This window comes from Pristis pectinata, chromosome 11, assembly GCF_009764475.1.
Source record: "Pristis pectinata isolate sPriPec2 chromosome 11, sPriPec2.1.pri, whole genome shotgun sequence".
Lineage (NCBI taxonomy): Eukaryota > Metazoa > Chordata > Chondrichthyes > Rhinopristiformes > Pristidae > Pristis > Pristis pectinata.
Window position 1 is genome coordinate 9,978,891 of NC_067415.1, and position 266,684 is coordinate 10,245,574.

A 266,684-nucleotide genomic window follows, 5' to 3' on the forward strand; every position below is an offset into this window, starting at 1 on the left:
TGGACGATTGCAAGAGTCAGACATATGGTCTTGGTGGGGTGGGGCAAGACAGACGATGAGGAATGGTGTGGTCTAAATAATGAAGAGGTGATGAGGACACTGCAGTGAGAGGTAGGGAGTCGGTGGACGGTTGGTTGTGACCAGCAAGAATGGAAAGTTAAATAATAAACCTAACTGATGGATCCCAGCAGCAAGCTTGGCAGAATCAGACCCCTTATCTAACATGGAAATAGGCCTCAACACTGATTAGCACCCACCAGTGCATTCATGGGCCTGAAGTCAACAGTAAATTTCTGTGGCAGTGACATCAAATACGTACTGTATGGTATTTGACACCATTGGCCCTGTGTGCCAATGACAATTTTGGCCTGTGTTCTCCAAGCCCAAGCAAAAAAACTGGTCATGCGATTTAGTGGATGTCTTCAGCTCATTTACCTTGGCTGATAATCCCTCCCAAGAAGCAGTCCATGAGAACCTCCAACACACCATTCAAGGCATCACTGTCTTCCCAAGGGAAGACACAAGAGACTGCAGATGCTGGAATCTGGAGCAACAAACAATCTGCTGGAGGAACTCAGCAGGTCAAGTAGCATCTGTGGGAGGAAAAGGAATTGTTGACGTTTTGGTTCAAGACAATTCCTCCCCCACCCCCCCAACCCCACAGATACTTCTCAACTCACTGAGTTCCTCCAGCAGATTGTTCATTGCTCCTTCACAAGTGCACTTTGGAATGAGTAATTAGGAAGTCACTCCGCTTACTCATGCTCAATGGTTACGGGATGTTATGTCATACCTAAATTTAGAGAAGATCTGCTGTTTAACTTCTGAATCTTAGATTTTCAAATGCTGTGGGGACCTTTTTTGAATTATTTTCAAAACCTTTGATTTGGTGGCTAAAATACAGATATTGGCTGATATCACCATGTGTCAAGGGTTTTTCCTTGTCCTTTTTCTTTATTAAACAGCTTCGGTCTCGGTAGTGGGCTTAGATTTTTTTAATAATAAAATTATTCCGATTTATTTTTTACTAATTAATTATCATGTGTGATTATTAATATGGAGTATTGTGATTTCAAATAGGATTTAACACAATATATTTAGTAGTACTTTTACCTTTTTGATTCATGTATTCTGTATTTTCTTTGCAGAATTAATAAAAATATTGTAAAAAGAAAAGGAAGGAGCAATCAACTGCCTTAACAGTGGTGTCCAAATCCCGCGACTGAATAAAACAAAGCTTTGATTAAAACTTTTACAGGCAAATTTCAATCACGAACTTGCGGGCATATGTTGATGTACTGAAAGACACCTCTGCAATCAAATCCTGCAGGGAGACAGGAGTCAATGTTTCCCTGCAGAAGTAGCTGGGAAGAATGTGCATAAAATACAATCATTTCTTTCTTCCGAGGAAAGATCATCTCTGGGGCAATTGTGTGAGTACGAGCTCACAGTAGGGAACCTGCTGCAAGTTACTGTCTGCAGATGTCCCTTACTCCCAGTGCATATTTGGAAAAATATCCACAATTAACTAAACCATCATCTCAGCAGGGCCCTGCAGAGTGGCAAATTAAATTTAACTCGAGTGTCATTTAAAACACATATCTGAAGATCACATTATAATTGGTTATACGATAAATATACTTCCAAGTCTTTTAAAAGAAAAATCAAATTAGAATATAATTGCATCACTGCTGGGTGTAAAATAAAAATAAATATTCATCAGTACAACTGAAGCTATTCTGTAAAACCAGGATCAGAATCCTTCTTTAGTGAGGAATAGTCTTGTTGCAAAATTACTTCATTTTTTTCATTACCTATTAATGCAGTTTGTTAGTACTTCAGATGAGACTATTGAGTACTGTGTACATTTTGGTGGTCCTGTTATAGGAAAGGCATCATTAAACTGAAAAGAGTGCAGAGAAGATTTACGAGGATACTGCCAGGACTCGAGGGTCTGAGGTATAGGGAAAGGTTGGACAAGCTAGGACTTTATTCCTTGGAACGTAGGAGATTGAGGGGTGACCATGAGGGGCATAGGTAGCGTGAATGCACACAGTCTTTTTCCCAAGGAAGGGAAACTAAAAACTTGAGGGCATAGGTTTAAGGTGAGAGATGAAAGATTCCAAGTATGCACCACCCTCTGCATGAAGAAATTGCCCCTCAGGTTCCTTTTAAACCTAAGGGGCAACTTCTTCATGCAGATGGTGGTGTGTACATGGAATGAGCTGCCAGAGAAAGTAGTTGACACAGGTACAATAACATTCAAAAGACATTTGGATAAGTATATGGAGAGGAGGGGTTTAGAGGGATGTGGGTAAATGGGACTAGCTCAGTGGGCACCATGGTCGGAATGGACAAGTTGGGCTGAAGGGCCTGTTTCTGTGCTGTATTGCTCTATGACTCTATTATCAACCTATTTCCTCGCACACTCTATATCTTTGAGCATCTCACCCCTGTAACCCCAGTATGGTCTCTGTCCTTGCCTCAAAGCCAAACTAGTCATCTTATTGGATGACAGAACAGTCAAATGACGACACTAGGAGTATTGATTCAGAGACATTAGTTCCAATCCAATGAAAACAGATGGAGGGTTTAAATTCAGGTAATTAAATAAATCTGGTACAAAAACTTAGTGTCAGTAATGGGAACCATGAAACTAACTAATTGTTGTTAAAAACCCATGTGGTTTGCTTATGTTCGTCAGGGAAGAAGATCGCCAGTCCTTACCCAAACTGTCCCATATGTGGCTCTGAACCCACAGCAATGTGGCTGATTCTTAGCTGCCCTCTGAAGTGGCCTGTTAGGGATGGGTAATAAATGTTTGTCTTCCCGGTGACGTCCACATCCCTTGTATGAATAAAAAAAAAGCTGCTACATGTGGTTTCATTAACAATCATCTCATCTAACCTGGCTATGTTGAATATTTCCAGCCCTTTGAGTGAAATCTGTCCATTTCCCCAGGAGTATTAGGACAACCTTGGGATCCTTAACCAGACATCTCTTTGAACCTCCCACCACCCTCCCCCCCACCCCCTGTTCTACCTACACTCACTTTGAAGGCCAAATGTGAAGATCCAACAGATTTCATGATCTTCAAGATCGAGACCAGCCAGTCAGCTGCTTCGACCATTTCCCCATCGTTGGCTGGAGGGGAGGGACAAAATCCAGAAGACCTTGCAATGAGAGAACCAACATGAGAGAAAAAAGTAGCTGAGAGCTACATTGAGAGAAGGAAATCCTTCACCCTAACCTGTGGGCACTTACCAGTAACTCCTGTACCAGGCATCTAAGAAGCACAAGATGGAAAATTAAATAGAAAATGTGTCATTAATGAGAAACATGGCTGAAATACAATGAGTCTACCAGGCCCTCTTTTATATTAGTACGCTACCCTATATATTATATTACTGCCACTAAGCAAGGATGAAATGTTAATGAGTTGATACCAGTGTAAGTAAAAGAATCAATAAGCAAATTAGGAAATACCTCAACGATTGAGTTACTTTTGCACGTTAAAACCACATTTGCTAACTTTGGTAAGTAATGTCATTATAATGAATCAATTACTTTCCATGTTGGGAACGCATGTTCCCAGAGGTAAACCTGAGTCCCTATTGATGTAACGTACAGAACACATCTGTGCTGCAGTCACTGAAGAATAAACTACTTGGAACTACTGAACCACTGTATGATAGCACCACCAAGTGGCTAAACAATGTCTTTGTATTCAATGTAACTCAACTATAATGTCATAAGAATGTGAGAAATAGGAGCAGGAGTAGACCATACAGCCCCATGAAAATTATCTCAGTTCTAAATGAGTATCTCCTTATCATAAAACTATGCCTTTAGTTCTAGAGTCCAACAACAGAGGAAATGTTCTCAGCATCTACAGTGGTATTGGTTTATTATTGTCACATGTACCTAGATACAGTGAAAAACTTTGTTTTGCAAGCCATTTGTACAGATCATTTCAAAGTGTAAGTATTTTGAGGAAAAAGCAATAACGGAATGCAGAATACAGTGTTACAGTTACAGAGAAAGTGCAGTGCAGGTAGACAATAAGGTGCAAAGGCCGTAACGAGGTAGATTGTGAGGTCAAGAATTCATCTTTATTGTATAAGAGGTATTGGAATTGGTTTATTATAGTCACTTGTACCAAGGTACAGTGAAAAACTTGTCTTGCATACCGTTCGTACAGATCAATTCATTACACAGTGCATTGAGGTAGTACAGGGTAAAACAATGCAGAATGCAGAGTGAAGTGTCACAGCTACAGAGAAAGTGCAGTGCAGGCAGACAATAAGGTGCAAGGCCATAACAAGGTAGATTGTGAGGTCAAGAGTCTATCTTATCACCAGATTTAAAAGAACATTATTGGCAATTCTTAGAGACACAGAATTTAACTTTAAAAGAGTAGAACAATTATAAGTAATGAGTAGATCTGCAGAGAGCAGCTTGCGATGAGTTGCCATGCTCCAGCGCCAGCTTCCATTCAAGAGTCTTATAACAGTGGGATAGAAGCTGTCTTTGAGTCTGGTGCTGCGTTTTCAAGTTTTTGTATCTTCTGCCCGATGGAAGGGGGGAGAAGAGAGAATGATGAGGGTGGGAAGGGTCTTTGATGATGTTGGCTGCTTTTCCGAGGCAGTGAGAAGTGTAGACAGAATCAATGGCGGGGAAGCTGGTTTCCGAGCTGTGTCCACAACTCTCTGCAATTTCTTGCGGCTTTGGGCAAAGCAGTTACTGTACCAAACTGTGATGCATCCAGATAGGATGCTTTCAATGGTGCATCTGTAAAAATTGGTGAGGGTCAACGGGGACATGCCGAATTTCCTTAGTCTTCTGAGGAAGTAGAGTTGCTGAGATGTCAATAAAATCACTCTTTTTCAGAGAGTATGGGCCCAATCCACTCAAGCATTCCTCAGAAGACAACCCCTTCCTTCCAGATCTGGATCAACAGAGACTATATTGGGCATCTTTGATAATCATTGAAATTAAGGGTGGCACAGTGGTGGAGCAGTTAATGCTGCTGCTCAACAGCTCCAGTGACCAGATTTGATCCTGACCTTGGGTGCTGACTGCATGGAGATTGCATATTGTCCCTAGAACCGCATGGCTCCAAAGTCAAAGTCGAGTTTATTGTCATGTGCACCATTAGATGTATGCACAGGTGCAAAGAAAATCTCACCACAGCTGCATCACAGGCACATAACATTAGAGACACAGCCTTCTTGAGGCAGCAACAGAAATGGCACTGGAGGAACTCAAGCAGGTCAGGCAGCATCTATGGAGGGAAATGGACAGTCGACGTTTCGGGTTGAGACCCTTCATCTGGACTGATGAAGGGCTGGTCCAGATCCTAAACTTAAATGGAAAGGCGATTACAATGGAATGAGGACCAGAGTTAACAGAAGCGGAATGGGAAAATAATGTGTAAATCAGTTTCCTCCTTCTTAGGCAGTTCGTCATGGTCAATGATGACTTGCAGCTGTATAAAACTTTGGTTGGGCCGCATTTGGAGGACTGTGTTCAGTTCTGGTTGCCCCATTACAGGAAGGATGTGGAGGCTTTGGAGAGGGTGCAGATGAGATTCATCAGGATGCTGCTGGATTAAGTACTATTAGCTATAAGGAGAGGTTGGGCAGTGTTGGATTGTTTTCTCTGGAGCATCAGAGGCTGAGGGGAGACCTGATAGAAGTTTATAAAATTATGAGGGGCATAGATGGGGGAGACGATCAGAATCCCTTTCCCAGTGTAGAAATGTCAAATACTAGAGGGCATAGCTTTAAGGTAAGAGAGGGGAGGTTTAAGGGAGATGTGCGGGGCAAGTTGATTTTTTACACAGAGAGTGGTAGGTGCCTGGAACACACTGCCAGGACTGCTGGTGGAGGTAGTTATGATAGTGGGCATTAAAAGGCATTTAGACAGACACATGAACATGAAGGGAATGGAAGGATATGGATCATGTGCAGGGAGATGGGATTAGTTTCATCTGGCCACATTGCCCACTCAGACATTGTGGGCTGAAGGGCCTGTTCCTGTGCTGTATTGATCCATGTTCTATGATAAGATTTCTTCATTAGTCACACATACATCAAAACACACAGTGAAATGCATCTTTTGCGTAGAGTGTTCTGGGGGCAGCCCACAAGTGTCGCCACGCTTCCGGCGCCAACATAGCATGCCCACAACTTCCTAACCCGTACGTCTTTGAAATGCGGGAGGAAACTGGAGCACCCGGAGGAAACCCACGCAGACACGGGGAGAATGTATGAACTCCTTACAGACAGCGGCCGGAATTGAACCTGGGTCGCTAGCACAATAGCGTTACGCTAACCGCTACACTACCAAACGGACAGAAGAGCATCCATAGGTATAAGAAAAGGAAGAGAGTAAACACTGGTTTCTTAGAGGATGAAATTAGGGAATTAATGAGGGGAAGTAGAGAATTGGCAGGGATTCTAAATAATGGAAGAAGACACCAAAACATCTCAAGATTAATAATTAGAGGGCTAATAGGAGGGAGGAAGCTTAAACAATTCCTAATACTAGAAGATAATTACTAAGCAACAAATGGAGCAAGTGGTACCGTCGAGAATCCCTGCCTCCTAGTCATGCCCTTTTCTCTGTCTTCTGGGAGAAGATACAGGAGCTTGAAAGCCTGGATAACCAGACTCAAGAACAGCTTCGTCCCCACTGCTATCGGACTTCTGAACCAAACACCTCCTTCACATCCCCTTCCTGGTGGTGCTGCCATGTTCTCAGACTAAGTTATTCCGTTATTATCACTTTAGCATTTCTTTTTACATGACTTCAGATTCCACTACAATCTTGGCATCATTCTGTTGTTTTGCAGTCAGTGTATTTTTAGCTGTATTTATTATTACCATACATACTGTTTACTCTGTGAGCTTCACACAAGCAAGGAACTTCATTGCACCCTGGGGTGTATATGACAATAGACTAATCTGAACCTGATCTGATCTGAAGTTAACAAGTCCCCTGGACCTGTTGGCCTACATTCTAGACTAAGTGGGTGCAGAGACAGTTGTTGTAATCTGTCAAAATTCCTTCTGGAAAGGTTCTAAAGCCTTGGAAAACTGCAAATGCAATAAGAGGAACTGGAGGAACATAAAACATGACACTATGAGCCAGTAAGCCTAACATCTGTCATCGGAAAAATGCTAGAATCCATAAATAAGAAGGCAATAGCAGGACAGTTAGAAAGTCTTAGGACAATCAAAAAGAGTCAATATGGTTTCACGGTAGGAAAATCGTGTTTGACAAATTATTGAGATTTCTTTGAGGATGCAGCATGCAACGTGAGTAAGGGGGAACCAGTAGATGTGGTATATCTGTATTTCCAGAAGGCATTTAATAAACTGTCACGTAAAAGGCTCTTGCTTCAGCACTCATAATGTAAATTTTAAAATATATTGTGCCAGGCTAACTGGCTACCCACAAACATTCCTGAACTTTAGGTTGACTTGCTTCAACCCCTCATCACCAGCATTATTGTCTTTGAGCCAAATCAAAATCAAAAACAATTCACTTGCCTATCCAAGTCTTATCCTGTCTGCAGAGGACTCAAGAATACATAAACAGTCTACACTGCGATAAAATTACAAGACCAGTTTCAATGCTATTAAATTATATCCAGATGAAAAAAAGAAAATTAAAGGAAACCAAAGAGAATCACAAAGTTTCAAGAACAAAACATGAAGGAGATTGTTTCATTTTTAGTTCATTTTAATTCATCTATTGGAATGTTTATATATGGAAAAATTAATCTCAGACCTATTTCAGAAGTCTTTATAATTAATGCAGAACAGTACAGCCAGGTTTATGTTTCTTTTTAACGTTAGGAAATCTGGGAGAAAGGATTAAAGCTGCGTTATGGGGAACATAAAGGTTGGTAACTAGAAGGGATAATGAGATGAATTAGAAAACAAGCAGGTGAGGCCGGGTTTCTGTTTTAAAAGGTCACATAAATGCAGAGGTCACAGGATGGAGAGACTCACCTCCTGACTTCTTAAAGTCTTTCCACCATCTCCAAGTAGATAGAAGTGTGATGGAATACTTTCCATTTGCCTGAATGAGTGCAGTTCAAACAACACTCAAAAAGCTCAACACCACCTCCAAGGCAAAAGTAAGGTGGAGATACGAGAGACTGCAGATGTTGGTATCTGGAGCCAAAAACAAACTGCTGGAGGAACTCAATGGGTCAGGCAGCAGCTGTGGAGGGAAATGGATAGTCGATGCTTCAGGATAAGACCCTTCATCTGGACTGAGAGATAGAAGGGAGATAAGACCATAAGACATAGGAACAGAAGTCCACCATTCGGCCCATCGAGTCTGCTCCGCCATTCTATCATGAGCTGATCCATTCTCTCATTTAGCCCCACTCCCCCACCTTCTCACCATAACCTTTGATGACCTGGCTACTCAGATACCTATGAATCTCTGCCTTCAATACACCCAATGACTTTGCCTCCACGGCCGCCCACAGCAACAAATTCCACAGATTCAACACTCTGGCTAAAGAAATTTCTCTGCATCTCTGTTCTGAATGGGCGCCCTTCAATCCTGAAGTCGTGCCCTCTTGAACTAGTATAACCAGATAACCAGTATAAAGAGGTGAGGGGAAGGGGTGCAGCAAGACCTGCCAAGCGATAGGTGGATCCAGGTGTGAAGGGGTCGTTGACCATGAAGGAATTAAAAATCTGCAAAACAGCTAACTGGAATGAGTCAAGGACATTGGAAGTAGACAAAACAAATGTCTTTGTTGTTGCCATGCGGCGGAAGAAAAGGAGGCCACTATTTTGTGAGACTGTCTCCTGAACTAATTCTGGCTGGGTTAAAGCAATTGAAAGTGAATATAACAAGTCCCTGACTGACAACCTGCTACAGACCTATGGAACTCTGTGTCTGAACTGTAGTAACCTGAGCCAAGTATCTGACTTAAACAGGCTGTAACTGGTTTAAAAATGCCTGATTCACAGAAAAGCAAGGGAATGAAATCCGAGGCAAGTCCATATTTGGGAGGAGAGCAATGAGGTAATGCTACCTACCGAATTGAACATTGAATTCTCCCACTTTAAGTAATCCCCACCCCACCCTTCCCCAAAACTCCCCCCCCCCCCACCATGCTTCTTCTCTTCCCTTTCCTGGCCTACCTCTTGTTTCTACCTTTTTTTTCCCTTTCTCTTCTTACCTTTGACCCATCCCCCCGTGGATCTGCTCTCCCCTCCTCCCCCGCACCTGCCCATCACTATCTCTTACCTGCATCCACCTATCACCACCTTGCGCCCAACCCGCCTCCCCTCTTTTATCCACCTATCACTGCTCTGCTTTTCCCTCCTAGATACTGGGCTTCCCCTTTATCTATCTTCAGTTCTGAAGAAGGGTCCTGACCCGAAACGTTGACCACCTGCTTTTCTCCACGGATGCTGCCTGGCCTGCTGAGTTCCTCCAGCGTCATCGTGTTTTTCATCTAGATTCCATCATCTGCAGTCCTTTGTTTCTCTAACGTTACCAATAGCCTTGGGCCAGACCCAATGAAAAGTGGACCCAGGCTAGCCAGATAAATCAGAACCAATGGAAACAAAGCAGAACTGATAAGGAAAGAGAATAACAATGAAGGATTTGGATGTGGAGCAGTGAGAATTCTAGAGATTAACTATTGCAAGGAAGATGCCCATCACTGGGGCAGGGAGAAGAAGGATCAATCGTTTGGCCAACAAGAGATCTCCTGTTTCAATGTTATAAGCTGGAGAAGGGCTCTGGGTGAGTAGTGGTACAAAAGGAACAATAGCATTCAGAAACCTAAGTCATTGGCCCAGGATCAACCTAATTTACATGGATATTTGTGTTGATACAATAAAGTGTGAGTTTTGAATTAATTAAGATTAGTGTGGTCATTTACCTAACCTAAGTTAGTTGATCAAGGTAGGTGACAGAATAAGATGTGAATTTTAAAAACCTTTGCAAAAACAGGTTCTTTAATAAACCTTTGCTTAGGGGAGGTAAAAATTAAGGTATCAATGAGAGAAAATTAGTCAGAGATATGGTGGAAACACAAGAGACTGCAGATGCTGGAATCTGGAGCACAAACAATGTGCTGGAGGGACACAGTGGTTCAAGCAGCATAAGACCATAAAGGAGCAAAATTAGGCCATTTGTTCCTTCAAGTCTGCTCCACCATTCAATCATGGCTGATTTCTTTTTCAACCCCCATTCTCCTGCCTTCTCCCTGTAACCCTTAACCCTCTTACTAATCAAGGACCTATCAAACCCAATGACTTGGTTTCTACAGCCGTCTGTGGCAATGAATTCCACAGATTCACCACCCTCTGGTTGAAGAAATTCCTCCTCATCTCAGTTCTAAAGGGACGTCCCTTTATTCTGAGGCTGTGCCCTCGGATGCTAGACTCTCCCACTAATGGAAAAATCCTCTCCACATCCACTCTATCCATGCCTTTCAGTATCCAGTAGGTTTCAATGAGATCCCTCCCTTCATCTGTCTGACCTCCATCGAATACAGGCCCAGAGCCATCAAATGCTCCTCATAGCGATTTTCAGGTCAAGACCCTGAATCGGTCCTGATACAGGATTTCGACCTGAAATGTCGACAGTTCCTTTCTCCACACAGATGCTGTTCGACCCGCTGAGTTCCTCCAGCAGATTGCTTGTCAGCCAAAGGTGTGATCGATCAAAGACATTGCTCACATAGAGATTCCATGATTCTCCTGTGAGTGAAGAAATGTTAAGGGGAAATTTAGAGTGGCAGAAGGGATTTGATAGAGAAAACAAACAGAGATAATTTCCATTGGTAAATTCACCATGGGTCCCAGGTTCAGGACAGGGTGCATTCTGTATAGCTCTAGCTCAGTTCCCAGAGTTCAGCAGTGCACCCAGAATTGGATCATAGTTTCAGGCTGCATTTACCATTATTGCCACTGTTACCATTGCCATGCCAGTCAGTGATGGTCACAGCTGCATCTTATTCTGGTGGTGCCATGATTGCTGTCTAGGATGGGTCTGCTCTGTACATGACTCCACACCAAACCAACATGGCCAACTCTTTACTGCACCTTCAGTCCCAATGTACTTTGGGTCACATAATCACAGTCATACAGCATGGAAACATGCCTTTCGATCATCATGTACCTTTCTACACTGATCCCACTTACCAGCACTCGTGCGTTGCCTCTTATGCCTTGGTAATTTATTTTAGATACCGTTGCCAGAGGAGATTATCACACCAACAAAGGGAAAAATTCAAAGTCTCAATGAAGAAATGCAACATCCCCATAGACTCCTGGGAATCTCTGGCTCATAATACTCAAAGATCATTTGGGGGATGGCTTTGAGAACCTCGAGTCTGTGCATTGGGAACACGCAGAGGCCCTGTATAAGCAGCAGAATGAGTGGGCCACTTCACAAACTACCCATCCACCACCTACCCCATCTGTGGAAGTCTGTGGTTCTCAAATTGACCTCATTAGCTACTTTAGAACCTACCAAACCCAACTGGGAGTCATCCTTGATCCCAAGAATCTGCCTGAGAGCATATGATTGAAGGTAACATCTATTTGGGCAGGTGATTCAATATCCATTGCCTATGGGAAAGGGGCAAAAATAAAACAAAATCACACTCAATTTGAGGAGCTATCATTGATCGAAGCAGGTCAAGGCCCACAGTATCGCAAAAAGGCATTTAAGGTGGGTGATGGAATCTTATAGAGCCATTTCACTTTAAACCAGAGAAACATAGCTGAAGGATGCAGGACATAACTTATTACATCTTAACATCTGCTCTCTTAAGCTTCATAAAAAAACATATAATGGAAGAAGCAGAAATTTGACTGTTTATTTCTGTGGCCTGGATGAAATTTTAAGTGGAAACCATACAAAAATATGTTTAAACTAGATTAACACAAAGCAAAATAGAATATCAGTAACAGTCACCTGATCATTATTGAATAAAGTAATAAGTAGGGGTTTGGTAACCATGTGGTTGAGTTACTGGTCTCACATCTGGATGTTTGAACTATGAACCAGAGGCATAAGTTCAAATTCCACCACAGCAACTGGGGAATTTAAATACAATGAAATCCGAAACACTAAGCTAGTATCAATAATGATGGCCACAAGACTATCACACTCAACGTTTCAGGAACAGCTTCTTTCCCCTCCATCATCAGATTTCTGAATGGTTCATGAACCCATGAACTCAACCTCGTTATTCCACTTTTGCACTAGATTATTTATTTTTTGGTAACTTTTAGTAATTTTTATGTTTTGCACTGTACTGCTGCCGCAAAACAACAAATTTCACAACATATGTCAGTGATAATAAACCTGATTCTGAAATTCTTACAAAGACACCTGGGTTCACTAATGTTCTCCTGGGAAGAAAAGTTTCCTTACCCAGTGTGTCCTTTATGTGACTGCAGACCCATCAATGAGGTTGCCTTCTTAGTTCAAGGATGGACATTAAATGGCAGCATTGCCACCGAGCTCCCAAATTCTGTGACTGAATAAGTGAAACAAATGCACTGCTAAATTATCACTTGACAAGACTATTGATCAGATTATGGTCATACCTAGTGTATTAAAGCAACAGGACACTTGATCAATAATAACAAAGAATTTCTTCTCTTCTTGCCCAAGCCACAAGGAAGGGAAAATGTTAGTGGGACGCTACATAACACATACTTTTTAAAGGATTAAAATCACAGAATTTGGCATTCAGGCCATTTAGCCCATTCAGTCTAGTACAGCAATCACGTTGGTCCCATTCTGCCACTCCCTCCACAGAGCCCTGCAAAATATTCTCTCTCGTGAAACTTGAGAAACAAAGGACTGTAGATGCTGGAATCCAGATGAAAAACACAATGATCCTCCACCATCATCGTGTTTTTCATATACTCTCGTGTCTGTCCATTTCCGTGCAGAAGGTTTAGAAGCCTTTATTCTGTTTCCGCCATCCCTGCAGACAGTGAATTCCAGGTCAAACTCGCTCTCTGTGTAAAAAAGACTTTCCTCACATCCCCATTCTATGTTTTGTCCAATCTTTAAAATCTGTGGCCTTTGGCTCTTAATTCATCCACTTCTCTCTATCAAGAGTATTGAAACCATTGATCTTGTTCATCTCTCTCAAATCTATCGAAGAGTTTCAAAGACAATAACACCAAAAGCTTTCATCTGCAGAGCACCTTTAATGTAGCAAAATGGTCCAAGGCACTACTAGAACAGGAAATTAGTCTGAGTCACGTGAAACGTTTTAGGGCAAACAAACAAGTTTGGACAAAGAGGTAGGTTAGATAGATGGAGAGGTGTGGGAGGGCATACTTCAGAGATTAAAGCCCCAGCAGCTGAAGGTACAACCACCAGTGGTGAAGCCTGGTAACAGAATACATTTCTCACTGCCTCGGAAAAGCAGCTGGTATAATCAAAGACTACTCCCACTCTGGGCAATCTCTCTGCTCCCCCCTTCCATCAAGCAGAAGATACGAAAGCTTGAAAACACGCACCACCAGGCTTAAGGACAGCTTCTATTGCGCTGTTATCAGACTCTTGAATGGACCTCTTGTACGTTAAAGATGAACTCTTGACCTCACGTTCTACCTCATCATGGCCCTTGCACCTTATTGTATATCTGCACTACACTTTCTCTGTAACTGTAACACTATATTCTGCATTCTGTTATTGATTTTCCCTTGTACTACCTCAATGTACTTGTATTGAAATGATCTGTATGGATGGCATGCTAAATTAAGTCTTTCATTGTATCCCAGTACATGTGACAATAATAAACCTGTTCCTGTTCCAATTCCAATTCCAACATCCCTAAGGATTTCACTTGTTTGTTCCCAGGCAGAAATCATGGAATGACAATAATTGTATAAGGTAAGCAGTCACCAGTATTATTTGCCAGGCCCTTGTGTTTTACTGGATTCACTGGAATCTTCACTGCATCCACAGAATGGAAATGTACCACAACAGGGCTGAAGCCAGGGTTTCCAGAGAATATTATTCCAAGAGAGCTGAAGAGGCACGGGAGTCAAGGTCTTCCTGTGTTGTTCTATACCCAATCGGATTTGGTCTTGGATTTCATGGAAAAGAGGCTCCGTTGCAGGCGACAATGGGTTTGCTTCTGAGGGGTCCTTTAAGAGATCAAAGAGTAAAGGTGGGTCGTGGTAGGAGACAGACTCATCGTGGCATCCCCCTGCATCAGTCCGGTAGCAATTGTCAGCCTCGGATCTGGGTGTAAACAAGTGAGCCTTCCACACGGAGTCACCTGAAGGATAGGGAAAATAAATTGTGAAGGGAGGAAATTAATTCTTGAAAATGGAGCAAGGCGAGGTTACGACACACAGCCAATAATAGAATTTTAACTGCCATAAATGGCTGCAGCTTTGGAAAGAAAGAGGCCGAAGGAAGCAAGCTGTAGTCAACAGTTGCAACAGGAACTGCCAATGTTCAATTGCTCCTAGGGAAGTAAGACCCAGACTCGCACAGAACCATGGTAAGTTCAGCACAAGCTGAACAACAGATACCTCATTTAATACAACACAGAAGGTGGCCATTCAACCCACTGGGTTTATACTGGCTCCCCACAAAGTAATCCCATTAGTCCTTTTCCCTATAGCCCTGTGACCTCTTCTCTCTCTTACAAGCCCACCAACTCCCCTTTGATTCATTGGAACTGGAATTGATTTATTATTGCCATGTGTACCCAGATACTGTGAAAAGCTTTTGTTTTGCATGCCATCCAGACAAGTGGGTAGGCATGGTAGTGTAGCAGTTAGCATAACACTATTACAGCGCCAGCGACCCGGGTTCAATTCCAGCCGCTGTCTGAAAGGAGTCTGTACGTTCTCTCCATGTCTGCGTGGGTTTCCTCCGGGTGCTCCAGTTTACTCCCACATTCCAAAGACGTACGGATTAGGAAGTTGTGGGCATGCTATGCTGGCGCCGGAAGCATGGCGACACTTGCGGGCTGCCCCCAGAACACTCTACGCAAAAGATGTATTTCACTGTGTGTTTCGATGTATATGTGACTAATAAGGATATCTTATCATTCAATGCGTAAGTATATTGAGGTAGTAAAAAGGAAAAACAGAATGCAGAATATAATCTTGCAGTGCAGGTGAAGGGCTACAACGAGGTAGATTGGGAGTTCAGCTTTTAGCGTATAAAAAGTACATTCAAGATCCTGATAACAGTGGGATAGAAGCTGTCCTTGAGCCTGGTGGTACATGCACTCAAGCTTCTGTATCTTCTGCCCAACGGGAGAGGGGAGAAGAGCGAATGACTGGGGTGGGAGGAGTCCATGATTATGTTGACTTCTTTCCTGAGGCAGCAGGAAGTGTAGACAAAATCAATGGTGGGGAGGCTGGTTTACATGCTGGAATTGCGTTCACAACTCTCTGAAATTTCTGGCGGTCTTAGGCAGAGCAATTGCCACACCAAGCCGTGATGCGTCCAGATAGAATACTTTCTACGGTGCAGCTGTAAAGATTTGTGACAGCCTATACTAAGGGCTGACTCAGTCTTGCTTCCTGTCAAAGAACGTCAGCGTGATCGAGGGACTCTTCAGGAAACAACCTTCCCCCTACACCTCACTGCACACCGCCTGGGTGTTGGGAAGGTTGGTTCAGTCAGCTGTCTTCGTCCAGCCCAGGTGACTGTTGCTGGGCGGGTTAACACAGGCAAGCCAAATGCCTCTGCCAATTAGGCCCAAAATTGGTCCTTGCAGTGAGAGGCAAAACATGGTATTGGTTTACTATTGTCACTTGTACCGAGGTACAGTGAAAAACTTGTCTTGCATACCGATCGTACAGGTCAATTCATTACACAGTGCAGTTACATTGAGTTAGCACAGAGTGCACTGATGTAGTACAGGTAAAAACATGGTGTGAGTCTCTTTAGATACTACCAGGTGCTGAACACTTACTGCCTTTTGGGTGCCACCGCACTGCATGCAAAGCACTTCCACAGTAATGAAACAGAAACTCATGTTCCGACCTCCGTACATCACCTTTCAGTAGTGCCATCAAGTTCCGTCCATCAATCACCCTAGGAAGATGCAAGTGCATTCTTTATATTCCAAGATCACTAAGAAGAGAACAATATCTCCTATGCATTTGAATATACAATCATTGTCTATGCAGGAACTATGAGCCTGGCTCCATTAACCTCACACAGTAATTTGACCCAGGCATCATTCTGCTAATGGGGTGGGGAGGGGAAGATATGCTTGGTGGTAGGGTCCCGTTGGAGATGACAGAAGTGGCGGACTGCAGTACAAATCACTGCACATAGTTGTTCAAGAGTATGGGTTAATGAGTGCCAATGTATCATCTTAACCTCTTGTCTCTCCACATGCTCAAAGTACTGGTACTTGACTTTATCACAGAAAACCTATTTTTACCAGTGAGCCAGGCACATCTTTTGCTCTAAAATCATCTCACCTGCTGTATGATCTCATGAGATTAGGAGAATCATTTAGCTATTTACTTCATTCTAAAATTTAAAGTAATCCATAAAGTCCTGCAGTAATTAACTTAGTAATTTCTAGGGTAGGGACATGTTCGGCACAGCTTTGTGAGCCGAAGGGCCTGAATTGTGCTGTAATTGTTCTATGTTCTATATCCACATGCAACTTCTCCAAAGCTAGTGTATCTTTCCTGAACAGTGGTCTCCAGAACTGCTCACAGTACTCCAGCTATGGCCCCACTGGAGTCATGTACATCTGTAGCTATGTCTAGGCTCATACCTATAGAGTATGAAGATATTATTTGTTGATGGATTCATCAAAAGCTTTCCTCAAGAAGCTTAACCTTGTCTCACAAATTACAGATTTCAATTTCCAACTTTTTAATCACATAAGAGACGGCACTTAAATATTCCCTACCTGAAGCCGTAATACCATTAATTGTGATCCCTTTTGTGATTACTGTGTTTGAAAGAGAAATTTATAATTTGTGAGACCATTTAAGGTCCCACAAGGGACTGTTTTGATGAAATCAAACCAGAAAATGCTGGAGACACAAGAGATGCTGGGACCTGGAACAACACATAAAGCTCTGGAGGAACTCAGCAGGTCAGGCAGCAACTGTGGGGGGAAATGGACAGTCGACTTTTCGGGTAGTGACGCTTCCGACCCAGATGGGTCTCGACCCAAAAAGTTGACTGTCCATTTCCCTCCATTTCCTCCAGTGCTTTGTGCTTTGCTCCAGAGAATGCTGGAAATGCTCAGCAGGTCAGGCAGCATCTGTGGAAAAGGAAAGGGTTAACTTTTCTTAGTTTCTGACAACAGGTCCTGAAACAATAACTGCACCTCTTTCCAAAGATGCTGCCTGACTTGCAGAGTACATCTTCTGTTTTTCTTTCAGATTTCCAGAATCTGCGTTTTTTTTATTTTAACTGAGCGTTTTGATGAATCCATCTATGAACACTATTTTAATACTTTATAGATACTGATACAGAACCCCAGTGGAATCACAACAGGAGCACAGTGAGTACTTCTGGGTACTGCAGGCACGGTAGTGTAGTGGTTAGCATAACGCTATTACAGTACCAGCGACCCGGGTTCGATTCCGGCCGCTGTCTGTATGGAGTTTGTACGTTCTCCCCATGCCTGCGTGGGTTTCCTCTGGTTCTCCGGTTTCCTCCCACATTGCAAAGGCGTACGGGTTAGGAAGTTGTGGGCATGTTATGTTGGCGCCAGAAGCGTGGCGATACTTGCGGGCTGCCCCCAGAACACTCTACGCAAAAAGATGTATTTCACTGTGTGTTTTTGATGTACATGTGACTAATAAAGATATCTTATCTTATCTTACTCTGGCTTATAAGTATATACATTCTTTGGAGGGGTTGCAGATGAATCTAGCAGAATGAATCCTGGGTTAAGTTATTATATACAATTAATGGAGCTAGGCTTGTATTTCCTGGAATTCAAAAGGATAAGCTATGGTTCCAGTTGAAGTTTCAGGTTGCCATGGGGAACTGATTGTTTAGAGAGAAACTATTTCTGCTCTTTGGGGAATCCAGGATTGAGGGGCATTGTCTAAAAGTTAGACTCCAGTCTTATAAAGGTTTATAAAATCATGAGGGGCATGGATAAAGCGAATAGCCAAAGTCTTTTCCCCATGGTAGGAGAGTCCAAAACTACAGGATGTAGATTTAAAGTGAGAGGGGAAAGGTTTAAAAGGGTCCCAAGGGGCAGCCTTCTCACACAGAGGGTGGTGAGTATACGGAACGAGCTGCCAGAGGAAGTGGTAGAGGCGGGTACAATTACTACATATAAAAGGCATTTGGATGGTTTATGAATAGGGAAGGTTCAAAGGGATATGGGCCAAATGCAGGTAAACGGGATCAGCTCAGTTAGGCAATTTGGTCAGCATGAATGGGTTGGCTGAAGGGCCTGTTTCCTTGCTGTATAGGTCAGTGACTCTGTGACTCTTGGTAAAGATAGGAAACTCTTCCATGAGAATTTGGAATTCTCTTCTGCAAACAGCATTAAATTCTGGGTCAACTACCAATTTTAAAGCTGATTGAGTTCAAACAAGCAGAGTTGCTAAAGACTAGGTTGAGGATCAATCATAAATTCATTGAACAGCAGAACAGGTTTGTGAGGCTGAGTGTACTGCTCCTCTTCCTATGTTCCAATGGATCTGGAACATAAACAGTACAGCACAGAACAGGCCCTTCGGCCCACAATGTTGTGCCGACATAGCTATTCCCTCCTCCCTACAGAATGCCCATATCCCTCCATCTCCTCTCATTCATGTACCCATCCAAGCCCCTCTTAAAAGCCCCCATGATTTTGCCTCCACCACCCTACCAGGCAATGCATTCTAGGCATCCACCACTCTCTGAGTAAAAAATGTACCCCTCATGTCTGTTCTGAACCTAGCCCCTCTCACCTTAAATGCGTGCCCTCTGGTATTGGATCGCTCAGTAATGGGAAAAAGATATTGCTTGTCCACCCTATCTATGCTCCTCATAATTTTATACACTAAATCTCTATCAGTCTCAAGCAAGAATACGATGACAATATTCTTACATACACAGCTTTCATTATGCATGTTCACACATGGGAATTTAGAATAGGAAAATTGACCTGTGATGAAAAGAGATGACAGTAGGAAGTGTGTTTGTCCAGCAAACAATCTGCTGGAGGAACTCAGTGGGTTGAGCAGCATCCGTGGGATGAAGGGAACTGTCGAAGTTTTGGGGTGAAACCGTGCATCAGGGCTGAGAGTGGGGAGGCGAGATGGACGGTATAAAGAGGGGAGGGGGAGTGGCGAGACAGGAGTCCAAGGTGACTGGTGGACTGAGGAGGGGTGTAAGATGACAGGCAGGTTGTACTAGGTAGGGGAGGGGGTGGAGTTGGGAGAGAGTGGCAGGTAAATGATAGATGGAGGGGGACAAAGAGAGAGAGAAAAGAAAAAATGAGAGGCAGATGGACCGAGGCTAGGGAGGGGTGTGAAGGTTGGAGGCAGCTGCTGGAGGGAGATAAGCAAGAAAACAAAGGGAACCATAGAACCATAGAACACTACAGCACAGAAAACAGGCCATTCGGCCCTTCTAGTCTGCGCCAAAACTTTATTCCGCTAGTCCCATTTACCTGCACCCAGTCCATAACCCTCCAGACCTCTCCCATCCATGTAGCTATCCAAATTATTCTTAAAACTTAAGAGTGAGCCCGCGTTTACCACGTATGATGGCAGCCTGTTCCATACTCCCACCACTCTCTGAGTGAAGAAGTTCCCCCTAATGTTCCCCCTAAACCTTTCCCCTTTCACTCTAAAGCCATGTTGGAAATTCTTACAGATAGGAACTACATGGCAATGTAAGGAAATTAATAGGTATATTTTGGATTCTTCACCTATCCTGTGGCAATGAGGCCCCAGCAAGGCTGACAATAGTTGGGTAAATGTCCATAAGGCTGGTCGGTTCATCAATTTTCCTACCAGAAGGCAACTGGCCCGGCCATCTGAATATTCCAGGGACACGAATCCCACCTTCCCATCCAGCAAGTCCCTTTTTACCTATAAAACAGAAAAGCGCAACAATAAAAAAATTCCCCTGCCATTATTCCATTTAGTATCAATATTTAGAAAAATTTAATTTCCTTTCATCTATGTTTTTACCATTCTTTCCCACTTTCCTTGTCATGGGACATTGGACCCATGCTGTTGGATTCGACTGTTTTAAGTAGTTTATTTAACATGTATAGTGTTTAATACACCTCAAGTGGCTGCACAAGGAATGACTGCTTCCTAGCTTATTGGTTCGTCCATCAGGTGAATATGTGTTTTCTCACTGGTTGGTTTGGCCACAGATATCTAATAGGTTTCCTGATTGGACTATTGTTAGCTAAGGAGTACCTCTTATCTCAGGTATAAAAGGTGTCGATTTTTGTTAATCTCTCTCCTGCTCTCTTCCCCAGCCCTAGCTCCCCAGCTCATCTTTAGTTCCTTTTGTCTCAGCTCATCTCCCAGTAGTAAAACTAGTAGCATGTGCTCTGTGACTGCTTCTTTGTTTTAAACATTTCCAATAAAACTTTGTGAAGCACCAAGTTGTTTTCAACGCATTCCTGGACTCCTGAAAGAACCTGCAGATTCGAAAATAACCCGATCCAACAATACCTACCATTTGCCCCCAATTCATAGAGTCATACAGCACAGAAAGAGGCCCTTCGGCCCAACTCATCCATGCCAACCAAGATCCCCATCTAAGCTAGTCCTATTTGCCCATGTTTGGCCCATATCCCTCTGAACCTTTCCTATCCATGTACCTGTCCGTGCCTTTTAAATGTTGTTAATGTACCTGCCTCAACCACTTCTTCTGGCAGCTCGTTCCACGTATGCATCACCCTGTGTGTGTGAAAAAGTTGCCCTTCAAGTCCCTTTTAAATCTTTCCCCTGTCACCTCAAACCTATGCCTCTGGGTTTTGATTGCCTTTTCCTGGGAAAAAGACTGTGCACATTCACCCTATCTATGCACCTCATGATTTTATACATCTCTATAAGGTCACCCCTAGTCCCTACACTCCAAGGAATAAAGTCCTAGCCTGCCCAACCTTTCCCTGTAACTCGGGCCCTTGAGTTCTTGTAAATCTTGTTTGCACTCTTTCCAGCTTAATGATATCTTTCCTATTGCAGGATAACCAGAACTGTATATATAGTACTTCAGGTGCGGCCTTACTAAGGTCTTGTATTTCACAGGGAACTGTGGATTACCTGCAGTGCCTAGATCAACTTGTTTCTGCCTTGCAATGCAACACAGAAGTTAAAATGAGCTGGAGGATGACTCCCGGCACATCTGACCTCCCACCACACTGCATTCATCATGCACTCCAAGGTCAGAGAACAAATACACTGTGAGGGAGCAAATGCACTTTCAATCAAATCTCTCTCTGTCACAGCAGGGATGGCTGGTGTATGCACAGGTTGATCGGGTGGCAAAGAAGGCATATGGCATGCTAGCCTTTATTAGTGGAGGCACTGAGTTCAAGAGTCTGGAAGTTATGTTGCAGCTTTATAAAACTCTGGTTGGGCCACATCTGGAGTATTCTATTCAATTATGGTTGCCCCACTATAGGAAGGATGTGGAGGCCTTGGAGAGAGTTCAGAAGTTAACCGGGATGTTGCCTGGATTAAAGGGCATGTGCTATAAGGAGAGGTTGGACAAACGGGTTGTTTTCCTGGGGGAGAAAAGTTTATAAGATTATGAGACACATAGAGTAGAAAGCCGGTATCTTGGGTTGAAGTGTCTAATACTGGAGGGCATGCGTCTAAGGCTTTGGAGAGGGTGCAGTTTACCAGGATGCTGCCTAGATTGGAAGATATGAGCCATAAGGAGAGATTGGACAAACTTGGGTTGTTTTCTCTGGAGCATCAGAGGCTGAGGGGAGAAGTTTATAAAATTTTGAGAGGCATGGATAGGGTAGACAGTATCTTTCTCCCAGGGTAGAAATGTCGAATAAGATACATTTATTAGTCACATGTACGCACAGTGAAATACATCTTTTTGCGTAGAGTGTCCTGGGGGCAGCCCGCAAGTGTCGCCAGGCTTCCGGTGCCAACACAGCATGCCCACAACTTCCTAACCCGTACGTCTTTGGAATGTGGGAGGAAACCAGAGCACCCGGAGGAAACCCACACAGACACGGGGAGAACCTACAAACTCCTTATAGACAGTGGCTGGAATTGAACCTGGGTCACTGGCACTGGAATAGCGTTATGCTAACTGCTACACTACTGTGTTTGGCGCAGATATCGTGGGCTGAAAGGCCTGTTCCTCTGTTGTACTCTTCTAAGACAACTCTCCCCTCTGCTCAACCACTTCCAATTCACCAGTCATACCATCACAATACTGAAGGAGGCCATTCAGCCTCTCAGGTCCACGTTGGCTCTCATTCTGCTAGCCCGGAAAATCTGCTAGTCCAGCACCACCAAAGTCCCAAAGATGCCGGATTACTGGAGTTTGAATGTAACAGCCATGGAAGAGGGCAGAGGGCACAGGTTTAAGGTGTGAGGAAGGAGTTTTAAAGGGGATCTGAGGGGAATGTTTTTTTTCCACACAAAGTGTGGTTGATATCTGGAACACGCTGCCAGAGGAGGTGGGGGAATCAGATGCAATCACTATGAGGCATTTAGACAGGCACTTAGGCAGAGAAGGCATAGAAATATATGGACCCAATGAGGGCAAGTGGTATGAGCTAGCATGGGCAAGAAGGTCGGCATGGACGTGGTGGGCTGAAGGGCCTGTTTCTGTGTTGGAGAAAAGGAGATGAGTCAGATGGTTGAGGACATGGTCCGCTGCCCTTACTCTATGGACGTGGTGGGATGAAGGACACATTTCTGTGCTGTATGACTCTATGACTCTATTGACTGTGCCTTTATGATTCTATGCCTCTATGCCTCTGCGACTCTGAGCCTCCATGCCTCCGTGACTCTATGCATCTATGAAGTCAATCAAATGGAATTTTGAAGCATGGCTACTGTATTGCATATTTTCCGCACATAAATGGGAATCAATTTTCACCACCATGCTACGTTCCAGAAGTTTTCTGAAACAAATGATCCTTTGTTGGGTCTAACTCCCGGAACTCCCCACCTAACAACATAGGGGGTACCTTCACAGGAAGGATAATGAGTTCAAGAACGTGGCTCACCACTACAGTGTCAAGGGCCATTAGCACTGGACTATACTGGCCAGCGATGGCCACACCCTGAAAACTGAAACAAAGAGAAAAGGCAGGGGGATCAAAAGAAAAGGAGCTAACAGGAGCCATTGCCCCATATAACCTGCCCTCTGAACCCAGTAAGAATGTAGAGTAGGCGGCCAAAGTCAGTAGTAGTTTGAGAACCAAAATTACTGACAGTCTACTTTTGGCACTGGGATTCTGTCATTTTATCTTCTGCTAAGCCCCTCAAACAATGGGACATTGCATTCCTCACTGTTTTTCTTCAGGAAGGCTAGTGGTATCGTCAAGGACCCCTGCCATTTTCTTACTTTACCTTCTGGGAGAAGAGACAGGAGCTTGAAAGCCTGGAAATCCAACCTTAAGAACAGCTTCTTCCCCACTGCTGTCAGACTTCTGAACCAATCACCTCTTTCACATCCCCTTCCCGGTGGAGCTGCCACATTCTCAGACTCTTAATTCTACCTCTCCTGTTATTGTCACTTTAGCATTTCTTTTTGCTCTACCTCAGTTTGCATGACTATCTTTGCACCACTCTGCTGCTTCTGTGCTCATCATTGTATTTATTATTACCATATATATTGTTTACTCTGTGAGCTTCATGCGAAGAAGGAATTTTACTGCATCCTGGTAGATGACAATAAACCAATCTAATCTAACTTTTCTTCCCTGCAAGGAAATTAGTTTGCTGGAATAGTTATGTACCGGGTCAAACTCAAGAACAATAATATTGTTAACATGGGCTTATGTATTCCAGAAAGCAGTTACCTCTGTATATTCCATTCCAACCTCCATCAAGCTCTCCATTAATTCCAACAGAGTCTCGGCTACCGCCATGATCCGAGGCAAAATAGATAATTGTTTTATTTGCAAGGCCAAAATTGTTGATGGAATTTACAATCTGACCTGGAAATAGCATAAAAAGGACATTAGGAGTGGAAGTATCTTGTTGAAGATTCTGCGCTTAGAAATTGGACATCCATGCCTTTGTGTGTTACAAAATGCAATCTCCATTGAAATGTGGGGACTGTGCAAGTTCCACGATCCGCAATTTTCACTCAGGATCCTTCATGTGAGGATTATCTGGCAGATAATGTTGCCTTTGTAGACTTCACCGGTTTTCACAGGTTGGTGCTGGGACCCCAGCTCAGATGGATCCCCTGAACTCACTCGGCTTTTACACCCTCTACTCTCCATGGTAACAATCCCCTACTCCTCCTTCAAGCTCATGACACCCACTTAACCCTTTTCTCACCCAACCCCTACAAATACTACCACCCCGAACTGTGACTTCCAAGTGCAATCCCCATCCTCCAAGTGATGCCACTCATCCCTCCTGCCGCAACCCCTCCCTCCACTCCCCACCACCACAACTCCAGCCTCAACTACCCCACCTCTAAATAATGAAGGATTTAGGGAATTTCAGCAAAAGCTTGGTCAATGTAGCTAAGGAGGGTCCTGGAGAAGGGGGTGTTGGAAGTCAAATGTATTCCTGGGAAATTAAATGGGACTAAATCTAATTAAAGGCTGTGTAACCAAGAAGAATCCTAAATAGTGATGAGAAAACGAAATTGTTTAGAGAAAGATTTAAGATCATGAGAGTAAGTGCACGACTGTGCCTACTATAAGCACCCATGCATCATTAGTATGGAGATCCTGAGGCTATCCTACCCCTGTGATCTGGCCATTACTTTACTGGCCATCTCCAATTACATTTGTAGTTGTTGGAGAACTTCAGTGGGCAACCCGGAGGATTGATGAATCAAATAGCCTTTTACAACCACCTTTCAATTGTATGGTCACAATTGCTGATGCCAGCTTTTTATTACAGCTTTCCTTGAATTTAAGGTTCCCAACTACCACGTTGGGATGTGGTCTCATGTTACCATATCAACAGTCAGAGGCCTCTAAATATTGGTACAGGAACTTGATAACCATGCTGCTGTAGTCTGATACGGCAATTTGAATGCACAGGAATGTAAGAAGCTGCAGAGACTAGTGGACTCAGCCTAATACATCACAGACACATCCCTCCCCCACATCAGGCTTGGTATGCCAACTGCTCTGCCCATGACCACAAGAAGCTGTGGACACAGCTCAGCACATCACAGAAACCAGCCTCCCCCTCCATGGACTCTGTCTATACTTCTCGCTGCCTCAGTAAAGCAGCCAGCATAATCAAAGACCCCACCCACCCCAGACATTCTCTCTTCTACCCCTCTCATCAGGCAGAAGATACAAAAGCCAAAAAGCACATACCAGCAGGCTCAAGGACAGCTTCCATCCGGCTGTTATAAGACTATTGAATGGTCCCCTAGTACGATAAGATGGACTCTTGACCTCACAATCTACCTCATTATGACCTTGCACTTTATTGACTACCTGCACTGCACTTTCTCTACAGCTGTTACACTTTATTCTGCATTCTGTCTCGTTTTACCTTGTACTGCCTCCATGCATTGTGTAATGAATTGCTCTGTATGAATGGTATGCAAGACAAATTTTTCATTGTACCTCGGTACAAGTGACAAATAATAAACCAATTCCAATTCCAAGTATTTACATGAGGCACTGCCACAAGGTAACATCTATCATCAAAGATCCCCACCATCTGGGCCATGCCATCTTCTCGCAGCTACCATCGGGCAGGAGGTACAGAAGCCTGAAGTCCCATACCACCAGGTTCAAGAACAGCTACTTCCCTTTAACCGTTCGGTTCTTGAACCAACCTGCACAACCATAATCATTACTTCAGTATAGCAACACTATGACCACTTTCACTACATTGGACTTTTTTGTTCTAATTGCATTCTTTCTTGTATAATTTGTACAATTTATGTTTAATTTATGTTTTGCTTGTGAATGTTCTGTCTCTGATGCTATGTGCCTGTGATGCTGCTGCAAGTAAGTTTTCCATTGCACCTGTGCACACATGTACTTGTGCATATGACAATAAACTTGACTTTTTCATTGATTGTATCCTTCTCATTATTTTTCAGATAACTTACCTACATGCCAGTCCATCTCCTCCACATTGTCTCCATAAGAACCATGATTACTCTTCCCAATAAATGGCTTGGTGGTAAAGAAGGGAGAATGGACATGTAGTAGTGACATGAAAAGGAGAAATGGCTTCTTCTGGTTTCTAAAATTTGAAACGTATGACTGTGTTAGAATAACTTGTGTCAGCCTAGATACAAATGGAACAGTTGGACTATCCTGTAGTTTTGACCAATTTTATGAGCCAACCCAAGGGTTATGGGGAAAAGGCAGGTAGATGGAGCTGAGTCCATGGCCAGATCAGCCATGATCTTATTGAATGGCGGAGCAGGCTCGATGGGCCAGATGGCCAACTCCTGCTCTTATTTCTTATGTTCTTACGTTCAATCAAGCAACTCACTTCAACCTCCTTTCTCAAATCCACAAGCATCCTTTCAGCTTGTTCACCACCCATGGAGCTGATTTTCTCCTCCATTTCCTTGCAATTCCAAGATTTTCCCTCCTGCATCCATGGCACTTACGACAACCACCATTAATACTTCAACGGTTTCCACTTTCCTGACCCTAACTACATCCTTTCCATCACGTGCATCCCTTTACAGCTCCATCCCCACCAGGATGGACTGAAGACCCTCTGCCTCATATCTCCAACCAGCCCCATGCACGCTGCACATCATCCTCCTCCTCCCCTGGGTGGACCTTATCCTGCACGATGCAGCTTCTGTTGCGATTGCACCCGTTTCCTCCAATTAAAAGTTGTTGCTCTGACTGCCCATTCACATCCCAATTTGTGGGAGGTTTGTTCCACTCTTCCCTCAATTCTAAGGGCCTTCCAGATGGCCCATCCCTCCTCTACTCACACAAGGAGCTGCTCGGTTCCCCTGATGACCACAGAGGGACCTAGAATAGAGGGACCTAGGAGTACAATTACATCATTCCCTGAAAATGGAATCACTGGTAGACAGGGTGGTGAACAAGGCATTTGGCACGCTTGCACTCATCGGTCAGGGCACTGAGTATAGGAGCTGGGACATTATGTAGCAGTTGTCAAGATGTTGGTGAGGCCGCACCTGGAGTATTGCATACAGTTTTGGCTACCCTATTATTGGAAGGACGTCATTAAACTGGGAAGAGTGCAAAAATTTAAGAGAATGTTGCCAGGACTCAAGGGCCTGAGTTATAAGGAGAGGTTATGCAGGCTTGGACTTCATTCACTGGGACTGAGGGGTGATCTTATAGAGGGGTATAAAATCATGAGGGGCATAGATAGGCTGAATGCACACAGTCTTTTTCCCAGGAAAAGGGAATCAAAAACCAGACGGCAAAGATTTAAGGTGAGAGGGGGAAGATTTAAAAGGGACTTGAAGGGCAACTTCTTCACACACAAGGTGATGCATACATGGAGCGAGCTGCCAGAAGGAGTGGCTGAGGCAGATACAATAATAACACTTAAAAGACACTTGGACAGGAAAGATTGAGGGGGATATGGGCCAAACGTGGGCAAATGGGACTAGCTTCGATGGGCACCTTGGCCGGTGGGGATGAATTGGGCCGAAGGGCCTGCTTCCCTGCTGTATTACTCTATGACTCTATGACCATGTTGGCACCAGCCCCAAGTCACAACATGGGCCTTGGGAGTCGTTCTGATTACTGACCTCACTACCAACATCCACCTTATGAAATTCTTTATCTTAAAATATCCCCTCAACCTGGTCCTCTTGTCGGAAAAGAGCCCCAACTTACTCAGATGGGTACAACCCCTCAGTTTCGGGATTAATCTGCACCTTCTCCATAGCCTCTTTACCTTTCCTATACCACAGAGACCAGAATAACACACTCCATGTGGCAAGTTCTTAGGGAAGTTGTAAAAATTAGTGTATAAAACAAACCTGTTGGGGACTGATTTTAGGAAATCACCTATCTTGAGCTTAATATATATTTAGGCTTTTCCCCTATATAGGTCTACAATGAAAAAAATAATATATATGACACTGCATTTTGTATTTTCACTGCTTCAAGTGTGGTAGCATATGAACTGACATGAAAATACACTTCCCAAGGAAGGTGGGTCTCTGCATGCTTCAAATCAAAACCAACTGGTTCATATTACCTGACTTCAGACCAATAACCTGTGATGGAGGCTGATTGACCCATCTACCACGCCTCTTCAACTTCTGTTGCATAATCTAATAGAATATCCTTTTGAATCAGAGAAACTTATGCCAAACAAGGAGGCCATTCAGCTTATAAATGGATCTCAGCTTAATCCCACTCCCCATTCTTGGCCCACTGCACCGTAGATTACGTTTCATCAGGTGCTTACATAGAACATAGAACAGTTCAGCACAGGAAAAGGCCTTGTGGCCCACGATGCCTGCTCCAAACACGATGCTCAATTAAACCAAAGCTCTTCTGCCTGCACATGATCCATATCCCTCCATTCCCCGCATATTCATGTGTCTGACAGCCTCTTAAATGCCACTATTGTATCTGCTTCCACCACTCCTCCCAGCAGCCCGTTCCAGGCTTCCACCACTCTCTGTGTAAAAAAAACTTGCCCTGCACATCTCCGTTTGCCCTCCCACTCTCTGTGTAAAAAAAAATTGCCCTGCACATCTCCCTGTTTGTCCTCCCACTGTGTAAAAAAAACTTGCCCTGCACATCTCCCTGTTTGCCCTCCCACTCTCTGTGTAAAAAAAAATTGCCTTGAACATCTCCATCAGTCCCATTCCCCTGTGGCACTGAAACTTATTGTCTCTGAAATGATTATCAACTTCCCTCAGGTTCTTTGCCACTTACCTGCATTGAGGGTCAATTTACAGGAGCCAATTAATCTACCAACGCATTTTTGGGATGTGGTAGGAAACTGGAGAACCTTGGGGAAAGCAGTGTGGTCACAGGGATAGCGTGCAAACTCTACACACAGCATCGGAGGTCAGTATCGAACCTGAAGCTGTGAGGCAGCTGCTCTACCTAATGTTTCATACATTTCCACTTTTTAAGACAATTCTACCTTTCAATGAATCCCAGAGCTTCCTCGGTCATTCTTGTTGAGAGAGTCTCTGGATTGGATGGCTGTTGAATGACTTGATGGTTCCTCATGACCAGACAGTTCCAGCGCCTCAGGAAGCCAAATACACTGTACCAAGATCCGAAGAGCAGGGTACAAATCACCGCAGGCCATACAATCCACTTCCAACCAATACTGATACAACCAGTCCACCTCAAAACCAGCAGCGTCAGAAGTCCCACAAAGACCACTTCAGTGGTCAGATAGACAGTGGCTTGAACATCCACAAAAATGGCACTTTCACTTCCCGGTTTGCAGTCGTACACATTGGTGAAAGGTGTGCCATAAAAGTAATCAAACCCGTGACTAAGTGGATGATGACAGTAATCATTCCTGGTTTCACAATTCACACCCAGGTGCCACTTCCCTGTTGAAAAAGAACAAATATATCCATGAATTAATCTTTCAAGGCAAACGTTTCCAATGATAATCCTGCACACTTCAAACTCCCAGCTCATGGAATAGAGATGCAGGGGCTACGAGATGTTAAAAGTGTTAATTAAAAAGCAGCTTGTTGCAAAGGCATGACTTTTGCCCAGTGAATAGAGCCATAACCAATGGGCCAAATTGGCTGGTTGTTCTGTGCCTCAGGACGTCTCAGAGACCTATGGTCCTGAGACTCAATGCAGAAGTCTGAGATGTCCTGGAGGTCAGTTGCAACCATGTCTGACCATCCGACCTGTGTCTGGTCTGGCCATTGAGTCCAGTAGTGGATTAGTGGCTGGTTGAGGAGAGGAGCTGCTTAACATCTGACCCTCAGCTTTATATCAGGGAGGTCAGTCATGTCATTTAAAATTGGTGTCAACCCCGACTACATTTTCCTGAACCAATCCATTCTGTCCCAATGGTTGTTTCTCTCTATGCCTGCTGCGCCCTCCCTCTATCTCCCACACATCCATCACCAACCACTCACTGCCTACCAGCCAGCATCCTTCTTTCTCTCTCATGGTCTGTGTCTCTTCTTCCCTGACTTCATTCACAACCTGTTTCAGCGTGAGCACGACTGCATTTTAAGCCCATACAGGTCCTCCCCAGGTCGTGAGCGCCTGACTTAACATGGTGGGCCGAAGGGCCTGTTTTGTGCTGTATGGTTCTATGGTTCTAAAACATAGGAAACATAGAACAGTACAGCACAGAACAGGCCCTTCTGCCCACAATGTTATGCCGACACAGCTAAACCCTCCTACCTACAGAATGCCCATATCCCTCTATTTTCCTTTCATTCATGTGCTCATCCAAGCCCTTCTTAAAAGCCCCCAATGAATTTGCCTCCACCACCCTATCAGGTGACGCACTCCAGGCATCCATCACTCTCTCAGTAAAAAATGTACCCCTCACGCCTGTTCTGAACCTACCCCCTCTCACCTTAAATGCATGCCCTCTGGTATTGGATCACTCAATAATGGGAAAAAAGATATTGCTTGTCCACCCTATCTATGCCTCTCATAATTTTATACACTTCCAACAGATCACCCCTCAGCCTCTGCCGCTCCAGAGAAAAGAGCCCAAGTTTGCCCAGCTTCTCCTGATAGTACATGCCCTCTAATCCAGGCAGCATCCTGGTAAACCTCCTCTGCACCCTCTCTAAAGCCTTGACACCCTTCCTACAGTGAGGTGACCAGAATTGCACGCAATACTCTGAATGCGGCCTAACCAGAGCTCTACAGAGATGCATCATAATGGACCGAACGAGCAAGCGTTTGGGAGACCGACGGGGATGGATTTGCCAGCTGCTGCGGGGGCTGTAGGCATCTTCTGCCCAGAAGGAACGGGACATTTCTGCCTGCCTTCCCTCCCCAACATCACCCTGAGCCGCAACAACTGGGGACTGGGTGGAGCCGAGCAGAGCCGGGAGCACTGAGCAGGCTCACTCGCTCACTCACTGAGTCAGCGAGGCCAGCTGGCGGCCACTCCCCCCCCCCCCCGGCCTGCTCACTCTCCCCTCACAGCAGTTTCGATGGTCTCCTTCCAAACACTGTTGGTATTGGTTTATTATTGTCACTTGTACCGAGGTACAGTGAAAAACTTGTCTTGCATACCAACTGTACAGGTCAATTCATTACACAGTGCAGTTACATTGAGTTAGTACAGAGTGCATTGATGTAGTACAGGTAAAAACAATAACAGTACAGAGTAAAGTGTCACAGCTACAGAGAAAGTGCAGTGCAATAAGGTGCAAGGTCACAACAAGGTAGATCGTGAGGTCAGAGTCTATCTCATCGTATAAGGGAACCCTTCAATAGTCTTATCACAGTGGGGTAGAAGCTGTCCTTAAGTCTGGTGGTACTTGTCCTCAGGCTCCTGTACCTTCTACCTGATGGAAGAGGAGAGAAGCATTTCCGACTTACGGACAGTTCTCAAGAATGGAACCCTGTCAATAACGTGGGATCTGCCTGTACTCCAATACAAACTGAACCCAGCACAGGCAGCTAGGTGGTGTTTGATTCAGGTTAGGTAACCAGGCTCTGATTTAATTTGGGTGTCCAATTAATGCAGGTCAGTCCTTTAATTATTTTCCTTTATTTTGATGCTTTTAATTATTTGTTGATGTTTTAATGTGTTTTGATTTTTTTTAATTAAGAATTTGTTTCAATCGACTTAAATCTACTTAAATACAATTACAATTTTTAAAAGACATTTAGACAAGTATGTGAATAGAAAAGGCCTGGAGGGATTTGGGCCAAATGCAGGCAAATGGGACTAGCTCAGATGGATGTCTTGGTCAGCATGGATGAGTTGGGCCAAAGGGCCTCTATGTGTGCTGTATAACTCAGTGACTCTAAATGGGTTTTAAAAAGCTGGCAATCTGACAAAGGCTGCTGAGGTATTCTGGGACAAGGACTCATGATAAGCTGCCTGCAGCCTAGTTGGCAATCAGAATGCACTCCAGCTCACCAGCACTTGGAGGATTAGCTCATTCAGTCCCTCGCCTTTGAGAAAAGTAAATGCAGGTTGGCAGGGAGTGTGGCTGTGAGTCTGGGCAGTGGGCCAGGTCCCAGATGACCTGACCCAATCTCCTTCTCACAGAGTATACAGCACAGAACTGGGCCTTTTGGCCCACCATGTCCATGCTGACCTTTTTGGCCATCTACTCTAATCCTATTTGCCTACATAAGTCTGTATACTTCTATACCTTGCCTGCTTAAGGGCCTGTCTAATTGCCTCTTAAACATAGTAATTATATCTGACTTAACCACCTTGTCTGACAGCACATCGGGCAGGCATGGTAGTGTAGCGGTTAGCATAGCGCTATTGCAGCGCCAGCGACCAGGGTTCAATTCCCGCCGCTGCCTGTAAGGAGTTTGTACGTTCTCCCCGTGTCTGCGTGGGTTTCCTCCGGGTGCTCCGGTTTCCTCCCACATTCCAAAGACGTACGGGTTAGGAAGTTGTGGGCATTCTATGTTGGCGCCGGAAGCGTGGAGACACTTGCGGGCTGCCCCCAGAACATTCTACACAAAAGATGTATTTCACTGTGTGTTTCAATGTAAGATTTAAGATATCTTTATTAGTCACATGTACATCGAAACACACAGTGGAATGCATCTTTTTGCGTAGAGTGTTCTGGGGGCAGCCCGCAAGTGTCGCCACGCTTCCGGCGCCAACATAGAATGCCCACACCTTCCTAACCCGTACGTCTTTGGAATGTGGGAGGAAACCGGAGCACCCGGAGGAAACTCACGCAGACACGGGGAGAACGTACAAACTCCTTACAGACAGCAGCCCAAATTGAACCCAGGTCGCTGGCGCTGTAAAGCGTTACGCTAACCGTTACACTACATGTGACTAATAATATCTTATCTTATATTCCAGATATTAATAACTCTCTGTGTTAAAATCTTACATCTCAGATCCACTTTTAAACTCCTTCCTCTCAGCATAAACCTATGCCATCTCATTTCTGATACCCTACCACTGGAAAAAGACTTTGACTCTCTACCCCATCTAAGCCTCTCATAATCTTATATCAGACCACCCTTCAGCCTCCTTTGCTCCAGAGAAAACAAGCCCAGCCGATCCAATCTCTTCCCATAACTAGAGTCCTCCAATCCAGGCAGCATCCTGTTGAATCTCCTCTGCACTCTCTTCAGCACAACCACATCCTTCCTATAGTGTGGTGATCAGAACTGCAGACAATACTTCAAGTGTGGCCTCACCAGTGTTCTGTAAAGTTGCAACAGAATGTCCCAACTCTTATATTCTATTCCCTGACCTATGAAGTCAAACGTGCTGTGTGCCTTCTTCATATCTGTGTTGCCACTTTCAGGAAACTATGGACTTGGGCTCTTCGATCTCTCTGTTCATCAATATTCATTAGTGCTCTACCAGTTACTGTATATGCCCTACCCCATTTCACTTCCCAAACTGCATCACATTGCACTTGTCAGGTTTGATTTCCATCTGCCATTCTCCTCTCAACTTCCCATCTCATCTATATCCCACTGTAGCTTTAGACAACCTTCCTCGCTGTCCACAATTTTTATGTCATCCGCAAACTTACTAATAAACTTACCAGTCATACCTCGATGCAAAACCCTAATCATTACAGTTGAGCAACACTATGACCACTTTGCACTGAAATAGACATTGTTTTTTTCCTGTTCTAATTGTGTTCTTGTAAAAATTGTGTCCAATTTATGTTTATGTTTTTCTTGTGAATGCTGCTTATCTGATGTTATGTGCCTGTGATGCTTCTGCAAGTAAGTTTTTCACTGCACCTGTGCATACACATGCTTGTGCATATGGCAATAATCTCGACTTTGACTTTGCATCTCTCCTGGTTTACCAGTTTATATTATTCACTCTCCCCCAAGCCTAGCATTTATTTAAGTACAAAATTGTTAAACCCATCTAGTAATGACAATTTTACCTTTTTCACGTAGCTGTACTTTCTCACAGCTTGCGGCATAGTAATGGCCAAAGAGAGCTCCCTTTCATTTCAAAGGTTACATTGTATTATTCCTTTAATTGGCCAGCTTCCAAGGTTTTATGTTACTGAATAAATTTAACAGCATTCAGAGCCTGGGCCCTTGACTAAAATCCCACTATTTCAGCTGGGGAATTTAAAGTCAAGCAGTTAAATTAATTCTGGAATTCGAAAGCTAGTACCTGTAACAGACTGCGATACACTAATGTCTTTCAGGGGAGGATAGCTGCTGATTAACCCAGTGCAGTCTATGGACATACAAATGAGCTAGAAGCAAGGGAGGACCTTACAGACCCTCACACCTGCTTCACCTTTCAGTAAGAAAGGCTCAACTCCACACTCCCACATACCCCTGTTAACCTTTCAGCCCCATGTCTCCAAACTCACTCATGTGGTTGACTCTTAACACCTCCTCATTCCTGGGGTATTTTGGGAAAAAGAGTATATGCTGTCATTGACCGCAGCATCTACATCCCATGAATAAGTAAATGAAAACAGATATGTTGATGTCTGTTGGGACGTACCTATAATGCCCGTGGAATATCCTTGTTTCTGCAATATTGCTGCAAAGGTTGTCTCATTCTTAGGAAGTCCACCTGAACTGCCAGTGAACATAAGGACGCGGACTCTGTAACCATTGTCCATACCTTGAATCAAAATGCAAACAGTTAGTGACTTTATTGTTTGTGATTAAAAGCTGGCATGGCTTTGGCACTTGTTGCCCTCCCTTCCTGAGCTCCAGATCCCTTGACTTCAATGGAACCCAATATTTAGAAGGCAGGAAGTGTGACTGACAGCCAAAACTCTATTGTTTACTTTACTTTTAAGTATTGTTGGACTCGACTGTTTTAAGTAGTTTTTTTAACATGTATAGTGTTTAATACACCCCAAGTGGCTGTGCAAGGAATGGCCGCTTCTTAGCTTATTGGTTCGTCCAGCAGGTGAATACATGTTTTCTCACTGGTTGGTTTTGCCACAGATATCTAATAGGTTTCCTGATCGGACTATTGTTAGCTAAGGAGTACCTCTTATCTCAGGTATAAAAGGTGTTGTTTTTTGTTAATCACTCTTGCTTATCTTGTTCTCTCTCTTGCCTCCATCTCTCTCTTGCTTATCTTGCTCTCTTCCCCACGGCCCTAGCTCATTTTTAGTTCCTTTTGTCTTGGCTCATCTCCTAGTAGTAGCTAGTGCTGTGTGCTCTGTGACTGTTCCTTTGTTTTAAACTTTTCCAATAAAACTTTGCGAAGCACCAAGTTGCTTTCAACTCATTCTTGGACTGCTGCAAGAACCTGTGGATTTGAAAATAACGGGATCCGACTGTATCTATGATAAATAATTCAAGTTGAACACAAAGCATCCGATGACTTTAATTGAAGATACAGTTGAATTTTCCTAGTGTGGTAGCCAATATTTATTCCTCAATCCAACTCTCTTCTTCCCTCCCCCTTAGGCCATCCTCCTGTATTAAGGATGACTTGTTTCCATTCCATTCGGTATTAGGATTGTTCGCGAGGGTCCCGACATTCCAGGCCCTGAACTTCATATTGTGGGGGGAAAATTGCCTGTGCATGGTTTCTTTCAGAGTGCAATAGCTGTTGTACACAAATTATGTTGGGGGCTTCACAGAGCAAGGTCTTGAACTCTTAATCTCTTGGTCTACCTCATCATGGCCCTTGCACCTTATCTGTCTACCTACTCTGCTCTTTCTCTGTAACTGTAATACTATATTCTGCATTCTGTTATTGTTTTTACTTTTGTACTACCTCAATGTATTTATGTATAGGATGATTTGTCTGGATGGCATGCAAAACAAAACTTTTCACTGTATCTCGGTACATGTGACAATAATAAACCAATTACCAATCCAGTGGCAAGTAGAACAAAAAGGTAACAGGAGATGTTGAGTACTAATTCTATGCATGTATCACCTATGCTACTCTATAAATCACAACCACGTTTTCTGTAGGATATCAAGGATTAGCTACTTAACATTTAACATCTGGAGATACAAGAAGTTCCGCAGATGCTGAAATCTGGAGCAATACTCAAAAAAAAAGCACTGGAGGAACTCAGCAGGTCAGGCAGCATCCATGGAGGGAAATAAACAGTCGACGTTTCCGGCCAAGACCCTTCATCAGGACTGGAAAGGAAGAGGGCAGAAGCCAGAATAAGAAGGTGGGGGGAGGGGGAGGAGCACACGCAGGCAGGGGATAGGTGAGGTCAGGTGATAGGTGAGTCCAGGTGAGAGGGGGAAGGTAGGTGGGTTGGGGGGTGGAGGGAAGAAGTAAGAAGCTGAGAGGTGATAGGTAGAAGAGGCAAAGGGCTGAAGAAGGAGGAATCCGGTGGGAGAGGGCAGTGGACCATGAAATAAAGGATGGAGGAAGGGAGAAGAGGAGATGGGCAGGTCATCAAGTTGGGGGATGGGAGCCATAGGAATAAGGGAAGACAGAGGAGTGCGGGGGAAGACAAAGAAGCGGTGGGGTTACCGGAAGTTAGAGAAATCAAGGTTAAGGCCATCACGTTGGAGACTCCCAAGGTGCAACATGAGGTGTTGTTCCTCCAACCTGCATCTGGCCTCAACATGGCAATAGAGGAGACCATGGATGGACATGTCAGTATGGGAGTGGGATGTAGAATTGAAGTGGGTTACCCTGATTTGATGTTTTTTATTTATATTAGAGGGAGTAGAATTCAACATATTCAACACAGGAAGCTACATTTGTCGGATAAGATTCAAAGCCTCACAAACAGTTGCAATTTAAGAGATCACGCTTAAACACATAATTAGAACAGACCAACTTCTTTTGTCTAGAAGAGACCGAGAACATCATCTAAAGTTATGAATAAGTTTAATAGCATAGAGTATTTAGATTTCCATGCTTGAGGAAGTCCAGAGGTTGGAGCAACAAATAAAGAATGGTCCCAAAAAAATCCAGTTTGGAATTGAGGAGAACCTTCTTTACCCCGACAGTGATTTAAATGTGAAACTTTCCACCACGTGTAGAGGTTGAGGTAAATAGCACAAATTCATTTAAAGGGAATCTTGTACTTAGGGGAGGAAGAAACTGTTTATGGGTGAGATGGTGGAAGCAAACTCCAGTGGAGCAGAAACATATGCAAATACACAAATAGTGGTAGGTGCCTGGAACGGTGTTTAAGAGGCTGTTAGATAGGCACCTGAATATGCAGGAAATGGAGGGATTTGGATCATGTGCAGGCAGAAGAGATTTCTGAATTGTGCATATTTTGGTCCAAAGTGCCAGTGACAGAGAGACTACTGTGCCTGAAATTAAGTGATACATTAGATGCTATTTTTAAACTGTATATACAAAATGAATTTTAATGATTTTATTAATAAAGATTATTCTTGAAAAAAAACAGGGTGACAATGGCTAACACGAGGGGGCATAATTTTAAGGTGATTGGAGGAAGGTATAAGGGGAATGTCAGGGGTAAGTTTTTATACACAGAGAGTGGTGGGTGCGTGGAACACACTGCCAGCAGAGGTTGTGGGGGCAGATACATTAGGGGCATTTAAGAGACTCTTAGATAGACGCATGAATGATAGAGAAATGGAGGGCTATGTGGGAGGGAAGGGTTAGATAGATCTTAGATCAGGACAAAATGTCAGCACAACATTGTGGGCCATATGACCTGTACAGTGCTGTAATGTTCTATGTTCTATTTCGTTTAACTCAACCTAGTGTTCGGTACAGATATTGTGGGGCCTGTTCCTGTGCTGTACTGTTCTATGTTCTATGTCTTAGTAACGCTTGGGCCAAATGGCCTAACTCTGTGCTGTAAAATTTGATGTACTTCCATGTATTACTTTGGTTAAAGGAAAGACCCACTCACACTGAAGCGGCCATTATCTGTTTTAATATCAATTAATCAGACAGATTTGGGTTCAAGAGATGCTCTTCAACTAATTAACAAGATTCACACGAACAACAGGGGCTAAAGCAGTAATATTCCTGTGCGCGTTCTCTTACCCATCCGGATAGGGTATCTGCCTGTCATAAAGGCAGCCCTGCTGGGTGTGCATAGGGGAGCTGCAGCTATATGATGGGTCAGCATCACCCCTTCCTCAGCCAGGCGATCAATATTGGGAGTTCTATTGGAATGAAAACAATAGTTATTGAGATGGAGGCACACAATCTCACTGTTGGCATGGCTCTCATCAATTGTGCAATGTCATGAACCTTAAGTTTTCCTCTAGGAGTTCCAGCTAATTCTACTCAATGCTTTCTCTCTATCCATAGAAAGATCCAGATGAAAGTTAAGAACACAATAACTGAACTTACTTTGGAACGTGGAACTTGCTGGTCGTCAATTGGGTTTCCAACTGCCTGAAGACAAACTCTCCCCAATTTCTACCGTTCACCCACAAACTAGCGGCAATTTACAGCGGCCAATTAACCTACCCACCAGCATGTCTTTGGGATGTGGGAGGAAACCAGAGCACCCAGGGGAAACCCATGCGGTCACAGGAAGAAATTCCAACCAGGTTGCACCAGGGGTCAGGATTGAACTTCAGTTGCTGGAGGTGTGAAGTGAAAGAGTTGATGACTCCCTCAGGTGAGTAACTAAAATGACTTATGTGGCCCCGGACTTGTGAATGACAAATGCCTCCCTTTGGTTACGGAAATGATCCCTGTACTGGTGTATTTGGAGGAAGAGTCTTCCTTGCTGCATGAGTCAGAAAGCAAAATATAAACTGCTGGTAGTCTGAAACAGAAACAAGAAAATTTCATTTTACAGTTTCATTGCACAGGAGCGAGAGTGGGAAGCAGTTTGGAGAGCAAGTCTCGGGTTAATTAGGCAGCAGCAGCCAATAAAAAGAAGGTAAGCTCAAGCGGGCGGCCATTGTGGAGCAGCCATTGTGTGTGTGGCTCAGTGTAAGAGTGATACAATAAGACATCTTTATTAGTCACATGTACATCGAAACACACAGTGAAATACATCTTTTGCATAGAGTGTTCTGGGGGCAGCCTGCAAGTGTCGCCACACTTCCGGCACCAACATAGCACGCCCATAACTTCCTAACCCGTACGTCTTTGGAATGTGGGAGGAAACTGGAGCACCCGGAGGAAACCCACGCAGACACGGGGAGAACGTACAAACTCCTTACAGACAGTGGCCGGAATTGAACCCAGGTTGCTGGCGCTGTAATAGCATCACACTAACCACTACACTACCGAGTAAGGCTTTGGCTCAAGAGGCTTCGGCGTGAAGAGGTAGAGTAAGTGAGCGGAAGCTAAGGTGAGGCTCAGGTAAGGTCTCTGTTTTTCTTATTGCACGGTTCAGAGCACTGGGAATGGCAGGCAGGGCAGTAGTTTGCTCCTCTTGCAGGTTGTTGGAAATCAGGGAGACCTCCAGTGTCCCTGATGACTACACCTGCAAGAAGTGCATCTGGCTGCAGCTTCTTACAGACCCTCCAGGAACTGGAGCAGGAGCTGGATGAACTCCGGATCATCCGGGAAACTGAGAAGATGATAGACAGGAGTTACTGGGAGGCAGTTACACCTAGGTTGCAGGATGCAAGGTAGCTGTGTGTCCGTCGGGGGTGGGGGGGAGGGAATAGGCAGTCAGTGGCCCGTGGCCGTGGCAAAACTACGCCGCCTTTGCATGTGGCCTCCCTGCCGCCAGGGTAGGTCGGTGTTAGGTTCAGCCGACAGTACCCCGTGGCTGTTCCCCTCAATAACAAGTATATCATTTTGGATACTGTTAGGGGGGATGACATACCGGGGAAAACCACAATGGCCAGGTCTCTGGCACTGACTCTGTGGCACAGAAGGGAAGGGGGGAGAAGAGGGCTGCGGTAGTGATAGGGGGCTCATTGGTTAGGGGAACAGACAGGAGATTCTGTGTACGAGAACAAGACTCCCGGATGGTATGTTGCCTCCCAGGTGTCAGGGTCAGAGACGTCTTGGATCGAGTCCACAGTATTCTTAAGGGGGAGGGAGAGCAGCCCGAAGTCGTGGTACACATTGGTACCAATGACATAGATAGGAAAAGGGATGAGGTCCTGAAGAGGAAATATAGGGAGTTAGGAAGGAAGCTGAATAGCAGGACCTTAAGGGTGGTAACCCCTGGATTGCTGCCTGTGCCATGCGCCAGTGAGGGTAAGAACAGGAAGATATGGCAGGTGAATGTGTGGCTGAAGAGTTGGTGCAGAGGGTCACTGGCATCTCTTCTGGGAAAGGTATAACCTGTACGAGAGGGACGGGTTACACCTGAACTCGAGAGGGACCAATGTCCTTGCGGGCAGGTTTGCTGGAGCTGACTGCCAACTTGTCCCTAAATTGTAGGTGAGTGGTAGAATCTGGGTGAAGCTGATGGGAAGGACGTTCTCAATATACTCCATTTCACGTAGATGTCCTTGGTGAGAATTAAGTCCCTTATTCAGAAGCAACAGCTCTGAAAGGCCTAACTGAATATAACTTCTGATCCAAAAAGGTGGAGAGAATGAAGTGACATTGGTGTAGGAATAGTGTAAATGGGTGCTTGACAGTCGGAACAGACTTGTGGTCTGAATGACCAGCTTCCGTGCTGAATGATTCTATGGACTGTTGCAGTGAATTGGCTTGAGTTAGGTGATTCTGAACAGAACTGATAGCATTGACGATAGGGTGCATCAGGACTTTGCAGGGCAGGCACAGTAGTGTAGCAGTTAGCATAACGCTTTACAGCGCCAGCAACCCGGGTTCAATTCTGGTCACTGCCTGTAAGGAGTTTGTACGTTCTCCCCGTGTGTCTGCGTGGGTTTCCTCCGGGTGCTCCGGTTTCCTCCCACATTCCAAAGACATACGGGTTAGGAAGTTGTGGGCGTGCTATGTTGGTGCCGGAAGCGTGGCGACACTTGCGGGCTGCTCCCAGAACACTCTACGCAAAAGATGCATTTCACTGTGTGCTTTGATGTACATGTGATTAATAAAGAAATCTTATCTTATCAAGACAATGGATAAGCAGGATGTCACCAGACTAGGCAAACACTGGATGACAAGAAAAGACATCATTATAGGAAAAAGGGCATTATACTTCTGCTGCTAAGGCTGTGATAACTGTGTTTCTAAGACATTAATTAGACAGTTATATCACAATTGTCACAACGATTAACCACACAAACTGAGGCTCTACTACTCCCTATGCTTCAGCCATCTCCAGCCCTACAATCTGCCAGACAGGCAAAGGGACAGAGATCCAAGATCATTACCTTATGGTATTATTTCCATAGCAGCCAACATCCCCAATGCCGAGGTCATCTGCCATTATGAGTATAATGTTAGGCTGATGGTCGATCCCTGAGCATGTTATACAGATCATTAGTGTAGAAATGCAGCACAGAATAATGGCCACAATGTTCCTGCACATAGAGGAGAGAGTGTTTCAAACAGTAATACATTTCACTGCAAATATATCTGTTTTAAAAGTATATCTAATGATCCATCTTAAAATACAATGGCTTTGTCACAAGAAGTTGAAATGATTACTGATAAATTACATCGGGATGAATTTTCAGACTGCATGCTCCTTGCAGGTAACCCGTCCTGTTGGCGATGCATGTGGGATTAAATGCATTTCTGTGCAGTGCTGTCAATACTCACAGTCCACTTAAAAGCCTCACAGCTTGAGGTCCTACAACATGTCCCATTTATGCTGGACATTTTAAACATGTTTATAAGCTACTTTTGGCAGTCACTGTTTTAATCAAGAGCACTAAATAAATTCCAGACTTAGAAATATTGCATACACAGCATTCTTCAAACCATCATTTACCATACAAAATCCAATCAAGCTTTGTCAAACTTACTTAAGTTTTATACATAACTCCATAGTTTTGTCCCTCCTGGAGGAAAGTTGTCTCGTTCAAGCTTTCTGAAGTAAAAAAGGACAATTTTAATTTTGATCATTCAATGTCCTTTGAAACAGGTGAAAATACAATCAGACAGATAAGAGCAGAGTCAGGAGTAACTAGGAACAACAAAAAGTTAATAACTGGAAATACTATTTCAGTTCATAACACAAGATACAGAGGATAGTCAACTTTGTGTAAGAGAGCTTGATTCATAGATATTTAAAGCACAGAAACAAAACATGCTTGTAATGGCCAAAAAATGGATGTTAGGTTAATCCCACTTCCTCTTAGGCCTGAAGGTAGTGGAGACACAAGAGCCTCTCATTTATTCTTCTCTCTCTTTGTCTACCTCTGTCTATCATTCACCTGCCAACACCGTCCCTGCTCCCCTCCCCTAACTGGTGCAACCTGCCCATCATCCTACACCCCTCCTCAGTCTACCAATCATCTCGGACTCCTCTCTCACCCCTCCCCCTTTCCACTTTACACTGGCCATCTCCCCTCTCCACTCTCACTCTTAATGCAGGGTTTCGACCCAAAACGTTGACAATGATCTGTACAAGAATGTAAAGGCTTGCACTGTTTTATAATAGCATATAGTTTGTCTTTTATTATGAATAAGGTTTATTTTTGCATAAAAAAATAAAAAATTCCTTTCCTCCCACAGATGCTGCTCAACCTACTGAGTTCGTCCAGCAGATTATTTGTTGCTGAAGATAACAGCCCTTTAGGCAGATACATTAGGGACATTTAAGAGACTCTTGGATAGTCACATGAATGATAGAGAAATGGAAGGGAAGGGTTAGATATCAGAGCAGGATAAAATATCAGCACAACATTGTGGGCCGAAGGGCCTGTACTGTGCTGTAGTTTTCTATGTTCTATGTTTAGTGTGTTCCAGACACCCACCACTCATTGAGCGAAATGTTTTTTTTCCTCATTACCCCTCCAATCCTTCCACCAATCAACTTAAAGTTATGCCTTTGAGATACCTTTATTAGTCACATGTACATTAAAACACACAGTGAAATACATCTTTTTAGCATAGAGTGTTCTGGGGGCAGCCCGCAAGTGTCGCCACGCTTCCGGCACCAACATAGCACGCCCACAACTTCCTAACCCGTACGTCTTTGGAATGTTGGAGGAAACCCGAGCACCCAAAGGAAACCCACGCAGACACAAGGAGAACGTACAAACAGGCAGTGGCCGGAATTGAACCCTGGTCGCTGCTGCTGCAATAGCACTACACTAACTGCTACACTACCGTGCCATGCATGGTAGTTAATTGCTAAGCAGCTATAAGAACACTCAACTGTAATTGAAATCAGGCCAGGGTATAGTATTTAATATACACACAGCATGAGTTCTGTGCATGCAATTTTGCTTTGTTTTCTGAAGTCTAACAGAGGCACCTGCTGGATCAATAATCCACAATCAATAACGAAGAAGCAGGAATGTTGTGATCACAGTGGGATCTCTCTCTGCACTGCTGTCCTGATAGATCAGTTGGCCTGGATCATTGAGGGATCCGAGCAGTAGCTTTAAGGCATAGAAAAGACAGGAAGTAGCAGACAGACACAAACTAATCCATGGACTGACGAGGCAGCAAACAAAACATTCCACCAACACTTTCACAAGGTTACCACTGAGAAAAGGCATTGTTCTACAAACAATGCTTTGTTCTTCATAGAAGCCTTGTGAAAGTTGAGCAAGACATTAAAGGACATGAAATCAGGCATTCGTACAATGGTTTATTCGTGCATTTTCAACAAGTTGTTCATTGCTTATCGGTCTGGCATTTTGCCAGCTCTCTTGAGAACACTACTCTTATTTAAAAAGTACTTGTTTGGGTGTTTGATGTGCTGGAGTCTACAGACCAATAACTGGGAGCTAAGATTATGTTGGATTGTAGCGACTCACCGCACCGGCATCGAACCGGCTCCCGACATCGCGACGTCGTCAGAGGCCCCGATCCAAGATGACGCGGGGCCCTCCTTCTTCCCCAGCATTGGGCTGGGAAAGCCCGCATGCAGGAAGGTCAGGTGACCCGCACGTGACATCAGCACGGGAACTGTAGCGTGGGAAGTTTTTGGATATTAAAGGCACACCGCGCCCCGGGTCGGCATTCGACCTCTGATTTCGAAACCAGCGACTCTTTGTCTTCATTTCGTGGTGTGTAGCTAGCCGCTACAGGATGACACTTTATCGGCTGGCTGAGTAGTCTCCTTCCATGCTGTAGATGTCTATGAAAGGGGATGTGCCAGGCAAGTTTTTTTTACACGGAAAGTGGTGGGACCCTGGAACACACTGCTAGGAAGCAGATACAATAGTGGCCTTCAAGATGCTTTTAAATAGACACACAATTGGAGGGATATGGATCGTGCAGACAGCAGGGATTAATTTAATTTGGCATCATGCTCAGCACAGACATCATGGGCCGAAGGGCCTGTACCTGTGCTGTCTTGTTCTATGCTCTATGATTCACTCTGCTCCTTGAATCAAAGAAAATGGGTGGCACAGTGGTGTAGCTAGTAGAGTGCTGCTTCCCAGCACCAGGAACCCAGTTTCAATCCTGCCATCAAGTGCTGCCTGTGGAGAATTTGCCTGTTCTCTTGTGATCGTGTAGGTTTCCTCCAGGAGTTCTGGTTTCCTCCCACATCCCAAAAACACACGGGTTGGTATGTTAATCGGCTACTGTAAACTGCTCCTAATCTCTGAGTGAGTGGGAATTTGATGGGAATGTGGGGAGAATAACGTGGAGTTAGTGTAAAATAGGTCCTTGGTGGTCGGTGTGGACTTGGTGAACCAAAGGCCTTGTTTCCGTAGTATCTGACCCTATAACTCTGTAAGTCCAAAGTAGAGACTTTGAATAAGGTTTGATTTGAGAAAGTCACTGATAAATTCGGTAAGGAATTCAGCAAAGAGTTAACTTACTGCCTCATTATAGGAAGGATGTGGAAGCTTTAGAAAGGGTGCAAAGGAGATTTACCAGGATGCTGCCTGGATTGGAGAGCATGTCTTATGAGGATAGGTTGAGTGAGTTAGGGCTTTTCGCTTTGGAGAGAAGGAGGATGAAAGGTGACCTGATAGAGGTGTACAAGATGATAAAAGAGGTATAGATCGAGTGGACAATCAGAGACTTTTTCTCCAGGGCGAAAATGGCTAACACAAGGGGCCATAATTTTAAGGTGATTGGAGGAGGATATAAGGGGGATGCCAGAGGTTTCTTTTTTTACACAGAGTGGTGGGTGCACGGGATGCATTGCTGGAAGAGGTCGTGGGGGCAGATACATGAGGGACATTTAAGGGACTCTTAGATCGCCACATGAATGATAGAAGAATTGAGGGCTATGTGGGAGGGAAGGGTTGGATAGATATTGGAGCAGGATAAAATGTCGGCGCAACATCATGGGCTGAAGGGCCTGTACTGTGCTGTAATGTTCTATGTTCTATAATTATGGAAATACTCAGCAGATCAGGCAGGATCCGTGGGGACAGAAGCAGAGTTAAAAATTTCAGGTTAATGATATTTCATTTGCAATTCAGCATCACCAGTGTCATACCTTGGAGTTATTGAGAAACTCAGGATTAAGCTACATTACTCAGACGAGTGAAAAAGTGAAATTCGTGACCATGTGCTACAGCTAGGCAGCACAGTGGCGTTTCAGGGGGAAGAGTGTGAAGGAGAAAATAAAAGGATTTGTGGATGAGATGAAACAAAATAGGAGGTGATCCATGTGGAGCGTGCATACTGCACAGATTATATGGGCTGAATGCCCTGTTTCTGTGCAGTAAATTTGATGTAATTTTAAGGAATGCCTTAAAGGAGGAGTGAAAAATAGAGAGGAATGGGAAAAGTGTTCAAGAGTTGAGGTCTATAGAGTTGTCCAGCACACAGACAGGCCCTTTGCCCACTGAGCCCATGCTGACCATCAACCAGCCTTTGACCCATCCCGTTCTATTCCCCCCACATTCCAAATCCTTTCTACCACTCCCCCATACATTCGGGACAATTTACGGTGGCCAGTTAACCCACAACCCGCACATCTTTGGGATGTGGGAGGAAACCCATTCTAGTCACGGGGAGAATGTGCAAACTCCACACAGACCACACCAGAGGTTAGGATTGAACCCGGGGGCTGATCTTGTGGCAGCAGCTCTGCTAGCTGAGCCACTGTGCCATCCCACTGTGGGAACACCTACTACGACAGCAAATGCTGTGAATTAGGAAGATCAGGACCTTGCCTCACTCTCAGCGCAACTAAGGATGGGCAATAATTGCAACATTGCCAAAACTGTGTCCAAATATGAAGAAAACTCAGATGCTCCACTTCGGAACCTTGGTCATAGGCTCATAGAGCCATACAGCAGAGAAACAGGCCCACCCCTCCATGCCGACCAGCAAGTGCCCACCCAAACCAATCCTATTTACCAGCACTTGGTCCATAGCCTTCTATGCCTGGGCAACTCAAGTGCTTGTTTAGATACTTGTTAAATGTTATGAGAGTTTCTGCCTCCACCACATGCTCAGGCAGTGCTTTCCAAATTCCAACAACCCTCTGGGTGAAAAATATTTTCGTTACAGCCCCTCTAAACCTCTTACTCTTTGCTCTCTGGTTATAGACACCTCTGCCTTATCAGACCTGACACTTCCATGCCTGAATGCGGTACTGTTGGAACAGATGGGCTTTAAATTCTGTCAGGTCCCACAATGTATTTATGTCTCATATGATGAGACATTTGGTAGCAGCTCTATTAGCTGAGCCATTATACCATCCCACTGTACCACTACAACAGTAAATGCAGTGAATTAGGAAGATTGGGACCCTGACTCACTCTTTTTGGATAAAATCTATCACTGAAAGTGATTAACAATTCTGTCCATGCATCACGCATTTAGCTCATTTAGAGCATGCTCTTCTGGTATGTGACGAGCTTATGCACAGAGGCTGCTGAGCCCACAGCAATAACATTGATTGGCATGCAACACATTTAAAATTGCTCCTGCAATGTTTTATAACAACTACCTACTTCAGAATGGCACAGGCCTCAAATGCAAGGCTCACTGTGCGCCAGAAGTCAATGGCATCTATCTAAGTCATGGTTAGACAGTCCATCAACAAACAAAGGACTTGGAATGTCCTCATGGATGGTCCCAATGTCTTCCCTCAATGGTAAATCCATCTTCCCTCTCAAGATAATATAAGATCTTTATTAGTCACATGTACATCGAAACACACAGTGAAATACATCTTTTGTGTAGTGATTTTGGGGGGCAGCCTGCAAGTGTCACCACGCTTCCAGCGCCAACGTAGCATGCCCATAACTTCCTAATCTGTACGTTTTTGAAATGTGGGAGGAAACCGGAGCACCCGGAGGAAACCCACGCAGACACACGGGGAGAACGTACAAACTCCTTACAGACAGTGGCTGGATTTGAACCCGGGTCACTGGCGCTGTAAAGCATTATGCTAACCACTATGCTACCGTGCCTGCCATTTGCTACCGTGCCTGCCATTACTACTGGTGGTATCACTGCCAACAATGATCACTGCCCAGATGTCCAACTCCAATGAAATGATGACCCATCTGCCAATGAACCCACCTGATGCCAACTCCTGTTAAAACCCCACCAGCTCACTCCTGTCACTCAAAGGTTTATTTTTCCCAAAGCAGCCCCACTTCTCAAAGTGTCAACTCCAGTCATGGTAGAAGTATGAGTAGCAAAGTTCACATTTCTTGCAAAACTGTGCAAAGTAATTGCTACATCACCTTAAACCTATGATCTCTAGTTTTGATTCCCCAACCATGGGAAAAAGACATCTTTATTAGTCACATGTACATCAAAACACACAGTGAAATGCATCTTTTGCGTAGAGTGTTCTGGGGGCAGCCCACAAGTGTCGCCACACTTCCGGCGCCAACATAGCATGCCCACAACTTCCTAACCTGTACGCCTTCAGAACGTGCGAGGAAACCAGAGCACCCGGAGGAAACCCACACAGACATGGGAGAACGTACAAACTCCTTACAGACAGTAGCCGGAATTGAACCCGGGTCGCTGGCGCTGTAATAGCGTTATGCTAACTGCTACACTACCATGCTTGCCCAACTGCCGTGGACTGTGCACATTCACCCTATCTATGCCCCTCATAATTTTATACACCTCTGTAAGATCACCCCTCATTCTCCAGAGGGGAGAGATTTAATAGGAACTCAAGGGGCAAATTTTTCACTCAGAGAGTGGTCAGTATATGGAATGAGCTGCCAGAGGAAGTGGTTGAGGCAGGTACATTAACTACATTAACAACATTTAAAAGGTACTTGGACAGGTAAATGGATAGGAAAGGCTTTGAGGGATATGTGTCAAACACGGGCAAATAGGACTAACTTGGATGGGAATCTAGGTCGGCATGAACTAGTTGGGCCAAAGGGCCTGTGTCCATGCTGTGTGACTCTATGGCTCTATAATCTAAGAATAAACAGAGAACTTCATCATTAGAGAAATATAATATATATACTATTTTGAACTTGTTCTTATTGAACTGGAGCACTATATACTGTCTAAAGAGGCAACTGCCTCATTCATCTTGCACAGGGTGCGAAACTGAAGAATAAACAAGCTGTTGAACTTTAGATCTTAATCTGGAAGTCTAACCAGTAAATATCATGTAAAACTAACAGGATTGTTATGGACTCAGTGAAAGTCCCTTTAAGATAGAGAGTGTGTGTGTATGTGTGTGTGGGGCGTGCTTACGTCAATAGAAGATAAAGGACGTAATGACGTTGTTGAAGAAGTAAGAAGAAGAAGGAGAGAGAGAGAGAGAAGGGAGAGAGACACCAGCCTGCTTGTTTTCTCTATCGATGGATGAGAAACAATAACTGTGTTTGCCACTGAAATCCATGTATGGAAGTTGGAAGTAATCCGGTGGAGTTCACTTTGTTGCTGACCTGTAGAAGGAAACAGGTATTTGTGTGTGGACGACCACGATTCGGATGCTTTTCGGGGTGAGGAAGTCACTACCGAGTAAACACTGAAGCGTCGTTTGGGGTTCCATCGTGGAACATTTGGATTTCGTATTTACTCTCCCTATGTTCTCTACATCTACGTCTTATCTTCTGACAACGGTGGTTGTTGAAGAAGCCCTTGCTCATGTTTCACCTTATGGCTTGCAGAACTGAACTTTAAGAACCATTCCAGAACTGGGAGTTTTGGACTTTGCCACACACACACACGAAGAGTTTAGTTTTGGGGTTAACGTTCAAGGTTTAACATTTTTGAATTCTAACATACTAACATTTTTACTTTTATTTTACGTATTATCATAAGTAGTAATTAATAAAATAGTTTTTAACACTGAATCATGCTCAGTGTGTTTCTTTTGTTGCTGGTTCGTGACAACTGGAAGAAGTGCACATAATTTCTTCCAGTGATTATCCAGGGAATAGCAACGATGCATCACCAAAACAATGCACCAACTCATCTCAAAGAGAAAGTGGCGAGAAAAAATAATTGGATTAATTAGCTTAAGTGTAAAAGTGATGGTTGCTGTGGACTCTATGACTATATAATTCTATGGATATTCCATGTTGCCAAAACAGTGAACTATATTGTCAGGTGAAAGGACACCTTTTTATATTTGTCCTGGGGCAGTATATCCTGTTGCAAGAGAACACGTCAGTCACCCAAGCACAGGGCTTGAGACTGGCACAATGAACAAGTTATTGAGTCACACATCATAGTTTGGAAGTCTAATTAACAAATAATGCTCTGGAAATGAATAAGATGTAATAGTAATTTAGAAAAGATAAAGATAATGGTGAAAAAGAGCCAGGATTTGCGATTCTTTTGACTAACATTCTTCCCAAGACATCTTCACCAAAAACTCCTTAACTGATTAACTATGTTACCTGCTGCTTATTAAACCTTGCTCTGCCTACAAGAGCATAGCAGCTTGTTATTCAGGATTAACTTATTAGTTGCAGTGTAATATCCTGGCCAAGTGAGGTAAGTACTAAAACCATGTTCTTTTTTTTGTTTTACCAACAAAGGAAAATGTATGGAGAAGTTCCTGCATTCCTTTAGAGCTTTCCAAATAAAATTCTTGGAATTGAACACCTCAGAATCACTGTATTCATGCTGACTTGTTTACCGCACTACACCAATTGACAACTGATCAAGTTACCTGTTGCAATGTTTTTTTTACCCATTCAGGGGTTTATTCATTTTTTTATATTGAATGTTTCCATTTTCTTGCCAGACACTTCACGTACAACATAACAGTGTAAGAGTAATGACCATAAGATTATAAGATTTGGGGCAGAATTAAGCCATTCGGCCCATTGAATCTGCTCTGCCATTCAATCACTCATTAATTTTTTCTCATCCCCATTCTCCTGCCTTCTCACCATAACCCTCAACCCTCTTACCAATCAAGAACCCATCACTCTCTGCTTTAAATACACCCAATGACTTGGCCTCCACAGCCATCTGTGGCACTGATTTCCACAGATTCATCACCCTTTGGCTGAAGAAATTCCTCCTCATCTCAGTTCTAAAGGGATGTCCCTTTATTCTGAATGAAGTCACATTGTAGCTATATAAAACTTGCACTTCGAGTATTGTCTGCAATTCTGGTCATCCCATTACAGGATGGATGTGGATGCTTTGGAAAGGATGCAGAAGAGGTTTACCAAGATGCTGCCTGGATTATAGGGTATGGGCTATAAGAAGAGGTTGGAGAAACTTGTGTTGTTTTCTCTGGAGTGTCAGAGGCTGAGGGGATAGACCTGATAAGTTTATGAAGTTATTAGAGACATAAGGTACATAAAACCTTTTTACCAGGGTAGCAATGTCAAATATTTGAGGACATGAATTTAAGGTAAGATTCTTTATTAGTCACATGTACATCGAAACACACAGTGAAATGCAGCTTTTGCGTAGAGTGTTCTGGGGGCAGCCCGCAAGTGTCGCCATGATTCCGGTGCCAACACAGCATGCCCACAACTTTCTAACCCATACGTCTTTGGAATGTGGGAGGAAACCAGAGCACCCGGAGGAAACCCATGCAGACACGGGGAGAACGTACAAACTCCTTACAGGCAGTGGCCGGAATTGAACCTGGGTCACTGGCGCTGTAATAGTGTTACGCTGACCGCTGCACTACCGTGACAGGGTGAAAATTTAAGGGGATGTGTGGGGCAAGTTTTTAAACACAAGGAGTGCTTGGAACAGGCTGCCAGGGGTGGTGGTGGAAGCAGATACAATAGTGGCATTTAAGAAGCTATCACACATGAATATGCAGTGAACAGAGGTATATGAACCATGTGCAGGCAGAAGAGATTTGGGTTAATTTGGCAGTGAGTTCGGTGCAGACATCATGGGCTGAAGGGCCTGTTCCTGAGCTGTACTGTTCTATGTTCTACAGCAGTATGCTACACGTTAAAAAGAAACTACTTCTCCCAATGACAAAAGCGGCAAGTATCAGAATCAAAGGACTCCTGGAAAGCAAAAGATAGGTGGATGGTACTGAAAAACTAACAGTTTTTCCATTGATTGTCATCCTGAAACAGTTCCAGTGTCACTGCTCTGAGGGAGAAGTCTTCCAGCAGGGTTCATCAGAATCCAGCACATGTTTTTCAACACTATCCAATATAGCTCACAGACTATTTCCACCAGTAACTGCCCTTTTGAAATGGAGACATAAGAAAATGCAGTTGTTGGAAAATCTCCAGATTCCAATATTTGCAGTCTTTTGTTGTCTCCATTTTACTGCTCCACTGTGAAGTCTCTTCAAGGTATGCCCACTTGGAAGAAGTTTCCTTCCTCTCTTTGATGGGAGTTCTGTGAGACCCTCTCTCACTGCTTCCCTGCTGTGATTTCTGATGCTCTCCCAGTCTTCAACCAGTCCAGATGAATGTTGATTGCCCACTTCCCCGCACAGAGGCTGCCTGGCCTGCTGAGTTCCTCCAGCGGTTTGTATTTTTGCTCTTTTAAAAGAATCATAGAGCAACAGGTCCTTCAGCCCAACTCGTCCATGCCAACCAAGCTAGTCCCATTTGCCTGCATTTGGCCCATATCCCTCTAACCCCCTCCTATCCAAATGTCCTTTACATGTTGTTACTGTACCTGTCTCAAACGCTTCCTCTGGCAGCTCATTCCACATATGCACCACCCTCTGCATGAAGAAGTTACCCCTCAGGTCCCTTTTGAACCTTTCCCCTCACAAACCTTTGCCCTCTAGTTTTCAGTTCCCCTTCTCTGAGAAAAAGACTATGTGCATTCACCCTGTCTATGCCCCTCGCGATTTTATATACCTCCATAAGGTCACCCCTCAATCTCACATTCCAAGGAAAGTGACATGCTTGTAAGGTCACAGTCTACTTCCAATACAGTTCCACTTGGAAGGCACAGCTAAGTTACTCCCGCACTACTCCCGTGGACTGGGTTCAATCCTGACCTCCGGTGCCGTCCGTATGTGGAGTTTACACATTCTCACTGAGACCCTGCGGGTTTCCTTTGGTGTTCCAACTTCCTTCCACATTCCAAAGTTGTGCTTGTTGGTAGGCTAATTGGCCACTGTAAATTGCCTCTAGGGTAATAAGCAAGAGGTAGAATCTGGGGTTCTTGAGAATTAAGTAGGATTATCACTGGATTGGTGAAGATGGGGGCTTTATAGTCAGCATGGACAGTATCATGTAGGACCTGTTTTGTGCTGTCTGGGTCCCTATGACAATTTATCATTCGCTGCACAGAATGTGAAGTTTGGTACAACAAACTGAATGCAGACTTCAGGGAATAAAACTGAGCAGCATCTGGTCACCACAGGGAGTCTGCATCTGGCTTCTTTGTAAAAAAAATGTATATATTTTTTATAGCACAAGACTGCAAGAGCAGGAGCAGGAAAAACCAACAGTGGCCCTGTGATATATAATGCAAAGTCTGTGCAATTTTTTTCCATTACACCCATCAAAATTTCCTTTCTTGGTCTAACGTCCATTTTTCAAGGCCTGAAGACAGGGAACAAATCACTTCTAGTTTAACAATCAAATTTCTAAACAAGTTCAGATTTTTATTCCAGGGCAAATTCACCTCACATTCCGCCTTGGGAGTCTCCAACCTGATGGCCTCAATGTCGATTCCTCTAACTTCTGGTAACCCCACCCCTTTTTCTTCACCCCACCCCCCCCCAACTCCTTTGTCTTCCCTTATTCCTGTGGCTCCCTTCCCCCGCCTTGATGACCTGCCCATCTCCTCTTCTCCCCTCCCCCATCCTTTATTCCATGGCCTACTGCCCTCTCCTACCGGATTCCTTCTTCATCAGCCCTTGGCCTCTTCTACCCATCGCCTCTCAGCTTACTACATTTTCTCCCCCTCTCACCTGGACTCGCCCATCACCTGGACTCACCTGTCCCCTGCCTGCGTGTGCTCTTCCCCCACCTTCTTATTCTGGCTTCTGCCCTCTTCTTTTCCAGTCCTGATGAAGGGTCTCGGCCTGAAATGTCAACTGTTTATTTCCCTCCATGGATGCTGCCTGACCTGCTGAGTTCCTCCAGCACGTTTTGTGTATTGCTCCAGATTTCCAGCATCTGCAGAATTTCTTGTGTTTCCGCTTTTGTTTACTTGTGTTGATTTATTTTTAATTCTAAGTCAGGATGCAGGCAATACTGGCAAGGTTGGTACATTACCAATGATGGAGCAGATGTATCACTTCCTACAGTGTGCTGGGGTATGTCTACACTGTTGTGTGGGTGATCCCTATGCACATCCCTTGAATGAATAAAAATAAATAAATAGCCTGTTTCTGTGCTCTCTATTCAATATAAGACTTTGGGAAGGTGGTAGTGGACAGGATTGAACCACTACTGTCTATTGTGGCTTGTTAGGATACTGTGCAGAGTATTGAAGGGCCAACCCTGTTAGTCTGAAGCTAGTGTCACAGCTGGGTTAACTGACGTAGTAACATAACTCAAATGGAATGCCAACATTCAGTGCATTCAGACACAGTACAACCTCCCCACATGTTCTTCCTATGACCCTGTGTGTGTTTCACACCATGGTTTCCTTCCATATTCTAAGGGCACAATGGTTGGTTGGTTGATTACCAACTGTAAATCATCCCTGGTATAGGTTGCTGGTAGGAGAATCAGGGTGAAGTTCATGGGCATGTGAAAGACAATAGGTTACAAGCAAATAAGTAGCAGACTGCAATTTGATGGAGTGAGCACACTCAAGGGGCCGAGTGCTCTCCTTCCATATCATAAGGAAATATTTTTAGCAGTTTGACAAAACCTATCATTTGCTTCAAAATGATACTCCACGTCTGGGGAGAACGGAACAAGGATGAGCATGTCCTTTGTACATTTCTCCATGTCCTCCCTTGCCTCAAAGCACATTTCCATCACTTTTACAGACCATTTTGCCTTCATAATAATAGCTGAAGTAATTCATCACCATAAAATACCATGGGATTCCAGAAGGATGTAAAAGAGCCAATTTAAATAATTCTGTTCATGATAATGAATAGTCAACACTAAATATAGATTCTCATGTTTCAGGTTCTTTACTTTGAAATCAGATCCAATAGTAATTTTCCCCTCTAATCAATAAACTCTTTTATTTGCAAGTATTTTCACTTGTTTTACCAGTCTACTATCTATGATTAATATACCTTACATATTTCCCCACTTGTTTGTAAATATACCATTCCAAGAACCCTTTTTGTTCTTTCATAGGATGTGGTCAACAAGGCTGGTATATACTCTTCCTCAATTGCCCTTAAACTGTGTGGCAATTTTAGAATGTACTTTCAACCACATTAGTCTGTTGTCATAGAACTTAAAGCAATAAAGCACAGGAACAGGCCCTTCAGCCCATGATGTCTGTGCAGACACCAAACTAATCCCATCTGCTCGCACATAGTCTATATCCTTCCATTTCCTGGCTGTTCATGTGCTTGTCTAAATGCCTCTTAAATGTTGCTATTGATCTGCTAGCGCCACTTCCCCCAGCAGCGCATTCCAGGCACCCACCACGCTCTGTGTAAAAAAACTTGCCTCGTAAATCTCCTTTAAACTTTTCCTCTCCCACCTTAAAGATATGTATTTGCCTCCAGTTTTTGCCTGTGTCAGATTGGCAAATTTTCTTCCCTAAAGGACACAGGTTTTTATGATAAACAATAGTTTCATTATCACCATTACTGACGTAAGCTTCGTAAGCTAAATAAGATTTATTTAATAACCTCAGTTAAATTCCCCCAGGAGGATAGGAACTGGATCACTTGTCCAGACTTCTGGATATCAGTAAGTTAGCAATTAAACATATCTGGATTGAAAATGAGAACAGTGGGGTTTGGGAAACCTCCTGTGAAGTATCTCCTTGTCCACTCCAGCATTCCCAAGTAGGACCTCCTGAAAGTTCATCCCTGGTCCCCTGAGCACCCTGTTTGACAGCATGACTGTATTGTATTTCACCTCCAAAATTCATTCAATTGCCTTCAAGAGAATAAACTTTAAAGGCAAAGTTTGACATGCTGAAACAACTGTAAAGTATGCTTAGCTCGACCGACCTGGGGTGGGTATCTAAGTGATCTCCCCAAATATCTCATCAGTGTTATTAAGAATCTTAAGTATATGAATTATCAGTGCATTTCCACATTAAAATGCATTAGTTAGCTCTTCTAAAACCCTGGTCAGACAAAAGAAAATGATGATTCCCAGTCTAATTAGGATAGGGAGGTAGGGAACTATCAGAACTGCACACAATACTCCGTGTGTTCTCAACATAACATCCCAACTCCTGTGCTCAATGCCCTGTTTGATGAAGGCAATCGTGACAAAGACCTCCTTCATCACCTTGTCTACTTCTGTTGACATTCAATTAAGTCAAGAGTGATCTGAACTCAGCTTCACTTCCACTTTCCTGCCTGTTCCCCAAAACCCTTAACTCCTCTATGGACCAAGTATCTGTCCACATCAGTCATGAAAAAATTCACAGTTCACACTTTGTGAAGAAATTTCTCCTCACCTCCATTTTAAATAGACCACATCTTATTCTGAAACAGTTTATTCTGAAACAATTCTGCTGAGTGCAATTAAGGCCTAAATTACCCAAATTACCTAATTTGGGTGATAGAGTTTTGTGACAGTGAGTTCTGCTACAAAACCACGTCTCACTGTTCCAGGAACTCCATTCCTTCCTAATCTGGGGTGCTGTCTGCATGGAGTTTGTATATTCTCCCTATGACTGCATGAGTTTCTGTTGGGTGCTCCACTTTCCCAAAGATATGCTGGTAGATTAAGTGGGTCCTGTAAATTTTCCCTTTGGGTAGATAAGTGGCAAAACATTTACAGGAGAGTTGATGACATGTGAGTGAAAATAACTTGCAGGGCTACAGAGAAAGAGTTGGGAAAGAAACTGATGGAATTGCTCTGTTGGGATATGGCATGGATGTGATAGGCTGAATAGAACACAGAACACTAAAGCACAGTACAGGCCCTTCAGCCCGCAATGTTGTGCCGACATTTTATCCTGCTCTAACGTTTATCTAACCCTTCCCTCCCACATAGCCCCCTATTTTTCTATCATACATGTGTCTATCTAAGAGTCTCTTAAATGTCCCTAATGTATCTGCCCCCACAACCTCTGCAGGCAGTGTGTTCCACGCACCCACCACTGTGTAAAAAACTTACCCCTGACATCCCCCTTATATCTTCCTCCAATGACCTTAAAATTATGTCCCCTCGTGTTCGCCATTGTCGCACTGGGAAAAAGTCTCTGACTGTCCATATAGGCTCCTTCTTTCTGTTTTCTTTCAGTTAGCTAATCCTCTATCCATCCAATCCTAAACCATGAGCTCATACCTTGAGTAGTACTCTTCCCTGTGGCATCTTATTGAAGGCCTTTTGGAAATTCAAATAGACTATTTCTACTGGTTTCCTTTATCCTCCAAGAACTCTGAGATGTCAAACACAATTTATTTTCTTAAAACCATATGAATTGCTCTTGATTGCATTAAAATTTTTGAATTATGCTGTCCCCTCATTAACAAGATTCCAGATTTGACTAATGATATTTGTTGAACAATCACATAAAAACCACATCACACTGAGATATCAATTAAAGGATCTCTGTTTTAACATCAATGCCTTGCACAAAGCCTTAGATCTCAATGTCAGGCACTTGAAACCTTATCACTGGTTGCTCCACCGCTGATTGCAGCCTTTCTATTTTATACATATCAAAGTTGTTTGCTGCAATTTTTCCTTCACTAATCATCCCACACCTCCCAATCGCAGCGAGTCACTCAGGGCAGAAACAATGGCATAGGGAAGTGTGGGAAGATATGCCCACTCACACAGAAGATCACCACATCCCCTTCCTCTACATTTTCCACCATTTTATGTAGGAGTTCAGTGGCTGCCATGGGTGAATCCCTTTAAGGTCTGACATCATTCCCAGTGATCAGCTTAGAGGAGGAGTCCGGGTAGCTAAAAACATTCCCAAGTGTATTGTCTGGGAGGGAGTTCAGTTCCTAAGCAAAGTACCAGGAAAGGAAACAAGAACAGTGAGAGGCTGTGGGAAAGGAACCCAGCCTAATGCTCCTTGAAGCAGCAAGGTGGCTTCTGCACCCTAACAGCACCCCACAAACTCTGGTATCCACCACCAAAAAGGACAAGGGTGCATGCACACGGGAAACACATTTCTTCCATATCACTGGATCCAAATCCCAGAACTCACCACCTAACCTGTTGAGGGAGTGTCTTCACCAGAAGGACGGCAGCAGTTTTTAATTGTCCATCCCTAACTACCCTTTGAGAAGCTCACCACCGCCTTCTCAAGAGCAGTTAGGGATGGACAATAAGTTATGGCTTTGCCAACAACATCCACAGTTAAAAGGTCAAGGGAAGTTGTGAAGGAAGTATGTTATCAAATACCAAATACACTGGAACAGCTGTATCAACCACAGAAACTGTATTTCAATGGAACACTGATGAAGAGTGTCCTATTTTTATGTAACTCATTACCCACCTAATGGAGATTTAGAAGTGCAGACAATGAATTCCCAAGGAGGAGCTGTATTGGAATTCCAGTGTTGGTCCTGTGCTCGTTCTGGCCAATGCTAACTGAGGTTTCAGATCTGACTTCATCACACACTGATGCTCACTCATGCACTCTCACAGACACATAGAGTCACACACAGAAACACACACAAACACACTCATACACATGCAAAGACATGCACACTAACAAAAATATAAACACATACAAACATACACACTCACACACACTTGTTCACCCATGTACACACAGAAACACACACACACACAGGTTCATATGCACACATACACACACACAGGTTCATATGTGCGCACACACACACACACACAGAGCCTCATACACACACACATGAAACACACGTCTAAACATTATGACACAATTAAGTGCTGTCACGTCCTACAAACACATGTCCGAGCCCACACCAGTGTCACACAGAGAACGACCTTCCCTCACTGTTACCAACTCCACTAGTTCACTGAAAACCATCCGATGACTCAGTAACGTCCCAGGGAAACACCTCACTTTTTCCGTCTTCTCGGCTCCCAGTGACGTTGTTATTTTGTGAATGTGCAGCAATTCCCATTGCACACAAACTCACCGCTGCAGGAAACGTCGCTGCCTCCTGTATCCGGAAATCGCTGCTGCCACTGAGCCGTGAGGCGAATATCAAATAATAAAGGAGACGGGACGTGCGAGGTTGGCGAGGACGAGACTGGCGCTGGCGAACGCAGAGGAGAGTCGCTGGTACAGCGAGGATACACCGCTTCCCCGCCCCCTGACGGTGCCGAGCCCCACCGAGCTGAGCCTGAGACAGGCAGGCACCTCCCATCGCGGGTGACTCAGACAGGCTGGTGCCTTCTGTCTGTAGTCCAACCGCGCAGTGACTGAGGCAGGCTGGTGTCGTCTGTCTGTAGCCCAGATGGGCAGTGATTGAGAGGTTGGTGTTGTCTGTCTGTAGTCCAACCGGGCAGTGACTGAGGCAGGCTGGTGTCGTCTGTCTGTAGCCCAGATGGGCAGTGATTGAGAGGTTGGTGTTGTCTGTCTGTAGTCCAACCGGGCAGTGACTGAGGCAGGCTGGTGTTGTCTGTCTGTAGCCCAGATGGGCAGTGATTGAGACAGGCTGGTGCCTTCTGTCTATAGTCCAGCTGGGCAGTGATTGAGAAAGGTTGGTGTCTTCCAGCTGTAGTCCAATTGGGCAGTGATTGAGACTTGGTGTCTTCTCTCTGTGTCCCTACTGGCAGTGACTGAGAGGCTGGTGCCTTCTAACAGGTGTTTAAGAGGCCTTTAGACAGACACATGAATATGCAGGAAATAGAGGGATATGACTCACATACAGGCAGAAGAGATTTAGTTTAATTTAGCATCACGTTTGGCACAGGCATCGTGGGCCGAAGGGCCTGTTCCTGTGCGGTACTGTTCTCTGTAACTACAGCCCAGCTAGGGGGTGACTGGAAGAGCCTGGTGCCTTTTTCCTGTAGCCTTACTGGCAGTGACTGAGAGACTGGGTGTCTTCCTACCTGTAGCCCAGCTGGGCAGTGACTGAGACAGGCTGGCACCTTCTGTCTGTAACCCAACTCCGCAGTGACTGAAAGGCTGGTGTCTTATAACTGGTGTTTAAGATGCTTTTAGATAGACACATGAATATGCAGGGAATGGAGGGATATAGAGCACATACAGGCAGAAGACAATTAGTTTAATTTGGCATTCGGGTGGGTCAGGCAGATGCTGAGTTCCTCCAGCAGTTTATTTTTTGCTCCAATGCGTATGATGGGAGCATTGTGGTTGATTTACAGGGCTGGTAAACCAGGGGACTGGAGTACTGAACCAGACACACAACATTTGAATTCAGCTAACAATCTGGATAATAAATATTTTTTAAAAATGAAAATGAAACTACCAGTTGCAGTTGAAAACCCAACTGCTTTACCAAAAAGAAAAATTCATGGAAAAAAACTTTATGCTACTTAACTTTTCTGTGACTCCTGACCCATAGTTAAGAGTTTGGGTTGAAAGCTGAACACACCAGTGACTCATACCTCCCACAATTGGATACTTTAAAAAAAATGTCCAGAGATTAATATATATTTATTTATAGATCACCTCTGTTGCAGAAGATTAAAAAAAGATGTTCAGGATATCTGGATTGCATTTAATTTGCAAATTACGAATATGAGAAAACAGGAATAGGAGAAGGCCAATCAAGCCTACTCCACCAATCATCTGTGATCTACCCCTGCTCTCATCTCCCCCTCTGTGCCAGTTCCCCATTGACCTCAATTCCTGATATTTCAAAAATGTATCTACTTCCTCTTTAAATACCCCCAATGATTTGCTCTCTGGGATAGAGAATGCCAGAGGTACACCAACCTCTGTGAGAAGTTCCCATGTACCTCAGTTTTAAATGACTATCCCCTAAACTTGTAACTACATCAACTCATTGGAGATTCTCCCATTAGTGCCCACATTTCAACATCTACCTCATCATGTCACCTCAGCATGTTATACATTTCAATGAGATCTCCCTTCATTCTTCTAAACTCCAAAGAATATGGATCAAGCTCCTTTAGTCGATTGTGACAGGACAATCCTCTCATCCCAGCAATTAGGGTCTTAGAGTCACACAGACCCTTCAGCCCAGCTGGTCCATGCCAACCAAGGTGCCCATCGAAGTTGTTCCTATTTGCCTGCATTTGGCCCTTATCCCTCTAAAACTTTCCTATCTATGTACCTGCCCAAGTGTCCTTTAAATTATTTCACCTGCCTCAACTACTTCCACTGGCAGTGTGTTCCATATAAACACCAATATCATCACCAGCAACCTGTCCTGGTCAAATCACATAGATGCCACGGCCAAGAAAGCTCACCAGCTCAGGAGGCTAAAGAAATTCAGTATGTCCCCTTTGACACTCACCAACTTTTATCGATGCACCATAGAAAGCATCCTATCTGGATGCATCACGGCTTGGTACGGCAACTGCTCTGCCCAGGACCACAAGAAACTGCAGAGAGTTGTAGACACAGCCCAGCGCGTCACGTAAACCAGCCTCCCCTCCGTGGACTCTGTCTTTACCTCTGGCTGCCTTGGTGAAGCAGCCAGCATAATCAAAGACCCCACCCACCCGGGTCACTCTCTCTTCTCTTCCCTCAGGTAGAAGATACGGGAGCCTGAGGGCACATAACACCAGGCTCAAAGACAGCTTCTATCCCACTGTCTATTGAATAGTTCCCTTATACAAGCTACCGTCGGGCAGGAGGTACAGAAGCCTGACGTCCCACACCACCAGGTTCAAGAACAGCTACTTCCCTTCAACCTCAGTATAGCAACACTATGATCACTTTGTACTAAAATGAACTTTGGTTTTATTTTGTTTTATATGTGTTCTTTCTTGTAAAAATAGTGTATAATTTATGTTTATGTTTTTCTTGCAAATGCTGCTTATCTGTTGCTATGTGCCTGTGATGCTGCTACAATTAAGCTTTTAATTGCAGCTGTGCATACATTCTTGTGCAGATGACAATAAGCTCGACTTTGACTATGTCCATTTGCATAGTCTAATATCTTCATTGCAACATGTGCTTCCACCTATTTTCATCTCATCAGCAAACTTGGATACCTTACACTCTGCTCCCACCTTCAGATCATTAATATAAATCGTAAATAATTGCGGGCCAAGAACTGATCCTGGCATCCTACCACTTACAATCTTCTAACCTGAAGAGCCATTTATTCTGACTCTGTCTTCTATGCAATAACCCATTTTCAATCCATGCTAGCACATTTCCTCTAATACCACGAGCTCTTATCCATCACCCTTTCATGGCACCTTGTCAAGTGCATTCTGAAAATCCAAGTATGGTACATCTGTAGGTTCCATTCTATCAACTCTGCTTTTAATATCCTCAAACAAACTTGTCAAACATTGGTATTGGTTTATTATTGTCACTTGTACCGAGGTACAGTGAAAAACTTGTCTTGCATACCGATCGTACAGGTCAATTCATTACACTGTGCAATTACATTGGGTTAGTACAGAGTGCATTGACGTAGTACAGGCAAAAATTACAGTGCAGAGTAAAGTGTCACAGCTACAGAGAAAGTGCAGTGCAATAAGATGCAAGGTCACAACAAGGTTGAATGTGAGGTCATAGTCCATCTCATCTTATAAGGGAACCATTCAATAGTCTTATCACAGTGGGGTAGAAGCTGTCCTTAAGTCTGGTGGTACGTGCCCTCAGGCTCCTGTATCTTCTACCCGATGGAAGAGGAGAGAAGAGAGAATGAGCCGGGTGGGTGGGGTCTTTGATTATGCTGGCTGCTTCACCAAGACAACGGGAGGTAAAGACAGAGTCCAAGGAGGGGAGGCTGGTGTCCGCGATGTGCTGGGCTGTGTCCACGACTCTCTGCAGTTTCTTGCAGTCCTGGGCAGAGCAGTTACCATACCAAGCCATGATACATCCAGATAGGATGCTTTCTATGGTGCATCGATAAAAGTTGGTGAGAGTCAAAGGGGACAAACCGAATTTCTTTGGCCTCCTGAGGAAGTAGAGGCACTGGTGAGTTTTCTTGGCCATGGCATCTACATGATTTGACCATGATTTACCTTCCAAATAAAAAAAATGCCAACTTGGTTTGATTCCATTGTCTGACTAGCTATTTATTCCTCGATTATAGATTTCTCAGCATGGTCCTTGCACCTTATTGTCTACCTGCACTGCACTTTCTCTGTAACACTTTATTCTGCATTCTGTTATTGCTTTCTCCTTTGTAATACCGCATTGTACTTATGTCTTGGAATGATCTGTATGGATGGTATACAAAACAGAGCTTTTTACTGTATCCTGGTACATGTGACAATAATAAACCAATACCAATTACCAACAGCAGCTGGTAAGCTAACAGGCCTATAGTTGCCCCCTATGTATCTTCCTCCCTTCTGGAACAATGAAGTCACAGTTACATTTTCCAATCCACTGGTACCTTTCCTGAAATCAGTTAGTTCTGAAAACTTTCAACCAATTGCTCCATTGTCTCTGCAACCACTTCCATTAAAACCCTCCAGTCTACACCATTGGGACCTGGGGAACTTGCCTGTCTTTAGTCCCATTAGATTTTCCAATAATGTCCTTTGTGATGGAGATAGTTACAAGTTCTTTCATGGTGTTTTAAACTTGCCCATCAGAAGTCTTTGCAATGCTTGCAGTGACCATCACCGTGAAGTTAGATTTAACTTATCTACCACTTCTTTGTCTCCTATTATTAATTCCCCATCCTTGCTCTCTGGGAATCCCACACACCTAGCTACTGTTCCTGTTTCTTTTTAAAAAAAAATATATACACATACAACCATGATTTGGCACCACTGTATTTATTACCCATCAAAAGCATGGAAGCTGCTGGTTTCCTCCCACATCCCAAAGCTGTGCAGGTTGGTGGGTTAATTGGCCACTGTAAGTTTCCCCTAGTGTGTAGGTAATTGGTAGGAAGGGTTTGGAATGTGGGGAGAAGAATGTGACTGTGTAAAAAAAAAGGTGCCTGATGTCAGTATGGGGCTCCCGCAAAGCGAGAAAAAATTGCAAGTAAGGAATTGGAAATTCTCTTGAGAAAGAATAATTTGCAGGGTTATGGGAAAGCTGATGGCACTACTCTAGTAGGAACCATTGTAGACCCGATGGGCTGAATGGCTTCCTTCTGTGCTTTAACAATTCATAAGAGATATTTTGACTGAGAGTACTTCCAAAAGAAAAGAGTGCAGGTCTGATCAGCAACAAACAAACTGCTGGAGGAATTCTGCAAGTTGAACAGCAGCCGTGGAGGGAAAGGAAATATCGATGTTTGGTGTCAAGACCCTGCATTATAAGGGACAATAGCATCTCCTCAAACCTGGAGTCAAAAGGTTGCGGGACTGATGGTCCCTATCAATGCAGGAACAAGCACCAACAAACTGCTGGAAATGTTTCCAGTGTCTGAGGAGTTTGGGTTTCTAATTGCTGAAAATATACTTTGCAAAGATAGCCATAATAATGAAACCACATTAATTAGATTAGCAGCAACTTGGAGTGAAGCACAAAATGGAAAGAGTTCTCGCCCCAACTAATACTTCCCAGTCATTGGATTTGCATACTTCCAGAGTTTGAAAGGGAAATTACATATGCAGGAATAATTTGGCAGTGCCACTGAAATGAAAGCAGCCTGAAGTGTGCAGTTTTTTTGATTTACATTTTCTCTTAAGCCAAGTGTCTCTAGTAATAGAACCGTTGGTTAGTTATTATTTCGGAACCCCTGTAGCCCCGCTGGAGAAACATCATGTCCTGGGAAGTTGCTTCTTGTACACCTAAATACAATCAATTGATCTGTAAAGGAGTTTTTAATACCACTAATGAATGTAAAAAAAACATGTTAATCCAGAACAATAATCTATTTACAGTGTAATATTAAATGGCAATATTAAATTTGCCACAAATAAGCTGCCATCCATATTAACATACAAGCAAAAACAAGCGTTTCACTGAACACTGACATCTGACACACTACTTCAGAAACTGGTCCAACTTTTTTTGAATATTCGCAAAAGCATCCTTTCCCATGTAATCCATGTTTCCTTCCTCCCATCTGCGCCGGTCCTCTGCTTCCTGTACTTGGTCAGGGTCCACGGGTGCCCCGTCAAGCGAGAGCTCCGAGAATGAGTCCGTTATATCCTTCTGCGGAGGGGGAAGAAGAATGCAAGAATGTTTTACCGGTGAGGAACAGAAAAGAGACAGAGAAAGACAAGAGACTGAGGAGTGCAGATGGGGAACAGAAACACATGTAAAAGAGAATTTAACAGACTGCAGCCATGTGCACTTGAACCAAAATTCAGCTTACTGAACATCACATTGCCAAAATAATTAAGGTTAAAATATTACTGAGAATGAGAAATTAAAAGTCCTACCTAATCAGAATTTGAATGAGAAAGATCAAATTTCAAATGCAATATTTGGCCAGTGTTCAGATCTTCAAATGTTACCTCAAAATGTTTCCCTAACATTTGTTGTTTTGATCAAGTGCCCTTGAAATGCAATCCTGGTTAAATTGTACACCAATTTTCACAGCATACGGTAATACCATGACCTTTGGTCTACTTCTGGTGTTTCATGAAAGGCAGGACAGGACAAAGCTCTATTGCTCTTCACAGAACTGGGCCACAAGATTTTTACATTCACCTATATATAAAAAAAAAGAGAGCATACTTCATCCAGAATACTGCATCATTGCCTCATTGCTGCACTGATATGTCACCTAGAGTGCCGTCAAGTTCAGGACTGAGATTTGAATTTATGACTTTGTGATAAGGGCGAGTGTGCAATCACAGGGCATGGAGAGAAGATTGGCTGGCTAACTGGAAATACTAGACATAAATGGGCCTCTCTCTGGTTGGTAAAAAAAATACCAATTACCGATGTAACACCATCAGTTGTAATCCAGTTGGTAAGATGAAAATTGCAAATGTCGCTCCACTCTAAGACTGGAGGAAGGCAAAAGACAGGAAATTATAGGCCAGTTAGCTTGACTTCAGTGGTTGGTAAGATGTTAGAGTCCATTAATAAGGATGAGGTTTTAGGGTACTTGGAAGCACATGATAAAATAGGCTGAAGTCAGCATGGTTTCCTTAAGGGAATATCTTGCCTGACAAATCTGTTGGGATTCTTTGAGGAAGTAACAGGCAAGATAGACAGTCAATGGATGTTGTTTACTTGGATTTTCAGACGCCTTTGACAAGGTGCCACACATGAGGCTGCTAAACGAGATAGGAGCCCATGGTATTACAGGAAAGGTACAAGCATGGACAGAAGATTGGCTGACTGGCAGAGTGGGAATAAAGGGGGCCTTTTCTGATTGGCTGCCAGTGATTAGTGGTGTTCCGTAGGGGTCTGTGTTGGGTCCATTACATTTCACATTTTATTTTAACGATCTGGATGATGGAATTGAGGGCTTTGTGGCCAAGTTTGCAGAAGATACAAAGATAGGTGGAGCGGCAGGTAGTGCTGAGGAAGCAGGGAGTCTGCAGAAGGACTTGGACAGGTTGGGAGAATAGGCAAAGAAGTGGCAGATGGAATACAGCGTAGGGAAGTGTACGGTCATGCACTTTGGTAGAAGGAATAAAGGCGTAGACTATTTTCTAAACAGGGACTGAATTCAGAAATCAGAGGTGAAAAGGGACTTAGGAGTCCTAGTGCAGGATTCCCTAAAGGTTAACTTGCAGGTTGAGTTGGTAGCAAGGAGGGCAAATGCAATGTTAGTATTCATTTCAAGAGGACTAGAATATAAAAAGCAAGGGTGTAATGCTGAAGCTTTACAAGGCATTGGTCAGACCACATTTGGAGTATTATGAGCAGTTTTGGGCCCCACATCTAAGGATGGATGTGCTGGCATTGGAGAGGGTCCAGAGGAGGTTCCAGGGAATGAATGGATTAATATATGAAGAACATTGATGGCTTGGGCCCTGTTCTTGCTGGAAGTTAGAAGGATGAGGGGGGATCTCACTGAAACCTACCGAATATTGAAAGGCCTGGATAGAGTGGACGTAGAGGGGATGTTTCCAGTAGTGGGAGAGTCTAGGACCAGAGGGCACAGCCTCAGAATAGAAGGACTCCCCTTTACAAATGTGATGAGGAGGAATTTCTTCAGCCAGAGGGTAGCGAATTTATGGAATTCATTGCCACAGATGGCTGTGGCGGCCAAGTCGTTGGGTATATTTAAAGCAGAGGTTGATAGGTTCTTGATCAGTAAGGGCATCAAAGGTTACGGGGAGAAGGCAGGAGAATGGAGTTGAGGGAAAAATAAGTCAGCCATGATTGAATGGCCTAATTCTGCTCCTATGTCTTATGGATCTTGAGTAATGATTGGTGTGTTACAGGTTGTCAGTGCTGGGTCCTCAACCTTTCGCAGTTTACATGATTGCTTTGGGTGAAGTGGCTATAGATATTGTCAAAACGTATGGCGGAAAGGAGGGTTTCAGCAACAGCTGAACTGAGGCACGAATGGGATCAAACACCAAGATCTTCTGAGATACTGCAAACATACTTAGAGCTGAAATCTACTTGCATTGTGTAATAATGGTAGCCCTGTCTTACAATAAGTGAGAAAAAGTTTCAGTGGAATACAAAACAGATAAACCAATGCCTCTAGCACTGCAACCTCTCATTTGTGATGATATAGCTCAGCAAAAATAAACTAGCAGGAAAGCCATGTCATTCTTATGCACCTGAAGCAGAAATAAATCCAATGGTGTTATTTATACCAGAGTTTCATTATACCATACAGGATGTCAGAAATACCTGTAGATACACTTTCAGTTTCAACTCCAATATGGGATATTCATGCTTAGGCATTCAAGTTAGAATTGTGCTCAAGATTCCTCAAAGTCGAACTGCTCTGCCCAGGGCTGCAAGAAACTGCAGAGTTGTGGGGACAGCCCAGCACATCACAGACACCAGCCTCCCCTCCTTAGACTCTGTCTTTACCTCTTGTTGTCTTGGCGAAGCAGACAGCATAATCAAAGACCCCACCCACCCGGGACATTCTCTCTTCTCTCCTCTTCCATCGGGTAGAAGATACAGGAGCCTGAGGGCACGTACCACCAGACTTAAGGACAGCTTCTACCCCACTGTAATAAGACTATTGAATGGTTCCCTTATACAATGAGATGGACTACGACTTCACGATCTACCTTGTTGTGACCTTGCACCTTATTGCACTGCACTTTCTCTGTAGCTGTGATACTTTATACTGTTATTGTTTTTACCTGTACTACCTCAATGCACTCTGTACTAACTCAATGTAACTGCACTGTGTAATGAATTGACCTGTACGATTGGTATGCAAGACAAGTTTTTCACTGTACCTCGGTACAAGTGACAATAATAAACCAATACCAATAAAGTCTGACTTGATTATCTTGCACTGAACTCTTCTGTGGACCTCCTCCATTTCCTTCTGCCCTACAACCCTCTGAAATCTGAGGGTTTCCTCATATTCTGGGGTCTTGCACCATCTCCCTCATTTTCACCACTGACGGCTGTGCCATTACCCACATCAGGCCTGCACTCTGGAATTCAGGGCAGGCACGGTAGTGTAGCAGTTAGTGTAACGCTTTACAGTGACAGCGACCTGGGTTCAATTCCCGCCACTGTCTGTAAGGAGTTTGTACGTTCTCCCCGTGTCTGCGTGGGTTTCCTCTGGGTGCTCCGGTTTCCTCCCACTTTCCGAAAAAGATGTACGGGTTAGGAAGTTGTGGGCAAGCTATGTTGGCGCCGGAAGCGTGGCGATACTTGCGGGCTGCTCCCAGAACACTCTACGCAAAAGATGCATTTCACTGTGTGTTTCGATGTACACGTGACTAATAAAGGTATCTTATGAAATATAGCTTCTCACTCGCTGGTGCTCCTTAATATCGACTGTTGTTCAAGCTTTCGGTCACACTAGAAATCACACAGCACGGAAACAGGTCCTTCAGCCCATCTGGTCCATTCCGACCAAGATGCCCATCCAAGCTGATCCCATTTGCTAGTGCTTGGCCCATAACCTTCTCAACCTTTCCTATCCATGTATCTGTCCAACTGCCTTTTAAAAGTTGTTATAGAACCTTTGGAGCACAGAATGAAGTCTTTCAACCTGCCAAGTCCAGGTTGGCTCCTTCCAGAATGATCCATGCAGTCCCATTACCCTGTTCTTTTCTCCAGTTCTGCAAATCATTTTCTCCTCAAGCACCTATGCACTTCCCCTGGAGGCCCAGCTGACTGCTTCCACCAGCCTTGCTAGCGATGTGTTCCAGGTCATCACCACTCTCTACATAAACAAGATTTTTTCCTTTGCATCCCTGTTGTATCTTTTGTCCAACACTTGGATAGGTTGGGGGTTCAAATTCTATTTGAAGACAACCTTGTGAAGGACCTTCACTATATCGCAGGTGCTGTATGGAGGGAACATGTTGCTAGGTGCTCATCTGGCAATGACAGGGTTGTGTTCAGCTATATTTACAACCACAATCGAAAGACCTATTAACTATACCTTAGGCTCCCACAAGAGGAATGGCAGTACGATACAGCCACACAAACATCCACCAGCATGCCTGGGAGAAAATAGTGGGAGGGGAAATTGCAACAGTATGGCACAAGTGCTCAGCCACGACTCTCCAATCCACATATCTCGGGGTACCTGGAACACCTAATCACAGAATCTCCTCAAAGTAGAATCAAAGACCCATACAGGAGTGACATAGATTGGCTGCTTGAGTGATGTTGCAACAACAACTGTGCACTCAACGTCAGCAAGACCAAGGAATTAATCATCGAATTCACAAAGCAGAAGTCCGGAGAACACACACCAGTCCTCATTAAGGGGTCAGCGGTGGAAAGGTTGAGCAGCTTCAAGTTCTTGGAGGATCTATCCTGGGCCCAAAACATTGATGCAATCATAAAGGGAGCACATCAGTGGCTTTGAGGAGATTCAGCATGTCAAAGACTCTTGCAAATTACTATAGATGTTTGGTGGAGAGCATTCTGACTGGTTACACCACAGCCTGGTACAGAGGCTTCAATGCACAGGATCGCAAGAGGCTGCAGAGGGTTGTAGACTCAGCCAGCTCCATCACAAGCACAACCCACCCCACCGAGGGCATTTTAAAGAGGCGGTGCCTCAAGAAGGTGGCATCCATCACCAAGGACCCTCAGCATCTGGGACATGCCCTCTTCTCATTACTACCATCAGGGAGGTGGTACAGGAGCCTGAAGACCCACACTCAATGATTCAGAAACAGCTTCTTCCCCTCTGCCATCAGATTTCTGAAAGGTCCATGAACACTACCTTGTTATTCCTTCTTTTTGCACTATTTATTTTGCAATTTATAATAATTGTGTCTTTGTACTGCCACAAAACAACAAATTTCAGGTCATCTAAGTCAGTGATAATACATCTGATTCTGATTCTAAAAAGTGAAAGCCTTTGTCTCAGTGTTGGCATCCTTTTTCAAGAGTCAGAAGGTATAACGTTCAAACTCAAGTGGAAAGGAGACCATCAACAATTCTGGCGTGACATCCCAATCGATATTCCCTTGAATGCAGGCAATTATTCCCACCCACCCCAATCCCATCTCACATATTGTGTAATTTCTAGGATTTTATGAAACCTTGCTGTCATTAAGGATGAGCTGGAATAGAAGACGGTCAAAGGCATAGATAGCACAATCACAGCAGATGGTTAATTTGCCCACATATCCATCCATTACAGCACACAGTTTCTGGGAGAGAATACACAGCGACAAGAACGACGCAAAATCTAAACTCCCTGTACTTCCTCGCTGCAAACGCACACTTACTTTTGTAGTCTGTTCAGATGTGGGAGAAGATATTTCCATTATCTGAAGGAAAGATTGTACAAATGTAAATATATTAACGAGCAAGCTTTTTAAATGATCGATTAACTCAAATTCCATCGTTTTCAATGGGTTTCATAATTGTTCATCGTTCCCTTTAAAACCAGATGTGGTCTCACCCTTGGCCTGTGAATGTTTTTGGCACAGAGTGTCCATTGTCAATCTGGCCCAAGCATGTACAGTGTTTAAAAATATTCCCAGACAAAGGGATTACTGTGAAGATGCACTATCCCATATAGTAGCAGACCCAAACTGGGGTCAGTCTTTACTCCATGCTAGTCATTGCTTGGAGAAAGCACCACAATCCATTCACTGCTTTTGCATTGGATAAAGAAAAAACAAACATTTACAACTAGAGTTTCTTTAAAAACTTTGACTGCAGTCACCCCAACTCCCTTCCAAGTGCAGGGGTAGGGAGCTCTGGTGATTGTTTACTGGACTGCCTCCCTGAAAAATAGGCCTATCAAAGTTCAACCAGGAGTGAACCTTTAACAGGTTTGTCAAGCGGAAGTCAGTGTGAGAACCCAATCTAAGGAGGCAGGAAATACAGGAGAAAAGACCAATTTAATTTTTTTATATATAAATCCTTGAGTCAATCACTTAGTCATTACATTAAATTAACAATTTTGGAAAAAGGACAATTAAAAAATGTATAAATTGGGCATAGAATTGTAAAACACTGATCTTGTACAGTCTTCAGCTTCTGTTTGAACTTTCTGCTCCACACTGATTAGTTCTGGCCATCATGGTTACGGCTGAAGAAGCCTCCCACAGCAACACACAGAGGCACATGGTGCAAATCGGAGCACGAGTGCTGGACAGATGGGATAAGTCACGTTGTGGTCCCTTCCATATTTAACTGACATAATGATGTGACAATTTCCCCAAAGCGATCACAAAACAGAATCTGTAAACATTGAGTGTGACAATAGGTAGCCAGGTAGTACTTCCTTCCCACATATTAAATCGCAAGTTGAATTTTATCTTAAATAGCGACCGGGTAGATGAGAGGTTTTATTTATGATGCTAGTTGCAGTTTGATATTCACATGTACCATCTCCATAGACGACGTACTGGGTTCTGCGATAAACTGGACACTCTGCTGTCCTACTTTATCTGCAAATACTGGCTGTTGGAAATAAGGAAAATAAATCACAAGAATGTTCATACCAGGTTAGGTGTCATACAGCTACTGCATTCTAAAGCCGAGGAATTCACTAAGGGTGAGGTTAAAATGTGCCATGCAGCAGCCCAAGCACTCAACGTAATGAATTTCAGAGATAAATACAACTCACTTAAGCTGCTCTATCGTACTTTTAGTCCAACCAACCAAATACTATGTTCTAGGTAGTAGATTCTTAATAAACTCTTAGATAGGCACATGAATGTACAGGAAATGGAGGGATATGGAATTGTATAGGCAGAAGGGATTCGTTTAGTTGGGCATTTGATTACTAATTTAATTGGTTCGGCACAACGTCATGGGCCAAATGGTCTGTTCCTGTGCTGTACTGTTTTATGTTCTTTTAACAGCTCTCTATAATCAAACAATGATCTTTGTGGAATTGCAATTAGTGCAGTGCACTTCCACAATTGGCAGGTTATGCACCAATATGAAAATATAATAAATTTACCGATTTTATTCACTAAGAGGACACTGACATCACAAGTTAGAGGAATTGATGGGAGTGGAGGTAGGTTGGTTTGGCACAGGTTACTTCTGTGATTTGGCCAGGATCTGGATGGTCCGTTTCCCTCTATGCAGCCCACTGAGTTCCTCCAGCAGTTTGTTTTGCACTGGATGTGTGCAGGGAAGGAGTCAGAAAGGTGCTCTCTCTGTGATCAGTTTTGTACAACTGCAACATTACATCCCAACTTCTACACTCAACGTCCTGACTGATGAAGGCCAACATGCCAAAAGCCTTCGTCACCACCGTCTACCTGCAACGTCACTTTCTAGGTACTTGTACTCTTAAGTTCCTGTTCTACAACACTCGCCAGGGTTCTACTGTTCACTGAGAAAGTCCTACCCTCATTTGTCTTCCCAAAATGCAACACCTCATATCTGAATTAAGCTTCATTTGCTGTTCCTCAGCCCACTTATCCAGCTGATCAAGATCCCTCTGCAGATCTTGATAACCACTGTCACTATCAATGACACCACCTACTAACCATGCCTTGTACATTCTCATCCACATCATTAATATATTCAAATAGTCATGGGCCTAGCATCGATCCTTGGGGAGCACAGGCCTCCAGTACGAAAAACAACCTTCCATCACCCTCTGCTTCCTACCATCAAGCAAATTATGTATCCATTTAGCCAGCTCGCCCCTGGATCCCATGTGATTAAACTTTCCATAGCAGCCTACCATGCGAACTTTATCAAAGGACTTACTGTAAGTCCATAGAGATTACATCTACTACCCTGCCCTCATTGACCTTCTTGGTTACTTGTTCAAGACACTCAAATTCGTGAGACATGTTCTCCCACGTACAAAGCCATGCTGACTATCCCTAATCAACTCTGGTCTTTCCAGATGCATGAAATCTTATCCCTCAGAATCCCCTCTGGTAACTTACTTACCACAGATATTAGACTGACTGGTCCATAGTTCCCAGGTTTTTCTTAAATAAAAACACAACATTATCCACCTTCCAGTCTTCTGGGACTTCATCCATCACTAACAATGGTACATAAATCTCAGCCAGGGCTCCCACAATTTCTTCTCTAGCTTCCCAGAGTGTTCTTAGATATATATCTGACTAGACCCTGGAGATTCATCTGCCTTCATATCTTTTAAGACACCCACTACATCCTCTGGTGTAATGCAGACTATCCTCAATACATCCCTATTAACTATCTCAAGTTCCAAAATCTTCATGTCCTTCTCCACAGTACGAAACAGGAGAAATATTCATTGAGGACCTCGCCCATCTCCTGTGGGTCCACACAAAGATGTCCACTTTGGTCTTTGAGCGGCCCTATTTTCTCTCTCTAGTTACTCTTTTATCCTTGATATACTTATAAAATCTTTTCTGGACGCTCCTTAATCTTCTCTGCCAAAGCCATCTCGTGCAACCTTTTTGCCCTCCTGATTTCCTTCTTAAGAATGCTGGCTGCTGCCTTGGCGAAGCAGCCAGCATAATCAAAGACCCCACCCACCTGGGTCGTTCTCTCTTCTATCAGGTAGAAGATCCAGGAGCCAGAAGGCATGTACCACCAGGCTTAAGGACAGATTCTACCCCACTGATAAAACTACTGAACTGTTCCATTATATGATGAGATGGATTCTGACCTCACAATCTACCTTGTTGTGACCTTGCAGCTTATTGCTCTGCACTTTCTCTGTAGCTGTGACACTTTACTCTACTGTTATTGTTTTTACCTGTACTACCTCAATGCATTCTGTACTAACTCAATGTAACTGCACTGTGTAATGAATTGACCTGTACGATCAGTATGCAAGACAATTTTTTCCACTATACCTGGGTACAAGTGACAATAATAAACCAATACCAAAGTATACTCCTGCATTCCCTATACTCCTCCAGGGATCGACTTGATTCCAGCTGCCTGTACCTGATCCATGCCTCCTTATTCCACACCAGAGCCTCAATAACCCTCGTAATCCAGGGTTCCCTACTCCTGTCAGCCTTTCCCCTCACTCTAATGGGGATATGCAGACCTTGAGCTCTCATTACCTCACTTTTAAAAAAAAGTCTCCTTCTTGCCAGATGTCCCTTGGCCTGCAAACAACCTACTCCAATCAACTTTTGCAAGTTCCCGTCAAAATTTGCCTTGCTCCAATTTAGAACTTTAACTTGTGGACCAGATCTGTGCCTTTTAAATGAATTAAAAACTGAGTTAAAGCTAATTAATAATGAATTTAAAACTAATAGAAATATGGTCACTGGTCCCAAAGTGTTCTCCCACTGATACCTCCGTCACTTACCCTGACCTATTTCCCCAAGAGTAGGTCAGGCTTTGCCCTCTCCCTGGTAGGGTCTTCTATATATTGCCTGAGGAAGCTTTCCTGAACACACTCAACAAATTCCACCCCATCCACGCCCTTAGCACTATGGCAGTGCCAGTCTACATGGAAACCAAGTGACAACCACCTTCCCCAAGACCCAGCTAATTATACTGGACCCAAAATACCATCACCACTTATATCAAGCTAAATTACCTTCGTTCCACACAGTACAATAAAATACTTACTTTCTCTTGCGATGTTGATGACTCAGAGGACATCTTTTTCTAATGTGGAAACAAAAAGTTCTATGAACAATCTGTTCTTACTTACAAGCACAAGAACTTACTGCACTGTGTAATGAATTGACCTGTACAATTGGTATGCTGTACAAGTTTTTCCACTGTACCTCATTGCAAGTGACAATAATAAACCAATAAAACAAGTTCCACATTGATTAATTTTATTCACCGATTCAGTCAGTTTTTTGCCAATATCTCTTTTACCTACAGTTCAACTGATTTGCTTCCAATCTGGTTTCGCTGCTGCCAAGGTGCTCAAAGTACAACCCAGGGCAGTAGTGGTGTAGAAGGTAGTGGTGCCACCTTACAGCTCAAGTGACCGAGCTCAATCCCGACCTCGGGCGCTGCGCACAGTTTGCACATTCTTCCCGTGACTGTGTGGGATTTCCCCCAGTTACTCTGGTTCTTCCCACACATCCAAAAACATGCTGGTTAGTTGTTTCATTGGCTCCTGTAATTTACTCCCAGCGTAGTTAAGTGGTAAAAGAATTGGAGGTTCAGAGATATGGAAGGATTGCTCTAGAGCTGGTATGGACGCAACAGGCCAAATAGGCTTCTTGTATGTTGCAAGGAAATATGAAGTCTATGAAGGTCAGAAGTCCTGGTGGACAAAGATATTGACATGCATAACATCGACTAACTCTGCTGACCATCCTGCACTGATTTGATCACAGAACTCACCAAGATCAAGTCTAATAGTTGCTTGGAGAGGGTATTGTGGTAGGGACAATCAAAACATATTATAATGACACTGAAAGACTTCAGTTCTATTTGTTGGGAGTGTAGGTTGAATGGTGGAAGGAGTGCACCATCTCCCAAACTATCAAGTCAACTGCCCCTCCCCACATACAGCAGAGACCGTAGGTCCCAACATTGGTCTCATCAGCCTAACTCAGAAGGCACAGAACTGGAGGGAAAGCACCTCATCCTCCATCTTCAGGGACTGTCTGAGATGACAATAAGGAGCCTAAAGCTTACATTGCCTAGCAGGAGTAGATTCCAAGCATGGACATACTCATCGTGGCAGAGAATCCTGATGCACGGTTTTGACCCAAAACATCGGCAATTCCTTCACCCCCAACAATGTTTCTCGACCCGCTGAGTCCCTCCAGCAGATTGCTTGTTGCTCCAGATTCCAGCATTTGCAATCTGTTGCGTCTCCATGGATAAGAACCTCACTTGTTTACCGTCGTGAGGATAATTATCCAATTACAACGTTTCTGAGTTTTGTTTTTATGTAAAGGTGGGTTACCACAGTGCTAGTGTTAATCACGTCTCTCTACACAAGGGGCATCTCCACAATTCTGCAGGAGAACATCAGCTCTCCAGAATGGTCCTGGAATCACCAGGAATTGAAGATTGATTGCTATGACAATTGCACCATCCAGAAGAAAAATCAATGGAAAATTAAACATAGTTGTAGATTTTTTAATCTTCTTTAACTTACAAACATATTGAGAGTTGTTGTGAATGAATTGTCTCATTGACAAAGCTAACTCAATTGGTTAACAAAAGCAACACACAAAAAGCTGGAGGAACTCAGCATGTCAGGCAGCATCTGTGGAGGGAAATGGACAGTCGATGTTTCGGGTCGAGACCCTTCATCAGAACTGGAAAGAAAGAGGGGAGGCAGCCGGTATAAAAAGGTTCGGGGGGGGGGGGGGGGGGGGGGGGCGGGGGGGGAGAAAGAGGTGGAACCAGAGCTGGCAGGTGATAGGTAGATGCAGGTGAGGGGGGTGATAGGTAGGTGAGGGGGGACAAGAGTGGGAAAGATGCAAGAAGCTGGGAGGTGATAGGTGGAAGTGACAAAGGCCTGAAGAAGATGGAATCTCATAGGAAGGAACAGTGGACTATGCAATAAGGGGAATCCTCCCACTGATCCTCCTCCTCACCTTCTTCCCGTTATTCCATCGTCCACTGTCCTTTCCTATCAGATTCCATCTTCTTCAGCCCTTTGTCACTTACATTTATCACCCACCAGCTCTTGCTCCACCCCTTCCCCACCTTTTTATACTGGCTCTCTCCCTTCTTTCCAGTCCTAATGAAGGGTCTCAATCTGAGACATCAACTGTCCATTTCCCTCCATAGTTGCTGCCTGACCCGCAGAGTTCCTCCAATTTTTTTTTTTTGCGTATTGCTCCAGATTTCCAGCATCTGCAGTCTCGTGTGCCTCTGGTTAACAAAAGGCTAGGTCTCTGTCAGATTGGTTGGGGAGCGAGTACAGCCAGCTGGATGGACCAATGGTGGGAGTGTGGTGGGGCAGGGCAGATTGGAGCAGAAGATCATGGGATGAAGCTTCCAGTAATATGCTCAACCAAAACTGGCAGCCCTGCCAACTAGCTCGTCAGTGGAGGAGGGTCAAGTATTGGTATTGTTGTCACTAGTACTGAGGTACAGTGAAAAACTTGTCTTGCATACTGATCGTACAGATTAATTCATTACACAGTGCATTGAGGTAGTACAGGGTAAAAAAATAATAACAGAATATAGACTAAAAAGTGTCACAGCTACAGAGAAAGTGCAGTGTAGGTAGACAATAACGTGCAAGGTCATAACAAGGTAGATTGAGGTCAAGAGTCCATCTTATCGTACAAGGGAGCCATTCAATAGTCTTATAACAGCAGGATAGAAGCTGTCCTTGAGCCTGGTGTTATGTGCCCTCAGGCTCCTGTATCTTCTGCCTGATAGGAGAAGGGAGAAGAGAGAATGACCTGGGTAGGTGGGGTCTTTGATTATGCTGGCTGCCTCATCGAGGCAGCAAGTATAGACAGAGTTCATGGAGGGGAGGCTGGTTTCTGTGATGTGCTGGGCTGTGTCCACAACCCTCTGCGGTTTCTTGTAGTCCCGGGCAGAGCAGTTGCCATACCAAGCTGTGATGCATCCAGATAGGATGCTTCCTATAGTGCATTGATAAAAGTTGGTGAGCGTCAAAGGGGACATGTCAAATTTCTTTAGCCTCCTGAGAAAGTAAAGGTGCCGGTGAACTTTCTTGGCCATGGCATCCGCGTAGTTGGACCACAACAGGCTATTGGTGACATTCACTCCTAGGAGCTTGAAGCTCTTAACCTCAGTACCATTGACGTAGACAGGTGTATGAGCACTGCCCCACTTCCTGAAGTCAATGACCAGCTCTCTTGTTTTGCTGACACCAAGTAACAACCAACTTCCAAGACCCAGCTAACAGTACTGGAGCCAAAATACCATCACCACTTATTATAATCAAACTAAATCACCTTAATTCCACACTGTACAAGTAGATACTTACTTCATCTTGTGATGTTGATGATTCAAAGGACATCTCTTTTTTCTAATGTGAAAACATAAAAATTTATATTAACATCTGTTCTTACTTACAGCACATGAATAAAACAAGTTTCACATTAATTAATTTCATTCACTGATTCAGTCAATTTTCTGCCAATCTCTTTTACCTGCAGTTCAACTGATTTGCTTCCAATCTGGCTTTGCTGTTGCCAAGGTGCCCAAAGTACAACCCAGGACAGTACAGTGGTACAGAAGGTATTGGTGCCACCTTATCGTTCAAGTGACCGAGTTCGATCCCGATCTCAGGTGCTGTGCACAGTTTTCACATTCTCCCCGTGACTGTGGGATTTCCCCCAGTTACTCTAGTTTCTTCCCACACACCCAAAAACGTGCTGGTTAGTCGTTTCATTGGCTCCTGTAATTTACTTCCAGTGTAGTTGGGTGCTAAAAGAATTGGAGGTTCAGAGATATGGAAGGATTGCTCCAAGACCTAGTAATGGACTCAACAGGCCAAATAGGCTTCTTGTATGTTGCAAGGAAATATGAAATCTATGAAGGTCAGAAGTCCGGGTGGACAAAGTCATTGACATGCATAACATCAACTAACTCTGCTGACCATCCTGCACTGATTTGATCACAGTACTCACCAAGATAGAGTCTCATAGTTGCTTGGAGAGGGTGTTGTGGGAGGAAGAATCATAATCAATACTGTTAATCAATACTGTTAATGAGGTTCCTGATTATAATCCAGTGAACAATGCTGGAAGATGTGAAGCATGCAAGGACAGGATTAACTGCTGTTCTCATCCTCAAACCAGGAGAGTCGATGCACATTTTCCAACAAGATTCAATGAAGGAATATATCCTTCAGTGCTGCTTTGAAAGCTGCTGCTACTCCTCAGCAGCTGGAGAGCCAGTATTTAAACTGGGGGCTGGAGAATGAAAGTGGTAATATTAGCAAGGAAGAAAGGTCTTTTTTTTAAAAGAAAAGTCATTCACTCCCATTATTATGCCAAATATAATCTTTTGTACAAGTAAATTTTAGAAACACGTATTGCTGTCTGGGCCTCAAGAATAGGTCAGAAGCCAGGCAGCAATTGGCACATTGATGAGAATCTGGGGAGAATAAAATGGACTAGGGGAGAATTAGTGTAAAAACAGGTGGTTGATGCCGACTCAGTTGGCTGAAGGACATGGTTCCATGCTGTATCTCTCTATGACTCTAAGTGACTTAGCTCCAGACACACCCAAGCCTTCCCACCATCAACAAAGCACAAGTCAGGAGTGCAATGGAACACTTGCCTGAATATGTGGAGTCCCAACAGTGTTTAAGAAGCTTGACACCATCAAAGACAAAGCAACCCATGTGATTGGTACATCAACCATTCAAAATGTTCAATGACTCAACCGCTGGTACCCAGTGGCTCCAGGACTGCCCGCCTTTGAACATTCCTGGGATAATCACATTCTAATTATTAATTTAAAATTAAATTCCTAAAAATACTCAGATCAGTCGACATCTGTGCCAAGTCCACATCAGGCAAGTCCCATTACAAAGCCCGCCTCCTTCCTTCCTCTACCCCCATTCAACGATCTGACACACCTTTAAACCATCGGCCCAGCCCTTACTTCGTCCACCCATCTAGCTGTTTCACAACCCTGACCTGTGTCTACTGGATCTAGGTCCCAATTTCCCCCATTGCCTGCAACAAAGTGCCGATATCGTACCAGCCACCATTACAACTGAGCTGGCCCAGACCCAATGAACTAAAATGGCCTCCTGATGCATCATATGAAAACATTGAAAAGTTAAGATTAGTCCAGTAAAATAAACTGATAATTTCCCTTCTCACCATCTGTGAGAAGCAGGTAGTTTCAGGGTGAAACTTTGTAGGAATCTACTCAATCAGATCCAGTAACAAAATCAACCGCAGTCATCCTTGAAGGCATGGCACATTGTTAACAGGACTGTCCAAGAGTCAACCCAGAAGAGCCAATAGCACAGATCATCTCAAAATAGAAAGCACCTCAGTTGCTCATCGAACAATTGGATAATTACTTCCTTAGTCAATGGAGGTACAAGGAGGATCATATCTCTTTGCTAAACAAACATTGTGCAATCATAAAAGCTCCATTAATTAAGTTTTCAAGGTGAGTTACATAAACAAATTGAGTAAGTGAACAAAGCTCCAAGTGGGTTAATTTTGAATGGTGATACCATGTATTGCCTGCTGCTAATCTCTCCAGATTTAATTTGATCTTTGCCCATGATAAAATAGACTGCTGTGCTGTGTCCAAAATCCAGCCCAGGACAGAAGTTAAAAAGGACTAACCTGTTGCATTAAGATACACAAACCAGACTGCACTGGCCTAAGCAGCAATGCCACCAAGATGAGGTGCTAAAGATCACTGGCATCGATAGGAAGATGCAAATCAAAATATAACATGCACCAGAGCTGCAGTTCAGTATCATCACAGACACACAAGAGATTCTGCTGAGGATCAGGATCATCACAGAGACATAGATGTTGGAATCTGGAGCAACGCACACAAAATGCTGGAGGAACTCAGCAGGTCAGGCAGCATCCACGGAGGGAAATAAACAGTTGATGTTTTGGGTTGAGACCCCGATGAAGGGTCAGTCCTGATGAAGGGTCTCAACCCGAAACGTCAACTGTTTACTTCCCTCCGTGGATGCTGCCTGAGCTGCTGAGTTCCTCCAGCATTTTGTGTGTGTTGCTCCAGGATCATAACAGTTTAGTTTATTGTCATATACACCAGGGTTCAATGAAATTCCTTTCTCGCATAAAGCTGACAGAGTAAACAGTGTATAAATACAGCAATGAGCACAAAACAGTAGAATGGTGAAAAGTATAGTAGTTTCATGATCAACTTACTGATACAAACCTTTTGTGGTAAACATTACTTGGATCAGGAAGTCATGGAAGAGAACCACAGACAACTTGTACATAGGCAGTCACTTAGCCCAGCATCATTTTGCCGGTTGAAAGACAGGCACCCAGGCAGATGCCATCTTCCAGCACTGGGTCCACAGCCCTGTAGGTTACAGCCCTTCAAATACACAACCAAATACAGTAAAACTCCAATGATCTGCAGGCTCAAGATTTTGGTGGTGCCAGACTGGCAGATTTACTGTTAAATCTATTAATACTCCAATACACTTAATTCATTTTTAAAGATGTTACACAGTATTACAATAAATGTTTACAGTGAGCCAGGTGAGTGGGAAGGGAGAGTGGCAAATATTGCCTGCTGAGCCAAAGGCTGAATCATTAGGAGTTCCAAATCATTGGATAATGGATTATTGGGAGCTTTGCTGTACTGCTTCAATGTGAGGTGGGTTTCTGTCTTCCTTTCAGATAGGGTGGCGCAGATCCCTACTGCCCTCACAGTGAAGAGATATTCCTCTCATTCCTCCCACTAATTATTTTTAATCCATGTCCCCTGGCTTTTGACCCCTCTGCTTGCTTTTGGCATGGTATGGAAACTCCAATGCACAGGAACACAAGAGGCTACAGAGAGTTGTGGACTCAGCCAGTTCCATCACAGGTACAGCTCTCCCCACCAGAGGACTTCTACAAGAGGCAATGTCTCAGGAAGGCAACATCCATCATTAAGGACCCCCACCACCCGAGCCATGCCCTCTTCTCGATGCTGCCATCGGGCAGGAGGTACAGGAGCCTGAAGACCCACACCTCAAGGTTCAACAACAGCTTCTTCCCCACTGCCATCAGGTCCTTGAACCAACCTGAAAAAACTCAAATACTACCTCAGACTATATTTCCCTAAACTTGCAGTAATGATGTCACATTTATTATTTTATCATGTACAATGTTAATTTATGTTAATATATGTTTGCAATGTACTTGTATCGATGCACAGCTTGGTATGGCAACTGCTCTGCCCAGGACCGCAAGAAACTGCAGAAAGTTGTGGACACAGCCCAGCACGTCACGGAAACCTGCCTCCCCTCCATGGACTCTGTCCATACCTCTCGCTGCCTTGGTGAAGCAGCCAGCATAATCAAAGACCCCATCCACCCAGGTCATTCTCTCCTCTCCCATCAGGCAGAAGATACAGGAGCCTGAGGGCACGTACCACCAGGCTTAAAGACAGCTTCTATCCCACTGTGATAAGACTGTTGAACGGTTCCCTTATGCGATGAGATGGACTCTTGACCTCACAATCTACCTCGTTGTGACCTTGCACCTTATTGTGTACCTGCACTGGACTTCCTCTGCAGCTGTGACACTTTACTCTGTATTCTGTTATTGTTTTTACCTGTACTACCTCAATGCACTCTATACTATCTCAATGTAAGTGCACTGTGTAAAGAGTTGACCTGTACGATCGGTGTGCAAGACAAGTTTTTGCGCAGTAGCTCAGTACGTGACAATAATAAACCAATACTGTACTGCAAAAAGCTAATTTTCATGGCATTTATACCCTGGGTAGCTACGCCCATGACAAGAGACTTGAACTAAGGGAAATAGGGTCTTCCTATTTACTTATCTAGGTCCCCCTATAATTTTATACATCACTCTCCCGTCAGCCTCCCAGCCTCTTCTATTCCAGAGAAAACAACCCCAGTCAAGGCAATCTTTCCCTGTAGCTACAATTTTTCAGTCCGATTAACATCCTTATGAACCACCTCTGCATCCTTTCCAGTGCAATCACATTGTTCCTGCAATGTGGTCACCAGAACTGAAGGTATGGTCTAGCTAGCAATTACGTATGATTTCTAGTATCATCCCTGGCACTTGTATTCTCTACTTCAATTAGTAGAGAAAAACCAATACATATTTAAACACATTCTTTGTTCAACCACACCATCCATTATCCTGCCATTTACTGTGTTAGTGGATGGGAGATTTGATTTCCAATGCCAAAAGCAGCTTCTTGTGCAAGTGTACCATCTTCACAGGCAACATTCTGGCTTCTGTAGCAAAGGGCACTTACTGACGTCTTATTTTAGTTGAAGGTTTATATGCAAACATTGCCTGCTGAAAATTAAGGAAACTGGTTTGCAACTCTCCACAATAGGTGTAGTCTCCAGTGTTATACATAGTCATTGTTACCGAAAATCAAGTAATATTTTCTTATCAAAGAAAGATTCACCCACATGATATTACTGCAACAGATCCTGTGCAATCCAGGCTCAAAAAACAACTGCCAGGTGTAAAACTGGGACTGCAGACCACCATCCACTATTTTCCCACCCCCAACCCACTTCCCTCCAGCTATGGAAAACAGCTCCATCTACAAGACGTGTCAAGAAAACGATGGCCCACTCACCTGGATGAGTGCAGTTCCAACAACATTCAAGCAGCTCAGCATCATTCAGGACCGATGGCCCCAATTTATCAGTACCCACTAGCCGGCATCCTGAACAATCACTCCCTTCACCAGCGCAGTGAGTGAGCACCATCTCCAAATTCATTGCGGCAACTCAAACTCATGACCTCTACCATCCAGGACAAGTACAGCAACTGCTGGGAACATCCATTCCAAGTCACACAACATCATGACTTGGAAATACATCACCATTCCTTCATTGTCAATGGGCCAAAATCTTGGAGTTCATCAGACAGCAGGGTACACCACATAACCAGAAAGAGTTCAACAAGGTAGATTACTGCCACCTTCAGAAGGTTAATAAGGCCTGAACTTTAAAGGCTGCCTGTGCAATGAGACAGGTAAAATTAACAATTTTGTAGTTAGGGATCCTCTTGGAAAGAGTGATCACAGTACGAGTGAATTTCTCATTCAAATGGAGGGTGCAATCATTCGATCTAACACCAGTGTATTATGCCTAAACAAGGGAGACTACAACGGGATGAGGGAGGAGTTGGCTAGTGTAGACTGGAAACACAGGCTATCTGGTGGGACAGATGAGGAACAGTGGAAGACTTTCAAGGAGATTTTTCACAATGCTCAACATAAGTATATTCCAGTTAAAAGCAAGGACAGTAAGGGTGGGGAGAGCCAGACTTGGATAACTAAGGAAATAAAAGAAAGCATCAAGCTAAAAGCTTGTACAAAGTCCCTAAGTAGGAAACTGGAAGATTGGGAAAACTTTAAAAAGCACCAAAGAACCACGAAGCAAGCAATAAGGAAAGGGAAGATACATTATGAAAGTAAACTAGCACAAGATATAAAAACAGATAGTAAAAGTTTATGATTATATAAAGCAGAAAAGAGTGGCTAAAGTGAACATAGGTCCTTTGGCAGATGAGAAGGGGGAATTGATATTGGGTAATGTGGAAATGGCCGAGGCCTTAACCGACTATTTTGTGTCGGTCTTCATGGTGGAAGCCATGTCTAACCTGCCAAATAGAGATGTTATGGATGCGATGGGAGGCGAGGACCTCGATACAATCGCTGTCACTAAAGAGGTAGTGATGAGCAAACTAGTGGGCCTAAAGGTAGCCAGTCCCCTGGTCCTGACGGGATGCATCCCAGGGTACTGAAAGAAACGGTAGAAGTTATAGTAGAGGCACTTGTGATAATTTACCAAAATTCCCTGGACTCTGGGCAGGTCCAAGTGGATTGGAAGACAGCGAATGTCACGCCACTGTTTAAAAAAAGGATGTAGGCAAAAGACAGGTAGATATAGGCCAGTTAGCTTTACGTCAATCATCAGGAAAATGCTTGAAGCTATCATTAAGGAAGAAATAGCGAGACATCTGGATAGAAGTGGTTCCATCAGGCAGACACAGCAGGGATTCAGGAAGGACAGGTCTTGTTTGACAAACTTACTGGAGCTCTTTGAGGATATAATGAGTGCAGTGGATAGAGGGGAACAGGTGGATGTTGTATACTTGGATTTCCAGAAAGTGCCACATAAAAGCATGCAATTGGGGGTAATGTATTAGCATGGATAGAGGATTGCTTAACCAATAGAAGGCAGAGAGTTGGGATAAATGGGTGTTCCTCTGGTTGGCAGTGGAGAGTTGGGTGCCAGAGGTTGGTGCTGGGCCTGCAACTGTTCAAGATATACGTTAACGATTTGGAAGAGGGGACCAAGTGTAGCATATCGGAGTTTGCTGATGACACTAAATTGAGTGGAAAAGCAAATTGTGCAGAGGATGCAGAGAGATAATAGGTAGGTTTTGTTGGTAAACGTGAGGTCATCCACTTTGTAAGGAAAAACAGAAGATCTGATTATTATTTAAATGGTGAAAGATTGCAGCATGCTGTTGTGCAGAGGGACTTGGGAGTGCTTGTGCATGAATCACAAAAGGATGGTTTGTAAGTGCAACAGGTTATCAAGAAGGTACATGGAACGTTGGCCTTCAGAGGGATTGAATTTAAGAGCAGGGAGGTTATGCTGCAACCGTATAGGGTACTGGTGAGGCCGCACCTGGAGTACTGCGTGCAGTTCTGGTCTCCTTACTTGAGGAAAGATGTGCTGGCTTTGGAGGCGGTGCAGAGGAGGTTCACCAGGTTGATTCTGGAGATGAGGAGGTTAGCCTCTGAGGAGAGATTGAGTCGCCTGGGACTATACTCGCTGGAATTAAGAATGAGAGGGCATCTTATAGAAACATAATTATGAAAAGGGAAAGATAAGATAGATGCAGGAAAGTTGTTTCCACTGGTAGGCAAGACTAGAACTAGAGGGCATAGCTTCAAGATTCGGGGAAATAGATTTAGGATAGAGACGAGGAGAAACTGCTTTTCCCAGAGAATAGTGAATCTGTGGAATTCTCTGCCCAGGGAAGCAGTAGAGGCTACCTCATTAAATATATTTAAGACACAGTTAGATAGACTTTTGTATAGTAGGGGAATTAAGGCTTCTGTGGAAAAGGCAGATAGATGGAGCTGAGTCCACAGCCAGATCAGCCATGATCTTGTTGAATGGTGGAGCAGGCTCGACAGGCCAGATGGCCTACTCCTATTTCTTATATTCTTTGCTAGCAAAGCCCATACCCAATCCAGACAGTTAACCAAATAATCTTGGGGTAGATTTTATAAATGTTACTTCCAACCCTCTCATGTAGCTGAACAGTCATTTAACCAGAGAGAATTAAAATTAATGCATTCATTATTAAAGCTGCTTAAGATAGTACCACAATAAGTTAGGAAAAGTACAATGCCATACACTAGTATACAAAGCTCCACATAGGTACATCCTATAATCAACCTTCACCCATCCTCCTCTGTGAATAATGACATCCTACACAGATGCATACCACTTACAAGAATCCCAACAACTTTTGACAGCTCTGTGCAGGTACATCCTGCTAATATTGACAATTCCCAAAGACTCAGAAACCTGGTTACAATTCCAAGGTGCCCCAGTACAAAGGACTGAAGATAGGAAAAGGGGAAGTCCAACGTATAGGAGGGAAAAGCAGAGCAGTGATAGGTGGACAAAAGAGGGGAATTGGGGTGGGCACAGGGAGGTGATAGGTAGATGCAGGTAAGAGATAGTGATAGGCAGGTGTGGGGGAGGAGGGGAGAGCAGATCCACTGGGGAATGGGTCAAAGGTAAGGAGAGAAAGGAAAAAAAGGGGTAGTAAGAAAGAGAGATAGGCTAGGAAAGGGAAGAAGAGAAGAAACATGGTGGGTGGGGTTGTGGGGATTACCCAAAGTGGGAGAATTCAAAGTTCATTCCGGTAGGCTGCAATTCTGCCATTGTTCGAGGGGTTCACCATAAGACAATTCTGAGGAAGTCTATAAATACTGACACTAAAAGGAACCTCCAACTAACACTACATATCCCCAAGAACTTTCTATAAATATCTATCAATAGAGTCCCAGGGAGGTTCTGCAAGTTCAAGTAAAACTACAAATCAGAAAGTATAGAATATATAGAAAGTAGAGGCTATACTTTTCTTATTCATAGTCTGCTCTGCGTTTAAAATGGCTTCTGATCTCCTTAAGATGGCCGCTGGGCCTCCTCCTTCTCCAGCCCGAGCGCGGGAAACTCTTAGTGCGGGAAACATATAGCTAATTAAAGAAATAGCCCATTCCTAGGGAGACACTTTTGATTTACTGTAGCTCATTAAACAGATGGTTATCCCATTCCTAAGAAGACACTTGATTTATTGTGTAGCTAATGGTTGTTAGGGCTAGTGCGACTAATGATTTTGTAGCAGTTCTGTAGCTGATAGTTTTCCTAACTGATAAGTCAGGTGCTAGCGAGTCTTAGAACTCATAAGTAATAGAGACACATTGTAATATTTTATAACTGCTGGCCATGTAGCGAATAAGCCTAGTATTGTTTTATAACTGATAGTTCTGTAGCCTAGTACCAGTACTCCCAATGCCCATAAATAATTGGGACACCCTGTGATTGAGTCAGGAAATGACTGTGGCGAAAGACAAATGGTTGTGAGCCAGGAGGCAACTGTGAAAGGAGGCAAATGGTGAAGGATGAAACTGTGAAGATGAGAGAGAACATGGATTGTAACAATGTAATTGAGCTAAGAAAAAAGGTATAAAAAAAGGCCCACGAGCTTTGCTCGGGGGCAGTCAGAGAGAGCAGTAGTCAGAGGGTGACTGGTAACTGACTGTCTGTGTCACAACTTTTCTTTGCAAATAAAAGTTTAACTTCTTGAGGAATCTTCTGCTTCTCCTGGTCATCTATTTATTGCAGGTAACCACGACAAAAGCCATCAGATTGTGGATTAAACTATTCAAGCTCACCGACGTCTTTTAGGAAGGAAATCTGTCACTCTTACTCAGTCTGGTGACACCAGACCCTTCAGTGTGGTTGTGGTTTACCACCTTGTGAAGTGCCCTACCTAGGCACTCAGGGGAGGTGGCAATTAGAGACGAGCAATGAATACTGACTTTGCCAGCATCATTCACATTATACAAGTAAAAATACTACCATACCGTTCAAGGGTTCCCTCCTTTACACATCATACCAATTTAGCATCCCTTGATTATCACTGGGTCAAAATCATGGGATTCCCTATTTAACCAACAGGGGGCACTTCATCACAAATGCCAAAAGAGTAGTTTCAGGTAGAGACATAACACTGTTATTATGTGTTGTTATGTAGTTATAATAAAGAACTACAGTTCCCAGTAGGCAATGCAAGGGGTCACATGGGGGGGAAAGCAGGCAGTGGCTTTGGAAAGAGCAGGAAAGCAAGTCAGCCTGTCTGTTGTTGTTGTAATAAATGTTCAGATGTTAAACCCACACCAAGTTTGTCTCTTGATGAAGAGCAAACATAACACACCTTCGAGAGCAAATTGGAGACGGAAACTAAAAGTTGGATTTGCCAAATACGCCGATATCTGCCTGTAAAGTCCACATTGAAAGTAAAAGCCAGCAAGCTCCTGGGTTAATCACATGGAAACACGATGCATGAACAGCTCCTGCAAGACTCCTTGAAAGTAACAACCACCCCAGGGACTCCCTCTCAGCATCGATGTACTTGCAGTGCCTGCTGCCGTTACCAAAGGGACTCTTGGGATCTACAACTGTAACCCTGGACGCAAACTGCAAATATGGAGAAAACTTGATCCAATCAGAAGGATGTATGAGATGAAGGAGGTTTGTGTGGAGTACATGGATTGGTGCAAGCTGCTGGGTCAAAATACCAAATAATTGTGTGGTGGATGCTATGCACCAGGGACCCTGTGTTCCAATATCTGCCACTTAGATGTGTGGAGAGTTTACTTTTGCACAGCTCGAGGATACAATCTGGATGTGGTCAAAGTTTCAAATCCCAGCTTTTATACATGCATTGCTTCACTGCGTGGAGAAACCTAAACACAAAGGAGGAAACGACAGCTTCCATGTTTGCAGCATCGACCTTACCCAAGCAATTCTGCCCAACAGAATTCTGGCCTGCATTCATTGTGGCCATTCTCCTCTTTTGAGCAAAGCTCACAGATTGTTTCCCCATACAAGCCACCTTGCCTGAGGGCCGTAGCTCCCTGGATCACAATAGCTGCCATAAAGCACCATCACTCCCAGTCACCAAGCAATAAAATGCACATCTGTTGCTCTCTGCCAAACAAGTGCTTACTTTTTGCTGAAACACTGATGAGCTGGGCACCGTCAAGTCTTTTCTCTAAAGGAAAAATTATGCAAAGTTAAACATGGATTAATACATTGCAGCTTTCTAAGTAACACATTGACTGTGGTAACAAAGCAAGAAAAATTCCACTGGTGTTGCACAGGGCACCGTCATGGTGATTGCCACACATCACTCCCTTCAAAATTGGAAGCCAAGTAGCCTTGCCCGCTGTTAATGAACGTTTCCAGAAACTCTTCACCTTTTGCCAGTCAACAATTAATCCACTGTATGGTTATGTCTACTGGCAGCCTCTGGTTCCATTTTAGTTTTCTTTCTTCCAGATTTTTTAATGTGTTTTGTTTTAAATACAACCCAAATTAAAATTCAAGGCATCAGGGTGGGATGTGAGAACTTTGCCAGGTTATTAGTCCAGGGCTCTGGATTGCAAGTATAGGAGTGCAACCATTACAATCAGCTTTGTAAGAACAAGCAAAACATGACAGGATCCTGTGCAGTCAGCAATAGATCAGGGTTCAAGTCTGATGATCTGCTCCAGGTACCCCAGGCACCACTATCTCATTTGTACTGAAATAGTGTCTCAATGCAGGCCCATCAAAGGCTAATGAGATATTGCTCAGTTATCTCCTCCCATCCCAAAAAACATGCAAAGTGTGAACAGAGCTAGAATTTATCTTGCATTCCAGTCCATGTGTATATCCACTATACAAACTGCAAAGCAGTTAACCACCAACAGGCAGACACAAATACTATTTGTACAAATAAGAAAAGCAAATTTCTCGAGGTACTTTAACCTGATCGTTATTAATCATAACTCCTATCCTGAAATCCCACTGAAAAGCAGCAGTGTCAGAAAGGGAACCTTTGTGTCGGAGTCGAGAGGGTTCCAGGAAAGGGAGGGGGTGCAGGGAATGGAAAGATTTAGTTCGAAAGGACAACACTTTACAGTGGGTGATGGAGTACCATTTAAAAGAGGGAGCTTCCCTCCAAGTGGGACAGGTTAAAGACAATTTGCAACCAGTTCCCACTGCCCCCACCCCCCCACCCAAATGTGCAGTGCTGCAGAAGTGGAAAAAAGAAGACAGAAGAAATACAGAAGCCTGAGGCCATTGCTGCCAAGGACCTTCCAGTTGGGGGAACTGCCTTCCTCAAGGCAAGCAGCAGGTGGCAATGGAGAGCACACAGAGCTGGAAGATGGGAAAAATGTCTCAAACTTCTCCGTTTAGTGGGAAGGTGGGAGAAGCTGGAGTTGCTCAGACGGATGATGTTGGATTTGCTCCTTGCAGATCAGGAGGTTATTTGAAATGGGTGCTTGAACCCTTTTCAAATAACCCTAAGTATCCAGGTAGGAAAAATAGCGTGGATATTCTTTCTCTGTACAACGATTGGTTAAGATTCAAAATACATTGTTAATTAGGTAATGTTAGCAGATTCAAAAAGGCAGTTGGATAAGTACTTGAAGAAAAACATCGCTGGGTTATGAGGAAGGACAGAGAATGGAACTAAATGGATTGCTCTTTGAAAGAGGCAGCACAAATTGAATAATCTCTCTATTACACTCAAACTATAGATTATCTATTCATTTCTTATTGATTTGCAGTTTCACTTGGGTTTAACCTACTGGAGCATTCTCTCCTGCAAGGCCAGGGAACCTAAGGAATCAGTGACAAGCTGAACATTTAATTAAAACATGGTAGGGCATCTAGAGGATGCTTAAAACCTTAAATCTAACAGCGTACAATTATTGGCAGCATGTAAATCTGAAGCTCAAACTCGCCTTCAGAGCCTGTGGCAATAATTCTCATGGTTCAACTCTGTTTCACCTCCAATCATCAATGTAAATTAAGCATTATTATCCAGACAATCAAGGACACCATCAAGAAGCCACATTTCAGTGGCCTACCAGGACAATTTGCTCCCCTCCCCGATTTAACTGCACACGATGACTGCAAAGTTGGCCAATCACCTCAGGATACGAGGCCTCTGAACCACAATCAGCAAGGCATCCCTCCAATGTGAATGCTGGCAGGGAACTGAACACCACAGTGAATGGATAGAGACCAAAGGACAAGGAACACTCAGGGTGACATGGGTCACACTCAGTGTACAGCTCAAAACAGGACTTTTGTCCCAACTTGTCCATGCTGACCGTGATACCCAAGAACTCTAATCCCATTTGCCTGTATCAGGCTTGTATCCTTCTCCACCCTTGCTATCCATTTACCTGTCCAAATGCCTTTTAAAAGTTGTAATTGTATCTTCCTCTTCCACCTCCTCTGGCAGCTCGTTCCAGATAACCATCACCCTCCAAGTGGAAAAACTTACCCCTCACATCTCCTTTAAACTTCTCTCACCTTAAACCTAAGCCCTTCAGTTTTAGAGTAAGAAAAAGACCATCCACCCTTTCTATGCCCCCCCCACACCGTAATCTCCATTAGGTTACCCCTCAGTCCCCTACAGTGAAAACCAATTTTTAGCCTATCCAATCTTTCCTTGTGATCAAACCCCTCAGTTCTAAGCATTATCCTAGTGAATCTCTTCTGCACTCTCTCCATTACTACCATATCCATCCTGAAGTGTGGCAACCAGAACTGTACACAATACTCTAAGTACTTGACTGAACTTGTCAAGGTATACAGCAATCTTCTCAGCAAGCTGGCATGCTCCTCATGGGAAGTGGATGCTATATCCCCTAGGAGTCTATTTGCATACCAAATGAAAGGGCACCGTGTGCCAGTATGAACTCTCACTGCACGTTCCAAACTCGTGGACAGCCAGTCCATTCCAATAATCATGACAGGAATATTGACCGACATGGCCTCTGGTCCCAAGCCAGGTCACTCCTTCTCACATTAGGGAGACTACAACCAGTGTGCTGCTCAAGGTGCAGACCAACCAAGGACTGCTTCGATTCAACCTTTGTAGCTGCCACTTCTTGCATCACATTCTGTGGCTGACACACCGAGAGCAGGACATTACTGAAGAGGGTGGAAGAGTGCCATCAACTGGTTCCCTGCCATGTCATCCATGGGCCCTTTCTTAACCTTTCCCAGATCAGGCAAAACCTCTGTGCTGCCAGCACCATTAGTGTCTGCAAGATAATGCAGCCCAGTATGACCCACACTAGCTGACCATATCTCCAGGAAGCTTGGTGCAACCATCGTTAGAAAATACTGATATTACAAAGGTTATGACCTATCTCTTTACAACAATGAAGGCTAAACCTATTTTCTTTTAAAATCCCTGCAAGAAATGAATGGGTGCCATGACTAAAAGGGTGGAGAAAAATTCAATAACATCAAAAGGCAAATAGATATCCATTAAAAAAAATCTGGAATGCCAGGAGAATGAGCAGGAAGTTTGACTAAATATGACTGTTCTTTCAAAGGGCTAGCATATGCACAAAGGGACAAAGGGCCTCTTTCAGCAGCCGTGTGGTTCCACAGTTGTGTGAAATTGGTGCTTTGTACATTGCCCAGTTATACAAATAAGAGACTTGCAGGATATAACTGGAATTGTTGACATTTTGGGTCGAAACCTTGCATCAGGACCGGATGAAGGAGGTGCTGGAGGTACAGTGAATGGAGCAGACTTGGAGAAGGAATTCTTCAGAACAGGAATTGTAGTGCATGGGGGTGGGTTTGTTGCACGGACATTGTGCTACGAGCTGACCACTGTTTTAATTTAGGCCCACCTTGGGAGTATTACCGAGAGGCACCACGCACATTCATGAAGAAATGATGCCGCCCAGGATCAAAGCAGGATTGGAGGAAAATTGGGCTTGGGTTGAGGGTGGGGGGGGCTGGTGGAGGGCAAGAATGGTGGAAAAAGACATCGTGGCAGTGATGGGTCTAATGGGGGATGGGGTTAGGTCTTCAGGAGTGGGCGTGTGGGATGTGATGGTGATCAGGTAGGCAGCCAAAGAGCAGAGATACACAGGGCAGCTGCAGGGAATCTTATAGGTCAGGGCCTGAGCTGATTAGTTGGGCGAGGTGGAGGGAGGGGAGGGGAGAGAAGGAGGGAGGGGCATCAGAGGAAGTACAGTTGGGAGAAAAGGAGAGGCCAGGCAGCATAATAAAGTTAATCGCAACCACTGTGTCCCAGTCTAGGGCTGTACTGCTAAGACATCTCGGGAGTCCCCATCCAGTCATTCCCAGGATAATATGATCCAATTTCTTTCACAATGCTCCTAAAAGCATCCCTGCACTAGGACTGCATCACTGAATGCATGTCTGAAATAGCTTTAGATGTACAAGCAAACATCATGCCAGAAAGTGCCCAGTCCAACAGCCAAAATGGTCATGATGTTGTTTCGCTCATTGACTTTCATTGGAGTATCTCTGAAACAAACTGTTCTACTTTCAAGGCAAGGGAAATCCAATAAAATTAGGAAGAGAAGACTTCCAGAGGTGCGGGGTAGGGAGGGGAGAGGAACAAGGATCAATAACAATTTAAATAGTGCTCTTATAACAGTTATCAAAGCGGTTTTGATATTGAGCCACACATGAAGATAAAAATGTGCTTGTTTAACACAAGCCCTGGTACTCTAAAAGTACAAAAGATATTGGGAGCCAGGGATGCAATTTCAGGACTAAACAGCCAGACAGCTGAAGGCATCACCACCCAAGTGGAGCAGTTAAAATGGAGGAAGATTTACGAGGATGCTGTCAGGATTCAAGGGATTGTGTTACAGGGAAGAGGTTGGGCAGGCTAGGACTTTATTCTGTGGAGCGTAGGAGATTGAGTGACCTTATAGAGGTGTATAAAATCATGAGGGGTATAAATAAGGTGAACGCAGTCTTTTTCCCCCAGGGAAAAGCTAAAGGGCATAGATTTAAGGTGAAAGATTTAATAGGGACCTGATGGGCAACTTCTTCATGCAGAGATGGTGCATATATGGAATGAGCTGCCAAAAGGAAGTGGTTGAAGCAGGTACAATAACAACATTTAAAGGACATTTGGATAAGTAAATGGGCAAGAGGGGCTTGGAGGGATATGGGCCAAACACAGGCAAGTGGGACTAGCTTGGTGGGCACCATGGTTAGCCTGGATGTATTGGGCCAAAGGGCCTGTTTCCATTCTGTATTACTCTAGGACTATGATCAAGTGTAGAGCGCAAAACTGGAGAATGAGAGAGATTTTCAGGACTGAAAATTATAAACAGGGAGAGATGAGCCAACAGAGAGAGATCGGATTGCCTGACTGTGGCAGACACACAGCAGGAAGCCTCCAAAGGATAGGCAAGGTATGAATCCCTCTCATTGTGATGCTCCTTGCTCTGTCAGCAGAATGATGTGGCACAAAGATGCAGAGAGTTCAAAGCAATCTTTGGTTAAAAAGAACATGCCCTCTAATCAATTATACCCCAAACAGTATAATTGACAACGTTAACATTCCTGAAGATTAGACTAAGCTTGATTTTCTTTTCATTTCATTGTAACAACATGGATGGGTAGTTGAGAGGTTTGATTTACGAGGCTAGCTGCGGTCTCTTATTCACATGTACCATCTTCAAGGCTGACTTTCTGGCTGCTTTGAGTATTGGCACGATCTGCTGCCTTAATTTAGCTTGTGGAATATAGATTCGCTGTTGAAGATAAGGAAAATAAATCTGTAAACATCAATTCTTCAAAGAGTCTCTCTCAATATTGCTTGTACATAATGAAATGCTACTTGTTCCTCCCAAAATATTAACAATACACCTAAGAGCAAAGTTCATTGCAACTTTGCTTCTAATTTTTCCCTGCGATCCAAATAAAATAATTGGAAGCAAAGAGAGTCTTGATTTAGGCATAGTTTGCTTTACTTGTTAGTTTGCGAGGCAGCCATGTACTGTAAACACAACAGACTACAGATGCTGGAGTCTGGAGCATAAAGCAAACTACTGAAGGAACTGAGTCGACAGTCCCAATGCAAGGGTTTGGCCCAAAAGGTCGACAATTCTTTCCCCTCACCCCACAGACACTGCTCAACTCGCTGAGTTCCTCCAGCAGATTGTTTAAGCCATTGATTGTCCACCTGAGTTATTTTAGAGAACAATTAAAGAACCAACCACATTGGTTCATTTAGTTATGGGGCAGGCACGGTACTGCAGCAGTTAGCGTAATGCTATTACAGCACCATCAACCTGGGTTCAATTCCGGTCACTGTCCGTAAGGAGATTGTACGTTCTCTCCATGTGTCTGCGTGGGTTTCCTCCGGGTGCTCTGGCTTCCTCCCACATTCCAAAGACATACGGGTTAGGATGTTGTGGGCATGCTATGTTGGCACTGGAAACGTGGTGACACTTGCGGGCTGCCCCCAGAACACTCTATGCAAAAGATGCATTTCACTGTGTGTTTCAATGTACATGTGATTAATAAATCTTATCTTATATGCAGGCAAGACCAGGCAACAATGGTTGATGGTGCTCCAGTTTCCTCCCACATCAAGGATTTATTTGCTGATGGGTTCAATACCCACTGCAAATCACCCTTGTGTGCGTGGGTGGGTGGGAGGAGTATAGGGGGAAGCTGACGGACATGCCAGAGAGAATAGGTTACGGGGAAATAAGTGGTGGGATAGACCGATGGTAAACCCTCAAAGCCAGGAAAGACTTGAAGTGGAGAATGGCCTCTTACATTGTGAAAAGTCTCCTAGCCACTAACTCAGGTGTCTAGATTTTTAGCTCAATTAAAACCAATACTTTATTATATCCAACGACTCAGTACATCAAGTCAAAACCATTTCCTCTTTATTTTGTTTTCCCAGCATCAAAATCAAGTGTACTGATGTTTCCCCAAGGTCAAAAAAAAAATTTAGGTTTTTGACATGGCTTAATACCATCAAGCCTGTGTTACAATCAGAGTGTTGACCTTGTGTCAGTTATCAAGGTGGATGGATCTTTCTGAAACAACAGGACATTTCGTTATGATGATGGCTTCCAAGTATGGCAAGCCATTGTTGACTTCATTGGGGTACAGTCTGGCTTGGAGATCTCCTGCCTGAGGAGCTTTGTTCCCTTCCCTGGTGTTTCTCTATTGGAAATGAGAGGAGCAGGTTGGATTCAGTGGCCAGTTTAAGGTTTAGAGTAGTCTTCCTGAGATGTAGAGATTTAGCTCTTGGATTAGAAGCACTAAATATGCAGTTACACAGTATATTCTGGTTCCAAATCTCAATTTCAATAACACAGATGCAATTTGGCACATATTTAGTGTTAGCAGAGGATAAATTTTTCCCTGAGCGAGTCCTAAAATTAGGGAAAATAGAGGGGCAGTGTAATTACTTAGAAAGGTCCACCTTAAAAGATGCCACACTGGGATGATGCATCATTCCAAGGCTGCTTGTTCAAACTATGGCTATTTGGAAACCTTACTGCTGTATTATCACTTCCTTGCATTTGCTCGGTCTGCTCCATGCTTTTCAACAGTAATGAGACCTGTAATATGGGCTTTGGGAATTTCTCCCTCAGGACTGAGCTTTCCTGTGCATTTCTGGAAATTTAAGCACGCACGGAAAAAGCATGTGTAATCTGACAACAGTATAAAAGGGAGCCACACTTGGAGAAGAGGAGATTTTCTTCTGGTGTACATATACCACATTACAGGTGAACCCTGCCTTACAAGGGAAGTTGCATTCCTAGAAAACGGGCCATATCACGATTTCTGTAAAGTGAAGCCGCGTCATCCACGCATGGGTCAAGAAATGAGAGTTGAAAAAAATAAATTGTGTTGATTTATCCCCCCCCCCATAGATTCCATAACAGTGAATTTTATTCCTTACTTCAAATCTTTGGGTAGTGATTTGTGAATCCTATATGGGGTGAATTTCTGTTACCCAAACAGTCATAACACGAGGCTTGACTGTACCAAATGTCCATTTTAAAAGTGATCAACGAGGACCAAGTTATTAGCCAGTGATGAAAGGTTTAGAAGCAACTTATACAAACAAAAACATACTAGTTTTAGCCACTTCAATTCTTAAGGCATCAAGGGGGGGAATAAAAACTTAGTCCAAAATTACATCAGGGCGCTTCAATGTTTCCCAATCTTTTTTTAAATGCATTCTTGGGTGCCAGTGACACAGCTAGAACTTACTGACCATCACTTGTAGCACAAAGAACCAGTAGTGGACCCTGCCCTTGATAATGATGGGATGTGACAAGTGGCTAGCTGGCCCACAGATGTCAGTCAAGAGTCAACCATGCTACTGCAGAAATCACACACAGGCCTGCGGATTTTCTTTGTGGTTCTATTGACTTTAGGTGTGTTTGCCACAGATGCATTTCTACCAAGTTGCCACAATCTGGCAGGTATTTTCATTGATACCATTTACATTTCTTTTTCCAAACTATTTCAACTACCATGGTGGGCTTCAAACTCACCTTAAGCGGTTAGCCCAAACTGCTGATTACTCAACCAGTAACATCAGCATCACATGACCATATCTGCACTTTAAAATTAGAACACTGATTTAAACCAAAGATGTCACATTGTCACGTTTTATCTATTCAACAGTCACAGAGTAAAGACGATATACCGGTTCTAAAAGGCGAACTGAATCTGGAGGCTGAACAAATATTTTTGGAATTTCTACTGTAACAGGTTGAGATGGCTGGACATAGAAAGATCGAACTTGGCCCTCAATTATTGGCTGTTGAAAATTAAAACAAAATATCAGGCCAACTTGCATCCTGGTTTGATTTCAAGCCCTCCCAAATTATTTTATTTATCAATACATTTGGAAAACACATCCAGCACCAACTATGCTTTGGTCCAGTTCACCCAAAATCGAAACACCCGCGAATATTTTGCAATACAGATGACAGCAGATAAGTAATAAAGAAACGCTTATCACTCAAAACAATAAATGACAGCAGGTGGAATAATTAATCCGGAAAATGGGAGAGGTAGGGTCTTGACCTGAAACATCGAGCATTCCTTTCCCTCCACAGATACTGCCTGACCTATCGAGTTCCTCCAGCAGCTTGTTTCTTGCTTAAAGACTCTGATCAGTTCGCTCCTGCTGATTAATAGTTCTCAGAGTTATACAGCACAGAAACAGGCCCTTCGGCCCAACTTGTCCATGCCGTCCAAGTTGTCTGCATTTGGCCCACATCCCTCTAAACCTTCTCTATCCACGAACCTATCCAAATGTCTTGTAAGTGTTGCAATTTTACCTGCCTGTACCACTTCCTTTGGCAGCTCATTCCATCTATCCAGCATCCTCTGAGGAAAAGTTGCCCCTCAAGTCTCCTTTAAGTCTTTCCCCTCTCACCTTCCTGGGTAGTATGACGGGATCGATGATGCCTTGCTTCCAAACCATTTTTTTTTAGGTTTGGAGGTGACCAATATGGAATCCACAGACTAAACAGGACGTGTAAAACAGGGCAGACAGTTTGGGAGCTGGTTCACTCCTTCCACTGATTACGTTTGACCGTATGCTCCCAATACCATTCCAAATGCTCCTTCGCCACTTTGCCTCGGGGGTACCCAGCACTCAGTGGGGACGTTTTATTTCTCTACCCCCTCTCCTCTAACCTTTCCCCTCTGTCCACCTGATAATCTCCCCCCATAACAGGGCTCAGATTGGAATATCTGTTCTGAGACACAAGAGACTGCCGACGCTGGAATCTGGAGCAACAAACAAAAAGCTGGAGGAACTCAGTGGGTCAGGCAGCATCAACGGAGGGAAATGGACAGTCAATCCCCCTCACCACTTCATACTGGCCATCTCCTCCCACAGGGTCCCCTCCTCCCCCCCCCCCACTGTTCCCATCCACCATCCCCACTTCCTTTATTTGGTTCCATGCTCCGCTTTCCTACCAGATTCCATCTGCAGCCCTTTGTTGCCTCCACCTATCACCTCCCGGTGTCTGTCGCTATTCCCGCTCTCTCCCCCTCCATCTGCCTATCACCCCTCCTCGCCTGGATCCACCTGCCAGCTCGTGCTCCACCCCTTCCCCTCACCTCTTCATACTGGCCATCTCCCCTCTATCGTTCAATGCAGGTGAAAAGGTCTCAACCCAAAACGTTGACTGTCCATTTCAGATGCTGCCTGACCCACCGAGTTCCTCCAGCACTTTGCTTGTTTATCCATTTTGAGAGCTTGGCATCCAGCATACAAGCAAAATTGGCCTACCCATTGGAGCTGACCAAGTACAACTAGGGCCTCTGTTGCGACAACAAAATCAAACTGGACAAACCAGAGCAAGGTCTGCAAAAATATCTCCCGTTTTTAATCCTCCAAGCCTGTATGGCCAGGCAAGGTCAAGGAATAAACTTGCTTCATAACAAATGTAAATGTGAATGCCACATCTGTTAATTAGACACTAACTTTTCAGATGCACCCCAACAGAACATTATAGACCCTTCGGCCCACAATGTTGTGCCGACATTTTATCCTGCTCTATCCCACCCTTCCCTCCCACATAGCCACATGAATGGTAGAGAAATGGAGGGCTATCTAAGTCTCTTAAGTGTCCCTAATGCATCTGCCTCCACCACCTCATCGGCAGTGCATGCCACACACCCACCACTCTGTGTAAAAAAAAACGTACCCCTGACATCCCCCTTATACCTTCCTCCAATCACCTTAAAATTATGCCCCCTCGAGTTAGCCATTTTCGCCCTGGGGAAAGTCTCTGACTGTCCACTTGATCAATGAATACAAATTTTATTGGTTTTTTTTTTGCAAGATTCAAACTTAACACTCAAAAAAGGCAAGGCATCCTTTATTAGGGCCTCTCCCCCTCCAGGCACCAGAAAGACTTTCCCAGCAACTGAGGGAGAAAACATGAGCCCTGCAACAGATGAGTGCAAAACTAAAAAGCAACAGACTCTTACCTCAGTCTTCTGAGGCTCCGGAGGTTTCGTTGACAGGGGCACCTTCTCAATCACACCAACTGTTTGCTGCCTCATGCCAAGCTGGCAATCTCTCGCTTGAGGCTGCCAAAAATATCAATGCAAAAAACATGTAAATGAATGAGGATATTGGTTGGGGGGGGGGGGGGGGGGGGGGGGGAAGCGGGGGGCGGGGCGCAAAAGCAGCAAGCAGAACCATTAGAGTGTTTGGTCAACTATTGCTCGCAGAAGCACTCAAGGGATCTTGAGGCTTGGCTTCAAGTCCCACTCCAGAGATGTGGCTCATCTTATAATGACACAGAAGGGGCCATTCAGCCCATCAGATTCATGCCATCTCCTAAGGGTACAATGCCAGTAGTTCCACTCCCGTACACCTTGCATCTCTGCTCTGGGGCATTTCTGACGGTCCACCTGGCACAAATGTTTTCCTGGTCAGAAGATCAGCGAAATAGCTTAGATGCCTACTTAAGCCCATCTGGTTCACACCAGGACTCCTCAAAACATCTGTGCCCGGTGGAGTCTACTGCCTTCAAGACAGCCTTCCCCACACCCATCAGCCCAGACAGAGCCAACCCAAGTCGATCCATCTGGACTGCAGGAAAGCAGGGTCAATTTACTCACAGGGTCAATTTCACCCCAAAATTCCCCAGCTTTGCAGTCCTAACACAGTCATCCTACATTGGGCCAACTGCACCCCGAAATCCCTCCATACTACCAGGCTTAAGGACAGCTTTTACCCCACTGCAATAAGACTATTGAACTGTTCCCTTATACGATGAGATGGACTCTGACCTCTGACCTCACAATCTACCTTGTTGTGACCTTGCAACTTATTGTCTACGTGCACTACACTCTCTTTGTAGCTGTGGGCAGGCACGGTGACGTAGCAGTTAGCTTAACGCTTTACAGCACCAGCGACCCGGGTTCAATTCCAGCCACTGTCTGTAAGGAGTTTGTATGTTCTCCCCATGTGTCTGTGTGGGTTTCCTCTGGGTGCTCCGGTTTCCTCCCACTTTCCAAAAAAAGACGTACGGGTTCGGAAGTTGTGGGTATGCTAATGTTGGCGCCAGAAACGTGGCGACACTTGTGTGCTGCCCCCAGAACACCATGCAAAAAAAAGATGCATTTCCACTGTGTTTTGATGTACATGTGACTAATAAATATATCTTATCTTACTGTTATTATTTTTACCTGTACTACCTCAACGCACTCTGTACTAACTCAAGGTACATGCACTGTGTAATGAATTGATCTGTATGATTGGTATGCAAGACAAGTTTTTCACTGTACCTCGGTACAAGTGACAATAAACCAATACCTTATAAATTTCCTCACAATGGGAACTTGGGATAGGAGTGCTGGGATTAACAAAGCACACCTGTGTGCATTTGCTTTTTGACTGTTAAATCTAAGATCTAACAAGGCGAAGTGCTGGAAAATTAAGGTGTAGGCGAGAGTCTGTGCTGCTAAAATAGGTTAGGACCCAGTGACAGGAAAAGGACAGGAACCATTGCACAGTGGGAAATGGAACTGGGCAAGGCCACAGACGTGTCAAGCTTTGGGAAAGCCTACCTCCAACAAAAGGTTTGCAAGCTGAAACGTTAACACTGCATCACTCCCCACAATGCTGACTGACAGTTTAGGCAGCAGGAATATCAAAAACAAAAGGGCTTAGGTTTAAGGTGAGAGGAACAAGTTTTATAAGGGGGAGCCAAGGGGCAAGATCCCCCACCCCCTGACCCCTCACACACAGTGGGTGATACCTGGAATGTGTTGCCAGAGGTGGCGGTGGAATCATACACAATCCCTACATTTAAGAGGTATTTAGACAGACACTTAAACAGGGAGGAAGGATACGGTCCTAATGCAGGCAATTGGGATTATTGCAGATGGGTAAGAAGGTCAGCATGGATGTGGTGGGCCGAAGGGTCTTTCTGTGCTGCAACACTCTACAACTCGAGATTTTTAAGATCTTTATTAGTCACATGTATGTCAAAACACACAGTGAAATACATCTTTTGCTTAGTGGTTTGGGGGGGGGGGGGGGGGGGGGCGCCTGCAAGTGTCGCCACGCTTCCGGCGCCAACATAGCATGCCCATAACTTCCTAACCTGTACATCTTTGGAATGTGGGAGGAAACCGGAGCACCCGGAGGAAACCCACACAGACACGGGGAGAATGTACAAACTCCTTATGGACAGCGGCTGGAATTGAACCCGGGTCTCTGGCTCTGTAAAGCATTATGCTAACCACTATGCTATCATGCCTACCAAGCCACAACCATTTGCTCTTAATGCATGGTTTGTAGGCAATTTGCCCCTCTCCCCACCTCACTGTGGGAGAGGGGGCTGGACCCCACAAGAAGTGTCCCCACCCAACCTCTCACCTACAGAACCAGGAGGATCCCACAACACCACCGAACATACAGCCCCCCCACTGAGTCATGGAGTCTACAACATGGAAACAGACCCTTCAGCCCAACTGGTCCATGCTGACTAGGATTCTAAGCTGCTCCCATTTGGCCCATAATCACTCTAAACTAGTCCTATCCACATACCTGTCCCAGTGTTTTTTTTAAATGATGCTAATGTTCCTGCCTCAGCTACTCCCTCTGGCTGCTCGTTCCAGATACTGACCACCCTCTGCGTGAAAAAGTTGCCGCCTCAGCTTTACTGCAAGATGGCACCGGACCGTGGCGACTCGTTGCAAGCTGCTCTCTACAGCTCTACTCATTACCCTTACTATATTCGTTCTACACTTTTAAATTTACCTCAATGCACTCTGTACTAACTCAATGTAACTGCACTGTGTAATGAATTGACCTGTATGATCAGTATGCAAGACAAGTTTTTCACTGTACCTTGGTACAAGTGACAATAATAAACCAATACATCTCTCCCCCTTACCTTAAACCTATGCCCTCTAGTTCTCGATTCCCCAGCCCTGGGAAACAGACCATGCACGTTCACCCTATTTATGCTCCTCAGATTTAGTTAGTTATTTTTGAAACTTACAGTAATTTTTATGTCTCACACTGTACTACTGCTGCAAACCAACAAATTTCACAACATACGTCAATGATAATAAATCTGATTCCTGGGGCAGGCACAGTAGCGTAGCTGTTAGTGTGATGCTATTAGAGCACCAACAACCCGGGTTCAATTCTGGCTGCCATCTGTAAGGAGTTTGTACGTTCTCCCCGTGACTGCGTGGGTTTCCTCCGGGTGCTCTGGTTTCCTCCCATATTCCAAAGACATATGGGTTAGGAAGTTGTGGGTATGCTATGTTGGTGCCGGAAGCGTGGTGACACTTGTGGGCTGCCCCCAGAACACTCTACGCAAAGATGCATTTCACTGTGTGTTTTGATGTACATGTGACTAATAAAAATATCTTATCTTATGATGACTTTGTACACAGAGCTGGCCGGACTCGGTAATACCCGCACCCCACCCTCATTGCACTGAAAGCCTATTGCATCTCGCGAGCCCCCCAACCTTCCCCACTGGACGGAAAGCAAGAGGACCCCCTCCCCTCCATGCCCCAAGTGCGGAGATAACCCCCACTCCTCTGACCTTCCGCCATACCTGCCGCTCTCAGCTCTCGCTCCACCCTCCTCGTAAATATATACTTTGACCCATTTATTTGCAGCACCACCTACCGCCCCTATTCACCCACGAGGAGCTCGGGGAAGGGGAGGGGGTGGGGAAGGGAGAACAGCATCTGGGAACCGAACCCAGAACCACCCCCCCCCCACCCCCGGGAGGCTTCACACCGCACATTGACCCCAGGCCAGGTTAGGGCTGCCCTCTCTTGCTGGGCCGGCTGCTCTTTGGCACAGGAGGTCTACAGCTGTTCCTCCCAGCTCACCTAGACACCCCCTCCCATCACCCCCCCCCCCACTAAAACCCAGCAGGTTTAGTTCCCCTTCTTACCGCCTCAAGCACAACACCATGAATATTAACACCCCACCCCCTCACAAAAGAGTAAGACACAGTGAAATTCCAACATTCCAGAATGCCAGTGCAGGACCAGCAGATTTCTCGGACCCTCAGGAGTTATTTTTATTCCAACACACTTTCAAATTTACTTTTTTTTAAAGAAAAAAAGAAAATTAAATTCGAGATGTTATGCAGCAGAAACAAACTTTCCAGTGAATGGGGTACATTTAATAGGAGCGCGGGGAGCAGGGCCCCAGGGATCGCTTATTGTATGGACCCCTAGTACGATAAGATGGACTCTTGATCTCACAGTCTACCGCATTATAGCCTTGCACCTTATTGTCTGCTGGCACTGCACTCTCTCTGTAACTGTTACACTTTATTCTGCATTCTGTTATTGTTTTACCTTGTACTACCTCAACGCACTGTGGCAGGCACAGTAGTGTAGCGGTTAGTGTAATGCTATTACCTGGGTTCAATTCCGGCCACTGTCTGTAAGGAGTTTGTACATTCTCCTTGTGTCTGTATGGGTTTCCTCCCACATTCCAAAGACGTATGGGTTAGGAAGTTATGGGCATGCTATGTTGGCGCCGGAAGCGTGGCGACATTTGTGGGCTGCCCCCAGAACAGTCTGTGCAAAAGATGCATTTCACTGTGTGTTTCGACGTACATGTGACTAATAAAGAAATCTCTTATCTTAATGAATTGATCTGTATGGACAGTATGCAAGACAAGTTTTTCACTACACCTCGGTACATGTGACAATAATAAACCAATTCCAAAGGGTGCAGAGGGGGAGGGCCAGCTCCTGGACAAGCAGGCAGGGAGCACGAGGAGCAGGGCGTGGGGCTTGACAGGTCGCATCTCAGCCTGGTATGGAACTGCTCTGCACCAGACTGACAGAACCTGCAGAGGGCGGTAAACACAGCCCAGTCCATCACAGGCTCGTCACGTCCTTCCATCCAGTCCCCCTTCATGGTGCGTTGCTTCAGGAAGGCTAACGGTATTTTCAAGGATACCTGCCACCCTGGCCATTCCTTTTCTCTCTTCTACCTTCCAGAAGATAGAGCTTCAAAGCCCAGACAACCAGACTCAAGAACAGCTGTTTCCCCCACTGCTGTCAAACTCCTGATCCAATCACCTCTTTCACATCCTCTTCCCGGTGGTGCTGCCACATCCTCGAACCCTTAGTTCTACCTTTTCGGTTACTGTCACTTTAACATTCCTTTTTGAACTACTTCAGATTGCATTACAATCTTTGCACCATTCTGCTGTTGTGCACTCAGCTGTATTTATTATTACCACGTATACAGTTTACTCTGAGCCTCATACAAGCAAGGAATTTCAATGCACCCTGGTTTCTATGACAATAAACTAATCTGATGATCTAAATGCCAAATCATTGGGATTTCCCATTACAGATAGTTCTGCTATAACGTGCGTTTCCATAACGTGAATTGGTTATAAAGCAATTGATGGATTAGGGAACACCATTTGCATTACACAGGCTGCAAGCTCGTTTGCAATTGGGAAAACCTGTTTAAATCTGTGCTTTAAAGGCAACTACAGCCTGTTCTGCTATAACGCAACTTTATGTAGCATGAGGTTTCTTACGAACACAACTATTGTGATATAGCAGAACGACCAGTGGTTGGAAAACTGATTTATCCGAGTTCCACTGTATCATGGCAGCTAAAGGAGCTCGATTGGAAGCTGTGTACTAAAAGGGAGAAAGAGATGGCAAGGTTCAGGGAAGTACAAGAGAGCAGAGCTTAATCCCCGAGTTTGCTGCCATTCGTGGCCCGATCAAATTTTGGGAGGTTCAAAGAAACTAGAATTAAGGGTGTGCCGAGATCTTTGGACATGGGGCTGGGAGAGACCAGAGGGATAGTGGGAGTGATACCACAGGGTGCAGTGGGGAAGTGATATGAAATCAAGGTGGCGTATTTTAATAATTCAGGTAGTGGTTTAAGTGAGAGCAGATGCTAGCACAGGGGGGAAAAGTGGGCTTCACTATTATCCTGGGGGGTTACCAATGACCAGAAACTAAAACGAAGTAGCCATAGGATAGGTTGAGTGAGCGAGGGCTTTTCTCTATGGAGAGGAGGAGGATGAGAAGTGACTTGATAGAGGTGTACAAGATGATAAGAGGCACAGATCGAGTGGACAGTCAGAGACTTTTCCCAGTGCAACAATGGCTAACACGAGGGGGCATAATTTTGAAGTGATTGGAGGAAGGTATAAGGGGGATGTCAGGAGTAAGTTTTTAGACACAGAGAGTGGCGGGTGCGTGGAATGCACTGCTGGCAGAGGTTGTGGGGGCAGATACATTAGGGACATTTGAGAGACACTTAGATAGGCACATGAATGACAGAGAAATGGAGGGCTATGTGGGAGGGAAGGGTTAGATAGATCTTAGAGCAGGATAAAATGTCGGCACAACATTGTGGGCCGAAGGGCCTGTACTGTGCTGTACGTAGCATTCTACGTTCTCTATAGTGCAGGCAAATGGGACTAGCTCAGACAGATATCTAGGTCGACATGGATGAATTGGGACGAAGGGGTTGTTTCCATATTGTATGACTGTATACACAACGTGGCTACAAGAGCAGGTCAAGAGGCTGGGAATCCAGTGGTACATAACTCACCTCTGAACTTGCCAAAGCCTGGCCACCATCTACAAAGCTCAAATCACGAGTCTAATGGAACACTCTCCACTTGCCTGGATGAGTGCAGCTTCAATAACACTCTAGAAGCTCAGCACCATGCAGGACATAGCAGATCGCTTGATTGACACCCCATCCACAACTGTCCATCAAGCCCACCATACAGTGGCAGCAGTTTGTACCATCTATAGGATGCACCGTGGCAACTCACCAAGACTCCTCAGACATCACCTTCCAAACCCACCACCTCTACCAACTAGAAGGACAAGGGCAGCAATAGCATAGGAGCACCACCACCTAGAAGTTGCGCTCCAAGCCACACACCATCCTGACTTGGAAATGTATTGCCATTCCTTCACTGTCCTAGAACTCCCTCCCTAACAGCATTGCAAGGATACCCACACCTCAAAGACTGCAGCGATTCAAGAAAGCACCTCTGACATCCACCATCATGAAGTGCTTTGAGAGGTTGGTCATGGCACGTATCAACACTAGCCTACCTGGACGCATTGCAATTCGCCTATAGCCAAAACAGGTCTACAGCAGATGCCATCTCCCTGCTCTACACTCCACTCTGGAGCATCTGGACAGTAAAGGCACCTACGTTAGACTATTGTTTATTGATTACAGCTCTGCCTTCAATACAATAATCCCAAGTAAGCTTGTCATCAAACTCCGAGACCTAGGACTCAACACCTCCCTCTGTAACTGGATCCTTGACTTTCTAACAAACAGACCGCAATCAGTGAGGATAGGCAGCAATACCTCCGGCACAATTATTGTCAACACTGGTGCCCCACAAGGCTGCGTCCTCAGCCCTCTACTCTACTCCCTATACCCTCATGACCGTGTGGCCAGATTCTGTTCTAACTCCATCTACAAGTTTGCAGATGATACCACCATTGTAGGCCGTATCTCAAACAACGATGAGGCAGAGTACAGGAAGGATATAGAGAGCTTAGTGGAATGGTGTCATGACAACAACCTTTCCCTCAATGTCAACAAAACAAAAGAGCTGGTCATTGGCTTCAGGAAAGGGGGCAGTGTACATGCACCTGTCTACATCAATGGTGCTGAGGTCGAGAGGGTTGAGAGCTTCAAGTTCCTGGGAGTGAACATCACCAACAACCTGCCCTGGTCAAATCACATAGAAGCCACGGCCAAGAAAGCTCACCAGCACCTCTACTTCCTTAGGAGGCCAAAGAAATTTGGTTTGCCCCCTTTGACTCTCACCAACTTTTACCGATGCACCATAGAAAGCATCCTATCTGGATGTATCACAGCTTGGTACGGCAACTGCTCCGCCAGGACCGCAAGTAACTGCAGAGAGTTGTGGACACAGCCCAGCACATCATGGACACCAGCCTCCCCTCCTTGGACTATCTTTACCTCTCGTCGGCTTGGTGAAGCAGCCAGCATAATCAAAGACCCCACCCACCCGGGACATTCTCTCTTCTTCCATCAGGTAGAAGATACAGGAGCCTGAGGGCATGTACCACCAGACTTAAGGACAGCTTCTACCCCACTGTGATAAGACTATTGAATGGTTCCCTTATACAATGAGATGGACTATGACCTCACAATCTACCTTGTTGTGACCTTGCACCTTATTGCACTGCACTTTCTCTGTAGCTGTGACACTTTACTCTGTACTGTTATTGTCTTGACCTGTACTGCCTCAGTGCACTCTGTACTAACTCAATGTAACTGCACTGTGTAATGAATTGACCTGTACGATCGGTTTGTAAGACAAGTTTTTCCACTGTACCTCGGTACAAGTTACAATATATAAACCAATACCAATACCACGACCTTCAGGGGCAATTAGGAATGGGCAATTAAATGTTGGCTCAGCCTGTGAAGCCCACATCCCTTGAAATGAATAATGATAAAAAAGGGAAGGTAAGCTGTTAATTCACAGACCATAAAAATAAAAAGACATGGTATTTTTCGTGTCATTAATCAACTCATGTTCATTATGCACAATGCTAAATTAATGCACTAGTTGCACGCAAAAATGGACAAAAATTTCACCGGGTTTTAAAGAAAGTCTTGTCCAATGTCACATCATGCTTGCCACCCTGAGGCGGACCCTCCTCAGCGCACATTAATCACAAGGCACAGGATCTAGATGTGCAGATGTACACAGCCTGACGTGCAGTGGAATCTATTGCAGGTAACAGCTGCCAACACCTGGTGCATGTGCCTGTGCACTCAGACTGATGGGTTAAGACTGGGAGCCAAAGACACAAGACTAAATGAGAGTTACTCAGAGCAGAGGGAGGGAGAAACTTGTAGGCTAGGGAACTTTTCCCCCCCCAATTGTTATGGCAGGATTCAGAGTCCATAAGTAATAACAGTAGACCATTCAGCCCCTCAAGCCCACTCTACATTCAATACTTGCCTTCTTAATTGCCTGCTGCATGACAGATTTTAAATGACTTGTGTATAATGATACCCATCTCCTTTTGAATATCAATCTCTCACCATTTCAAAGTACTCAGCACTTTTTTTTCCTGCCATATTTGGTAACCTCATCTTACCACATTGTACTCCAAGCATTTAGATGTCCACAGCTAAATGAAGCCCCTTTGCATCATCAAACCTGCTCACATTCCCATTTAGTTCTGTGCCATTGGCAAACAGGTCACGTCAGCCAAATCATCGATATAAATTATGAATACCGGCCGTCCCTGGATAACGAACAGGTTCAGTTTTCACAGACGTCCACAAGTCGATTTGTTCAACAAGTTGGAAAATACACAAACCGTGCCTCCACAGTATTATATTGAATGGAATCAAAAGCACAAAAGACAGACCAATTGGAGGAGCAGAGACAGAGAGACACAGGGACAGAGGTGAAACTAGTTCTGCCGTGCAGTGGATGAACGCACATTGGACATTTGAATTTAATGTTATGGGAGCTTGTTCATATCCATGGATGTTCTCAAGTCGGGTGTTAATAACCTGGGGCTGACCTGCAGTTGTAGCTTAAGCAAGGATACTGGCTATAAACCACTAGTTACAGCCTGCTAACCTTGGAAGTACCCAGTTATTCCTTTTCTTTAATTTCTACCCATTGACTGACTCATTCAATGCAAGTACATTACCCTAATTCTACGTTTAATACTGTATAGCACTTCATCGAAAGCTTCCCAAAGCTCCAAATACACCACATCCAATGGCTCTGCTTCATCAATTCTACTAATCACATCCTCAAAAGAGCTTCAATTGATTAGTCAAACATCACCTAAGCATGCATTTATGCTGATTCTGCTCAATCAACATATTATTAACTGTTTTAATAACACGTCCTTTATTATAGAATCCAACATTTTACTAATTACAAATGTTAACCTAACAGAATATGAAACGTTGCCAGAACTCGAGGGCCTGAGTTGCAGGGAAAGGTTGGGCAGGCTAGGACTTGATTCATTGGAGAGTAGGAGATGGAGGGGTGACCTTATAGGAGGTGTATAAAATCACGAGGGGCAGAGTGAACGCATAGTCTTTTTCCCAGGGAAAGGGAATCAAAAAGTAGAGGGCACAGGTTTATGGTGAGAGGAGAAAAGATTTAAAAAGGACCCAAGGGTCAACTTCTTCATGCAGAGGGTGGTCAGTATATGGAATGAGCTGCCAGAGGAAGTGGATGAGGCGGGTACAATAACAACATTTGAAAGAGACTTGGACAGGTGCATGGATAGGAAAGGTTTAGGAGGGATATGGGCTAAACACAGGCAAATGGGACTAGCTTAGATGGGTATCTTGGTCGGCATGGACGAGTTGGGCCGAAGGGCCTGTTTCCATGCTGTATTGCTCTATGACTCTAATACAGGAAACAGGAGCAAGAATAAACTAATCCACCCCTCAAGCCTCCTCTGCCAGTCACTAAGATCACGGTTGATCCAATCCAAAGGGCAGTATGATGGTGCAGCAGTTACAGCTGCTGCCTTACAGGTCCAATGACTCAGGTTCAATCCCGATCTCAGGTTGTGTGTGTGTGTGTGCGTGCGCGTGTATGTGTGCGTGCGTGCGCACATTCCCCCTGTGACTACATTAGTTTCTTCCAGGTGCTCTGGTTTCCTCCCACATCCCAAAACCTTGCTGGTGGATCAATTGGCATCTGTAAATCACCACTTGGAGCAGGTGAATGGCAAAAAAGAATCAAGAGGGGAGATGTTGGGCAGCAGTGAGAAAATAGGGGCTACAGAAAAATAGAGGGCAAATGGAACCTAAAATATTGCTTCCCTGGGATCCAGCATGGATGGATAAGTTGAATAGCCCCTTCTGCGTCATTATCAGACATAGCCCCAACATCTTCCATTCTGTCCCACCACCCAACTCCCCCGTTCATCCTGTGAACAAAAACACCCAACTGGTCACACTAAACACACTATATAATCACGCCATTGCTTAGTAGTCAACCTCCTAAGCAACTTCAATGGAATAAATTCCCAATCACAACCCACTGGCACTACGATTTGGTACCACCAATCAGGAATACATTTCTGGGCAAGTGCATTTACACCAGCCTTAAAAGGCACTGAGATTGAAGAACTGCACACGTCAAGAACATACATTCTATTCAAAACACAGACCCAGGAAAAGCCTGGTGTCTAAATTTATATTATGGGGTGTACGAGGCACTCCAAGGCCATCTTTTATTGCCTTCTGATGAAAAAAAAAATCCCATAACAGAGGAGCTGACATTAGTCTGTGCGAGAAAATCTCTTAAAGGCAAAACCCTTAATTGGTTTTTGGAACTTATCAAGGCAGCAAAGCGTCTTTCCAGCTTACCAGTTGATGAGTTTCCCGTTTCTCTCCATTCTCCTGTGCTAACAGTGGCAAAATGAAAGTGGTATAAATGTCCCACCATGTGTTCAAGAAGCTTATAAACACGGAGTCCAAGGGTGACATATTCTCCTGTACAACACTCTTCGTCTCCACACTGTACTTATGATGCCATGGTTTCATCGGCCCCAAAAAGTGAACCACTTTAACAGATGCACCAAACCTAAGAGAGGTTGCATTGGAAAAAGAAAACAAAGTTTTGAAATGTTTTACCTTTGGGTAAAGCACCACAGGATGTTATGGTGGACTGCAAAAGATAAGACGCACCTTGTCAAAAATAAAACTGGTTGGAAATACTCAGCCGGTCAGACATCAAAAGTGGGTAGAGAAACAAAAAGGTAACATTTCAGGTAGACATTTTCAGTTGATTTCCAAATGGAACAGCATTTTTGTGGGGGGAAGAGTTTCTGATTTCTACTAACATGTCAAGGAGGTCTTCCCGACATCGCCCCCGAATGTTCTGGCTCCTACGTTAAGGCTATTTACCCTTGTCCTTGTCGGATCCGGTTATTTTCAAATCCACAGCTTCTTTCAGGAGTCCAGGAATGAGTTGACAACAACTTGGTGCTTCACAAAGTTTTATTGGAAAAGTTTAAAACAAAGGAATCATCACAGAGCACACGGCACTAGCTTTACTACTAGGAGATGAGCCGAGACAAAAGGAACTAAAATGAGCTAGGCTTGGGTGGGGGGTGGGGAGCAAGACAGATTAACAAAAAAAAAACACCACCTTTTATACCTGAGATAAGAGGTACTGCTTAGTTAAAAATAGTCCAATCAAGAAACCTATTAGATACCTATGGCAAAATCAACCAATGAGAAACCACATTCACCTGATGGATGAACCAATAAGCTAAGAAGCAACCATTCCTTGTGCAGCCACTTGAGGTGTATTAAACACTATACATGTTAAACAAACTACTTAAAACAGTCCAATCCAACATCCTGGTCCACCAACCAGAGCTGTGAGACAGCAGCTGTGCTGTACTGTTCTTTGATTCTGTAAAGTGACCATGCATGCACAAGCTTAACTGTTTTGCATGTATTCTATCTCAAAGGGCCTGGCTAGGACTTTATCCATTAGAACGTAGGAGACTGAGGGGTGATCTTATAGAGGTGTATAAAATCATGAGTGGTGTACACAGTCTTTTTCCCAGGGAAGGGGAACTAAAAACTAGAGGCCATAGGTTTAAGGTGAGAAGGGAAAGATTTAAATGAAACCAGAGGGGAAACTTCTTCATGCAGAGGGTGGCATATATATGCAATGAGACACTAGAGAAAGTTAAGACAGGTACAATAACAACATTCAAAACACCTTTGGATAAATAAATGGATAAGGAGGGGTTTCGAGGGATATGGTCCAAACACAGGCAAATGGGACTAGCTTGGTGGACACCATGGTTGGCATGGATGAGTTGGGCTGAAGGGCCTGTTTCTGTGCTCTACGGCTCTATCACAGAAAACAAAACGAGTTAACTTATACTGGGAGTTAACAAAATGCTAATATTAAACACAGTGGCACAGCTTGTAGAGTTTGTGCCTCTCAGCGCCAGAGACCCAGGTTCAATCCCGACCTCATGCACAAGTTTGCATGTTCTCCCTGCGACTGCGTACACTTCCTCAGGGTGCTCCAGTTTCCTCCCACATTCCAATGATGTGCAGGTTGGCAGGTTAATTGACCACTGTACATTGCACCTAGCATTTAGGTGAGTGGTAGAATCTGGGGGTGGTTGATGAAAATGGGAAAGTAAAACAAAGAGGAATAGCATAGTATTAGCGTAAATGTGTGGTTGACAGTCAGCACAGACTCCGTGGGCCGAAGGGCCTTTTTCCATGCTGTCTCTCTCTATTGCTCTGAACATCGTTCAGAAGTTAACACTTCGTACTGAATATAAAGCCAGGAGGTAACAGGAGGGACTTTTCTTCTACATTCGTATTTGTTCATGGGATGTGGATATCACCGTCAATGCTGCATCCCCTGAAGATGAACAGACAGTTAAGAGTCAACCACTTCGGTAGGTCTGGAGTCAGATATAGACCAGACCAAGCAAGGATGGTAGATTCCCCTTCCTGAAGAGTAACGAATCAGTGGGTTTTTAAAAACAATATGGTAATTTCACGGCTATTAGTGAGGCCAGCTTTTTTTCCTTTTATTTCCAGACTTATTCAATTAATTAAATTTAAATTCTCCAACTACCGTGGTGGGATATAAATCGCATCAGTGGCCCAGAACTCTGGCTCAGAGTCTATATTGATTGAACCACCCTGAACGTTTTACTACTTGCAGTGCATTCAATTAATGCCTAACATCCAAGAATTAATGGCTGCAACAACAGCTTATATGCATACAGTGTCTAACGTTGTAGAACCACAGAAGGAAAAGAATAGAAGGGTCACTCAAGATGGTTGGTCAGGGTGTTTATGTCTAGCGGAGGGCGTCAAGTCAAACAAAGAATGGCTTTGTTAATATTTTATTCTAATGGAGTAAACCTACCATGAGGGATAGCACGTTGTAGCATTCTTCTTCATAGTTCTGAATCCAGTAGGATTTGGGTACTTATAAAACTGCTTTGAAGGCATCAAAGTGGTAAAACAAAAACAGCTCACATCTGACCTCATCTTACAAACTCCTTATTGTAAAAAGAATAAGTGGGTAATACTGTTAAAGCTCCAGGTCAAGTGAATGCCAAGACCAAGGAAATGGCACTGGAAGTGCAACATTTCATCAGGTCATCTTCAGTTGGTTACGAATACAACAAGTCAATAATTCCCATCAGCAACACCACACAATCTTCTCCAACGTAGATAGGGAACATCGATTCTCCAGTATGGATGGGATGGTTAGTAAGCTTGCGGACGACACAAAAATTGGTGGAGATGAGGGCAGTGGAGGTTGTCAAAGGATACAGCAGGATATAGATCAGTTACAGATATGGACGGAGAAATGGTGGATGGTGTTTAATCTGGGCAGTGAAGTGTTGCACTTTGGGAGGTCAAATGCAAGGGGAAGTATACAATTAGTAGTATGCCCCTTAACAGCATTGATGTAGAGGGGGATTTTGGGGTCCAAGTCCATAGCTCCATGGAAGTGGCAACACAAGTAGATAGAGTGGTAAAGGCCACATATGGCATGCTTGCCTTCATCATTAGGGGCACAGAGTTAAGAGTCAGGAAATCATGATGCAGCTGTTTAAAAACTTTGGTTAGGCTGCACTTGTAGCACTGTGTGCAGTTCTGATTGCCCCATTACAGGAAGGATGTGGAGACTTTGGACAGAGTGCAGAAGAAGTTAACCAGGATGCTACCTGGATTGAAGGGTAGTAGCTATGAAGAGAGGTTGGACAAAGTTGGATTGATTTTCCTCTGAAGCACTGGAAGCTGAGGGGAGACCTGACAGAAATTTATAAAATTATGAGAGGCATAGATAAGGTAGACAGTGAGAATCTTTTTCCCCAGCGTAGGAATGTCCAATACCAGAGGGAATAGCTTTGAGGTGAGAGGGATAAAGTTTAAAGGAGAAGCGTGGGGCAAGTTCCTTTTTTAAAAACAGACTGGTGGGTGCCTGGAACGTTCTGCCAGGGGCAGTGGTGGAGGCAGATCTGATAGTGGTGTTTGAGAGGCTTTTAGACAGGCACATGGATACGCAGGGAATGGAGGGATACGGATCATGTGCAGGCAGAAGGGATTAGTTTAATTTGGCATCAAATTCAGCACAGACATCATGGGCTGAAGGGCCTATGCTGTACTGTTCTATGTTCTATAACCAAGTCAGCATACTTCACACTAGAACACAAAATGACCTACACAGACAGGCAAACCAGATTCTTTGCAATTTCTAACATACAATGTGAAGCTGCACAAGACCACAGGTTGCAAACAAGGAATTTCGGCAAAAATATCATCTCATTTAAAGGAACAATGGATAGAGAAAAAAAAAGACACTTACTGTTTAAATGCAGGGAGGTAGCTATACAAGGCAATGCCAGCCAGATTGTAAATGAACGGCAGGTGTTTATGAATATCCATTGTAGACCAGTTGCTAAAAAAACTATTCAACAGGCCTTGGTCTCCCCCTAACGTCCAAAGCAAACAGAACAAAAACATGAAAACTGCTCCATTCGGAAATGAGAGCACGCAAAAAAATAAGAGCCTGCAATGACAAGCAAATGAGACTGAACTGCACCTACCATCAAAACTACCATTCTCAACTGCAAACTGTAGTAACCGATTGTAGGTTTCAATGGAAGGCTTGTAGACAAATAGCCCAGAGTTGAAGCAGTCTGGCCAGCCAGGGTCTGGGGCAGCAGAGAGCTCTTCCCTTTCAAAAAGGTCGTCTACGTTATGACACACCTGAAAAACGCCATTTAAATAGAAGTCTCTGAGATGGATGCTCCAATTTCGATGGATAAAATAGTCCAACTGTGCATTATAAATACCCTATGCATCAAGTACATTATTGTCAAATACAAGCAGTTAATCGAAGTCGTTTATCCCTTCTGCTGAGACACCGACAGAGGTCACCTCTAATGTGGTTCCCAGGATCTCACTAGCTGCACTCCCTACCACCTATGGACTCCGCAGATTAGCTTGGCTGTATTGTGTCAGAAGGAAGTCAATGATTGCAAGTCCAAGTGAATAAGATGGTACCCTGGAAGAACTGTTTGGATCTCTGCTCAGAGAGAAGGGAAAAGGGCAGCTCAAACCACATCTCTTCCCTCGCACTCCTCCAACTGCATTCAATGGCTATTTACATCTCCTTGAGACAGATCAACAAACTTCCACCCACGATGATTCAGGGAGGCCTGTTTCAGCCCAAGCACCAATAGCATTTCTGCACTTCAATCCATCCTGATGGTCACCTTTCACTGACGTCACCCTCCCCCAACTTAAAACATGCTCGACTTCTAGCTTCTTTTATTTCTGATAGGTCATCAGCTGACAACATTACGTCTGCTTCTCTCTCCACAGATGCTGCCTGACCAGCATTTTCTGTTTTTATTGCAATGTTGGAACTAATTGACGAATTATCACTTGTGGAAGCAGGTTGTTCAGTATGCATGTGTTCTTTAACTTCACTCTGGTTCTACCTTTTAAAGACTACAACTAGGTATTTTCAGTTTCCCTGTCAGTCATATCAGGACTTGGGCTTGTAGTAGGTACCAGCCATCATAACCATCGTGACAAGGTGGGAGGGGCGTTCCTAGCACCTATCCCCACTATCGATTTCCTTCAACGATAGCCATTTGGCACTCCAACAGAACCTGCAAGCCGAGCCCCATCCCATTATGATTGAGGGGCCAAAGACATTGGCAAGATCTTCAAATCAAACTGCAACCTCTCAACAACATCTACAAAGTAATCAAATAGCCGAAGTGTCAATCCCCCCAACCCCCACAATAGCCAACTGGGTCCAATCTCAGACGAAGACAAGTATTCTCGATTTCTGTATACAGAGACCACATCCGCATCGCCTCAGAGCCACTGGAAGTGAGTGACCACAGGGGAAATAGGAACAAGAAATTCTCATCCAAACTCCTTTAGAACCCAGATTTCATATCACTTACTGCATCTTTATTCATTGGGATCACTTTCCTTTTCTGGTCAACACCTGATATCCTGCATTGTAGCCTATAATCTTTCACCATGACTTCTCAGTTTCAGATCCAACAGGGAACAAATGTCTTTCCCCTCTCCCAAGGGTAAGAATTCTTCCTTGCCTCACAATCAATGAGGACGAACTTCATGCTAAGAGAGACTCACCAGAGTGTCAGCATCCATAAAGACACACTTTGAGTACTGCACGAGGCACCAGCAGTGTATTTTGGTAAACGTGGTGCCAAGTTCGGGCCTTGATAACAGGGCCAGGTGAGCAGAGTCCCCACTGTCCAGTACGTTGACTTCTATGGCCTCATCAAACAGACACTCGAGGGTACGCCTAGGTTTTGTACAAGGATAAAGCAGGTGGAGTCAATAAGCAGTGTGGCAATCAACAGAAACAAATAGTAACTTGGAAATGGTAAGAGCAAGGGCTCAAAGAGAAACCTAGAAAAGCTTCAGTGCATAACTGGGGTTAGTCAGTCATTTTAACAAAAGACACCTTCTCTTTCAACTGAGAGCTCAGCCCCTTACAGTAGGGAGGTCACTGCTTTCAACTAATCTCTTACTTGGAAGTGAAGAAAATTTGACCATTACCCTAGATTTAAAAAAAAACGGTAAATTTAATTGCCAAGTTGAACATAGAACATTACAGCACAGTACAGGTCCTTCGGCCCATGATGTTGTGCCGACATTTTATTCTGCTTTAAGGTCTATCTAACCCTTCCCTCCCATATAGCCCTCCATTTCTCTATCATTCATGTGTCTAAGAGTCTCTTAAAATGTCCCTAATGTATCTGGCCCCACAACCTCTGCCGGCAGTGCGTTCCATGCACCCACCACTCTGTGTAAAACAAAAACTTACCCCTGACATCCCCCTTATACCTTCCTCCAATCACCTTAAAATTATGCCCCCTCGAGTTAGCCACGAGGTTTATTATTGTCACATGTACCTAGCTACAGTGAAAAGAAACTTAGTTTTGCATGCCATCCATACAGATCATTTCATTATGACAGTGCACTGAGTACAAGGGAAAAGCAATAACGTAGTGCAGAATAAAGTTAGAGAAAGTGCAGTGCAGGCAGACAATAAGGTGCAAGGTCATAACAAGGTAGATTGTGAGGGCAAGAGTTCAGGTTTCCTGACACTGGGGCTATTGCATAGAGATATTTTAATAATCTGGTTTGTATGTGCAACTAGAAGTGGCTGTTTATATCACTTCAAACCAGGGTAGAATTGAACTAGGAGCCATCCACACTGAAGAGAAAGGGTCGATTACAAAGCATTTCCACTACTGCTTGGCACCTCTACACCTGGGCTATCCAATAGAAGAAATATACTAACAGAGAAATTCATGCTATGTGTTCAGAAACATTACGACTTGCCAAGACTTCTTTGATAGCACCTCCCAATCTACCTCATTATGACCTTGCATCTTATTGTCTACTTGCACTTTCTCTGTAGCTGTGACACTTTACTGTATAGTTTTACCTTGTACTACTTCGATGCACTGTGTAATGAATTGATCTGTGTGAATGGTATGCAAGACAAGTTTTTCTACTGTACCTTGGTACATGTGACAATAATATACCAATTTCAATTCCAAATTCCAATTCCAAACCAAAAAACTCCATCTAGAAGAACAAGGGGAATACCTGCATGTCACATTTCTATCCAAACCTGGAAATGTTCTGTTCTAACTCCATCTACAAGTTTGCAGATGACACCAACGTTGCAGACCGTATCTCAAACAGCAATGAGTCGGAGTACAGGAAGGAGATAGAGAGCTTAGTGGCATGGTGTCATGACAACAACCTTTCCCTCAATATCAACAAAACAAAAGAGCTGGTCATTGACTTCAGGAAAGGGGGCAGTGTACATGCACCTCTCTAAATCAATGGTGCTGAGGACGAGAGGGTTGAGAGCTTCAAGTTCCTGGGAGTGAACATCACCAATAGACTGTCCTGGTCAAATCATGTAGATGCCACGGCCAAGAAAGCTCACCAGCACCTCGACTTCCTCAGGAGGCTAAAGAAATATGGCATATCCCCTTTGACACTCACCAACTTTTATCGATGCACCACAGAAAGCATCCTATCTGGATGCATCACGGCATGGTACGGCAACTGCTCTGGCCAAGACCACAAGGAACTGCAAAGAGTTGTGGACACAGCCCAGCACGTCACGGAAACCAGCCTCCCTTCCTTGGACTCTGTCTTTACCTCTCGTTGTCTTGGTGAAGCAGCCAGCATAACCAAAGACCCCACCCACCCGGGTCATTCTCTCCCCTCTTCCATTAGGTAGAAGATACAGGAGCCTGAGGGCACATACCACCAGGCTTAAAGACAGCTTCTACCCCACTATGATAAGACTATTGAACAGTTCCCTTATACAATGAGATGGACTCTGACCTCATGATCTACCTTGTTGTGAACCTTGCACCTTATTGCACTGCACTCTCTGTAACTGTGACACTTTACTCTGTACTATTACTGTTTTTACCTGTACTACCTCAATGCAGTCTGTACTAACTCAATGTAACTGCACTGTGTAATGAATTGATCTGTATGAACGGTATGCAAGACAAGTTTTTCCACTGTACCTTGGTACAAGTGACAATAATAAACCAATGTCTTTCTGTAATTCTCAAATTGCTTAAGCTTACTACCCAATGGTAACTTAGCACAAGGTGACAGCTCACCACCACTTTCTCAAGGGCAATGAAGGCTGATCGGAGCAGCAATGCCCCCTTTCCTTCATGAATAAAAGTGCAATTAAAATGGCTAATTCTAATTGGATTGGATACCAAGGACATTTAGAGATTATAGGGAAGGGAGGAGGGAAATTGGTAAAGTGGACAAGGGTATAGGATTGGTCACAAATGTAATGAATGGCAGAGCAACATTAAGGTGTTAACACATTATAGTACAAAGTACATGGCTTGAGACTCAACCACGTGGAAGTAGAATTAACATGGATTTGGGAAATGGCAACACTTACAAGACCTTACAAAGAGGCTGGAGATAGGCTTGCAGTTTGCAAGGACTGAGATGGATATGATGGTAGATTTGTATGGGGGGGGGGGGCAGGGGGGAGGTATATACACAAAAAGTGCTGGAGGAACTCAGCAGGTCAGGCACCATCCATGGAGGGAAATAAACAGTCGACATTGAGTCAAGACCCTTCATCAGGTCTGGAAAGGAAGAGGGCAGAAGAGGAGAGGTTCTTCTGCCCTCTTCCTTTCCAGTCCCGATGAAGGGTCTCAGCCCAAAACGTCAACTGTTTATTTCCCTCCACGGATACTGCCTGACCTGCCGAGTTCCTCCAGCACCTTGTGTAATGCTCCAGATTCCAGCATCTGCAGTCTCTTACGTCTCCATTTTAGAGTTAATGGGAATGGTATATTAAAGGGATAGCAGATTGGTAGAGTATTTGTATATACAATAAGCATTCAGCAGTACCACTTTGTGAGACTTGACCAGTTTTACCCTACCAAGATGGATTCAGGAAATAAAGTATCAGAGGAAAGGTGACCGTCAACTATCTACAAGCTTTTTGTTGTCTCCACTTATCACCTCCCAGCCTCTGTCATGACCTCCACCCTTCCCTTGCCCACCTGACTCCAACTGCCAATCATCCCTCATCACCTGGATCCACCCATCACTTGCCAGCTCTTACCCCATCCTTCCCCCTCACCTCTTTATACCGGCTACCTCTCCTCTGTCCTTTCAGACCAGATGAAAGATCTCATCCCTCCACAGATGAGTCCCGACCTACCAAGTTCCTCCAGCAGCTTATTTTTTGCTCCAGATTCCAGCATTTACAGTCTCTCTCGTTTCCACCTACCTAAATTCAAACCACAATTGCAATGAAGAGGAGAGCCTGAATTACAATGATGTCCCTTCTAAAATAAGGGCACCACATCTCCCAAAAGCCAAAATGATCCAGAGGTGAAGATTGGTCTCACTTTTCTGTAGTATTTAAAACAAATAAAATGGAGCCTTACCTCATCTTGCTGGAGACTTGTGGTGTAAATAGAACCACTACCCGCCTGGTGGTCTTGTGGCATTTCAGAGATTGACAGAGCACGAGAGCACCCTTACAGTAAGCATCATTGGTAGCCAGAGTCACAAATGCTTGGTCTGTTACTACTAGAATAAAGAAACAAAGAAAGACCAGAGACAAACTAAGTACTCTTCCTTCACAGATGGCATGCAATAGGTTTTCGTAAGACAATAAGGGGAGGGGTTGTGGTGAAGTGGAACTGTCTGTACTTGCTACCTGCTCTTCAGCAGCCTTCTCCTGACATCGATATAACATATTGGTATCGGTATTATTGTCACTTGTACCGAGGTACAGTGAAAAACTTGTCTTGCATACCGATCATACAGGTCAATTCATTACACAGTGCAGTTACACTGAGTCAGTACAAAGTGCATTGATGTAGTACAGGTAAAAACAATAACAGTACAGAGTAAAGTGTCACAGCTACAGAGAAAGTGCAGTGCAATAAGGTGCAAGGTCACAACAAGGTAGATCGTGAGGTCATGTCCATCTTATCGTATAAGGGAACCGTTCAATAGTCTTATCACAGTGGGGTAGAAGCTGTCCTTGAGCCTGGCGGTACGTTGGACTCCTCATGCAAGTGTCCCCTGACTTACGCCAGGGCATTTACCCTAAATACTGCACCATGTTAGACCCAAAAGATGAAACAGTTATCAATGAATAGATCACGAAAACATATTATTCCCTTCCTTTTCCATATGGAAAAAGCTGAGTCAACTCTGGATGGTTGAAAGAAAAAATTAGATTGAATAGGACTTGACAAGTTAAACTTATTCAATCCAAAACATTTACAAAATTGAAACCATATTCGTATTGTATGTTTAACTATTGGGTTAATCATACGTTTACTTAATTTGGTAAGTGCAAAAGGGAGTGAGGCTCCTAAAATAGAAACTAATGAAAATCCGTGTACTGATTGATGCTCAAGGTGTACCCATCTGGGACACTGAATTACATCTGAATCTTGTATCCAAAAAATTAAATATCTGATAGTAATTGCCCAATAGTATAATCTAAAGTTAGGGAGGGCCATACCCCCATCCATTTTTTAGTTTTTGTAAATATTTCTTACTTAACCTTGGGTTTTTATTCTGCCAAATATATGAAAGAATTTTAGAATCAATAACGTCAAAAAAAAGATTTCGGGACAAAAGTTGGAATCGCTTGAAATAGATAAAAATTTTGGTAAAACATTCATCTTAACCGTATTAATTCGGCCTACCAATGATAAAGACAGTGGGGACCATTTAGTAAATAATTGTTTAACATGGTCAATTAAAGGCAGTAACTTAGCTTTAAATAAGACCTTTAAGTTTCTTAGTAATTTTAACACTTAAGTACATAAAATAGTCAGTTACTAATCTAAAAGGTAATTGCCTATAAATTGGGGTTTGCATATTTAATGGAAAAAGTTCACTCTTAAGATTTAATCTATAGCCAGAAAAAACACTAAACTGATCTAATAGTGATAGTACTGCGGGGATAGATTCCTCTGGATTAGAAATATAAAGTAACAGGTCATCTGCATAAAGAGATATCTTATGAATCTTCTGTCCGTGAGTAATACCACATATGTTTGAAGGATCCCGGAGTGCAATAGCCAAGTGTTCCAAAGCAATATCAAATAATAAAGGACTTAAAGGGCAACCTTGTCTAGTACCTCGAGAAAGCCTAAACAATGGGGATCTTTGATTATTTGTAAGTATTGAAGCCATAGGCGTATAATAAATCAATTTAGGGCTAAAATTAAATTTTTGACGTGTAATGAATAGATATTCCTATTCGACTCTGTTGAACACCTTTTTAAGCATCTAGTGAGACAACACATTCTGGAACTTGGGATGAAGGGGTATCTATAATATTCATTAATCTCCTAATATTATAATGTAAATAACGATTCTGAATGAATCCTGTCTGGTCTTCGGAGATAATTTGTGGAGGAACCTTTTCCAATCTAAAGGCCAATATTTTAGAAAATATTTTGGAATCTACATTTAATAAAGAAATAGGTCTATAAGATGCACATTCAGTGGGATCTTTATCCTTTTTAAGAATTAAAGAAATAGTTGCTTCGTAGAAGGACTGTGGTAGTTTACCCACTGATAGGGCATCTTTAAAAATTTTTGCTAACCAGGGAACAAGAATATGTTAGACCCAGCACATGAACAACATATCAGGTCAATGCATAAGAACAACTGCGAAGGTGCTGGATAATTTTTTTGCAAATTGAGTTCAGTTTTAAAATTATTTTAATTATCTTTGTTTTAATATTTGATATGTTAAGGACCTTGCACTTTTGTTACTCAAGGACATTTTTTTCTTCTGCAGAAAGGGATCTGTTCTGGTCACCCCCACAAGACTGCATTTAGTCACTGGGCTCCACCCACCACACAAGACCTTGCCATCAAGGATCGAGCTGGAACTCAGGAAATGGATACCATCAGTAATAGATGTTTTCAGACTAACTATGTAGGCCAGCGGCAAGCTGGCAGGAAATTCTGGGAGATCTTCAGAAAGGGAACTTGTCTCAATTCCTTTCATATATGTGCCAGTGCCAAGAAAAAAAACCTACATTTATATGTTTCCAGTTATACCTCTTGCAGTGTCTTACACCCAATCTTTTCCATCCATACAGGGTTCAAAACTCACTGCTGAAAGGGTAGTGGAGACAGAAACTTTCATTACTTTGACAAGCATTACAAGAATAGCCTGTGTAACCACAGACCAACAGAATTGGTGGTGGAACAGCATTTTCCTCAGTAGGCATGGCCTTCCTCTGGTTCATAAATTTCTAACTACTCCAAGGACCTTGGGTCCGATCCCGCCAAATTCTTCCCTTGGTTTTCCCTTTTCCTCCGTGCCTGTAAACTACTCCTAGCCTTCTTTTGAAATGGAATACAACCACATTGAGCCAACTTTAATCTTAATTTTTTTTTAAATTGCTGGGAATACGTGTCAGCTCAGGCAGTATCTATGAGGAGAGAAATACTTCAAGTCCATGACCTTTCACTACAACAGGTTTGAAAATAGTGGATAAAGCAGGAATTGAGAAAAGAACAAAGGGGAAAGTTGGTTATGGAGTGGAAGATGGGGAACATTAAATGACAAGGCAACAGAAGACTAGAGAAGATACAAGTGCAGAATAATTATCTGACTTTAACTCGGGGATTGTGAAAGGGATGCCAAAATAAAAATGATGGAAATGCCCATTATCCAAAATTGTTGAACTCAATTTGGAGTTGGGAAGGCTCAAATATCTTGCTGTTATATGCAGCTGTTCAATGAGCTGCTAGAACAGTAGGAAGTCAATGACAGGGAGACCAGATTGGGAGTGAGACAGAGAGTTAAAGTGGAGGGTGAATGGAAGCTTGTTAGGGTGGCGTCACACTTAAGGACAGAATCATGGCCTGTTGAAAATATCCTGACTGGTTGCATCATGATCTGGTACGGCAATTCAAATGTGCAAGAAGCTGCAGAGGGTAGTGAACTCAGCTCAATACATCATGGGTACATCCCTCCTCACCATCAGTAGTATCTACAGGAGGCACTACCTGAAGGCGGCAACATCAAAAGATCCCCACCATCCAGGCCATACCATCTTCTTGCAGCTTCAATCGGGCACGAGGTACAGAAGCCGGAAGTCCCACAACACCAGGTTCACAAACAACTACTTCCCTTCAACCATTCGGTCCTTGAACCAATTTGCACAACTCTAATCACTACCTCAGTAATAGCAACAGCATGACCACTTTGCACCACAATGGACTTTGTTTTTATTGTCCTAATTGTGTTCTTTCTTGTGAAAATTGTGTACGTCTAATTTATGTTTTTCTTGTGAATGCTTCTTATCTGATGCTATGTGCCTGTGATGCTGCTTTTCATTGCACCTGTGCATACATACAATAAACTTGACTTTAACTTCTAACTTCTCTTGAATTAAGCTTTACCCACATGCCACAACCAATTACTTGCCTTTCTCTTGGTCCCCTTACCCCAGCTGTATACATCTTAAAAACACCTTGAAACATGAAGCATGAAATGGCAGGAGTTCACCCAATCACTTGTGTGAGGTTTTGAAAGAACAAACCAATTCAATATCTCTTCCCTGTACGATTCTCCCCTTCAAGTCTTAACTGAAATTTATTTTCGCAAGTTATTATCAAATCTGTACTTGCCATCTTTCAATACAGAAAGTGCCTGAGGAACTCGGTGGGTCGGGCAGAATCTATGGAGGGGAGTGGACAGTGAACATTTCAGGTTGAGATCCTTCACCTGGCGTGAAAGTGGGAGGCAGCCAGTATAGAGAGGTGGAGGGAAGGGGTGGAGCAAGAGCTGGCAGGTGATGGGTGGATCCAGGTGAGGGCGGGAATGTTGTCAGAAGCTGTGAGGTGATAGGTGGAAGTGACAACGGGCTGTAGATGATAGAATCTGACAGGAGAGGATGGTGGAGCTTGGAATAAAAGGAGGGCAATGGGGAGGGAACTGGTAGGAGGAGTGTGTGTGTTTTTTCACATTCAGGCACCAACATGTCAGTCCACTGCCAGATCACGGCCACATGAAAATCTTAAGAGGAACAACACCTCGCATTCCTCCTGGGCAGTCTCCAATCTGGCAAAACGAATGTCAAATTCTCAAACTTCCAGTGACCATTCCCTTTTCCTCCTATTTGTCCTCTCCTGATCCAGTTTTGCTCTTTGCCATGTTTTCAGGTAATGCATTCCACATCACATCTCACTATGGGAAGTGATCCCACTATGTCCAGCTCTTTTGCCAAATATCTCAAACCCATGCCCTCTAGTTACTGAGGCTACCACTGTAAATAGTTTCTCTTTATTTATTCTTCAGCAAAAATCTTTATCCTTGAATCAGCTCTTTACTAGGCGAACAATCCCTGCATCTTAAATCTCTTGAACAGGAATAAATCAGGTCTTTTTCTTGCAGGCAGTGTTTAGTGCCAGCTCTTGCTCTACCAGTTCCCTTCACTTCTTTATACTGGCCATCTCCCCTCTATCTTTAAGTCCAGATGAAGGGTCTCATCCTGAAACGTTGACCATCCATTTCCTTCCACAGACGCTGCCCGACCCACCGAATTCTTGTTTATTGCTGTAGTGTAATAGAACAATACAGCACAATACAGGCCCTTTGGCCCACAATGTTGTGCCAACCTTTAAACCTCACCTAAGACTATCTAACCCCTTCCTCCCACATATCCCTCTATTTTAAAATCCTCCATATGCTTATCTAATAATCTCTTGAATTTGACCAATGTACCTGCCTCCACCACCACCCCAGGCAGCGCATTCCATGCCCCAACCACTCTCTGGGTAAAAAACCTTCTTCTGATATCTCCCTTGAACTTCCCACCCATTACTTTAAAGCCATGCCCTCTGTATTGAGCATTGGTGCCCTGGGAAAGAGGTGCTGGCTGTCCACGATCTATTCCTCTCAATATTTTGTACACCTGTCTCCTCTTATCCTCCTTCTCTCCAGAGTAAAGCCCTAGCTCCCTTAGACTCTCCTCATAATGCATATTCTCTAAACCACGCAGCATCCTGGTAAATCTCGTCTTTCCAACGCTTCCACATCCTTCCTATAATGAGGCGACCAGAACTGGACACAGTACTCCAAGTGTGCTCTAACCAGAGTTTTATAGAGCTGCATCATTACCTCACGGCTCTTAAACTTGATTCCTTGACTCATAGAACCTAACATCCCATAAGCTTTCTTAACTACCCTACCCACCTGTGAGGCAACTTTCAGGAATCTGTGGATATGGACCCCTAGATCCCTCTGCTCCTCCACACTACCCAGAATCCTGTCATTAACCTTGTACTCTGCCTTGGAGTTTGTCCTTCCAAAGTGTGCCACCTCACACTTCTCTGGATTGAACTCCATCTACCATTTCTCAGCCCAGCTCTGCATCCTATCAATGTCCATCTGCAATCTTCGACTATCCACAACACCGCCAACCATTGTGTCGTCTGCAAACTTGCCAACCCACCCTTCTATCCCCTCATCCAAGTCACTAATGATACAAGGATCAGTGCTTGGGTCCCTTTTTTCTATGTTTTCCCAATGCAAATGAAGTCTTTTAACCGCAGGAACAGGCTAATAAATTTCCAAGCAACAGTTTGGTAACATTAATTTGAAGTCATAGGCTGCTGTGTGTAATCCACACAACAGGAATACAGATTCCAGCCATGATCAGCGAAAGTCAATATATCTTGAACGCACAGAAAATAAGCAGAGCTGCTGTGACCCAAAGACCAAGCCACAGAAACCAACCAGTCCAACATACATCGCTAGCAGGCACAACTTGTCCTTGCCAATGTGTTGGGTGGAGAGAATGATGCACTTAGAGACCAGGAGCTTGGGGAGTGACCCTAGCTACTATAACTCTGGAGACTTGCACACACACTGAAAGCTGCCTTGCCTCATTGCACCCAATGTTTCCAAACAGTGTAAGGAACCATAGAAACAGCCAGAGCACACTTCAGTCTAGTTTGGCACTGGACCAGTTGCCACTTGAAGCAGAAGGGAAGAATTGCTGACATTTTTAAAATGACTTCTATTGAACATATTTAATATCAATCTTGCTTAACAAAATAATCAAACTGACAACACAGGAACAATAAATAGACCAGAAGTTAGTTAAATTTTAAAAATTACTTTCATCAGGACTAAATTGCAAATACTCAATGGGATATTATTAGGCACTCACAATGTTCAGGCAATAACAACTCTTGACGGTTCTAAAACAGCTAATCAGCTGTTAAAGTGGATGAAATGCAAGATAGTTAATGCACCTGTAGAATGCTCAGTGAGGAACGTAATGGCTTAATGTCAACAGAGCAATTCACCTTTCGGTTATAATGCACTGATCACTTTTGTCATCCGTGCAAAGGTGTATCACAAAAATATCTATCATCAGAAAGGGTCCACAACTATTCCAATGACAACAATGGTGTGAGATTAGAGTACATTATGGACAGACTGCCTCTTATCAAAAGCTGATCATCTTGATTTCTTGAAGAGCTTAAGGACAAATCACAAATCCTACTGTAAAAGGTCAGAGAGGTCACAAAAATAGATTAATAGAACAGTGCAGCACAGAACAGGCCCTTCAGCCCACAATGTTATGCCAACGTAACTAATCCCTCCTACCTACGGAATCACAAGATCACAAGACAAGGGAGGAGAAGCAGGCCATTCAGCCCATCGAGTCTGCTCCAAGGAAAAGGGAGAAAAAGAAATGAGAAATGGGGAATTGGGGGGGGGGGGGTGAAGAGAGAAAAAAAAATCTATTCTAATCCCAATTTCCAGCCTTATCCCCATATCCCTTGATACCCTGACTATTTAGATATCTATCTATCTCCTCCTTGAACGCCCCCACTGATCTGGCCTCCACTGCCGTACGTGGCAAGGAGTAAGTAGTTTCACAAATTCACCACCCTCTGGCTAAAGAAATTTCTCCTCATCTGTTTTGAAACTGTACCCTCTAATTCTAAGATTGGGCCATCTGGTCCTGGACTCACCCACCAAGGGAAACAGCCTAGCCACATCTACTCTGTCCTTTCCTATCAACATTTTAAATGTCGCTATGAGGTCCCCTCTCATTCTTCGTACTCCAGTGAGTACAGTCCAAGAGCCGACAAACGCTCATCAGACGTAAGCCCTTTCATTCCTGGAATCATCCTCGTAAATCTCCTCTGAACCCTCTCCAACGTCAGCACATCCTTCCTAAGATGTGGGGCCCAAAACTGCGCACAATATTCCAAATGAGGCCTCACTAGTGCCCCGTAGAGCCTCATCAACACTTCCTTACTTTTATACACTATACCTCTCGAAATGAATGCCAACATAGCATTCGCTTTCTTTACCACCGATCCGACCTGGTGGTTAACCTTTAAGGTATCCTGCACGAGTACCCCCAAGTCCCTTTGTACTTCCATACTTTGAATTTTCTCTCCTTCTAGATAATAATCTGCCCACTTATTTCTGCTTCCAAAGTGTACAACTGCACATTTCTCAACATTGAATCTCATCTGCCATTTCCTTGCCCATTCTCCTAAACTGTCTAGGTCTCTCTGCAACCTTCCTGTCTCCTCAATACTCCCTACTCCTCCACCTATCTTGGTGTCATCCACAAACTTAGCCACGAAACCATTTATTCCATCATCCAAATCGTTAATGTACAATGCCCATATCCCTCCATTTTCCTCTCATTCATGTGCCTATCCAAGCCCCTCTTAAAAGCACCCAATGAATTTGCATCCACCACCCTATCGGGCAATGCATTCCCGGCATCCACTACTCTCTCAGTAAAAAAAAAGTACCCCTCATGTCCGTTCTGAACCTACCCCCTCTCACCTTAAATGCATGCCCTCTGGTATTGGAAGTCATAACAAAAAATAAGCAACATACTAAAACAAGACAAGGGCGAATTGATACAGAAAAAATGTTATTACATCAAACAAGTTAAAAATAAGGTAGTCAAGTCACCGAATACACTGTGGCTAGACATGTCCACAGGCTGGCCACCACGAAATAATCTCTGCAGCTCAGGTTTAAATAGAATGCTTGCACTTCCGATAGTGAAATTAAACAAATAAAGACACCGACCCCCACATAAAGCAGCTCTTTCTCAAGCTCTTTAGAAGAAACCCCACTTTTGCCACACAAATGGAGGGTAGTGCAAAAGCATTCTCTAAATACATTTTCCAGATAGCCATGATGATGATTGTCCCCAAAAAGCCATGAAGCAATTATAGCAATGTGTGTCTACTAATTTGTAAAACACAGTTTAATCTTTTCAGAGGGAGAGCCTTTTCCTTTCCATGCGTCTGTTATGCAATTATTTTCTCTTTAAATGGTTTCCAGTAATTTGACTTTCACTCCATGATCCAGAAATTCGCTTTTCTTTTTCTAAAATAACATAATCTAGCCTCAAAATTAACAATCATACTTTCAGTAATCAGGTTAATGGATTCAATGTAATGCCATATCACACTGTATGTTCTCCTTGGAAATAGTTGTATATTAAACATGTACAAATTTTTAAACTCCAAAAAAAAGCTAAAACACTTAACTTCAGAAGATCCATTAACCCCCATTCAACCTCCTCTTTACAGAACAGCAACTCATCTTCCCATTAAGTTATTTGGCCATCACTTTAATAGGCTGTATCCTGGCCTCGTTCATCCTTCCGAGAAATCCATTCTGATCAATGATGGCTAGACTAACTACTTCCACTTATTCAGCAATTTTAACAGCAAAATGTCACACGTTCACAAGAGCAGTGCAAAACAAAAATTGACGCCAGGTTTATATGGAGCAATAAAATAATGCCAAATATAATTCACAAAGATAAACCACAAGTACAAAGCCCATAATGAGATACACAAGTAAAATACTGCAGAAGCTGGAAATGCTCAGTAGGTCTGACAACATTTGTAGAGAAAGAAATAAGGTTTGTGTTTTCAAGTCATCTTTCACCTGAACATCATAACCAGAGTTAATTTATTTTTTGATAAATGTCTTTAGAGTGGCAGATATCGCACATCATGAAAGGGTAAGCCATGGATTGCATGCTGTAAGTATTCATTAGAATGTTTCCAGAACTGGGGAAAAGCTGGAACAATTGGAATCAAGAGGAAGTGTGAAAATGTTCAAAATTATGAAGGGTTTCTGTCAGAGTAGACAGAAAGAAATCCCTCCCATTGGTGGGAGAGTTGAGGACCAACCAACATAGATATACGAGAGAAACAAAGGACTGCAGATGCTGGAATCTAGATAAAAAATGATGCTGGAGGAACTCAGCAGGCCAGGCAGCATCCGTGGAGAAAAGCAGGCGATCAACATGTCGGGTCAGGACCCTTCTTCAGCACCGAAGACAGGAAAAGGAGAAGCTCATTATTTAGGAGGGAAAAGCAGAGCAGTGATAGGTGAACAAAAGAGGGGCGGCAGGTTGGGCACAAGGTGGTGATAGGTAGATACAGGTAAGAGATGGTGATAGGCAGGTGTGAGGGAGGTGGGGAGAGCAGGTCCACCGGGGGAAGGGTCAAAGGTAAGGAGGAAAAAAAGGAGGGGTTAGAGAAAAAGAGAGATAGGCTAGGAAAGAGAAGGAGAGGCATGGTGGGTGTGGGGGTTATTTAAAGTGGGAGAATTCAATGTTCATGCTATTAGGCTGCAAAGTACCAAGATGGAAAATGAGGTGCTGTTCCTCCAGTTTGCACTTGGAATTCTCCTGGCAGTGGAGGAGGCAGAGGACTGACATACCTGTGAAAGTGTGGGAGGGGGAGTTGAATGACTGGCGACAGGGAGATGCAGATTGCGGTTACGGACAGGGCGCAGGTGTTTTGCAAAACGGTCACCTAGTCTGTGTTTGGTCTCACCAATGTAGAGGAGGCCACACTTGGAGCACCGAATGCAGTAGATGATACTAAGGGAGGTGCAGGTGAATCTGTGTCTCACCTGAAAGGTCTGTTTGGGTCCCTGGACGGAGGTGGTGAAGGGGCAGGTGTTGCACCTATAGTGGGAACAGTGGAAAGTTCCTGGGCTGGGAGCAGGATGGGTGTGTGTGTGTGGGGGGGGGGGGGGGGGGGGGGTGTGGGAAGGAGAAGGAGTGAACTGGGGAGTAGTGGAGACAGTGGTCCCTGTGAAAGGTAGAAAGTGGTGGGGAGTGGAAGATGTGCTTGGTGGTGGGCTCCCATTGGAGGTGGCGGAAGTGGCGGAGAATGATGTGTTGGATACGTAGACTGGTGGAATGAAATATGAGATACGAGGACAAGGGGGACCCTATCCCTGTTGGGTCTGGGAGGGGTGGGGGTGAGGGTGAGAGCAGAGGCGCAGGAAATGGCAGAGATGCGTGTGCGAGCTCTCTCAACCACAGTAGAGGGAAAGCCACGGTTAGTAAAGAAGTTGGACAACTCAGATGTCCTGGAGTGGAAAGCCTCATCCTAGGAGCAGATGCAGCAGAGGCAGAGAAATTGAGAAAAAGGGATCATGTCCTTGCAAGAGACAGGGTGGGAGGAGCTGTAATCGAGGTAGCTGTGGACATCAGCGAGTTTGTAGAAGATGCTGGTGGATAAAGAATCTCCTAAGATGGAGATAGAAAGATCGAGGAAGGAGAGACAGAGATAATTCAAGTGAATTGGAGGTCAGGGTGAAAATTTTTGGTGAAATTTATGAAACCGTTGAGTTCTGCACAGGTGCAAGAGGTGGCACCAATGCAGTCGTCGATATAGCATAGAAACAGTTGAGGAACGGGGCCAGAGTAGGCTCAGAGCAGAGACTGTTCAACGTAGCCAATGAATAGACAGGCATAGCTGGGGCCCACAGAAGTGCCCATAGCTACACCCTTGGTCTGCAGAAAGTGAAAGAAATCGAAAGTGAAGTTGTTTAAAGTGAGGACAAGTTTGGCCAGGCTGAGGAGAGTGTTAGTGGAAGGGCACTGGTTCTGTCTCTGGTCAAGAAAGAAGTAGAGGACAGTGAGGCTGTCATGATGGGGAATGGAGGTATATAGGGACCGGATGTCCATGGTGAAGATGAGGTTGTGCGTGCCAGAGAACTTAAAGCTATGGAAGAGTTGGAGCGCATGTGATTTGTCATGGATGTAGGTGGGAAAGGATTGGACCGGGGGACAGGATAGTGTCCAGGTACAAGAATACGAGCTCTGTGGAGGAAGAGCATGCGGAGACAACAGGTCTGCCAGGACAGTCCTCCTTGTGAATTTTGGGGAAAAGATAGAAGTGGGCAGTCCTAGGTTGCGGGTGGGGGGGGGGTGAAGAAGAAAGATCTCCCGAGGTGATGTGGATGGTGCGGAGATAATGTCCTGGTGGTCCTTGGTGGGGTCATGGTCCAGGGATACGTAGGAGGAAGTGTCTGAGAGTTGGCGTCTGGCCTCTGCAAGGTAGAGGTCAGTACACCGGACTACTACGGCACCACCTTTGTTGGCTGGTTTGATGACAATGTCAGGGTTGGTGCAGAGGTAGTGGAGAGCAGAGCATTCAGAAGGGGTGAGGTTGGAGTGGGTGAGGGGAGCAGGAAAGTCAAGATGGCTGACGTCACTATGAATAGGTCCAGGGAAGGGAACAGGCCCGGTGGGGGAGTCCAGGTGGAAGGCAAGCGCTGGAGACGGGAGAATGGGTCATCGGGGGGGGGGGGGGGGGGGGGGGGGTGGTGAAGAGGACGCCTTACTGAAGAAGGCATGGAGGCGCCGAAAAACGAGCTCTGCATCATGCCGGGCACAGAATTCGTTGAGGTAGGGGCATCGAGGTACGAAGGTGAGGCCTTTGCTGAGAACAGACCGCTCAGCCTCAGATGGTGAAGACCCAGGAGGGGTTAGAGGAGGAAGGGTGGGGGGGGGGGGGGGATGAAGGGCCGGGGTGGTGAGAGGAAAAGGGCGAGAGGGGTTGGGTGTGGTACAGGGTGAAGAGTGTGATGAAGGATAGGAGGTGGATGCAGGGGAAGGAATAAGGGGGGAATGGGAGGAGAGGTCAGAGTAGGGGGGAGGGGATAAAATAAGATATTTATTCATTTATTAGTCACATTTACATCGAAACACAGAGTGAAATGCATCTTTTTGCATTACTGTGAATGTGCTGGGAGCAGCCCAACAGTGTCGCCACGCTTCTGGCGCCAACATAGCATGCCCACAACTTCCTAACCCGCACGTCTTTGGAATGTGGGAGGAAACCGGAGCACCCGGAGGAAACCCACGCAGACACGGGGAGAACGTACAGACTCCTTACAGACAGTGGCAGGAATTGAACCCGGGTTGCTGACGCTGTAATAGCGTTACGCTAACCGCTACGCTACCGTGCCGTGGGCTGGTGGAGGTGCAAGGTGGGATGCAGAACTAGAAGTAGATGGGGGAAGAAACGGAGCAGAAGCAACAGAAGGCAAAGCATGGAGAGAGGGAGGCCCCCGGGGAGGAAGGGGGTGGGAGGATCAGACAGCGGTGTAGGACAGGGGTGTCCGGGTGAGGGGTTACCAGAGGACTGTGTGGCGGCAGGAACCTCTGACTCCAGGCGGATTCATACTTGGTCATAAATTTTAAGCAAAAGCCCAAAAATCTCACAAATAAAATCAAAAAATAATTCTCTTGCAAGTGATAAAAGAAAAGCAAGACGCAAAAACGCCATCTGCAGGCATTATGAGATTTACCATCATTGAGAAGGTACCAAAGCAATGGCCAAGTCAACAACAGGTGTGTGGGACCCACATAATATAAAGAGACAGCTGATGCAAGTTATCACTCCATTACTGATGCAGCAGTTTGCACCATCTACAGGATATGCTGACGCAACTCACCAAGGCTCCTTAGACAGCACCTTTCAAACCCACCACCTCTAACAGCTAGAGGGATAAGGGCAGTAAAGCATGGGGACCCCCACCACCAGAAAGTTGCCCTTTAAGCCACAGATCATCCTGACTTGGAAATGTATGGTTGTTCCTTCACTGTCATTGGCTCAAAATCGTGGCACTCCATCCCTAACTGTACTGTGGGTGTACCCACACCTCAAGCACTGCAATGATTCAAGAAGGCAGCTCATCACCACCTTCTCAAGGGCAACTAGGGATGGGCAATTAAATGCTGGCTCAGCCTGTGAAGCCCATATCCCTTGAATGGATAAAAATAAAGTGGCCATAGCTTTAAAAAGTGACAAACTAGACACAGAGGCAACTGCAGTCATCAATTCCAGTTGAATTAATGGAGCAGGAATGGGCATCGATCTGTGAAATGATGATCTAACAAGCAACACTCAACAGGCAGTATCTGTGCAGAATGGGGCAGAGTTAACATTTCAGTGCACATTCAAAGAAAAGGTTTTGTGCTTTTACTTTAGACGTATAGCATCAACAATCCTCACAGGCTATGCTATTAAGACTTCTTTCAGCAAGTGTTATTCCAATAACCTCTCTTTCCCCATTTCAGATTATCAGCATTTATATTATTCTGCCTTCTTCTGCCCCCTTCAACTAATGTAGCAGGGTTAGTAACCTACAACAACCAGAGGAAGAAAATAAAAGGACTGCAAGTGTTAGGAAGATGAAAATGGGCACAAAGGAAATCCTCACCGATAACTATGATGCCAATCTCTGATTTATTCTAATCAAGAGAAACATCAAGTGTCAACTTAAAGTGTTTATTTGAAATCTTACAACACAAACACAAGCACCAATACGCTTACTAGTTTACAACAAAAGGTGTGGCTTCAAATTTCAAGCTGAAGGTATGATGATAACACAAGTGCTTCAGTCAGCAAGTTGGGAATATATGGATAGTCAAGGGAGGCACTGGAGTGGATTCTTTCAGCAGAGTCAAACGTGCGGGATGGTTTGTAGTGAAATGCTTGTTGGCATGAGATCAGAACTGTCAATGGGAATCAATACCTGCTAGACACTGGGACTGGCCTAATGGTCTTTGCAAGCTTACACACTTTTACATTACTCCGGTTTAGAATTGAAGATGTAATAGTTTCTGCTTGACGTGCCTGCAGAAGTAATACCAAAAATTAATCTTTCACCATTTCCTGATTTGAACTAAACCGAAGTGTTCCAGGCAGCGAGGTGTAGACAGAGTCCATGGAGTGGAGGCTGGTTTCTATGACATGCTGAGCTGTGTCCACAACTCTCTGCAGTTTCTTGCAGTCTCGGGCAGAGCAGTTGCTGTACCAAGCCGTGATGCATCTGGATAGGATGCTTTCTATGGTAAATGTCTACCCCTTGAGTTTCTCATGTCTTTAGTTCAACCACTGAGGCTAAAGCCTGTCTACATTTAGAAGAATAACTCTGATGGGACTACTATGAGAAGGTCAATTAGATTAACAAAATGATGTACACTCTGAGCTCAGGCTGTGCCATTCAAAAAGTGAAAGTATTTATTTTCATTGAACCATTGAGAAGTTCAGCCCAGGAGGCAGTTGTTTAGATTGGGTTGCCACTGCCAGCTGCAGATGGAGCTACAGTGAAAAAACAAACTGCTGGAGGAACTCAGTGGGTCAAGCAGCATCTGTGGGGGGCTGAAGAGCAATTGTCAACGTTTCAGGTCAAGACCCTGCATTGGGACCAAGAGTGGTGAGAAGATGCAAGTTGTAGTAAATGCTCTATTAACCAATAGATGCCATAAATACAGGTTAATTAAAAGGATCAGTTAATCAAGATGGCCCCTCCCTGCCTTTGAAATGCCAATTACTAGGGTGTACCTGATTATAAATGCCAAATATCTAAGCTTTTACTTATGTACATTATTCCCATTCTGCAGCTCACACTCTTGGGAGGTGCCATGGTGACCCGGGTTCAATCCTGACCTCCGGTGCCGTCTGCGTGGAGCATGCACCGACCACGTGGGTTTCCTCCAGGTGCTCCCGTTTCTTCCCACACCCCAGAGATGTGCGGGTTGGGCCACTGTAAATTGCCCTTAGTGTGCAGGTGAGTGATAGGATCTGTGGGCAGTTGATGGGAATGTGGGGAGAATAGAAAGTGGGATTGGTGTAAATGGGTGCTTGTTGGTCAGCATGGATTTGGTGACCCAAGGACCCGTTTCCGTGCTGTCTGATTCTGTGACGGTTATTGGCCACAGCTCAAGTACCTTTAAATACCAGAGTTTCCATTTCCACCGCTCATTCAGGCAGCAAGTTCCAGACCCCACCCTACCCTCCTCCTGTTCTTCCACCAATTAACCCAAGTCTATGTCCCCTAATTAATCCCTCTGCCAAGGGAAGTGGGTTCTGCCTGCTCACCCCGTCTAGGCTTCAATTAAATCTCTCCTTCCTTTCAAAAAAAAACCTCCAGTTAGTCATCCTCCTTTCCATAACTATAATTCACCAGACTTGACAAACATCCTTGTTAACCTCATCTAAATGCTCTTTAGTCCTGATGATGTACAAAGGAGCAAGTAATGCACTCTTTCTCATAAATTAGTTTTTGCCCAGCATTAATTATTTCTCTTTCCTGAAACTGAACTCTAAAGATTAAAAATAAACTTGCTTACTGCTCAGTTTTCGCAGACTGAAGAGAAGACGAGCTGGAGTGTTTAATTCCATTCACAATTCCTCAGATGGTAAGACAGTGCTCACACACAGCAACACCTGAATATCATTCAGGCTTGGGCTGATAGTGGCAAGTGTGACACAAATGGAAGGCACTGGCCACCTCCACCAAGCAAAGGTTCAATTATGTTTTTACCTGTACTCCGTACTAACTCAATGTAACTGCACTGTGTAATGAATTGACCTGTACAATTGGTATGCAAGACAAGTTTTTCACTGTACCTCAGTACAAGTGACAATAATAAACCAATACCTAGTTGTTCACTAGTATTACAAATATCAAGTCCCCTACGGTCGTGGCTATAAAGTTGGTCATCTCCGCAAATTCCTTTCCACCAACTACAAGGCACATCAAGAGTGCAAGGGAATACTCTGCACTTGCTTGGATGAGTGCACTCCAAAATCCCAAAAGCTTGACATTATCCCGGTCAAAGCAACAGCCTTGACTGGCACCATCCACCACCCTAAACATTGCTATGACCCACCACCAGCATAAAGGAGTTGCAGTGCGTACGTACTATCTGGGGCAGCACAGTGGCATAACTAATAGCACTGCTGTCTCATGACACCAGAGTCACTGGTTCAATCCTGGGCCCAGCTGCCATCTCTGTGGAGGTTGCACATTCTCCCTGCGACTGTGTGGATTTCCTCTTATGTCCCAAAGACGTGTGGGCTGGGAGGGTAATTGGCTGCTATAAATTGCCCCCAGTGCATTGGTGACAGGTAGAATCCAGGGGGAATTGATGAGAATAAAATAAAATGGGATTAATATAGAATGAGCGTAAATGGGTTGTTGATGGCCAACACAGAGTTAGTGGGCCAAAGGACCTGTTTCCATGTTGTAAATCTAAATGTACTCAACCAGGCTAATCCCACAGCACCTCCCTCTCCCACCAGGGCAGCAGACATGTAGGAACATCACAACCTGCAGATTCCTTTCTGACACAAGCATCCCATGTGAAAACACATCACTATTCCTTACTTCACTAGTTTTAAACTTGCAAATTCCTACCCAATAGGACTGAGGTAACGCCTTCACCAGAAGGACTGCAGTGGCCCTGGGTGGTAGCACCCCGCATCTTCAAAGGCAGAGAGGAGACAAGACTGCAGATGCTGCTCGACCAGCTGAGTTCCTCCAGCAGTTTATTGCTTTATCTGCCCTACAGCAAATAGGGGTAGGAAATAAAGGCTGGCGAGACCAGCAACACCCATTTCTGTTGAAGGTTTTTTCCAAAATAAAGCCCTTTTGTACAACAAGAGACACCGAACAAAATCGTAACACTGCAGATGTTGGACTTCTGTAATAAAAACAGAAAATGCTGGAAATACTCAGCAGGTCAGGCAGCATCTGTGGAAAGAGAAACAGAGTTAGCGTTTCAAGTTGAAAACCCTCCATCAGAACCAGGAAAGAGAAACAAAAAAAGTCTGTGCTGTAGAGAAGATGGGGGAGGGATGGAGAAGATAAAGGGAGTATATGATTGGGTGACACTAGGGTTGCCATGGGGATAAAATCATATTTGATGGGTTAATGGCAGCAGTTGAAGAGAGAAAAGAAACAAAAGCCCTGAAATGTGGGCAGGTGCAGAGTGATGATACAAATAAAGGATAGTAAAAAGCTGGAAAATGCATTGCTGTAGAGTATGCCTAGATCAGTCTGTGCTAATGGAGAGAGAAAAGCTGAGCCAAAAAGCATTGATCGATGCAGAAATGGCCAATTCTGATACAGATGGAAATATACCAGTCAGTTAACTGAAGTTGTAGAATTTGATATACAGTCCAGAACGCTGCAATGTGCTCAGACAGAAGATGGACTCTGACCTCATAATCTACCTTGTTGTGACCTTGCACCTTGTTGTCTACCTGCACTGCACTTCCACTGTAGCTGTGACACCTTATTCTGTACTGTTATTGTTTTTACTTGTACTACCTCAATGTACTCTGAAATAACTCAATGTAACTGCACTGTAATACATTGACCTGTACAATCAGTACGCAAGACATGTTTTTCACTGTACCTTGGTAAAAGTGACAATAATAAACCAATACCAAGATGAGATGGTGTTCCTCAAGCTATGTTGAGCCTCATTATAACAGTACACGAGACCACAGACAGACAGGTCAGAGTCGGAGAAGGATGAAGAGTTAAAGTGTCAGACAACAGGGAGCTCCAAGGCAACCCTTAGAACTGAGTGCAGATGCTTTACAAAGCGTTCACCCACTCTGCATTTGGTTTCTCCAACAGAGGAGACCACATCATGGACACAGAACGTAATGCGCTGAACTGGCGGAAGTGCAAGTGAATTGCTGCTTCACCTGCAAGGACTGTTTGGGTCACTGATGGTGGGAAAGGAAGAGATAAAAGGATAAGCATTGCATCTCCAGTGGTTGCATTAGTAACTTAGCATAGATGCTGCCACTGTCCTCGAGAGGTGCCCATTTTCACTGGTCATTCAGAACTATAAAACCCATCACAAACATGTGAATCATATGAAGCCTTAGAACACAGAACAGTACAGCACAGGAACAGGCCCTTCATCCCACAATGTCTGCACCGAACACTATACCGAATTAAACTAATTCCCTTCTGCCTGTGCACAATCCATATCCCTCCATTCCCTGTATATTGCATCTAACAGCTTTTAAACGCCACTATCGTATCTGCTTCCACCAGTCCCCTCGGCAGCCCGTTCCAGGCACCTACCACTGTGTAAAATAAAACTCGCCCTGCACATCATCTTTGAACTTTCCCCCTCTCACTTTAAATCCATGAACTCTAGTACTTGACATTTCTACCCTGGGAAAAAGATTCTGAATTTCTACTCTATCCATGGCTCTCATAATATTATAAAATTCTATCAGGTCTCCCCTCATCATCCAATGCTCCAGAGAAAACAACCCAAGTTTGTCCTTGTAGCTCAAACCTTCTAATTCAGGCAGCATCCTAGTGAACCTCTTTTCTGCATCCTCTCTAAAGCCTCCACATCCATCCTGTAATAGGGCAACCAGAATTGCACACAATACTCCAAGTGTGGCTTAACCAAAGTTTTACATAGCTGCAACATGATTTCCTGATTCTTATACTCAATGCTCCAACCAATGAATGCAAGTATGCCATATGCCTTCTTTACCAACTCATCTACTTGCGTGGCCCCTTTCAGTGAGCTGTGGACTTGGACCCCAAGATCCCTTTGTCCTTGAGTGGTCCTACTTTCTCCCTAGTTGCCCTCTTGTTTTTAAAATGCAAGTATAAAATGCCTTGGGATTCACTTTCATCCTACTTACCAATGAGATTTCATGATCCTTTTGGCCTACCTAATCCCCTGCTCGAGCTCTTTCCTGCTATTTCTATATTCTTCAAGGGTCCGGTCTGATTTTTGCATACACTTCCTCCCCCTTTTTGACTAAGTTCATAACCTCTCTTGTCACCCAAGATTCCACTACTCTGCCATCCTTGGCCTTCCTCCTTCCTGGAACCTCTGATCAGCTGGTCTTTAAAAATAAAACTCCCACATCAAATGTGGATAGGGCAGGCACGGTAGTATAGCAGTTAGTGTAATGCTATTACAGCGCCAGCAACCCGGGTTCAATTCCCGCCGCTGTCTGCAAGGAGTTTGTACGTTCTCCCCGTGTCTGCGTGGGTTTCCTCCGGGTGCTCCAGTTTCCTCCCACATTCCAAAGACGTACAGGTTAGGAAGTTGTGGGCATGCTATGTTGGCACCAGAAGTGTGGCGACACTTGCGGGCTGCCCCCAGAACATTCTACACAAAAACATGCAGAAAGATATCTAATAAAGATATCTTATCTAGTTCTTTCTTCTTTATTATTCACACGTACATCGAAACACACAGTGAAATGCATCTTTTGCTTAGAGTGTTCTGGGGACAGCCCACAAGTGTCGCCACGCTTCTGGCGCCAACATAGCATGCCCACAACTTCCAAACCCGTACGTCTTTGGAATGTGGGAGGAAACCGGAGCACCCAGAGGAAACCCACACAGTCACAGGGAGAACATACAAACTCCTTACAGAAAGCAGCCGAAATTGAACCTGGGTCGCTGGCGCTGTAGAGTGTTATGCTAACCGCTACACTAACAGCTGCTCCCAATTAACTCTCCCTAGCTCCTATCTAATGATGTCATAAAGGCCATTAATCTCATTAATCTAAATATCCATAGCACAATACAACTAATGGGGAAGGTAAGAGAAATCTTTGAATCCAGAATCTGGAACTCACCACCGTAAGTTCTTGAGGTGATTTATAGGTGAGTATTTATGAGAAACTACAAAGGGGAGAAAGAAGCAGAATGTTCTGCTGATAGGCCGGGATGGGGAGGGGACAAAGAAAGTTTGTATGATGTGTAATCATCCACAAAGTCCAGTTGTGCATTTTAGATGCTGCATATCTTCTAATTCTATGAATAAATAGAGATTTACTTATTTGTTGCAGTTTCAGTTTACACTCTTGTTTAAGTTGGTGACTGGAATCCAAGGCTCATTTGTAATAATGTTTATCTAATAATGCAATATTATCACTGGTCCAGCATCAACTCCCTGTGGGGAAGTATATTCCAAGGTCAACATGACACTAAGTCCTGTTCTTTTAGTTTGGAAATCATTTAACAATACCCCTCAGCAAGTTGAGAGGTCAAAGAAAAAGTTTTTCCCTTGGCAAATACACTTTACATAAAAAACGTATTCTTGAGGAGATTTCCCATCATTTTAGAAAGTGCGACATATGTACTGAGACTAACACCTGATGTACTCACACATTATTAAAACGCTTACACAAGGCCAGCACACGCTGTGGTCAAACATACACCTGCCACCAACATTTTCCATTCTACTGCACCATGCCAATTTCCATCACCAAGAAACAACATTTTTAAAAACGCAGATGAAAGAAACCCAAAATAAAAACTGGAAGGGTGAGAAACACAGAGTCAGGCAGATTTTGTTTCTCTCGCCACAGAGGCTGCCTGACCTGCTGAGTGTTCCCAGCGTTTTCCTGCGTTTGTTTCAACTGTTTCAGGATTCTACAATTTCTTTTTCCTCTCAGCTCCAACTGCAGAATAAAATTAGCATTTGACTATTGTCTGAACGTCAGGTGTGCACACTTTTGTTGATAGATGAACTGTAGAAGAGAGTTATCTGCTTAATTAGCATGTATTTATTCATTTTTGATGAAGATCTGGGTGTCACTGGCAAGGCCAGTGTTGCCCATCCCTAACTGCTCTTGAACTGACCAGTCAACCACACTGATAGACTTGGAGACACAAGACATTCTGCAGATGCTGGACTCTGTGTGTGCGCATGTGTGTACACACACAGTGCTAGAGGAACTCAGCAAGTCAGGCAACATCTACGGAGAGAAATAAAGTCAACATTTTGGGTCAAAACCCTTCATCAGGACTGCAAAGGAAGAGGGCAAAAGCCAGAATAAGGTGGTCAGGGGAGAGGGAGGAGCACATGCAGGCAGGGGATAGGCAAGTCCAGGTGGGGGGGCGGTGGTAGAAGTAAGAAGCTGAGAGGTGATAGGGCTGAAGAAGGAGGAATCCAGTAGGAGAGGGACCAGGGAATAAAGGGAAGGAGGTGGGGGATAGATAGGCAGGTCATGAGGGCAGGGAAAGGGGAGGGGGACAACAGGAATGAGGGAAGACAAAGGAGGAAACAAAAAGGGGAAAGGGTTACCGGAAGTCAGAGAAGTTGACGTTGAGGCCGTCAGGTTGGAGACGACCAAGGTGGAATACGAGGTGTTGTTCCTCCAACCTGCGTCCGATCTCAGTGCTGGCAGTAGAGGAGGCCGTGGATAGACCTGTCAGTATGGGATGTGGAATTGAAGTGGTCGGCAACCGGGAGATCCTGGCTTTTGTGGCGGATGGAGCGAAGATGCTCAACGAAGCGGTTACCCAATCTGCGTCGACTGAACAGAACTTAAATTCCATAGCACGTCTCTGGACTTGTGCCTATTTATAACTCCTCTTGCACAACACCCCAGAATATAAAACTGGAAGAATTCAACTCTCTTCATTCCTCTTTCTCTCACCAGGCATAACAGTTGTATGAAGGGTCTCCATCCAAAACATAGACTGTTCATTTCCCTCCACAGATGCTGCCCGACCTGCTGAGTTCCACCAGCATCTTGTTCGTTGCTACAGATTCCAGCATCTGCAGTCTCTTGTGTCTCCATAATAATTGTAGAGAATATTGAGTCTTTTATCAACATCGCTACTATCAATTTTGTTTCCCTTTGAATGGCAAAGATGACAAAAGGCTAATATCTATCTGGTTTATCTCCTGCAAGTGGAGGAGCAGCATTCGAGATGATATTGAGAACCTCAAGGCCATGCACTGGGAGCACACAGGAAGCTCTGCAAAGTGGTGGAAGGAGCAGACCACCTCACAAACTACCCACCTGGGTCTAGCACCGGCCCCCACCTGTGGGAAAGTCTCCGGTTCCCACATCAGAACCCACAAAACTAGGCTGGAAGTATCCAGTGTCCTGACAAAGTGTCCAAGGTGATGATCCTGGTAGCTGGAAGATAATGGATCAGAATGCATCTCTTATCTCTGCAAGAATACCACACATCAGGCACGAGGTACAGAAGCCTGAAGTCCCACACCACCAGGTTCAAGAACAGCTACTTCCTTTCAACCATTTGGTTTGGCACAACCTGAATCATTACAGTACAGCAACAGTATGATCACTGGATAAAATGGACTTTTGTTTTTTTTGTTCTAATTGTGTTTTTTCTTGTAAAAATTATAAATAATTTTTTTTTGTAAATGTTTATATGATGCTGACCTTGCACCTTATTGTCTATCTGCACTGTACTTTCTCTGTAGCTGTGACACTCTGCACTCTGTATTGTTTTACCTTGGACTACCTCAATGCACCATGTAATGAATTGATCTGTATGAATGGCATGCAAGACAAGTTTTCCCACTGTAGCTCAGTACAAGTGACAATAATAAACCAATTCCAATGTGCTGTGATGCTGCTGCGAGCGAGTTTTTCATTGTACCTGTGCAGATGACAATAAACTCGACTTCGATGAAATAGTTCAAATTACCAAAATCACAAATGGCCAAATCAGTTTTAAATGCACCCATCACCTCCTCTTGCCAGTGTCCAAATTCATTCTGATTTCTCTCCTGTCAGCCACTGAGATTTTCTCTCACTCTGCTTCCAGACTAGGTGACATAACTTGTCATGGTCTACACTCTCTTGTTGAGATAGCTGTAACAGAGGGTCACGATGAGTGGTTGCTTCTCGGATTTGGGGTGGTGGGGGGGGTGGTGTGTGGAGGGAGGCAAATTGTGGTGACCTCCAGTGATCAATGTTAAGGCCATTGCATTTTCTTTATTATGTGTTAATGACCTAGATTTAGGGGTACAAGCCACAATCTCTAAACTTGTGGATGACAAAGCTTGGTATTTTTGTGAACTACAAAAAGAACAGTGAGAAATTGAAGCAGGATATAAACAGGCTGGTAGAAAGGGCAAATGAAGCTTAATGTGGAGAAATACAAGGTGTTGCATTTTGGTAGAAAGAAAGAAAGAGAGGTGATACAGAATAAAGATGCTGTTCTTAGAGAGGTTCAGGAGCAGGAGGACCTGGGGATAAGGGTGGACAAGTCATTGAAAGTGGCAGGACAGGTTGAGAAAGCAGTTAGTAAAGGCATACACAATTCTGGGCTTTATCAATAGAGGCATAGAATATAACAACAGGGAAGTTAAGCTGAACCTTTACAATACACTGGTTCAACCTCAACTGGAGCCTTGTGTTCAATTCTGGTCGCCACATTATAAAAAGGACGTGCAGGCATTTTTAAGCAAAAGCCAACTCAACGGAAGCCAACATATTTTAAACACACCAGCAAATGTAGGCAATCACAATGCCTATTTTAAATGGAGGCAGAGGAAAGAGCATTGTTTGACATGTACATCAGTTGATTAGTTGTGGCTTGTCTGTGACCTGATGCAGAATTAAAAGCCAATTGTACAAGGAGGGATCAGAAGATGATAGTCAGGAGACAGGCAAATTCCCATCAGGAAAGTCAGGCAAATGAACTGGCTAAAAAATGAGGGAATGTGTTCCATTTTTTTTTTGTAAAGCTTCCTCAATTGTCTCAGTAGTACCCACCACTACTCAGTCCTGTACCCATCTCTACCATCACCTGGCCCTGCAACTCTGAACCTTGCATCTCCAATGCCAGGTTTTCACAAACCCCCATTCAGCTTTGCGCCATCATCACTGGAAAATCTATCTTCAGCTACCTGAATGCAAAGCTCTTGCACTTCTTCCCCAAACATCTCAGCCATTCCACTTCCTATAAGATGCTCCCATCGCTCACTACATGCCTCCATGTAGTCCCTGAAAAGTGCACTGGAGTATTCTGCTAGGTTAAAGCCAGAACAGTCAACGACTGTCCTTCCTTAGGTAGTGGTTCCAAATGTTCACTGCAGCTGCACACAGAAGATGGTGAAACTATGAAGCAGAATTGGTAACAAGAATGACGGATGCTGCCTGACGTGCCGAGTTCCTCCAGCACCTCATTTTTTTTTGAGCAAGGATCACCTTGAGGGGTTACAAGAGGAACTTGGATCACAGAGATCAACAGAGGCATGTGCCTTTTGTATTTAAACATGACAGCCAGCTATTTAAGCGATATACAGATATATGTGGATGTAGATATATGGAGTTTAATCCAGGCAAGTGTGAGGTGCTGCAGTTTGGGGAGATCCAACATAAAGGGAGAGCACACAGTTAATGGCAGGATCCTTAACAGCATTGGTGAATAGAGGGATCTTGGGGTCTGGGTACATGGCTCCCTAAAAGTGGCCTCACAGGTCGATAGGGAGGTAAAGAAGGAGCATGGTATGTCTGCCTTCATTAGTCACGACATTGAGTTCAAGAGCCAGGAGCTTATATTACAGCTTTATAAAACTCTGGTTAGGCCACATTTAGGGTATCGCGTTCAGTTCTGGTCGCATCATTATAGGAAGGAATGTGGAAGCTTTGGAGAGGGTGCAGAGGAGGTTTACCAGGACGCTGCCTGGTTTGGAGGACACGTTTGGACAAGCTGGGGGTGTTTTCTTTAGAGCAGCAGAGGCTGAGGGAAGATTTGATATATTAATAAGTTTCTCAAATCATGCGAGGATAATCACAAGATAGAGTAGACAGCCAGTATCTTTATCCTCAGGACTGAAATGTCTAGTGCTAGAGGACATGTATTTAAGGCGAGAGGAGGAATGTACGAAGGAGATGTGCAAGGCAAGTGTTTTTTTAAAAAAACAGAGCGGTAGGGACCTGGAATGCACTGCCAGGGGTGGTCGTGGAGGCAAATAGCATAGGAGTGTTTAAGAGACTCTCACATGAATATTCAGAGAAGGGAGGGAGATGGTCAATGTGCAGGGAAGAACACTTTACTATGTATTCTGTTATTGTTTTTATCCTGTATTAGCTCAATGCACTGTGTAACAAATTGATCTGTACGAACGGTATGCAAGACAAGTTTTTCACTGTACTTCGGTACAAGTGACAATAATAAATCAATACTAATAATTAGAAGTCATTGGTTTAATTAGTTCAGCACAACATCGTGGGCCAAAGGTGCCTGATCTGTGCTGTACTGTTCTACATGGAACCAAAGAAACTCCTCTATGCACAAGTGAAAGAAAGATGGTGCAGACACTTCAAATCTGGAATTTAAAATATGCTGGAAACACTCAGGGGTGGGGTCAGGCTACACTGGTGACAAGAGCAAATGAGTTAATGTGTCACCTCAATGACCTTCCACCAGAACCAATGATAGTCTGATGAAAGGTCATTGACCCGAAAGATTCACTCAGTCTCGATCTGTCCACAGAGGAGGCCTGGCTTGGTGAGCACTTCCAGGATTCTATGCAATAGTCCATTCTCTAGTGAGGGGGATAGAGAGAGGTGGAAAAGGATGAAGAAATGCAAAATTTTGCACGTGTCATACAACTATTTATTGACACACTAAACCGGGAGAGCAAGACATTGAAATATGCAAGCACACTTTTGCACTATATTCTTGTAACTTACAGTTATTTTTATGTCTTGCACTGTACTGCAGTGCACAGAACAACAAATTTCACGACATAGGTCAGTGACAACAAACCTGGTTCTGATTCCAGCAGTTTAATGTTAGTTATCTGCACGTTCTCGCGTAGTAATCACCCTAATTCTTGAAGGGTCGGGGGGAGAGCAGAGGGTGGTTGGACCCTCTCTCGCCGTTGGGGCCGGTCGTTCCCCCGGTCTTGCACACCCAGGGGTCAGCCAGTGTTGGACTGGGGACTCGGTCCGCACCCAGACAAGGCTGAGAAGCAGAGGCTCGGTCTTCACTTGTTGCAACGAGCGGGAGTTATGCCCCGCTCAGTCAAGCTGCTCGGAACGCTCCAAAAACAAGTTGCAAAACCTGCGTAGGGTAACAGGGTTTTAAAAATGCACACTCACCAGGCATACTGGTAAATGCTCCCGCGGTGAGGGTTCCTTATGAGAAACTCCCTGGACTGCTGTCCCTTTGGACGGAGGGGCGATATCTGCTGTGGCTTTAAGCAATGTTGTAGCACCTGATCCAACCCTCCCTACCGCCCCGCTTCAGAGAAAGCGCTCACTTTAACACTGCGCCGTCCAATCAACGTTGGGACGGGATCGACGCCGTGACTCCTCTCAAAAATAAATAAATGGCAGAGTCCAATTTCCAACCGCAAACACAAAAAAAACCTCAGTCCCTCTCCGGAACAATGTGCTGCCGGCTGCCGCCCGCCGCCCGCCGCCCGCCGCCCACCGCCCACCTACCTTTGACTTTGCACAATGTCAGCCAGAACGTTTGGCTGGGCAAAGAGAGAGCTGGAGGTGAGGCGTATGTGCCAACAGACAGGGACACATGTTCAATGGGATGCTCCAATTTCAGAGCACATTTGCAAAGGGCAAGGCCGGTGTGCCAACTTAAGACCTTGGTGTTAGAAGGGCGCTTGTCTCTTCTGCAGTGGTTGCCCCAAAGTGTCACCTGTACTAACTTTGTTAAATCAAGTCTTATAGTTATAAGTCCAGTCTATTGTCATGTGCACAAGTACGGTGAGGTACAGGTACAATGAAAAACTTGCTTGCAGCATCACAGGGACACAGAGAACATAAGTTATACAAGACAGTGAAGTAAAAAAAAAGACTATGCAAAGCGAGACATCAGTTCAAAAAGAATACAAGTCCATGGAAATGCAAGAGGTGGTCTGTAGTGTTCTGTTGCTGAGGGAGGGTTAAGGTTGTGCAGATCAGTTTAAGAACCTGATGATTGTAGGAAAGTAGCTGTTCCTGAACCTGGTGGTGTGGGACTTCAGGCTTCTGTACCTCCAGCCCGATGGTAGCAGTGAGAAGAGGGCATAACCCAGATGGTGGGGATCCTTGATGATAGATACCACCTTTCCTGAGGCTGCACCTGCTGCAGATGCTGTCAATGGCGGGGAGGGCTGTGCCCATGATGGACTGGGCTGTGTCCACTACTCTCTGCAGCCTCTTGCGTTCCGGTGCATTGGAATTGCCGTACCAGGCCATGATGCAACCAGTCAGGATACTTTCAATGGTCTTGTCTTCTGTCAAGACTCTGTCCGGCAAAGTTGTTTTCAACAAGAGCTCAGAGTACTTACCTGGCAGGAGAGAGACTGTATTTTGCCAGGGGTCAGATAGTTCATTCAGGAGCAGTACTCACATGACAGAGGAGAGATTCTAATCTTAGCCTCTCATGGCAATGCGTGCTATTCAACCTGAGCTCAGTGAACAGAACACCATTGGTATTTGTACTGGTGTATGTTAAAGGCAGAATAGCAGTATGAGTTGTTGACTCTCTTCCTCAGGCATAGTTCCAAGCATTCACTACGACTGCCCACAGAAGGTAGTGTTCCATCACGGGTTCAGCTCTCCCCACCATCAAGGACATCTACAAGAGGCGATACCTCAGGAAGGCAACACCCACCCACCCTCCAGGCCATGCCCTCTTCTCGATGCTGCCATCAGGCAGGAGGTACAGAAGATCCACCCCTCAAGGTTCAACAACCACTGCCGTCAGGTTCCTGAATCGACCTGAAAAACCCTAACACTACCTCAAACTATTTTTCTCTCCCTCAACCTGCACTAGTGTTATGTTTATTTTATTGTGTAAATTATGTATAATTTATATTAATTTAGGTTCGTAATGTACTGTGCTGCTGATGCTAAAAGCTAATTTTCATGGCATTTATACCCTGGGTATTTATGCCTGTGACAAACTTGAACTTGAAAAGACAAAGCAACATGGGTAACCTTGAGGGTTTTCAACAGGATTTCAGCAAGGGAATCAGTTTTTCAGTTTTTACCTTGGATTTCTCCCAAGTGCAATTTTTGGTGATGGAAATTGGCATGGTGTCATTGAACGGAAGATGTTGATGGCAAAATGTTAGGGGCTTGTCCATAGGTTGTCCATGCCTTGTGCTGGGGGCTACAGCACCTTGGGAGCAAGGCACCTTCCTGAGGAAGGGGCTTCTTGAGGCATGCAGCTGATTATACCCACTGCAGTCATCGGCAGTGATCGCAATGGTGGCTCCACAGCCAATCGACCTGTTCAGGAGGCAATGCCAACTGTTCCTCTGGCCTGGGCTGTTGCAGTCAATGGAGGTGAAGGAGCTCGTAATCCAACGCCACTTTTTTGCCTCAGAGTGCTCCGAGGTTGTCTTTTGATCCAGAGTCCCTCCATGGAGCAGAATGAGATGGGCTCTTACTCTTCTTCCAAAAGATTTGCAGAGGGAGTTATGTGATAAGCAGCCATAATGAAGAGGATGGATTAGTAACATCCTCATAACCTGACAAATTAAGGATCTAAAAATCCTTCTGTGCCCTCCCATGCCTGAATTGAAGGCCACAAACAGCACAGCCTCACAGAACTTCCTGTCCTCTGTCTCAGAAGTGTTGGTTGATAGTAAGTGGTCACCCATTGTCTTGGCCACCCATTGACTCTGGAGAAGCTGACCAAGCTCTTTGAGACGAATAAACCAGCCAGAAGCGATGTCTTGCTGGCTGAGTTGTGGAACTGGAGGGGCACAGACCAATGGGAAGTGTACATAACATACCTTCAGCCCACGATATCCATGGCAACGGTTGCCTCAATCTGTACAAAGCCTCTTTTCCTGAAAAAGGTCCACAGCCTTCTATGCCATCAATAAGCCCCTACATTAGTTGCAGGATTAACTTAAAAAGCTCTGGCTGGGTTGCAGACAAGAAAACCGTGAAAAGTTAATATTACCTTTTATTAATGATCGCAATTTGTGAAAGTCAGTGGGCAGATTTGTTTTTTTTGGGGGGAGGGGTGGAAGGAACAGCTTAACTACATACCCAGGTTTTTAAAACATTTAAGTCCATGGAATTCTATCTTAATAACTTTAAGACCCCTCTCTTGATGCACGGCAAGTCATCGGTCCGTTCCAGCAAAGTGATTGGTTTGGTTTTGTGGTCTACTGTGGGATTGAATGATCTGGGATTGGATGAAAGCCTTAGGAGCAGCCAAGAGGAAGGTTATTGTCAGAGGCAGATGAGGTAGAAGTCTTTCCACCCCAGAGGGACAGCAGGAGCAGTCGAAGGAGACCAGAGACCCCAGGGGTGGGAGCTGTTTGATGGGCCAACCCATTGTTATAGAGAGTTACAGAATAGAAATAGTTTCTCCGACCGCGTCCACAGCCACCCATTTACACTAATCCTACACTCATCCCATTTTTTATTCTCTCCACATTCTCATCACCTCCCACAGATTCGACCACTGACTGGCACACTAGGTGCAAGTTACAGTGGCCAATTAACCTACCAACTCACACGCCTTTGGGACATGGGAGGAAACCGGAGCACCTGGAGGAAACCCATGCAGTCACAGGGAGAACATGCAAACTCCACACAGACAGTATCTGAGGTCAGAATTGATCCTGGGTCTCCGGTGCTGTGAGGCAGTGGCTCTACTACCTGTACCACTGTGACACCATTGTGGTAGAGATGTGATATCCACGATATCTCAATTGACATTAATATCACACCATATATGATACAAGACAGATTAATTCAATGACTAGGGTCAGAAGTTATACTGCAGTCCTTCGTACTCAATGTTAGACCACACCTGGAAATGTATGACTATTTTTGTGCACTTTATCTTAGAAAGGATATATTGAACATGGAAGAGTACAATGTAATTTTACCTGAATGGTGAATGGTGTTGAGATTAGGAGGCAAGGCTGCACAAACTAGGGTGTAATTCCTGATATTTTCAAGGTTAAGGGTGATTTGATTAAACTATTGAGAGCAATTAGGGGGGAAGTTAGAGAGAAACTATTTCCGTTAATCAGAGTGTCTAAAGGTAGGAGGTGGAGTTTAAACATTAAAACTTCAGAAATGAAGACAGGAAACATCAGAGGGTGGTAAAATTTGGAAGTCTCTTCTGCAAACTTTCGTTGATACTGGGTCAATACTGGGTCAAGTTCATTTTAAACTTGAGGTGGATGAATGTATGTATAAAAGTTTGGTTAGGCAACACTTGGAGTATTGTGTGCAATTCTGGTCGCCCCATTGCAGGAAGGATTGGAAAGAGTGCAGAAGAGGTTTACCAGAATGCTGCCTTGATTAGAGGATGTGTACTATAAGAATAGGTTGGACAAACTTGGGTTGTCTTCTCTGGAGCATCGGAGGCTGAGGGGAGACCTGAGGGAAGTTTACAAAATTATGAGAGGCACAGAGAGTGTAGACAGTCAGAATCCTTTTCCCAGGGTAGAAATGTCAAATACTTAGAGGACATGCATTTAAGGTGAGAGGGGGAAGTGTAAAGGAGATGTGCGGGGCAGGTTTTTCACACAGAGAGTGGTGGGTGCCTGGAATGGGCTGCCAGAGGTAGGTGTGGAAGCAGATACGATAGTGGTGTTTAAGAAGCTTTTAGATAAACACATGAATATGGAGGGATATGGATCATGTGCTGGCAGACAGGAGTTAGTTTAATTTGGCATCATGTTCGGCACAGACATCATGGGTCGAGGGGCCTGTTCCTGTGCTGTATTGTTCTATGTGCTAATATTTTCAGGAATATGGGAAAAGGTGGGTACCTGGTCATCAAGGCAGCCAGGATCGAATTGAATATCAGAAGAGGCTCAAGGGATTGAGTGACCAACTCATCACTGCTATACTGACCACAAAGAGGGAGGGCATGACTAACTCTAAAGAAGCAAAGCTTGTTGCCCTAACATGATGCCACAGTAATAATGACAACCACTTGTACTGATGTTGTAGAATCATGGAATAGAACTATAGAAACATACAACAGGGAAATAGGCCCTTTCAGCTCACCTCATCCATTAAGATTAAGATTAGGATTAAAATTAAGATCTTTATTAGTCACATGTACATCGAAACACACAGTGAAATGCATCTTTTGCATAGAGTGTTCTGGGGGCACAAGTGTCGCCACACTTCCGGTGCCAACATAGCATGCCCACAACTTCCTAACCTGTACGTCCTTGGAAAGTGGGAGCAAACCGGAGCACCCGAAGGAAACCCACACAGACATGGGGAGAACATACAAACTCCTTACAGACAGCGGCGGGAATTGATTTACAGCTGGCGCTGTAAAGCGTTACGCTAACTGCTACACTACCATGCCGACCGTGATGCTTACCTACATTAACCCCACTCTTCCACATTAGCCCCATATCCCTCTACATCTTCCCTATCCAAGTACCTGCCTTTCAAACATTTAAACGCTTTTGAAGCACCAGGTTCAAGAACAGCTACTTCCCTTCAACCATTTTGTTCTTGAACCAACCGGCACAACCCTAATCACTACAGTTTAGCAACAGTATGACCACTTTGCAATAAAATGGACTTCTTTTGTTCTAATTCTTTCTTGTAAAAATTGTGTTTAGTTTATGTTTTTCTTTTGAATCTGCTTATCTGATGCCATGTGCCTGTGATGCTGCTGCAAGTAAGTTTTTCATTGCACCTGTGCAAACATGTACTTGTGCATATGACAAGAACGGTAGTGTAGTGGTTAGTATGACACTATTACGGCACCAGCGACCCGGGTTCAATTCCGGCTGCTGTCTGTAAGGAGTTTGTATGTTCTCCCCGTATCTGCGTGGGTTTCCTCCGGGTGCTCCGCTTTCCTCCCATGTTCCAAGGATGTACGGGTTAGGAAGTTGTGGGCATGCTATGTTGGCGCCGGAAGAGTGGCAACACTTGCGGACTGCCCCCCGAACACTCTATACAAAAGATGCATTTCACTGTGTGTTTCGATGTACATGTGACTAATAAAGATATCTTATCTTTGACCTTGGCTTCCGCCGGCAGATCATTCCAAATATTCACCACACTTTGTGTGGAAAAACTTACTTCTCAGATCTCCTTTAAATTTCTGCCCTCTCACCCTAAACCTGTGCCCTCTAGTTCTAGACTCTGCTGCCCTGGGAGAAAGATTATGACTCTCTGTCCTATCTATCTCCCTCATCATTTTATAAACCTCAAGAAGGTCACCCCTCAGCCTCCTATTTTCCAGTGAGAATAAACCCAGCCCATCTAATCACTCCTTATAACTACAGCCCTCCATTCCAGGCAACATCCTGGTGAAGCTCTTCCGCACTCTCTCTGTTGCCACCACGTCCTGTGATAGAACTATGCTCGATACTCAGATACAATACAATATTGTGTCTCGCACAATACAGAACTGTGTGGCCTAACCAACGTCTTGTATAACTGCAACGTGACGTCCCAACTCTTATACTGTATTTAGAATTGTAAAACATCCCACAATATTTCACAGGGATGTTATGGAATAAAGCTGATACCAAGCCACATAAAGAGATGGTAAAATAGATGACCAGAAGCTTTGTGACTGTGGCGGGTTGTGGATAGCACAGTGGCATTGAAACCCCTTTCAATCCTGTCCTTGGGTGCTGTCTGTGTGGAGTTAGCATATTCTCCCTATGACCACGTGGGCTCCCCCGGGAGCTCCAGTTGCCTCCCACAGCCTAAAGAAATGCTGGATGTTAAGTTAATAGTTTACTGCAAATTGCCCCTAATGTAGGTGGCTGATGGGAGAATCAGAGGGGTATTAATGGGCATGTGTGAGAGAATGGGATTGGTAGGATTGCTGTGAGAGCCCACACAGACTTGACGTGCTAAGTGCCCTCATTCTATGTCATAAACAAAGATGGGAAATGAAGAAGAAAAGAGATAGAAAGGCAAAGAAACTTAGAAAGGGAATTCCAGATCTTGGGTCCTTTCCAACTGAAGAGACGGCCACCAATCGTTTAAATGGTTTAAAGTGAGAGGGGAAATATTTAAAAGAGACCAGAGGGGCAGCTTTTTCACACAGAGAGTGGTTTGTATATGGAACGAGCTGCCAGAGGAAGTGGTAGAGGTGGGTACCATTAAAGTGTTTAGAAGACATTTGGACAGATATGTAAATAGGACCGGTTTAGAAGGATATGGGCCAAATGCAGGCAAATAGGAACTAGCTCAGTTAGGCAACTTGGTCGGCATGGACGAGTTGGGCTGAAGGGCCTGTTTCCATGCTGTATAGCTCTATGACCCTCATAGCAGAGTCCATTAAGTTTGGAGAATGAAGACAACACAGTGGAGAAGCAGATATCGTAAGGACTGGAGAGGGATGGCATGGATGGAGCTGGAGCTTTTAAATGGAGGCTTTGCTTAACCTAAGGTAAAAAAATAGAATTATTGAAATAAACTAAAATGTTCAAACAAACAGCAAAGGTGAAGTTTTAAAATTAATGTGTAATTTAGGAGTAGTGATGGCCTTGGATTAAGGCAGCAAAAGAAAGACTTCTTTCCATACAAAGACTCAACGTAAAGTATAAATATTTACTCCAAAGTCATCTGTCAATACAGAACCAGTGTTTGCGACTAGTAACATAGTAATGAGGAAATGCTTGCCAAATCACCACTAGAATCAAAAGTCAAAGGGGTATCTGTCGCAAACAGGGATAAGCCTTTTGTTCTTACAAACTGGGAACAAGAGATTAAATATGAAGTGGCTTTCTAGGTATAAGTACATGTAAGCAAGTGGGTAGGTAATACCATGTTAATCAAAGGATGATTTCTATATAGTATTTACCAGTTGAAGATTGACAGTGTCAGGTTTATTTATTTTAATACAACTGAAATGAACTGAACCTACTCAGATCAGCTGAGTCAGGGGTGAGATGGCGGTGCAGGGTCATCGACTGCTTTGACTGCCACACCCTTCCATAATCACCAATTCATATTCGGGACACATAGGTCTGAATGTCTATAATATCCATCTGTTTAATGTCCCCCACCAAATGTGGTCAACCTTAAATTCCCGTGCACACCCCTACTCCACAATGGAAGTTTTGACGGGGTGAATGTGGAGAGAAACTTGTGGGAGAAACTAAAACTAGTGGTCACTGTTTAAATAAAAAGGGGTCATCTGTTTAACCCCGAGATAAGGTGAATCTTTTCTCTCAGTGAGCTGTGCGTCATGGAGCTTTCTTCCTGAAAAAGCAGTAGAAGCAGTTTGAATATTTTCGAGACAAAGGAAGATAGATTCTTGCTAAGCAAGGAGGTGAATGGGTACTGTGGGTAGACATGAAGGCAGGGTTAAGGTTACAGAGAGATTGATCATGATCCTATTGAATGGTAGAGTAGGCTCAAGCACCTACTCTTGCTGTTATGTTATACGTTTGTATTCTTTGGCTCACTTTGATGACCCCATCATTTTTTGTGTAGGGATGCGTCCCTTGCTTGATTGCCTTTGACCTCATCTGTAAGTGAAGTGACAGCTTGCACAGAATTGGTGTTACCATGGTCAGGAGTCAGAAACTAAGGTAACTACACCCTCTGCAAAAGAGATGGAAGGAAAACTCCAATAAGATAAAATACCTTTTGTACATCGAAACACACAGTAAAATGCATCTTTTTTGCGTAGAGTGTTCTGGGGGCAGCCTGCAAGTGTTGCCACGCTTCCGGCACCAACATAGCATGCCCACAACGTTCTAACCTGTACGTCTTTGGAATGTGGGAGGAAACCGAAGCACCCAGAGGAAACTCATGCAGACACGGGGAGAACTTACAAACTCCTTACAGACAGTGGCTGGGATTGAACCCGGGTCACTGGCTCTGTAAAGCGTTACGCTAACCACGACACTACCGATTCAGCATCTGATTGTTCGGAAATCCTGAGGGTCTGGCATCTGGTTCACTCATTAATCCAGAGTATGAGCGCAAGTAGGGTGTGCAGCCAGAGATGAAGGGTGTTGGATTATTGGAGTTTTTATGGTGGTTCTGGTCAGAGCTGGGTTGGGAGCTCGAACACCAGAGGTCAGGAGCAGAGTCAAGTTTATTGTCATGTTCACAAGTACATTGAGGTACAAGTACAATGAAAAACTTGCTTGCAGCAGCATCACAGGCACTAAGGTAACAGACAACACAGAGAGTATAAACCAGACCACTGGCTTGTAAGCCAGAGGCAGAAGCCAGTGCGCAGACGCTGGAAGCGGCAGCAGCGGGAAGAGAACGGAGAGTCACCTGACCCGGTGAGGTTTTTTTTCTGTCTCCTTGGTTGGGGTCTTTAACTATAAAAGAGCTAGGGTCCAGCGGAGCGGCCGTCATTGGAGCGGCTATCTTTGGAGTGGGCTGGAGTGGGAAATTAGAGGCTTTGACTCAAGAGGCTTTGACGAGAGGCAAAAGAGCAGGTAAGGATTGTAAATTTGTCCTTTCGTTATTGCTGCTTTGGTCTCAGATTCCCTTAATACAGTGCAGGCAGGATGGCAGATACAGCAATGGAATGCTCCTCCTGTGGGATGTGGGAATTCAGGGAACTTGATGGTCTCCCTGATGACCACACCTGCAGGAAGTGCGGCCAACTTTCAGCTCCTGAAAGACCGGATTAAGGAGCTGGAGCTGGATTTGAATGAACTGACGAACATCCAGGACGCTGAGTAAATCATAGACAGGACTTTTGAGCAGGTGGTTACACCCAGAGGGCAGGATTCAGGTAGTGGATGGGTGAGCACCGAGAGAGGTAGAGGGAAAAAGAAGTCAGTGCATGGTCCCCCTGTGGCCATTCCTCTCAGCAACAAGTATACCCCTTTGGATATTGCTGATTATACCTATCTGGATATTACCTATCTGGGCAAGGCAGCAGCAACCTGGCCAGTAGCACTGTGGTCGGCTCTGAGGCTCAGAAGGGAAGGGTGAAGTCAGGCGATAATCATAGGGGACTCGATAGTCAGGGGAACAGACAGGAGATTCTGCGGCCGCTGAAGAGACGCCAGGATGATGTGTTGCCTCCTGGGTGCTAGGGTCCTGGATGTCTCGGAGCGGGTGCAGAATATCCTTAAAGGGGAGGGTGAGCAGCCAGAGGTCGTGGTGCATATTGGTACCAATGACGTAGGCAAGAGAGAGGTAGAGGTCCTGCGGAATGAGTATAGGGAGTTAGGAAGGAGGCTGAAGACAGGACCTCCAAGATGGTAATCTCCGGATTACTTCCAGTGCCACGAGCTAGTGAAGGAAAGAACAGGATGATAGCACAGACAAACGAGTTGCTGGGGAGATGGTGCAGGAGGCAGGGTTTCAAGTTCTTAGATCATTGGAACCTTTTCTGGGGAAGGGGTGAACTGTACAAGAGGCACGGTTTGCACCTGAACTGGAGGGGAACCAATATCCTGGGAGGGCAGTTTGTTAATGCTACTGAGGAAGGTTTAAACTAGCTTCACAGGGGGATGGGAACCAGAACATCAAGTGAGGGACGGGCAGGAGGGCTGATGTCAGGGAATGCAGCTTTAGGCAGATTCCTAATAACAGGTGTTATGGGATGAATGGTTTGCAGTGTTAGTACTTTAATGCTCGGATTACTATGGGCAAGAGTGATGAACTTAGAGCATGGATCAGTACATGGAACTATGATGTTGTGGCCATTACAGAGACTTGGTTGAGGGAGGGACAGGAATGGGTGATCGATATACTAGGGTTTCGAAGTTTTAGGAAGAATAGAGAGGGGAGGGGGTAGAAGAGGGGGATGAGTTGCAATACTAATTGGAGATAATATATCAGCTGCACTCTGGGGAGACATAATGGAGGGCTCGGACACAGAGTCTATATGGGTAGAACTCAGGAATAGGAAGGGTGCAATCACTCTCTTGGGGGTGTACTATAGACCTCCCAATACCACCGGGACATTGAGGAACAGATTAGGGAAATGTGTAAAAATTACGAGGTTGTGGTCATGGGAGACTTCAACTTCCCTGATATAAATTGGGACGTTTTTAGTGCAAGGGGGTTAGATGGGGCAGAATTTGTTAGGTGTATCCAGGAGGGGTTCTTAAATCAATATGTTGACAGTCCAACAAGGGGAGAAGCTATTCTGGACCGGGTGTTGGGTAATGAGCCTAGCCAGGTGACTCACCTATCAGTGGGTGAGCAGTTAGGGAACAGTGACCACAGCTCATTAACTTTCAGGATAGCTATAGATAAGGATAGGTATGGGGCTGGCGGGAGGGTTTTAAATTGGAGCAGGGCTAATTATGAAGGCACAAGGCAGGAACTAAGTAGAGTAAACTGGGAACACCTTTTAGCTGGCAAGTCCCATGTTAGGGAAAGCCAGCATGGCTTTGTGCGGGGCAAGTCGTGTCTTACTAACCTGGTTGAGTTTTTTGACAAGGTGACGACAGAGACTGATGAAGGTAGAGCTGTGGATGTCATCTGTATGGACTTCAGTCAGGCATTTGACAAGGTCCCACATAATAGGTTAATCAAGGAAGTTCAGATGCATGGGGTCAGTGGAGAATTGGCTGTGTGGATCCGGAACTGGCTTGCCCACAGAAGACAAGAGGGTAGTGGTTGAAGGGACTTATTCAGGCTGAAGGCCTGTGAGTAGTGGTGTTCCGCAGGGATCTGTACTGGGACCTCTGCTGTTTGTGTTGATGGGTGGGTTAGTAAGTTTGCAGACGATACCAAGATTGGTGGAGTTGTGAATAGTGTAGAAGACTGGCGACGGATACAGTGTGATATAGATCAGTTGCAGATGTGGGCAGAGAAATGGCAGATGGAGTTTAACCCGGATAAATGTGAGGTGTTTCACCTTGGTAGGACTAACGTCAAGAGGCAGTACACTCTTAAAGGCAAGACCCTTAACAGCGTTGAAGAGCAAAGAGACCTTGGGGTGCAAGTCCATATCTCATTGAAAATGGCTACACAGGTAGATAGGGTGTTTAAGAAGGCTTATGGAATGCTTGCATTCATTAATTGGGGTATTAAGTACAGGAGTCAAGAAGTTATGATGCATCTCTATAGAACTCTGGTTAGGCCACATTTAGAGTACTGCGTGCAATTCTGGTCACCTCACTATAGGAAAGATGTCGAGGCTTTAGAGAGGGTGCAGAGGAGGTTTACTGGGATGTTGCCTGGATTAGAGGGCATGTGCTATCAGGAAAGGCTGGACAAACTTGGGCTCTTTTCTCTGGAGCGGCGGAGGCTGAGGGGTGATCTGTTGGAAGTGTATAAAGTTATGAGGGGCATAGGTAGGGTGGACAAGCAATATCTTTTTCTCATTGTTGAGAGATCCAGTACCAGAGGGCATGCATTTAAGATGAGAGGGGCTAGGTTCAGTACAGACGTGAGGGGTATGTTTTTTACTGAGAGAGTGTTGGATGCCTGGATTGCGTTGCCTGATAAGGTGGTAGAGGCAAATTCATTGGTGGTTTTTAAGAGGGGCTTGGATGGGCACATGAATGAGAGGAAAATAAACGGATATGGGCATCCTGTAGGTAGGAGAGATTAGCTACGTCGGTACAACATTGTGGGCCGCAGGGCCTGTTCTATGCTGTACTGTTCTATGTTCAATGTATAAATTATATATAAATCATATGAAACAGTGAAGAGAGAGAATAAAAAATGACTGTAAAAATAAGACCTCAGTGCAAAAAAAAGACACAATCAGAGACAAGTCCATCGTAGTGCAAGAAGTGGTCCGTGGTGTTCCGTTGCTGAGGTAGGGTTAGAGTTGTGCAAGAACTCTAACCCTAATTCTAACTCTAACTCTAACCCTCTAATTCAAGAACCTGATGGTTGCAGGAAAGTAGCTGCTCCTGGACCTGGTGGTGTGGGACTTCAGGCTTCTGTACCTCCTCTGCCTGATGGTAGTAGTGAGAAGAGGACATGACCTAGCTGGTGGGGATCCTTGATGATAGATGCCACCTTCCTGAGGCAGCGCCTCCTATAGATGCTGTCAATGGTGGGGAGGGCTGTGCCCATGATGGACCAGGCTGTGTCCACTACTTTCTGCAGCCTTTTGCATTGCTGTGCATTGGAATTGCTGTAACAGGCCATGATGCATCCAGTCAGGTTAGATTTGCAGCCAGAACTGGAGTTCTTGTACATTTCCAGCTCCCTTTAAACTCACCAGCTTCACTGGAGATGTTATTGTACTACTGTGCAACATGTAAAAGAAAAAGTGAAATAAGAGTGTGTTTGGGAATGACATCCACTAATCCAGAAAATTTGCTTCCAAAGTCATGAGGGTGTTGGATTATTGGAGTTTTAATAGTGAATTTTAATGGAGAGGCTCAGAGCTTTGCAGATTCTAATTCTGTACCATTAGTTGCTGAAACAACACACACAAAAAGTGCTGGAGGAACTCAGCAGGTCAGGCAGCGTCCATGGAGAGAAGTAAACAGTCGACGTTTCGGGCCGAGACCCTTCATCAGGACTGGAAAGGAAGAGGGCAGAAGCCAGAATAAGAAGGTGGGGGGAAGGGGAGGAGCACATGCAGGCAGGGGATAGGTGAGTTCAGGTGATAGGTGAGTCCAGGTGAGAGGTGGAGGAAGCGGGGCTGAATCCTGAATTAATTTCTGGCTTTTGGAATGACATAAAACAGGTGGATTTGCATTTGCATCTATAAGCCACCTTGTGATAGTCACTCCGGTTGAGTGGAGTGCAACTGAATATCACAAGGGACATATCACGGATAGTCAATACGATACCAATTACATTGTGTTCTCCCATGTGAATCTCTATCTAATTGCTTCCAATTTTCTTTTCTCTTGAAGGAACAAACTTATTTCCCTTGAAACAAGTTCTCCCAGTTCTCAGAGAGAAAAAAATCAATGGACATTTGGAGACGTTTGAGTGAATAAATAAACACAATCATCGATTTGTTGCAAACGAATCACGTTTGATAAAAGTGATTGAAGTTTCTGTTGAGATAACAGACAAGGTCAATGAAAGTCATGCAGTAAACCTAAACTATATGGATTTCTAAAGGTATTTGACAAAGTCCCACATAAAAGGCTGGTGAGTAGATCAAAAGATGTGGAACGAAGTGGTCATTAGCCACATAGATAAGGAATCAAGAGAGTTGATAAGAAGACAAAGCAGTGAATTATGATAAGCAGTTGTTTTTCAGATGGTTAGAAGGTAGATATTGGTGTTTCCCAATGGTTGGTGCTTTTTCTTTAATATACGGTTGTGGTTGAGGCAGGTACAATAACAACTTTTAATGGACAGTTGTACAGGTACATGGATTGGAAAGGTTTGGAAAGTTATGGGCCAAATGCTGGCAAATGGGACTAGTTTGAATGGGACAAGTTTGGATGGGACATCTTGGCCGACATGGACCAGTTGGGCTGAAGGGCCTGTTTCCCGGCTGAACTCTATTTATATGTTAATGACGGTGCGCAGGGTAAAATGTCAAAATCTGGAGATGATACCAAACGTGGAAGTGTGGTGAACAGTGAGGAGGGTGGTACACTTAGTTCTTTGTCAGAACATTACGGGTTACAGTCTCAATCGAGTGACATAAGCAGAACAACACTGGGGCTGTGCAACCCTGTTGATGGGAGATACCAAAGCCCCAGCAACTTTTCTGACTCAGCATAAAAGATATCATGCCAGCTTTTCCAAGAAGAATGTAACTTGGCTTCTCTCTTTCCTGCAATATTAGCTCGATTTTCTCTTTCCACAGGTGCTGCCTGACCTGTTGAGTTACCTGTTCTTATTTCAGATTTCCAGCATCTTTTTTTTTAAATTTCAGTCTGGGATATATCTCTGGTATCCTGATCAATATTCTTCCCTCAACCAAAAATAATTGCTATTTGTATCTACCAATTGACAGGTTAGGAAGTTGTGGGCATGCTATGTTGGTGCCGGAAGCGTGGTGGCACTTGTAGGCTGCCCCCAGAACACTCTATGCAAAAAGGTGTATTTCACTGTGTGTTTTAATGTACATGTGACCGATAAAGATATCTTACATTCCTTTGTTATTTTCTACTTGCCCTGTTCTTGGTCACAATTTGCAGACAATCAGAGCCTTTTTCTCAGCCAACTTACCCATCTAGCTTTGTACTGACAGCAAATTTGGATATATTACACACTGTGCATTCACCTAATTCATTAATGTGGCCTGTAAATTGTTGAGGCCAATGCACTGATCCTTGCAGCATCCATATGTCCTTATGATATAGAAAGAGATCATTCAGCCCATCGAGCCAATGCCAGCTCACAGAGCAATCCCATTCCCCATTAATTTTCCCTGTTACCTATTCTCCCCACATTCCCATCAACTCCATCCAGTTTCTATCACCCACCTACACAATTTACAGTGGATAATTAATTTACCAACCTGAACATCTTTAGATTTTGGGAGGAAACCAGAGCACCTGGAGGAACCCCATGCAGTCACAGGGAGACGGTGCAAACACCATACATACATCAACAGAGGACGGATTGAATCCAGGTCACTGGAGCTGTGAGGTAGCAACCCTACTCGCTGCACCACACACACACAGCCTGCTAATATAAATGACTCATTTATTTCCACTCTCTTTCTTGCATTAACCAATTATTTGTCTATGCTAACATCTTTTATGCTCTTTCCTGTGAATATTATTATAATCTACCTTTCTAGTAACACCCTCAAACATTCCAACAAACTTGCCAGATACCGTTTCCTATTCATATATTTGTGCTGATACTGCCTAATTAAATTCTGATTTTCAAGGTTCCTTGATGCTGGGTCCCTAGCACAACTTTACATTTAAGTAGTTCCATCTTCACCAATAACAGAGCCTGTTTTGATGCATAACTGTTAGAATGTTATGATCTGTTTTTCCGACATATATTCCTCCCATCTCCTTGCTCTGTGTTCCAGAATGTGATGACATGTGCCTTGACTGATTTCAGGAGCATTGTAGCACCTCATTTACATCCACTGAAAAACTGCAGACACCTATTAACCATGTCATTTTCATCAGTAGATCCTAATTCCATCCAGTGGGAAAAGCGAGCTGTGATGCATGTAATCCATACAACAGAAGATCATCTAACTTGAGGCATCTGCTTTCATGGCCCGAGGGTGGAGCTGGATTTTGCTCAGTTGATATGATATCAGGGGCATTAGGTTGGCTGGGATCAAATTCCTTGTTGCCCTGGCGGCGACCTCGCATTTTCCGACCTCACTTTACTTCAGCTAACCCAAATCTCCGATGTTTGTATTTTTATAACTTCCATCAAGCCCCAGTTAACCATCAACCCTCTGTCTGTGTTTGCTGTTGGTCCAGAGTGCCTTAAAGTTGACCTTTTGCCACTGTTTTCCAATGACTTCACCTCTCCGAACACTGTAACCTCTAGCCCTGCAACCATCCGGGACCACTGCACTTCTCCAATTACAACCTGCTGCATATCTCCTTCTCCTGCGCTCTACCCATGGCAGCTGTGCCTTCAGCTACCTAACCTCTAGACAGAACTTTCTGCATCTTCCTCCTGCTTTAAGACAATCATTGAAACCTACTTTGATGAAGCTTTTGGTCACTCATACTCATACCTCCGTCGTGGCTCCAATGAATACCTTGAGGCATGTACAATAGGAGCTATAAAAATGTGAGTGTTGCTGTGGATAAATAACTGTAGCAAAAACCTTTCACCTTCAGTGACATTTATAACGTTCTCACTTACCCACCCACGTTACCCCAACTCTGTGATGGTGAGGCCAACTGGTACTCCAAAGCGCTCTAACTGTAATCGACCATATTTAGCCAAGATTGATGATCAAATCTGGGACCAGCCTGAAGTCCCCACTGTGCGGCAGATGAATCAGCCTCCTGGCAACGCTCCAACTTTTTATTCACCAATATACTTCTGATGAAAGTTCACCAACATGAAAGCTTAACTCTTTCTCTCTCTCTCTCTTTCTCTCTCTGCACAGATGCTGCCGGTTCTTTGCCCAGTACACACAATATTTGGCTTTTGAAGTACTGTAATTCTCCTACTAACATCAACTATCCTGCCACTGACCAGAGGAAACTACTTACACATCACGCAATCCTTTCAATTCAAAATGAAGCGCTCTTCATCATGGCCTTGCATCCTTTCAGCACTTCTGGCTGACTGCATGACATCATCAACATTTGATCCTCCATCCTTTGTTAAAATGGAAACCTTCCATTCTCTATGGATCTCATTGAATGTGTTTATAGGGCTTTGAGGCCCCTTTTAAGATCCAAATACAATGCGAGGGGTTCCTTTTGTTAACAGACGTCTCCCTTTAAACCGAAACTCATTTGGGGCACTGGTACTGTGTTGGAATATTAAGTCAAATGTGTTTGAATGATGCTGGGAACATCAAAATGAGAGTGGGAGGATGCCAGGTGTAGTTATTGTTTAAATCTAAGCAGGTGATGTCAGAGCATTCCATCACTATGGTATTGAACTAAAAAGACATTCCAATAAAGTGTGAGGAGTTAGTGTGAAGCTGGTACCTTTGGCAGCTTCTTAGATTTGGAAAGAACATTTGAGATCTCCTCTGGTCAACCATCCCTCAATAAGAGTTATCCTTCTGCACATTTGTACCACCTTATGTATGACGGTGGATTATCTCCGATGTAAATGTGTCAGTTGGATGCAATTTAAAGCTAAACATGGTTAAAAAAAAGACGGGTCATGCATGTGGTGACTGTCAAGAGAGATGATTGTGATGTCAGCTAACACTTCAGAATTATGATGTCACAAATTCACAAGGAAATGGGAACATGGATATTGGGAGGCACGGTAGTGTAGTGGTCAGCGTAACGCTATTACAGCGCCAGCGACCCAGGTTCAATTCCGGCCGCTATCTGTAAGGAGTTTGTACATTCTCCCTGTGTCTGCATGGGTTTCCTCCGGGTGCTCGTTTCCTCCCACATTCCAAAGACGTACGGGTTAGGAAGTTGTGGGCATGCTATGTTGGCGCCAGAAGCGTGGCGACACTTGCGGGCTGCCGTCAGAACATTCAACGCAAAGGTGCATTTCATGTGTGTTTCGATGTACATGTGACTAATAAAGATATCTTAACTAAGTTAGACTGTGTTCACTGGAGGTTAGACTTGCAATACCTCATGGTTAAATTGGAATCACTGTAGAGGCTTCAGTTAGCAGAAGCGTCTGGAGATCTAGGTATTTAATAAAGAGTTGCTTCTATTCACGGTCTTTCATGGCATGTTCTAAAGCACAATGAACTGTGGTTGTAGTGTAGGAAACGCAGCAATTAATTTACATTCTTCAAAGGCACCACTAATAGCAATGACCAAATTTTGGCTTGATTTTGCCATGATAATGAAAGCAAAACCGCAAGTGGTTATCGTTACATTGAAACAGACAGCAATTCATGATGTCCATGCATGTGCAATTTAACAAGGAATCCTAACTGATCCTCCAGAAACTGGAATATTTTGCAGCCTTTTCCAGGGTAGTGAAGGGAAATCAACGAAATGACAAAAAATTTTAGATATTTACAAACTATAAGATGCCCTGGAAATGTTTGCTTATTGCATGAGGTGTGAGCATGTTTATAATGATGTATTAGGCCATTATTGCTGCTAATGCTACAGATTACTTGGTGAAAGGTTGAAAGGCATTACATGCAAGATGCTGGAGGAACTCAGTGGGTCAGGCAGCATCTATGGAGGAAAATGGACAGTTGACATTTTAGGTCGAGACCCTTCATCTGGACTGAAAGATAGAGGGGAGATGGCCGGTATAAAAAGGTGGAGGGAAAGGGGGAGTGGGAGCAAGAACTGGCAGGCAAAAGGTGGACTGTCTACTTCCCTCCGTAAGTTCTGCCTGACCCGCTGAGTTCCTCCAGCATCTTGTGCGTTATCTCAAAGTTTAATTGTATTCTCCTTTAGATAATATTAGGAATTAAGTGCTTGTACGAGAAAGGAAAGAGTATTTGGTCCAGATTTTTAGGGGATAATATTGTTTCATACATGGGTTGTACTGCTGGGGAAGAAATTATAGGCATGAAAATTAACTTGCGTTTAAAAAAGTGCTTGAAATTAAATTTGAAATATTGGGATGTAAAGAAAATCTATTGGAAATCTGAAGGCAGGGCTGGGATGATAGACACATTCTTCAACAGTCTGTAACATCCTGCAGAGTCAATAATCCACTGAGTTTCTTGAATGAAGGAAAAGGTTGATCATAATTTGATGTTAACATAAATAGAAAAAGCTCCATGCAGTCAATGCTTGCATGCTTGGCAGTGTAAAAGGGTTAAGCTTCTAATCACCACTGTAGCACAAATTAAAATAATTCAGTGTTGTCAAACAGAAGACATCCACAGAGGTTTTTTAAGTGGCAGCAGAGTCAATCAGGGCAACAAATAGGGGAAAGAGGGGAGGAAATGGGACTGAGTGAAGCACTGTACAAGCCAGTAAAGGCTTGATGGGGCAAATGGCCTCCTGTGGTTTTCCATTTTGTATTCACAATGTTGAAAATCCTAGACATTTTAGACATCCTAGAGGTTTTTTGTTCTGAATTGGTCTCTATTAGACCATGAGACATTGCAGCAGAATTAGGCCATTCAGACCATCGAGTCTGCTCCGCCATTCAATCATGGCTGATTTATTTTTCCCTCTCAACCCCATTCTCCTGCCTTCTCCCCGTAACCTTTGACGCCCTTACTAATCAAGAACCTATCAACCTCCATTTTAAATATACCCAATGACTTGGCCTCCACAGTTGTCTGTGGCAATGAATTCCATAGATTCACCACCCTCTGGCTAAAGAAATTCCTCCTCATCGTCGTTCTAAAGGGACATCCTTCTATTCTGAGGTTGTGCCCTCTAGTCCTAGACTCTCCCTTTAGATCCTTTAGTCAGAGACTATACAGTGAGATTCACACGCTATGGTAGCTTTAATTGGAGCAAAGCTACATGTTTGTAAGTTTTAACAGTTCCATACTTAGTATTTTCATATTATTTTATATCATAGTATTTTCATAGTAATTCCATAGTAGAGCAATTGGAAAATAACTCTTCCAGGTCTGATATAAAAACAAAAAGAAAAGCTGGAAATATCCAGCAGATCAGGCGGCAAATGTAGAGAGAAAAATATTTCTGCTAGATAACATTCACATTCATGAATTCCTTCCCTCTCCACAATTTTGCCTTTAAGACACACATTACCTACCTCCGAACAAGCTCTTGTTCACTTCACCTTTCCTTGTGGGCAAGCATCATTTGTTTGATAACACTTCTGTGAGGCAGCTTGAGATGTCAAATGTTAAAGCTGCCATAAAAGTCGTTGCTGCTTTAGTATTTTGTTGTTGTTGTTGGGTTGCTGTTATTTTATTGTCATTTCCTTGTGGTTGCATTCATTTACTTTTGTTTGCTGTTGCCATTTTGTGTTGTTCTTGTGGTTTTGTCACCATTATGTTTCAGTGTTGCTGGTTTTGCATGGCCATTATTTTATTGTATGTTGACAATCTTGGTTCTTTGTCCACAGATGCTGCCTGGCCAGCTGAGTGTGACATTTCCAACATTTTCTGTTCTTACTCCAGATTCTTAGCACACATGATTTCCACAACATTTTGTTTTCCTAAGCTGGGTTCCTTTCCTTAATATTTGCAAAAGATCCATTTCACTGTGTGTTTTGATGTACAAGTGACTAATAAAGATATCTTATATCTTAAATCAGGGAAGCCCACCAATAAAATCAAGATTATTCATTTTAATGATTATCCAGAATATTATGTAAAAGGGGTATCTTTATTAGTCACACGTACGTCGAAACACACAGTGAAATACATCTTTTGCGTGGAGTGTTCTGGGGGCAACCTGCAAGTGTCGCCACGCTTCCGGCGCCAACATAGCATGCCCACAACTTCCTAACCCGTACGTCTTTGGAATGTGAAAGGAAACCAGAACACCCAGAGGAAACCCACACAGACACAGGGAGAATGTACAAGCTCCTTATAGACAGCAGCGCGAATTGAACCCAGGTTGCTGGCACTGTAATAGCGTTACAATAAAGGCCAACTGTCTCTTCAGACGTTAAGACCATTCAACTTCTTACATTATTCACTAGACTTAACCAAGGGGGTCATGGGCCAACAAATTATTTAGCCATTTCATATGCTGCCACTACACTTTTAAAAAAATAGCCTTCATCTTCTGAGAAATCTCACGTGGACAGTTTCAGTTTGCCCGTCCAAAAGGAAGAATGTTGAGGGCAGCACAGTGGTGTAGCAGTTAGTGCTGCTGCCTCACAGCTCCAGCAACCCAGGTTCGATCCCAGCTTTGGATAACTGTCTGGGCAAAGTTTGCACATTCTCTCTGAGGCTGTGTGGGTTTCCTCCGCATGCTGCAGTTTCCTTTGTATGTCCCAAACATGTGCCAGTAGTGTTAGTCGGGCTACTATAAATGACCCATTAGTGTAGGTGAGTGTCAAAAGGGGGGAGCTGATGGGGATATATAAAAGCTCAGAGTTCAACAGCAGCTTCTTCCCCTCTGCTATCAGGTTCTTAAACCCACCTGAAAAATCTTAAGACGACCTCAGACTTTTTTTTCCTCTCAAACGTTTACTAGTGTTGTTGTTCATTTTACACACATCTAAGTTATGTTTATGTTAAGTTTATGTTAACATGTTTGTCCTCATCTTATAATGTACTGTGCTGCTGCTGCAAAAAGCTAATTTTGATGGCATTTATACCCTGCGTACGTATGCCTATGACAGCATTAAACTTGAACTTGCGGAGGAAGAAAAAAGGGGAATGTGAGTACTAACCCAATGTAACTGCACTGTGTAATGAATTGACCTGTACGATTGGTATGCAAGACAAGTTTTTCACTGTACCTCGGTACAAGTGACAATAATAAACCAATACTGGAATTGCTCCTTTGGGAGCCAGCATGTATCTGACGGGCCAAACGGCCTCTTCCTGTTGTTATATGAATAAATGACTAATTGTCACTCTACAAGCTTGGAAAACCCAGATGTGGAAGCACAAAGCTGAAGATGCCCAGTTTATTAGGGATGGAGACACAAGAGACTGCAGATGCTGGAATCTGGAGCAATAAAACAATCTGCTGGAGGGACTCAGTGGGTCGAGCAGCATCTGTGGTAGGAAAGGAACTGTCAACGTTTCAGGTCAAAACTCAAATGTAGGTCCCGACGCAGGATTTCAACCCGAAATGTCGACAATTGCTTTCCTCCTGCAGGCGCTGCTCCGTCCGCTGAGTTCCTCCAGCAGAAAGTTTATGGGGATGTTCTCGGAGCTTAACCTGGTGAAATCTATGCTTAGTCCGCTTCATCCACTCAACTGATGAACGACAGGGTTATCTAGTTTAAAGGGAAGGAAGACTGTCATCAGTCCTGGCATTGCCGCCCTCTATTTAATGATTTCTGACCCGTTTATCACAGCTGGAAGGTTGATTAACTCTTACGAATGGTAATGTGCATCTCCTCCATTCACATGGCCTGCCCATTGGCAACTGACCCTTGAACCAGGACAAGAGTCAGAGTCAGAAACAGGCCTTTCGGCCCAACTGGTCCATGCTGACCAAGGTTCCCATCTAAACTAGTTCCATTTACCCGCAGTTGGCCCCTCTCCCTCTAAACCTTTCCTATCCGTGTACCTGTCCAAGTGTCTTTTAAATATTGTTAATGTACCTGCCTCAACTACTTCCTCTGGCAGCTCATTCCATGTAATGATCACCCTCTGGATGAAAAAGTTGCCCCTCAGGTTCCTATTAAATCACTCCCCTCTCACCTTAAACCTATGCCCTCCAGTTCTTGATTCCCTAACCTGGGAAAAAGACTGTGCGCATTCACCCTACTTATACCCCCCGCCATGATTTTATACACCTGTATAAAGCCACCCCTCATTCCCCTACACTCCAATGAAAACAGTCCCAACCTCTCTCCATAACTCAGTCCTTCAAGTTCCAGCAACATTCATTGACAGATTCACAAAGTTACCCCAGACAACACAACAGCTAGGTCACAAGCCAACATTACTAATGCTGTTTCCTGTGCTGGGTTCAAGAATTATCAGTATTGGAAATGAAATTCTCACATTTATTCTTAGCATCTGAAATCCTTCATGATCTGAAAAACTTATTTCTCCCCTTCCTTCCACTTCACCCAAAGTAGTTGTAGGTAAATAAAAAAAAATTCTGTCCTCCAATCTCAGTGATAGACCACAAATTGGAGTGTTCCTGAATTCACTGGCACTTGTGCAAAATTTATTTTGCTGAGATGTTACATGCAAACAAAGGCAAACATAAATCATGTGACTGCCTTCTCAATTATTATGGCTGGAAATTGAATTTTTAAGGTGGGGGGGGGAAGAAATAGGTCATGGGGCAGAAAAATATAGTGCACTTAAAATAATGTAAGAGGCCTGAAGTACACCATTCCACCCAACGTAGAATTAACCTAGAACCCTCATGAATGTCCCCTTCACATCACTCCCCCCTTCCCCTCCCCTCCCCCCAGCACCAAATCACAACGGAACTCCACAGAAAGATCAAAATTATTCAATTTATGAAGAATCCAACAAATTTACACTCAGATACCAAAAAGGCAAATGCAAAGCACTCCAGGTCTTTGAGTAACAATACAGAGTAGAAATTAGTTCTGTTGTATCTGTTAAACATGAAACATAGAACACATGCACACCGAACAGAGCTCCTGAAATTCAGTTCCACTGAAGACAATTAAACAGTTCAGAGTTCCATGAGTTTGTAGAATGATACAGCACAGAAAAAAATCTCTCTGCCCAACTCATCCATGCTGACCAAGTTGTCTACCTGAGCTAGTCCCATTTGCCTGCATTTGGCCCATATCCATCTAAACCCTTCCAAATCCATGTACCCGTCCAAACGCGTTTTAAATGTTGTAATTGTACCCGCCTCTACCAATTCCTCTAGCAGCTCGTTCCATATACGCACCAAGCTCTGTATGAAAAACTTGCCCCTCAGGTCCTCTTTAATCTTTTCCCTCTCACCTTAAACAAATGCCCTCTAGTTTTATACTCCCCTACGCTGGGGTGGGGGGGGGGGGGAAGACTGTGAACATCCACCCTATCTATGCCCCTGTTGGATTCAACTGTTTTAAGTAGTTTTTTTTAAACATGTATAGTGTTTAATACACCTCAAGTGGCTGCACAAGGAACGGCCACTTCCTAGCTTATTGGTTCGTCCATCAGGTGAAATAGGTGATTTCTCATTGGTTGGTTTGGCCACAGATATCTAATAGGTTTCCTGATTGGACTATTGTTAGCTAAGGAGTACCTCTTATCTTTGGTATAAAAGGTATTGTTTTTTGTTAATCTCTCTCTTGCTCTCTTCCCCCAGCCCTAGCTTATTTTAGTTCCTTTGTCTCGGCTCATCTCCCAGTAGCAAAGCTAGTGCCGTGTGCTCTGTGACTGTTTTAAACTTTTCCAATAAAAGTCTGTGAAGCACCAAGTTGTTTTCAACTCATTCTTGGACTCCTGAAAGAACCTGCAGATTCAAAAATAACCGGATCTAACACCCCTCATGATATTATAAATCTTGAAGGTCATCCCTCAGCCTTCGTAACTCCAGGGAAAACAGTCCCAGCCTAACCAGTTTCTCATTATACCTCAAGCCCTCCAGTCCCAGCAACATCCTTGTGAATTTTTTCAGCACCCTTTCCAGCTCAAATCATATCCTTCCTATCATATGGTGACAAGAACTGCACATCACATATTGATTGTAAACAAGAGAGAGATTTCTCCCATTTTTAACAAACATTTTGGCACGACATGTCTTAGGATGATCACTCAAATGTATTTAAGAAAAAAAACATTCTGTAAACTACATGTTACTACAATTCCAGCATCATGAACTCTAAACCCTTCCACTGTGCACTTTCAACTTGCTCCATAATACTCCTCAAATCTAAAAAAAATCTAAAAGTTCAAAATTTAACAGAAACAGCTCAAGTACATCAATTAATTTACAGAAAAAAAGACGTGCATCATACAATTGTCTTACTGTATAAAAGGCAGCTGTTTGGGGACACAAAAACTTTTACAAACATCTTTAAAAGCAAATGTGAAAATAAAACCCACATTTCTAAAATCAGGGCCATTTCTAAAACAAGATTAAAATCATTAACAAATCTGAAGCAGAAAGACAAGGGAGTGTACAAGAGATAAATCTGAAGGAGAATGTCACGTGTCTCGTTGGACAGCAGCCATTTGCTTCCAGATATTTTTCCCCCCAGCAGCCATCTTCTAGTTATTGGTAACAGGCTGAGATTGCAGAAGAGTACTATAAGCTGAAGAACATAAAAAGAAACTGGTTAATGGATTTGCACCAAATACCGATGGCGAAAATCATTTAAGGCTTCCTGCTCCTTGGAACTTCATCTAGACAGTCAGAAAATCATATACACAAGTGGAGAATAGGAGGTTCTTCCTGCCTCTCACCCCTTACCAACTAACTGTGCATAGTTTATTCCATCAGTAATATCAAGGGAAAAAATATTTGACTAATCTGCTGAGGATGTGACTAGCACAACAGACAAGGGAAAACCAGTGGATGTGGTCTAATTGGATTTCTGGAATGGCTTTCAATAATGCCCAGCACAGGAAGCTGGTTAACAAGGTTAGAGCAGGCACGGTAGCGTAGCAGTTAGCGTAACGCTATTACAGCGCCAGCAACCCCGGTTCAATTCCCGCCGCTGTAAGGAGTTTGTACGTTCTCCCCGTGTCTGCATGGGTTTCTTCCGGGTGCTCCAGTCTCCTCCCACATTCCAAAGATGTACGGGTTAGGAGCTGTGGGCATGCTATGTTGGCGCCAGAAGAGTGGCGACACTTGCGGGCTGCCCCCAGCACATTCTCAGTAACGCAAAAAGACGCATTTCACTGGGTGTTTCGATGTACATGTGACTAATAAATATCTTAAAAATATCTAGAGTATTAAAATTGGGGGTAATTACTGACCTGGATTGAGAACAGGTTATTGGATAAAGCAAAGAGTGGGAATAGATAGGTTGGTGGGCTACTGGGTATCACAATGCTTGGGTTCCAGCAATACAAAATTTATATCAATGATTTGGCCTTGGGGATGAAATGTCACATTTCCAAGTTTGCTGGCGATGCTAAACCAGGTGGGATTGAGAACAGAGGAGGATGTAGAGAGACTTTAAGGAGTTATGGACTTGGTGAGCAACCGGGTAAAAGGTAGAGCTGATGGAATGGACAAAATGGGAGGTCAGTCACTTTGTCGAATACAAACAGAAAAGCTGTTCTTTATTTAACATTTTGTTCATTGTTAAGAACAGCACCTCATATTCCACCTGGGCCGTCTACCACCCAAAGGCATGAACACTGAATTCTCTTGTATCAGGTAACCTGCTCCCCTCTGTCCTTTTCTTTCTCTTTCTGATCTACACAGATCCCCCCCCCCACCTCTTCCTTTCCAAACCCACACTCTAGCCCCCCATCACCCTGTTCTTTCCCCTCCCCCCACCTTCTCCATCTGCCAATCGCCCACACACTCCTCCCACTGGGTCCACTCCCCACCACTGTTCCCGTCTGTCCACCATCCCTCCCTTATTTGGTTCCATGCTCCGCGTTTCTGTGGATCAGAGCCACAGGAACAAGGGAAAGAACCAGGAGACATTGATCAGTTGGGATTGAGCACAAATGTAAGGAGGTTATGCCTCAGTCACCTCAGAACCTGGTGATGCCCAGTACTGGAATACATTATTGGTTTTCTTATTTAAGAAACATTAATATGTTGAAAGCAGTTCAGAGAAGGATCACCATCCTGTCTGGAATGGGTGAGTTGTCTTACAAGGTTGGACAAGCTCAGCTTTTATCTGCTGGGAGCTTAGAAGAACAAGAGGAGTCTTGACGAGGTGGATGTCGAGACAATGATTCCCCACGAGAGAATCAAGAACTAGGGATTTAAAACATAACTCGATTAAGACAGAGGAGGCAAAATTTTTGAAGGTAATGAGTCTTTGGGACTTCTTTCCTCAAGAGGGAAGCAGAGCCTGAATATGTTTTTCAGACAGATACGATAGTGGCATTAAAGAGGCTTCTTGACATGCAGAGAATGGAGGGATATGGACCATGTGCAGGCAGAAGGGATTAACTTGGCATCATGCTCAGCACAGACACTGCAGGCCAAAGGGCCTGTTCCTGTGCTGCACTGTTTCATGTTCAGAGGGTGGTATGTATATGGAACAAGCTACCAGAGGAAGTGGCTGAGGCAGTAACAACATTTGGATAGGTACACGGATAGGAAAACTTTAGAGAGATATGGGTCAAACTGGACTAGCTTAGATGGGCATCTTGGTCGGCATGGATGAGTTGGGTCTGTTTCCATGTTGTACGACTATGACAGAGGTAGTTAGGTACTGGTAAACAAGTGGATGAAACGTTATCACAGGCAGACAGGAATGCAGTGTAGAGATTACAATCAGACCAGTCATGGTCTTAATAAATGGAGAAGGTTTGGGGGCTGAATGGTGAATTAGTAGGCCATGTATGTGATCTTGAATGGGGTGGGGTGGTGTGGAAGCCCGTTATACTCACTGTACAACTGAATACATACATTGAGGGTCCTCTCGTTGGCCCTGAACATTATCCGGCTTCATGTTCTGCTCGCCAGAGTTCCCTGGTGAAATAAGACAGGATAAAATTGGAGGTGAAGCAGATGACTTGTACTTCCTCAGGCTTTTGTTCTGGGGACAGCAATTGTCACGAAATTACTTGCATTGATCGGGCAGGCATGGTAGTGTAGCGGTTAGCGTGACGCTATTACAGCGCCAGCAAACCTGGGTTCAATTCTGGCCGCTGCCTGTAAGGAGTTTGTACGTTCTCCCTGTGTCCGTGTGGGTTTCCTCCGGGTGCTCCGGTTTCCTCCCACATTCCAAAGACATATGGGTTAGGAAGTTGTGGGCATGCTACGTTGGTGCCGGAAGCGTAGCGACACTCGCGGGCTGCCCCCAGAACACTCTATGCAAAAGATGCATTTCACTGTGTGTTTCGATGTACATCTGACTAATGAAGATATCTTAACTTCCCTGCTCCTGTGATCCTACCTGTCAAGCTAAAACACAACTTCTTCTTTTGGTAGAGAACGTAGCTAGTTACACCTCCTGCCAAGGACAGCAGAACACCACTGATAATACCAGCTAAGGTACCATTTCCGCCATCTATATAAAAATAAGTTTTGAGGCAAATGAATTAGTTCTTAAAAAAGATACGATTTGCATTATTTCTCAGCTGAAGGAAGATTTCCAGTAGAGCAGTGCACAAGTCCAACACAAGGTGGCAGCAAATGCAAGTTTACAAGCACAACTGCATCTTTTAACATTAAATGAAACGAAAAACTGCTTGAAATCTGAAACAAAACAGGAAATGCTGGAAAAACTCAGGCCAGACAGCATCGGTGCAAAGAGAAACACAGTCAATGTTTTGGTTGGGAGAAACATTTCTGACAAAGGGATGCAGACCCCAAAACATTAACTGTTTCTCTTTCCACAGATGCTACCTGACCCGTTGAGTTTTTCCCCCAGCATTTTGTGTTTCTGTTTCATCTATAACATCAATTCTCTCATTAATCCATTAAAACTCTTAATGCTAAGGTTAACTTCCTAAGTTGGTGCAGATGATAGGTCTGCAATTCAGTCACATTGGAACTTACACTTAGAAAAAGAGTCAGAGACACTGGACACACAGAGACACAAGAAATTCTGCAGATGCTGGAATCTGGAGCAATTTGGAGGAATTCAGCAGATCAGGCAGCAAACATGGAAGGAAATAAACAGTTGATGTTTCATCAGGACGGGAAAGGAAGAGGGCAGAAGCCGGAATAAGAAGGTGGGGGGGGGGGGGGGGGGGGGGGGGGGGGGGGGGAGGGGGAGGAGCACACACAGGCAGGGGATAGGTGAGCGAATCTGGGTGTGCACATGGTCGAAGAGCTGGAGAGCAGCAGACATCACAGAAGGGGAGCAGCGAGAGAGGGGACAGAACTCCCGAAGAGAGGGAGGAAAACTTCTTGACATTGGACAAGTGAGTTGAAGAAGACGGTGATAGATAGTGTGTGATAATGGACCTCCCTGGAGGTGAGGCACAAGCTGTGGGTGCAGCAAGACAACTCGGTCGTACTTGGCTCACTGGATGGAAAGGATCCATCCCAAAGCAGAAGAAACCAAGGAGAGGTCTCCAGGAACAACTCCAATCCCCTCTCCTCACACAACCCACTCACCAGCTTCCCCTTGATCCACCGCCCATTTTTAACATTGGCCTTAACACCGAGGGACTTCACCAACGTGGGAGTGTCATCGATCGTCTTGTTTTACCCCTGGTCTGTGAAAGGCAGTATACTCTCTACACCAAGGAGGACCCCAGTAATATTTTGAAGGCCTTGCTGGTTGAAATACACCATCAAAGCAACCCTCAGGATTCAGTAAATTCTCTGACCCAGCTGCACAAGTCAACATTAATGCTACACTGGGGCAGGCAACACAGATATTCTTTGGTCAGGCATCCCTCTTAAAAACCTGGTTAATGTGGCAATAAATTGAACAGACACCCACTCCAGCAGTATGTAGATCCTGAAGACAGCAGGTGCCCTTGTATTCACATCACACAGCCAATGTTTAAACATTTTTATACAAAGTTATGCTTACAACTGTACCTTGATTGCTTCCTTGGTTTGTACCTGGAAACAAAACAAAAAGGAAATAAAATTAGATCTTCCCAGGAAGGAAAATAAAGGTGGCCAACTATATTGGTAATTGGTTTAATATTGTCACATGTACCGAGATACAGTGAAAAGCTTTTGATTGCATGCCATCCAGACAGATCACTCATACACAAGTACAAGGTAGTACAAAAGGAAAACAAACCAGAATGCAGAATATAGTGTCGCGGTTACAGAGAAAGTGCAGGGCAGGTAGACAAATAAAGTGCAAAGGCCATGACGAGGTAGATTGAGAGATTAAGAGTTCTCCTTTATCATACAAGAGGTTTGTTCAAGAGTATTATAACAGCAGGATAGGAGCTGTCCTTGAGCCTGGTGGTGCGTGTTCTCAAGCTTTTGTACCTTCTGCCTGATTTTGGGGGGAAGGGGGAGAGGGGAGAATGACCGGGGTGGGAGGGGTCTTTGATTATGTTGGCTGCTTTCCTGAGGCAGCAGGAAGTGTAGACGGACCCAATGGAGGGGAGGCTGGTTTGCATTATGGACTGGGCTGTGTTCAAAACTCTGCAATTTCTTGCGGTTTTGGGCAGAGAGGTTGCCATAGCAAGCTGTGATGCATCTGCATAGCACTGGAACATCACAGAAATCACAGGCTACAGCACAGAATGAGGCTATTTGGCCCAGAGTCCATCCTGGCTCTGTGTCAGGGAAATCCAGCTCGTTCCACTCCACCATCATCCCCAGTGCCCTCCTTTCAGTGATTGATCCAGCTCACCTTTGAATGCATTAGTGGCACCTATATCCCCTACTTCCTCCTCCCCCTCCACCAAGACATTCCAGACCCCAAACACGTCAATGTTGATCTAATAGGGTGGGCAGCAAGTTCATCACAGGTCATTTTTAGTTCATTGGACCAATCACCTTTATTCCAGGCGTTCTTGCTTTCTGACCTACTGTTGAATGGGAACAGCTTTTATCCACTTTCTCTTGACCCCTCGCGGTTTCAACCACCTCCAAGCTGAACCACCTCAACTTCTCCAGTCCATCCACAAACCTATAAAGGTCCTCATCCCTGCAGATCTCCTCAGGAAAGCAGCCAGCATAATCAAGGACCCCTCCCAACCCAGTCATTCTCTCTTCTCCCCCCTTCCATTGGGCAGAAGGTACAATAGCTTTAGAACATTCCACTTGACACATCCCTGTAGATCTCACCTGTACCGTCCAAAGCCAATGCGGAGATGAGGAGAAACTACTTTTCCCAGAGGGCAGTGAATCTGTGGAATTCTCTGCCCAGGGAAGCAGTAGAGGCTACCTCATTAAATATATTTAAAACACGGTTAGATAGACTTTTGCATAGTAGGGAAATTAAGGGTTATGGGGAAAAGGCAGGCAGGTGGAGCTGAGTCCACGGCCAGATCAGCCATGATCTTATTGAATGGCAGAGCAGGATCGACGGGCCAGATGGCCGACTCCTGCTCCTAATGTAATAGATCTTCGCCAAAGTTCAGTGCCCATAACCAGACAATCCTCCAGCTGCGGTGATGCAATGTCTTATTAATGTTCATCATGTGATTGATGCAAGTAGTGAAATAGTTCACCTACTCACTGTAGAACAATGCTCAAATGAAAAATGGAAAGAGGTGGGAAGGAAATGTTTGCCATTCCAGTCACAGAAAACAGGCAGAACAAAGCTTCCACAGACAACTGTAAGCAGTTAACCAAAACAGCAACGTACCTCCTGAACGACCCCCTGAACGGCCTACACAAAAAGAAAGAAAATCCAGTCTAACAAAAGACATGAATAGTAGGTTTGACCCAATGTTACTTACTGAACATTTGTTAACTGACAATATCTACCACCATCTCCCTGACTGAGCAGACTCAATGCCCCAAGAGGATGCATCATGAAATGCCAAGTGTAGGTCCGCACATGCAATGCAGCGAGATCTGTTGACAGTTCTCACAGCAGAGGCAACAAAGGCAATAATAAATCGACAATGTCCTTAAATGGACTGACTGACAAACATTGGAAGATTTAGGCGAGGTTAGAGGGGAGGTGGTTTGAATAAAACACAGACACCACTGTAGATTGATCGGAGGAACACACACAAGAGCTGGAGGAACTCAGCGGGTCAGGCAGCATCTATGGAGGGAAGTGAACCGTCGATGTTTCGGGTTGAGACAAGTCATTCCGTCTCAATTAACCTCTGTAGGGCAAGGGAGCGGGACTAGAGACACAAGACTGCAGATGCCGGAATCTGCAGCTACACAAGTATTGCTGGAGGAACTCAGCAGGTCGAGTAGCATCTGTGTGGGGGGGGGGGGGGAGGAATTGTCGATGTTTCAGGTCTAAGAGTGGGGATGGCTGTCATAAAAGTGAGGTGCAGTTGCAAGACAAGAGCAGGTGGATGGAGCCTGTCAAAAAAAAAAGATAGAACAAGGTGGAAGGAGGGGAGGGTGAAGGTTGGAGATGGCTGCTGGAGGGAGAGGAGCAGGAACACAAAGGGCTAACGTTGCTGGACTCTGATAAGTAAAGGAGGTGAGCATGGGAACCATGAGGAGAGATGAAGGGCAGGTGGACCAGATGTAGGGAGGGGAGTGGTGGGCAAAAGATGTGGGTGGATGGATGGAACCAGGGAGGAGGGGGATGAAAATGGGTGATGGTCTGCTGAAGGTGGGTATGGGAAAAGGGGTAAAAGAAAAAAAACGTAAAAGATTTATTGAAAGAAAACACACCAGAGGTGAGGCTTACCTGAAATTGGAAAATTCAAATGTTCATACCATTGTGTTGTAGGGTGGGACTAAATCAGTCTTACATAGAACTAGTAGGGACTCAACAGGCCGAACAGCCTCTTTCCATTGCATAACCATTCTGAGCCTTTGTTGTAGTGCCATTTTCTAAAGAATGCATTTGCTTAGTTGTACAAGAGGGGAAACAGTGTGGACTTCCAATCTAGTGAATGTACCAGTGTGAGAGGATGGTGGTAGAAACAATACCCAAATCTTAAAAAAAAAGTACAATGGGGACAAATTGCAGTGCATAGCATTCAATCAAACATTAAAGTTCAAGAGAAATGCAGTTACAAATGTTTTTTCTTTCACAAAAATCATTCACAGGATTGTGCCCTTCCGTTTCCTTTTTCCATCAAGTCATGGAGTTCGTGAAGCCTAGAAATATTCCCTTCAACCCTTCGCCCATTTTGGCCATCAAGCATCCATTTACCCTGATCTCATTTTATTCTTCCCACAATTCCTCCCCCCCCTCCAGATTCTTTCACTTGCCTAAATAAAGGACAACTTACAGCAGCCAATTAACCTCCCACGCTGTACATCTTTGGGAGTTGGAAGAAAGCCATGAAGTCACAGGGAGAACGTACAAACTCCACACAGACAGCACCAGAGATCAGGATTGAACCAACTCATTGAAACAGTGAGGCAGCAGCTCTGGTGGCTGCACCACTCTGCCACCACAAGATTCCTTGGAGCCAACCTTAAAAATTCTTTCCCATTTTAATTAGATCAATCTTTCAAAAGTAATATTCTTGGTAAATCAGCACCACTTCCAAAGCCCAATTCCTCCATTCTAAATTGCAAGACCAGAATGGAATCCAGCTCAGGTCAGTCATGACAAAGGTGATACATAAAAGCAGGTAGTAACTTTCTTCTTTGACTTCAAGTTTTCTGGGGGTTAAAGCCAGGATTCTGTTAGCTTGCCGCACATGGCGAAAAAGGGTGGTGAACCTGTGGAGTTTTTAAACCACAGAAGTTGGAGGAGAGTGTAGAGATTTGTTGACACAAAAACAAATGGGAAGAGCGAAAGAATAGTGTAACTAGTTTATTATTGTCACATATACCAGATACAGTGAAAAGCTTTGTTTTGCATACCATCCATACAGATCAGTACAAAACACAAGTACATCGAGGTAGTACAAAGGGAAAAGTAACAACAGGATGCAGAATGTAGTGAAAAGAACATTCTTAAAGTCTTAGAATTTAGATTTAAAAGAGTAGAACGATTATAATAGATGGAATGAATAGATCTGCTGAGAGCAGTTTGCCTGAGGTACATGATAAGGGAGCTAGGGTTTTACTCATTGGAGAGAAGGAGGATGAGAGGAGACATGATAGAGGTGTACAAAATATTAAGAGGAATAGATAGAGTGGACAGCCAGCGCCTCTTTCCCAAGGCACCAATGCTCAATACAAGAGGGCATGGCTTTAAAGTAATGGTTGGGAAGTTCAAGGGAGATATCAGAGGAAGGTTTTCTACCCAGAGAGTGGTTGGGGCATGGAATGTGCTGCCTGGGGCGGTGGTGGAGGCAGGCACATTGGTCAAATTCGAGAGATTACTAGATAAGCATATGGAGGAATTTAATTTAAAATACAGGGATATGTGGGAGGAAGGAGGTTAGATAGTCTTAGGCGAGGTTTAAAGGTCAGCACAACATTATGGGCTGAAAGGCCTGTATTGTGCTGTACTGTTCTATGTTCCATGATCATGGCCAATTCTCTTGAATGGTTGAGCAAGCCTGAAGGGCCTACTCCTATTCCCATTTTGTTTTTACGTCCATTAGCTAGCAGTCAGTGTGGAAACCAAAATATCTGCTCCACCACGACCTCTAGTTCTCTGGCATTAAAAGGAAGACGGACTTGTCTTTCTTGAATGCACATTGAACTCCTTTTGCAACGACTTTTCTCACTTCCATCGGCACCTTCCTATTGGTGAACCCCCAACCTGTAAACTTCATCTACCCAAAAATTAGTGTTCAAAATAGGCAGGGACAGATGTTCAACTTCCCCAATGCACCTTGTATCAAAATCTCCTGAAAATCCACCTCCCAAATGACAAGTGCTCCCAATGCGCAACTGAGCAACAAGCTGCAAGTCTAGCTTGTACCTCCTGATTAAGATGAGTAACACGGGCAATAAAATCAATTAAAAGGCCCCGACAATAGAACAGTGCAAGCAAAGGTGAAAGAAAATTGGCATTGTTAGAGATGCAAACTCCAGATGTAGCAATGAAGAGGTCAGTTAATGAGGGAGTTGCATTGAGTATAATTTTTTAATTTTATGTTGGAATTGGGCTTGAGTGACTAACACTCATGGTCTGGATGACGTTAAAAATTAAAACACACAGCCCCAAAACACACTCCAGGTTAAATTTTCCATGAAAGTAGTTTCCCCGTCTGAAATCCAGCATTAAATGGATTCTCAGTATCCAATAAAAGGATTTGGAGAAATATTTGTAAAAAGCTCATTTGGTGGCAAGAATGCAATAAGTGTTATATTTTGGCAAGTGGCACCAATGCATTTAAGGGGGAGTTAAATAAGTCAAATGATGGAGAAAGGAATGGGTTAGGTCAACAGGGTAAAATGGCGGGAGGCAGTGTGCGTGGAGCCTTTTGTCTTGTGCCAAAGTCCAGCTGGGATAGCATTCTGTCAACCAACCAGGCAGCCCAGATCAAGCAACAAACAGGAATGAGAATCCTGGTGAGTTTTCCTCCGTCCTGCCCTAGCGGTGATCTGAGTGGTGCTTTCACAACACCAGAAGGAAATTCCAGAGGAGCTGGAGAGAACTAGTTGTCAGTCATAATAGAATACAGGTCTTCCTCAACTCAAATTTTAATTGTTAACGCTACCGACTCTGATGTACACGTCTTCAATTTATAAAGCTATTTTTCGCAATGATGAAAAGTGTGCCAGCAAAATACCCACTACTTCACCCAGCCTTTGATTTATAAAATTTCCCTTTGAAACATTTTAACTCATCCCTTCCACAAATCGAGGAATGGCAGTACACATTTTAACCACAGTACTCCAAACACTCCCAAGTTAATTAGAATAACTTCCACTTGTACATCAGCTAATGTGTTACCATTTAGAAATATACCGAGTTAACAGAGGTCATTCAGACACAACTAAGACTGAAACTGTTACCTGCAGAATCGGTCTTGTCAGGTTTGTAACCTTCATCTGCTGCAGCAGCAAGATCATCGTCCCCAAACTGACGACCTGAAAGATTAAAGGCAGAAGATGAACACACAAGAATCAACAAGAAATGTTTCTTCTGCAGAATAATGCAACTACCACTGGGAGATTAGGATAGGGTAGATGTGGAGAAGATATTTCCTCTTGTGGGAGGATCTATAAAATAGAGGGTTGTCCATTTTAGGAGGAGTAGGGCAAATTTTGTTTTGCTCTTGGAGGGTCATGAGTTTTTGGAATGTTCTTCATCAAAGGCTGGTGGAAGCAGAGTCTTTAATGTAGAGTCAGACAAATTTTTGATTGAGTCCTAAATTAAAAGAGGGGCGGAAAGGAGGGTTGACAGGAATGCAGAGGTACAAATCAGTCACAAATTTGATTGAATGGCAGAGCAGGGGAGCAGAAATATTTATAAGAAGCCTTCTCTTGCTCTTAACTCATATCTATGTTCATACAGCAAGGTTTGTCACAAACCAAGACAGCTGTCATACTAGTTAATTACAACCATTTAAAGTTGACACAAATTCATTGAGGTAGAGGCCAGATATCTTAAAAGAAAAAACAATGAAATGCTTTGCACAGCCCAGTAGAGCTAAGGCCTTTCCCACAGGAGACTTTCCTGGGCAGGTATCATGTACCCCAGATGCCCACTTAACTCAGAAGGGGTAGCTTGAATCCTTTTCCCTTATAGGCTGCTAATGTTTCGTGGATAACCTGCAAATACCAGATAAGCACTCCTCAGCAGCAGAAGGCATTTATCCAGGTTAATGGACAGGGAATGGACACTGATAAAATTGGCACGTCCCAAAAGATCAACACTACTACTAGTCCCAGGTTAAAACAAAAGTATAAAAATGTGCTTGCTATAAAAGGGAGTCATATGCACTGAATGCTCAACGTACACATGGTGGTCAATTATGAAATTAATGCTTCGAAAACAACTGCTTCAGAGGGTTAGTGTCAACCACAATGGTGGGTTTGGAGAAAAACCAGGTGAACTTTTACAACTAGCTTCCCCAGTTGACGTTTCCCCAGTTGCCAGGGTGGGATTCAAACTCATGGCTCTCAATGGTTGAGGCATTCCAGATGCTACTCCCAACTCCAGAAGCAACTGCTTTTCTTCAGGCTCAGGAATGGAGCAAGAAAAAGAGGGGAATGGGCCATATAAGGGCAGACATGGTAGCGTAGCGGTTAGCATAACGCTATTACAGTGACAAAGAGACCTGGGTCAATTCTGGCCTCTGTCTGTAAGGAGTTTGTACGTTCTCGCCACGTCTGCGTGGGTTTCCTCCGGGTGCTCCGGTTTTCTCCCACATTCCAAAGATGTACGGGTTAGGAAGTTGTGGGCATGCTACGTTGGCGCCGGAAGCGTGGCGACACTTGCAGGCTGCCCCCCAGAACACTCTAAGCAAAAGATGCATTTCACTGTGTGTTTCAATGTACATGTGACTAATAAAGATATCTTATTAACTCTCCAATCTGCTCTGCAACTCAGCAAGGTCATGACTGACCCAATCTTGGCCTCAACTCAGTCCATCCCACTCAGATGAGTGTCCAAGCTGTAGCCAGAAACTACCAATCCTGGACCATCCTCAACAGCCACCACTGGGTCCAGAAACCAATTCTTTGGGAAAAAGACTCCTTGACTGGGACGGATTGCCACTATTAAACAGTGTAGTTCGTCAGATTTTCATTCTCTCAATTTCTGCAGTTCTTTGCAAAACAGTCCAAAATGTAGAGACAAGGCAGGAGAATTAGAGATGGCAGATAGATTACAGATCAGTTTTTTCTCATACACACCAGGGTGCAATGAAGTTCCTTGCTTGCGTGAAGAGCTCAGGGAGTAAACAGTGCACGTGGTAATAATAAATACAGCAATGAGCGCAAAACGGCAGAATGTTGCACAGATTGTAGTGCAAAGAGAAATGCTGAAGTGACAATGATGGAATAACCGAGAGAGGCAGAGTTAAGAGTCTGGGAATGTGGTAGCGTCACCGGAAAGTGGGTGTGAAAAGAAGCGATTGATTCAGAAGTCTGACAGCAGTGGGGAAGAAGCTGTTCTTGTGTCTGGTCGTCCGGGCTTTCAAGAAGGTAGAAGACAGAAATGGGAACGGCCAGGGGTGGCGGGTATCCTTGACGATACCGTTAGCCTTCCTGAAGCAACGCACCGTGAAGGTGGACTGGATGGAAGGACGTGACGAGCCTGCGATGGACTGGGCTGTGTTTACCGCCCACTGCAGGTTCTGTCATGCATGCGAGAGAATGGGTTACAGGGAAGTTAGTGGGAGAAGGAGACTGATGAATTGCTCTGAAAACCAGCACATGCCATTCAGCCCAAATGAAAATAAAAATGTACAAGCGATACTACTATTGGACAAATTCTGACATACAAGTCAAAAACATTATAACCCTAACATGCTCACAAGTCAGCAGATACTCAGCTCAGTAATACACTAACAATCAGAAGGCCTTACCTGACCCACCACCGCCGCCGCCTGGCTTATGAGGAGCCTTTGTTGGAGTGTACTTGTCTGTCAGAGAAACAAGACTACAGTTTAACGATTTGAAATCCAGTCTCAAGTGCAGATTAGATAGTGCTATTGTATCATCTCCCACAACAAATATTGGTGAATTTGAGTTAAATTGTGCCCATCACTTTAGTGAATGTGTGTTGTAGCAGTTACACACTGTACTCATTTAAACAATAATGTAAAGTGTTACAACATTTGGACAGGTACGTGGATAGGTTTAGAGGGATACGGGCCAAAAGCAGGCAAATGGGACTGGCTCAGGAAGATACCCTGATCTGCATGAACAAGTTGGGCCTGTTTCCAACTCCATAGCTCCGCACCATTTCCAAAATGTTATTCCACTTACTCCGACAGCATTAAATTTCTAAAGCCACACTTAGTGGCCAACGTTAATTTTTTACCCTCTAATGTTTGATTCAATCTGAAGCCAAATCAACACCCCGGTTTACAAGAATAATGAAACACAATGACCTCCCTAAACTTGGGTAAACTAAAAGTAGGGAAGTCAGCACCTGGATTCTTGACTGACTGTATGTCATCGGGCAACACACAAGCTGGGGTTTACCCGGATAGTAGCAGACTGTAGCAAAACTCCAATACTCCACTATCCAACCATTCACAAATCCCAGTGGTTCAGTAACTGGCTAACATGTGAAGTCCACAATGTCCACTCACCATGGCCCCAGTTCCTGCTCTCCCCTTGAACTCGCCTGGTTCTGTTGCCCACCCTCCATTGCAACTTACTTGGTTCCATTTCCCACACTCTCTCTAAGCTTATTGGGTTCACTGAAATGTTCCTCTAACACCTTTTCAAAAGGCGAATTGAAAGGTGTGTTGGAGTATTAAAATGACATCTGATTATCCGTAAAATGTACTAATCTAGCACTAAAGTCCTGAGCATGCTGGATTTACAGTTTTACAGTACAAAGCAGAAGCTCCACTTTGTTTTGAGCTCAAGAACAGAGAAGTGTCCAGCTCTCTACAAACTACCCTTAACGATGTCCTTGTGCAGAAAAAGCCCCAGAGGTAGTTACAATCCTTCCAAAGTACCACGCAGCTCATACAAGATTGGCAATCAAGGCCGAATACCAGACATCTCCCAATACCTGAGAAGACAAGGAAAACTGTTCTTCAGGATTTATTGGAGTAAGGGATTGGATTACAAAATGGGAGTGGTACCCTATCTGTCCCACTATGTGCCCCAAAGAAACTGAGGGATTGGGATACTTGTACCACAATTACATGACATACGTGGCCTATTTTAGCATGCCATGAAGCTTTACACAGCAAAATCTCCCCACCCCAGCTACATGTTGTCCACTTAAAGGGTTTCCCCTTGAGATTAAATGATTTACTGTAAAGGTTAAATAACAATTCGCATGAGTCAATTTGAAATAGTTGTACCTACCTTCACCATTAACGGCATCATCCAAATTAAACCCATCATCTGAAAAGAGAGTGAAGATGAAGTGAAGTTAACAGTGTTTTGGAACGTCACGGAAGCGATTAGACAAGCTGGTGTCACACTCTCCACAAACTACCCTGAATGGTGTCCTTGTGCAGAAAAAACCCCCCCCCCAGAGGTGACTGCAGTCCATGCACTCACACTCAAGATTTGCAAACACAAGTATCCAAATGAGGGACAGGATGTGGAAGAGCCAACTGTGGGTGGGGCTTATAATGGGCTGAGCCTTTCTCCTGGGTCTTCACTTCCCCCTGCTCCTTTGATAATGACACAAGAGACTGCAGATGCTGGCATCTCCAGTTTAAAAAGAAAAGGATGCTCAAAGAATTTTTCCCATTATTGAGTGATCCAATACCAGTGGGCATGCTTTTAAGGTGAGAGGGGTTAGGGTTCAGAAACAGATGTGAGGGGTAGGTTTTTTACTGAGAGAGTGGTGGATGCCTGATAGGGTGCCAGAAGCAAATTCATTGGGGGCTTTCAAGAAGGGCTTGGATGGGCACGAATGAGAGGAAAATAGAGGGATATGGGCATTCTGTAGGCAGGAGGGAATAGCTATGATGGCACAACATTGTGGGCTGAAGGGCCTGTTCTGTGCTGTACTGTTCCATGTTCGAAGAACTCTGCAGGTCAGGCAGCATCTTCGGAGACAAACATCTGTCCATGTTTCGTGTTGAGACCCTGCATTAGGACTGGAGTTGTAGGGCATCAACCTGAAAGGTCAACCATCCCTCTGTCTCCACAGATACTGCTCAACCTGCCAAGTTCTTGTTTTCAGCTCCTTGGATGCTTGTCCATGGTCAACCACTAATCTACTGACATGCCCCAAACCACTTGCCTGGGCATCTCCCCGAGCTCCTCCCTTGGGTTCAGAATGCCAGCATAGTCTCCCAGCCCTGCGCCAGCGGACGGCCCCCTGCCGACAGTGATCCGGCCAACGGAGAGGATGAGTTTCCTCACCTCGTGCACTGAATGGTGGAAGTGCAGCTTAAAACTACAAGTTGCACTCTTCCCCGCACCCCTTGATATCCAACCCCTCAGCGTCCCAGAGACTCGACTGCCAGGCACGTGACACCACAAGGCCCTGGTGACCCTCTTCCCATCCTGAAGGAGACTGGGAGTAAAGCCAGCTACATCTGATCTGCCTCTCTAACCTACAACCAGTGCCTTGTTCCACAGGTAATCCCAGTCATCACAATGTAGAGGGTTAGCGTAACGCTATTACAGCGCCAGCGACCCGGGTTCAATTCCCTCCGTTTGTACGTTCTCCTCGTGTCTGCGTGGGTTTCCTCCGGGTGCTCCGGTTTCCTCCCACATTCAAAAAGACGTACGGGTTAGGAAGTTGTGGGCACGCTACGTTGGTGCCGGAAGCGTGGCGACACTTGCGGGCTGCCCCCAGAACACTCTACACAAAAGATGCATTTCACTCTGTGTTTCGATGTACATGTGACTAATATCTAAACTCACTGTAAACTTGACAAATGCTGAATGCTCCTTTTATAATAGAACATAGAACAATACAGCACAGAACAGGCCCTTCAGCCCACAATGTTGTGCTGACATAGCTAATCCCTCCTACCTACAGAATGCCCATATCCCTCTATTTTCCCCTCATTCATGTGCCCATCCAAGCCCCTCTTCAAAGCCCCCAATGAATTTGGATAATGTTTGGATTGGCCTGAAGAATCCAGCATCAGCCTCTACTGGGACTACTAGGATTGCACTCTCTGGAGTCCATGGACAGGTGCATTTGCATATCCTGTCCAGACCCTCCAGGTACATTGCACACATGTGCAGACAGATATGTGCAATGGTGTCAATGTACATTGAGTCCCTCGAAATTAACTTGCTAAATACATGGCACCTTAACACAAGGTTCCCACAACAACAAGACCACCTTCTACAGGAGGTCCATAGGAGGGGGTCTGGCTCCATTGGCAGCCAAATCTCCTCCCACAGATGTTTCTTCCCAATTCCACACCCCCTACCCACCTCTCATCGTTGGTCTCCTTCCAGTTTATCCCTTGACCCCCCCCCCCCCATTTCCTTTCTCGCTCCCACCCAACCCAATCAACACCCCAATCTACACCTACTCTCCTTGGCCCACTCCCACCTCCATACCCAAGCCCCTCTGCTACATCTCCAGGACCAGAGTCCCTCCAAACGTTCTGGACCAAACATGCTGTTTATTGCACTGCGATTTCTAAGCAAACGTGCTCAAGTTGAGGACTCAAGCATCTAATCAACTCCTTTCCTACCAACTGAGCTTCTTGACCAATGATCAGTCATAGCTTAGGGCTGGTACTTCTGGGTCGAATCCCAGTGCCGGGCCAATGTACAACTCCATAATGGGAGGTGTAGTCTTTCAGCCAAGTCATTAAACAAGGAGGTCCCATCAGTCATCTGAGAGGGAAGATTTCACAACGCTGTCTGAAGACCAGGAGAGCCCAGTATTTGGTGTCCTGAACAATAATTACTCTTGAGCCAACACTACCAACTCAATCACGTTTATTCCTCGTTGTGATTTGTAGGAGCTTGCTGCATTTCCTAGAGTGATACAGTAGGTAGTGCTACCATTTCACAGCTCCAGCAACCAGGTTCGATCCCGACCTTGGGTGCTATCACTGTGGAGTTTGCATTCCCCCCCCCCCCCCCCCAAATGGGTTTCCCCAGTTGCTCCTGTTTCCTCCCACATCCCAAAGGTCAGTTGATTGGCTACTGCAAATTATCCCCACGGGGTGACAGGAGAATCTGGGTGGAGTCCATAGGTGTGAGAGCGAGAGAGCGAGAGAGCGAGAGCGAGAGAGCGAGAGAGCGAGAAGGTTACCAGGGAAATGGGTGGGGGAAAATGGGATTGCTTGGAGAGCCATCATAAATTCAATGGGCCAAATGGCCTACTCCATTGTGTAAGTTATAAGAATTATCAAACGCACAACTTTGACCTCAGGAGAGATCATGAAAAGGATCTTTAACACAAGTATAGATGGAACATGCAAATATTGCCAAAATACCACAGAGAGATACAACTTACAATCGTCTTCCTTCTTCTTTGGATCAGTAGGTACCTTGGGATCATCAAAATCTAATGCTATACACAAAATAGAAGAGAGAATGAGAACATCTGAATAAAAGTACCATGCATGCTGAAAAGGCATCAAATCAAGGTTGTCAAAAATGCAGGAGCCCAGTGACATTGGATGGCAGTTCAATAACTCAATTCCAGAGTCAATACCAGCCTCCAAAGATGAGTTTGAATGCCACCATAGCAAATGGATAATTCAATTACTCAAAATTTTCCAGAGCAGTATCAGTGACGATGTATATGAATCCAGTGCATTGTCACACAAACCCATTGGGCAAAGATGACAGATTTCCTTGAGAGACACCAGACAGCAGATGCTGGAATCTGGAGCAACAAAAATCTACTGGAGGAACTCAACAGGTCAAGCAGCATCTGTGGAGTGGGGGTGGTGGTGGGGTAGACAGGAATTGTCAACGTTTTAGGTTGAAACCCTGCACCAGGCCAGATTTCCTTCCTCGAACGATCTTGGCGAACCAGTCTGCCTTGCGTGACTCCTGACACAGAAGTGGGCAACTCTTGATAAAGGAGCAAATAAATATTACCCAATAACATCTACATTACATAAAAGTGAATAATGAAAACAAAATTTACCTCCAGTGGAAGCCAGTCAACTGCAAGATTCAAAACCCTCAAGACTTTGTGGTTGCCCCCAAACAAAAGCCCATCAAGTTGGAGTTGTACAAAAGGGTTATATAGTGCAAGGGCAGGGAAAAGTTAGCAGAGAATGTGGATGTCTGCAAGTGCAAAGTCGGTTGGGGTGCAATGGAGGAGAGTTCAGAGGGAGAAAAATGCATTTGTGGGCAGGTCCACTAGGATCAGAAATCCTTTCCAAGGTCCACGAGGAAACTTGTGGCTTCTATTGTCCCAAACTCTGCTCGCATTCCTCAACCCAAACCTAGTCAGCAGCTGTCCAAAGCTCCAGGAACCAATGGCTGCTTCTTGCCCAGATTGGCACAAGTCAATAAACCAGCAAAAGTGTCAAATCTTCGACAATTAATAGAGTTTCACACTCTGCTCTACCTTTGTAGCCTTCCATTAGCGTGAAGAGAATCCATATAACAGGGAGTGGGTGTAACGTTTATGAGGTACAGAGATTTGAAAAGTTATGGTAATATTGTTCAGAGATTTCATAATGGAGACAGATTTAACCAGCAAACTTATGCATTACAGGGACACAAGAGATTGCAGATGCTGGAATCTGAAGCAAAAACACAAGATGCTGGAGGAACTCGGCGGGTCAGGCAGCACCTATGGAGGGAAATGGACAGCTGATGTTTCGGGTCAAGGATTTTCATCTCGACCCCTCATCGAGACTTCATCCAGTCCAGATGAAGGGTCTAGACCAGAAACATCAGCTGTCCATTTCCCTCCACAGATGCTGCCTGACCCACTGAGTTCCTCCAGCAGCTTATCTGTTGCTCCAAACTCATGCATGAGCTTGTTAAAAAGATAATGAAAGGGGTTCGGTTTCTGAATTTATACACAGATTTATTTGGATTCCCTCAAAATTTGGAATCTTGCCAATATAAAAGAACACCGTTCTAAACTAATACCAAAAAGAAAGGCTTTTTTTTAAAATTAGCTCAGCATATAAAAGGGTAACATTTTTGAACCTTTAGTGTGCAAAAGAAAAAGATACTTACGAACATCAGGCAAGTTAGGTTTTGTAGCTGTAAGGGAAAGAAATAAGTTTTATATTTTTTATTTTGACTGCATATCATATGCCCTTACAAGTTATAAATGACAATGCTCACATATCAAAAAGGCACACAGGTTTGAACGAGTTCTCCCCTCATGTATTACTCCAGCAATCAAATGAGATGACCAATTGGAATTTCACCTTACAATTAAGATACAATTCCCTAAAAAAAACTGCAAATATTCTAAGCTTTTGAATTATTCTGATTGAAGTATAAACTTTCATTTAAAACCATATAGATAAACACTGAAATATAAAGGATCTCCAACATTTCAGTGAGTAAACCAATTGCCCAAGAGAGCTGCAGTTGTACATTGAAGTAAACACAGGGAGCAGAAGAGACCTCACTGTGCTCGGTGTTAGGGATGGACTCAGCTGTGATCTGAAGCACTAATTGCTAGTGGTCCTCCAGCAGGACAATAAGCAAGCAAGACCTTGCCAACTGAATTGGCAGAGGAAGGGTAAAATATGGTTCTAACTGGCAGGTGCAATAACCAATTAGTTAAAACAGTTGAATGCAACGTACTAGATAATGCTGATTTAATAGAGTCATACAGCACTGAAACAGGTCCTTCGGCCCAACTTGTCCATGCTAACCAGAATGCCCCACAACTTTCTAAACCCTTCCAATCCATGTACCTGTCCAACTGTCTTTTAAAAGTTGTTATTCTACCTGCTTCAACTACTTCCTCTGGCAGCTGATTCCACATAGATATCAACCTTTGTGTAACATTTGCCCCTTAAGTTCCTATTATATCTTTCCCTGATCACCTTAAATCTATGCCCTCTAGTTCTTGATTCCCCAACTCTGGGGTAAAAGGCTGTGCATTTACCCTATCTATGCCCCTCGTGATTTTATACACCTCTTTAAGATCACCTCTCAGTCTCCTATGCACTCCAAGGAATAAAGTCCTAGCCTGTCCAACCTCTCCCCTATAACTCAGTACCTCAAGTCCTGGCAACATCCTTGTAAATCTTTTCTGCACTTTTTCCAGTTTAATAACATCCTTCCAAAAGCAGGGCGACCAAAACTGAACACAGTACTCCAAGTGCGGCCTCACCAGCGTCCTGTACAACCGCATCATGACCTTCCAACTTTTATACTCAATGCCCTGACTGAAGACCAGTGTGCCAAGAGCCTTCTTTACCACCCTGTCTACTTGTGACTCCACTTTAAGTAAATTTGTACTCCAAGGTCCCGGTCCCTCTGTTCAACAACACTCCCCAGGGCCCTGCCATTCACTGAGAAAATCCCACCTGGATTTGACTTTCCAAAATGCAACACCTCCTACTCATCCAAATTAGACTCCATCTGCCATTCCTCGGCCCACTTACTCAGCTGATCAAGATCCCCCTGTAATTTTTGATAACCTTCTTCATTGTCCACTATACCACCTATTTGAGTGTCTTCTGCAAACTTACTAACCATGCCTTTCACATTCGTATCCAAATCATTGATATAGATGACAAACAACAATGGAACCAGCACCAACCCCTAAGGCACACCACTAGTCACGGGCCTCCAGTCCGAGAAACAAACTTCTACCATCTAGCCAATTGCGTATCCAATTAGCCAGCTCTCCCTGGATTCCATGTGATCTAACCTTCCAGAGCAGCCTACCATGTGGAACCTTAAGGGCCTTACTGAAGTTCATACAAACCGAGTCTACCACCCTGTCCTCATCAACTTTCTTGGTCACCTCATCAAAAAACTCAATAGTTCATAAGACACGTTCTACCATGCATAAAGCTGTGCTGACCACCTCTAATCAACCCTTCTTTCCAGATGTACATCTTATCCCTCAGAATCCTCTCCAGTAACTTATGTTGGACAGATTAGACTTACTGGCCTACAGTTCCCAGGTTTTACTTTGCCACCATTCTTAAATAAAAGGTACAACATTTGCTACCTTCCAGTTCACCAGCACCTCACCTGTGGCTTACCATGATGCAAATATCTCAGCCAGGGTTCCCGCAACTTCTTCTCTAGCCTCCCACAGTGTTCTTGGATAAACCTGGTCAGGCCCTGGAGATTTATCTACCTTCATACCTTTTAAGATATCCAGCACCTCCTCTGCTGTAAAGCAGACTATCCCCAAGATCTCCCCATTTACTTCTCCCAGTTCAAGTCTTCATGTCTTTCGCCACAGTAAAAACAGAGGAGAAATATTCATTAAGGACCTTGCCCATCTCCTGCGGCTCCACACGAAGGTGTCCCTTCGGTCTTTGAGGGACACCATTCTCTCTCTAGTTTTCCCTTAATATACATAAAATCTCTTCGTATTTTCCATAATCTTCCCTGCCAAAGTTACTTCATGCCCCCTTTTTGCCCTCCTGATTTCCTTCTTGAGTACACTCCTGCATCCCCTATCCTCCTCCAGGGATTCACTTGATCCCAGTTGCCTGTAACTCCTCCTATTTCCTGGCCAGGGCCTCAATATCCCTCGTCATCCAGGATTCCCTACTCCAACCAGCCCTGTCCTTCACTCTAACAGGAACATGCAGACCTTGAGCTCTCACTATCTCATCTTTAAAAGCCTCCCACTTGCTCGTGGCCCCTTAGCCCACGAATAACCTACTCCAACTAACCTTTGCAAACTCCAGTCTCATACCGTCAAATTTCACCTTGCCCCAATTTAGAACTTGGACCTGTGGATCAGTTCTGTCCCATGCCGTAACTATGGTTACCGGCCCCAAAGTGCTTCCCCACTGTCACTTGCCCACCTATTACCCAAGGGTAGATTGAGCTTTGCCCTCTCCCAAGTAGGGGCCTCTATATATTGCCCAAGAAAGTTTCCTGAACGTACATAACAAATTCCACCCCATCTGGTCGCCTCATAATCGGAAGGATGTGGAAGCTTTAGAGAGGGTGCAGAGGAGATTTACCAGGATTGGAGAGCATGTCTTATGAGGATAGGTTGAGTGAACTAGGGCTTTTCTCTTTGGAGAGAAGGAGGATGAGAGATAACTTGATAAAGGTGTACAAGATGATAAGAGGCATAGATCGAGTGGACAGTCAGAGACTTTTTCCCAGTGCGACAATGGCTAACAGGAAAGGACATAATTTTAAGGTGACTGGAGGAAGGTACAAGGGGGATGTCAGGAGTAAGTCTTTTACACAGAGAGTGGTGGGTGCATGGAATGCACTGCCGGCAGAGGTTGTGGGGGCAGATACATTAGGGACATTTAAGAGACTCTAAGATAGGCACATGAATGATAGAAAAATAGGGGGCTATGTGGAGGGAAGTGTTGGATAGATCTAGTAGGATAAAATGTCAGCACAACATTGAGGGCTGAAGGGCCTGTACTGTGCTGTAATGTTCTATGTTCTACCTAAGCACTTAACAGTATGGCAGTCCCACTCTATGTTAGGAAAGTTAAAATCCTCTTAAAAGGGACCTCTTGTTTACAAGTGCAAAGATCTCCGAAGGCAGCAGCACAGGTAGATAAAGGTGGTTAAAAAAAAGGCACATGGACACTTGCCTTCATTAGCTGGAGCAGAACAGGGAGGTTGGGTTACAACTTTATAAAACTATTGGTTAGGTCACAGTTGCAGGACTGTGTGCAGTTCTGGTCGCCAGACGACAAGTGGGAATGCGATTACACAGGAGAAAGTGCAGAACTGCAGAGGAGGTTCACCAGGACATTGCCTGGGATGGAGAACTTCAGATAGGAGGAGAAAATTGGTAGGCTTGGGTTTGTTTTCCTTGAAGTGGAGTTGGCTTGGACGGCAGGACAGATAGAGGACCTGAGGTGTACAAAATTATGAGGGGATAGATAATCTTTTCCCCATGGCAGATATGCATAAAATGTGGAAGGCACAGGTTTAAGATGAGGGATATTGGGTCTAGAGGGGATCTAAGGTAGTATTCTTTCACCCGGAGGGTGGTTGGAAGTTGGAATGCACCGTCCGAGGGGTTGAAGGAATAGGAGGAATGTATTCTCACAACTATATGAGTATTTGAATTGAGACTCAAGAGATTCTGCAGATGCTGGAATCTGGAGCAACACACACAAAAACTGCTGGAGGAACTCAGCAGGTCAGGCCTCATCTATGGAGAGTAATAAAACAGTCAACGTTTCAGGTCGAGACCCTTCATCAGGACTGGAAAGGAAGAGGGAGAAATTGAATTGGCAAGGTATTGAAGACTACAGACCAAGTGCTGGTAAATAAGATTAGTATATATGGGTACATGGTGGTCACCATGGACATGGGCTCAAGGGCCAGTTTCTGTACTGTATAACTCAATATTAATAAAATTATTACTACATACCTGGAGGTTGAGTTGGCAAGTCTTTAAATACATCTTCTAGGTTGAAACCATCATCCTGCCCTGGATGATAAAAGACAGGGATTGAAATCAAGTTCCCCAAAACAAAAAATCACGTATGTTTAATACCAATTGTATCAACAAAAGAAAATTACGTCAACAGGATTAGCACTCATTTTACCTCTTGGGCCCAACACCGGATTCAACTACTGATCGCACTACAATAAACTCTTGCTTATCAAGTATTTATGCATCCCGAATTCTCATGCAATTGTTAAAGATTTCTAAAAATATTAAGCCTCCAACTTAAAGTTCTGCTAATCCCAATGAAGTGCCATCCACAGCGAATAAACTGATTTTTTTTGACATTTAGAATTAAGTGATTTTTAGTTTAAGTGGTAGCCTAACCCAGGTCTATGCATAAATGAAGAACACGATGATGCTGGAGGAACACAGCAGGCCAGGCAGCATCCGTGGAGAAAAGCAGGCAGTCGACGTTTCCGGTTAGGACCCTTTAGGACTTCTTGAGTCCTAAAGAACGGTCCTGCCCCGAAATGTTGACCGCCTGCTTTTCTCCACGGATGCTGCCTGGCCTGCTGAGTTCCTCCAGCATCATCGTGTTTTTCACCTGGATTCCAGCGTCTGCAGTCCTTTGTTTCTCCAGGTCTATGCATAGCCTAATAAGGTGAAGTGTATTAACAAAAAAAATGCAGTGAATTTCAAGTGTTATGCAAAATAAGTGTGAAAACATTTTTAATTTATGTTGACAGAAGATACTGCAGATGCTGGAATCTGGAGCCAAGAACAAACTGCTGGAGGAACTCAGTGGGTTGAGCAGCAGCTGTGTAGACAAAGATGGTCGCCATCAGATTTCTAAATGGTCCATGAACACTAACTTGTTATTCTTCTTTTGAACTATGTAATTATTTTTGTAACTGACAGTAGTTTTTATGTCTTGCACTGTACTGCTGCCATAAAACAACAAATTTCACCACACGTCAGTGACAATAAATCTGATTCGACCTTTCAGGTCGAGACGCTGCATCAGGACTGAGATTGTAGATGGAAGACAGCCATTATAAAGAGGCGAGAGTGAGGGGTGAGTCAAGTGCTGGTGGGTGAAAGGTTGAACCAGATAAGGGTTGATCGGCAGATGGTGGGGCAGGGGAGAATCAGAAAGGTGAGGAAAGGGGGAAGAAACCCAGGTCGTTAAGCATAGGCGTGTAGGGTTGATGGAACCAGGTGGGGAAGGGATGGAAATGTGAACAAAATGGAGAGAGAGAGAGAACCAGTGTGGACAAGTGGGAGAAGAACACAAGGGGTGCGAGTTACCCAAAGCCTTCAACGCTCATACCAAGGGTTGTAGGCTACCTAAGAAGAATTTATGTTTATCCTAAAGGACAGTGCAATAGCAGGCTAATTAGCAGCAGCAACCTCTGAAGATTTAGCACTTCATGCGATGGTGAGTATACTCAGTCATTTGATTTTTGCTGTATTTTACATTAACTGTTTAACCTTAAAATATAGAGTTTAAGTGTAATACTCATTTAAAAAGATAAAGAGGAGATAATAAGATATCTTTATTGGTCACATGTACATCGAAACACACAGTGAAATGCATCTTTTGTGTAGAGTGTTCTGGGGGCAGCCCACAAGTGTCGCCATGCTTCCGGTGCCAACATAGCACGCCCACAACTTCCTAACCCGTACGTCTTTGGAATGTGGGAGGAAACCAGAGCACCTGGAGGAAACCCACGCAGACACGGGGAGAACGTACAAACTCCTTACTGACAGTGGCCGGAATTGAACCCAGGTCGCTGGCGCTGTTATAGTGTTACGCTAACCACTATGCTACTGTGCCTGCCCCATACATACAGTTTAGCAATTCAAAGGTTTATGCCTAAAACATTAGTGTGATGTACAGTAATTTTTAAGCAATTTTCATGCAACCACAGCACTCCCGCTCCCCATGGATGTCAGGTGGCTGAGGGTACTGTGATTAGTCAGAGGCACACACAATAGAAACAGGCCCTTCAGACCAAAGTCTGCACCAACCATCCATTTTACACTATTCATTCACTTCCACCTTCTCATATTTTACCACCCACCTACACTTGGGGCAATTTATAGAAGCCAACTAACTCACACACCTTTAGGAACCTGAGAGGAAACCTACGGTTATAACGAGGATGGATAAACTCCACACCGACAGCACCCAAGGTTGGGATTGAACCCAGGTCATTGGAGCTGTGAGGCAGTAGCTTGACTAGCTGTGGCACTGAGCGACCGTAGTAGTTGATCACTCTGCATTGTGTATCTAATCAAATCAATTCAAACATTTTAGATATTTTCTGATGAGGAATAAATTCTTCAATATATACATCAACTCGATACAGAATTGAATCAGCATAGCCAATAGAAAAATCCTGGGAGGTATATAAAGGATGCTTAAACTTCATCAATTCTCCTCAACAGATATAGTGTCATAACTAGAAGTGGTTATGAAGGAAGGCTCAAAGGAGTCAAACTATTTTCCCTTGCATTCATTCACTTTCTATCAGGCAGGGAAAGTTAAACATCAAGGCCATCTCTGCAGATTCTGCAGATGAAGCTATTTACAACGTGTTTTCACGGTGCATACTCGTGATTAGTCACTGTGCTCATCACTTATGCCTCGGATCCTTTTGAAAGAAAGGACATTCATTTAGCATTCCTGATATATGAGCAATCTCTGAATGGCATTTGTCAACCAATTTAGATAAGCAATACAAAGCATACAAAAAGCTACAGAGGTTGCTTGGTTGGTAACTGCCACAAGCAAATGAAGCAACGTGCAAGGTATGCGAAGTGTAGTTTTAATATCAGTCTCTTAGTAAATGTAGTTTAAATGCTAATGTAGCTATCTCTGCCAAAATGGGATTACTCCTTGGCTCCATCTGGAAGATGAATAAACACATTGCTTTTTTTTCCTCATTACAATACAAAACAGAGGCCATGTAACCCATTGAGTCTATGCCAACTTCCAGCAGAGGAATCCCATCAATCCTATTTCTGCCATCCCCCATCCACCCTATTTCTCTGCATTCTTGCAACTTATTCCCTCTTTCACTCTTGTCTACACTAAGGGATAGTTTACAGCGGCTAATTAACCTACCAGCACATCTCCAGGATGTGGGAAGAAACTAAAGCACTCCAGGGGAAACTCCACACAGTCACAGGAAGCACATGCAAACCCCACTCAGACAGCATCAGAGGTCAGGACCCTGGGACCCTTGGAACTGTAAAGTAGTGGCACCTAATCCTCTGCCACTATCTGGCCATTTCCAGCCACTATTTATATTAAAAAAGGTTTAACGTCAAAAGACACATTTAACACACCTTTTTCATGCTTCCCAACCCAGTCCCTTTTTTTGAAATTGCAAAAAGGGACAGCACGGTAGTGTAGCAGTTAGCGCAATGTTATTACAGTGCCAGTGATCGGGGTTCAATTCCCACCGTTGTCTGTAAGGAGTTTATATGTTCTCCCCGTGACTGCGTGGGTTTCCTCCGAGTGCTCCAACTTCCTCCCACATTCCAAAGACGTACAGGTTAGTAGGCTAACATAGAACTCTAGTTAGGCTGCATTTAGAGTATTGCGTGCAATTCTGGTCACCTGACTACAGGAAGGATGTCAAGGCTTTAGAGAGGGTGCAGAGGTTTACTAGGATGCTGCCCGGATTAGAGGGCATGTGCTATCAGGAGAGGCTGGACAAACTTGGGCTCTTTTCTCTGGAGCGGCAGAAGCTGAGGGATGATCTGTTGGAAGTGTATAAAATTATGAGGGGCATAGATAGGGTGGACAAGCAATATCTTTCTCCCCATTATTGAGCGATCCAATACCAGAGGGCATGCATTTAAGGCGAGAGGGGATAGGATCAGAACAGACGTGAGGGGTATGTTTTTTTACTGAGATGGCAGTACTGAGATTTTACTGAGATGGTGGATGCCTGGAATGCGTTGCCTGATAGGGTGGTGGAGGCAAAGTCATTGGGGGCTTTTAAGAGGCACATGACTGAGAGGAAAATAGAGGGATATGGGCATTCTGTAGGTAGGAGGGAATAGCTATGTTGGCACAACATTGTGGGCCAAAGGGCCTGTTCTATGCTGTACTGTTCTATGTTCTAACATGGTGTAATTGGGCAGTGCGGGCTCGTTGGGCCGGAAGGGCCTGTTACCGTGCTGTATAAAGTTTTTTTCAAAAAGTTTTAAAAATGAGAGACTTAAAGAATCATCTCAACTTCAAGAGATTATCCCAGAGTGGTAATCAAGAACAGCTTCTTCCCCACCACCATCAAACTTCTGAACCAATCACCTCTTCCACATTCCCTTCCCAGTGGTGCTACGATGGTCTTGAACCCTTAACTCTACCTCTTCCATTATTGTCACTTTAGCATTTCTTTTTGCACTGCCATAATTTTGTTGTTTTGCACTCATTGTTCTATTTATTGTTACCACGTTCACTGTTTACTCTGAGAGCTTGACACGAGCAAGGAATTTCATTGCACCCTGGTGCATACATAGAACACTACAGCGCAGTACAGGCCCTTCAGCCCTCAATGTTGTGCTGACATTTTATCCTACTAGATCTATCTAACACTTCCCTCCACATAGCCCCCTATTTTTCTATCATTCATGTGTCTATCTTAAAGTCTCTTAAATGTCCCTAATCTATCTGCCCCCACAACCTCTGCCGGCAGTGCGTTCCACACACCCACCACTCTCTGTGTAAAAAAACTTACCCCTGACATCCCCCTTATACCTTGCACCAATCACCTTAAAATTATGTCTCCTCGTGTTAGTCATTGTCGCCCTGGGGAAAAAGTCTCTGACTGTCCACTTGATCTATGCCTCTTATCATCTTGTACACCTCTATCAAGTCACCTCTCATCCTCCTTCTCTCCAAAAAGAAAAGCCCTAGCTCACTCAACCTATCCTCATAAGACATGATCTCCAATCCAGGCAACATCCTGGTAAATCTCTGCACCCTCACTAAAACTTACAAATCCTTCCTCTAATGAGGCGACCAGAACTGAACACGATACTCCAAGTGTGGTCTGACCAGAGTTCTATAGAGCTGCAATATGACCTCATGGCTCTTGAACTCAGTACCCCGACTAATGAAGGCCAACACACCATACACCTTCTTAACAACCCTATCGACCTGCGCGGCAACCCTGAGGGATCTATGGATGTGGACCCCAAGATCCCCCTGTTCCTCCACACTGCTAAGAGTACAACAATGATTTGGATCTGGATCTGTTCAACCAGCTGGGATGGTTCTCTATATATACCCTTCAACCAACTCCCAAAGTGAAGAGATTCTTATTACTGAGAAAGCCTGGAGCACACAAATTGAATCCTGCTGCATTTCAAAAGACAGCTTCATCTATTCCAAGGCTCTCATTACCACCCCAACGCTGTACTACATAAATGCACTACACACATAGCTACTCAGCTCCACCCACCCAAGCTCCTATATTTTCTAAATCATTTTGTCCATTTTCTCTCTTAATTTGCTGCCACTGGTTCAGTAGCCACGTTACAGCAATCTCTCAATTTACAAAGGGTTCCGTTTACAATGGAGACACAAGAGACTGCAGATGCTGGAATCTGGAACAACAAACAATCTACTGGAGGAACTCAGCAGGTCGAGCAGCATCTGTGGGGGGGGGGGGGGGGGGGGGGGAGGAATTATTGATGTTTCTGGTTGACGTCCTGAAACTTCAAGAATTCCTCCCCACAGATGCTGCTCAACCCACAGAGCTCCTCCTGCAGATTGTTTGTTGTTCAATTGACAAATTAAGGTCATTGACTCAGTGTACATGCCTTTGATGTAATACCTCCACTCTTGTAAATAAATCATCTTGCAATAATACCCAACATACCATCTGCCAACCCCCACTGCCAGCCTGTTGAACTCTATTAACATCTTTGATGTATATACAAAAGGTCCCTTGGAACATCAATCACAATTTAATAATCCACCATTATTTTTTTTCTGCCAAAGTGGGGAACCTCACATTTTCTCCCCACATTATATACCATCTACCACGTGCCCTTGTTCGTCTATACATTTCCCCAACGCCTCTTCTCATCTTCCTCAAATGGGGTGCCATTCCACACTTGTGGGAATGCGTTCCAGTAACCACTGATAATCCTCCAGACTAGAAAATTTTCTTGGCTAGTGCAGGTTCCTCCTTTTAATAACTCACTTTTCTTTACATGCTGCACAGACGTATAACTAAACTTACTAGCTTCACTGGAAAATTTAACAGGAGCGCAAGAAAGTGTCCCAGTAAGCCAGATCCAAACCATTGGGATTTCTGAACAATCGGATAGCATTACAATCGGATAGTTTTACTGCACATCAAGATGCACTTCACGCAGTATCTGCAAATGTACAAAATTTTGGCTAATCAGACATTGCCCAGAAATGTACCCTATTTGTAAAAAAATTACCCAAGAAATAGCTGCACCAAAATGCTCAAAAAACATTTTCACCCATTTTCCACTTGAGAACAGCATTCAAATTGCACTCGTAGCAAATCCAGCCCCTCAGCATTTGAATCACATGCAAATTAAATCCGGAATATGTAATCAAACACGCCAAAGTGTAACAAATTATTTACAAGGTGGGGGAAATGTCTCAATTAGCTCAAATTAAATTTGAAAACTTCGGTCCTTTCTCACCTGATTATGAGAGAAAAGGCAGCCCAGGGGACACCTGCTGATTTTTGGAAAGTCAAACTGAAAATCCTTGGAAAAAAAATCTAGGTTACATGTGGGTACAGGTGCCAAAGAGTCAGCAATGAGAAATTAATGTGCACATCTGCACACTTGGCACATTCATTTCAGAATGCACTTGGCTGTTTATACCGTCACCTAATGATAAACAGTGACAGGACTTCAAAAGTACATCACTAGTCATGTCATTCTTCAGAAGGTACAGCACTGCACAAATTCCACTGCATTATTCAGATTGAACTTGAAGTTTGTTGTGTGTAGCACACTGGGACAGCCCAGAAGTTGCATTACAAATTAATGCATTTAACAAAAGGGAATGCAATCTATATCCCTCACAGCGATACAGCATTACTTACCTGCTGGAAGTATTAAAAAAGGTTTAGCTATAATAATGATCCAACAACCCTAGATGCCCTGCAGAACACTCAAAGTTTAAGCTGTCACATGCGTTTTGTATGTAGTTGGAATCTGTACAAGTGGCTGCTTTGTAACCAACCCCGATGAGAACAGATGATTAAACAAACACAACAGAAGCAAATCATTCTGCCTCTTGTTCCCACTCTTGCCCAAGATCAAGGCTTTTTTTAATATATAAACCGTCAATACCACCTTTCCTGCACTAACTTCACATCTGTTCCCTTGATGTCAATATCCCATTGATCAGGCTCAAATATATTCAGTCCCTCCTGGGTAGAGTATTCCAAAGGTTCACCAGTGTCTGGGTGAAGAAATTTCTTCTCAACTGCCCTAAAACTTGACCCCTTTATTTTGAGGATGAGACCAACTGATGTGACCATCTGCATTAGAGGGCAAGAGAGGTCAGACAAACTAGGGTTGTTTTCTCTAGGGCAGCAGAGGCTGAGGGGAGAACTGATAGAAGTTTATAAGATTACGAGAGGCATCGAGCAGACAGCCGGTATCTTTTTCCCCAGGGTCAAGATGTCTGATACTGGAGGGCACACATTTAAGGTGAGAGGGGGTAAGTTCAAAGGAGATGTGCAGGGCAAGTTTTGTTTTTACAGAGTGGTGGGTGCCCGGAACGGAGCTGCCAGGAGTGGTGGCGGAGGCAGATATGATAGAGGTGTTTAAGAGCTCTTGGATAGGCAGATTAATGTGCAGAGAATGGGAGGGATATGGACCATGTGCAGGCAGAATGGATTAGGTGTCATTATCTTAATTAGTTCGGCACAACATCGTGGGGCAAAGGGCCTGTTCCTATGCTGTACTGCTCTATGTTCCATGTTCAATGTTCTTCACTCAATTTAAAAATTCCACTATTCAGGCAAATCAAATTTACATCTCCCAACTGCCATGGCAGAAATGAGAACTCATGTCTCTGAACTATCTCTGGGATGGTGTTGTTGAAGAGGCCAGCATGGTGGTGGACAGTCGACTTGAATCATTGCAGTCCTGGTGAAAGTGCTGTTGGATAGGGAGCATCCAGTCTTGGCTCCACTGCTGAAGTAGTGATCGTGTGGAGGAACAGAGGGATCTTGGGGTCCACGTCCATAGATCCCTTAAGGTTGCCGCGCAGGTCGATAGGGTTGTTAAGAAGGCGTATGGTGTGTTGGCCTTCATTAGTCGGGGTATTGAGTTCAAGAACCGCGAGGTAATGTTCCAGCTCTATAGAACTCTGGTCAGACCACACTTGGAGTATTGTGTTCAGTTCTGGTCACCTCATTATAGAAAGGATGTGGAAGCTTTAGAGAGGGTGCAGAGGAGATTTACCAGAATGCTGCCTGGATTGGAGAGCATGTCTTATGAGGATAGGTTGAGTGAGCAAGGGCTTTTGTCTTTGGAGAGAAGGAGGATGCGAGGTGACTTGATAGAGGTGCACAAGATGATAAGAGGCATAGATGGAGCGGACAGTCAGAGACTTTTTCCCCAGTGTGACAATGGCCAACATGAGGGGGCATAATTTTAAGGTGATTGGAAAAAGGTGTAAGGGGGATGTCAGGGGTAAGTTTTTATTTTACACAGAGAGTGGTAGGTGCAAGGAACGCACTGCCGGCAGAGGTTGTGGGGGCAGATACATCAGGGACATTTAAGAGACTCTTAGATAGACACATGAATGATAGAAAAATAGGGGGCCATGTGGGAGGGGAGGGTTAGATAGATGTTAGAGCAGGATAAAATGTTGGCACAACATTGTGGGCTGAAGGGCCTGTACTGTGCTGTAGTGTTCTATGTTCTATTCAGTATAGGGCCCCATCTTTCGTATCCAGTAACATTAGTATGTAGCTATTATATCTGTAAAGTCCATACAGGTAAAGCTGGTGGTCATTTGGTAAACCAATAAGATTAAGCTGGTCAACCCTCAAGTTTACTCAAGACACAGGCTGCTGTTAACAGGACTTCAAAGAGCCCTGTGCAGTGTACAATTCTTGCATTGAGGAAAGGGCATTCAGAATGGGAAGAGTCCACGAGCCAACTTAGACTCAATGGGCCAAAATCTGTTGTCAGGCAATATAATGTGAAAATATTATTTCAACTACTAGCTTCTCTGGAAAGCACAACACGTGCACTTATAAAAACCAAGTAGTATACAATCAGGGAGATGGGGCAAGCCCAGTACAAGATAGAAGGCCAATGCAATACAAGATCAACATAACTGATAGAAACACCAGAAATTTCAAATAAGAGTAAATGCCAACAAGATCTGGCAGCATCACCAGATCATGGCAAGAAATCCCAAAAGTATGCAAGTGCAGGTTTTGGGAAGAACTCCAACAGTCAATAAAGAATGAATGCAACTCTTGCCGGGATGTAATCTGAATCCACTCAACAGGAAACCAATAGCTTCAACATTGTGTAGGTTTCACACACTGCCAGGTAAAATTGGGGATAATGTCAATAAGAAACTGCATTCTACTTCCATAGGTTTCCTGTCTACCAAGCTAGACTAATGTAAAAACAATTTTTTCTCTGGCACACAGTCAAGAAAAAGCAAGTGGAAATAATTAAGACAGTCCAAAAATGTAATGTCCCTTGGTTCGACCTAGATTCAATACCCACCCACCTGGGTCATTCTCTCTTCTCCCCTCTCCCATCAGGCAGAAGATACAGGAGCCCGAGGGCATATACCACCAGGCTCAAGGACAGATTCTATCCAACTGTGATAAGACTATTGAACGGTTCCCTTACGATGAGGTGGACTCTTGACCTCACAATCTACCTTGTTATGACCTTGCACCTTATTGTCTACCTGCAATGCACTTCCCTATAGCCGTGACACTTTACTCTGTATTCTATTATTGTTCTTACCCTGTACTACTGCAATGCACGCTGTACTACCTCAATGCACTGTGTAATGAATTGATCTGTATGAACGGTATGCAAGACAAGTTTTTCCACCGTACCTCGGTACAAGTGACAATAATAAACCAATACCAAATGTCGGCACAACGTTGTGGGCCGAAGGGCCTGTACTATGCTGTAATGTTCTACGTTCCAGATTAGCATACTCAAGTGTACCATAGAACAATACAGCACAATACAGGCCCTTCGGCCCACCATGTTGTGCCGACCTTCAAACCACTCCTAAAACTATCTAACCCCTTCCTCCCACATAGCCCTCTATCTTAACTTCCTCCATATGCTTATCTAGCAATCTCTTGAACTTGCCCAACGTATCAGCCTCCACCCCAGGCAGCACATTCCATGCGCCAACCACTCCCTGGGTGAAAAACCTCCCTCTGATGTCTCCCTTGAACTTCCCACCCATTACCTTAAAGCCGTGCCCTCTTGTATTGAGCATTGGTGCCCTGGGAAAGAGATGCTGGCTGTCCACTCTATCTATTCCTCTTAATATTTTGTACACCTCTATCATGTCTCCCCTCATCCTCCTTCTCTCCAATGAGAGAAGCCCTAGCTCCCTTAGTCTCTCCTCATAATCCATACTCTTATACTGATATCCTCTGGTATTGGCCATTGCCGCCCTGGGGAAAAGGTGCTGGTTGTTCACTCTATGTATGCCCCTCATAATCTTATACACCTCTATCAAGTCGCCTCTCATCCTACGTTGCTCCAAAGAGAAAAAAACCTAGCTCGCTCAGCCTATCCTCATAAGACATGTTCCATAATCCAGGCAGCGTCCTGGTAAATCTCCTCTACATCCTTTCCAATGCCTCCACATCCTTCCTATAATGAGGCGACCAGAACTGGACACAGTACTCTAAGTGTGGTCTAACTAGAGCTTTGTAAAGCTGCATCATTACCTCACAGCTCTTAAACTCGATCCCACGACTCATGAAAGCTAACATCCCATAAACTTTCTTAACTACCCTATCCACCTGTGTGGCAACTTTCAGTGATCTGTGGATATGAACCACCAGATCCCTCTGCTCCTCTACACTGCCCAGAATCCTGCCATTTACCTTGTATTACGCCTTGGAGTTTGTCCTTCCAAAGTGTACCACTTCACACTTCTCCGGATTGAACTCCATCTGCCACTTGTCAGCCCAGCTCTGCATCCTATCAATATCCCTCTGTAAGCTTCGACAGCCCTCCACACTATCCAAAGCACCACCAATCTTTGTGTCATCTACAAACTTGCTAACCCACCCTTCCACCCCTTCATCCAAGTCATTAATAAATATCACAAAAAGTAGAGGTCCCAGAACCGAACCCAGTGGGACACCACTAGTCACAGCCCTCCAGTCTGAATGCACTCCCTCCACCACAACCCTCTGTTTTCTACAGGAAAGCCAATTCTGAATCCACACGGCCAAGTCTCCCTGAACCCCCTGGCCTCTGACCTTCTGAAGAAGCCTACCATGAGGAACCTTATCAAACGCCTTACTAAAATCCATGTAGACCACATCTACTACACTACCCTCATCAATCTTCCTGGTCACCTCCTCAAAGAATCCTACCAGGCTAGTGAGGCAAGATCTTCCCTTCACAAATCCATGCTGGCTGTCCCTAATCAGTCCATGATTCTCTAAATGCTCATAGATCCTATCTCTAAGAATCCTTTCCAACAGCTTGCCCACCACAGATGTAAGGCTCACTGTTCTGTAATTCCCTGGACTATCCCTACTACCTTTTTTGAACAAGGAGACAACATTCGCCGCCCTCCAATCCTCTGGCACCATCCCCGTGGACAATGAGGACTCAAAAATCCTAGCCAACGGTTCAGCAATCTCCTCCCTCGACTCACGAAGCAGCCTGGGGAATATTCCGTCAGGCCCCGGGGACTTATTTGTCCTAATATTTTCTAACAGCTCCAACACATCCTCTCTCTTGATATCTACATATTCTAGAACATTACCCTTACCAACACTGTCCTCAGTGTCATCAAGACCCCTCTCCTTGGTGAATACTGAAGAGAAGTATTCATTGAGAACCTCACCCACTTCCACAGCTTCCAGGCACATCTTCCCAAGTTTGTCTTTAATCGGACCTACCTTTACTCTAGCCATCCTTCTGCCCTTCACATACGAGTAGAAAGCCTTGGGGTTCTTAACCTTACTTGCCAAAGCCTTTTCATATCCCCTTCTCGCTCTCCTCAGCCCCTTCTTAAATTCCCTCCTTGCTACTCTATATTCCTCACGAGCCCTGTCTGATCCTTGCTGCTTACACCTTATGTATGCAGCCTTCTTCTTCCTAACTAGTTGTTCCACCTCCCTTGTCACTCATGGTTCCTTCACCCTGCCATTCCTATCTCTGCCTCACCGAGACAAATTTATCCCTAACATCCTGCAAGAGATCCCTGAACATTGACCACATCTCTATAGTACATTTCCCCTCAAAAATCTCACCCCAATTTACACTCCCTAGTTCTCGCAAACCAAGATTTGTAAAAGATTTTTTTACAGGTTGGCAAGGCTAACATTTCTTGCTCAACCCCAATTGCCAGAGTTGCCTTCTTGAAGAACTGCAGTCTTTCTGATGAAGATTCTTCCGGTGCTGTTTGAGTGGAAAGTTCCAAGGTTTGGACCTAGCAATGAAGAAACAGTGATACATTTCTAATCAGGTGAACATGCAACCGGGAGAGAACATCCTGCTGGTGCCGTCAAAGTAATCCTGGTTTACAACTGATTGCAGTTTAAGGATGTTCCCCAAATGGAATGCAATACAGCCTTGGACTTGCACTCACCTGGTCTGGCTATACTGGTGACAGTGGGAGGCATCAGAGGGGATCATTGATTAGATTTGGGTTAGTCAGAGCATTTTTGAACCGTGAAGACATTCAGACAACAAGGATCTTTTCATCCACCCAGTTCTTATCCAGGAGTGTAGTTTGTGGCTTCAAAAGGACTTAATGGTCACTAATCTTTAATAAGGCAAGCCCAGAGACAGATGTCCCACATGTTGTTCTAAAGATTTAGCAGTGTTCACTGTGGTTTCTTTGTCTTCCTCTTTATTTCAATGCCTTAAAAAGGAGAATCCCTCATGCATTATCGCCAGAGTAGTTTCTTCATTGGTTCAACCTTCCATCTTTGTCAATCCTAAATTTCCTTAAAAGATGCTTTGTGTTTTTGATTTGTTCTGACCTCAAGTTCTTGGGCTGAGATTTGACTGGGAACAGGGAATTTGCTTGAGGCAGTGCTAATACAACACGTTCATACGATAACTGGTCCTGGGCTTCAAGCAGGTCATTTGTGCAGTGGGCTTCTCAATGGAATTAGTGAAGCATTGGTAGTACCTGTTCCAAGGTAATTTGATGCTTTGATTAAAAAAAAATACAGGCTTCACAACCACAAAGGAAAGTTGCCATCTCCACAGCATTAGACAGAGTTTGATTGAAGTCCAGAGGTCACAATTATTGAAACCCTGGTGGATTAGCTTCTTGTGGGTGGAACTTGCAGACCTGACTACCATTGTCCAAAATTTCCCTTGGGAAAGAAAACTCGCTGTACAAAATACTCCACGTTTTCTTTATATTTATGCAGTAATCTCAAAATATGGTGGTGGGTGCAGACTGTCCAGTGTAACACCTGTGCTCAATATTAAAGGTGAGGCCTGGGTGTTGGCATGCATATGGGAAGGAAGATCTACAAGTCTCCCTTTGTGCGTTACAACAGCAGTCATCACCATACTCTGGTCTGATGATTGATGTTCTCTCGGTTTTGGACTTAGCATACAAGTAGGCAAGTATGAAAAAGTACCCATAACTGGCAGGTGACCATCACCACTAAGGAACAGGATAGCTACAAGAAAAAAATGAAACAAAAAGGTGGAGGCTTGCTGGACTCCGCCAAGTACTCGATCTCCTAATCATTGCCCTAGCAGTCATATACTTACGCAGGAGGCTCATAATACTTACGCACACCTATGGGCAGCCTACCTCAAGCAGCAGATGTCAATGGACTTCGCAGTCACATAGAACATTACAGCAGAGTACAGGCCACGATTTTATCCTGCTCCAAGATCTATCTAACCCTTCCCTCCCACGTAGCCCTCCATTTCTCTATCATTTATGTGTCTAAGAGTCTCTTATATGTCTCTAATGTATCTGCCCCCACCACCTCTGCCAGCAGTACGCTCCATACACCCATCAATCTGTGTCAAAAACTTACCTCAGACATCCCCCCACAGTAGTGTAGTGGTTAGCATAACGCTTTACAGCGCCAGCGACCCAGGTTCAAATCCGGCCACTATCTGTAAGAAGTTTGTACATTATCCCCGTGTCTGCGTGGGTTTCCTCTGGATGCTCCGGTTTCCTCCCACATTCCAAAGACGTACAGGTTAGGAAGTTGTAGGCATGCTATGTTGGCGCCGGAAGCGTGGCGACACTTGCGGGCTGCCCCCAGAACACTCTACGTAAACGATGCATTTCACTGTGGGTTTCAATGTACACGTGACTAATAAAGATATCTTATCTGATACCTTCCCCTAATCACCTTAAAATTATGTCCCCTCATGTTAGCCATTTGTGCCCTGGGGAAAAGTCTCTGACTGTCCACTCTATCTATGCCTCATCATCACCTTGTACACTTCTATCGTCACCTCTCATCCTCCTCCTCTCTAAAGAGAAAAGCCCTAGCTCATGTAAGTCAAAGGACTTAAAAAAAATCCATGAAGGACACAAAACTCTTCCCACTGCTCTAAACATTTGGGATTTGTGTAGCCAGAAAGGATGCTCCTCCTCCCGATCTAAATTCACATTGCACCTCCAGTAGAATTGCTTCAGGAAGGGCAATTGGTTTATTATTGTCACATGGAGGTGATTGAGAGGAGTTATAGGCAGGTGGTCACACCAGGAACATCAGAATCAGGCAATTGAGTTACAGTCAGGAGGGGGAAGGGAAAGGAGAAGGTGAAGAGTGAGGTACTAGAGAGTGCCCCTGTGGCTGTACCCCTTGACAATAAGTACTCCTGTTTGAGTACTGTTGGGGGAGACAGCCTACCTGGGGGAAGCCACAGTGGCAGTGTCTCTGGCACAGAGCCCAGCCCTATGGCTCAGATGGGTAGGGAAGGATTGAGGAGGGCACTAGCGATAGGGGACTCTATAGTTAAGTGGGCAGACAAGCGATTCTGTGGACACAGGAAAGAAACTCAGAAGGTAATCTGCCTTCCAGGTGCCAGGGTCCGGGATGTTTCGGATCGCGTCCAAGATATCCTGAAGGGGGAGGGAGAACAGCCAGAGGTCATGGTACATATTGGTACCAACGACATAGGTAGGGAAAGGAATGAGGTCCTGAAAAGAGACTATAGAGAATTAGGAAGGAAGTTGAGAAGCAGGACCTCAAAGGTAGTAATTTCCGGATTACTGCCTGTGCTAAGCGACAGTGGGTATACGAAGAGAATGAGGAGGAGGTTAAATGCGTGGTTGAGGGATTGGAGTAAGGAGCAGGGATTCAGTTTTCTGGATCATTGGGGCCTCTTTTGGGGCAGGTATGACCTGTTCAAAGAGGACAGGTTGCACTTGAATCCGAGGGGGACCAACATACTGGTGGGGAGGTTTGCTAAGGCTACTAAGGAGAGTTTAAACTAGAATTGTTGGGGGGTGGGACCCATACTGGAGAGACTGGGGAAGAGGTGTTTGGCTCTCAAATAGAGGAGGCTAGGAGTAAGCACCATAAGCAGGTGACAGAGAAGGGACATGTTCAGACAGGCTTGAGGTGTGTCTATTTTAACACAAGGAGTGTTGTGAACAAGGCGGATGAGCTTAGAGCTTGGATCGATACTTAGAGCTGTGATGCGGTGACCATTACGGAGACTTGGATGGCTCCAGAGCTGGAATGGTTGATTCAAGTGCTGGGTTTTAGACGTTTCAGGAAGGACATGGAGGGAGGCAAGAGAGGTGGGGGAGTGGCACCGTTGATCAGAGGTAGTGTCACGGCTGCGGAAAAGGTGGACATTGTGGAGGGATTGTCTACAGAGTCGCTGTAGGTGGAGGTTAGGAACAGGAAGGGGTTGATAACTGTGCTGGGTGTTTTTTTTATATATAGGCCACCCAATAGTGACAGGGTTATTGAGGAGCAGATAGGGAAGCAGATCCTAGAAAGTTGTGAGAATAAGAGTTGTTGTGATGGGGGATTTTAACTTCCCAAACATCGATTGGCATCTCTAGACAGTGAGGGGTTTAGATGGAGTGGGGTTTGTTAGGTGTGTTCAGGAAGGGTTCTTGACACAGTATGTAGATAGACCTACAAGAAGAGAGGCTGTGCTTGATTTGATATTTGTGTGGAGTTCTGCATAGACATGTTCCAATGAGACAGGGGAGTCATGATAGGATACAGGAACCATGGTGTACGAAGGCTATAATAAATCTAGTCAAAAGGAAAAGAAAAGCATACAAAAGGTACAGAGAGCTAGGTAATGCTAGAGATCTGGAGGAGTACAAGGTTAAAAGGAAGGAACTTAAGAAAGAGATTAGGAGAGCCAGAAGGGGACATGAGAAGGCCTTGGCGGGCAGGATTAAGGAAAACTCCAAGGCGTTCTACAAGTATGTGAAGAGTAAGAGGATGAGATGCGAAAGGATAGGGCCTATCAAGTGCAGCAGTGGGAAAGTGTATGGATCCAGAAGAAATAGCGGAGGTACTTAATGAATATTTTACGTCAGTATTCACCACAGAAAAAGATGTGGGGGATTGTAGTGGGGACTTGCAGCAGCCCGAAAAGCTTGAGCATGTAGATATTAGAAAAGAGGTGGTGCTGAAACTTTTGGAAAGCATCAAATTAGATAAGTTGCCGGGACCGGATGTGATGTACCCCAGGTTGCTGTGGGAGGCGAGGGAGGAGATTGCAGAGCCTCTGACGACAATCTTTGTGTCATCCATGGAGACGAGAGAGGTTCCGGAAGATTGGAGGGTTGCGGATGTTGTTCCCTTATTCCAGAAGGGGAGTAGGGATAGCCCAGGAAATTATAGACCGGTGAGTCTTACCTCAGTGGTTGGTAAGCTGAAGGAGAAGATCCTGAGAGGCAGGATTTATGAACATTTGGAGATGTATAATATGATTAGGAATAGTAAGCATGGCTTTGTGAAGGGCAGGTCCTGTCTTACGAGCCTGATTGAATTTTTTGAGGATGTGACGAAGCACATCAATGAAGGGAGAGCAGCAGATGTAGTGTATATGGATTTCAGCAAGGCGTTTGATAAGGTACCCCATGCGAGGCTTATGGAGAAGGTGAGGAGACATGGGATCCAAGGGGACATTGCAGTGTGGATCCAGAACTGGCTGGCCCACAGAAGGCAAAGAGTGGTTGTTGAAGGGTCGTATTCTGAGTGGAGGTCAGTGACCAGTGGTGTACCTCAGGGATCTGTACTGGGACCCTTACTCTGTGATTTTTATAAACGACCTGGATGAGGAAGTGGAGGGGTGGATTAGTAAGTTTGCGGATGACACGAAAGTTGGGGGTGTTGTGGATAGTTTGGAGGGCTGTCAGAGGTTACAGAGGGACATAGATAGGATGCAGAGTTGGGCTGAGAAGTGGCAGATACAGGTCAACGCAGATAAGTTTAAGTTTTTAAGTTTTATTTTATTTACAGCGTGGTAACAGGCCCTTCTGGCCCAACGAGTCCACGCCGCCCATTTTAAACCCAAATTAACCTACCCATACATCTTTGCAATGTGGGAGGAAACCGGAGCACCCGGAGGAAACCCACGCAGACACGGGAGAATGTACAAACTCCTTACAGACAGCGACGGGAATCTAACCCTGATCGCTGGCGCTGTAATAGCGTCACGCTAACCGCTACGCTACCGTGCCACTAGTGTGAAGTGATTCATTTTGGTAGGTCAAATATGTTGGCGGAATATAGTATTAATGGTAGGACTCTTGGCAGTGTGCAGGATCAGAGGGATCTTGGCGTCCGGGTCCATAGGACACTCAAAGTGGCAGCACAGGTTGACTCCGTGGTTAAGAAGGCATATGGTGTATTGTCCTTCATCAATTGGGGAATTGAACTTAGGAGCCATGAGGTATTGTTGCAGCGATATAGGTCCCTGGTCAGGCCCCACTTGGAGTATTGTGCTCAGTTCTGGTCGCCTCACTACAGGAAAGATGTGGAAGCCATAGAGGGTGCAGAGGAGATTTACAAGGATGCTGCCTGGAATGCGGAGCATGCCTTATGAAAGCAGGTTGAGGGAACTCGGCTTTTTCTCCTTGGAGAGACGGAGGATGAGGAGGGACCTGATAGAGGTGTATAAGATGAAGAGAGGCATTGATAGGGCAGATAGTCAGAGGCTTTTCCCCAGGGCTGAATTGGGTGGCCACAAGAGGACATAGGTTGAAGGTGCTGGGGAGTAGATGTAGAGGAGATGTCAGGGGTAAGTTTTTTACTCAGAGTGGTGAGTGCGTGGAATGGGCTGCCGGAAACGGTGGTGGAGGCTGATATGATAGGGTCTTTCAAGAGACTGTTAGATAGATACATGGAGCTGAGTAAAATAGAGGGCTATGGGTAAGCCTAGTAATTTCTAGGGTAGGGACATGTTCAGCACAGCTTTGTGGGCCGAAAGGCCTGAATTGTGCTGTAGTTTTTCTATGTTCTATGTACCGAGATACAGTGAAAAGCTTCGTTTTGCACGCCATCCATACAGATCATTTCATCACATCAGTGCATTATGGTACTATAAGGGAAAAGCAAACAATGCAGAATGTAGTATTACCGTTACAGAGAAAGTGCAATGCAGGCAGACAATAAAGTGCAAGGGCCATGACGAGGTAGAATGTGAGGTCAAGCGTTCATCTTTAAAGAGTTTGTCCACAAGAATTCAAGCAAGGTGTTTCCCTGCAGTAATGTCAATACAATATTCCCTCAGCAATGCACTGGAGTGTCAACATAGATAATTGTCTACCAGTCTCGAGCAGGATTTGAACCTACAACCTTCTGACCCAAGGTCAAAGCCACAACAGACAATTTAAATAGTCCACAGTAAGTGGTCCATTATTACAAGCACACAACAAAATTGTACCCATTGCCTAATCAGATCTGGCATAACACATGAAAAGTTTACAAGCCCATCGTTACATACAATTTTCTTTATGCGCACAGTTGCAGGAAGGAGGTTGATGGAAGAGACGAAGGAAACCAGCTGCAGCTTTCGGGATACGTTTCCATTAACTCTAATGTCCTCTTATACGTTTTTACAGAAACTGCCGACGAAATCATACCCATGGGACTTGCGTAGCCGCAAATGTTGCCCCCCTTCCTGATCCAAAGACGCGGAAGGGAGTGCAGGTAAGGGTAATGTTCTCGAGATTGTAGATATCAAGAGAGAGGCTGTGTTGAAGTTGTTAAATAATATCAAGACAGATAAATCTCCGGGGCCTGATAGGATTTTCCCCAGGCTGCTTCGAGAGGCGAGGGAGGAGATTGCTGAACCGTTGGTAGGGATCTTTGAGTCCTTGTTGTCCACGGGGATGGTGCCGGAGGATTGGAGGGTGGCGAATGTTGTCCCCTTGTTCAAAAAAGGTAGTAGGGATAGTCCAGGGAATTACAGACCGGTGAGCCTTACGTCTGTTGTGGGTAAGCTGTTAGAAAGGATTCTAAAGGATAGGATCTATGAACACCTGGAGAATCATGGACTGATTAGGGACAGCCAGCATGGCTTTGTGAAGGGAAGATCTTGCCTCACAAGCTTTATCAAAGAACTCTATCGTGACGGGGAAGATTGATGAGGGTAGTGCGGTGGATGTGGTCTATATGGACTTCAGTAAGGCGTTTGATAAGGTACCTTATGGTAGACTTCTTCAGAAGGTCAGAGGCCAAGGGATCCAGGGAAGCCTGGCTGTGTGGATTAGGAATTGGCTTGCCTGTAGAAAGCAGAGGGTTGTGGTGGAAGGAGTGCCCTCGGATTGGAGGGCAATGACTAGTGGTGTCCCGCAGGGATCGGTTCTAGGACCTCTACTTTTTGTGATATTTATGGATGACTTAGATGAGGGGGTAGAAGGCTGAGTTAGTAAGTTTGCGGACGACACTAAGATCGGCGGTGTTGTGGATAGTGTGGGGGGCTGTCGGAACTTACAGAGGGATATTGATAGGATGCAGAGCTGGGCTGACAAGTGGCAGATGGAGTTCAATCCGGAGAAGTGTGAGGTGGTACACTTTGGAAGGACAAACTCCAGGGCAGAGTACAGGGTAAATGGCAAGGTACTTGGCAGTGTAGAGGAGCAGAGGGATCTGGGGGTTCATATTCACAGTTCACTGAAAGTTGCCTCACAGGTGGATAGAGCAGTTAAGAAGGCCTATGGGATGTTAGCTTTCATAAGTCGCGGGATTGAGTTTAAGAGCCGCGAAGTGATGATGCAGCTTTACAAAACTCTAGTTAGACCACACTTAGAGTATTGTGTTCAGTTTTGGTTGCCGCATTATAGGAAGGATGTGGAGGCATTGGAGAGGGTGCAGAGGAGATTTACCAGGATGCTGCCTGGATTAGAATGTATGGAATATGAGGAGAGGCTTAAGGTGCTAGGGCTTTATTCACTGGAAAGGAGGAGGATGAGGGGAGATATGATAGAGGTATATAAAATACTGAGAGGAATAGATAGAGTAGACAGCCAGCGCCTCCTTCCCAGGGTACCAATGCTCAAGACGAGAGGGCATGGCTTTAAGGTTATGGGTGGGAGGTTCAGGGGAGATGTCAGGGGGAGGTTTTTCACCCAGAGAGTGGTTGGTGCATGGAATGCACTACCTGGGGTGGTGGTGGAGGCAGATACATTGGACAGGTTCAAGAGTTTGTTGGATAGGCACATGGAGGAATGTGAGATAGAGGGATATGCGGGAGGAAAGGTTTAGATACTGTGAGGGTGGTTTGATGGATGGCACAACATGGTGGGCCGAAGGGCCTGTTATGTGCTGTATTGTTCTATGGTCCTATGGACTCCAGTAGCATTGCTTCAGGAAGGGGAACTTGAAGGATCGAAGAATTGAGGGTTACAGGGATCTGGCACGGAAGAGGGAATGTGAAGTTTACAGGTCAATACCCATTGTCATATCCAACTTCCATTATGTGCACAGTAACAGGAAGGAGATTGACTGAAAAGACGAAGGAAACATTTTGAGCAACATTTTCTGTGTCCTCTTATATGCTTGTGCAGATATCTGCCTGTGAAATCATATCCACAGGAACCCACTATTGTTAACGTAGCATTGAAACTACTGCAGGATTTGCAGGTGTTGCTAACCACTTGCATTGCAGTTGTGGTCCTGATCAAATGATAAATATTCTCTTCCCTTTTCCCCTTTCACAAGGCACATGTCCAAGGCAGCCTGCTTCTGGGTAAGGGTCTTGCACTGTGAAGAACATAGACGTACCCAAAATGACCCAAAGTTCCAATTCCTGGTGGGAGGGGAACAAATTAATGGTGTTTGGCTCTTTGGAGCATCATTGGCTCTCTCTGACCTACGTCGAGGTCTCCAGGTCAAGTCATACTACAAGCATTTTTGGGGTCTTTCTGACTTGTGGCCTGATGGAGATGCATTGAAAGAGGACTGGAAGCAATATTCAGCCTTCAGCCTACCAAGAAAATGCCGACATTCAGTCAGATCATGGCTAATCCGTATGCAATTACTGTTATCATGCAACGGCCTTACCACCATCCCCCAAGATACCAATTTCAGGCTCAACGTTTGACTGCCCTTGATTTTTGGGGGCAATAGTTCCCATCTACATACATAAGAATGTCCTTCTGACTTCACTGAGATCTGGGCTCAAAATTAATGATAACAGAAAACAGGTCTTCTATCAACCGAGTCCCCTTTTCAGTTTATAGCCCCAAATGAGTTGCCCCACATTGCATCTCTGCATGCAAGTCATACATACATGTCAATGTCTGGTATCATCCTTTTTGGTAACCTTGCGTTCCATTCCTTCCAAAGGTAGAGAATTGCCCAGATTTATCACCCTCTGCGAGGAGAAAATTTCCATGCACCTCAGATTTAAGTGAGATTATCCCCTCATCCAAGTTTCTCCCACTAGTGAAAACGTCTCGCTATCTACCCCATCATGCTTATTTAGGACTATTGGCTTCAATAAGATCACCCCTCCTTCTTCTGAACGCTAAAGCTTACAGATCCAACATCTTTAGTCTCCCTTGATAGGACAATCCTCTTGTCCCATGAATTTAGCCTGGTTAACCTCCTCTGTACTGCCTCTAATGCTATGACATATTTTCGTAGTTAAGAGCACCAAATCTGTGTGCAGTGCTCCAAGTGTGGCCTCCCCAACACTCTGTACAATTGTTACAAAACCTCCCTATTTGTGAACTCCAACCCCTTGACAATAAAGGCCAATATAAAAGCCAACACAGCTCAGTCCAGCATGAAAACCAGCCTCTCCTTCACTGACTCTGTCTGCACTTCCTGCTGCCTCGGGAAAGTAGCCAGCATAACTAAAGACCCCTCCCACTATGGTCATTCTCTCTTCTCCCCATCAGGCAGAAGACACAAAAGCTTGAAAACATGCACCATCAGGCTCAAGGACAGCTTCTATCTCACTATCATAAGCATTTTGAACGGACCTCTTGTACAATAAAGATGAACTCTTGACGTCTCAATCTACCTCTTCATGGCCCTTGCACCTTATTGTCTACCTGCACTATACTTTCTCTGTAACTGTAGCACTATATTCTGCATTCTGTTATTGCTTTTCCCCTGTATTACTTCAATGTACTGATGTTTTGAAATGATCTGTATGGATGGCATGCAAAACAAAAGCTTTTGCACTGAATATGTGACAACAATGAACCAATTACCAATATGCAATTTGCCTTCCTAGCTATACGCTGCACCCAACTCCTAATTTTTAGATTTATACACAAGAACACCTCGTTCTCTCTGGACCTCACTCATTTGCAGTCTTTTTCCCTTTTTAATAATAATCTGCCTTTTGATCCTCAAACTTTCCCCCACATTAAACTCCATTTGCCAAGCTTTCACCCAAGCATTCAAATCTATATTCCGTTGCAGAGTCAAAATATGCTCATCACAACTTGCCCTTCCACCTATTTTCTGGGAGGTTCAGTGCAACTAATCCAATACCGGAGATATACCAGCATTCCATTCATGTTTTTGATCAACTATTGTGCTTGTTCCCCAGTGATGGTGTACCTCATGTACACAGCAGTGCCTGGGTCTCCTTCTCCCAGTGCTCCAGGGTACAGGGAACAAAACTCACATCCTCAATTTTGACAGAAATCATATTTGTGTTTCTCCAAATTTTCAAATCACTTCCTTTAACATCTTATGAAATAAACTCTGATTAAATATTTTGAATGTCAAAAATTATATGGAAATCCAATTGCTACAAAGTTTACATACAGTAACAATACCTTAGTAATTGCATTTAACCCAGAAGACAGAGCAGAATTAGGCAATTTAGCCCGTCGAGTCTGCTCCGCCATTCGATCATGAGCAATTTATTCCTTTATTATTAATTCCTTTGAAAATAAGTGTTTTGGTTGGATACAGGAAAGAAATTATCATTTAATCCCAAAATGCGAATGGTGGCACGACCCATCAATGGGTTACAGGTTGTTAAATACCAAAAAAAGGTCAATTTAAATAAATGCTATACACAGACCAAAGAGATTATTACCGGAGCGAGTAGGTGAACCAATTTGTTTCAAGTCAATCACCAAAAAAGAAAATGTTTGAAAGTCACCGATTTAATCTGCTTTGTTTGAAAACAGCAAATGATTTTTGAATATAAAAGATCTCAGCAGAAAAAGTTGGGATTGAGGACCTGAAGCAGAGCTTTTTGTTTGCAAAATTTGGACATTTGGTCATAAGCCAACATTCCAGCATAGTGTTTCATCGAGAAAGCCCTAAATGGGAAGCCATTAAAAAGCAAATCCTAATGCGTCATAAAACCCTTCAGCAAATTGAATACAGCTTTTTTTTAGAAAAAGAACAGCAGCTAATATTACATCCCCTGCAGGATTACAAAAACAAAAAAATACTGCACCCACTCAGGAGATCAGGCAGCATCTGAGGAAAGAGAAACTAAGTTAAAGATTTTTGTTGCATCTGCCCCTCTCCTACCTTCTCTACGACTTAAATTTGCTCTTTTCCAGGTTCTGGCAAGAAGTCTTTGACGCATTCCTCCCCACCAATGCTGCCTGACCTGCAAAGTATTTCCAGCATTTTGTTTTTTTAAATTTTTAGATTTTCTGCATCTGCAGTTCTTTTGATTTTCATTTTTCCTTTTTTTTTGCTAAAAATGACACTGGATGACAATTAGTTGCCAACAGCATCTCATTTCACATCCTGAATACAGTACCAGTTAGAGAGAAGCTGTGTTCATGTTTAAAATCAAGAATGCATCAAGATTATATACAGTGCTCATCCACAAACATGCCCACACAGATACACATGCAAATCGCTTCACCGTGTATCAGTTCCTATACTCACCGATAGCAGTAGTGGTGGAAAGGACAGATAACACAGGAAACTCCCTTTACTAGAATGTGCAGTTCACAGGAAAACTTAAGGCCAATATTTCCAATCAAAATCAATATTGGTTGGTAAGCAATACAGCACAACAATGGTAAAGCAAAAACAGCCAGGGCAAAGAGCAACTTTGCCTTGCTCTGCTATAGGATGGATGGCATTAAGCTGGAAAGGGTGCAGAAAAGATTCACGAGGATGTTACTGGGACTGGAGGGCTTGAGCTAGAAGGAGAGACTGGATAGGCGGGGTTTTTTTTTACCCCTAGAGTGCAAGAGTTTGAGGGGTGACCTTATAGATGTTTATAAAATCATCAGAGGCAATAGACAAGGTGAAAGGTCACAGTCTTTTCCCCAGGGTTGGGGAGTCTAAAACTAGAGGGCATAGGTTTAAGGTGAGAGGACCCGAGGGGCAAAGATTTCATGCAGAACGTGGTACATATATGGAATGAGCTGCCAGAGGAAGTGGTAGAGGCGGGCACAATTACAACATTTGGACAGGTACACAGACAGGAGTGGTTGAGGGGGATATGGGCTAAACACAGGGAAATGGGCCTAGCTCAAGTGGACAACTTGGTCAGCATGAATGAGTTGGGCTGAAGGGCCCATTTCCGGGCCGTATGATACTAATTATGTCACAGGGACACAAGATGGAAAGAAACCAAAATGGTATTTACATTCAGACGTAAATGAAGTATTTAATTCTGCTGTCACTAGTCTAATCTAGGGATTTCAAGTTGTTTTATAAAAAGAAAGTTGCAGTGAGAGAGATGTATGACCACGAGGTTCTACTCCCCTGTTGGCGGGGGATAAAATGTCAGTCAAGGTACAGTAAAACTCCAATACTTATTGGAGGTCAGTGGTCCAGCTACCGTAACACTTTAAACATCTGTGGGCTCGCCAGTGTACCGAGAGCACTTAAGTTGTTTGGTTCAGGAAGGAGCAAGTTAATGAGTTCAGAATCAGAGTTATTATCTCTGACTTGTATGACGTGAAGTTTGTTGTTTTGCAGCAGCAGTACAGTGCAAAGACACAAAATTACTATAAATTACATAAATTGTATAAACAAATAAATAATGCAGAAAAAAAGGAATAACGAGGTAATGTTCATGGGTTTCATGGACCCATTTAATGTGGTTACTTCTATAGGAGCAGGCAGCCCTCTGACAGTTTGTCTAAGCTGATACTAATTGCAAGCCATGTTCATATTTCTCCCATTGAGTCTACGCTGACTCTCAGAGCTTTCTCAATCCCATTCCCTGACATTTCCCCGTAACCCATTCTCTCTCATGCCCATCAACTACCCCCATTTCCAATGCAGGTAGCCAATTAATCTCGCAACCAGCAGAGGAAACTCGAGCATCTGGGGGAAACCCAGCTAGTCACAAGGAGATCATGCAAACTCCACATGGACAGCACCAGAGGTTAGGATTGAACCCAGGTCACTGAGCTGTGTGTCAGGGAGAGGGTTTAAAAGAAGTGCTAGGTTTTCCTGCCTGTTATTGTTTTTACCCTGTACTACCTCAATGCGCTGTGTAATGAATTGATCTGTAATGAACAGTATGCAAGACAAGTTTTTCACTGTACCTCGGTACAAGTGACAATAATAAACCAATACACCAAAGAAATTCTGGTCTCCTGACACCCATACAAATCCTAGTGATGTTTCAGTATTTTGATTATAACTAAATAATAAAAAAAGCCCCCAACAGCCTAAGTGCCCCCCACCGATCCCCACACCAAAAGTAGACCTCCAAGCTAGCAATAAAAAAAGTCATCCATGCAAGAATCTACAGTTTTCATTCATTTTGCTTCAAGGCTTCATGAGACTTTCACAGATGCTCATAGACCATTGCTGTGAGATGCATTAAATCGTTGATAAAAGAGTGATTTTACTTGATAATATCAGTGATTTTATTGATGCACCTTTACTATCCAGATGCAACACAGCTTGGGATGGTAACTGCTCTGCACAAGATTGCAGAGTTGTGGACACAGCACAGTCCATCACGGAAACCAGACTCTGTCTACACTTCCCGCTGCCTCGGGAAAGCAGCCAACATAATCAAAGACCCCTCCCGCCCCGAACGTTCTTTCATCTCCCCCCTTCTATCGAGCAGAAGATACAAAAATTTGAAAACATGTCCCACCAGGCTCTAGGACAGCTTGTATCCTACAAGACTCTTGAATGGACCTCTTGTGGAGTACAGTGAACCCTTAACCTCACAATCTACCTCGTCATGGCCCTTGCACCTTATTGTCCACTTGCACCGCACTTCCTCTTAAAAGTCATGCAAGGTGCTCTCAGTACACTGCGGAGCCCACACAAACCAACCCACAGATGTCCGATGTGCAATAACAATACCATATTCTGCATTCTGTTATTGCTTTTTTTTGTACCACCTCAACGTACTGATGTTTTGAAATGATCTGTTTGGATGGCATGCAACACTAAGTTTGTCCACTGCATCTCAGTACATGGGACAATAATAATCCAATTCCAATAAAGGCTAGAAGAACAAAATCGCAGGCAGCCATGGAGCAAACCAAAATAAAAAGCTTGTGGTGACGTGGAAGAGAATGGTTTTTCCAGTAGTGATAATTAAGATACAATGCACGAACTGTTATAATTACCAATTTAGTTGTGCTACACAGAGAGACCAAAGGTTGATGCATCTCTTGAATGATGGGATTGTTAAATAAATGAAATACACAATTTTGCCAGAACACTTAAACTGTAAAACCCCAACTAAACTGAACCAAAATTAAAACACCAGAAGTCCTCTTCTCTTGCTCTGCTCATCGAAAAAAAGACAGGAAGGATGATTCTGGGGAAGTCCCAATATCAACCGCACAATCCCCATTATCACGCAGCAAGCTCATCAACTCACTCCTTGAACCATGCAACTTTAAAGTCACGTAAGGTGCTCTCAGTACACTGGGAGCCCACTCAAACCAACCCACAGATGTCCGATGTGCAACAGTAGCTGTATCATTAGGTAGCTGGACCATTAAATTCCAACAATTATTTACTGTACCATGACTGACATTTATCCCCCACCAAATTAGAGAACCTCCTCAGTCATTTATCACATTCACTATTTGTAGAACCTGGTTGTTCAAAACAAAACCTGATGAGATTTCTTTATTAGTCACATGTACATTGAAACACACAGTGAAATGCATCTTTTGCATTGAGTGGTTCTGGGGGCAGCCCACAAGTGTCGCCACACTTCCGGCGCCAACATGACATGCCCACAACTTCCTAACCCATATGTCTTTGGAATGTGGGAGGAAACCGGAGCACCCGGAGGAAACCCACACAGACACGGGGAGAACGTACAAACTCCTTACTGTCCGGAATTGAACCCGGGTTGCTGGCACTGTAATAGCATTACGCTAACTGCTACACTACCGTGCCTGCATCTCACCAGATTATAATATTGACAGCAGATTAAATACTTCATTCACATAATGTAATATGCAAACCATAGTTTTCTTCTATATATACTTAAGTTTGCAAAGGACAAAATAAACAGTGCTTCGTGATCACAGAATGACTCAATCCTTCACAGTTTGTGCACGATGTTTATAGAAGACCCGAATGTAGTCAACAGCAACTCTGTTTAGATACAAACTCAAGGTCAATATGAGTAACACGTACAATAAATGAGTGCAATAAAATACTGATCTCCTTCCTGGCAACAAAGAACTGCACGTCACAAGGATAGATGACATGGGTCAAACAGAAAATGCTAAAACTCAAACTTTGTGGACAGATAGCACAAGGTAGAATAGGATCAGATTCGAATGCAGATAGTACACCAGAAGTATTCATCAAAAACACAATACAATCAAGCAGAAGCCCCTCAGACAGCTCGGATGTGGCTGCAGAACAGAAAAATACACTATTTTTCCTACTTTAGTTTTGACACCAGACTTTGATTGCTAATATCTTTTATCATACTGCAATGTACACAGAAACAGAATAGATGCAATATTCACACCACATGACCACTCCTGCCACAGAGAACACGGCCTTTTGACCCATGGAGTCCATGCTATCTCTTTGTAGAGCAATCCCTTTAGTAGTTGTCTACAGTCCCGCATTCAATTATTTATCTAGTTTTCTTTGGCAAGCCACAATTAAACCTGGATTCACATTTTATGGCAAGGCATTTCAGATTGTACCTACTCATTGCACTAAAAGAGTTCTAATGATACCCCTAGATATTTTGCCCACTTGAGATGCATATCCCTGGTCCTTCTGCTAATGGGAAGAGATTCTCTATTTACTCTGTGGTGCTTTACTGAACTAATAGGCAGAGGCCTCAACCATCGATCTGCAGAGGAGTTCAAATCTTATGACAGCTGGGATATTTAAACCTAAGCCATCAAATCAATCTGGAATAAAAATCTCCCATCAGCAATCATAATCATCATAATGCTGAGACACTGGTGAAAAAACACTGATCTGGTTTCCTAGTCCTTCAGAGAAGGTAATTTGCTGTCTATTATACATAGGATTCAAGACCAATAGCAATGTGGCTGTCTTGTCACTGCCCTCTGAATGGTCTAGGAAGCCAACTTAAAATCAGGGGAAAAATGTGTCACAGGCAAAGCCGCCACTTATCTCAACCACAGAGTCAGAACAGAAACAGTCCCTTCTGGATCACTATCCAATCTGTGCCTGGTATATCATACTCTCCATTCTGATTAAATAAGAACCCCATTGTTTATTCATGATAGGCATGATGAACTGCTTTCCGGTACTTGTTATCCAGGCTTGTATTAGCAAGCAGGGATCGCTGACAAGGAGACTGAATTTTCAGAATAGGAAGCACAAAAATAAAAAAAAAATCACAAGATCATCAAAACACTGCTTCATCGGTTGAAAAGTGTGCAAAAGCAATACTGCTTCTTTTTACAAAGAATAAAGTCCCTCAGATTTTGGATTGAAGCTGCAATAAAGTATCTTCTATCAACACTTCAGTCTCAGAAGCAAAAGACTTGCTAGGAGTCAGCAACCACCAGAGAATGACATCAAGTTACTCCAGGTCAAAATACAAGCGGAAGCAAACAGAATGTAAACAATACGAACAAAAGACTTAAGGTAATGCAGCGAGTTATTTCCACATTAATGGGTCTTTATACATTCTCAAATACCCTTGCACTTAAAACTTGACAAGAGGGCAGAAATTGGTCCTAAGTCACAATGAACTAGTGTATCTTGTGCTCGTTTCCAAAATTCAGTTCAAATGACTTGAAGGAGACCAAATTTCCAAAGAGCATCATGCACAGATCCTGTCATGCAACAGAGAGCCAAAAATCATACCCCAAGATTTATTTTTCCCCAGTAAGCTCCATCAGCAGATTAACATTTACAGAAGCCCATCACTGCCTAATGATGGGTCACCTGGGAACGTCTCAGTCTCTGGAATTCACAACCCACATCACCTCCATCTCAAATAACAAGAATCCAGTGCAGTTTCTATTGATCAATGATTACATCCACCAAACAAGTAGGGTGGCATAATGGATTAATAATCAAAGACTCCAGGATGACTAGCACGGAGACAGGAGCTCAAATCCTGCCAAAGCAGCTCAAGAACTGGAACCTTGAATTAAATCATCTGGTTCTTGGATTATTGTAAACAGGAAGAAAACCAACAGTGCTTAAGCTTGTCTGTTTCCGACACCCATCGCAGACCAGGCCAAGATAAGAGACTGCAAATGCTGGAGGAAAATAAACTGCTGGATGAACTCAGCAGGTCAAGCAGCAAAAGGATGGTTGGCAATTCAGGTCGAGACCCTGTATCAGGACTGAGAGTGTAGAAGGAAGATAGCCAGTATATAGAAGGAGGGGAGAGACAGAGGCTGGCTGGTGATAGGTGGAACCTGACGTGCGGATAGTGGGTTAATGGAGCCACGTGGAGGGGCGAAGAAAAAGAGGAGAGGGGAGGGTAAAGAGAGGTAGAACCAGATAAAGGGAGGGGACAGGAAAGGTGAACCAAGGGAGAAGAAAGAAGCAGCCCAGGTTGATATTTATTCATCTATCTATCTAGTGCAGCGGTTAGCGTAACGCTTTACAGCGCCAGCGACCCAGGTTCAAATACGGCCACTGTCTGTAAGGAGTTTGTATGTTCTCCCCATGTCTGCGTGGGTTTCCTCCTGGTGCTCTGGTTTCCTCCCACATTCCAAAGACGTACGGGTTAGGAAGTTGTGGGCATGCTATGTTGGCGCCGGAAGTGTGGCGACACTTGCGGGCTGCCCCCAGAACACTCTAAACAAAGATGTATTTCAGTGTGTGCTTCGATGTACATGTGACTAATAAAGATATCTTATCTATCACACGTACATCAAAACGCGTCTTTTTTTGCGTTACTGAGAACGTCCTGGGGGAGGGGGAAAGGGAAGCAACCAGGTGCTCAAACTGGCCGTTGGAGACAAACCAGGAAGTTGGAATATCATTGGCCTTTGACACAGCCCAAAATGTCAGTCAATCTATTACGAATGAATGCTGTTGTGCCAGGAGTGCCCCTGGAGATATGTCCCATTGTTTAATATTAAGAGAATATTACTTCACAGAATAATGTGCAAGCCTCCCTAAAGAGTCATGGTCCTTTCAAATTATTGCAAACATGTTGCCTCTAGAGTAGGTAAAAATGGTCTGTATTTACAACCAGCTCATTGCAGTCAAGAAAAGCTCAATTACTCATGCTGTGATAGGGTATCCACAATCCCCACACGACATGAACACATAATCCAAGTCTTCAGGTTCCTATGAAGACAAAATTCACCCTATATCACAAGAGATTAGGAAGCTTGAATATTAATGGTTATTGTACACAGAATTTGCTTCATTGTAGAGCCACAGACAAGGAAATCAAAGACCTTAAGCATCTCAAGATGTTATCCTGGCATTGGAAATGTGTTACTGCCCCAAGCCTATGTAGCCAAATATCAACATTCCATTGTTAAAATGTATTTTCAGGCATAATCATTTCCAGATTCAATTATAGGCAGGCAGTACAAGTAATCAAGCAACCATCAGAGAAACATATTAATGCTAGGGCATCGTGTACTTGTCCAGTAACCTTCCCCCAGAAAGCTGTATTGCATCCAAATATTACTTCACCTAACTTTAATCTTTCTCCAGCAATGTCACACTTAAAATTACATACTAGAAAAAAATATCAAATGAACATTTAGTTCATTGGCAATTTCTGAATGACTGAAATATTCCTAAAAATCCATCCCCTAATGGACTGCTGATGTTCAGGTACGTCAATCAGGGCATCCGGTTCACACACCTATGCTACGGCAAGTCAACTTGTGGCATTGCCCAAGAGAAGTTCAGATGAATGTTTTCATTGGTTAGGAGGCTGGGAAATACTAACAATAGAATTTGGATAGGAGCGGTTATTCATGGGGGTGATTACTGGAAGGATACACAATGCTGCCACATTAATATTATTCTGTGTTGACCATTTGACATTTTATAAACTCTTAGTCATGCAGCAGTGCTCCATCAATAAACCAAATCGGGGAATGATTGTGCTTGTATACATTTTGTTTAAACAACAGATTATTTACGATAAGGTGCATTGACCAAGGTTGTAAACAGATTGACAATGCCAGAACATGCATTCAAAGTGCTGAAATTAGTCTCCACTTTCTTGGCTGTGACCCTGAAATGGAGAAAGGAAGCAGAATTCTGTGTATTATGACCACGACCTTAACGTTCAAACTCCTAAATTTTCTGGCTTGTGATACTGGGAGAAGTTGCCGTAACAAGAATAGGGTCACATGGATTACGCAATTGTGTAGGTGGGGATTCAGGATGTATGATCATAGCATGAATAAACTGACAGTTCTTCAGATTCAACTTTGATTATAGCTTGTAAAAATAAAATAAACTCCAATTTGTACAAGAGAGAATTGCATTTATATTGGAGATACAAAGACTACAAAGCTCAGATATAGGGATCCAGGTCTCTTTGGACATGATTAGCTGAAGACCAGTATGCAGCTACTACAATAATTAAGAATATTATATTTAATCCTATTAGCAGTAAACAATAAAAGTAGGAGGCTATGGATCAGTTATATAGGACGTTAGCAAGACAATATCCAAAGTATTGTGCAATACAGACAGTCCCTGGGTTACGAACACCCAACTTATGAACATTCCTACAAATGAACAAGTTCCCATAATATTAAATTCCAAAGTCAAAGTCCAGTTTATTGTCATATGCACAAGTACATGCATGCACAGGTGCAATGAAAATCTTACTTGCAGCAGCATCACAGGCACATAGCACCATATGTTTTTCTTGTGAATGCTGCTTATAAGTTATACACAACTTTTACAAGAAAGAACACAATTAGAACAAAAAAAAGTCCATTTTAGTGCAAAGCGGTCATCGTGTTATTAAACTGTAGTGATTAGTGTTTTGCCAGTTGGTTCAAGAACCAAATGGTTGAAGGGAAGTAGCTGTTCTTGAACCTGGTGTTGTGGGACTTCAGGCTTCTGTACCTCCTGCCCAATGGTAGCTGCGAAACAATGGCATGGCCTGGATGGTGGGGATCTTTGATGTGAATACATACATTCGCTCCTACGTGCAACAGAACTCGTTTCCTCTCCACTTTTAATAAGTGTTCTTTCTTATCAGTCTTATGTGCTTTTGACACCATTCATTGCAATACTATGGAGGGACATGTACCATATTGAGGGATTTTTGTGTATTTTTTGCCTTACAGACAAAAGGCAGGCATGGTAGTGTAGCAGTTAGTGTAATGCTTTACAGTGCCAGCGACCCAGGTTCAAATCTGGCCACTCTCTGTAAGGAGTTTGTACGTTCTCCCCGTGTCTGCGTGGGTTTCCTCCGGGTTTCCTCCCACATTCCAAAGGTGTACCGGTTAGGAAGTTGTGGGCATGCTATGTGGGCGCCGGAAGCGTGGCGACACTTGCGGGCTGCCCCCAGAACACTCTATACAAAAAGATGTATTTCACTGTGTGTTTTGATGTACATGTGACTAATAAAGATACTTATCTTCTTGTCTTATGGACATCTGTAAAACTGGAACCCATTTGTTAACTGGGGACAGTCTATAGAATTGTTCTCCTTATTTCAGGAAGGTCATTAATGCATTGTGAACAGTTAAGAGATGATTTACTCCACTAATATGTGGAACAAGCAAGGCTAGACATGACAGGCTTGTACCTACTGGAATTCAGAAGAGTGGAGGGGATAAAATGAAGCGTACAAGATCCTGAGGGGTCTTCACAAGGTTGATGAGGAGAAAATGCTTTTTTTCTTGTGGGAGAACTTAGAATCAAGATCACTGTTAAAAAATAAGGAGTCACCCATTTAAGACAGAGGAAGCATCTTTTTATATCTCATGAGTCATTGGAACTCTTCCCAAAAGTGTGGCACAAGCAAGGTCTTGGAATATTTTTTATGACAGATGTTGACAGATACCAGCTGAGTAAGGCATGAAAGGAGCACAAAGTTGAAGAAGTTTTCTTTTCCCCTCATGAGATATTAAACAAGACCTCAGTCTGCTCTCTCACGTGGAAGTAAAATGATCTCAAAGGACCACATTGAAGCGAAGGCAGTTATCCTGCATCATGGGATCATGCAGCAAAGTGGAAACAAACCAAGGTCAGAAAAGCACAGTGGTGGGACAGACACAATATGACCCACTCCTGCTCATATTGTGTGTCATAACCCAATTAATATTTATCCACAAAATCAACATTACTTGGTTGTCATCAGACTGAGGTTGATTGGAGCTTGCTACACAGAAACTGGCTGCTACATTATCTTTGAGAGTGACTACAGATTGACTTCACTGGCTGCAAGTGCTTTGGGACATCCTTAAAGAAACATGCAAACCATCATATGAAAGCATTTTTCCTTTAATGTGCATTTTAAATTGCAGATCTACATAACTAACTGCAAATGTAAAAAACCACTTACCTCCCTTTCAAAAAGATATTTTCCTACTTTGTTAGTGGTCAAAAGGTAATGCATGAACAGCAAAAAAGTCAACAGCAATTGTACACATCCACATCCCTGAAGTTGCAGTCATCAGCAAGGATATTGTACTGCTTATTCAGATTACTTTATAGTCATATACATCAGGGTGCAATGAAATTCCTTGCTTGCATGAAGCTCAAAGTAAACAGTACACATGGTAATAATAAATACAACAGGTATAAGACAATGGAATGGTGCAAAATACTAACTCTAGTATCAGAATTGAATATTTTAATCGTATCATAACTTTAGCATTTCTTTTTGCACTACTTCAGTACAAAACTGAAGTAGTGCAAAAAGAAATGCTAAGGTTATGATACTAGTAAAATATTCAATTCTAATACTAGAGGGCATGCATTGAAGATGACGGAAGGAAAAGTTTAAAGGAGATATGCAGGGCAGTTCTTTTTTCTAAAAAGAAAGACAGCATGGTGGGTGCCTGGAAATGTGCTGCCAGGGGTGGTGCCGGAGGCAGATATGGTCGAGGTGTTTAAGAGACTCTTAGATGGCACATGATTGTGCCGAGAATGGAGGGATATGAACCAAATGCAGGCAGAAGGGATTAGATGTCATTAGCTAAATTAGTTCAGCACAACATTGTGGGCTGAAGGGCCTGTTCCTGTGCTGTACTGTTTTATGTCCTATGACAATAATGTAAGGGGTATAGAACTAAGGGTTTGATATCGTGGCAGCACCACTGGGAAGGGGATGTGAAAGGTGACTGGCTCAGAAGTCTGATAGCAATGGGAAAGAAGCTGTTCCTGAAGCAAAGCACGACAATCTATTAATACCATGACCAGGAAGACTTTAATATTAGATAGATGGATGGCTGGATATTAGTCACATGTACATCGAAACACACAGTGAAATGCGTCTTTGTGCGTTACTGAGAATGTTCTGGGGGCAGCCCGCAAGTGTCACCACTCTTCCAGCGCCAACATAGCATGCCCACAACTTTCTAACCCATACGTCTTTGGAATGTGGGAGGAAACCAGAACACCCGGAGGAAACCCATGCAGACATGGGGAGAATGTACAAACTCCTCACAGACAGCGGCAGGAATTGAACCTGGGTCGCTGGCGCTGTAATAGTGTTACACTAACTGCTACACTACCTGGAAGTCTGATATTAAATAATGAAGGAGATGTTTTGAGGATCACCAGGGGCATGAATCATCTTCTGATTCACCCATCCCCACATCGGTTCACAGTACACAAAATAAAATGCAATAGGACAAACTGGGAGGTGCACCCTGCATCCAGAAAACAAATGGGTTCATTAAGGTTCTCCTCAGTCATAGCTTCCTCTGTGATTACATACAAAACCAGAACAGATGGAAACCATTGGGCCCTACTTGTCTAATAATTATGCAACAGAAGCTCAAAGTGGGAAAAACTACATGATTTAGTATTAGGGAGACACAAGAAATTCTGCAGATGCTGGAAATCTGGAGCAACACACACACACACAGAATGCTGGAGGAACTCAGCAGGTCAGGCAGCATCTATGGAGGGAAATAAACAGTTGATGTTTCGGGTCGAGACCCTTCATCAGGTCTGGATGAAGTGTCTCAACCTGAAACGTCGACTATTTATTTCCCGCCATAGATGCTGCCTGACCTGCTGAGTTCCTCCAGCATTCTGTGTGTGTGTGTGTTGCTCCATGATTCAGTATTAATTCCATTGTAAAAGTACAAAGCAAGACTTGTTGCTGATAACTATGCAGACAACATTCTCAAGCACCCTGGAATGCACAAGTCACCATGGTTCTTCCAACACTGAACAATGTGTATTCTATTTACCCCCCAAGCCACTTACCCCACCTAAAGGGTGTATTCAATGGAAGTCAGAGCTATTTTGCAAGATTGTTGACATTGTCGTTGCAATTTCTCCAGAGAGGGAGGATAAAAAAAAGACAACAGTTGTGGAATGGTACACACATTTCAACATAAGCCATACACCGAATCAGCCTGAATGCACTGAAACTGCAGCTGAAATAACACATGCAGAGCTCGTCTCCTAACCCAAGGATATATGAGTGTTGAGGGAATACAGCAAAAGGTTTGCCAGAATAGCAGGTGTATCTTGTAAGGAGATTAAGCAGCCTGGACCTGTACTCTCTTGAAATCAGAAGAATTGAGGGGTGATCTCATTAAAATGTACAGAAACCTCAAGGGGTTTGATGTGGTTATTACCGAGTTGAACTTGTCTCCAACTGGAGTAGCTGGAATCAAGTCACAATCTCAAGCCAAGGGGATTCATCGATTCAGCTCTAAAATGAACAGAAATTTCCTCAGTGGCAATGAATTTTTTGAATTCCCTACCAAAGAGGGCTGTGGAGGTTCACTTGTTAAGTACCGTATATACAAGATAGGTTGATAGAGTTTTAACAGAATCAATGGCTATTACGACAAATTTCTACAGATGTACTGTTGAAAGTATCTTTACTGGTTGCATTATGGTCTGGTTTAGCAATTCGAATGCCAGGAATGCAAGAAGCTGCATGAGTGGTGGACTCTGCCCAGTACATCACAGACACATCCTTCCCCACCATCAGTGGTATCTGCAAGAAGCGCTGTCTCAAGAAGGCAGCAGCTATCATCAAAGAACCCCACCATCCGGGCTATGCCATCTTTACACAGCTACCATCTGGCAGGAGGTATAGAAGCCTGAAGTCCCACAACAACAGGTTCAAGAACAGCTGCTTCCCTTCAACCATTCAGTTCTTGAACCAACTGGCAAAACCCCAATCACTACAGTTTAGCAACATTGTACTAAACTAGACTTTATTTTTTTGTTCTAATAGTGTTCTTTCTTGTAAAAATTGTGTATAATTTTATGTTTAATTTGTTTTTCTTGAGAACACTGCTTATATGATGCTATGTGCCTCTGATGCTGCTGCAAGTAAGTTTTTCATTGCACCTCTGCACACATGTACTTGTGCATGTGACAATAAACTCAACTTTGACTTAGTTTGGTGTGGGAAAGAAGAACTAAGGTAAAAGATCAGCCATGATTTTGTTGACTTGTAGATCTGATACAAAGGACTAAATGGCCCTTTCCAGCTTCACTGTTTTATATCTCCATGTCACAGAGTGAGGATAGGCACATGGATGCATATCAGCAGCTTTTATGGAGTATAGAAAGAGCAGTTCAAATGCTTAGTTGTAGGTTTTCATTTGAGATATAATGGGGAGGAACGGTAAATAAAGAAGGGGCAAGGCTCACAATATTAAAGAAGCAGTAATGGCTGGGAGAAGGGATAATGCAAAGTACAGGCAACCCCCAATTGAAAAAAAAATAAATTTTATTTACTTCCCACCCCACATAATTTCTGCAGGAGAGAATTTACTTTATTCCACACCTTAAATTTTTGGAGATCTCTGCAAGGGCAAATTTCTATCACCCAGCTATAGTTTGTGGGTGTGGGTGTGGGTGTGGGTGTGGGTGAAGGGGTTGACTGTATCCGTGGCTTCCAGTTGGAAGACAACCACATTGGGCAAGGCCACACTAACACACACCTCTCGTCCTCCCCTCAGTGATCCCAACTCTGCAGAGATGTACCAGTGCACTGGAATCCCCCAGTGGCGAGAGCCTACCAAGAGACCCCGGGAAGGAACAGGCTCTCTCATTCAGCTGTTGGCAATGAGTAAGAATATAGTGCTGAGCTGTGGTTTCCTGTATGGGGTAGGGAGAAGTATTGATGCATTTATAAAGATGATGATGAAGCAGACCACACAGATAATTATTATTGAATACACATTTTCTCCCCGCTGTCTGACATGGAGAACCCTAGTAATATTTCTCAGCTATCTCCACATTTAGAACACAGAACAGTACAACACAGGAACTGGCCCTTTGGCTCACAATGTCTGTACTGACTATGATGCCAATCTAAACTGACCACATCTGCCTGCACTTGGTCCATATCCCTCCATTTCCTGCATGTTCTTGTGCCTGTCTAAATGCCTCTTGAACATCACTATTGTATCTACTTCAACCACTTCCCCTAGCAGCACATTCCAGGGAACTACCACTCTGTGTAAAAACATCCTGCCATGTAAATCTCTTGTAAACCTTCCCCCACTCAACTATGCCCTCCAGTATTTAACATTTCCATTTAACACTACCTACCCCATCTATGCCTCTCATAATTTTATACACTTCTATCAGGTTGCCCAAGATGTACAGGTTAGGAAGTTGTGGGCAAGGTATGTTAGCGCCGGAAGCGTGGCGACACTTGCGGGCTGCCCCCCAAATCACTACGCAAAAAGATGTACTTCACTGTGTGTTTCGATGTACATGTGACTAATAAAGATATCTTATCTTCTGACACTCCAGAGAAAACAACCCAAGTTTGTCCAACCTCTCCTCGTAGCAAATACTTTTTCTCCGTGTCCGCGTGGGTTTCCTCTGGGTGCTCCAGTTTCCTCCCACATTCCAAAGACGTACGGGTTAGGAAGTTGTGGGCATGCTATGTTGGCGCTGGAAGCATGGCGACACTTGCGGGCTGCCCCCCAGAACACTCTACGCAAAAGGCGCATTTCACTGTGTGTTTTGATGTACATGTGACTAATAATGGTATCTTATAATCCAGGCAACATCCTTGTGAACCTCTTCTGCACCCTCCCCAAAGCCCCCACATCCTCTAGATTGGATACAAATATGGGAGCCAATCACACAAGGACTTCCCCATATTAAGATCGACAAGGCGCATGGAGTTTGCCATAGGCACAGCCTGCCAAACTCATCCGAAATTCAGCAAATCATGGGCAGGCACCTAAACGTACAGCAATTTGGTGGCTTTTCCATTGTACTCACATTGAAATAGCTGAGGTGGCATCAGCGTTTAAAAGACAGATAGCTCAGAATTCTTCAGTGTATTCATGAGAATTTCTTTTCTTTAAAAAGAAAGATTCATCTGTACCTATTTTTAGGGGTCATATATGGGGAATTGGAAACACTGAGATTGTAATTCAGGTAATTTAGCAGATATTTCGAAGGAGCAAAGATAGACCAGGAGTAAACTGCCCAACAGCACAAAGCCAAGTTTACTGAGCCGAGTTGTGATTTGTCAACAGCAGACTGACTGGGAGAAACTCTCATCAAACTTACAACATTTCTGAAAGGGTTCGACAGGCTAGATTCAAGGCAGATGTCCAAGACCAAGGAGTCTGACAATGAGAGAGGCAGTTTAAGAATGAAGAGGAACATTGTTCTTCACTCAGAGGGTGGTAAACATTTTGGAATTCACTTCTATGGAGGCTTGGTCACTGGGTTCATTCAAATCAGAAATTGATACACCTATGGATATAAAAAAATCATGGGATATGGGAACAGTGCTGGGAAAAGATGCGAAAGGAGAAGATCTTCATGAATAGCTCAGGTGGCGTACTCTGGCACAGTTTGTGTTCTTAAGATTGGAAGGAGTTGCTTGAAAAGGTACCAAGCAGTGAAAGCTTTTCAAAGAGCATACGGGAAATTTCATAGCAAGGACATTCTCACAAAGGGAAGGGATCAGGCTCCAAGCAGCATACAGGGTCACAAGGGAAGCAAGTGTCAGATGATTCTATTACTCTATGTCAAGAGTGCAACACCGCACCAAGTCCAGGAATGAAATGAGCAAATTTAAAAAAAAATTCACAAAGCAGCAGAAAAAGGCATAAGAATTATTTTCCAATCTTTTTATTAGTTTTCAAATTAATACAGATTGATATATAGCATCAATATTTATATATGTAATACAGAGAGATCAGGATAACAATCATAGCATAGATAATCACAAAGAACAATAAAATATAAAAAAATCTGTAGATCCAACGATCTCTTAGTAAATGAATATAATATAAAAGGAAAGAAAAATATTTATTATATAAATTTTAAAAAACCCAAATCAATAAAAAAATTATAAACAATATAAACTAAACAAAAAAAACTTTTCAAAAAAAAACAAACAACAAAAAAAGAAAAAAACTAGGCTAAAATTTCTCAGTAGAAACAGAGCAATATTATGTCGTCAAGTCCGTTCCTCCAAGTTGGAAAGTTATTGAAAGGGGATCTACATCATGTGAAAATATTGAATAAATGGACTCCAAATATCTTCAAATTTAAGCGAAGGATCAACAGTACCACTCCTAATTTTTTCCAAGTTTAAACATGATATAGTTTGAGAAAACCATTGAAAAGTAGTAGGGGGTATTGGATCCTTCCACTTAAGCAAAGTGGATCGTTTGGCCATTAATGTAACAAAAGCAATCATACGGTTAGCGGAAGGAGATAAATGGCCAGACTCTATCCTTGGTAATCCAAAAATTACAGTGATAGGGTGAGGTTGTAAATCAATCTTCAATACGTTTGAAATAATGTTAAAAATCTTCTCAATATTTTTCCAGAAGAGGACAGGACCAAAACATATGTGTCAAAGAAGCCACATTCGATTTACATCTGTCACATAGGATTTATATGGTTATAAAAACGAGCTAACCTATCTTTGGACATATGGGTCCTGTGGACTACCTTAAACTGTATTAACGTGTGTCCGGCACTCATTGAAGATGTATTGACTAAATGAAGAATTTTCTTCCAAGTCTCTGTAGGTAAAGATGTCTGGAGTTCACTTTCCCATTCATTCTTAATTTTGTCTAATGATTCTAGACGTATTTTCATAATTAAATCATAAATTATTACTATCAAGCCCTTTTGATAAGGATTAAGACCTAAAATTTTTTCTGTAGTTTCAATTTTGTAAGGTGTCGGAAAAGAGGGTATAGTAATTTTTTAAAAATTTCTAATCTGCAAATATCGAAAAAAGTGTGATCTTGGCAAATTATATTTATTAGACAATTGTTCAAAAGATGAAAAACAGTTATCAATGAATAGATCCCGAAAACATACTATTCCCTTCCTTTCCATATGGAAAAAGCTGAGTCAACTCTGGATGGATGGAAGAAAAAAGTAGATTGAATGGGACTTGACAAATTAAATTTATTCAATCCAAAAAATTTACGACATTGAAACCATATTCGTATTGTATGTTTAACAATTGGGTTAGTCATATGTTTACTTAACTTGGTAAGTGCAAAAGGGAGCAAAGCACCTAAAATAGAAACTAATGAAAAGTCAAGAACTGATTGGTGCTCAAGGCATACCCATTTGGGGCATTGAATTACATCAGAATCTTGTATCCAAAAAATTAAATATCTGATATTAATTGCCCAATAATATAATCTAAAGTTAGGCAAGGCCAAACCACCATCCTTTTTTAATGTTTGTAAATATTTCTTACATAACCTTGGGTTTTTATTCTGCCAAATATATGAAAGAATTTTAGAATCAATTTAAACAATGGAAGTTTCGAATAGTTGAAGATTACACCCCAGAAGTTATCAAAGAAAGGCTGACCTACAAACCAATTATGGCTCGTCTTTATCAAAGCAATTATCATGCTGCATTATTATTCCCAACAAGGCTGCGAATTACGCTGCCTGATAAATCTCGTAAGTGGTTTGAATCTATTCAAGGGGCCGGGAATTTTCTTTTGAATTAGCTTTTAATTTTAGAAGCTAAGAAATTGCAGAAGAGACACAGTGTTTTTCCTTTGATTTACTACCTACTTGTTTTATTATCTAATTAATTTTTAGATTTAAACCTTTCTTTTTTCTTCTTTTAATATTTTTAATGTCTTGTTTTAATAACAATTAAGAATTTAACAAAATAACTGATCGTTTGCTTTCTTTTCGAAATAATTATTAAACCGTATTTTTTAATTGTCGGCTGTTAATGCCCTTTGGCTCTGTTTCAATCTCACAACTATGTTGTGAGTTTGTTATCGCTGTTTGTATTATGTTGTTCATTTTAAGACAAAACATGGGTAGTTTATATATTTTTTCAATTTGGACTACTGCCACCAATAGAACAGGGGTTAGTTCAATTAGGGGGTAGTTTACTGGCTGCCTATTGGCCAGTTTTCAGGTCATTGGGGGAGGGGGGTGGGATTGTTTTTACGTTTTTTTTCTTCTGGGCTAAACTACAAATGTTTCTAAATTGTCGTCACATCTGTTTCCTCTTTGAATTTTTTTTTACTTCTTCCTGTTGGTAAGACTTGGAAATATTAAGATTAACCCTTTACATACCATATTTTGTTTAATCTGTTAAAATGGATAAGACTATTAATTTTATTTCATGGAACGTTAATGGCTTAAATAATCCACTTAAACGCAAGAAGATTTTTAAAGTTTTTAATAGATTAAATGCTCAGATTATTTTCATTCAGGAGACTCACATCAGGAAGAAAGATAATCAACGCTTTTTTTAAAAAGGCCTAAGAATTACCAAGATAAATCATGGAACATAAAAAATGTTTTACCAATACATAGAGCCCAGAGGAATGACTGAAGAACTATCCGATACCCAAACAATCGTCACAGATGTGGAGATAAAAGACATTCTTCAATTTTAATAAAATGCTTTGCCTCCATGATCACAATGATTGGGACAGTAAATTGCAGTTAAGGAGAAAAGGTGTAAAATTGTGAACGAGATAAAGAGAAACAGTAGTTGTGCATCTTTGAAAAATAGATGTACTTGTATGGCTCAGATGCAATGTTCCATTTGCGGTTAAGAAACAGAAGAACAATATTATATATTTTATATAATATAGTACCTTCTGTGGTACTATATTATATAAAATTTAATATAGTACCACAGAAGGACAAGACCAAAAGCTAAGTCAGTGCCGTTCTGGACAACAGAAGAGGCATAGGGAGAGGATGGTGTTTTCAATGTGTCATAGGCAGATCACAAAGGAGGAGGAGAGAAGATTTTTGACACAATCATGTGGCACCTCTAAGTGATCCTGATGAGAATTGTTTTGGTACAGAGTTTGCAGCAGGAACCAGACCAGAGAAACGCAAACGCATTGGCCCAGGAAAGACAGACAGGCATTTCAGAGGGTGTAACACATTTAAGGCAGTTGGAAAGAAGCAGGCATTCACAAACATGAAGGGAATTAGGGCTTGGTTTTCTAGGAGGAGACCAGTGAAGTAGCTTTCTTTCCCCATGTAAAAAAAATACATAAATAGTTGCAAGATAAAAAAAAGTAATGTTCACTTTAATAAGCATTTTTATTTCCAGTTTAAAAAAAATGAATTTAACAGTTGCAGTAGGATTTGAAGCAAATAATCTCCAGATTACTAGCGCAGTAACATAACCACAACGTAAACGGCTGTTACAGACCCAGCTAACTGCAGATTCAACAAACCCACCAACTCTAAATGAGCCCTGCTACGATTCAGCCACAAAACTCCATTTAAATAAGCAAGTTATACAAAACCAAGGTTGTGGTCTACAAGGGAAGGGAAACTAGTCATCTGCTGATCTGGTTAGGCCCACACTAAGTTAGGAGGAATGAGAAGCATTCAAAACAGTATCAAATTCTAGATCATGGCAGGATAAATGTAGGACAAATCCCCCAAGGGGGAAAATCCAAAACTAGGGGGCACAATTTCAGTACAAGGTGGGGAACATGAGGATTACTCCTCAGAAGACCACGAATCTTTGGAATTCACTATCACATAGAAGTAGGGAGGCTGAATTATTGAGTATACTCAAATCAGAACATGGGTTAGGGTAGGTAGGATTACCGCAAAAATAGATGCTTGATGGTTGACACAGACTCAGTAGGCCTAAGGCCCATTTCCGTCCTGTATTTCTCTACGACTCAGTGACACATTTTTTGTCTATAGGGGAAATCAATGCTTAGGGAAAACAGTCAGGTGCAATCTAATTGAATGTCATTTTAGGCATAAGGGGGTCACATGGTTAACTATTGGCCTGATTTCTTATAGATCTTCCAGACCGCACCAGAGCAGTAACCTCCACTCTACAGGTTGCTATGAGGCACACTGGGGTTGCTATGAAGCACACTGCCACCAACTTCTGAAAGACAAGTAGAAATGGAAACTATTGCAAGGTGACCTACACCCAGGCATGAATTCCAGAGATGGCAGTAAACTAATTGTTGCTACAAAATTAAATGGTAGCATTCCTGTGAAAAAGCAAAAAAATGAGAGATATGATTGAAATTTACAAGGTCATACAGCACGGAAACAGGCCCTTCAGCCCAACTTTTCCATGCCAACTGTGTTGCCCAGCGAGCTAGTCCCATCTGCCCACGTTCGGCCCATAGCCCTCCAAACCTTTCCTAGCCATGTGCTTATCTAGATGGCTTTTAAATGTTGCTAATTTGTCCACCTCAACCACTTTTTCTGGCAGTTTATTCCTTTGCGTGAAGAAGCTGCCCCTGATGCCCCTTTTAAATCTCTGGCCCTGATCTTAAACCTATGCCCTCTTGTTTTTAGCATCCACTCCCTGAGAAAAAGACTACGTGCTTTCACCCTGTCTATGACCCTCATGATCTTATATACCTCTATCAGGTCACCCCTCAATCTCCTAAATTCCAGGGAATAAAGTCCTGGTCTACGCAATCTCTACTTGTAACTCAGGCCCCCAAGTCCAGGCAACATCCTGGCAAACCTTTTCTACACTCTTTCTAGTTCAATAACATCTTTTCTATAACAGGGTGACCAAAACTCTACACAGTACTCCAAGGCAAGTTTAATGGTGAGTTTAAATAGGACCACTGTTCCAATCAGTAGTCCAAAGACAGGGAGAGAAAACATAGAATACAGCACAGTACAGGCCCTTCAGCCCACAATGTTGTGCCAACATTTTATCCTGCTCTAAGATCTATCCAACCCTTCCCTTCCACATAGCCCCATATTTTTCTATCATTCATGTGGCTATTTCAGAGTCTCTTTAATGTCCCTAATGTATCTGCCCCCACAACCTCTGCCGGCAGTGCGTTCCACGCACCCACCACTCTCTGTGTAAAATACGTACCCCCTGACATCCCCCTTATACCTTCCTCCAATCACCTTAAAATTATGCCCCCCCGTGTTAGCCATTTTCACCCTGGGAAAAAGTCACTGACTGTCCACTCGACCTATGCCTCTTATCATCTTGTACACCTCTATCAAGTCACCTCTCATCCTCCCTCTCTCCAAAGAGAGACATCTTAGCTCGCTCAACAGATTTGGGGCAAAACACACGAAAGTTGGGGGGGGGGGGGAAAGAGGGGGGTGAATGTTTTAAGAAAGGCGAGCAGAATATGGACCTAAACTGACTACCAGCAAGGGTGGGGAGAGAGAATGGGGCGACGATCAGGGCTGTAAGTGACTCTCGAGGGGAAAAAAAACTTCCACCAAGGGTAGTGGAATATGACCGAGGGTTTTAACTCTACAAGAGTTAGCATGGGCTAGATTGACTGAATTGCCTCATTTTGTACCACAACAATTCTACGCTTTCTGTGGAGTCTTTCAAGTCCTTTTTTATTTGCAGTCAATCAAATACTATCGAAGTAGTCACTGTTGTGACGCGACTATTAAATGAGGCATCTCTGCAGTGTAATAGACAAGCAAGGGCGAGGTAAATGAAACTCCCAGGTTAGATGCGCTCCTTCATACCACAGGCGACAAGCCTTCAAAAGCTAAACTAAGATTTTATTAAAGCAAATTCACAAATGCACGTTCCCTAAAAAGCTCTGCAGAGATATCCAGAAGCCACCACAAAGAAAGAGACACTGAAGTCAACTTTTGGAGACAGGAGTTTGTTTTATAAATAGTTCGCCACCACCCACAATTTTAATCCACGTTAAGTAATTTAAAATCTCCGCGGATCTCGCGGGAGATTAAGATCGGAACATTTTACATGTCTTTAGAAATCAGTTCCACCATGGGATAGGCATTCACGAGGAGGAATTGGGAACCCTGTAACAATGAAATCTACAGGTGATAGGACGGAGATCTTTGCAAGGAGGGATCCACGCCCAAGGAAAACGCTTCCTCGATATACAAGATACACAACTTACAAGGAAAATCTTACCTTTGATCCTCACAAAGACAAACGCCAGCCCGATGAACAAGATACTTCTTACAAGCGACATAGTTTCCAAAAGTTTGCTCCAACACAAAAACTTTTTGCTCTTTCAGATCAGCGACTTTTAAACTGTTCTCCTCAATCGAAGGCGTCAAATTGAGACACTTCTGCCACGGACCAGCTGGGCAAAAAAAAATCGCTCCCTCTTTCTGAAAAAACAACTATTAATAGAGCAATTTATTGCGTGCCTGCTGTCGTTTGCATACACCGAAGCACACTCCTTACTATTCTGCAGCTAAATAGAAACTCCGCCCGAGTGAGTCACCAGCACCTGTCAATCAATCTGGCTGACAGCGCAGTAGTCCAGTAACAGTCTCCAGCTTGACCAATCGCCTTGCATGCTATGGGGTGCTGTTTGGCATGAGGCAGGGTCTCTGCTGGCGGCTCTTGCGCCCAGTAGCAATCAAGTCCCACCCTGTTTGCTGTCAATATGTATCCTTCGCCTAAGTGATCTAAGTCCCCACGCAATACAACCAAAATACAATATAGGAACAGGAGACCACTCAGCCCCACCAGCCTGTTCCGCCATTCAATTTGAGCATGGCTATTCACTCCATCTACCCATCCTTGGCTCTGTAACCCCCAATAACCCCACCCCTTGGCCCAGCCAGTACCCATTACCCTGCCAAATACACTTGACCTCTCACCTTATTCCATATCCCCCCTTTGCACCATAACACTTGTAATTGACTAAAATCCATCAACAAATTTAAAATTAGGAATTGACCATTGGGAGGGCCAAAGGGGACATTGCCACACTCCCTAATTATTAAGCACATTACTGACAGTTTCACACAGAGGTTGGTGGGTCTATAGAGTGAGCGACCCATGTCTGCATATATCGTGAACAATGTCAAAGGACTGTTCCAATCAATGGTCCAAAGACGGAGAGAAAACATACGACACTACAGTACAGTACAGGCCCTTCGGCCCACGAGGTTGTGCCAACATTTTATCCTGCTCTAAGATCTATCTAACCCTTCCCTCCCACATAGCCCTCCATTTCTCTATCATTCATGTGTCTATCTAAGAGTCTCTTAAATGTCCCTAATGTATCTGCCCCCACAACCTCTGCCAGCAGTGCGTTCCACGCACCCACCACTCTCTGTGTAAAAAACTTACCCCTGACATCCCCCTATACCTTCCTCTAATCACCTTAAAATTATGCCCCTTCGTGTTAGCCACTGGGAAAAAGTCTCCGACCGTCCACTCGATCTATGCCTCTTATCATCTTGTGCACCTCTATCAAGTCACCTCTCATCCTCCTTCCCTCCGAAGAGAAAAGCCTTAGCTCACTCAACAGATATGAAGTGATGCGCAAAACACACGAGGGCTGGGAGGGGAAGGGGGTGAATGTTTTAAGAAAGGCGAGCAGATTATGGCCCTAAACTGACTGCCAGCAAGGGTGGGGAGAGAGAATGGGGAGACAACCAGGGCTGCAGTGACTCTCGAGGGGAAGAAAAAACTTCCACCAAGGGTAGTGGAATATGACCGAGGGTTTTAACTCTACAAAAGAGTTAGCATGGGCTAGATTGGCTGAATGGCCTCATTTTGTACCACAACAATTCTACGCTTTCTGTGGAGTCTTTTAAGTCCTTTTTTATTTGCAAAACTTTCATTTCAACATAGGCAAGCATAAGGTCACCCACTTCAGGCCTAAAAATGATCCAACAAAGCAGGTGTTGATGGCACAATGATGGGCAGTATTGTGAGCACTTTCTCTCAATCCCTTAATCTTCAAATTTAGCCAAATGGAGACATAAGAAAGACGCAGATGCTGGGAATCTAGAGAAACGCACACGAAATGCTGGAGGAACTCAGCAGGTCAGGCAGCGTCTATGGAGGGAAATAAACAGTCGACATTTCGGGCCAAGACCCTTCATCAGGACTGGAAAGAACAGGGCAGAATCCAGAATAAAAGGTGTGGGGGGGGAAGGTTTATATTCACCCATTTTATTCCGGCTTCTGCCCTCTTGCTTTCCAGTCCTGATGAAGGGTCTCGGCCCGAAACGTCGACTGTTCATTTACCTCTATAGATGCTGCCTGACCTGCTGAGTTCTTCCAGAATTTTGTGTGCATTGCTTCAAATTTGGCCATCTGTGTTTGGTTCTTTGTCAATGATGCGAGAGCATTGGGGCCTGACAATGTACCTGGCAGGGTACTGAAAACCTGTGCCAGCCAACTGGCTGGAATATTCAAGGACATCTTCAACCTCTCACTGCTACAGTCTGAGGTTTCCACCTGCTTCAAAAGGGCAGAAATCATACCAGTGCCCAAGAAGAGCAAGGCAAGCTGCCTCAACAACTATCACCTGGTAACACTCACTTCTACTATGATGAAGTGCTTCAAGAGGTTGGTCATGGCTAGTACTAACTCCTGCCTGAGCAAGGACCTGGATCTGCTGCAATTTGCCTACAGGTCACAACAGGACTACAGTGGATGCAATCTCACTGGCTCTCCACTCTGCTTTGGAGCACCTAGGCAATTGCAAGACATACGTCAGGATACTGTTTATCGATTACAGTTCAGTGTTCAACACCATCATTCCCTCAATATGAATAGCCAGGCTTCAAAACCTGGGCCTCTGTACCTCTGTCTGCAACTGGATCCTCGTCTTCCTAATCGGGAGACCAAAGTCAGTGCGGATCAGCACTAACTTCTCCTCCTCGCTGACTATCAACACAGGCGCACCTCAAGGATGCGTGTCCAGCCCACTGCTCTATTCTCTCTACACTCAAATGCCATCTATAGATTCGCTGATGACACCAGTGTTGTTGGTAGAATCTCAGATGGCAATGAGGAGGCTTAAAGGAGTGAGATAGGTCGGCTGGTTGAGTTGTGTCGCAACAACAACCTCGCACTCAATGTCAGCAAGATCAAGAAACTGATTGTGGACTTCAGGAAGGGGAAGTTGGAAGAACACACACCAGTCCTCATTGAGGGGTCAGCGCTGGAAAGGGTGAGCAGCTTCAAGTTCCTGGGCGTCAACATCTCAGAGGATCTATCCTGGGCCGAACACATTGATATAATCATGAAGAAGGCATGCCAGAGGCTCTACTTCATTAGCAGTTTGAGGAGATTTGGTATGTCACCAAAGGCTCTCACAAATTCCTGTAGATGTATGATGGAGAGCATTCTGACTGGTTGCATCACTGCCTGGTACGGAGGCTCCAATGCTCAGGATCGCAAAAGGCTGCAGAGGGTTGTAGGCTCAGCCAGCTCCATCAGGGGCACCACCCTCTCCACCATCGAGGACATCTTCAAGAGGCAGTCCCTCAAGAAGGCGGCATCCACCAATGAGGATCCTCACCATCCGGGACGTGCCCTCTTCTCGTTACTACCATCAGGGAGGAGGTACAGGAGCCTGAAGACCGAAACTCAGTGTTTCAGGAGCAGCTTCTTCCTCTCTGCCATCAGATTTCTGAATGATTCATGAACCCATAAACTCTACCTGATTATTCCTTTTTTTTGCACTATTTATTTATTTTTGTAATTTATAGATTTTATGTCTTTGCACTGTACTGCTGCTGAAAATCACCAAATTTCATGTCATATGTCAGTGATAATAATTGAATTTGAATGATTTTGAATGATTCTTTGGCAAACCTGTGACAATGATAGTTATCTCTTCAAATTAAGGCATGGTCTATTCTTTATTGAGATTCAGATTAGTTTATTGTTTTATACACCAGGATGCAGTGGAATTCCTTGTTCACATGAAGCTCACAGAGTAAACGGTATAAATGGTAATAATAAATACAACAGTAAGTACAGTGATGGTGCAAAACAGCAGAGTGATGCAAAGATTGTAGTGAAAACTGAAGTAGTGTAAAAAGAAATGCAGAAGTGACAGTAATGGAATAACTGTGAGAGGTAGAATTAAGAGTCTGAAAACGTGGCAGCACCACTGGAAAGGGGATGTGAAAGAGGTGATTGGTTCAGAAGTCTGACAGCAGTGGGGAAGAAGCTGTTCTTGAGTCTGGATGTCCAAGCTTTTAAGCTCCGTATCTTCCCCCTTATCTCCAAGTGCCTCTTCTCTTCCAACTTTTAAAACCAGTATATTGGGGGAGGTGGCACGGTAGTTCAGCAGTTAGCATAACGATATTACAGTGCCAGTGACCCAGGTTCAATTCTGGCCACTGCGTGTAAGGAGTTTGTATATTCTCCCCATGTCTGCATGGGTTTCCTCCCGCATTCCAAATACGTACAGGTTAGGGGTTGTGGGCATGCTATGTTGGCACCGGAGGAGTGACGACACTTGCGGGCTGCCCCCAGAACATTCTCAGTAATGCAAAAAGATGCATTTCACTGTGTGTTTCGATGTATATGTGTCTAATAAATAGATATCTTATCCTATCCTTTATTCTTTACTAATTCACTACATTCTTCCTATCAAAATGCATCACCTCACGCTTCTCCACATTAAATTTCATCTGCCCCATATCTGCCCATTTCACCACACTATTTATGTCCCTCTGCAATCTCTCACTACACCTTTTGCAGATCTCACCACTGCCAAATTTAGAAATTATGGCTTGCACACCGAAGTCTAGGTCATTAATATAGATAAAAAATAGTAATGGCCCAACACCGATCTCCTGTGAATGCGATTATCCATGTTCCTCCAGCCCAAAAAAAATTCATCATGATCCTCTGTGGTCTGTTATTTAGCAACTTCATATCCACGTGGATATGAAGTTGAGCAGAGGAACCCATTTATTTGGGCTTCTCCATGAATAATGGAGGAAAAGAGGGATCTTGGGTTCCAAGTCCATAGATCCCTCAAAGTTGCCCTGCAAGTTGATAGGGCGGTTAAGAAGACGTATTGTGTGCTGGCCTTCATTAATCAGGGAATTGAGTTCAAGAGCCGTGAGGTAATGTTGCAGCTCTATAGAACTCTGGTTAGCCCATACTTAAGAGTATTGTGTTCACTTCTGGTCGCCTCATTATAGGAAAGATGTGGAAGCTTTAGGGAGGGTGCAGAGGAGATTTACCAGGATGCTGTCTGGATTAGAGAACGTGTCTTATGAGGAAAGGTTGAGCGAGCAGTCAGAGACTTTTTCCCAGTGAGACAATGGCTAACGTGAGGGGACATAATTTTAAGGTGATTGAAGGATGGTATAAGGGGGATGTCAGGGGTAAGTTTTTTACACAGAGAGTGGTGGGTGTGTGGAATGCACTGCCTGCAGATGTTATGGGGGCAGTCACATTAGGGACATTTAAGAGACTCTTAGACAGGAACATGAATGATAGAAAAATAGGGGGCTATGTGGGAGGGGAGGGTTAGATAGATCTTAGAGCAGGATAAAATGTTGGCACAACATTGTGGGCTGAAGGGCCTGTACTGTGCTGTAGTGTTCTATGTTCTATGAGCTAGGGCTTTTCTCTTTGGACCAATGCAGGATAACAGGTGACTTGATAGAGGTGCATAAGATTATGAGGGGCATAGACAGAGCAGACAGCCAACACTTTTTTCCCAGGACGGCAATGGCCAATACCAGAGGACATCCATTTAAGGTTAGAAGAGGAAAGTTTAGGGGAGATGTCAGAAGTAGGTATTTTACGTAGAGAGTGGTGGGTGCCTGGAACGCACTGCTGGGGGTGGTGGTAGAGGCTGATACAACAGGGAAATTTAAAAGACTCTTAGATTGGCACATGGATATAAAAAAAATGGAGGGTTATGGGCTGTGTAGGAGGGAAGGGTTGGATTGATCATGGAGTAGGTTTATATAGGTCGGCACAACATCGTGGGCCGAAGGGCCCATACTGTGCTGTACTGTTCTATGTTCTATGTGCTTCAACTTTGCTGTTAAGCCTGTGTTATAGAATCATAGAGCAATACAGCACAGATACAGGCCCTTCGGCCCAACAAGTCCATGCTGACCATGGTTCCTACCCATCTTGTCCCAACTTTCTACATATAAACCCTTGTGTTGTCAAACTCTTTTCAAAAATCCTTCTGGAAGTCCATGTATACCATGTTGACAGCATTACACTCATCACTTTAATTACCAAAAAAATTCTGTCAAATTTGGTCAACAGGATTTGACCTTAACAAATCCATTCTGGCTTATTTTAATTCATTCATTTTCCTCCAGGTGACTATTAATTCTATGTAGGATTAATGTTTCTTCCCCTCCACTATCAGATTCCTGAACAGTCCATGAACCCATAAACACTACCTTGTTATTCCTTTTTTTTGCACTATTTATTTATTTTGTGATTTATAGTAACTTTATGTCTTTGCACTGGACTACTGCCACAAAACAACAAAGTTCTCATCATAAAACAGTGATAATAAATCTGATTCTGATTCTGAGCTTTCCCATCACGGAGATTAAACTAATGGGCTTGCAGTTTCCAGGCTTTTTTGAACAAAGAAATAACATTTCTTGCTCCCAGTTCTCAAGCATCATCCCAATATCCAAAGACCAATAGAGTCATAGAGTTATACAGCATGGAAACAGGCCCTTCAGCCCAACTCGTCCATGCCTACCTAAACTAGTCCCACTTGCCTGAGTTTGACCTATATCCCTCTGGGGCTTTTCTATCCATGTACCTGTCTAAATGTCTTTTAAATGTTGTAATTTTACCCACCTCTACCACTTCCTCTGGCAGCTTGTTCCAACCCATCACCCTCTGCATTGGAATTCTATGGTCAGCATCCATACAACTTCCTCTTGTACTTCTCTCAAAATCCAGAATCCAGTCCTGCTCACCTACTTTAAGTTCAGCCTATTTCTCTAATGCTTCCATGCTATCAATGTATAAAGTCAACTGTCTCTTCCTTTATTATTACTCAGGGAGCATTCTCTTCCCTGGTGAAAACAGATGCAAATAATGTCCTAGAAAGCCTATGGAAAATAAGCTGTCATGATGCAGAATTGTGTTCCGAAATGTTGGTTATCCCTTTGCCTTCACAGATGCTAGCTGACACTCTGAGTTCCTCCAGCAGTTTATTTTTTTGCTCCAGATTACAGCATCTGCAGTCTCTTGTGTCTCCAAGTTAAGCCGCAGATCAGCTCTGATGTGGTAAAATGGAAGAACGGATTCAAAGGGGTTAATGCTTGCCCCTTTTCCAATGTTCCTGCTTAATGTTCCAAATGTTGAGGTTACTCTGTGTTCATGTAAACATCTCATCTTGCAGGCTGGGATTGTCAAAATCAAAGTCGAGTTTATTGTCATATGCACAGGTACATGTGTGCACAGGTGCAATGAAAAACTTACTTGCAGCAGCATCACAGACACGTAGCATCAGATAAGCAGCATTCAAAAGAAAGACATAAATTAAATATAAATTATACACAATTTTTACAAGAAAGACCACAATTAGAACAAAAAACTGTCAAATTCAGTGCGAAGAGTTGCTTTACTGTAGTGATTAGGGTTGTGTAGGTTGGTTCAAGAACTGAATGGTTGAAGGGAAGTAGCTGTTCTTGAACCTGGTGGTGTGGGACTTCAGGCTTCTGTACCTCCTGCCCAATAGTAGTTGTGAGAATATGGCATGGTCCGGATGGTTGGGAGCATTGATGATGGATGTTGCCTTCTTGAGGCAATGTCTCATGTAGATATTACCAATGGTGGGGAGGGATATATCTGTGATGTATTGGCTGAGTCCATTATCCTTGGCAGCTTCTTACGTTCTTGAGCATTCGAATTGCTGTACCAGAACATGATACAACAAGTAAGGATACTTTCAACAGTACATCTGTGGAAGTTTGTTAGAGTGTTCAGTAAAATGCTGAAGCTCCTTAACCTTCTAAGAAAGTAAACATACTGGTGCGCCTTCCTTGTGATTGCATCTTTGTGCTGGGCCCAGGACAGGTCATCTGATATGTTAACCCCCAGGAATTTAAAGCTGCTGACTCTCTCCACTGCCGATCCTCCAATGTAGACTGGCACATGTTCGCCCTCCTTCCCCTTCCTGAAGTCAACAATCAGCTCTTTAGTTTTACTGACATTGAGCGAGAGGTTGTTGTTGCGGCACCCTCAACCAGGTAGTCTGATTTCGCTCCTGTATGCTGACTCATCACCACCTGTGATTCATCCAACAACAGTGGTATCATCGGCATATTTGTATATGGCATTGGAGCTGTGCTTAGCCACACAGTCATTTGTGCATACAGAGTAGAACAGGGGGCTAAACACGCAGCCTTGAGATGCACCTGTGTTGATGGTCGGTGAGCAGGAGATATTGCTACCAATCCTCACTGATTGAGGCCTGCTGATGAGGAAGTCATGTATCTAGTTGCAGAAGGTCTTGAAGCTTGATGATGCATTTGGATGGGATGATTGTGTTGAACGCTGAGCTGTAGTCGATGAACAGCAGCCTGACGTATGTGTTGCTGTTGTCCAGATGGTCCAGAGCAGAGTGAAGAGCCAGAGAAATCACATCTGCGGTTGACCTATTGTGGCAGTAGGTAAATCGAAACAGATCCAGGTCACCTCTGAGGCAGAACTTGATTGCACCATAATCAACCTCTCAAATCACTTCATTACGGTAGTGCCACGGCCAAGAAAGCTCACCAGCGCTTCTACTTCCTTAGGAGGCTAAAGAAATTCGGTATGTCCTCTTTGACACTCACCAACTTTTATTGATGCACCATAGAAAGCATCCTATCTGGATGCATCACGGCTTGGTACGACAACTGCTCTGCCCAGGACCGCAAGAAATTGCAGAGAGTTGTGGATACAGCCCAACGTGTCATGGAAACCAGTCTCCCCTCCTTGGACTCTCTCTTTACCTCTCAATGCCTTGGTGAAGCAGCCAGCATAATCAAAGACCCCACCCACCCGGGTCATTCTCCCTTCTCTCCTTTTCCATCAGGTAGAGGATACAGGAGCCTGAGGGCACGTACCACCAGGCTTAAGGACAGCTTCTACTCCACTCTGATAAGACTATTGACCAGTTCCCTTATACGATGAGATGGACTCTGACCTCACGATCTACCTTGTTGTGGCCTTGCACCTTATTGCACTGCACTCTCTCTGTAGCTGTGACACTTTACTCTGTACTGTTATTGTTTTTACCTGTACTACCTCAATGCACTCTGTACTAACTCAATGTAACTGCACTGTGCAATGAATTGACCTGTACGATCAGTATGCAAGACAAGTTTTTCACTGTACCTCAGTACAAGTGACAATAATAAACCAATCTAAGCACTACCAGATGGTAGTCATTGAGGCAGGTCACCACGCTCTTCAGAATCAGAATCAGGTTTGTTATCACTGTCTTAAATGCTGTGAAATTTTTAGTTTTGTGGCAGCAGTACAGAGCAAAGATTGTGCTCTTCTCCTTATGTTATCCTTAGAGCAGAGATATTTGAGGAGAAATCAAACCAGAAGAAGCTTGGAAATACTCAGTAGGTCAGGCAGTATCTGTGGAAAGAGAAACAGAGATAACATTTCATTTTGAAGACCCATCATCAGAAATTTAAAAGTGAGAACGCAAATTACTTTTAAATTGCAGAGAGAGTGTGATAGGGATTAAGGATGAGGACAAGGTTGCCATAGTAATACATTGTTTACAAAGCTATCTGGCTGATAGATTAATGAAGGATGTTAGAGAGAAAGAACAAAGGCCAAAGCTGCTGAATCCATTTGGCATAGCTGTTCAAAATCAACAAGCATTTTGAGAAAGTAAATAAGGAGGAACTGTTTGCAGCAGCAGGAAGGTCACTAACTATTGGCAGAAGAATCCAAGAGACATAGAGGCAATACTTTTTCACTAAGTGACTTGCTGCAATCAGGAATCCATGGCGTGAAAGGCTGGTGGAAGAAATTCAGTCATTGAAGCATCACTGCTTAAATGGAAGAAATTTTCAGGGCTATGGAATTGGAATTGGAATTGGTTTATTATTGGTTTATTATTGTCACATACATATTGTCACATAGTGAAAAACTTGTCTTGCATACCATTCATACAGATCAAATCATTATACAGTGCATTGAGGTGGTACAAGGTAAAACAGTACAGAGTAGGAGCAATAGAAAGCTTTCAAGGAGTTAGTATGTGAACGATGGGCCAAATGACCACCCCTACACTGTGGGAATCTGTTTATCTCTACAGTTGAGACACAGGACACTGCAGATGCTGGAAACTGGAGCAACAAACAATCTGCTGGAGTAACTCAATGGGTCGAGCAGCATCTGTGGCGAGAGGGGTGGAAGGAATTCCACTACGATTTTACAGTGAGAATTTATTCAAAAAGGAGTCTATTTAATGAGCAGAAGAAACAGAAGCTACAATAACTTATCCAGAAATATGCAGTGAGTGAAGGATAGTTACAGCCAATTAGAGTCATTTACAACAGTGAAGGCTTGACTGGCAAGGGAATTACCCAATCACTTCCAGCTCCAGCCAGCCAGGAATAGCATTGTCACTGTCTGCAACAAACATGCTGGTGTGTAGATTAGCAGCAATTTGGGACATTACATGCAATCTGAACTGATAGGGTAATTCCTCACTTATACATTGCTGATTACTGCTCGGTGAATTTGCCATTTTCTCTGCAGTGGTTCGTGATACACATAGCAACCATTCTCATCGACGATGTGTTTTCATTGTCATTGAGGAGCATTGCTGTGTGAATTACAAACATGGAGGATGCGGTCCAGAGAAAACTCAGCAGTGTAAATTGAGGAGATGAGTACTAATGGGGAAAGTATCACAGTCACAAAAATGACCTTCTTTATATAACGTGCTACAAACATTTCTCAACGTCATGATGGGATAGTTTCACTCACGTTTGTTGGGGGGGTAGGGTGGGAAGTTTTGGGTGACCTTCAGCCCAATGGCATGAATATTGAGTTCTCCCATTTCAGGTAACCCTTTCTCCATCCCCTCCTGCTACTCAGACGCTCCTGCCATTCCCCCAGCTCCTAGCTTCTCCCTTCCTCGTTCTCCCACTCGTTCAATCTTCCGTATCCATAACATTCCAGCTACCACACCCCATCCTCTGTATTTTTTATCCCAGCTCTGCTAAATTATCACTTCATTGTCCCACATTCCTGTCTCCACCCTGCCTTTGTCTAATTTCCTCACCTGCCTATCACTATATGCACCTATCCTGTCCTGATTCCTGATGAAGGGTCTCGGCCCAAAATGTTGGCAGTCTATTTCCTTCCACTGATGCTGACTGACCTGCTGAGTTCCTCCAGCAACTTGTGGTTTGTTTCAGGTTCCAGCATCTGCAGTTTTTTGTATCTCCAGTCATTTTCTCTTCTCCCCTCTCCCATCAGGCAGGAGCCTGAGGGCAAGTACCACCAGGCTTGACAGCTTTTACCCCACTGTGATAAGACTATTGAACGGTTCCATTATACAATGAGGTGGACTCTGACCTCGCGATCTACCTTGTTGTGACCTTGCACCTTGTTGCACTGCACTTTCTCTGTAGCTGTGACACTTTACTCTGTACTGTTATTGTTTTTACCTGTACTACCTCAATGCACTTTGTACTAACTCAATGTAACTGCACTCTGTAATGAATTGACCTGTACAATCGGTTTGTAAGACAAGCTTTTCACTGTACCTCGGTACAAGTGGCAATAATAAACCAATACCAATACCAATACTAGCAGTTAGCGTAATGCTTTACAGCGCCAGAGCCCTAGGTTCAATTCTGGCTGCTGTCTGTAAGGAGTTTGTACGTTCTCCCGGTGTCTGCGTGGGTTTCCTCAGGGTGCTCCAGTTTCCTCCCACATTCCAAAGACGTACGTAGGAAGTTGTGGGCGTGCTATGTTGGCACCGGAAGCGTGGCGACACTTGTGGACTGCCCCCAGAACACTCTACACAAAAGATGTATTTCACTGTGTGTTTCAATGTACATGTGACTAATAAAGATCTTATCTTATCTTGTCTTACTTGTCAGGCTCCAGATTCCAGCATCTGCAGAATCCCTTGTGTCGGAGACCATCCCTCATGTTTGAGTTTAGCCATTGACACTCAACAAACTGTTCAACTGTCTTAACATCCACGGTTATACTTTTTCAGTGAGTGTCATTGTACTTCCAATCTCTGTAACCGCCAATAGTTCTCCAACAGAGGGTGGTGGGTATATGCCAGAGGAAGTGGTAGAGGCAGGTACAATTACAACGTTTAAAAGACATTAGGACATAGGAAAGATTTAGAGGGATATGGTCCAAATGCAGGCAAATGGGACTAGCTGAGGTAGACAACATGGACGAGTTGGGCTGAAGGGCCTGTTTCTATTCTGCATAACCCTATGACTCTCCAAAACCTTCACATCTTTCCTAAAGTGTGGCATTGGGAACTGGACACAGTACTCCAGTTGTGTCTGAACCAGTATTTTATAAGGATTTGTCATAACTTCCTTCCCTTTGTACTCTGTGCCCCTGTTTACAAAATGCTCAGGATCCTGTCTGCTTTTTTAAACACTTTCTCAACCTGTTACGTTCAATAAACTATGCACATATACCCCCAGATGGGCAAGCATGGTAGTGTAGCGGTTAGCGTAACGCTATTACAGTGCCAGCGACCCGGGTTCAATTCCCACTGCTGTCTGTAAGGAGTTTGTACGTTCTCCCTGTGTCTGCGTGGGTTTCCTCTGGGTTCTCCGGTTCCCTCCCACATTCCAAAGACGTACGGGTTAGGAAGTTGTGGGCATACTATGTTGGCGCCAGAAGCGTGGTGACACTTGGGGGCTGCCTCCAGAACGCTCTGTGCAAAAAGGTGCATTTCACTGTATGTTCCGATGTACATGTGACTAATAAAGATATCTGATCTTATGTCTTCGTTCTTGTACCCACTTTAGAATTATGCCCTCAAGTTGTTGTTGCCTCTTCTTATTCTCCGTATTAAAAAGGAACATTTACAATTTCATCCCCACTTCTCTGCCCATTCCCGCAGCCTGTCTGTTGTCTCATTGAAGTCTTTTACTGTTCCTCTCAAAATTTCAAAGTTTCCTACTTCTGCAAGTTTTGTAAGCACACTTGAGCCTTGCCACTTACGTGAATCCTTCATGTGCTTCTGAGGTATCGGCCACAAGGTTCTCAAAACCATCCCGTATACTCCTTCTCCACTTTGAGCAGTCATGGGTCAGAGGTTCCCTGGTGCCAGTGGGAACGTTGCACTTGAGCACATCCATTTATCTTTCTTCAGTCCATTTGGTGATCTCTTCCTGTGACAGAGCTTGGAATAGCATGTCTGTTTTGGGAGTCCAGTGCTGGGCATCTGAATGATATGGCCTGTACAACCTCACTGACTGAGAGGATATAAGACCTCAGTGCTGGGAATGTTGGCTTGGGGAAAGGCACTGATCCTTCCAGTTCACTTGTCCTTCCATTGAACATTGAAGATTTTGTGGAGATAGTGTTACTGGTATTTTTCCCACTCCCCTCCATTGACTCTGTTTACACTTCCCACTGCTTGGGAAAGCAGCCAATGTAATCAAAGACCCTCTCTCCCATCAGGCAGAAGATACAAAAGTTTGAGAGCACATACCACCAGGCTCAAGGACAGCTTCCAACCCACTGTTATCAAACTCTTGAAAGGACCTCTCATACGCTAAAAGATGATCTCTCAATCTACTTCATCATGGCCCTTACACTTTAGTTGTCTGCCTGCACTGTACTTTCTCTGTAACTGTAACATTATATTCTACATTCTATTATTGTTTTTCTTTTTGTACTACCTTGATGTACTTATGTATGGAATGATCTGTCTGGATGGCACACAAACAAAAACTTTCCACTGTACTTCAGTAAATATGACAATAATAAACTAATACCAATACCAATAAATAGTCCAGATCTCAAAAGCATAAAGTTGGGTAGGAAGATTTGAAGTCACACATTGACCAGATTGGTGAGGAGGCAGATTTTGTTGGATTGTTAAAACAATTCTGGAAAGGCCCAAGTGACTTTATAATCTACACAGGGTTCCATCTAATATTTTACATTGCTGTCAATATTCTCCACTCTCTTCAATTTACTGTGAAAACAACATCACTGGTTCAACATCATCACACCCTTCATGACGACTCTCATTGTACCTCTATTAATAATTATTTAATTCTCAATGTCTTTGACCCTGACCGTTTTGATCTTCTATTTGCTTTATCAGTCCACTGTTTGGTTTGCCAGGAGCATTCCGATGTTTCACAAAGTTATAGACTTCCAATTGTAAGATAAGAGATAAGATTTCTTTATTAGTAACATGTACATTGAAACACACAGTGAAATGCATCTTTTGCGTAGAATGTTCTGTGGGCAGTCGCAAATGTCACCACGCTTCTGGCGCCAACACAGCATGCCCACAACTTCCTAACCCGTACGTCTTTGGAATGTGGGAGGAAACCAGAGCACCCGGAGGAAACTCACGCAGACACGGGGAGAACGTACAAACTCCTTACAGACTGTGGTCGGAATTGAACCCGGGTTGCTGGCGCTGTAATAGCGTTACACTAACCACTACACTTAATGACTCAATGACATCAATTAATAATTTAATGCTGGCCTTTCCCCCGTTGTATTGCATACAGCCTCTCATTTTTTTCAATATAGTTTAAAAGCAAAGCTGATATGGGCAATATAATCAATTTGTTCTGCCAGTAATTTATCTTCTGTTCCACTTCAAACCATTGTCTAATTCACTCCTGGTACTTGGGCATTGTTGACAATTAACATTTAATGTCCTTCACCACGACGATGGATGGAACTTGAACATGTAAAATTCTAATCACCATTCAACTGTAGGCTTAACAGTAGAAAAGACAATGTCAGAAAAAGAGCAGCTCCCAAACAAGAATTTCTTAGATTCAACTGTGGGAGTTTCATTAAGAGACTGAAAGGAGATGTTCATCAGAAGGGATGTTGAGCTGAATGGTGTCATTGTAGGAAAATGTAGGTCAGGTTTAATCTTTGATCTGTGTGGAGACTGCTGTTCTCTGTAGAAGACTGGGAAATATGTTCTGATTCACGACAGTAGCCTGGTTATGAAGAATCCTCATCTAAACAGAGTCCATTTCCCCTTCAGCTTGTCTCAAAGCACTTCACAGGAAGAGAAGTATTTCCACAGTATGGTCCTAGTTATACTGTAGATAACATGTGCACAGCAAGAGAGACACAAGAGACTGCTGATGCTGGAATCTGGAGCAACAAATATTCTGCTGGAAGAACTCAGTGGGTTGAGCTGCATCTGTGGGAGGAAAGGAATTGATGTCATTTTGGGTTGAAACCCTGCATCAGGACAGTACATTCTTCATGAGCCCTTTCCCAGTACTCCAGTGAATCCACAGAACCGAGTGCAAAAATTTAGGCCGATACTCTTCCAACAATTAGATACCATAAGACATAGGAGTAGAATTAGGCCATTCAGCCCCAAGTTCACTACACCATTCAATCATGGTTGATTTATTTTTCCCTCTCAACCCCATTCTCCAGCCTTCTCCCCATAACTTTTGATGCCCTTACTAATCAAAAACCTATCAACCTCTGCTTTAAGTATAACCAATGACTTGGCCTCCCCAGCCGTCTGTGGCAATGAATTCCACAGATTCACCACCCTCCAGCTAAGTATGGCCTTGGTGAGTCCATGCCCAGAATACTGCACACAATTTTGGTCCCCTTAGCCGAAAACATATATACTTCCCAAGGAGGGGGTGCAGCGAAGATTCATCAGACTAGTTCCTAGCATGTTGGGTCTGATACATGAGAAGAGACTAAGGATGTCAGGGATGAATTTAACAGAGTGTAGAAGAATGAGAGGCATCCTTGATGAAAAATACAAAATTTTTACCAGCCTCAATGGGATAGCTACAGGGAGGATGTTTATCCTGGCAGAAGAATTTTATTTTTTCACTGTATGGTATAATTTTATGTATAGCTTATATTCTGTGTGTTGACTGTACCTATGTGCCTGTGATGCTGCTGCAAGCAAGTTTGTCATTATACCTCATCATACTTCTGCCCATGACAATTAACTCGACTTGATTTGGAATCTGGAACTGGTGTCACAGTCTCAGAATAAGTGGTAGCCCATTTAGGTCTGAGTTGTGGACAAATTCACTCCCTCAAAGGGTGGTGAATCTTTAAAATTCGCTGAGTTCCTTCAATACAGAGACCAGTAGATTTTCAGATATTAAGGGAATCAAGGTATAGGTTGACACAGTAGGAACTTGTGTTGAGGTAGAAGGTCATCCAATATCTCTTCAGGTGGCACAAGCTCCAGCGATGACATGTCCTGCCTTTTATAAATGAAAAAAACGTAATCTATGTGACTTACAAGCCTGCATCCTGCTAACCATTTTAGTAAAAGTGCACTTATACTGATGTTCTTATCTCAGAGACCATTTGATATTGTCAAGAACGTTTGCTGATAGACTTAGAGGTAATATTAGTAAGAACATCAATTGACTTATAGCTTGTCTGATAAGCTTTGTAGATCTGATAGGATGGGGCTGGTGAGGCAGGACCTGGCAAGTGACAGGTGGATCCAGGTGAGGACGGGTTGATGGACAGATGGAGTCAGGTGGGGAAGGATGGAGATAGCGACAGAAACTGGGAGGTGAAAGGTGGAGGCCACAAGGGGCTGCAGATTATGGAATCTGATTACAAAGGAAGCTGATAAGTGAAACCCTGGAAGAATGCTGGGCAGACGGGAATAGTCAGGGGAGGGGAGGGGAGGGGACAGGGGACTGAGTGGGTAGAGTAGGTGGGTGATAGGCAGTTGGAACCAGATAGGGGGATGGGGAAAAGAAACTGGGTAACAGATGGCTAGCAGGACAGTGGGGTGGAAAGAGGGGTGTGTGAGAGGACGTAGGTGGATCATAAGGAGAGAGAAAGGAACAGTCCCCTTGTACAATAAGATGGACTCTTGACCACACACTCTACTTCGTTTTGACCTTGCACCTTATTGTCTATCTGCACTGCACTTTCTCTGTAGCTGTAACATTTTCCTCTGCATTGTGTTATTGTTTTACCTTGTCCTACCTCAATGCACTGTGGAATGAATTGATCTGTACAAATGGTACACAAGACAAGTTTTTCACTGTACCTCGGTACAAGTGACAATTATAAACCAATACCAATTCCAATTCCAATGTTCATGCCGGTGGGTTATAGACTACCCAGGTGGAATGTGAGGTGCTGATCCTCTGATTGCCATTTGGCCTTACCTGGCAGTGGAGGAGGCCAGGAACAGATGGGTCGGTGTGGGAATGAGGAGGGGAGTTGAAATGGCATGCAACCAGGAGCTCAGGACGGCCACTGTGTACAGAGCACAGGGGCTTGACAAAGCGGTCGCCCAGTCTCTCAGTCTTGATGCAGGGTCTTGACCTGAAACATCAGCTATCCATCTACCTCCACTGATGCTGCCTGACCTGCTGAGTTTCTCTAGCAGTTGTTTTTTTGCTCATTAAGGACCAATCAGTCCATTTAACTACACCATTGAAGGATCATCATTAGAATTGGAATTGGTTTATTATTGTTGCTTGTACAGAGGTACAGTGAAAAACTTGTCTTGCATACCGTTCATACAGATCAATTCATTACACAGTGCATTGAGGTAGTACAAGGTAAAACAATACAGAATGCAGAATAAAGTGTAACAGCTACAGAGAAAGTGCAGTGCAGGTAGACAATAAGGTGCAAGGTCGTAACAAGGTAGATTGTGAGGTCAAGAGTCCATCTTATCGTACTAGGGAACCATTCAATAGTCTTATAACAACGGGATAGAAGCTGTCCTTGAGCCTGGTGATACGTGCTTTCAGACTTTTGTATCTTCTACCCGACGGGAGAGAGGAGAAGAGAGAATGTCCGGGGTGGGTGGGGCCTTTGATTATGTTGGCTGCTTTACTGAGGCAGCCAGAAGTGTAGACAGAGACCATGGAGGGGAGGCTGGTTTCCGTGATGTGCTGAGCTGTGTCCACGACTCCCTGCAGCTTCTTGCAGTCACAGGCTGAGTAGTTGCCATACCAAGCCGTGATGAATCTGAATAGGATGCTTTCTATGAACTGTCTTACCAAGCTACTTTTATACTGGTAGTACTGGAAATGAATCCCTTTCAATTGTTCAAGGCAACCCTCCTTACTCACAATGCACCAAGTTAAGAAGTTAAAGCAATGGGTGTGATGTCGAATGAGAGATGTGTTTAGCTTGTTATCTTGTTTTATGGGTATCTTCCTTCCTTCTTTAAACAGCCCAACAGCAAAAAGAAAGGTATGCATTTCTAAAGCACCTTTCAAACTGTTGAAATGTGTTTGACTGTGAATGAAGTACATTAAGTAAGTTGGTAAGTTAGGTTAGTAAGTTTGCAGATGACACTAAGATAGGTTGATGCTGGAGTAACTCAGCAGGCCAGGCAGCATCCATGCAGAAAAGCAGGCGGTCAACGTTTTGGGTCAGGGCCCTTCTTCAGGACTGAGTAATGCTACTGAGGAATGAGACTGAGGAAAATCATCAGTCACAGCATTGAGTATAGAAGTTAGGATGTTATGTTACAGTTGTACAAGACGTTGGTGAGGCTGCATTTGGAATATTGAGTTTAGTTTTGGTCCTTCTGCAAAAGGAAGGATGCCATTAAGCTGGAAAGAGTGCAGAAAAGATCTACAAAGATGTTGCCAGAACTTGAGGGACTGAGTTATAGAGAGAGGTTGAATGGGCTAGAAATTTATTCATTGGAGTGTAGGAGAATGAGGGGTGATCTTAGAGAGGTGTATAAAATTATGAGGGGCATAGATAGGGTGAATACATAAAGTCTTTTCGCCAGGGTTAGGGAATCAAGAACAAGAGGACATAGGTTTAAGGTGAGAGGGGAGAGATTTAGTAGGCACCTGAGGGGCAACTTTTTCACCCAGAGGGTGGTCAGTATATGGAATGAGCTGCCAGAGGAAGTTGTTGAGGCAGGTACGTTAACAATATTTAAAAGACACTTGGACAGGTACATGGATAGGAAAGGTTTAGAGGGATATGGGCAAAATGCAGGCAAATGAGAGCAGGCACAGTAGTTTAGCGGTTAGCATAATGCTATTACAGCGCCAGCGACCTGGGTTCAATTCCAGCTGCTGTCTGTAAGGAGTTTGTACGTTCTCCCCGTGTCTGCGTGGGTTTCCTCCGGGTGCTCCAGTTTCCTCCCACATTCCAAAGACGTACAGGTTAGGAAGTTGTGGGCATGCTATGTTGGCGCTGGAAGTGTGGCGACACTTGTGGCTGCCCCCAGAACACTCTACGCAAAAGATGCATTTCACTGTGTGTTTTGATGTACACGTGACTAATAAAGATATCTTAAATTGGACTAGCTTAGATGGGCATCTCGGTTGGCATGGACAAGTTGGGCTGAAGGGCCTGTTTCAATGCTGTATGACTCTATTACTTTATGGTTCTACATTTTTTAATGTAGACACAAGAGACTGCAGATGCTGGAATCTGCAGCAACAAACAAGATGTGGAGGAACTCAGTGGGTCAGGCAACACCTGTGGAGGGAAATGGACAGTTGAAATGTCAACTGACTCGAAAGATCGACTGTCCATTCCCCTCCACAGATGCTGCCTGACCCGTTGAGTTCCTCCAGCATCTTGTTTGTTGCTACATTTTTAATGTGTAGTCAGTAGACAATTTATAAGCAGCAAGCTTCCACAAACACCATTGAATCTGAGAAATGAGACTTGAGGGATAAATATTGGCCTGAACTTTTAACTAGCTCTTCTTCAAAATAGTTCCATGGGAGTTTTTGCACCAACCTGAAAGAGCAAATAGGACATAGTTTATAGTCTGAACTAGAACAACAAATCTTCCAACAATGCAGAAATACAATGACAGTCTAAGTTTGTGCTCTGAAATTGAGTATTAACCCAGAAGTTGAGTCTTACCATCTAAACAGCTGTACAGAGTGTGCTCCCACAAGCAGTAATGTAATGACCAGATAATTTATTTTTTAAGAATCATTGGGTGAATGTTGGCTAAGACACTAGTCAGAACTCCCCTGGTCCTTTTGAAAATGAGAGGGGAGGAATTTAAAGGAGATCTGAGAGGTAAGGCTTTCATACAGAGGGTGATGGTTATTTATCTGAAATGAGCTGCCAGAGGAAGTTGGTGGAGGCAGATAAAATTATGGCAATTAAAAGTCATTTGGACAGGTACTTGGATAGGAAAAGAGTAGAGGGATGTGGGCAAAAGGGGTTAGCGTAGATAGGCATCATGATCGGCATGGATATGTTGGGCTGAAGGGTCTGTTTCTGTGCTGTACTACTCAATGACACTATGACTCCAAAATTGTTCCTTATTGAAGTCCCACACCACCAGGTTCTGGAACAGCTACTTTCCTACAACCATCAGGTTCTTGAACCAACCTGCACAAACTGAACCCTACCTCAGCAACAGAACACTACGGACCACCTCTTGCACTACACTGTGGAGGACATCAGCAATATACTGGATAGTCAGGGGTCTCAAGGAATGGAACTGAGTTCAGTTAAGATTACTAGAGGGAAGGTGCTAGGAAAGCTAAATGGACTAAAGACTGATAAGTCTCCCGGACCGGATGAGCTGCATCCCCGGGTTCTGAAGGAGGTGGCTTTAGAGATAGTGGAGGCATTGGTGATAATCTTCCAGGAATTGATAGACAATACACTGAGAAAATCTTCAACCCTTATGAAGCCAAGGAGAGAGTCGACAGATAGTGCAAGACATGGTCATGCTGAATAATTTGGGGCCCTTCATTAAAACTCTTAGGAGGAATGCATCAAAAAGGATGAAGGCATTTTAGGGCCATAACTTTTACTGCACTTTGCGGTTTGAGACTAATTTAGTTTAATCTCATGGTACAGGGTTATATGTGTTTGTCTAAAAAGTCCTTTACCTTTTATTTTAGCAGAAGCATGGACCTATTTGTTAAACCGTCGAGCTTTCCACAAATGCTAATATGAACAAAGAAACGCATATATGTTGTTTGGTGGGTGGCAAATGAGATCTTAAACCAATTTGGCATGTAATAGGTGGATCCTTGTGGGAATGGGTGGGGCAGGGGAAAGCAGGAGGTATATGCGTAGTAATTTCATTAATTAAAGTGAAGCAAACAAAAAAGAGGGATCATCTGCTTTAAACTTTGAGGCTATTGTTGCTTTGCTACTGGCAGCTGGCTCCCAGATATATATTTTACAAGTCTCTGGGATGTGAGCCATGGCAAAGTACCAAATGCTCAATACAAAACAAAGACAGCTGCACCAGGCTAGTGCAAGTCATCATGTGACAGGGTTTGATTGCTGGAAGGCATATTTGCGCATCATGGAATCATAGACAAATGCGGCACATTGGCCTGTTTGCTGGCTTCTTTGGTGTAGTCATTCAGATTAGTGCCATACCTCTGCTTTTGCATTGCTGGGTGTGGCTCTGCTGGGTGCTACTTTCCAGTCAGATGTTGCCTGTTCAAATTCCACATGAGAATCTCAAACACAAAGCAGCTAAGCCTGATTTTTCAGTGAGAGGCCATTTTGCGTTTAGATGGGGGGTTAAGCCAAGTCTGCCCTCTCAAGTGGATTCTTGATTTGAAGCAGTGGAGTATTGCTAGCATGCAAGACTTACACTGTGAGTCATAGGTTCACAGCACAGAAACAGGACCTTCAGCACAACTGGTCCATACGGGCCAAGATTCCCAACTAAGCTCGTCCTATTTGCCTACGTTTGACACATATCCCTCTAAATCTTTCTTATCCATGCACCTGTCCGAGTGACTTTCAAATGTTGTTAATGTACCTGCCTCAACCACTTCCCCTGGCAGCTCATTCCATATACTGACCACTATCTGGGTGAAAAAGTTGCCCCCTCAGGTTCCTACTAAATCTCGTCCCTCTCACCTTAAACCTATGCCCTCTGGTTCTTGATTCCCCAATCCTGGGAAAAAGACTGTGTGCATTCAGCCTATCTATGCCCCTCATGATTTTATCCCTCAATCAGTTTCACCTTAAAGCAGATTATCTGGTCATGACCACAGTGGTGTTTGTGGGAGTTGCTTTGTGCAAACTTACCACTGCATTTCCTACAAAAGTGACTAAACTTAAAAATACTTCATTGACTGTGAGGGGCTTCACAGTGCTTTCTGAGTAACCTGTCTACTAATGTGTGCTTAGCAAAATTGGACACAACACTCCAGTTTAAGCCAGTGTTTTGTTTACTACACATCAAATCATAAAGGCTTTGTTTCTCAGTGGTGGTTTCACCACTTCCAATAGTTACTTCAATTCACTTCAGAACATTTTTCTAAATTTGTTTTCTTTGATCTTTCAGGCTTTACATTACCTTACAATTGGCTGCATGAATTGTTTCTCCAAGTACTCCTTTTACCAATTACCTTAAAGGTGTTTCTGATGATTACTGATGCTTGTGCCATTGTCCTAGTTTATTCTACTAATATGTTTTTTTGATTCTGAACACCTTTTTTAAACACCCACCCCCCCCCCCCCCCCACCTTCTCCTCTGCAATGTCCATCCTCTTTACATTTATTTAGTTTTGTCCTTGAATTGAATGACTTGCTGGGCCATTTAAAGGAACATAGAACATAGAAAATTACAGCGCAGTACAGGCCCTTCGGCCCACAATGTTGTGCCGACATTTTATCCTGCTCTAAGATCTATCTAACCCTTCCCTCCCACATAGCCCTCAATTCTTCTATCATTCACGTGTCTATCTAAGAGTCTCTTAAATGTCCCTAATGTATCTGCCCCCACAACCTCTTCAGGCAGTGCATTCCATGCACCCACCACTCTCTGTGTAAAAAAACTTACCCCTGACATCCCCCTTATAGCTTCCTCCAATCACCTTAAAATTATGTCCCCTTGTTTTAGCCATTATCGCACTGGGAAAAAATCTCTGACTGTCCACTCGATCTATGCCTCTTATCTTCTTGTACACCTCTATCAAGTCACCCCTCATCCTCCTTCTCTCCAAAGAGAAAAGCCCTTGCTCGCTCAACCTATCCTCATAAGACATGCTCACCAATCCAGTCGACATCCTGGTAAATCTCCTCTGCACCCTCTCTAAAGCTTCCACATCTTTTCTATAATGAGGCGACCAGAACTGAACACAATACTCCAAGTGTAGTCTGACCAGAGTTCCATAGATTTGCAACATCACCTCGCGGCTCTTGAACTCAATACTCTTGAAGTATCTAAGAGTCAACCCATATTGATAGGTTGGACATAACATGCTGACCAATGAACCAGATTTCCTCCTCTGAATGATATTAGTGAAGCAGATTGATTTTTCGACAATCCAGTAGCGTTTATGTGGTACTTAAGTGTCCAGTTCCTTTTGCTTGGTAATTGGTAATTGGATTATTATTGTCTCATGTACTGAGAAAAGCTTTTGTTTGTGTGCCATCCAGATGGATCACTCCATACATAGAGTACATCAACGTAGTACAAAGGGAAAACCAACAACAGAATGTAGAATAGAGTGTTACAGTTACAGAGAAAGTGCAGTGCAGGTAGACAACAAGGTGCAAGGGCCACAATGAGGTAGATTGAGAGATCAGGAGTTCATCTTTATCGTACAAATGGTCCGTTCAAGAGTCTTATAACAGCGGTATAGAAGCTGTCCTTGAGCCTGGTGGTACGCGTCAAACTTCTGCCTGATCGGGTGGGGGTGGGCGGGGGGTGGGGAGAGAGAATGACCAGGGTGAGAGGGGTCCTTGATTACATTGGCTGCTTTCCAGATTACCAACTGAATGTAAATTCCACCACGGGATTTGAACTCAGATCACTGCATTACTGGTCAGCAATTTAATAATTGTTCCTATCTCTGCCACTGTTCCTATTTCCTATTAACTTATTTCCTTCAGCAATCAAGTGTGCATCCCATCCAGCACTGCCAGATTTTGAGCAGCTCCTCCTCTTCGATTTTCATTGCATCCGATTTCTT

At 43.9% G+C, this 266,684-nt stretch overlaps 3 protein-coding genes across 6 annotated transcripts; all 3 read right to left on the minus strand.

Moving 5' to 3' along the window:
* Positions 1-11,888: 11,888 nt before the first annotated feature.
* On the minus strand, positions 11,889-59,494 carry LOC127575917 (arylsulfatase D-like). 3 transcript variants are annotated; one of them, XM_052026155.1, is made up of 11 exons: positions 58,738-59,494; positions 42,035-42,099; positions 41,438-41,587; positions 38,214-38,335; positions 34,746-34,868; positions 29,241-29,664; positions 26,236-26,372; positions 23,996-24,133; positions 19,904-20,066; positions 15,965-16,086; positions 11,889-12,994 (listed from the first exon to the last, which is right to left on the minus strand). In XM_052026155.1, exons 2-11 carry the CDS (start codon positions 42,055-42,057, stop codon positions 12,975-12,977), a joined length of 1,422 nt encoding a protein of 473 aa, XP_051882115.1. In that variant the 5' UTR covers positions 42,058-42,099; positions 58,738-59,494; the 3' UTR covers positions 11,889-12,974. The 3 variants fall into 3 exon arrangements, with proteins under 3 accessions (XP_051882115.1, XP_051882113.1, XP_051882114.1); XM_052026153.1 differs by having other exon boundaries at positions 11,889-14,305; XM_052026154.1 differs by lacking the exon at positions 58,738-59,494 and adding an exon at positions 44,000-44,062 and having other exon boundaries at positions 11,889-14,305.
* Positions 59,495-64,390: 4,896 nt separating this feature from the next.
* Positions 64,391-147,739, minus strand: gyg2 (glycogenin 2). 2 transcript variants are annotated; one of them, XM_052026156.1, is made up of 12 exons: positions 147,599-147,739; positions 121,006-121,150; positions 117,164-117,338; positions 115,591-115,753; positions 115,350-115,476; positions 111,350-111,566; positions 99,931-100,032; positions 78,091-78,132; positions 74,772-74,810; positions 71,604-71,678; positions 70,493-70,534; positions 64,391-64,838 (listed from the first exon to the last, which is right to left on the minus strand). In XM_052026156.1, exons 1-12 carry the CDS (start codon positions 147,603-147,605, stop codon positions 64,668-64,670), a joined length of 1,305 nt encoding a protein of 434 aa, XP_051882116.1. In that variant the 5' UTR covers positions 147,606-147,739; the 3' UTR covers positions 64,391-64,667. The 2 variants fall into 2 exon arrangements, with proteins under 2 accessions (XP_051882116.1, XP_051882117.1); XM_052026157.1 differs by having other exon boundaries at positions 64,736-64,838; positions 71,624-71,678; positions 147,599-147,719.
* A 23,217-nt stretch (positions 147,740-170,956) lies between these two features.
* On the minus strand, positions 170,957-243,035 carry LOC127575921 (CD99 antigen-like protein 2). The gene is made up of 12 exons (XM_052026159.1): positions 242,755-243,035; positions 196,151-196,210; positions 191,821-191,847; positions 190,127-190,183; positions 187,042-187,080; positions 185,577-185,633; positions 183,058-183,132; positions 178,856-178,879; positions 177,118-177,141; positions 175,517-175,630; positions 175,027-175,089; positions 170,957-172,738 (listed from the first exon to the last, which is right to left on the minus strand). The coding sequence occupies exons 1-12, from the start codon at positions 242,813-242,815 to the stop codon at positions 172,695-172,697; spliced, it is 645 nt and encodes a 214-aa protein (XP_051882119.1). The 5' UTR covers positions 242,816-243,035; the 3' UTR covers positions 170,957-172,694.
* Positions 243,036-266,684: the final 23,649 nt, after the last annotated feature.

Excerpts from the sequence above, each read along its gene's own strand:
- gyg2 (XM_052026156.1), bottom strand. Across the intron at positions 111,567-115,349 it reads TACCTCCCTGCATTTAAACA|GTTTGGTGCATCTGTTAAAG; the intron begins GTAAGTGTCTTT and ends AACCTCTCTTAG. Across the intron at positions 70,535-71,603 it reads GTACGTCGTCTATGGAGATG|ATAATGGAAATATCTTCTCC; the intron begins GTACATGTGAAT and ends TCTTTCCTTCAG.
- LOC127575917 (XM_052026153.1), bottom strand. The coding sequence starts at position 42,057 with ATGGAGTTATGTATAAAACTTAA. Across the intron at positions 29,665-34,745 it reads ATATTCCACGGGCATTATAG|GGAAGTGGCACCTGGGTGTG; the intron begins GTACGTCCCAAC and ends CTTTTTCAACAG. Across the intron at positions 26,373-29,240 it reads GCTCTGGGATTCATTGAAAG|AAACCAGAAGAAGCCATTTC; the intron begins GTAGAATTGTCT and ends TTCAAATTTTAG.
- LOC127575921 (XM_052026159.1), bottom strand. The coding sequence starts at position 242,815 with ATGTCGCTTGTAAGAAGTATCTTGTTCATCGGGCTGGCGTTTGTCTTT. Across the intron at positions 183,133-185,576 it reads CGGCGGCGGTGGTGGGTCAG|GTCGTCAGTTTGGGGACGAT; the intron begins GTAAGGCCTTCT and ends TTAATCTTTCAG. Across the intron at positions 172,739-175,026 it reads CCAACGAGAGGACCCTCAAT|CTTATAGTACTCTTCTGCAA; the intron begins GTATGTATTCAG and ends TATGTTCTTCAG.